General features: G+C 43.8%; 1 long non-coding RNA gene across 1 annotated transcript; it reads left to right on the forward strand.

Moving 5' to 3' along the window:
- Window positions 1-40,940: 40,940 nt before the first annotated feature.
- LOC126236415 (uncharacterized) lies at window positions 40,941-240,360 on the forward strand. Its single transcript, XR_007544911.1, has 3 exons — window positions 40,941-41,100; window positions 93,790-93,842; window positions 240,304-240,360. It is a non-coding gene; the product is annotated as an uncharacterized LOC126236415 (long non-coding RNA).
- The last annotated feature ends 47,998 nt before the right edge of the window (window positions 240,361-288,358 follow it).

A 288,358-nucleotide genomic window follows, 5' to 3' on the forward strand; every position in this document is an offset into this window, starting at 1 on the left:
TGTTGTTGTTTGTTGTGGTCTTCAGTCCTGAGACTGGCCTGACGCAGCTCTCCATGATACGAGGTGCATTCAAGTTCTAAGGCCTCTGATTTTTTTTCTCCAGACTGGAAAGAGATAGAAACATGCGCATTGTTTTAAAATGAGGCCGCGTTCATTGTCAGTACGTCCCAGAGATGGCAGCACCGTACGGCAGATGGAATTTTACCGCCAGTGCCGAGAATGAGAACTGTTTTAAATACTTAAAATGGCGACGTTTTCCTTACTTGAACAGCGTCCAATCATTCGTTTTCTGAATTTGCGTGGTGTGAAACCAATTGAAATTCATCGACACCTGAAGGAGACATGTGGTGATGGAGTTATGGATGTGTTGAAAGTGCGTTCGTGGGTGCAACAGTTTAATGAAGGCAGAACATCGTGTGACAACAAACCGAAACAACCTTAGGCTCGCACAAGCCGGTCTGACGACATGATCGAGAAAGTGGAGAGAATTGTTTTGGGGGATCGCCGAATGACTGTTGAACAGATCGCCTCCAGAGTTGGCATTTCTGTGGGTTCTGTGCACACAATCCTGCATGACGACCTGAAAATGCGAAAAGTGTCATCCAGGTGGGTGCCACGAATGCTGACGGACGACCGCATGGCTGCCCGTGTGGCATGTTGCCAAGCAATGTTGACGCGCAACGACAGCATGAATGGGACTTTCTTTTCGTCGGTTGTGACAATGGATGAGACGTGGATGCCATTCTTCAATCCAGAAACAAAGCGCCAGTCAGCTCAATGGAAGCACACAGATTCACCGCCACCAAAAAAATTTCGGGTAACCGCCAGTGCTGAAAAAATGATGGTGTCCATGTTCTGGGACAGCGAGGGCGTAATCCTTACCCATTGCGTTCCAAAGGGCACTACGGTAACAGGTGCATCCTACGAAAATGTTTTGAAGAACAAATTCCTTCCTGCACTGCAACAAAAGCGTCCGGGAAGGGCTGCGCGTGTGCTGTTTCACCAAGACAACGCACCCGCACATCGAGCTAACGTTACGCAACAGTTTCTTCGTGATAACAACTTTGAAGTGATTCCTCATGCTCCCTACTCACCTGACCTGGCTCCTAGTGACTTTTGGCTTTTTACAGCAATGAAAGACACTCTCCGTGGCCGCACATTCACCAGCCGTACTGCTATTGCCTCAGCGATTTTCCAGTGGTTAAAACAGACTCCTAAAGAAGCCTTCGCCGCTGCCATGGAATCATAGCGTCAGCGTTGTGAAAAATGTGTACGTCTGCAGGGCGATTACGTCGAGAAGTAACGCCACTTTCATCGATTTCGGGTGAGTAGTTAATTAGAAAAAGTCGGAGGCCTTAGAACTTGAATGCACCTCGTACTCTATCCTGTGCAAGCTTCTTCATCTCCCAGTAACTACTGCAACCTACATCCTTCTGAATCTGCTTAGTGTATTCATCTCTTGGTCTCCCTCTACGATTTTTACCCTCCACGCTGCCCTCCAATACTAAACTGGTGATCCCTTGATGCCTCAGAACATGTCCTACCAACCGATCCCTCGTTCTAGTCAAGTTGTGCCACAAACTTCTCTTCTCCCCAATCCTATTCAATACCTCCTCATTAGTTATGTGATCTACCCATCTAATCTTCAGGATTCTTCTGCAGCACTACATTTCGAAAACTTCTATTCTCTTCTTGTCCAAACTATTTATCGTCCATGTTTCACTTCCATACATGGCTACACTCCATACAAATACTTTCAGAAAAGACTTCCTGACACTTAAATCAATACTATGTTAACAAATTTCTCTTCTTCAGAATGGCTTTCCTTGCCATTGCCAGTCTACATTTTATATCCTCTCTACTTATACCATCATCAGTTATTTTGCTCCGCAAATAGCAAATCTCCTTTACTACTGTAAGTGTCTCATTTCCTAATCTAATTCCCTCAGCATCACCCGACATAATTCGACTACATTCCATTATTCTCGTTTTGCTTTTGTTGATGTTCATCTTATATCCTCCTTTCAAGACACTGTCCATTCCGTTCAACTGCTCTTCCAAATTCTTTGCTGTCTCTGACAGAATTACAATGTCATCGGCGAACCTCAAAGTTTTTATTTCTTCTCCATGGATTTTAATACCTACTCCGAATTTTTCTTTTGTTTCCTTTACTGCTTGCTCAATATACAGATTGAATAACATCGGGGAGAGGCTACAACCCTGTCTCACTCCCTGCCCAACCGTGCTTCCCTTTCGTGCCCCTCGACTCTTATAACTCCCATCTGGTTTCTGTACAAATTGTAAATGGCCTTTCGCTCCCTGTATTTTAACCCTGCCATCTTCAGAATTTGAAAGAGAGTATTCCAGTCAACATTGTCAAAAGCTTTCTCTAAGTCTACAAATGCTAGAAACGTAGGTTTGCCTTTCCTTAATCTTCCTTAATCTAGCTTCTAAGATAAGTCGTAGGATCTGTATTGCCTCACGTCTTCCAATACTTCTACGGAATCCAAACTGATCTTCCCCGAGGTTGGTTTCTACTAGTTTTTCCATTCGTCTGTAAAGAATTCGCGTTAGTATTTTGCAGCCGTGACTTATTAAACTGATAGTTCGGTAATTTTCGCATCTGTCAACACCTGCTTTTTTTGGGATTGGAATTATTATATTCTTCTTGAAGTCTGAGGGTATTTCGCCTGTCTCATATATCTTGCTCACCAGATGGTAGAGTTTTGTCAGGACTGGCTCTCCCAAGGCTGTCCGTAGTGTTATCGCATGCGAAAGTGTGTAAACATTTTCTCCATAATCATCTTGATATTGAAGCTCTTTTGTCTGTGTTTGTTTTAACAAATATGTTTTTGAGCGGGGTCCACCTTTAGCCAAACACAATTTTGTTTATCGTCCCAGACATGTTTCACTGCAGTTGCAGCATCATCAGTGGTTTTTTTTTTATTGTTAAGGCTGTTATATATAAGGAATGTTCTTTACTGTTTAAATACATATAAATATTAGTTTCTAAATCGTAATTATAGGTTTTTGAAGAGCACATAAAATTGTGTATTCATACCTTCTTACCAGGTGGTGTGGTTTTCCTGCTGTATTACTTTTTTACAGTGACTGTTTTTCTTTACAGTTTGTCACCTGCAACTGTATACAACTTAATTTAGGCAAAACATTTACGCAAAAATTATGATTTCTAAACTGTTATGGCTATGCCTGAGATTAATAATTCATGTGAAAGGTTGTGTGTGTGTACGTGTGTGTGTGTGTGTGTGTGTGTGTGTGTATCTGTTTACATTATGTTTCACTTACGGTTTGTTTTTTCGTCATCTTTTTTACTGTCAAGTTCTATGAATAGAGTTGTCGCAGTCACTGCTTACCAGCTGTAGTAACAAGATGGCGGACAGTGGAACAGTAGAAAGTGTGAAAACAAGATGGCAGACACTGGAACAGTTGAAGATGTCATCATTGGCGGTTGTTTTGAATTTCTCAGAGAGGTGTGTGTGTGTGTGTGTGTGTGTGTGAAAAGAAGGAAGGAGGGAGAGAGAGAGAGAGAGAGAGAGAGAGAGAGAGAGAGAGAGAGAGTAGGTTTGAGGACTTATAATTATTATTATATATTATTATATTTATTTATCTTTAGTTTTGTGTGTGTGTATGTATGTATGTGTCTGTGAGTACGTGTCGGAGGGGGGGGGGGGGGGGGGCTCTATAGAACAGTAAACCAGAAACGACAATACAATAAGAAGTCGACGAACGTATACAAAAGAACGAAATAATCAATTGGACCCCGACAATCCGACAAGCTGCACTAAGATTGATAAAAGAGAAAAAAAGAAAATACCGAGAAACAACTAGAACAAATGACCCCACCTTTGAGCCAGTGTGGAATAGATTCAACACAACAATCAAAAGAATTATATCCGAATACAGGCAGAATAAAAAGACATCTGAAAAGAATTAGATTAAAGGGTCGGAGGAAAATTCTGGCACCGTTTCAAGACACTTACAGCCCAAAAAGTAAGAAAAAAAACCTGCCTGACAATTAATAAGGAACCTACAACCGACGAACGAGCAATAGCACAAACGTAGGACAGAACACGCATGAAGTTGCCAGGGCCCCAGCTGTAGGCAACGAAGAAGAGACGGAACTGACAGTACAAATCGCTGAAGAAGAAATAACGGATGCAGTAACGAGTGGGAAAAACACAGCACCTGGAGAAAATGCTTTGAGAAGACTAAATTTACGGAAGGTCGCACAAGAAACGATAATTTCGCTCCTTCTACATCTACATCTACATCTACATCTACATGATTACTCTGCAATTCACATTTAAGTGCTTGGCAGAGGGTTCATCGAACCACAATCATACTATCTCTCTACCATTCCACTCCCGAACAGCGCGCGGGAAAAACAAACACCTAAACCTTTCTGTTCGAGCTCTGATTTCTCTTATTTTATTTTGATGATCATTCCTACCTATGTAGGTTGGGCTTAACAAAATATTTTCGCATTCGGAAGAGAAAGTTGGTGATTGAAATTTCGTAAATACATCTCGCCGCGACGAAAAACGTCTTTGCTTTAATGACTTCCATCCCAACTCGCGTATCATATCTGCCACACTCTCTCCCCTATTACGTGATAATACAAAACGAGCTGCCCTTTTTTGCACCCTTTCGATGTCCTCCGTCAATCTCACCTGGTAAGGATCCCACACCGCGCAGCAATATTCTAACAGAGGACGAACGAGTGCAGTGTAAGCTGTCTCTTTAGTGGACTTGTTGCATCCCCACAATATTTTCTATGTGGTCTTTCCAACTGAAGTTGTTCGTAATTTTAACACCCAGGTACTTAGTTGAATTGACAGCCTTGATAATTGTACTATTTATCGAGTAATCTAATTCCAACGGATTTCTTTTGGAACTCATGTGGATCACCTCAAACTTTTCGTTATTTAGCGTCAGCCTGCCACACCATGCAGCAATCTTTTCTAAATCGCTTTGCAACTGATACTGGTCTTCGGATGACCTTAATAGACGGTAAATTACAGCATCATCTGCGAACAACCTAAGAGAATTGCTCAGATTGTCACCCAGGTCATTTTATAGATCAGGAACAGCAGAAGTCCCAGGACGCTTCCCTGGGGAACACCTGATATCACTTCAGTTTTACTCGATGATTTGCCGTCTATTACTACGAACTGCGACCTTCCTGGCAGGAAATCACGAATCCAGTCGCACAACTGAGACGATACCCCGTAGGCCCGCAGCTTGATTAGAAGTCGCTTGTGAGGAACAGTGTCAAAAGCTTTCCGGAAATCTAGAAACACGGAATCAACTTGAGATCCCCTGTCGATAGCGGCGAATAAAGAGCTAGCTGCGTTGCACAAGAACGATGTTTTCTGAAACTATGCTGATTACGTATCAATAGATCGTTCCCTTCGAGGTGATTCATAATGTTTGAATGCAGTATATGCTCCAAAACCCTACTGCAAACCGACGTCAATGATATAGGTCTGTAGTTCGATGGATTACTCCTACTACCCTTCTTAAACACTGGTGCGACCTGCGCAGTTTTCCAATCTGTAGGTACAGATCTATCGGTGAGCGAGCGGTTGTATATGATTGCTAAGTAGGGAGCTATTATATCAGCGTAATCTGAAAGGAACTTAATCGGTATACAATCTGGACCTGAAGACTTGCCCGTATCAAGCGATTTGAGTTGCTTCGCAACCCCTAACGTATCTACTTCTAAGAAACTCATGCCAGCAGCTGTTCGTGTTTCAAATTCTGGAATATTCCATTCGTCTTCCCTGGTGAAGGAATTTCGGAAAACTGCGTTCAATAACTCCGCTTTAGCGGCACAGTCGTCGGTAACAGTACCATCGGCACTGCGCAGCGAAGGTATTGACTGCATCCTGCCGCTTGTGTACTTTACATACGACCAGAATTTCTTCGGATTTTCTACCAAATTTTGAGACAATGTTTCGTTGTGGAACCTATTAAAGGCATCTCGCATTGAAGCCCGTGCCAAATTTCGCGCGTCTGTAAATTTTAGCCAATCTTCGGGATTTCGCGTTCTTCTGAACTTTGCATGCTTTTTCCGTTGCCTCTGCAACAGCGTTCGGACCTGTTTTGTGTACCATGGGGGATCAGTTCCATCTCTTACCAGTTTACGAGGTATGAATCTCTCAATTGCTGTTGCTACTATATCTTTGAATTTGAGCCACATCTCGTCTACATTTGCATAGTCAGTTCGGAAGGAATGGAGATTGTCTCTTAGGAAGGCTTCTATTGACACTCTATCCGCTTTTTTAAATAAAATTGTTTTGCGTTTGTTTCTGGTGGATTTGGAAGAAACGGTATTGAGTCTAGCTACAACGACCTTGTGATCACTAATCCCTGTATCAGTCATGATGCTCTATATCAGCTCTGGATTGTTTGTGGCTAACAGGTCAAGTGTGTTTTCGCAACCATTTACAATTCGCGTGGGTTCGTGGACTAACTGCTCGAAATAATTTTCGGAGAAAGCATTTAGGACAATCTCGGAAGATGTTTTCTGCCTACCACCGGGTTTGAACAAGTATTTTTGTCAACATATCGAGGGAAGGTTGAAACGCCACCAACTATAACCGTATGAGTGGGGTATTTATTTGTTACGAGACTCAAATTTTCTCTGAACTGTTCAGCAACTATATCATCGGAGTTTGGGGGTCGGTAGAAGGAGCCAATTATTAACTTAGTTCGGCTGTTAAGTATAACCTCCACCCATAGCAATTCGCACGGAGTATCTACTTCGACTTCACTACAAGATAAACCACTACTGACAGACACAAACACTCCACCACCAATTCTGCCTAATCTATCTTTCCTGAACACCGTCTGAGACTTCGTAAAAATTTCTGCAGAACTTATTTCAGGCTTTAGCCAGATTTCTGTACCTATAACGATTTCAGCTTCTGTGCTTTCTATTAGCGCTTGAAGCTTAGGGACTTTCCCAGCACAACTACAACAATTTACAATTGCAATTCCGACTGTTCCTTGATCGAAGCACGTCCTGTATTTGCCATCCACCCTTTGAGGTCGCAGCCCACCCCGTACTTTCCCGAGGCCTTCTTACCTAAAAAACCGCCCAGTCCACGCCACACAGCCTCCGCTACCCATGTAGCTGCCAGCTGAGTGTAGTGAACTCCTGACCTATTCAGCGGAACCCGAAACCCCACCAACCTATGGCGCAAGTGATGGAATCTGCAGCCAACATGGTCGCAAAACCGTCTGAGCCTCTGATTCAGACCCTCCACCCGGCTCTGCACCAAAGGTCCGCAGTCGGTTCTGTCAACGATGCTGCAGATGGTGAGCTCTGCCTTCATCCTGTAAGCAAGACCGGCAGCCTTCACCAAATCAGATAGCCGCTGGAATCGAGAGAGAATTTCCTCAGATCCAAAGCGACACACGTCATTAGTGCCGACATGTGCCACCACCTGCAGCTGGCTGCATCCTGTGCTCTTCATGGCATCCGGACAGACCTTTTCCACATCAGGAATGACTCCACCCGGAATGCACACGGAATGCACACTGGATTTCTTCCCCTCCTTAGCCGCCATATCCCTAAGGGGCCCCATTACGCGCCTAACATTGGAGCTCCCAAATACCAATAAGCCCACCCTCTGTGATTGCCCGGATCTTGAAGGCTGAGAATCATCCTCTGAAACAGGGCAGCCAGCTGCATCTGGCTCAGCCAGTGGCAGTACCTGAAACCTGTTTGTCAGACGCACCGGGGAGGCTTTCTGATCAGCCTCCGGGGACGTCTTTCGCTGTCTGCCACGCCTTGGAACGACCTCCCAATCAACCACAGGCGAGGGCTCAGCCCCACTGTGGGCAGCAACCGAGGCAACCACAGCGGCAGACCGATCTGGGGACAGACGGGACGAGGTTGACATCCCCGTGATACCCAAGTCCGGCTCCCGACAGTGGTGCCTATTGACAACAGCCTCAAGCTGCGCGACCGAAGTCAGCGCCGCCTGCAGCTGTGAGAGAAGGGATGCCAACTCAGCCCTCATCCGAACACAGCAATCACAGTCCCTGTCCATTCTAATCGATGTTGAACAACAGTTACTGAAACACGAGTACCTAGATAACGCAAGGGAAACACGCAAAGCATTTATGAACTAACCTGTACAAATGCTTAACGACTGCGCTACAATCTGCCTGAATTTACGATTACAGTAACTAAAACTGGAAATTAAATCTCCTATACGAAACTCACACGCAATTTAAGTAAGAGTCTACTAAATAAACACAGAAAAGAAGCTATATACGTATTTTTCTGCGCTGTCGATGTGCACCAACTGGGAGCTCAGACGGCAGGGAGCACACAACTACTGAATGAACAATGAGACAACATCCGAAACAGGGAGAAAAGACAAAGTTATAACAACAGCCAAGCCAGATGAACCGAAAATGAACCCAACCTCATACAGACCATATACACTGAAAACCGTCATCGGAAAAACATATGAACGGGTATTAGCAGATTGATTACGAAAATATGTGGAACAACGCCAATTGATCCCCTCTATTCAAGCAGGATTTAGAAAAAATCATTCTTTCCACTTTGCACTACTGAAAGTATCCTGTGATGTGACAAACGCCATCAGTACCGGACAGTGCACGATCGTTGTATTCCTTTATATGGGGCGTGCTTTCGATTAGATCCGGTAGAACGGGCTTCTGATGAAGTTGTTAAAAATTTGAAATTTTCAAAAATGACGATATAATATAAGGACAAATCACAGGAAGGCGGTGCAAAATACATGTTGGCGGTGAAACCTCCGACTACTTCAGACAAATGTTTGTACTGAGTTACAGACTTAAAAACAGACAGAATATAAAGAAAGGCAAACACTTATCTCACCCAACTAGAGACAAGAATGACGCTCAGACTAACTGACAAGGCCAAGTACTTAGATGTTCAGTATAATAAATATCTAAAATGGAAAACATACCACACCGAAACACCAAACAAAGTGAGGAAAATCCAAGGATTAGTACCCCTGGTTCAAGGTAGACTCAAAGAACATAGCAATAAGATAGCAATCCGCACATACAAAGTCTTAACTTGGCCAATCCTAGAGTATGGTGCACCAGCCCTAGCGGGCGTGACACACACCTTAGCCAACAAAATTTACCCTACCGGCTGGGGACTCCTGAGAAGCTTCATGACATTGAACAACACTATACCGAGGGAAGAAGTGTACGACGCTGCAAGAGTGACCCCAGTACATACACGGTTAGTCAACCTCAGAGGAAAATGTGGTAGCCGTATCGTACACAATATGCCATTTAGAACACTTATTAACGGGCAAACCAACAAAGGCCAGGAAACCCAGATATAAGAATATGCATGTAAACAGAACTATAGCTCAAAAAGACTACAAAAATCCTTTTATATTTAACGCTGGAAAATGCTGCTCCTAACATGAAAAGAAAAAAAAAGCTCTCTTATCTAGATAAAATAATGTAAAACAACGAGATCAACAAAACAGCTGCATGTGCAACAACAGAACACCATCCTAAACAAAGAAAAAACGAAATATGAAACTAAGGAAACAAAATGTAGAACGACAAGGCTGAATAGAGCCTAAGAAAGATCCCAGACAGCCCGTTCTCTCCCCTTCAGGGGTGGGAATGAATAAAAAGCCCGCTGCAGCCAGGTGAACACGGTCTCTTGTGTCAAACGGGCTTAACGCTGTGATTTGTGGCGCCGACGTTCAACAAGTAGAATGTACGTTGCGAAAATGAGGAGAAGATAGATGTAAGATCGGTATTCTTCTCTCCCTCCATTCCCCTCTTCCTCTAGTTATTTTCTTTCAGTTACTGTCTTTCTCTTCAGTTTGTTTTGAATGGCGACGGTAGTCCAAGAGGAGGCACTAGTTCTCAAGCGCACATATATTGATGCACGAGTGAAAAATGTTGTATTTTATGAGTACAAGTTAATATATTTCCGTGAATTAAGAAAACATTTCAAAACCTATAATAATTTGGAGAAACAACCGACACAAAAATTGAATATATTTTTACTACAGCAATTCTGTTCAAAAATTTTACGTGCAAACATTGTGCAACAGTTCTATTTAATACGCAGTTCCTCTTGTCAATTAAAGGCCAGTTACAAGCACTCGATCGACCTCTAATGGAGTTCTTCAGAATCAAATCCGCTTGTACCTTATAACAAAAATTTTCATACAACAAAAGTCGGTTCTGATGTAACATAAGAACATAACATTTCGCAACATTATTCTGTTACTCTTTTTCTCATTTTTGAAAATTATCGTCTACATCGAGTTTTATTGTCACTTTATTAAATAATGAGTTTCGGTCGGAAACGGACCGTCCTCAGATATAATGTGGCATCAGAATCAGGCATAACAAATAACAGCTTTAACCAAGCATCATGCCATAAACAAATATGTTAATTCAAGTATAATTATAGACGTCATGCAGCACACAGTAGATCTATGACGGAGCATAGATTCTTGCCGTATCATCAGGTTAGTGATTTTTGGACTAGGAATATCGTGAAGCGCGCAAATTGACTAATTTCATCTTTTACATTGAGAATTATATTTCTCATCATGACTGTATTAATGATAGAGGGCTGACTGCCTCAATCGTTTTGCTAGCAAGTGTTACTTGAATGTGGCGGCTCACGAGAGACGGAAATTTTAGCTCATCTATGACGGAGCTGCAAGCAACCAGATAGTAATCAGTAAAGAAATTTCTAGAAAACATCTGCATCGTACGTTTTCTCGCCCAGAACGTGCGCCACCATTATCTTTTTACCTCTGGTATCCTAAATGCCACCACTTCTGTCTGCTCTCGGCATTGTTTCTCTTATTTCCTATTTTAGACTGCCCTCGTTGGCTACCAAAAGCCTTAAGCCTAACAATGTACAAGTCGACAAACCGTCAATACATGACAAGGTCTCCTTCCACATCATTCCCAATCCTAGCTTGTTCTCTGCCTCTAATGATTTCGTTGTCATTTGGACGTTAAAAACTAATCTTCAGTCATATATTGTTTCCCTGACTTTAGAACCTTGTCCATTGAACACGGTGAATAATTCACGTCAAAATAATGCTAGCTGAAAGGAGAAAACGATTTTCTGACGTGATTTCTTCTACGGTTCTCATTCCATATGTGCCAAAATTATTCGAGCTGCCTCACTACCTTCATCCCTCTACCGAAATCCAGAGCCAACAATATGCCATAATCACGCTTTTTCTGTTTGAACCATGTTCTCTACCGCTTAAAGAACAATCTTCATAATCTTCAAACAAGCAACAGCCAATGCCTCACCCCAAGAACAATGCAAGGTCCTCAAAAACGGCGACTCTTAAATACATGTATAATGGTAATATAATATACGAGAGCTATTCGGAAAGTAAGGTGCGATAGGACGTGAAATGGAAACCACAGTGAAAATCAGATGAAGCATCACACAGATGTGTTGGGCAGTGTCTCTAGTTTGTCTGTCGATCGCGTCACTTCGCTCTCTTCAGTTCTGAGAGCGCAGTGAGTACGTAAAGGTGCTTAGAAGAATAGTGTCTCCCGCCAAGTATGGATGGTTCAAATGGCTCTGAGCACTATGGGACTTAACATCTATGGTCATCAGTCCCCTAGAACTTAGAACTACTTAAACCTAACTAACCTAAGGACAGCACACAACACCCAGCCATCACGAGGCAGAGAAAATCCCTGACCCCGCCGGGAATCGAACCCGGGAACCCGGGCGTGGGAAGCGAGAACGCTACCGCACGACCACGAGATGCGGGCCCGCCAAGTATGGGGGCCTGGTGTGAGATTTCGCCTCATGCCAAGCAGCCCGCATAACACAGCTGTCATTCATTTCCTTCTATATGACAATTCTCGGCCGCACTCTGCAGGGGCAATGAAGATGCTCGGGCGGCGTTTTCGAAGGGAAGTGTTTGATCACTCACAATAGAGCCCGTCATTTACTCTCCCTAAGTTTCATCTCTGCTCACACGAACGGCTGACTATGAAGACAACATTTTGGCACAGACAACGAGCTATAGACCAGCGTAGAGAATTGGCAGAAGCTTAGGCGGCTGCATTCTATGATGAGCGTATTGGTAAGTTGGCACAAAGCTACGAGAAATGTCTAAATCGGAGCGGCGACTATGTAGAGAAGTAGCTGGAAGGTGTAGCTAACTGTTGCAAATAAAACATTTTTGATTTTCACAGTGGTTTCCATTTTGCGACCGATCGGACCTTACTTCCTGAATAGGCCTTTTACTAACAGTATTAATATTATATTAAAAATGTGAAGGTAACACTGTCTATTACGTTTTCACCACCAAGCTGCTGAACCGATAGTTTCAACATTGAGGAAGAACATAGGCTAAGTAGTAGGGCATGGCCAGCATCAGGCCACTTTGTTAGTGTGGCTTACACACATCAGGAGCAAGCAAACATTCAGGGGCAGACCTAATGTTCTCCTTTGATTGACAGGTCCTTAACCTATTGTTCTTCTAAGCGGTTTATGACCCCCTGGGGATAATTCATCCTTCTGAGAAATCCGCCTACTCCTCCCCCTCCCACTCCTCCTATCCCTCCCCCATTCCTCCTACCCCACCCCTCTGGGAACCCCATCGCCGATATAACCATATATTTGATATCAAATTAATTGACTACTTAATTAAATCGTTCAATTAATTAACACCTCCCATCCTGGGAAACACCCTAGCTATCCCCCTTTCCCCCACCTGGGAATTAGCGGGAAAAAGCCTCACTTGATTGTAGTACACAGAACATAGTTTAAACAGTTTCTGGTAAACAAGGCAGTGTGTGGAATATTGTTTACTTAAACAACTTAATGGATACAAGGTAGTGTATGGAATATAATTTATTTATTTATTTAAAGAAACTGGCCGGAAATCGATTGCAGTGGACAAGGCATTGTGTGGAATATTGTTTATTTAAACAATTTATGGGTTACATAGCAGAGGCTATATTGTTTATTTATAAAAAAATTCAATTTTCAGGGATTAGATCTCTCTTGCTCATCATTCTGTATGGTTTGGGAAGATGCAAGTCCAGTCAGATGCTTCAGAAAGAAGTAATTGAATTGACTGCTCTTTCCTCATTCCGATCACACAAGGTATACTGTCACCATAACTCACCGCACATAAAAACCTTTCGCACCGACCGCAGAGCATTGTGTGCCCACAGCCCCTCCGCTTTGCTTTGCATATTCCCACAACCGCTGTTGACTGCCGCACAGAGGAGAAGTCACGGTAGCTACAAGTGGCTGCAACCCTTTGATATCGATACCGTAAGACCGTATCCGTCGTGTGCCACTACTGTGCTTGCACACGCCCTCAGTCGCAGTCGGATCGAGCCACAAAAAATGCAGCGTTTACCAGGTGAACCCGCACCTGTGGATGTCTTGGCAACAGTCCTTCACTCTGTCAGATTGATTGAATAATTAATTTTACCTTGCTTCCTATTGGTGGATACTAGGATCGGAATATTTGGCGTGATTTGACCCTGCAACCACCCGGTTTCCAAACCGTACTGGATTTTTCCCCCTGCCTCGTATCAGTGGATACTGGCACAGGTAGGTCATTTGGTAGGAAGTCCATTGCATTGGAGGTAGCTGAAAGATTAAATTTCAGTTCAGTTGCATGCTATCCCCTTAAGAAAATCAGGCGAGCGGCTGGACAGCTGTGTTTGTTTACAGTACCACTACCGGAAACCATTAATTGACCAGTCAGGAATCTGATGCTGCGACTGAATTTTCAAAGCACTCAGCTGGTTCTCTCAGCTACACCAGAACGAAGAATGAGAAGGAGGAGGGGGAGGACGAGAAGGGAGGGTGTTCTCCATGATAGAATAGTGACAACAACAAATGCCACTGCAAGGCAGAGCATACTGCTGTGTACTGAGAAACACGATCCCAGTAATTGTGATAGATAGATGCCTGAGATTGCTGAAAACAGTCGTACATACAGCTTATCTCTTAGATGTCCATACACAACAAGCCCGTCCCCTCGTACACCGCCGGAGGAATCTGCCACAATCGTTCACGTGCGCCAGAGTGCCAGAGTGCACCATCCCGGCCATGGAACGCATGTTGTCAATACGATTAGTACAAACACTTGGCGGTGATCGATATTGAACAGCTCAATTTTTCACGGAGAATACATGCCAAACACGCAACTACAGAGACAGTCCAACACATACTGAGTATTAGTTCGCAATTTAGCTATGCAGAGGGTGCCATCACCGGGACTTGTAGTTGAAACTGTGGGCCAGAACCGACTAGCCAGCTGGCTGGAACTTTTCTTTGTACTAGAAGCTCGTGAGGGCCTTAAGCCAGAAATGACCATTCGTTCCAGCCACGGGCTACCTCCGCCACGCGCTCTGCACGTCCTAGGAAACGAGCCACATATTTATCACTGTAACTGAAATTAAATGTTACGATTGGAGCTCCAATCTGATGACATTAGACAATGAGTGAAGTGCCGGTAATACCTCCTGCTGACAGCTGTGTCTCTGGAAATATCAATATCTGTATCCCTTTTATGATCCTTCATCCCATTTATGGGTACCGATGCATTGTTATTGGAGCCTCCCATCTTGAATCCATACCACCCTTAAGGGCGGACGCAATCGTTTCTTTGCACATGTTGGAACAATGACCACAGTACATCCCAACACAAATTTTATAAGCCCGCTGATCACAGCGAATGTATCATACATCTCCTACTAACTATAATGCTTCGTCAATACCTGAACACAGATGGCACCAAACAATACTGAGCGATAATCCGTGACGGACGGACATCCCTCATTTGTTACTGCTGCGTGTAGCACCAGTGCTTCTTAGGAAGAGAGACATAATCATCTGATATGCAACCAAATGTTATAAACACGATCGCAACGACCATGTTACTCAAAAAATGTTCAAATGTGTGTGACTTCTTAAGGGATCAAACTGCAGAGGTCATCGGTCCCTAGACTTACACACTACTTAAACTATAGCTGAAACTAACCTATGCTAAGAACAACACACACACCCATGCCCGAGGGAGGACTCGAACCTCCGGCGGGAGGGGCCGCGCAGTCAGTGATATGGCGCCTCTAACCACGCGGCCAATCCGCACGGCGACTATGTTACTGTCACCCTCAAGTGTCATTAACGATATCCATGTTAAAAACTATACATGCTTTATAAATTGTGATTTGATATTGCTTCTGAATGAAATGGTTGTCCGCACAAATACTGCGACACTGAACACAGACGGCGATTGCGAGGTATGTATTAACAGACCGAAAGTGTGGGTGCACGTCACCAGTGCTGTAGGCTTGTAATAAAATCACCATTATCACCGACTTTAGAAAGTGATACGACTAAGGAACCTGGGTTAATCCAATATTTGCAACTACCTTTTGGCGCTCCTAGATATTTCCCATGCTAACAAACAGTATTTTAATGCATTCTATCTCGATACCACGTAGACAGTGTAACAAAGGTCCTGCAATATATCCACGGGGTTATAGATGAGGGAGGGTGATGGATGACTGAGAATCATCACATACAGTAGATGGTGTGATATGTGAGGAATCACTTAAAAATGCAACGCTTGATTGAAGTCATAAGAAATGTACAAAATCCTATGACCAATCATTGGCTTTTCATATCTATTCTGTTAAGATTTCTGGTAGAAATGCTATGTGCGATTTGGAATCAAGCCTCTTCATTAAACCTTATACATACGTTGGATCCTATCGAGATGTTTTTCAATGATTATAGCCACTGGTGAATCATATTTGTGGCTGTCTCATAACGAGCTATCTTTTTCGGACCTATCTCTTAAGGATCCCATGCAGCAAACCTCCAGTGTGGTTTTTTAGACAGTCCATCAGCGTATTGTAACTCTTTTCCATCTCTGACTCACCCTCCCTGCAGCTTTGTCCACTTGATCGTACAAATTTAAGTCGGAACTGAGCGGAAATCAGAGAGCGCAGCAGCTAAGACCTCCTGCATCTTGTGGAGAAACAGAGTGAGTTGAGTTAATGCAACAGCACCGTGATTTGACCATTCGGTGGAAATGAGGACATATTGTTACAGCTCCGCCAACTGTGGACAGTGTGCGAGGCCAGCATCAAACAGAGCTTTCTCCTATGCAACATGAAGTAGTAGAAAAGACAGTACAAGCAGTTATGGTGTGTTTCCTTATTGGGAAAATTAGGAAGACTCCACGTCACACAGGAACTGGAAAAGGACAAGGATTGCAGAGCGTCTCCAAACTACATACAGGTACCATACTCGTAAGGAGATCTGGATCCCTCAGGGTGCATTGATGTGTATCACCCAAACGTTCTCTCTGTCCTCGTCATTCTGTGCCATCCAACAAAGAAAAACTATGAACTATAAAAAATTCGCTTAGAGAACTCAACAAGATGTTTCCTCACCCCTCTCTTCCGGTATCAAATACCATCTGCGAGCTGACATCGAGCGATCCTATTAAATATACTGGTATTGATCCACTGGAGCAGGTGGCCAGTGACCGAAGTCATTCCCACGGTTCAGTGGAAAGTTTCGCCACCTGTACTGCAGGAGGACCATATGCAACAGACTGCCAATCACAATAGAGGGATCCTTGTGTTGCTCTTTCATAAGCAGTTTGAAACATTGCTTTTCTTCTGCTGTAAGACATCTTAGCAGTGTATGACTATGGCTTTGTACACTGTCATACATTTTTTTTTTACTACAACTTCGAGGTATGTGTCAGGTACTAAACCGACATTTACATATTTCAGTCCATTGGCTCTCACAGAGAGCTGGACATAGCATGATGTTAACTCTGCTGCTCCCAAAAAACACGGGATAATTGAAATACAAGACAGAGAGGGTGTTTCCTACTGACAAATATGTGGAAGACGTCGCAACATATGGAAACTGGGATTGTGGAGCGTTTCCAAACAGCTGTCCAAAGTTGGTGACCTCTATATTTAGACTCATCTCTCACAGTGATGGTGTAGCAGATGTGTAGGCGTTCTGCTTGAAAGAGAACAAGAGCACTGACTCCATATATTACATCTATGTACACGATCACTGTTTCGGGGCTGGCCATCCCCAAAAGGTGTTGCTCCCACCAAGGCTCTCACTATCTCCAAGTGGCATCAGTCAATCGTTATGTGGTAATCAACAGCGTACTAATGGATGGTTGGGATGGAAAAGACGCCTACAATATATTGTAACAAGCACCACAGTGACAGTGCAATTTTACCAGTTTTTCAGCAATTTAAACACCGACCAACGACATGGCAGGATGCTTTCCAATTTCCATATCATCAATAAACCACCCCTCCACTATTTTGCGTGTACTGTATACTAGACTGCGAATGTAGATAGATGACTATGCAGTACGTCCATTCACGGTTAATTCTCGAACATATACACCAAAGTATACCAAACAGTGTCTCACACCGATGTAGTTAGGTTATGTACATATTTCTAGCACTTCAACCATAACGCGTAATTTACGACGTCTGCTGCCTAGCTTTCCCTATGTCGATTGGAGACGTACAGTTTCGTACATTCATAGGATAAAGTAGGAGACTGGAAGATATCCCTGCATTATCTTTGACCAGCCCTACCTACATCACTGTCGCCAATGTAATTTGCGAAAGCTGGAGATTGAAAGATCTCCCTGCATTGCTTTTTTGACGAACACTCCCTACAACACTGTCACCAATTTAATTTGCAGCTGACCAAAAGTAGGAAGGTACTGTTCCCACCACATTCCAAGTCTCGTGAAGGAACAGAGCGAGCTGAGTCCATAACTACTGTTCAGTGAGTTAGTTGGTTACGTGTTCCATTGATAAATCTCATGGTAACCGTTATGATGCGGAAAGTGTCAAGTGCATAAGAAATGCACAAATGAATCAAGGATTTTTTAAAATCAACCCCATTCCCTTAAATGGCACAAAATGCATGTATTATATCGTTAGATTTATTTATACCTATTCAATAATCCATCTATGGTGTAAAAGGAGTTGTCAAAGAGATATGATTTCAATTTATTTTTAAAAGTATTACTACTATCTGTCAGAAATTTAATTTCTCTCGTAATTTATCGAAATTTTTACCTCTTTCTGTGCCAAAGATAGGTTAGGTAGAGGATAGTGTAAGTCTTTCTTCCTTCTGCTTTTATAGTCATGAATGTCACTGTTGCTTTGAAGCTGGTCCATGTTGTTGAGGACAAATTTCAGTACTGAGTAAATTTAATGTGAGGCTGTTGTAAGAGTTCCTAGCCATTTAAAGAGATACCTACAAGATGTGCGATTATGGGCCCCCACATGTTATTCTCATCACTTTCTTTTGAAGAGTGAATGCTTTTTGCCTAAGTGTTGAGTTACCCCAAAATATTATTGTGTATGAGATCAGAGAGTGAAAGTATGCAAAGTATGTTAGCTTGCTAATTTCTATATCCTCAATATGACCAATTATTCTGTTTGCAAAAGTTGCTGAACCTAGCCACTTTAGGAGATCCAAAATGTGAATGTTCCAATTAAGATTCTCAGCTATATATACACCCAATAACTTAGTATGCTCTACTCTGGCTACTGACTTCGTTGATGTACTATATTTATAGAAGGAACTCCACTGTGTTTTTTTTTTCAAAGTTCAGAGCAAGCTTATTCGCTGGAATCCAATCAATAATTTTTCCAAAGAGATTATTTGTATCATTTTCAATTGGAGTTTCTTTTACTGGATTAATAATGATGCTTGTATTATCAGCAAACAGTGTCAGCTTAGCTTCTTGTTTCAGATGAGAAGGGAGGTCATTCACATATATATAGAACAAAACGGTACACATGATAGAATAAACGGACGTTTTGCTTCCTGTTCTGTAGATATGACTTCAACCACTCATATTCTGTTCCATTTATACCATAGATTTGTAATTTATGTAACATAATGCTATGGTTCACCCAATCAAATGCTTTGGATAAGTCGCAGAAAATTCCTATTGGTGACATTTTACTATTTAAAGACTCTATTATGTTGGCAGTGAAATTTTATAATGCTGTATCAGTGGGACAGCATTTTTTAAATCCAAATTGTGAGTTACTAAGTATCCCATTACTGCTGAGATGGCTAACCACTCTTGAGCACATTACTTTCTCGGCATTTCTTGAAAATGCTGTAAGAAAGGATACTAGACGGTAATTATGGACATCTATGGTGTCCCCTTTTCTGTAGAAAGGCTTCACAATGGCATATTTTAACCTATCTGGGAGAATACTTTTAGTTATGATGCATTACAGATGTGACTCAGAACACCAGTCGTAACTAACTGACCCACATTGTTTTAATATCTTGTTGGAGATGTCATATACTCCAACAGAACATTCATTTTTCAAAGGTTTAATGATTTTCCTTATTTTATAAGAGGTTGTTAGATGAAAATTTATCTGACTAGGATTTCTCAAAACTGACTCTTCCATGTACTCTTTGGCTTTTTCTTGTAAACTATTTTCCCCAATTTTTCACCTACACTTAAGAAATGGTTGTTAAATACATTAGGAACTTGTGTACTGTCTGTTAAGATGGTCTCATTCTCTTTGATAGTAATAATACCTACCCCAGTGCTTACTTTTCCTGTCCCTCTTATAACAACATTCCATACTGATTTGATTTTATTGCCTGAGTTGTTAATTACAGCTCTAATATACATATTTTTTGATTTTCTGAAAACTTTTTTCAGTGTGTTACAATGATTTTTAAAGTGTAAAATTACTTCTGGGTCTTTACTAATTCTTACTGCCTCACACGATTTTCTTTTTCTTTCTGAAGACACTTTAATACCTGTTGTGATCCCAGATATACATTTATCAAGAAATATGTTGCATTTATCATTAGCATTTGGCTCATTATATACATCTTTACAATTAACATTTCTTAAACTTCTCTGAAGTGCTATGTAGATATCGGATTGACCAGCCTTACACTTTTACTTAATGCTTTCTGAACTGTACACCCTGCTAAGTTTTGTAAGTTAACCAGTTGTCCACCATGGCCTGATAATCCATTTATCACAGGGAAAGCATGTATTAGTTTTACATCCGGTTGCTGTACAAATACATTGTCTATTAGAGTTCTACTGCACTGAGCTATATATATGTAGGGAAACTGATCACTGATTCTAAGTTATATGCCATTAATAACACTTCTAGTTCACGTTTCCTACCAGATTGAAGACCGTTCTGCATCAGTCTTACTCACGGCACCCATCCAAGTGTGCAAGATCTCCCCAGATGCGCACTTGTCGATGAAGTTAGCACCCCTTATCGTTGTATAGTAGATATGAGACTGTTGTGATAATATAACAGACGATTATGAAGAAGAACCGTGTGTTTTATGCGAGATGGAACTCCACACCGATGTAGTTTGAAACATTTTACGTAAATTAATACTGCTAACAATTCTGAACTATTGTTTTAGTGTTTGGTGTCCATATCAAGACAATGTTGGAAAGAGAGAAATGATCGTGAAACATAAAAACATTCCAAGGGCTACACTGTTCTTCACTTAAACATGCTATAATGCTAGAGTGGTGATGTTTCCGACCTATTAGTCACGTGGAATGCAATTCTGTTAATATTCCATTGTAAGAAATATATTTCCACCGCATGGCATACTCTTACATTCTCCCTGCAAGTTTCTCTACGATAAAGTATCTTAACAAACTGTAAGATGGTAGGGCAACTACCTCGCACACCAAAGAGAACATCGATTCTTTGTAACACTAACACTACATAGGTTTCCAGAGGTCTATGAGGCTTGCTGTTTACCAAGTTCAAGCCCGATTATAGTTCGTAAATAATGATATGTTCACAATAGTACGATAAGATTGACGTCGGCATCCGAAAATGCATACCAAGAAACAGTGACTTCTTACGAGGAAATAAACACCGCTATCAGTATGCAGAGGCGTTGTAGCAGTATTACCACAGTTTATCACCACTCTTGGTAACCTTCCTCTTGCAGACAGAAGTCATGGTCAGATGTTAGGTTTTATTGCCCAAGGGCGCGTTAAGATTTCCGTTTCGCCACGTCTCTAGATGCATCCTCTTTCCACTATTAAGATGTGTATATGTTGCATCAGTCTACTCTCCTGCTCCAGAACACGCAATTTTATGATTTCGCTCAGTACTCATTTAATGGTATTTTTCTCTGATGTTATGTATTCTCAGTCACTTCCCATAATTTTACTAGGTTTTCAAGATTTTACATAATTCATCACGTTTCCCTCAACTTTTACGTATTTCACAATTTTTCGTGATTCTACAAGGTTTTCCTCGAATTTTACCGATTTTGTGTCATTTTACATACGAGGGTTGGGACTTTAATAGTGGCAGCTATTTATTTACAGCTCGTACAAAATAGATACGTCTTTTAAAGTTTTACTGACCTTCAAAGTAGTCACCAGCACTGTGTATAACCCGTTGCCAGCAATGTGGAAGTCGTAGGATATTCTTAGCAGTGCCAGTTGTGTTGACAGTTCGAACGGCGCGGTCTATTGCCCGACGAATTTGTAGCAGTTCTGAAGTGAATGTCGTTAAGTGTTTCCTTCAGTTTAGAAATCGAGTTGAACTCACGAGGGCCTTAGTCAGGTGAGTGCAGTAGGTGGTATAGCACTTAGCAGCCCCATCAGTCAAACAAATCAGTAACAGCTTGCTCTGTAGGTGCTTGAGCATTGTCCTGCAAAATGATGGTCAGGTCAACAGAAAATGTCATCACTTCTGTCTCTAAGCTGTTCGTAGGATGTGTTCCAAAAATGAACAGCATAGAGACAGAAGTGATGACACTTTCTGCAGTACCTGGCCATTATTTTGCAGGACAGTGCTCAAGTACGTACAGTGCAAGCTGTTAACTGATTTGTTTGACCGATGGGGCTGCCAAGTGCTATACCACCTACTGCACTCCCCTGACTTAGGCTCTCGTGAGTTCAACTCGATTTCTAAACTGAAGGAAGCACTTCACTGCATTTGCTCCAGAAGTGCTACAAATTCGTCGGGCAATAGACTGGACCGCTCGAACTGTCAATACAACTGGCAGTGCTAAGAGTATCCTACGACTTCCACATCGCTGGCAACGGGTTATACACAATGCTGGTGACTATTTTGAAGGTCAGTAAAACTTTGAAACACGTATCTATTTTGTACGATCTGTAAATAAATAGTTGCCACTATTAAAGTTCCAACCCTCGTATTTTTCCACAGTTTTCCATATGTACAGGGTGATTATAATTAAAGTTTAAAAACGCTGTAGAGGTAACACAACTGGTCAGAATAACATCAAATTGCAACGGAGTATTATCGGAGAAGGGAAAAAAAAACACATGGCAGAAAAAAATAGTGTGAAAATTGATCAATAGATGGCGCTGTATGTGTCAGAATGCGTAAATGAAAACACCTGTCCTGCGCACGACCCATTGAAGTAGGTATAAACACTGCGGGTACACAGCTTCTCCTCCTTTCGCATCTGCGACGTTCGACATGACTGTCTCAATGCAGGATCGCGCTCTGCTTATAAAGCTGTATTACAGGAATGATGACAATGCATACGTCGCTCTGCAGAAGTTCCGGACAGTGAAGGGTTTGAAAAAAAGGCATTGGCCCCAAGGCTGCCGTGGGTCTGGAGAAAATGGTTCGGAAATTCGAAAAGACGGGTTCATTTTGTGTACAACCTGGTAGAGGGAGGAAACGAATTAATTCGGTGTCAGTGGGAGAAGTGGCCACAGCAAACGTGTAGTGCGCGGGGAATTGCCCGAACATTGAACATACCCGTGAGCACGGTGTGTAAAATCCTACGAAACATCCTTCTTTGCTATACATTCAAAATTACCCATGTGCACGAGTTGCTTCCTGTTGACCTACCAACGAGAGAGACCTCTGCTTTAGAATTTCTTGCTCGCATGAAAGTTTTCAATGATTGGCCGTGGAAGATTTTGTGGGCAGACGAAGCCCACTTCCATCTGACAGGATATGTCAATACACAGAATTGTCGAATATGGGCAACGGAAAATCCACACGCAAATCAACCAGTACCACTTCATCCTGAAAAGGTCACTGTGTGGTGCGGGTTTACGGCATCATTTATCACAGGGCCATATTTTTTCGAAGAGACAGGTGCTTCTGGTCCTGTTACCTGTACCGTCACTGGTAAGCACTATGAGTGTGTTTTGCGCAAGCACGTCATTCCAACTCTCCAACAGCGTGGATGTTGGATGGGCTCATTTTTATGCAAGATTGAGCACCTTCGCACATTGCAAATCCAGTTAAGCGGCTGCTGAAGTGCCATTTAGGAAATGCTAGAATTACAGACGCCATTTCCCTACGGCCTGGCCCTCCCGATCACCAGACCAGAATCCGTGTGACTTCTGGCTGTGGGGCTGTCTGAAAGATCTTGTGTTCAGTGTTCCGACTGCAAACTTAGCTGCATTGAAAGCACGCAGTGCGCAACACATTTTGAACGTGAACCTTGAAATACTTCGATCAATTGTGGAACATGCTGTTTCTCAATTTCAACTTGTTGCAAAAACGGCGGACAGCGTATTGAGCATGTTTTGCGCCAGTCACACGGAAAGTAGTAATACGATCTGATCTTGATTGATGCTTTTTATGCGGTTTTTGGCCTCAGGACAATTAAAAACCGATTTTTCCCATCCGATATTATACGACCTTGACGTGGTGGATGGGCTTATGTAACTATCACACCTGTACACCCATGTACACTAAGTAGTACAGTTTGTTTAACGTCAAACGTACACCTTAGGCATTGTTGTAGGATTCATTTGTCAATTGTAGTCGTCCACTATTAAATTATGACGCTTGCATCGCCGTCTGTTGCTACATTTTGTAACTATTTATTTTTATTCTTTCATGCGTTTTCCCCCTTCTCCGAAAATATACCGTTGCAACTTGACGTCATTCTCGCCAGCGGTGTTATTTCAACAGCGGTTTGAAAGTTTAACTTTAATTACAATCACTCTGTATATAATCATATTGCCGACATACGCATATGCTGTTGATTTTCTACGAGAATATTTGCGCATCTTATACACATATGTACTAAAATATCCTAAGACTTTCCCTCTTCCCGATGATTCACATGCATGTATTTTGGATAGGACAATCATGAAAAGTAAAGTAAAAGTAGCTTCGTACCTTTCTGAAACTGAAGGCACGTTTTATGTTCCTTTAGGGTATATCAGTTGTGTGGTATAACTTCCAATCGACTTGTATAATAACGCGTGTTCCGCGTGTGACTTAGAGCGCTATCTACCTGCAATCGTTAACAGCAAACGTCTCCACCCAATTGACAGCAGAGGGCTTTCAACAGATGTGTGATGAATCATGTTCATCGACGGAAAACCGCTTTCAACACCCACCTCTAGACGAGCGAAGATGTAAGCCAAGTACTCCATTTCTCTGTCACATCTTGGACATAAATCGAGTCTTCAGTTTCATGCAGGTACGAAGTGACTGTTAATATACTCATTATCGTCCTTTCCAAAACGCATGCATGTAGATCTTCGGAGACAGGGCAAGTCTTGGAATTTTTTAGTACGTTGGTGTATAAGATGCCAAATATTCTCGTAGAAAATCAAACATCTCATGACTATGTCAGCAATATGACCGTGTACATATTTAAACCTACAGAAAAATTTGTAAATAACATAACATCAGTGAAATTCAAGGAAAACATGCTACAATCACGAAAAATTGATGTGAAATTCATAAAAGTTGAAAGATGAAAAATGTAAAATCTTGAAAACTTAGTAAAATTATGGAAAGTGACTGAGAATACATAAAATGAGAGGAAATCAATAAAACTGCATGATCTGGAGGAGGAGAGTTGACTGATGCTGCACATGCACACCTTAACAGTGAAAAGAGGACGCATTCTAGAGACGTGGCGAAACGGGAATATTATCCCGCACTTGGGCAATGCAGCCTCACATCAGACTATGGCTTTGTGCAAGAGGAAGGTTACCAGGGTGGTGCTTAACAGCAATAAACTGCTACATCTCCTCCGGCTGCTAATCGTGGTGTTTATTTCCGAGTAAGATGTCGCTGTTTCTTCGTATGCCTTTTCGGCTGCCGACGTCAATCTGATCGCACTTTTGTGAACATATCATTATTTCCGAACGTAATCAGCCTTGAACTTTGTAAGTAGCAGGCGTCATAGCCCTCTGGAAACCTATGTAGTGTTTGTGTCACAGGGAATCGATGTTTTCTTTGGTGTGAAAGGTGGCTGTTTTATCACCTTACAGTTTGTTGACATGGTTTATCGTAGAGAAACTTGTAGGGAGAACGTGAGAGTATGTCACGCGCTGGGGATATATTTCTTACAATGGAATATTAACAGAGGTGCGTTCCACACGACTAATATGTCGGAAGCCGCGTGTTTAAGTGCGGAACCGAGTACACCTTGGAATGTATATATGTTTCGCGATCATTTCTCTCTTCCCAGTGTCTTCTTGGTATGGATACCAGACACTAAAACAATAATTCAGAATTGTTAACACGATTAATTTACGTGAAATGTTTCAAACTACGTCGGTTTGGAGCTCCATCTTGCATAAAACACACGCTTCTTCTTCATAACGGTGCCATACCACCATGACAGTCTCGTATCTACTATACACCAATAAGGGGTGCTAACTTCCTCGACAAGCGCGCATCTGGAAAGATCTTGTGCACCTCGATGGGTGCCATGAGTAGCACTGTGTTATAGGGAGGGTTGGTCAAAGGCAATGCAGGGAGATCTTTCAATATGCAGCTTTAGAAAATTACATTGGCGACAGTGTTGTAGGGAGGGTTGGTTAAGGATAATGCGGGGAGATATTTCAATCTCCAACTTTATCCTAAGAATGTGAGAATACTCTATGACTCCCATCCACATAGGGAAAGGTAGGCAATCGTAATCATAAATTACACACTATGATTGAAGTGCTAGAAATTTGTAGATAGTTAAACTACATCGGCGTAGGATGCTGTCTGGTATACTTTGGTGTATATATTTGAGAATTAACCATGGATGGATGTACTGCATAGCCATCTATCTACATTTGCAATCTAGTATATGGTACATGCAAAGCAGTGGAGGGGTGGTTTCACGATGATGTAGAAATTGGAAGGTTGTTGCCGTGACATTGGTGGTCACTGAAATTACTGAAAACTGTTAAAATTGCACTATCAACTGTGGTGCTTATTACAGTACACCATAGGTGTCTTTTCTATCCTGGCCATCCACTGGTGCACTGTTGATTACCTCATAATGATTGACTGACGCCACTTGTTGGAGATGACGAGAGACTTGGTGTGAGCAACACTTCTGGGGAGTGCCAGCACTGAAGAAGTTATTCTGTACATTGATGCAATATACAGAACCAGTGCTGTCGGTCTCTTAGAAATAGAACACCTAAACGTCTGCTACACCTTTACTGTGAGAGATGAGACTAAATAAAGAAGCCATCACCTTTGGCAAGCTGTTTGGAAACTCTCCACAATGCTGCAAACTCTTCCGGTTTCCATATGTGGCGACGTCTTCCACATTTTTGTCAGTAGGAAACACCAACTCTGTCTTGTATTTCAATCATCATGTGTGTTGTGGGAGCAGCACAGTTTACACCATGCGATGTCCAGCTTTCTATGAGAGCCAATGGATTGAAACGTGTTGTCAGTTCAGTACCTGACACATACCTGAAAGTCGTGGTAGGAAAACAAAATGTATGACAGTGTCATAAACTGCTAGGATGTGTTACAGCAAAATAAAAACAATGTATCAAACTGCTTATGAAAGAGCAACACAAGGAACCCTCTCTTGTGATTGACAGTCTGTGGGATATGGTCCTCCTACAGTACAGGTGACGAAACTTTACACTGGTCTGTAAAAGCGACTTCGGTCACTGGCCACATGCTCCTATGGATCAATACCTACACGCTACATATGCTTGATGCCACCACGCAGATGGTATTTGATATCAGAAGAGAGGGTCGAGGTAATATCTTATCAAGTTCTCTACCGGATGACGTTAGCGAAATTTTTATAGTTCATTGTTTTCCTATGTTGGATGGTACAAAATAATGAGGATAGAGAGAATGGTTGGTTGCCATACATGAATGCACCCTGAGGGGTCCAGATCTCCTTCAGACTGCAGTACCTGCATGTTGTTTGGAGACACATTACAATGCAGTAGCGGCCACTGTGGCCGAGCGGTTCTAGGCGCTTCAGTTCGGAACCGCGCTGCTGCTACCGTCGCAGGTTCGAATCCTGCCTCGGGCATGGATGTGTAGTTCTAAGTCTAGGGGACTGGTGACCTCAGATGTTAAGTCCCATAGTGCTTAGAACCATTTGAACAATGCAGAAGCAAAATCCTCATCCCTCTTCCGGTTCCCATATGATGTGGAGTTTTCCTAATTTTCCCGATAAGGAACACCACCATAACTGTTCATACTGTCTTTTCTGCCACCTCATGTTGCAAGAGAAAGCTTCGTTTGGCGGTGGCCTCGCGTATTGTACACAGTTTGCGAAGCTCTGACAGAATGTTCTCATTTCCACTGAGTGGTCGAAACACAGTCCTGCTGCATTAACTCAGCTCATCCTGTTTCTCCACGGGATGCAAAAAGTCTTACATGTAGCACTTTTTTACTTTTGCACAGTGTCATGAATATGATTCACCAGCGGCTGTAATCATTAAAAAAAGTCACCATAGTATCCAACGCAAGTATATGGTTGAATATAAAGACATGAGTCCAAATCGCTGAGAGTATTTCTACCAGAAAGCGTAACAGTATAGATATGAAAAGCCAGGGTATCGGTGATAGGATTTTGTATATTTCTTATAATGTCAATCTAGCGTTGCATTTTTTGAGAGATTCCTAACATAGCACACCATCCGCTGTATGTGATCATTCTCAGTCAACGAACATCCTTCCTCACTTATAACCCTGTGGATATATCCCAGAACCTTTGTTACACTGTCTACGTGGTATCAAGATATAACGTATTAAAATACTGTTTGTTAGCGTGTGAAATATCTGGCAGTATCAGGACGGGGTTGCAAATATTGGCTTAATACCACATTCCTTAGCCGTATGTCTTTCTAAATTCGGTGATACAGGTGATTTTATTACAAGCTTACATCGTTAGCGATGTGCAGCCGCACTTACAGTCTGTTAATACACACCCTGCAATCACTGTCTGTGTTCAATGTTGTGGTATTTGTGTGGAAGGTCACTTCATTCAGAATCAGTATCATACTCTGATTTATAAAGCATGTATAGCTTTTAAAATGGATATTGTTAGTGATGCTTGTGTGTGCCTGTAGAACTACGGTTGTTATGATCGTGTTTTCAGCATCTGGTCGTTGATAAGAGAATTTCGTCTCTCAGACTAAGATGCACTGGTGGCACCAAATGAGGTATGTCCATCCATCACAGATTTTCGTTCAATATTGTTTGTTGCCACCCACATACAGGTACTGGCACAGTGCTATACTTAGTAGGGGACATATGAAAGATTCGCTGTGATTGGAAGGGATCTTATGTTACTGCGGTCACTGTTCCGACATGTGAAAAGAAAATGACTGTGTCTGGTCGTCACGGTTAAAGCAGGTTCACATACGGTAATTGGATGTCTCTATAGGCCCCCTGGCTCGGCAGCTGTTGTGGCTGAGCACCTAAAGGATAATTTGGAAAATATTTCGAGTAGATTTCCCCACCATGTTATAGTTCTGGGTGGAGATTTTAATTTGCCGGATATAGACTGGGAGACTCAAACGTTCATAACGGTTGGCAGGGACAAAGAATCCAGTGAAATTTTTTTAAGTGCTTTATCTGAAAATTACCTTGAGCAGTTAAACAGAGAACCGACTCGTGGCGATAACATATTAGACCTTCTGGTGACAAACAAACCCGAACTATTTGAAACAGTTAACGCAGAACAGGGAATCAGCGATCATAAAGCGATTACTGCATCGATGATTTCAGCCGTAAATAGAAATATTAGAAACGGTAGGAAGATTTTTCTGTTTAGCAAAAGTGACAAAAAGCAGATTACCGAGTACCTGACGGCTCAACACAAAAGTTTTGTCTCAAGTACAGATAGTGTTGAGGATCAGTGGACAAAGTTCAAAACCATCAAACAATATACGTTAGATGAGTATGTGCCAAGCAAGATCGTAAGAGATGGAAAAGAGCCACCGTGGTACAACAACCGAGTTAGAAAACTGCTGCAGGAGCAAAGGGAACTTCACAGCAAACGTAAACATAGCCAAAGCCTTGCAGACAAACAAAAATTACGCGAAGCGAAATGTAGTGTGAGGAGGGCTATGCGAGAGGCGTTCAATGAATTTGAAAGTAAAGTTCTATGTACTGACTTGGCAGAAAATCCTAAGAAATTTTGGTCTTATGTCAAAGCGGTAGGTGGACCAAAACAAAATGTCCAGACACTCTGTGACCAAAATGGTACTGAAACAGAGGATGACAGACTAAAGACCGAAATACTAAATGTCTTTTTCCAAAGCTACTTCACAGAGGAAGACTGCACAGTAGTTCCTTCTCTAGATTGTCGAACAGATGACAAAATGGTAGATATCGAAATAGACGACAGAGGGATAGAGAAACAATTAAAATCGCTCAAAGGAGGAAAGGCCGCTGGACCTGATGGGATACCAGTTCGATTTTACACAGAGTACGCTAAGGAACTTGCCCCCCTTCTTGCAGCGGCGTACCGTAGGTCTCTAGAAGAGCGTAGCGTTCCAAAGGATTGGAAAAGGGCACAGGTCATCCCCGTTTTCAAGAAGGGACGTCGAACAGATGTGCAGAACTATAGACCTATATATCTAACGTCGATCAGTTGTAGAATTTTGGAACACGTATTATGTTTGATTATAATGACTTGTCTGGAGACTAGAAATCTACTCTGTAGGAATCAGCATGGGTTTCGAAAAAGACGATCGTGTGAAACCCAGCTCGCGCTATTCGTCCACGAGACTCAGAGGGCCATAGACACGGGTTCACAGGTAGATGCCGTGTTTCTTGACTTCCGCAAGACGTTCGATACAGTTCCCCACAGTCGTTTAATGAACAAAGTAAGAGCATATGGACTATCAGACCAATTGTGTGATTGGATTGAAGAGTTCCTAGACAACAGAACGCAGTATGTCATTCACAATGGAGAGAAGTCTTCCGAAGTAAGAGTGATTTCAGGTGTGCCGCAGGGGAGTGTCGTAGGACCGTTGCTAATCACAATATACATAAATGACCTTGTGGATGACATCGGAAGTTCACTGAGGCTTTTTGCAGATGATGCTGTGGTGTATCGAGAGGTTGTAACAATGGAAAATTGTACTGAAATGCAGAAGGATCTGCAGCGAATTGACGCATGGTGCAGGGAATGGCAATTGAATCTCAATGTAGACAAGTGTAATGTGCTGCGAATACATAGAAAGATAGATACCTTATCATTTAGCTACAAAATAGCAGGTCAGCAATTGGAAGCAGTTAATTCCATAAATTATTTGGGAGTACGCATTAGGAGTGATTTAAAATGGAATGATCATATAAAGTTGATCGTTGGTAAAGCAGATGCCAGACTGAGATTCGTTGGAAGAATCGTAAGGACATGCAATCCGAAAACAAAGGAAGTAGGTTACAGTACGCTTGTTCGTCCACTGCTTGAATACTGCTCAGCAGTGTGGGATCTGTACCAGATAGGGTTGATAGAAGAGATAGAGAAGATCCAATGGAGAGCAGCGCGCTTCGTTACAGGATCATTTAGTAATCGCGAAAGCGTTAAGGATATGATAGATAAACTCCAGTGGAAGACTCTGCAGGAGAGACGCTCAATAGCTCGGTACGGGCTTTTGTTAAAGTTTCGAGAACATACCTTCACCGAGGAGTCAAGCAGTATATTGCTCTCTCCTACGTATATCTCGCGAAGAGACCATGAGGATAAAATCAGAGAGATTAGAGCCCACACAGAGGCATACCGACAATCTTCCTTTCCACGAACAATAGAGACTGGAATAGAAGGGAGAACCGATAGAGGCACTCAAGGTACCCTCCGCCACACACCGTCAGTTGGCTTGCAGAGTATGGATGTAGATGTAGATGTAGATGTAAGAGAGGTACGTATAGTAAATGGGAGGTTGTGATTTCAGTGCACCGATAGCCATAAGAGGGATGAAGAATCATGAGAGGGATGTGTATATTGATATTTCCAGAGCCACAACTGTCAGGAGGAGGTATTTCCGAACTTCACTCATTGTCAAATGTCATCAGATTGGGGCTGCAATCGTAATATTTAGTTGCAGTTACAGTGATAAAAATGTTGCTGGTTTCCTAGGACGACACCATTTGTGATGCAGGGTGTGTGGAGGAGGTAGCCTGTGGCTGGAACGAATGGTCATTTCTCGCTTAAGTCTCTCACATGTGGAGCATACAAAGAATAGTTCCAGCCGGGTGGCTAGTCAGCTCTAGCCTGCAGCTGCGGGCGCAAGTCCCAGGGATAGCGCTCTCTGGGTAGCTGGATAGGGAACTAATACTCAGTATGTGTTGGACTGTCTCCTTAATCGTGTGTGTTGCATGTGTTGTCTGGGGAAAATTGAATGATTCACTATCGATAACTGACAAGTGTTGGTGCTGGACGCATTGATAACATCTGAATTCCTCTGACTCCAATCATCTCTGGATGCCCTCCATAGCCAGGGTGGTGCACTCTGGCATGCACATGTGCATGCCAGAGTGGCAGTTTTCTCCAGCCTCTGAGCACTGGCAATGGCACTGTATGAGGGGATGAGCATATTGTGTGTGGACATCTGGGTGGTGAGTGGGGTGTATGTACGACTGTTTTCAGTGATCTCAGGCATCTAGGTGTGACATCTACTGGGATCATAGGATATTGCTACATTGAAATCCGCTCTGTCTTGTAGTTGCATTCGCTGGTGTTACTATCCTATCACGCTGCAGACCCTTCGTCTTCCTCCTCCTTCCCCTCCTCCTGTTTATTCTTCTTGTGTGGCTGAGAACGAACTTAGTGGGTATACGAGTATAGTGCTTTAAGAACCGAATCACAACGTCAAATTCCTGACTGAGCTATTTATTGTTTCTGATAGCGGTATTGTGAGTACACACACCAGTCTGACCCCTCATCCGATTGTTTAAGGAGGTAGGAAGAAGCTCAGCTGAAATCTGAAACTTTTACCTACCTCCAACGTAATGGATCCCCTACCAAATAACATAACTGTGCCAGTATCCACCGATGGGAATCGAGGTAAAAAAAAAATCCAGTACGGCTTGGAAACCAGGTAGTTTCAGGATCGAATCCCACAAAATATTCCAATCCTAGTATCCACCAATAGCAAGCAAGGGAAAACTGTCCCACACAAAGGGTATCAATTTAATTTATTAGTCAATCAATCTGGTAGAATACGGGAATATTTCCAAGAGAGAGAGAGAAAGGGAGAGACAGAGAGAGAGACAGAGAGAGAGGGAGAGAGACAGAGAGAGAGAGAGAGAGAGAGCACGTGTTTCGACAGGGATTTCTCAGGTATCAATATCAAAGGGTTGCCGCCACGTGAAGCTTTTGCTCGGCGAATTAGCGCGACTTCTGCTCAGTGCAGCACATGAAGCGGCTGGCTGTGCAGCAGTCGACAGTGGTGATGGGAATACGCGAAGTGGCCAGCTTGGCGAAATGGATGGAGCATTGGTGTGCTGTACACCGTGGTCAGTTTGAAAGATTTTTAAAAGTGTAATTGCGTGTGGTGAGTTATGTCGATGATATTCCTTGTGTAATCGGAATAAAAGAAAGTGATCGATTTAATTACTTCTTTTTCATGTATTTTACAAGACTGCATCTTCGTAAACAATAGACAATGATGAGCAAGCGAGATCCAACTCTTGCAAAATGATTTTTTTTATTAATAAACGATATACCCTCTGCTATGTAAACTGTAAGTTGTTTAAATAAGCAATATTCCACACATTTCCTTGTCTGTGTGAAACTGTTAAACACTATTCCATACACTGCAATCTATTCCCTATTAATTTCCTTAAATAACTAAATAAACAGTATTCCATACAGCACCTTTTATCCAATAACTTGTTTAAATAAACAATATTCTACACATTGCCTTGTCTACCAGAACATGTTTAAACAATATTCCACACACTGTAATCGTTCCTTCAGCCAATCAACTGAGTCCTTTTCCCGTCAATTTTCAGGTGGGGAGAGGGAGGGTGAAGGCTGGGGGTTTCCCAGAGGGGATGGGGTTAATTAATTGATTGATTTAAATAATTAGTCAATTAATTCGATATCAATAGTCTGCTTGTATTGGTGAGGGGAGTTCCCATATCGGTGGAGGAGGGGGAGGGGATGGGCGAACAGGAGGGAGAGAGGGAGCGAGGGTGGGTTACTCAGGAGGACAGACTATCCCAGGGGGTCATAATCCACTTAGCAGAACAATGGGTTAAGGACGTGTCAATGAAAAGAGAACAATAGGATCGCCTCTAAATGTATGTTACTACTAATGTAGGCAACCTGCACTAACAAAATGACCTGATGCCAGCCTTACCGTACTACCAGGGTACATTAGAAAATTGTGTTACTTAATGAGTATTATTAATTTTTTTAAGTACAATTTACATGAGTGGGATGGAGACGACACTTGCCCAGATGTCACTTACTCTGAATACTTGTAGATTGAGTAACAATCGAATACAGTGTTGACTTGTACCTGCGGTTTCTGAAATTTTAAAAACAATTTCAGTAACACCTGTCAAGCTGGACAGTTTTCACAGTGATTTGTTGAGGAGATACAATAATAAAATCCAATGGTAATTCCGAGAACAGTATTTAAAACTATTATGTGTCGCAAACTTAAGTCTGATTTAGCGCATAGTTCGAAGAGAGCTTGAACCCAATAAATCTCAGAGCTATCTCAGATCCGGGAAAACTTAGATACAAAACGTCATGCAGCCCATCGCATTTCAGTCACTGAGAGTCAGGCATCTCTTATAAATTCCTAGAAGCTTAAAGATTCACAACGACAGCGTCATTTAAATGCTTTATGACAATCAGAGAGAGATCAAGCCTTTACAAATAGATCATGGGAGGCTTCCAGTGAGGCTGTGTTTGAATATGATCCGTACCTACCTCGCTATATACCCAGATATTTAGAATATTTAGTAATTACTACATTATTTACCATCTCTTATCATAATAAAAGTACCTATATGTGAGCGCAGCGGTAGGCATATTATAAAAATATTATAAAAATATTTGTTTGTATTACGTATGTACCATGTCCCCTCTTAAACCACTGGATTGCTTTCAATCAAACTTAGTACATGTACACTTTTTATCTCGTAGGAGGCCCTGTGGGGAAAGAATCACCTAGCTCCCATTTTGGTGTATGTGACATATCAAGTGGACAGAGAGGGGCTAGGAGTAGATGGACACACAGAGGAGAAAGAAGAAAATGACAGACACAGACAGGGAGTAGGAGATGGACGTAGAGAGGGGAAAGAAAGAGAGAGAGTGAGAGAGTAAGAGATGAACTGAGTAAGTGGAATTAAGAGATGAACAGATAAAGGGGGAGGAGGAGATGGGCTAAGACAGAAATGGTAGACAGAGAGAGGGGGAAGGAGAGAAGGAGAGAGAGGGAGAGAGGCAGAGAGAGAGAGAGAAGAGAGAGAGATAGAGAGAGAGAGACGAGGGGAGGAGGATATATACACAATATATCTGACAGAAGCGTATACAGAAGGAGCCAAATGTAAAAAGATAATATATTATAAAAACATCTGCCCCTAAACCACTGGACTGATTTTACTAAAACTTGGTCTCTATTGGAAACAAGCACTGTGGTGGTAAGAACTGTCCACATGGGGTGAAACCGAGATGACATAGGAAATGGACAAAGAGAGAAATGAGAAGGAGATGGGCAACGAAAGGAGAGAAGGTGAGATGGACAGGGGGGGGGGGGGGGGTGGAGAAGAAAATGGATGGAGAAAGAGGGATAAGGAGATGGACAGAGAAAAATGGGGGAGAAGATGGACAAAGGTGGAGGAAGGATGAGCTGGACATAGAGAGGCAGAGGAGGGGATGGACAGAGAGGGGGAAGGAGGAGATAGATGGGAAGATGGGGAGGAGCAGACAGACAGAGAGAGTGGGAGGAGGAGATGGGAAGAGGGAAAGGGTGTGGGGTGAAGGACGCAGATGGTGTGAGAACGTAGGTGGAAGTGTGAAGAGATTGGAGAAGGCAGCTGAAATGTTTGTGAGGAGTCAGGTGGAAAAGATACAGTGTGTGGAGGCAGATGGAAGAGGGACAGGATGTGATGATCCAAGTACAAGGGAGGAGAGAGAAATAGAAGGGAGAAGGTACATCAGGCGAGAAATGTAAATTTTTCCTGATTATTTTGATGATACCAACTAAATTTGGTATATATATATGCCACATTTTTGTACAAAAGTTGAGTGGGAGATGGATGGGGATGGGAATGTGAGAAAAGAGGTTGTACGTAAAAATGTTCTAAAACAATTGTAGATTTCTTTTCAGCATTTCGTTTAGTTGGAACACGTTAGAAGTATTAACTGCAGTTCTTCTCTTATTTGTACTATTCAGTGCATCAACCAGCTCTCGAGGATGAGCATTACAGTGAGCCCAAGTATCTGTCAACGAGTTTTGGGAACAAACGACCATGCCACACGGATGAGTACCTCAAATACGTTTAACATCCTCTCAGGTGTCATATGGTGTAAAAAACAAACATAGATTCGGACAAAGATGTGTGCAACATACGTGACATACCCATACATGAGCGAAGCCGGGAGTAGAAAGCTAGTACTTCAGTATTCCTCAGGTCATAAGCTGCATGAGCGATGGTCATGGTTGTTACTGCACAGCATTCACATCACTCATCGAAGATATATCGCATGGAAAATCAAGTTGCAATAACAGATGATTTTGTGCTTGCCACTCCGAGTGCAGAAAGGTGCGCTGTAGATCATAGGCTCAAGGTGGGATGGGTGGCAATCACCTGGGCGGACGGCAGCTGTATACGGGGTGTTTGTTTTTAATTGGAACTATTTGTTTTTAATTGGAACTATATCTCTAAAAATATGCATCATGCGGAAGCAATGTCGCAAACGAAAATTTAATATTTTCAAAGGGGCATCTGTCTGGTTACCCCTTAACCTCACCCCTCAAGCAAGGGGGTTCAAAAATGGCTCAAATGGCTCTGAGCACTATGGGACTCAACTGCTGAGGTCATTAGTCCCCTAGAACTTAGAACTAGTTAAACCTAACTAACCTAAGGACATCACAAACATCCATGCCCGAGGCAGGATTCGAACCTGCGACCGTAGCGGTCTTGCGGTTCCAGACTGCAGCGCCTTTAACCGCACGGCCACTTCGGCCGACAAGCAAGGGGGTCAAATCTCTATATTTCAAATGGCAACTCCCCATTTTTATTGCAGCTTCAGATTCTACGGCAAAGCACACCTAGGATTAACCAGATTTCTTTTCTTTTCTTTTTTCTTTTTGCGACAGATGCCGCCGCAATAGACAAAATCAAATTTTTCGGCGTATACGCTTAACAGCAGACTCATTTGATTCTGCTGTACGTTTTCGATGAAAAAGTAAATTTTTGATTTAATTATATAGAAAAACGTTACATTTAAAAGCCTGGTTGGTTCAAATGGCTCTGAGCACTATGCGACTTAACTTCTGAGGTCATCAGTCGCCTAGAACTTAGAACTAATTAAACCTAACTAACCTAAGGACATCACACACATCCATGCCCGAGGCAGAATTCGAACCTGCGACCGTAGCCGTCACTCGGTTCCAGACTGTAGCGCCTAGAACCGCACGACCACTCCGGCCGGCTTAAAAGCCTGGCAAGTAAGCTACATGTACTGTAATGTAGTTTTCTCTTTCCGTCGGGGTCGATTTCGATGAATCCCCACACAATCAAGATGCTTTATTTCGGCGAGTCCTCATCGGGTCATCGTTAGAGTGACTTATTTCGGCGTGTTCTTCCCGTCAACCGCCGCGACTTCAGAATGTTCAAATGTGTGAGAATTCCTAAGGGACCAAACTGCTGAGGTCAGCCGTCCCTAGGCTGACATACTACGTAAACTAACTTAAACTAACTTACGCTAAGTACAACACACACACACCTAAGCTCGAGGGAGGTCTCGAACCTCTGGCGGGAGGGGCGCCGCAGGATTTTGCCGCGACGTGACAGTTACAGATACCTAGGTCTGCATGTAGACAAGCGATTTATCTGACACGTACACACGCATTGAAACTACTTGTAATAAGGTCCGCTACAATTTCTATACTTTCTACCCACAGTTGAATGACAATGGTCTGAAAGTCACCGTTTCCAGAATGGACGGTGGATGCATTCTGTGAAGGGAGGTAGTAATGGTTGGCTGGCCGTAGTGGCTGAGCGGTTCTAGGCGCTACAGTCTGGAGCCGCGCGACCGCTACGGTCGCAGGTTCGAATCCTGCCTCGGGCATTGGTGTGTGTCATGTCCTTAGGTTAGTTAGGTTTAAGTAGTTCTAAGTTCTAGGGGACTGATGACCTCAGAAGTTAAGTCCCATAGTGCTCAGAGCCATTTGAACCATTTTTTGTTGACTCAGGGATCGAGACGTGGCTGCACGATCCGTTACAGCCATGCGGATAAGATGACTGTCACCTCGACTGCTAGTGATACGAGACCGTTGGGATCCAGCACGGCGTTCCGTATTACCCTCCTGAACGCACCGATTCCATATCCTGCTAACATTGGATCTCGGCCAACGCGAGCAGCAATGTCGCGGCACGATAAACCGCAATCGCGATAGGCTACAATCGGACCTTTATCAAAGTCGAAAACGTGATGGTACGCATTTCTCCTCCTTACTCGAGGCATCACAACAAAGTTTCACCAGGCAACGCCGGTTAACTGCTGTCTCTGTATGAGAAATCGGTTGGAAACTTTCCTCATGTCTGCACATTGTAGGTGTCGCCACTTGCGCCAGCCTTGTGTGAATGCTCTGAAAAGCTAATCATTTGCATATCTCAGCATCTTCTTCCTGTCGGTAAAATTTCGCGTCTGTAGCTCGTCATCTTCGTGGTGTAGCAATTTTAGTGGCCAGTAGCGCATTTAAACCTAACTAACCTAAGGACATCACACGCATCCATGCCCGAGTCAGGATTCGAACCTGCGACCGTATCGGTCGCGCGGTTCCAGACTGAAGCGCCTAGAACCGTTCGGTCACACGGCCGGCCTGGTTGGGAACAGGTGATATAACTTGGCCAGGCGGAGATCCATGTAGTGCAGATTGTTCATAAGGGAAAGAGTATTTGTGGAGTGCTAACGATGTAATATATTTATTTTTTCTTTGTTCGTTGTACTGTCATTTCATCCGCCTCGCCCCTATGGGCGGAGTATGTATTGTCAGCGGATACAAGTCGCCGGGTTTGAGCCATATGAGAGTACAAAATTGGACATGGCGGTTGACAAAATGAATGTTTGACACAATAAGAAGATACAGAGTCAGTTGCATAAGTTAAAATATAAAAGGTTGTTTTGCTGATTAATTAAAATATTGACAAACTGCCTATTGGCTCCTGTCTCGGGTTCTTCGGCCGACGTTCATCTAATGATTTTTCTGACGTTTCGCCAGCACGAGTGGCTGGCATTGTCAAAGCTTCACCCTCCATTGCCGGCAATGGAGGGTGAAGCTTTGACAATGCCAGCCACTCGTGCTGGCGAAACGTCAGAAAAATCATTAGATGAACGTCGGCCGAAGAACCCGAGACAGGAGCCAATAGGCAGTTTGTCAACAAGTGGCCACGAAAGCCTTAACAATTTTGAATTAAAATATTGTTACAGATGAAATGGCAAATGAATATTTCACAAAATATGATGGACAGTTGCATAAATTAAAAGGTAAAAGCTGGTGTGTTGACTGATTAAAATGGAGAGAGAGGCGCGTGACGTGATGAGTGAGCGGAATCTACCAGGGTGAGGGGTTCCACTGGAAACGTAGCAGTCGGGGTTGTGCGTAAGAGGTTGCTTGTGTGGGCGGATATCTGAAGAAGGGACTCGGGAGATTGAAGAGGGATGCTATTCCGGACAAAGCCTTAGGATGTGGGTAGATATTAGTGGACAGGAAGGGAGGCGTGACTGTGGGATGTGAGGCGGGTTCTGTTTGCATCTGGTAGGTATCAGGGCGATTTCGTGGACGAGTAAGGGAAGGCGATGAAAGTTTCTCTGGGAGAGGGCGTGGAGAGTGTGGAGGTGTACTGCTGGGAAAGCGTGATGGCTGAGGCGCGGCAGAGTGCGAGGATCAGTGAGCAAAGCGGAAACTAGGGGATCGGTAGTGTCGATTAGATTAGATTAGATTACATTTACTTTCGTTCCAATTGATCCATAGTGAGGAGGTCCTCCAGGATGACGAACATGTCAGAAAAACAATACATGACAAATATTTACAACTCAGATAAATAAGCTAATGTACCATTCCACAAGTCCCAAGTGGAATAATCGTCATTTTTTAATGAACACTATATGAAAGAATCATTTTACAAATACTAATGCACTGAATTTAAAATAAAAAAAGTTTATTTATTTATTTATAAGGTAATAAACGTGTAATACAACTACTATAATACTTATTTACAATGAACACATTGCTGCACTGAAATGGTGCAGAAGTTACATTGTACTTACACACACACACACACACGCACACACAAACACACACACTTATTTACAATGAACACCTTACTGCACTGAAATTGTACAGAAGTTACATTGTACTTATATGTATACACACACAAATCAGTTGGTTCTACTGAGAAATTCATCAATGGAGTAATTTAATAAGTTGGTAGAGGTCGTGGGTGCGGGAAGGTAAGGTGATCACTAAGGATGGGCAGAGTGCGTGGCGTTCAATAGGCCTAAAGCTGGTAGGCCTTGTGGTGTCGCCGCCAGACACCACACTTGCTAGGTGGTAGCCTTTAAATCGGCCGCGGTCCGTTAGTATACGTCGGACCCGCGTGTCGCCACTATCAGCGATTGCAGACCGAGCGCCGGCACACGGCAGGTGTAGTCTAGAGAGACTCCCTAGCACTCGCCCCAGTGGTACAGCCGACTTTGCTAGCGATGGTTCACTGTCTACATACGCTCTCATTTGCAGAGACGACAGTTTAGTATAGCCTTCAGCTACGTCATTTGTTACGACCTAGCAAGGCGCCCTATTCAGTTACTATAAGAACTATCTTGAAGAATGTATTCTGAACAGATAATATTGTGAATCATCATGTACCGTCAAGAGCGACGTGCATCATTAATGGATTAAAGTTAAGTATCAAACTAATTACGTCCGCTTTCTGAATTCTCATTCCTTGTCATGTTCCAGACCTCACGTCAGTATAGTTCATCCCTCCTCACGCCAGCCTGCGTGAACTAAAACGCATACATCTCGGCCTCCACTCGTAACACGGTGTTGGCTCTTCTGCTAACACAAAAGGCCTGAAGTACTGAGACATCTCGGTTGTTAGTGTCTATGAACATGTAACTTCTGGGTGTATTGTTGCTATGTCGCAGATAGTGTAGGGGCACTGTCGACATTGTGGTAGTGCAACAAGTTGGTTGAGGCGGTGCTCGCAGGGTGCGACAAATCTGCAAAGGGAGGCGGAGGGAGTCAGTGATTTGGCGGCATTCTTCTTCGCGACAGCCGCCTCCGCCACCGCCGGTAGCGCCGCTGGGCGACGAGCCGGCGAACTAGCCAGCCGGGGTCGGCGCGGCGGCAGCGGCCCGCCGTCACAAGGTCCGCGTCTGGGGCGCTGCGCGGTCGTCGATCGGCTCCGCACGGCTGCGTCTCGGCTCAGCTCGGCTCGGCAGGCACCCGACACCGGTCCGCGCGCTGCGGGTCGCGTCCCACTACTCTCCGGCACACGGCTTCCGCTGCGGCAGGAGCGCAGCTACACGTCTCCTCAAAGGTGAGTGCGTCGCCCGGACCTGCTGTTTAACGGCAGCTTGCCGATCGCTCGCGCAATCTCTGACAGTGCTGTCCCTCTGTCACGGCGGCGACCGCTAACAGAAGCAGAGTGGTGCGTAACGAGTTTTGCACTATTACGAAGAATGCGACTATAGGAACAAGCGTAATTTAAGAAGACGTGAGACCGGTCTGGTCTTAATGCTACATATTCAACAATGCCGTCACTCTGCACGCCACGCTACACAGAGAAACGTCCGCAAAAATACCACTGTGTAGAATTGTGATGATATAAGATAATGGTGGCAGGTCTCCCGTACGTGGCGGAGTAAATGTGAGAGATACAGCGGTCTGAATTGCTGCCCAGTGCGCGAAGAAATGAGACTGGGGTGGGGCGGAGTGTTGCCGCGTCGCGACCACCTGCGGCCGGGCCGGCGGCGGCACGTGGTGTGTCGGCTGTCAACAGCGGCCTCTGGCTTCGCCCGTGCAAGCCACGGCGACACGCAGTCTGTCAGCCGTTGCAGCGCCTCCGCCGCGGCTGCCTGCCCGCTCCCATTCATCCGGACGGCATCGCACGATAAGCGCTGCGCAAATACACCGAGGCCGGCGTCAGATAAGACCGATGCGCCGTGCGACACCGAACTCGCATTAGGGGCGGAAAGGAGCTCTAATCTCGAGAAAGGGACCTACGAGATTTATTCGTCTTAAACGGGAGCTAGTCTCAGTTTTAAAAGTCTCCAGCCGACGCAGAGAAGTGATTTTTCTTTATTCAAAAACGCTTCGGATGAATATCGTGATCGATTCTTTTTCCTCTTATCTACGACTGTGTGACATCGATTGAAGTTTGAACACTTTAGAAAAGAGGAGACGAAATGTTTTTGGATGTACACGTCTTGAACGATATGCTGAGGTCGTGATGTATCAGAACGAACGACCTAACTTTTTCACGTCAAGCAACTTTTGACACGTTAAAGGCATTTTTATTCCTCCACCACCTCTCCCCTTAGATCGGGGTCTTGTTAAGCGAAAACAAACGATTTCTTCAACTCCATTAATACCGACACATAGGCATCAACTTTCTGTTAACGGAACTGTATCATTGTTGCTCCACAATAACACGTCTGAATGAGATACAGAACCCGTTCGTATATATGACAAATTTCGGAGTAAGAAAACACGGTTTTCATATTAAATTTACTTGATTTCTTAATGCAGTTAAAGACTGAGGCATATGTACTTACCGTTTGTGCCATATGTTATGTACCGGTACCTCAAAGTATTGCTGGCCGATGTGGCCGAGCGTCTCTAGGCGCTACAGTCTGCAACCGGGCGACCGCTACGGTCGCAGGTTCGAATCCTGCCTCGGGCATCGGTGTGTGTGATGTCCTTAGGTTACTTAGGGTTAAGTAGTTCTAAGTTCTAGGAGACTGATGGCCACAGATGTTAAGTCCCATAGTCCTCAGAGCCATTTTTTGAACCTCAAAGTTTTGTACTAAATTGTTGATACTCTTCTACTTGGGATCCTTTCGTAACCCATAAAATGTCTAGATCGTACTCTCACAACTTATCTGCGCACAAATATGCCTGGAGTGATGGAGGCTACAACATTAGCAAGGTCTTTCGCAGAACGTCACAGGAAGAAATGCAGAGGCGTTATCTCCAGAGATCGCGCTGGAGGCTTGGTTGCTCTTGCTGGAAAATCACATTTGGCTTAGGGGGGGGGGGGGTGTATGTCAAGATAAACAGCTCCTGTTCCTGTTCGCTCTATGAAGAAAAATGGTCCAACTGTACTGTATTTAATCAGTTCACACCACACATTCACCGTTTCGCTGCCTCTCACTTGCTCCGGAAAAACCGCGAAGATTTCCCGAACACCAAATGCGAATGCTATGCCGATTAACCTTCCCACAGGTATGGAAGGTTGCTTCGTCAGAGAAACCATTTTCTATGTAGGTAGGTCGCTTTGCCCTATCCGGTCCAACATCTCAATAGCAAATTTGCGGCGAAGCAGTAAGTCGTTTTGCTACAGTGATGTCACAATTTGATCTCTGTTATCGCGCAAACAAATTCATTTATGCAGCACCTTAAGAGCTTCTGAGCGAGGGATGTTTAGCTCTCGTGGTGCTCGGCGAACCGACTTTGAGGGGCTTCTTTGGAAGGTCTGTGATCTCCTCTCCGCGTCAGACGTGCCAGGACCTGTCTGTCTGTTTACACTGGGAACTTGTCATAGCAAGCTTTAATCGTCTTAACATCTCGCGCCTCCCTTTGAAATTCCGTCGGAAATTTCTGTGGACAGCAATCGTGATTTCGTTTCCGCATTCCACACCGCGTGTTGGGCTCTCTTCGGGCGTAATCATTTCTGGTAATTATTTTGCACATGAAAGAAGAGTCGTTAAGAAATCTAAACAACTTTTTGAGTTTCTTTGCCGCAAGTATCTACCTCGTCGTTTTGTTAATTACCTTTGGAAAACGAAGGAGGCTCCAATTGTACACCGTGGGTTTTCAAAATAGTGGTTTTTACTGTCGTTGTGGTCGTTTGAATGGCACGCTGCCCGAAGTTAACTTCGCTCTCCGTCGAGTGTGTGGCACAAACATCACGTATCACTAGCCTCGGAGGCGCCAGTTTCCGTTGAGTGTGGCGTAAACTTCCGAGCGGCATTCCGTTCAAACTGCGTCAACAAAACTACAATAAAGTATTTTTACTCTGGAAGTCAGACGCACAAAAGTCACTAGATTTCACTCAAACGGATCTGGTATTTCGACACAAAAATACCATAGCCTCGTTGATGAGCGAAGTTGTGAAAATCAGTTGACATTTCTCATCAGCTCTTGGTCACTATTTGTCGAGGTAAAAAGACATTACAAATGGTTTAAAAGCTCTTTGAGTTGAACGACCTAGGTGCTTCACTCTTTATTTGTTGTTTAGCACCCTTTAAACGCAGTGTCCTCGCCTTCTTTCGGTGTTCTAGTAAAAAAAAAGAAAAAAAACCCAGCCTAAGGGATTAAAAAATGAGAGTAAGTTCTCGAAATGTGCCTCACTCAGCATAAGAAACAATTTGTAGAAATTGGTCGACGCTATATATTTTTTTGTTTATTCGTTATGGAATTTATTAATTCCTTGCAGTTCCATACTTGGTGCATAGTAGTTTTTTCATTGTAGTGGGTGCTCTTCATTGAGTAATGTGAGAATTTGTTGGAAAACTATTTGCAAAACCAAACCACACATATTAAGATCTTAGTTTAAGTAGTATTTAAAATACATCCTCCCTTTCGCTAGGAAACTCGTGATTACTAATAACAGCTATTACTTTTATAGTGATTTCAATTTATAAATAGCAACCAACAAAAAATAAGATATGAAACTTTTAAATGAATCATCATAACCGGTTTCGGGTATAAAACTGCATCTTCAAGAGATGTCTATATGCTGTTCCGACAAAGCCTCATGTTTTGTGTTGTTAAGAGGCGTGAAGACCTAAGAAACTATTTTGCTGCTTGAACTGAGAAATTCAATAGTCTTTCATGACATGTTCCGAGCGACGCATCGTAGATTATTTCCAGTGAATGTTTCCAGAATGTTTTGATTCGCGATCACTAAGGAAACATCCGTCCAGTTAATTTAATATTAAATGCAAAATTCTCTCTCTTTCTTTCTTTTCACCATGTTCTTTTACGCTTCCAACACGTATTAGTATAACTTTCATTCCAGCCTGACGCTTTCATCCACAAACTATTATATGCTCTGCAGACCACCACACTGTGCTTGGCGGAGGGTAAATTAGAATCGTATTTCTATTTTCTTTCCTGTTCTATTCTCATATTACATGAATGGAAAAATGACTGTATGCTTCTGTATGTGTTCCAGGCTCTGCTACGTTATTGTCACGATCTCTGAAAAAGATATACGATGGTCGTACAGTCTTCTGAGAATACAAGTTCTCTCAATTTACCCGCAAGGGTTGTGCAACACTTTCGCATGGGCTGAATCGCTCTGTGACGATCTTAGCAGTAGGTCTCTGAACTCATTCGCCGTTGTTCGTCACGCGTAGTTGATCAGAACTTCTAACGCTGAACCTTTATAACTGGCCGCGCTAGTCTTTTTTATGCGATCTGCTTTACACACGGCGCAATTGCATTTTCCCACAGCTCTTCTTACAAATCTGACTCCCATTCGCCTTCCCTAATACTGACTTTACGTGATGGTCCCCTTTCAACTCTCTTCTAAAGATTACCTTAAATATTTCTACAGTATAACGTCCCCAAATGTTCATTTTGTAATCAGATGTTTTCTCGTTGTTAGTTTAGAATTACCCTACATTTATCTACAGTTAGAGAAAGCAAGTGGAAATTTCGTCTAAGCCTTTCTTAATTTCTTTACGATCGTCCAATGAGAGTACTTTCCTCTACAAAACAGCATCATCAACGAATAATTACTCGTATAGTCATCTTTCGAGAGTCAGCAACTGTTTAGATAATTCTCATTTAATGTTCCGTTTCATTTCCACATTTTTAATTAGATTACATGTTTCGATCACATTGGACCATCTTCAGTTTTAAGTATTTCCGTCAGCATCCCGTCTTGTCTACTGAGAACTACATATCAGAGTATTGTCAGTCAGACGGATTGCTGATGGAACTACTTATATCTGAAGACGTTCCAGTGTGATCGAAACATGTAGGCTAATTAAAAATGAGCAACTGAGACGGAACAATAAAAGAGACTTATCATAATACTCGTATACTGTTGCTGATCCAGTCTGATTAGTCGTTTATGTATAATGAAAACATTGAATAGGCCTATCCAAAGACGTTTCCTTGGGGCACACTCAATGCTACTTCACTTTCTGTGAAACATTTTCTATCCAGTATAAAGTGCTCGGTTCCATTACCCAAATATTCTTGCAGTCGGCCGCATATCTCCGAAGATACCCCTATGATCGCACCTTCTGTAGTACTCGATGATGTACAGTGTCAAGCGTCTTCAGAAAATCTGGGAAGACGGCATCTGCCTGTTTACGTCTGCACCTACTCTCTGAAAGATGAGTATGAATAAATCAAGTTCTGTGTAACGCGTTATTTTAACTGAATGCGTACTGACATTTTTTTTTTTTTTTAAGATAAGCGCGCTTTCCTACAAGAATGTCGTAACATTTGAGCTTAGAATACGCTCTAGGGTCCAGCGACAGATTGACGTAAGCGATATCGGTCTGTAATCTCGTGCATTCGATCTGTTATTCTTTTTGAAACTGGAGTGACCTACGCTCTTTTCCAGTCACACGGGACTAAGCGGTGCGGCCCGATCTTTTGGCCCTGCCGAGCAGCGGTTCGGTCCACAGCGCGCGCATTCCTGACCAGGTATCCCCGTACAGCGACTCCACTCCAGGTAGAGTCAGGCGGCAGGTGCGCGTTCATTCATCCCGGCCGCGACCGCTCGCCGCATGGCGGGAAAACTCACCCGCCGCCGTCGCCGCCGCCGCCGCCGCCTGCTTCGCTGCCATCCTGAGCCGGCCGCTCGCTATCCACGGCAGCATCAGCATTCTGTCTGTAAGGGGCGAACTTTTCGATTGAGGGCATTGCTACAGCGCAAATGCAACGCAGCGCAACGCCGATGCGAGTTTACAAGCACCGATATGTAGTCGAGGGATTAGTGTAGTACGAGGGTCACTCCAAAAGAAATGCACACGATTTTTTTAAATCCATCTTTTATTCTACATGTTTGAAAATTTTGCAGTGTGTAGATACATCCTTTAGAAACAATATTTTCATTTCTCCACATAATTTCCATCCCTCTCAACTGCCACACGCCATCTTGGAACCAGCGCCTGTATACCCGCACGGTAAAATTCTGGACCAACCTGTTGGAGCCACTGTTTTGCAGCGTGCACCTTCAAACCTTGTTCCACAAAGAGAGTCTTACAGTTTCCCAAAGAGATGATAGTCACATGGAGCCAGGTTAGGACTGTAAGGCGGGTGTTTCAGTGTTGTCCATCCGAGATTTGTGATCGCTTCCACGGTATTTTGACTGACACGTGGCCGTGCATTGGCGTGCAACAGCAAAACATCCTGCTTTTGCCGATGTGGTCGAACACGACTCAGTCGAGCTAGAAGTTTCTTCAGTGTCGTTACCTATGCATCAGAATTTATGGTGGTTCCACTTGGCATGATGTCCACAAGCAAGAGTCCTTCAGAATCGAAAAACACCGTAGCCATAACTTTTCCAGCAGAAAGTGTGGTTTTGAATTTTTTTTTATTGGGTGAATTTGTATGACGCCACTCCATTGATTGCCTCTTCGTCTCTGGTGAAAAATGATGGAGCCATGTTTCACCACGTGTCACAATTCTTCCAAGAAATTCATCTCCACCATTCCCGTACTGTTCCAAAAGTTCGCTGCATACCGTTTTTCTTGTTTCTTTGTGAGCCACTGTCAACATCCTGGGAACCCACCTGGCACAAACCTTTTTTAACGCCAACACTTCCAGTATTCTGCAAACATTTCCTTCCCCTATCCCAACGTAGCGTGACAATTCGTTCACTGTGATGCGTCTGTCAGCAGTCACCCATTCGTTAACTCTCTGCACATTGTCTGGAGTGTGTGCAGTACGAGGCCTGCCGCTGTGAGGACAATCCTCAATATTGCCGTGCCCGCTTTCATCACGTAACCTGCTTGCCCACCGACTAACTGTACTGCGATCGACAGCAGCATCTCCATACACCTTTTTCAACCTCTTGTGGATGTTTCCCACTGTCTCGTTTCCACAGCACAGGAATTCTATGACAGCACGTTGCTTCTGACGAACGTCACAAGTAGTAGCCATCTTGAAGACGTGCTGTGACGGCGCCACTCACGGGAATAGGTTGAACTAAGTTTGAAAACAAGCTGGAAGGATGTATCTACACACTATAAAACTTTCACACATGCATAATGAAAACTGTATTTTTACAACAATAGTGTGCATTTCTTTTGGAGTGACCTCGTAACGCCCGTGTCTTTCTAAGTGCGTACGGTAAATGCAGAAACGTGAACTATGGCGACCAAATGCGTCCAAACAGGACCAAAGTGCTCTTATTCTTCTGTTGACTTCATGAAGAATATGTATGGGGTACAATGTCTGTCGAGAACCACTGCGAGAAGGAATACTGCTGTTCCGTGATAGCGCACGCCACCATGTCGCAAATGTCGTAACGCAGAAGTTAACTCAAGTGGCAGAGACTGGAGCATCCATCCCCATATTCCTGATCTCTCCCCATGCTATTATCGCTCTTTATGTTCCTTAAAAAAGGTCTTGGAGGGTCGAGGGTTCCTGTCAGACGAGACACGCAGCAGGTAGTTACGGACTTCTTCACGCAGCAGGATACGGCGTATCACCAATCATCGTATCTCCGAAGTGGTGCGTCGGTGGAATGCTTGCCTCATTGGTCACAGCGATTTTGCCTGTCTGGCATACTAACTGTGCACTGTACAGCATTCGAACTGAACATTTTTTATCACCCCCTTGTAGCTGCTCCAACTATCCTCAAACTCTGCGGTCGTCTTAATTTCATCACTTACGTCGCTTAATGCGTTACTTTACACCAGATTTTATACGTCAGATAAGTCTTTTGCAATCACAGATTTGACAGTATACAATCCCAACAGTTTACTAATTACTTACTTGCTTCTTCTGGATTGTTGTAGTCAGATCAGCTGTGGTCAGAATGTATTCGCTCTTCAAACACTCGCTAGGCACTGCTTACGCCATTCTCCGCAATATCCTTTGTACAGCTTTTGAGGAGTTTAAACTGTTGTTGTTGTTGTTGTGGTCTTTAGTCCTGAGACTGGTTTGATACAGCTCTCCATGCTACTCTATCTTGTGCAAGCTTCTTCATCTCCCAGTACCTACTACAACCTACATCCTTTTTAATCTGCTTAGTGTATTCATCTCTTGGTCTCCCTCCACGATTTTTACCCTCCACACTGCCCTCCAATACTAAATTGGTGATCCCTTGATGCCTCAAAAGACGTCCTACGAACCGATCCCTTCTTCTTGTCAAGTTGTGCCACAAACTCCTCTTCTCCCCAATTCTATTCCATACCTCCTCATTAGTTATGTTATCTACCCATCTAATCTTCAGCATTCTTCTGTAGCACCACATTTCGAAAGCTTCTATTTTCTTCTTATCCAAACTATTTATCGTCCATGGTTCACTTCCATACATGGCTACACTCCATACAAATACTTTCAGAAATGACTTCCTGACACTTAAATCTATACTCGATGTTAACAAATTTCTCTTCTTCAGAAACGCTTTCCTTGCCATTGCCAGTCTACATTTTATATCCTCTCTACTTCGACCATCATCAGTTATTTTGCTCCCCAAACAGCAAAACTCATTGACTACGTTAAGTGTCTCATTTCCTAATCTAATTCCCTCAGCATCACCCGACTTAATTCGACTACATTCCATTATCCTTGTTTTGCTTTTGTTGATGTTCATCTTATATCGTCCTTTCAAGACACTATCCATTCCGTTCAACTGCTCTTCCAACTCCCTTTCTGTCTCTCTAATATATATATATATATATCTGAAATGTAACGCCCACTGTTCAAGGTGCCGTCAATGCGAACAACAGGTGACCGAGACGTGTAACCAATGGCACCCCATACCATCACGCCAGGTGATACGGCAGTATAGAGGTGACGAATACAAGCTTCCAACGTGCGTTCACCGCGATGTCGCCAAACACGGATGCGACCATCATGATGCTGTAAACAGAACCTGGATTCATCCGAAAAACTGACGTTTTGCCATTCGTGCACCCAGGTTCGTCGTTGAGTACACCATCGCAGGCCCTCCTGTCTGTGATGCAGCGTCAAGGGTAACCGCAGCCATGGTCTCCGAGCTGATAGTCCATGCTGCTGCAAACGTCGTCGATCTGTTGGTGCAGATTGTTGTTGTCTTGCAAACGTCTCCATCTGTTGACTCAGGCCGAGACGTGGCTGCACGATCCGTTACAGCCATGCGGATAAGATGCCTGTCGTCTCGACTGCTAGTGATACGAGGCCGTTGGGATCCAGCACGGCGTTCCGTATTACCCTCCTGAACCCACCGATTCCATATTCTGCCAACAGTCATTGGATCTCGACCAACGCGAGCAGCAGTGTCACGATACGATAAACCGCAATCGCGATAGTGTACAATCCGACCTTTATCAAAGTCGGAAACGTGATGGTACGCATTTCGCTTACTTACACAAGGTATCACAACAACGTTTCACCACCAACGCCGGTCAACTGCTGTTTGTGTATGAGAAATCTGTTGGAAACTTTCCTCATATCAGCACGTTGTAGGTGTCGCCACCGGCGCTAACCTTGGGTGAATGCTCTGAAAAGCTAATCATTTGCATATCACAGTATCTTCTTCCTGTCGGTTAAATTTCGCGTCTGTAGCACGTCATCTTCGTGGTGTAGCAATTTTAATGGCCAGTAGTGTAACACAAAGAATATATGACAACCTTCGCAACCGAATCAGTGCATGCATTGAGTCCATAGGAAATGTAACGTCATAAGTGGGCTCATTGTGTCAAGTTCCTTGTACATTTGACTCGATTTTATAATCAGTGTAATAACTATTTTTTTTTATCAGGTAGCGCGGATGTATAAAATGATGTTCTCTGGACCTTGATAGCGGGAAAGCTGATCCCTTAAGAGTAACGTTGCTTGTTATCAGAGATATAAACGACAACCAAAAATTACTTCGTCAGGCTCCTTTCTCACATCGAACAGAAAAGCCGCAATACTTCTCAGTTTATCAAAAGAGTATTCTTTATCAAGATAGTACAGTCCTTTGCGCTAATGATAAAGCGAATGCCACATTTTATCAAAGGAGAATTCCTCTTCATCAAGATAATGCATTACTCTGCGCAAATAATAACGCAAGAGAAATAGCATAGATAAAACAGAGAATGCAGAATCTTGGTAAGCATCTTGGTCGAGTTATCTCTTGATTCTGAAACTCTCCATTGTGACCATTCCTTTGTCTGATAGGTAGCAGATAAACCACAAGGTTCATTAAGAATCCATTAACATCAGATCTTTTGCTTAAGAATTTCAGTAAGGTACTTCCAGAATACATTGATCAGCCAGAACATAATGACCACCGACATACTATGGATATATAACTGTCCAGGCAATAGATGGGGCACCTGGAGAGGAACTCAGTGGTAACTTCCCATGGATGTGCTGGCCCTCCAACTCGCGAGATCTGGACCCGATCGAATACATCTGGGATGTGTTGAATGTGGCGTGAGAGCTGATCCCTCATTCTCCTCCGTAGTTTACCTGAATTAGGTGACGTGTGTGTGTAGATATGGAGCCAGCGATCTAGGCTTCCTTTACCAGGCTACAGATTAGCTGGCTGTTTCTCAAGGAGTTCCTTGCGGGGTGGGGGAGTGGCTCTGTACGTAAAAAACAGTATTTCATTTGAGTCCATAGACGTATCACGACACTGCACTGAACAGATATTTGAATGTTGTGCAGAAGCAGTTGAATTTAGTGAAACTAAACTTCTAATTGCTGTTGTTTATAGGTCCCCTAACTCCGACTTCAGAGCATTTTTGCTTAAGCTAGAGAGGGTTCTTGATTCACTTTGTAGGAAGTACCAGAAAGTAGTTATATGTGGTGACTTCAATATTAATTTTGAACATGATTGTGCAAGAAAAAGGATGTTGGTAGATCTCCTAAATTCATATGATCTGATGCAAACTGTGTTTTTTCCAACTAGGGTGCTGGGGAACAGTAGCAAAGTCATAGACAATATTTTTATTCATTCTTCATTACTAGATGGGCATTCTGTCAGTAAAAGGGTGAATGGCCTTTCAGACCATGATGCACAAAATTTAACACTAAAAGGTTTTTGTACTCAAACCAATGTCGTATTTAATTACGAACTACGTAGGAAAGTTAATCCAACAGCAATAGAATGTTTTTCAAAACTTGTCAAGGAACAAGAGTGGCAAGATGTTTATAGTGCCGATAATACAGATGATAAATACAATGCTTTCCATAACAAATTTCTCATGCTCTTTGAGAGTTGCTTTCCATTAGAACATTCTAAACGGGGTACTAGCAGTAATGGACAGCCCGATTGGCTGACTAGCGGGATAAGGATATCATGTAGAACAAAGCGGGAATTATATCAAAATGTTAGAAGCAGTCACAACAAGCTACAGTAGCCCATTATAAACAGTATTGTAGGGTGCTTAAAAATTTTATTAGCAAGGCAAAGAGTATGTGGTATGCAAATAGAATAGCTAATTCACAGGATAAAATTAAAGCCATATGGTCAGTTGTGAAGGAAGTGTCTGGTCAGCAGCACAAGGTTGATGATATAAAGTCAGTTCGCAGTACTAATATTTCTGTTACTGATAAATCAGATATATGTACAGTATTTAACAACCATTTTCTGAGCATTGCTGGTGAATTAAATAAAAATTTAGTTTCTACAGGAAATCATATAAATTTCTTAGCAAATGCCTTTCCGAGATTGACGTCTGAAATACTCCTCTGTGATACAGACAAGAAGGAGATTGAGTCAATAATTAAATCACTGAAGACTAAGGACTCTCATGGTTATGATGGAGTATCTAGTAGAATATTAAAGTACTGTGCTGCACATGTTAGCACTGTGTTTAGCCATATTTGTAATTTTTCCTTTAGGAATGGTCAGTTTCCTGAGCGATTAAAGTACTCAGTAGTAAAGCCGCTTTATAAGAAGGGAGAAAGGGATAATGTAGATAATTTTAGACCTATTTCTATGCTATCAGTGTTTGCAAAAGTTATCGAAAAAGCTGTGTATGTAAGGTTAATTGATCATTTTATATCACACGATTTGCTATCAAATGTACAGCTCGGCTTTAGAAGTCGTTAGACAACTGAAAATGCTATATTCTCTTTTCTCTGTGAGGTACTGGATGGGCTAAACAAAAAGTTTCCAACGCTTGGCGTATTTTTTGATTTAACAAAGGCATTTGACTGTGTTGATCACACAATATTGCTCCAGAAGTTGGGCCATTACGGAATAAGGGGAGTAGCTCACAATTGGTTCACCTCTTACTTTAGCAACAGGCAGCGAAAGGTCATTATTCACAATGTTAATAACGGCTGTGATGTGGGATCTGAGTGGGGTACTGTCAAGTGGGGGGTGCCCCAGGGATCAGTGTTGGGGCCGCTCCTGTTCCTTATTTATATAAATGATATTCCCTCTAGTATTATGGGTAACTCCAAAATATTTCTGTTTGCTGATGACACTAGCTTGGTAGTAAAGGATGTTGTGTGCAACATTGACTCGGTTTCAAGTAGTGCAGTACATGACCTCAGTTCATGGCTTGTAGAAAATAAACTAACGTTAAATCACAGTAAGACTCAGTTTTTACAGTTTCTAACACACAATTCAACAAAACCTGACGTTTTAATCTCACAGAACGGGCATATGATTAGTGAAACTGAACAGTTCAAATTTCTAGGTGTTCAGATAGATAGTAAGCTGTCGTGGAAAGCCCACGTTCAGGATCTTGTTCAAAGACTTAATACTGCCATTTTCACTATTCGAACGGTATCGAAAGTGAGTGATACTTCGACACGTAAATTAGTCTGCTTTGCTTATTTTCATTCACTTATGTCGTATGGTATTATGTTTTGGGGTAACTCTTCCCATTCTAGAAGGATATTTTTGGCTCAGAAACGGGCGGTTCGGGCAATAAGTGGTGTGAGTTCACGAACCTCTTGTCGACCTCTGTTCACGAGTCTGGGTATTTTGACATTGGCCTCTCAATATGTATATTCCTTATTGTCGTTTCTTGTTACGAATATTAGTTTATTTCCAACAATAAGCAGCTTTCACTCGGTTAATACTCGACAGAAATCAAACTTCCATTTGGATCGGACTTCCTTAACTCTTGTGCAAAAAGGTCTGCAGTATTCTGCTGCATCCATTTTCAATAAGCTGCCACTCGAATTCAAAAATCTTAGCAGTAATCCATGCGCTTTCAAATCGAAACTGAAGAGTTTCCTCATGGGTCACTCCTTCTATTCTGTCGAGGAGTTCCTTGAAAAATTAAGCTGATTCTCATTGTATTGCTGATTGCGTTTGCTTAAACTTATGGACTGATTTTCTTCCAGGTTCATGAACATTTATTTTTATCTGTTATTACTTTTATGTTGTAAGTTCATGTACTGACACGTTCCATGACCTTGGAGATTTGCTCCTCAATCTGGTCCTACGGAATTTGACATGTAAATAAATAAAAAAAAAAAAAGGAAGGCCTCATTGATTCCGTGCCACGATGCATCGCCGCTGTCATCCGTATCAAAAAAGGACATACCGGCTGTTAGGTAGCTGGCCATAGTATTCTGGCTTCGTATGTTGAAAAGTAAGTAAAAATCATTTCGCACCAGGCTGGCTGGCGTTTTAGTTGGTATGATCAATATTGACGCTGTAAGTATTGGCCGAGCGACTTGTAAATACTGCTTCAAGTAACAGGCAAGTGGCCGGTGTCGCCTGCATCGATTCAGTGCTGCGTCCAGCCCATTACTTATTTCACTTGTTGTCCACTATTTAATCTTGAAAGTGTAGTCAAGTGACTGATCACAAAAACACTGCGTACTGACAACTGGTCTGTTTGAGAGACACACTGAACAGCTCTTTCGGAACTCGGCTATGAGCCTGCAGATACCGGTGTCAGAGACTAACGAAGGCAAACACAATCAGCCGTTGTGCAATATTACTTCATACTTAGAAGGGAGCAGGCTTCGGACGCGGCCAATTCATTCGGTTCCTATTTGGCAGCTCGTCTGTGTGCAACCTGAAATGAAAGTTTTAAAAATATTTTGGCTCAACACCTTAACGTTTCTCAGGAAGCCAGCCACAAAGTTCACTGCGCGCTGTCGTCTCACAGTTAACGGAGTCGATAGGCCGGCCGCAGTGGCCGAGCGGTTCTAGGCGCTTCAGTCTGGAACCGCGCGACCGCTACGGTCACAGGTTCGAATCCTGCCTCGGGCATGGATGTGTGTGATGTCCTTAGGTTAGTTAGGTTTAAGTAGTTCTAAGTTCTAGGAGACTGATGACCTCAGACGTTAAGTCCCATAATGCTCAGAGCCATTTGAACCATTTTTTGGAGTCGATAGTATTGTTCCTGGAGAACGAGAAAAGAAACTATTCACACTGTCCCTTTGTATCCATAAGGTATACGTTGGTGAACGAAAGCGTCGCTGGATTAGCAACCAAGACATTTCTCTGGGGAGGGGAGACTGGTGTTCGATTCTCGAATGATTTCTGCTGGTTTTTAACTGTATTTTCTCCGTATCGAATTCTGTAGGAATAGGAAGGTTAGTAAGGTAAGTAGAACAACAACGAGTAGTAACAAGGAGGATAAGGGAATTTCTCAAACAACTTTGGTTAGTAAATAATTACAGTTTAAATCCTGGTTGCCTTACAACGGCTCTTTCGCTGTTACGTGTCCTCAGATTCCATCGAACAACTGCATGATGTACGTGAAATACATTCGCAGTTGCGAATACGAACAACCATCAGTTGTATAAGGGAATGACGATATTAAAAACTTGTGCCGAACTGGGACTCGAACCTAGATTTCCCGCCGTAGACGAGCGGCCGCCTTAACCGCTTGGACTATCCGAACACGACTCACGGCGAGACCCAACCATGTGTCTACAACCTGCACTTGTAAATCCATTATGTAATTCCCGTGCAGGGGAGGAAATTTTAATTGAAAATTTCTGCGGATAAATACGATATTGCAGTGCATGTGGTGTTAAGCAGAACGAAGCAATGTTCCTTCGGACATGCATGCATGCATTGCGTGTTTCTGTTTAACAATGCATGCTCTACAATGTCGTAACTACATGATGGCATATAAACACTCGAACTAAATACACTAGCGACATTAAGAACGTCTAATAGTTCTCGTCCTGATTCAGTGCTTAAGACCAAACATCAAAGGTCATCAGTCATTCATCCCGCACAGCTGAAGCAGTGTACCTACTCTGCCTGCGAACAGTGTTAAGTTGCGTTTGCAAGTGTGAGAAAGTGTTTGAAATACTTGCATAAGGTGTATCTGAGGCGGACCATGGGAACCAGCCCGGTATTCATCTAGTGGGATGTGGGAAACCGCCCAAAAACGACATCCAGGCTGGCCGGCACACAGACCACTCGTTAACCCGCCAGGCGAATTCGATCTGGGGTTCGTGTACTCCCCGACCCGGAAGGGGTCGTGTTAACACGCGAGGCTAACCAGGCGAGTAATATCTAAGCAACCGCCGCGCAACTCTATTGTTCCTTCTGAAGATGTGGTGAAAAACATATTTGGTTTACATTCGATTTCTTTTTTTCGGGAATTAATTTTGAAGCGTACGTGACATACGATAACATGGCTTGACCTGAAAGATCAGTTCTGACAGTTGATCATGAATTACAGCATGAATCGTTTTTGCATCGGCGCGGTTGGTCAATGCCCTATGGATTTCCACAAAAACAGTGAAATTTTGAAAACCCAAACAAAATTCTGTCCCGTGCCTGACTGTAAACAAGCATCGCGTGGATCGCTGTCAGTGGTCCCTCGTGACAAATTCGCAGCAGGCTTACTCGGAATTGTTTTCATACAACGAGGCTGATAATTTTAATTCTCTACTAATCAATGTCGTTTGAGAAATTTATTTGGCTGCCCTATTATTGGTTATTGATTTACTTGCCTTATTAACCCTCCCAGTTGCGACGTGCAAGAAAAATACAGATAAACTGCAGAACTCGTTTGGGAATCGAACACGGATTCTGCGCTCCCCAGCCTAATGGCTCAGTCGCCACTCCAGCGGCGTTGTTGTTCACTAGTGTGAACGTTATTGGTATGTGAGGAGCAGACACAATAGTTTCTTTCCTCGATTTCTAGGGAAATATCTGTTTGATGAGCCCATTAATGATAATGAAAAATACTCAGTTAAAATTATGTATCGATCTCGTCAATTCTGAGCCGACTGCGGTTACTGAACTTTAGGAGCGGTTTTCAAAACTGAGTGATGAGGGGTCTTTCATTTTACGATGTACACGAGTGGCATGTCAAATATGAGCCGAATCGGTTGGGGTGTATGAGGCGTTCCCCGTGTTGAATACATTTGTTGGATCATGGAAGACGATGACGGAAGAGTGATTGTAATCGTCCACTGTGCGCTGTCGGATCCCCTAATAGTCTACACGACGATTCGACGAACAGCGTCAGCGCTGACCCCGCACTTGGACAGTGAACCTTCCGCAGCTTGCGGTCGGCGCGAGTTCTGCGTAATACTTGTGCGCGCCTGACGCTGCGCCGTGACAGGAATTTCGCTGACGTCCGCCCACGGCGGAACATAAATCTCTGGCGGTGCTATCTTAATTCGCCAGTTTCTCACGGCCTCGCCTATCGCACGCCGCGCTCCTGTGCCTATCTCTGCGGCCGCTGCTGACCCATGAGAGCTCCGCAGACCGAAGTTCCCTGCGTTGCACTGACGGTGACGTTCGGATTTACACAGAGTGCTGCGCCTGGTCTGATACAAGCGCTACCAAGCTCGTAGAGCGTTCCTACAATATATTTCACGAACTTCTGCTACTGTTTGTCCCTTAGAGCAGAAGTGTACTACGTAAGATATCAAGTATCTAATTTGTTTCCCACTGCATAAGCGTTATTCTCTTACAGATTTCATGCTTTCCTGAGTTACTTACTTTTATTTCTATTTGCTTTGCATCAGATACACAACTTGAGTATGAAATACACAAAGAAACATTGTCTTCTGGATAGACTGAGTCTGAAAGAAAAGCAAATCTGTGGTACGTACACAAGTAAATGCCTAGTACTCATTTATTATGTGTATATTGTTGGTGATATAGCGAGAAGCATCATTGGGCCCAGTGCCCAGTGCCAAAAAAATGGTTCAAATGGCTCTTAGCACTATGCGACTTAACTTCTGAGGTCATCAGTCGCCTAGAACTTAGAACTAATTAAACCTAACTAACCTAAGGACATCACACACATCCATGCCCGAGGCAGGATTCGAACCTGCGACCGTAGCGGTCACGCGGTTCCAGACTGAAGCGCCTTTAACCGCACGGCCACACCGGCCGGCTAAATTCCAAAAAGCTATAAGAAAATTATGTGGGCACAACTATACCTATGGGACATTTAATCTCACCTTCACCTCTCAATGATGTAATGAGTTGCCAGGAACGATATGTGTTTCGTATACCACATTAAACTGTAGCTCCCCTTTCCCCGTTTAGATAACGGGAATGTTAGCTACTGCCGGCCGCGGTGGTCTCGCGGTTCTAGGCGCGCAGTCCGGAACCGTGCGACTGCTACGGTCGCAGGTTCGAATCCTGCCTCGGGCATGGATGTGTGTGATGTCCTTAGGTTAGTTAGGTTTCAGTAGTTCTAAGTTCTAGGGGAGTGATGACCTCAGAAGTTAAGTCCCATAGTGCTCAGAGCCATTTTGTTAGCTACTCGCATGTTCCCAAAGTTATGTCCAGTCGAAAGGCTTGCACTCGGCACACGCAGTAATAATAATAATTACTATTATTATTATTGTACGAACATTGCACAAATGTGTGGAAACCGAATACCCCCCCTCCTTTCTCTCTCTCTCTCTCTCTCTCTCTCTCTCTCTCTCTCTCTCTCTGTCTCTCTCACTCACTCTCTTTCTTTCTCTCTATTTCAAAAGGGAAGCAGTAGCTAGCAAGTTTGCGGATTCAGATTATCGAGTTGTTCGAATGAATATGTTCCTCGAAGCGACAGCAACAATCGGAAACAAATAATCGGACAGCGTACATTATTTATGTCGGCGATATTTGTCAACTGTGTGGTTCTCGCGACTCTATACGCTGCACGATGTTGGCAGAACCAGGAAATAGACTAGACTGAGTTACCTGTTGGCACACACAGGAAACACGGCACAAAGGTTATTCTACTACAGTATGGCTCTATCGCTTCCAAACTCTTAGTAAGCCCGTGTTCAGTATGCCAAAGCTCACAGAGAAGGAAACTACTGTATTTAAGTGAAATTTGTGTGTCTTGAAACGACCTAACAGATTATGTAGGAAATGAAGTACCCCTTGCAACTGGATGAATACTAGACTCGTTTTAGCCAGGATTAGCATACACAGCCCTTGTTGTACATTGTGGTTACAGTTTCCCGTGGATCCAAGGAATCAGGCGAAAGTGTCCATGTGTGACGCGTCGAAAATTCGCACTTTTCTCCTCCAATAAAGTTACTGTTCCGTCTCTCTTAATCAAGATGGGACGGAGCTTATCACGAACTTCCACTCTTACCAATAACAGTCACCAGTTGTTCTCGTGCACATTTGTAGGAATTCTATAATTGTGTTAATAAATTTATAAGAAGGAAGTTAGAGAAAATACTTAAAACTAAAAAAATGTACCAATCTGGTACTTGTAGATCTTCGTCGAAATTATGTCTCTTTCAGTGAATGTTTTCGTTTTGTAGGTATGGCGGATTCAATTCTTCACGAATAAGAACTCTGCTGCGTAAATATTTTTGTCTGTCCTTTTTATTTTCCTCCTGTCATTGTTGTTGTTGTTGTTGTGGTCTTCAGTCCTGAGACTGGTTTGATGCAGCTCTCCATGCATACAGTAAAGCTGCATGTCCTCGGGAAAAATTACGGCTGTAGTTTCCCCTTGCTTTCAGCCGTTCGCAGTACCAGCACAGCAAGGCCGTTTTGGTTAATGTTACAAGGCCAGATCAGTCAATCATCCAGACTGTTGCCCCTGCAACTACTGAAAAGGCTGCTGCCCCTCTTCAGGAACCACATGTTTGGCCTCTCAACAGATACCCCTCCGTTGTGGTTGCACCTACGGTACGGCCATCTGTATCGCTGAGGCACGCAAGCCTCCCCACCAACGGCAAGGTCCATGGTTCATGGGGGAAGCTCCTGTCATATTTCAGTATAATTTCATGACTTCTGTTTCTATGCATTAATATAACAATTTTGGGACAAATACTTTACAGAATTCCTTCATAACTCACTACTGGTTAGTACACAACGACTACCTCTCGTTACTCCATAACCGACTGTACTGTACTTAACACAAAACGAAGGTACCGTACCTCGCAGCACACAGATATTTGAATTCATCGATATTAACATCTTAAGATGAGTTTATGGTATCGACATAACCGAAATTATTTCGAAAAAGATACAAATATATTTAATATTTCATAAAAGCAATGATTATAGGAAATAGCTAGTGTTGTATTAATGATGAATCAACAAGGTAAATCCAGAATGAGATTTTCACTCTGCAGCGGAGTGTGCGCTGATATGAAACTTCCTGGCAGATTAAAACTGTGTGCTGGACCGAGACTCGAACTCGGGACCTTTGCCTTTCGCGGGTAAGTGCTCTACCAACTGAGCTACCCAAGCACGACTCACGATTCGTCCTCACAGCTTCAGTTCTTCCAATACCTCGTCTCCTACCTTCCAAACTTCACAGAGGCGATTTTGCGAACCTTGCAGAGCTAGCACTCCTGGAACAAACGATATTACAGAGATATGGCTTAGCCACAGCCTGGGGGATGTTTCCAGAATGAGATTTTTACTCTGCAGTGGAGTGTGCGCTGATATGAAACTGGAAGGTAGAAGACGAGGTACTGGCAGAACTGAAGCTGTGAGGAGAGGTCGTGAGCCGTGCTTGGGTAGCTCAGTTGGTAGAGCACTTGCCCGCGAAAGGCAAAGATCGCGAGTTCGAGTCTCGGTCCGGCACACAGTTCTAATCTGCCAGGAAGTTTCAACAACGTAAATACTTCAGCATTTGGGGTATCGCAATCTACGATACTCCGCGGAGAACGAGGTATGTTGAGAAATTCCGTTACAAGCTTAATACGCTAAAGCCGTCCTTGTTTCTTACAAATGGCTGAAATATAGATAACGGTGTTGTAGCTAGACCGAACTGACTAACGTATGTTTTCGGATGCTAATACAGCTATGCAAATGGCCTCATTGCGAGCTTCAGGTCTGAGTCTGGTTAAGGTAGAAAACTTCAAGTGCCTAGTCCCCTTATTTAACGACCGTAGCACACGGAGAAAGACAAAGCGGCGAATTATTAATACCTCCAGAACAGACAGCCGGCCGGTGTGGCTGAGCGGTTCTAGGCGCTACTGTCTAGAACCGCGCGACCGCTACGATCGCAGGTCCGAATCCTGCCTCGGGCATGGATATATGTGATGTCCTAGGGTTGGTTAGGTTTAAGTAGTTCTAAGTTCTAGGGGACTGATCACCTCAGATATTAAGTCCCACAGTGCTCAGAGCCATTTGAGCCTCCAGCACATACATCTGCAAAACAGAAAGGTACATAATACAGTAGTAATTCCAAAGATGTGACATGGAATAGGGACCTTGAATACAACGAGGGTGGACGATGAGAAAAAACCTTGAGAGAAGTCTTTGGCGACATGGGGATAGTAGGAAAGGAAGAGTCAGGAACTGTACGAATTGTTGCGGCAACGAAAGTGTCCAGGAGATGAAGGTAAAACGACTTCTTTCGACAGGAGTTGCATTCCTGAATACCGAAAATTTATAACAGTTCTTTGGGAAGGATCGAAGAGGCTTGGCAGATCCAGGTAACATTTGGTGAACTAAGTTGTGAAAGACGTAAGACAGCTGGGAATTGAATAGAAAAGGACTCAAATACTACAAGAGCGGAGTCAGTGGACACTGACTGTGAGGTCGCCAAATGACGTTAAAGGTAGATAAAAAGTAAAACAAGGATGTTGATGGACCGTAACAGTAATAGATTGTCACCAAATTAAGCTCCTAGCCATCGTGAATACCTGTAGCTAGTAAGAGCGATGTCTTACCAGTCTAGACATAGATATGTGGCACGATAATGGCGGCGCAGTGGATGTCCCAACCTGCTCAGCAGGTGACGCCAAAGTTAGCGCGCAGTTTCCTCATTGAGGGAAAGGGGGCGTTGGAGACACCGAAGGGTCCGGAACTAAAATGCCACTGGTGTCTGCGACCGCGGTGTGTGCGGGGCGGGTTTGGGGGGGGGGGGGGGGGGAAAGGGGAGGTGAAGGGAACTCCCAGACAGCACCGGAACAGGACAGCGACAGGAGTTAAGGCCGGTTCCCACTAGGGCTGCCGCGCGTCAAAACCGCGCGTCAGCGGCGTGGTTGCCATGGAAATGGCGTCAGCGGCAAGGCGCGGCGGGCTCTGCGTCGCGGTTTGACCATGTCGAACCGCTTCCGCTGCCGCGTGACGCGCTCTAGGTGCGCGCCGCCAATCACAGAACGCGCTGAGCGTGACGTCAGGTACGGAACCCCGGGCCACACGAACTTTCGCCGAACCGCTGGCGCGGACGCGGCGGCAGCTATGAAATACTTATCATCCGATTCCAAGGAAACTATTCGGTAGAAAAATTTGATTCTTGGTCATATTACAGCCTGATATCTTCTCTCGATAAAGGACCGAATTTCTTTTCGTTATTCGTCGTGGTTACTTGCTGTATCGCATTTACGTAAACCTTTACACGAAATTTGAATGAGTGTGCAGAGGTAAAAACGCATTGCGTTGACTTTGCGTACAGTTCATTTTAGGTAATAAATTATTGCGTATGAAATTTAGTCAACATATCGAAATTGTTTTTAAAGGTGAGAGCAGATCGATAGCTATCACCGTTCTCGAGATATTGAATGATATGTCGGCGGACGGGCTGTGCTGTGATCGCGCGCGGGTTGCTCGCGGCGCTACCGATACTTCGTCCTGCTCGTCGTAAACCGTGTGGTTGTATCAACCGCAAATTTCGTAAACGGTTCAAGAAATCGAAACGTGTTTTTTTTGCAAACGATAACTTGTGAAAAGTCATGTATTTCGTCGCATGATAAATATCCTAAATCTGTTTATCTACCGAGATATGAAAGTAACTACAGTTTTTCAGAAGGGATAGATGAATTGTTTTAAACAGCATTTAATAGCATGTGGAATGAGAAGTTAAACCGAAACTAATTTGCTGGTATGTCATAAAATGTAATTTACTAAATATCTACAGCTATTGATTATTTCCTTTGGTAAGTAACAAACTTTTTTTTCTTTATCCAGTGAACTTTACTGATTCAACGCGCGTTTCGCCTTTTACTTTAAGGCATCTTCGGTGGAATCTAGAATGATTCAGTTTTGTTTTGATATGTGATACTTGCAGATTATAAAACAGTTCACATCTTTTTTTACGTGAATGACTGATTACTTACAGTGAATCGAGTTTTTGACGGACATATACATTTCGCCTCACCTGGTCATGTGCTGGAGGTTGAACTAAAACTTAGATTATGGAACATAAGCACATTTTCATGTTCGCTCTTTTTTCTTCTGTCACTAGCTGTAGACGTTTTACCGAAAACTCTGATTTGAAGTCGTAACTACAGTGTGTTCACCTCATGTCCCTTCCTGTCTGGTTTGTTTATGTACATGTTGCCAATCTGCAGAATTATATGCTGAAAACTAATGTTTGTTTATTTTTGTTCTCTTTATATCTGTATGTATGTGTGGCTAGCCAGTGATAATTATAGGAAGTTGAAAGTAAATCCAGTAGTTGTCAGACAGTGGTTGAAAGATCTGGTGTTCAGCTGATTTCAGTTTTGGTTTAAATGTTCTGTGGAGGAGTGCATGGAAGAGTAAATTCACTGCTTACAGTAATAGATAAAATAGTAGAATAGCATTTCAACAGATGATTATTATCAGAATACTATCACCCAACCCCTTTGTCCTCACTCTTTGACGCCCCGTAATACGTCCTGCCAACTAACCCCTATTGTTGTCAAGGTTGTGCCGTAATTTCCTCTTCCTCCTCTATTTAATTCCGTACTTCTTCTTTAGTCACACGATCCTCGTATCTAATCTTCAGCATTCTTATTGATCACCACGTTTTGAAAGCGTCCATTGTCTTCTTGACAGAACTGTTCATCGTCCACATTTCACTTACATACAAGGCTACACACCACACAAATACCTTTGTAAAATAGTATCCAACCATTAGAATTTATATTCGATGTGAACAAATTTTCTTTTTCAGAACGCTTTTTTTGCTATTGACAGTCTTCAGTCAGGTTTGCATCTGCACCAGGAAATACCTTAAAATTTAAAATCTGGTTTCGAAAACTCTGTTCCAAATTTATATTATTCTTTCGTGATTCTTAAGCAAGGTGCTGGCGATGATTACATTATGCTCTGTGGGAAATTCTATCAGGTGGCTTCCACTTTCATCCCTTCCACCTAGCCTTTGTGTTCTTACTGTTTTCGTGTACCTGCTACTGCATCACATTTTAAATTTTTGTCTCGCTTAACTATCTGAATAATCTCTTTTATCGTACATTGTTTCAATGTGTTAGGGGATAGTGAACAATCATGAACGGTAGTCATGAAATCTGTTTATGTTGAAATGAGAAAACATGAATAATGAAATATGTGAAAGAGTACATTGTACAGAAAATGAAAAATTGGTATGTCTTCACCCAACTTCGTCTTTCCTTCATGTAGGTGTAAGATATCGTTATTCAAACACACCGGTCGTTTCGGTGGGTCTCAGCCCGTACCTCAGTGGCTGTCCGTCATTGGCTACCGCTAGCGTCTGCCGCTTCCAGGTGGGAACGCCAATTCCGCCAGCCGCCGCGTCAACGCGGAAAACGCTTGCCGCTGCCGTTGCCGCACGCCGCGCTGCCGCGCTCTAGTGGGAACCGGCCTTTAAGCCGTAGTCGCATGGGCCGTGGAAGCAAAGTACGACGTGCTGACGTGATCTACAACGTGCTGCCGAACGCTCAGAGACGATGTGGCTTGTGCATGCGGTACGTGTGCCTCAACACGCCCCAATAACCATTAGCGGCTGATGCGCATGAACTAGACAGTACATACGACTCCTCGAGATGAAGAAGGTGCGATAGCCCTAAGCCGTCCTCACTCGGGACGAGGCAGCTGACGTCGACGTGGACGCGGACGCTAAAACCAACCGGACGAGACACAGCATTGCCTCACGATGGACGTGCTGGTTAATGCGATTCTCCTATTAATTAGAACTATTTTAGTAGACAGCTACTAATATTAGGAACATAATCAATAGCAATGCGTTTCTGGAGTCAAGCTCCCATCAGCCGTATGTCTACGTTAATCCTGCATAAAACGCACTTCAAAAGCACTTGTTTTTATAGTTTGATCTTTACTGGTTATGAATCACATTTTATGTAAGCTTAACTTAGACAGGCAGATGAAGAGAGCTTCACTCCGGAAACATGTAGCTGTGGATTATGTTACTAATATTAGTGGTTGTATGCCAAAATATTTGTAACGATCATCGTAACAACTTGTACCTCAGGTCCTTAAGATGGACAATATTAAAATGATTTGCCTATGTAGGAAAAAAAATACCTTAATGATGTGGGACTGCGGCGGTCTCCAGCGGCAGCTGCCTCGCTTACAGCTCACAAACTTGGTTTACGAAATGGACAGGCGTAAAACTCCTTGATTAGTTCTAATAAAAGGCGCATTTGCTCTCTAGTCTATATGCTCATCAAGTTGTTCTTTCTGCAGTTTACATAAACGAAAACTTGAATATTCATGAATATGTTAAAAGGCAAAAAGGATGTCGCATGTCGAGGTAGTAGGGACATCAGTTTACAGAAGTTCCGTCACCATAGTGCGGTACGTATTTAGAATAGTGTTCCACGTAACATGAAAATTATTTCATAATTCACACTTAGTAGTAACACTCCAACGTCATTCTTCTTGGAACGCTTTTTCTATTCAATAGCAAAATCTGAAGGATATCTGAAATACAGGTCTTCGAATATCGTATTGCGGGTGATGCAAGCTCTTGGCACTTATATTTACATCCAGTATTAAAGAAAATACTTCTTTTGAATTAATAAGTAAGTCGCAGAACCTTTTAGAAAACGCGATGGTGAATAAAAATTTTTTGGCTTTACTGAGTCGCGAACCAGCTACACATCGCACACATCGCTTTTTAACTCTACATAGCTCTTCACTACACCTCAGTGAATTACGACCATGTTGCATCTTCTGAAGACGTGAATCACCGATTTATGATTAACTGACTTTTAAATTATAAGAAATCATACCAAAAACACTTTTTTGACAGCCCTTAAATTTGCCGATGCCTTGAAAAGGCATACTTTGATAACACACAGGTTATAATGCGAAATCAGCTAAATACGAAAATTCTTTAACCACCAATATGACATTCTCCGTTATTTTATTACAACAAATCGTAGCAATACCAAGTTTTCGAGAGATGCTCAACATTCTAATGCTTTGAAACGGCATATATTCGTAGAAGTAAGTTATAATAATAAAACCCACAAAATATGGACGTCAATTGGCATACAGTATAGAGTCTCTCGACTCTGTATTGAAAAGAGGCAGATGTCCTGCATGTGACGTAGGTGGCGTTCTTCCATCTCAATGGTCTACGTTAAGATGAGAGTTCATAATATCTGACGTGCTTGGTATTGCTTTGCACTTTCGGAAAGACTCCGTTGTGTGGTTTCTCCCTAGGCCCACGAGAAAGACAGGCCGCAGCGCGCGCGTCACGAAGGTAGGTCTGAGCTCGCTCGCTCGACTCAGCGGGCAAAATGCGTTTCTAAGGCTGTTAACTCGCAGCTGGATGTGTATAAACGAGAAGTGCCCCTTCTACTGGAATCTGCTATTCTGAAGTCTTACTGATTACTAGTCCTACAACAAAGTTTAAAATCACTTTCTCGATATCAATGGTATAAAGGCTTGTTTATAGGATTTAGTTTCTTCTGCGTAACAGTCCTCAGCCGGTAGTTGTGGCCGAGCGGTTCTAAGCGCTACAGTCTGGAGCCGCACGACCGCTACGGTCGCAGATTCGAATCCTGCCTCGGGCATGGATGTGTGTGATGTCCTTAGGTTAATTAGATTTAAGTAGTTCTAAATTCTAGGGGACTGATGACCTCAGATGTTAAGTCCCATGGTGCTCAGAGCCATTTGAACAGTCCTCATTTCATAAAAAATGTGGTGCCTTATGCAACTGATAATAATTTTAGCATGATTTCAATTGTACTGTACGCAGTACAGCCGCAACAAATTATTAGTAGGCCTATGGACTTCCTATCATTGTAGGACTAATAATAGTGGACTCCAGTAGAAGCTGCAATTCTCTTTTGTACATACACACCTAGTTACAAGTTAACAGGTGAAGAAACGCAGTTTGTCTGCTGAGATGAGCGAGCTTGGCCTATCTTCGTGACGTACACGCCGCGGCCTGTCTTTCTCGTAGGCCTCGTTTCTCCCCGTTATGACGTCAACAACTCGGCACGCTCAGTGTTGGCACTGGAATGCAGGGTCCCTGCGACGGCGGTTTTAGGGTGGGGGCAGCGTCACGATGAAGATGCCTGGCAACTGATGGCGTATCGTGAGGAACTCGCGAGCACCGGGGCAGCCCGGCAGCCCTAGAGGTGGGAAGAAAACACAGCGACAGCGGTGCCGACTGCACCAGGGCGATGGTGACGGCAGTGCTGAGGTCGGTTCTATTAACTGGTGCCAGCGGAATTCTTACGGACTGAGTGCCCGGTCAGTACCAGTGGCTGTATGCTGTGTGAGTTTTTTTTTTTTTGGGGGGGGGGCGTACACGAAAAACACACTATTTAAAAGCTGCACCAAATCCACAATTTAGAAGATACGGAATGAAATTTTGTACCCTGCTTTACATGAAACTAACATATTTACAGTTTTATATATACAGGGTGGTCCATTGATAGTGACCGGGCAAAATATCTCACGAAAAAACGAAAAAACTACAAAGAAGGAAACTCGTCTAGCTTGAAGGGGCAAACCAGTTGGCGCTATGGTTGGCCCGCTAGATGCGCTGCCATAGGTCAAACGGATATCAACTGCGTTTTCATAAATAGGAACCCCCATTTATTATTACATATTCGTGTAGTACGTAAAAAATATGAATGTTCTAGTTGTACCACTTTTTTCGCTTTGTGATAGATGGCGTTGTAATAGTCACAGACGTATAAGTACGTGGTATCACGTAACATTTCGCCAGTGCGGACGGTATTTGCTTCGTGATACACTACCCGTGTTAAAGTGGACCGTTTACCAATTGCGGAAAAGGACGATATCGTGTTGATGTATGCATCTAGTGATCAAAATGCCCAATGGACGTGTGCTATGTATGCTGCTCGATATCCTGGAAATCATCCAAGTGTCCGGACCGTTCGCCGGATAGTTCCGTTATTTAAGGAAACAGGAAGTGTTCAGCCACATGTGAAATGTCAACCACGACCTGCAACAAATGATGATGCCCAAGTAGGTGTTTCAGCTGCTGCCGCGGCTAATCCGCATATCAGTAGCATACAAATTGCGCGAGAATCGGGAATCTCAAAAACATCGGTGTTGAGAATGATACATCAACATCGATGGCACCCGTACCATATTTCTATGCACCAGGAATTGCATGGCGACGACTTTGAACGTCGTGTACAGTTCTGCCACTGGGTAGAAGAGAAATTACGAGACGATGACAGATTTTTTGCACGCGTCCTATTTAGCGACGACGCGTCATTCACCAACAGAGGTGACGTAAACCGGCATAATATGCGGTATTGGGCAACGGAAAATCCACGATGGCTGCGACAAGTGGAACATCAGCGACCTTGGCGAGTTAATGTATGGTACGACTTTATGGGAGGAAGGATAATTGGCCCCCATTTTATCGATGGCAATCTAAATGGTGCAATGTATGCTGATTTCCCACGTAATGTTGTACCGATGTTACTACAAGATATATCACTGCATGACAGAATGGCGATGTATTTCCAACTTAGCTCGCGTGCGGTTGAAGCGGTACTGAACAGTATATTTCATGACAGGTAGGTTGGTCGTCGGATCTGACGTCCCCGGATTTCTTTCTGTGGGGAAAGTTGAAGGATATTTGCTTTCGTGATCCACCGACAACGCCTGACATCATGCGTCAAAAATGTTCAAAAATCAAATGTGTGTGAAATCTTATGGGACTTAACTGCTAAGGTCGTCAGTCCCTACAATATGCGTCAGCGCGATGTCAATGCATCTGCGAACATTACGGAAGGCGAACTACTCGCTGTTGAGAGGAATGTCATTACACGTATTGCCAAATGCATTGAGGTTGACGGACATCATTTTGAGCATTTATTGCATTAATGTGATATTTGCAGGTAATCACGCTGTAACAGCATGCCTTCTCAGAAATGATAACTTCACAAAGGTACATGTATCACATTGGAACAACCGAAATAAAATGTTCAAACCTACCTACGTTGTGTATTTTAATTTAAAAAACCTACCTGTTACCAACTGTTAGTCTAAAATTGTGAGCCATATGTTTGTGTCTATTACAGCGCCATCTATCACAAAGCGAAAAAAGTGGTCCAACTAAAACATTCATATTTCTTTACGTACTACACGAATATGTAATAAAAAATAAGGGTTCCTATTAAAAAAACGCAGTTGATATCCGTTTGACCTATGGCAGCGCCATCTAGCGGGCCAACCATAGCGCCATGTGATTTCCCGCTTCAAGCTAGACAAGTTTCGTTCTTTGTAGTTTTTTCGTTTGACGCTTATTTCATGAGATATTTGGCTCGGTTACGATCAATGGACCAACCTGTATAGTGTCGAGAGTAAATTTTGAAATTCTGAGCGTAAGCCGAGATGTGGGGCGAAGTGCTTGGAATTTTCCATAATTTTATATTATACTTACCGAACTATAATTAAACAATTATTAGAATTCTCCTATTCAAGAAACTTCATGAGGGAAACTTACTATATGCAAAAAGATGACACAGAGAAAATTCTGAAGAAATTTTTCGAGTAGTTTCTGAGAAAAAAAATTGTATGTTTCCCTCATGAAATTTCTTGAATATATAGGAGAATTTTAATAATTGTTGCACTATAATTCTTTAAGTATAATATAAAACTATGGAAAATTCCAAGCACTTTGCCCCACATCTCGGCTTGCACTCAGAATTTCAGAATTTACTCTCGAGACATCATTTATTGGATTTGTAGAAATAAGTGTTCAAAATTTCATACTCATAAACTTTCATAGATTCTGAGAAAAAGTAGATGATCTTTAAAAAACACAGTTTGTCAGGAAATACAATTTAAACTTCAACCTAACGTTTTTTACTTAGTCACCTCTTCAGAAGGCACCGGGTTTTTATTCAGGGTTCTCTTTTCTTTCAAGGCTTCTCGTTTCTTGTTTCCTGATTTCTTGTCCTTACCAGGTCTTCAACTGACTTCTCACCTGCAGAGAGGCGCTGTAAGTCTATTTTTGTCAAGATGTCTTGAGTGAAAATTCCTGTCTTGAAGGCCATTCTCTCTAATACCTTAATCTTCCCTACGTTTCACCGGCCGGTGTGGCCGAACGGTTAGAGGCGCTTCAGTCTGGAACTGCGCGACCGCTACGGTCGCAGGTTCGAATCCTGCCTCGGGCATCGATGTGTGTGATGTCATAGGGTTGGTTAGCTTTAAGTAGTTCTAAGTCTAGGGGACTGGTGACCTCAGATGTTAATTCCCATAGTGCTCAGAGCCATTTGAAGCATCTAACAACCGTAGTAGATGAAAATGTTGTTTTTGGGCATCATTTCCACATCAGTTAATTTAGACACTCACTTGGATTCTTTGTTTTGTCATCAACACATCTTTTTAGAAGTTCAGGATACGCAGCTTTCTAGGTGGTTCCTTGCAAGTGTCCTTGAAAGTAATCCACGGGATCTTTGTTCACCGAGTTAGTATTAAGTGTTGCTTCCCAAAGTGTGGCAGGAACGTTGTGACACACATTTATTTTTCAAGCACTTCGGATGCGATTTCACCATTGACGGTAAAATACTTCCTGTTGAAGTTAGTGATGTGACACACTGCTTCTGTGCTACTCACCAAATACCCTTGGCGCCCATCATACACGTGGCAGGAAGAGAACCCCTTCCACCGGAAGTAGTTGCTGTTACAAGAGGGTTTGCTTACACGTCGCAACTATACAGCCTCGTCTCACGTACAGATTTAGGTAACCTACGGCAAAACCGAAGGCAACACAAAGTAGCAACAGTTTAACATATATTATTAAGAGGCAATATACAGTATGCCTACGCTGAGTATTAACGTGGTACATGACAATGTTGTTGCAGGCTCACTTGCACTGATCTAATTTGGAGCATTGGTCCAGTTCTGAATTCAGTGAACGATGACTAATGTAACTTGTAGACTGTTAAGTTGCGATCTTCTGGCGGAGTGTGGGGGGGGGGGGGGGAGGCGGGGGGGGGGGGAAGTGACTGTAAGTCATGATTCTGTCTTCAGGCACAGCGCTGATACTACTGACCTGACTGTTAATCACACAGAGTGGAGCCGTTCCTCCACATACACTCCCGTTGGGCGGATGGCGGTCCAGTTGGGAACTACACTACTGGCCATTAAAATTGCTACACCAACAAGAAATGCAGATGATAAACGGGTATTCATTGGACAAATATATTATACTAGAACTGATTTGTGATTACATTTTCACGCAGTTTGGGTGCATAGATCCTGAGAAATCAGTACCCAGATCAACCACCTCTGGCCGTAATAACGGCCTTGATTCGCCTGGGCATTGAATCAGAGCTTGGATGACGTGTACAGGTACAGCTGCCCATGCAGCTTCAACATGATACCACAGTTCATCAAGAGTAGTGACTGGCGTATTGAGACGAGCCAGTTGCTCGGCCACCATTGACCAGACGTTTTCAATTGGTGAGAGATCTGGAGAATGTGCTGGCCAGTGCAGCAGTCGAACATTTTCTGTATCCAGAAAGGCCCGTACAGGACCTGCAACTGCGAGCGTGCATTATCCTGCTGAAATGTAGGGTTTCGCAGGGATCGAATGAAGGGTAGAGCCACGGGTCGTAACACATCTGAAATGTAACGTGCACAGTTCAAAGTGCCGTAAATGTGAACAAGAGGTGACCGAGACCAGTAACCAATGGCACCCCATACCATCACGCCGGGTGATACGCCAATATGGCGATGACGAATACACGCTTCCAATGTGCGTCACCGCGATGTCGCCAAACACGGATGCGACCGTCATGATGCTGTAAACAGAACCTGGATTCATCCGAAAAAATGACGTTTTGCCATTCGTGCACCCAGGTTCGTCGTCGAGTACACCATCGCAGGCGCTCCTGTCTGTGATGCAGCGTAAAGGGTAACAGCAGCCATGGTCTCCGAGCTGATAGTCCATGCTCCTGCGAACGTCGTCGAACTGTTGGTGCAAATGGTCGTTGACTTGCAAACGTCCCGATCTGTTAACTCAGGGATCGAGACGTGGCTGCACGATCCGTTACAGCCATGCGGATAAGATGCCTGTTATCTCGATTGCTAGTGATACGAGGCCGTTGGGATCCAGCACGGCGTTCCGCATTACCCTCTTGAACCCACTGATTCCATATTCTGCTAACAGTCATTGGACCTCGACCAACGCAAGCAGCAATGTCGCGATACGATAAACCGCAATCACGATAGGCTACAATACGACTTTTATCAAAATCGGAAACATGATGGTACGCATTTCTATGGTACGCATTTCTCCTCCTTACAGGAGGCATCACAACAACGTTTCACCAGGCAACGCCGGTGAACTGCTGTTTGTGTATGAGAAATCGGTTGGAAACTTTCCTCATGTCAGCACGTTGTAGGTGTCGCCAGCGGCGCCAACCTTGTGTGTATGCTCAGAGAAGCTAATTATTTGCATATCACAGCATCGTCTTCCTGTCGGTTAAATTTCGCGCCTGTAGCACGTCATGTTCGTGGTGTAGCAATTTTAATGGCCAGTAGTGTAGTTGTATCACATAAAGCGGAAAAACGGTCCATGACGTATGTGGTCTGTATGGCGTCTCAGCACAACACTAAGTTGCGCATCTCTGTGGAGACTAGTCTTCACGTGTGGTCCTCTCTCTACGAGGTGTGGCTGGAAAAAAACCGGACTAGTACTGGTGAAACAATAAAACGAATGCAATAAGGCTGAAAGTCGCGTGGCCTGTCACGTGACTCTCGCTCCGCCTACTGCTCGAGTTTCATCTGCCTCCTGCACTCAGTCTGCCCGTGGCGTCTGTTTTAAGTAGTTGACGTTTTGTCTGTGCGACGGAAAATGTTGAGTGTACAGAAAGAACAGCGTGTTAACATCAAATTTTGTTTCAAACTAGGAAAATCTGCAAGTGAAACGTTTGTAATGTTACAACAAGTGTACGGCGATGATTGTTTATCGCGAACACAAGTGTTTGAGTGGTTTAAACGATTTAAAGATGGCCGCGAAGACACCAGTGATGACACTCGCACTGGCAGACCATTGTCAGCAAAAACTGATGCAAACATTGAAAAAAATCGGTAAACTTGTTCGACAAGATCGCCGTTTAACAATCAGAGCAGTGTCTGAGTTAACAGGAGTTGACAAGGAAAGTGTCGAACAAGTTTACCGATTTGTTCAATGTTTGCATCAGTTTTTGCTGACAATGGTCTGCCAGTGCGAGTGTCATCACTGGTGTCTTCGCGGCCATCTTTAAATCGTTTAAACCACTCAAACACTTGTGTTCGCGATAAACAATCATCGCCGTACACTTGTTGCAACATTACAAACGTTTCACTTGCAGATTTTCCTAGTTTGAAACAAAATTTGATGTTAACACGCTGTTCTTTCTGTACACTCAACATTTTCCGACGCACAGACAAAACGTCAACTACTTAAAACAGACGCCACGGGCAGACTAAGTGCAGGAGGCAGATGAAACTTGAGCAGTAGGCGGAGCGAGAGTCACGTGACAGGCCACGCGACTTTCAGCCTTATTGCATTCGTTTTATTGTTTCACCAGTACTAGTCCGGTTTTTTTCTAGCCACACCTCGTATGTATGGGTGTGCATTATATATATTCTGACGGACTCAGCAGTTACTGTTTGCTATTTTTTCCTTTTTTTTAATGCTCCGTTGCCTAAATTTTGCCATTGTGAAGATTTTATTTTTATTACGGTTGTATCTTATTACCAGGTACATTTCTTGAGCAGAAGGGAGTCGTGTCTATAACTGAATTTTGATTTTTGATAAAGTTGGATTACGCAGCAAAATATTCTTGAGGCCGCCTCCACAACTCCCAGCTCTTCCACTCCTCATCCCGAATGCCACTGCATCCTTATCAGCTGTTCAGTCCGACAGTATCACGTCCTTTTCTAATAAAAAAAGTAGTCACCGAAAGAAATAAGTGTGCAACGCGATCGTAGTCTCTAGCGTGAGCTGAAGACAGGTAACGAATACTGTACAGCACGAGGACCTGCTTTGGAGTGAAAGCACTTACCGTGGCAGAGGCATGTGCAGCCGGCACTGGGACTGCCTGTGGGATGGGACAAAAACTACGGCCGCTGCGGCCAGCCGAGGATTTAATTAGGACAGCCTGCTAATTACGGGATAGCCGCAGCCCTCCGGGTCGGCGCCGCACGACGGTCACTCTGTCTTGCCGTGCCTTCCACCTGCTCTGGAGACGCAACCAACGTTTCCTGTCTGCTCCTTGCTTAGCAAAGGATCCTTTGAAGGAACACAGTCGGTACGACACTACGCCCGTTTTCAGTAGGAGCCGGCTTCCGATCTAAGTCTCGCGGTCCACATTGAGGTTTCCCGTTGATTCGCTTGGCTCGGTACTCCATACCATCGAATTGAATAAGTTTACTGTTATCAGTCACTGTTTATGTCTACAACGCGTTTCGAAGTTTTAAACCTCCATGACGTGGATTTACATGTGTTAGTATCACGTATCTATGGCTTGTGTTACGATTTTGGGGTAACTTGTGGCACAGTCTCTAGTGGTCACAGGCTCCTATCTCTCTCGTAACACATCACATGTAAACTGTCATATTTCGTAAACAAAGCTGGTGTCTGTTTCCAGACGACAGAGAAAGTAGCCTGTGACCACTGGTAAAACTGGAAATTTGCGGTATGTTCCTTTGGGACCAAACTGCTGAGGTCGCAAACACTACTTAATCTAACTTAAATTAACTTACGCCAAGGACAAGACACATACCCATGCCCGGGGGAGACGCGTGAACCGTGACAAGGCGCTGTGCCGGCCGTTGTGGCCGAGCGGTTCTAGGCGCTACAGTCTAGAACCATGCCACCGCTACGGTCGCAGGTTCGAATCCTGCCTCGGGCATGAATGTGTGTGATGTCCTTAGGTTAGTTAGGTTTAAGTAGTTCGATCTTCTAGGGGACTGATGATCTCAGATGTTAAGTCCCATAGTGCTCAGCCATTTGAACCATTTTTGAACAAGGCGCTGTGACCACTGGAGACAGTGCGACAGGTTACCCCAAGACGGAGGTTTATACCTTCGAAACGGGTTGTAGATATAAATAAACAGAGACTGGTAACAGAAAACTTGTTCTTTCATTCGACACCAGTAACAATCATGGTAAAGCCTAATCTAAAATGTTCGCATTTAAAGTTAAAACTCCATACGATGTTCTTTGCTGCTGTTCAAATGGCTCTGAGCACTATGGGACTCAACTGCTGAGGTCATTAGTCCCCTAGAACTTAGAACTAGTTAAACCTAACTAACCTAAGGACATCACACACATCCATGCCCGAGGCAGGATTCGAACCTGCGACCGTAGCGGTCTCGCGGTTCCAGACTGCAGCGCCAGAACCGCGCGGCCACTTCGGCCGGCGTTTGCTGCTGTTATTGACTGCATATACGTCATAGATACCCTCCAGATTTTGCTCCCAGACACCGTCTTCAGGATTCTGACTGCTCGGTGTACACTGACACCTGCGGAATATGGGATTCGGATGATAAGTTTTCGGCCTGTAGTCTGTAATTCCTTCGTGGCTACTGGATCAATATGGTGTCTTTTCTTTTCGACATGTCCGAAGAAACAGACACCACATATATGTAATTAAGGCAAGGTCGTCCAATTATGTCTTCAGCACGGATGCACGCCAGGTTCCAACTCTAATGGGAATCGGTGAAATTTCGCAAGTAATGAGGGCAAGCGGCACTAACTTAGTAGTATGTGAATAGGCTGAGAATTTGGGTCTTTCGAGTGTCGTGCTAGTGTATGTGTGTGTGTGTGTGTGTGTGTGTGTGTGTGTGTGTGTGTGTGTGTGTGTGTGTGTTTTGAACCGGGGACCTATAAACGACGGAGAGGCTTCGTCCCGCAGTAGCCCCCAGTGGTTCACAACCCCACAACAGGCCACAGTAGTCCACCCAACCTACCGCCGCCCCACACCGAACCCAGGGCTACTGTGCGGTTCGGCTCCCAGGGGAACCCCCCGTCCCCCGGGGAACGTCTCATCCCAGACGAGTGGCCGGCCGAAGTGGCCGTGCGGTTAAAGGCGCTGCAGTCTGGAACCGCAAGACCGCTACGGTCGCAGGTTCGAATCCTGCCTCGGGCATGGATGTTTGTGATGTCCTTAGGTTAGTTAGGTTTAACTAGTTCTAAGTTCTAGGGGACTAATGACCTCAGCAGTTGAGTCCCATAGTGCTCAGAGCCATTTGAACCATTTGAACCAGACGAGTGTAGCCCCAAATGTTTGCGTGGTAGAGTAATTATGGTGTACGCATACGTGGAGACAGTGTTTGGGCAGCAATCGCCGACATAGTGTAACTAAGGTGGAATTCGCAGAGGCAGATGAAAAACCACCTTAAAAACCATCCACAGGCTGGCCGGCACACAGGATCTCGACACTAATCCGCTGGGCAGATTCGTGCCGGGGATCGGCACGCCTTCCCGCTCCGGAAGCAGCGCGTTAGACCGCGCGGCTAGCCGGGCGGTCAGTCGTGCTAGAGTACTCCATGCAGCTACGATGATCAATGTGTCCGGATGGTGATCAGCGCATCTGCCTAGTAAGCAGTCTGCTTTCGGCAGGGCTACATTGCGGATGAGTGCTTGTGTTCCGCACGCGGGGTAACGCTTTCCTTTGTTAGTGTTTATATCGGCCGCTAAACTCGCACTGGCGAGCTAGCGAGACCACTCGAAGTGGAACGGTTCTTCAGAGACGAGCTAAAGATATCAACGCCAGACCATGGGCATACAGTCTATCATCGTTAGCAGCACAGGGCGCATGGAGATTATCAGTGACGCCACTTGTGGCAAGATCACCAGGGAGACAAGCCAAAGACTCAGCTTCTGTCACACAGGCGGAAACGTAGGCCATGTGGCCGTCGATCACGCGGGTTTGGGCGTCTGAACAATTAGTTTTCGAGCTGCCTTTTGAACTACCTGCTCAAGCTGTTACAGCCACCCTCCACCCATATGGCACGGTTCTCGATCACGTAGCCGAGAAACGGGTACAGTTAAAGACGTCCTGTCTTGAATGGAGTCGACTGGTGCGTATTGATCTCTGTTGTCATGTGCCCTCCTATCTCCGCATCGGGGGCTGCAGAGTCAGAGTACGACGACCAACCCCGCACGTGCTCGGGATGCGGAGAAGAGGACATCTTCGGTCGGAATGTATACAGTGACGGATCACACAATTGCCGTCCACGGACGTGAAGCCACCACGCATCCCGACTACTTTGCCAGTCAAGTATGTAGCGGTGCTTACCGCCGGCGCGATTTCACGCAGCTTAGCCACCCCAGCCCGCAAAAGCCATCACAAAGTGACGGTTTGGACGACGCGATGAGATCACTAGACGGGGAGACCACCACACAGCAACGTGCCCCACCTAACCTCCCGACCGGCGCCGTCACTGTGTCCGCACTTGGCTCCCTTGCGGTGCCGATGGAAACTTTTGAACCCGAAGGCGGTTCAAAAATGGCTCTGAGCACTATGGGACTCAACTGCTGAGGTCATAAGTCCCCTAGAACTTAGAACTACTTAAACCTAACTAACCTAAGGACAACACACACATCCATGCCCGAGGCAGGATTCGAACCTGCGACCGTAGCGGTCGCGCGGTTCCAGACTGTAGCGAACCCGAAGGCGGGACTCGTTGCAGTCGTCTGGCGCAGGATGATATGTTGTCAAACAGCGTTCGCCACGGCTGCGCAAGCGGAGACGCAGATAGGTACCGGGAGCCTGTGACAATCCCACACACGAGGGTAACGAAGTCAAAAAAGTGGTCAAATGGCTCTGGGCACTGTGGGACTTAATTTCTAAGGTCATCAGTCCCCTAACTAACCTAAGGACACCACACACATGCATGCGCGAGGCAGGATTCGAACCTGCGACCGTATCGGGCGGGCGGTTCCAGACTAACGTAGTCACACGGGAGGACGACTCCCACCTCCCGAAGTCACCTGGCGGTGACAGTGACGGACAACTTCGCACAGCGATCACGCCAGCACCCGTCCCCTGTGTGGACGGCGTAACAAACAACGCGCGGGTGGAGACAGTTGTCTCCCTTCGGGCATCGTACAAACACTCCCTCACAGAGGAAGACCATATGGACACTGACAACACTCCCATGCCACAACGGCGTAGGGAGATGATCAAATAGACGTATCGGCGATCCCAGTTGGGTCCACTCACCAATGAGTTACAGGCGTGCCCCCTGCGGTAAGGGGGATGGGGTACTTTCACCCCTTGACTAAACACACGTCCTCTCTGTTACGGTAGATCAGCTTCCAGCGACCACGTAACAGTACAGAGTAGCCATAGTCAACACCAATATGATTTGCAGTATGGTGAAGACACAGTTACTCAGAGTTGGCCGTCCAACCATCGTCGTCGTTGTCAACAGCTTATTACTACCCTCCTCAAGCCATGTCAGTACACCGGTGACTACTGTTTCCACCTTTACTAACCACCATCGACAGTTTTATGACGACAGAACAGCAGATGATGTGACATCACACGTATCCTCGAGGCTTCAGAGGCGACGTCCTTCGCGGCGGCAACTACTGTGGACGAGGTGGCGGACGCTATCGCAAAAGCCGAGACGAACAAATCGCCAGACCCAGATGGCCTTCAGATTGAATTCCACCGGGCGCTCCGTGACCTGGTGATAATGCGGTGGATCAGATGTTCCCGGAGGTCTCCCATCTTCCACGTGTTAACAGCCTTTGTGGTCGGCATTTTTATTCCGTTACATAAACCGTCCCGAGGTCCGGAGATCACAAACTTTCGCCCTCTTACTCTTTTCAAGGCGAAGATCAATGCGCGCCTATTGGCGGCAGGCATACACATGGTACTGCCCTCAATTCTTTGTAGGAGCAGACGTCACGCGGCAGTGGTGCCAACTTACAGACTGCGACGGTCGAATGTCTCTTCGCGCTCGCCATGTCGTGCCGTCTCCGTGCGGTGCAAGTATCGTAAGGCAGCCTACGCTTATCGCAGTTTGCTTCACACAATACGAGCCCACATCCAACACAACCTCCACCGCAGCCGGATTCAATCCAGCGCGTGGCCTACGTCAATACCTATTTCGCTTCCGAGCTAATACACCTTGCTCAAATCTTCCCTCTGTCAAAGGTCCTTGGGCGACAATTCCAGGCGGCAAACGCGCTCGAAGGAGCACGTGCTACATCTCCCAACTTATCTTCCTTCGTTTTCTCCTTTATTCCTCTCTTTATATTTCTGTTTCCTGCCATTTCCGCAGTGTTTGCGGGCCTTACTGAGCACAGCTCTTAAAAAGAAATTCACAATAATAAAAATAAGCCAGCCAGGGTGGCCGAGCGGTTCTAGGCGCTACAGTCTGGAACCGTGCGACCGCTAAGGCGCAGGTTCGAATTCTGCCTCGGGCATGGATGTGTGTGATGTCCTTAGGTTGGTTAGGTTTAATTAGTTCTAAGTTCTAGGGGACTGATGACCTTAGAAGTTAAGTCCCACAGTGCTCAGAGCCATTTGAGCCAGTAAAAATAAAAACCAATAAATTAAGAAAGTGTACTTGACACAGCAGTCGCCACTGTTGATGGACGACGTGGTCAGGTCTTGTGTCGTGGGCCCTACCCACTTCGCCCCCTTACCCCCTGACAATCGTCGTGCCTCCTGTAATATAAAAGAAGTAAAAAATAAAAGCAGTCGACAGAGCACTTGAAAAAAAGTAAGCAGTCCAGCACAAATTTTCAACCTTCTTTGTTCATTTCAGTCAATGCCCACTTGCAGCTAATGTCTGTAATTCCTTTGTGCCTGAACATAAAAATGTTCCCAGAAGCGACGGTATGCAAAGTTACACGAGGAGGCTGGAATTTAACTGCTCGTCTGTCCCTGAACCATACCGAACGTTTGTCCCGCCTACACGCTGAATACATAGGTTGACCGTCTACTAGAAGAAGTTATAAAAGAGAGCCATGGATTCCAACACGCACTGATTGAAAACTCGCACCCTAACGGCTGGTATAATTCTGATAACCGAACTTCACTAACATGCTGACGCTCCATTCATACCGACAATTATGTTCAGGGCCATGTGAAGTGAGCAGTGCCGAGGTGACTGTATTTGAGCAAAACAGCACTGGTAGTGCAGGCTGTCATCGCTACCAGACACTGCTGCACTTGACGAAGGCATGTACAATCTGCCACCAAGATATGTACTGTGTGACATCCTGCAATCAAGTTTTCTTTGTGGTTCATTCTAAAGCTGCTTTCTCTTTACACTCCACCAACAGTTATGAGAGCCAGTCCTACGTTAAACAAATCTCGTACGTCCATCTGACATCACAGAGCAGTTCATCAGTCGGTGCCTTCTGTTACAAAAGCTAGACTCGCTGCACAGTCCACGAGAAAACTGAGAAGCTAGTTCCTCACACTCCCAACTCTTCCCAAACTTGTACTCAGTGCTGGCCACTTGCGGAAGAATTCAGACCGTCGACTAATGTTATCACAGGAACGACTTTTGCACTCTGTACTCTCCTTAATTAGACGTACAGCCGTTTCGTTCTCTGAAGCAAAAGCGGCTTTGTGGCCCCTAGATACAATACACAGCGCCTGGCCAGAAACATCGACTGCCTTGCTCTCTGGAGTGAGTTCAGAGGAACTCGCTTAGGTGTCGCTTCCTCGCAACCATCCAAATCCGTAACGTTAGCTCATCCTCAGTGGCGACACCAAACTAACGGCTCGTTTCCAGATTCAGAAGTAGAAGAAGAATAAAAAGATACCATCAAGAAGTTAATTGGGATATTAATTAGAAAAATTAAAATGAAGCTGACCAACCACTTAATGCAAATAAATCTTTGCTTTAATTAATGTCATACAGTGCATACGTTCGAACCATCCTTCCATTCTCATTGCGAGACTGAATATTATGAAAAAAAAACTGAATATTATGATAAGAGACAGGCCAGATGGCTTTCCACTTTTCAAGGTGTGGTATTGTAAGGGATAAAGAATACGTGAACCATAAACTCTTCATTCCCTCGAAAACGTTTGGCAGACAGAATTTCTTAAGATGTAGGAGTAACTGGAATTCAAAGTGCGCTAGTGCTGTTGAGTACCATTTAAGCACGCGGGCCAAAAACTTTGTCAGCCCACGAGACAACTTGTCAGTATCGTGTAACAATGCCTCTTGTCCTGACAATGGTCTCAGTTCAGTGAGGAAGACAGTCAACAAGTTCTTCATCCGTGCTGTATCTGATCTGAAGCGTCTCATTGGTGATTTGATCCCTTGGAAATGGCTCAAAATGGTTCAAATGGCTCTGAGCACTATGTGACTTAACTTCTGAGGTCATCAGTCCCCTAGAACTTAGAATTACTTAAACCTAACTAACCTAAGGACATCAAACACATCCATGCCCGAGGCAGGATTCGAACCTGCGACCGTAGCGGTCGCGCGGTTCGAGACTGTAGCGCCTAGAACCGCTCGACCACCTCGGGCGGCTCCCTTGGAACTACGGAGCTATAGGTATATTGACTGCTACGGTTCGCTAGCTGTTCCAAACTATCCCAGACACATCCTAGGAGCCGGCCGCGGTGGTCTCGCAGTTCTAGGCGCGCAGTCCGGAACCGTGCGACTGCTACGGTCGCAGGTTCGAATCCTGCCTCGGGCATGGATGTGTATGATGTCCTTAGGTTAGTTAGGTTTAAGTAGTTCTAAGTTCTAGGGGACTGATGACCACAGCAGTTGAGTCCCATAGTGCTCAGAGCCATTTGAACCATTTGAACACATCCTAGGTGACTATCGTTCAATGATTGACTGAGCCACTCGAGATGTCATAAGGTGCCGAGGTATTCGTCTAACCAGAAATGTGTGTGTGTGTGTGTGTGTGTGTGTGTGTGTGTGTGGAGCTCTATAACTCGGCGTTTGGAGGATGGGAGTGCCCACATATCATTCTTATTATTGTGATGAAAAAAGAGAGGACAGCGCTTGGCTACTGAGAACGTTGAAGTAGACGTCCTGGTTCTTGGCACGACAGACACGCTCGAAACATCAAAGAACTGTCTCCGGCCTCAATTACACCTCACACACACTGCGGGTTAAACGCCTTATATGGCTGTCGGTGTACTCGACGTACCGCATCATTTTAAAAAAAAAAGGCAAAATCGCGATTTGTCGGATAACATACACGCTTCCTGTCACTTGCTGTCCAGCTTTTGCTTGACCCAGTGAAGACGTGTAGCCTCATGTGTGGGTCGCGAGAACGCCACTTCTCGACAGATAGCGTTTTTCCGCAGTATTCCGCAAGCTCATAAATCTCTGAACCTGGATATCTGAAACACACCTGACAAGTTAATAGTGCTACAACATACCTCTAAGAGGTGGTGCAGTGGTCAGTACATTAGACGTATTTTCTGTGGTTTCCCTTCATCGCTACAGGGATGGTTCCTGTGAAAGGGTACGGCAGATTTCCTTCCCCATCCTTGCAACATTCCGTTCTTCGGATTCGTTTCTAATGGCCTCGATGTCGACGGGACGTTAAACTGTAATCTTCCTTCCTTCCTTCCTCCCTTCCTTGTTCATATCTCTAAGTAGGCACTGCAGTCATGTGAAAGACATGTGTAGACATCCCCTGCATCAGTCCACAGTAAGCCCTTTCAGGAGACGGGTACAGTCAGCAAGGGCAGTAGAGCGACGAACGCGATATGCTGTATGCGGCCGCCCCGGTCGATAAGGTAATTTGGGGCAGCTATTCCCAGTGGCCAGTCGTCGCAGGGGGGACGGCGAGCGCCCAAATCTGCTTTTATGGCCGCGCTCTGCTTTATGGAGTCGGCCCCCTGCTGTTAGTCCCGGTCCATCTGCCCCGTAATCAGATCGGATACTTCGTGAGTGCTTGTTTCCGTTCGGTTCGTCGTTGCTCATTTAGTTGAATTGTTAATACATCGTAATACGGATTTCAGTAAGTGACATCTGTATAAAAGGAGAAACCTGGAAAAAGATGTACGGTTAATGAAGAAGAAATGAAAATTTTGAGGTTTATCGATGACATTATAATTCTGATAGAGACAGTGAAGTATTTGTAAGTTAAGTTGAACAGAATGAGTAGTGTATTAAACAGATGTTGTAAGATAAACATAAATAAAACTAAAAGGTGATACAATGTAGTCGAATTAAATATGGCTATGCTGAGGGAATTAGATGAGGAAATTAAACACTGAAAGTAATAGATGAATTCTGCTATTTGGGCAGCAAAATAACTGACGATGAGTGAGTTAGAGAGGGCATAATGTACGTGCTCGCAGTAGTAAGAACCGCACTTCTTGAAATCAGAAATTTAGCATCGAATGCAAATGTAAATGTTAGAAAGTCTTCTGAAGGTACTTTTTCATAGCATAACCTTGTATGGAAGTGAAAAGTGCACGATAAATAGTTCAGACAAAAAGATAGTAGAAGGTTTTGAGATTTGGCACTACAAGAGAGTGCAGAAGAATAGATGGGTGAGAAAATAACTAATGAGGAGCTACTCAATTGAAATGGGGAAAAAGAAAATTGTGGCACAGCTTGACTAAAAGAAGGGATCCTTTGATAGGACAAATGCAGTGGCATCAAGGAGTTGTTGGTATAGTAATGAAGGGAAGTGCGTGTGGGGGCGGAGGGTAAAAATTGTCGACTGAGACCAAGGCTTGTAGGGTAACATGGTTGCAGTAATTATTCAGAGACGTAGAGACTGGTATAGAATGGCGTGGAGAGCTCCATCAAACTAATCCTCGGACTGAAGACGACGGATACAACAGCAACAGCAACACAGATAACGTTAATCATGACTAATGTTGTTAATATAACTAAAACATGGCGCAGTGGTTAAACCTCAGGACTCCTTTCCACGAAGAGCAGGGTTCTAACCCCCTTCACTGTCCTATCATTTTCCATTACAGCTTGACCCAGTAGAAGGCCACTGTGACCGTGGCCGAAACATTGGTTTCTACGGTATAGTTTCTTATATTATGACGCGGTCCAATACTAAGATAATTTATATTTCAACTGACTCTGGCCGCGGAAGCCTACGCAATTATTTTCTTTCGTTTTTTTTCCTTGTTTACATACGCCACGTTCAATGACACCCCAGATATGTTCGACGGGTCCAGGTCTGGTGAGTTCGAGGGGCAGCACATTGACTGGAACTCGTCACTGAGTTCCTCGAACCACTCCATCACACTCCTGGCCTTGTGACACGGGGCATTAGCTCGTTGAGAAATGCCACTGCCGTCGGGTAGCGTGATCGTCATGAAGGGGTGTACGTGGTCTGCAGCCAGTGTACGATACTCCTTGACCGTCTTGCTGCCTTGCACGACCTCCACTGGACCCAGGGATTCCCACGTGAATGTTCCCCAGAGCATGATGCAGCCGCCGCCAGCGGAACAGGTGTCAAGGAGCTCTTCCCCTGGAAGACGATGGATTCGCACCAACTCATCGCCATGATAAAGCGGCTATCGTGATTCATCAGACCATGCAACGCCCTGCCACTGCGTAAACGTCGAGAGCCGATGGTCACGTGCCCATTGAAGACGTGATTGCCGATGCCATGGTGTTAACATTGGCACATACAGCTGTGGAGGCCCATCGTTAGGAGTGTTCTATGCGCTGTGTGTTGAGACACACCTGTATTCTGCCCGCCACAGTTCGCTGCCTGTCCTGTTTCACCAGTCTGCCCAGCCTACGATGTCCGACGTCTGTAACGGGGGGTGGCCACTGTAATGGTCCGCCTGGTCGTAGATATTGCTAATCGCTGTAATCGCACTATTTCACTCCAAGCTACGGAGCTTGTTAGCACTTGATGTTAGGTTGGCGCCATTAAAATGTATTGTATTGTAGTAATCGCTGCTGCTTGCTGGATCGCTGCTGTGTCTCGATGCTGATGCTGGCTCTAAATCTGGTTGTCTAGGGTAAACACATGAGGTCCCGTGTTTTTCATGTGCTTTTGATGATAAAGAACGAGCGAAACCAACACATATGTAAACATCAAACATTTATTACTTTGGTGGCCATATTAATTCCACTGTCCACCAAAGACCATAACACAACACAAAGTAGTACTTCCTTTACATGTTCTTTGCATTGTTTTTCCATCCCAAACAACAACACAGAAACACACTTCACCAAAGTGACATTCCGACTGCCCCCAACTGCCTTTTCGCTGCTTGTATTTATAACATTGTCAAAGAACTACTAAAAAGAGATATAGTTTATAAGTCACATGTACATCTGTTATCATAATTTGTGCAGAAAAGTTATTAATTTGCATCGAGTGACATAATTTAACATGTTATTAAAATGACAGACAGATTTGTTGACTTGACAGAATAATTCTTTGTTACAAAAAGGCCGTTTTTTAGAAGTTTGTCAACTGACTTCTCTAATTTGCATAAATAAGTAAGTAGCATGAATTATTAAGAATTTCATTGGTTTTTGTCTTAAATAGAATTGATTACGTGAATACTGAGTGAAAACGCTCCTAGTGAACAAATAGGTTTCACTGGGTGATTTTTATTTAAGGAGATCCAAAATACCTAAGTTGGTCACTATTTTTCGCACTTCATATTAATTATCTAAGATAAACTTAGTGTTTTTCATGATGACATTTGCTGTATCAGTGATCAAGTGATATAAACTTTTGTGTGGGTCAGTTATTCAGTATAATTTAATGGGTTGACTGTTTATGGAGACATGTTGTGCAATCATTGTTAACATACACAATAACTTTTCTATAATCATAAATACTCATTAAACTGGTTGAATTTGGAGGGTATCGCATACTTCGGGAAAGTAAAGCCTTTAATATGTTCCGTTACACCACGCAACTCCACGACGTCTGGACTTGGTTTCACCTTGGTTGCGCCACCTGTCGAAGGCACTCACTGCAGCACTCTTCGAACACCCGACGAGTCGTGCAGTTTCCGAAATGCTCGTGCCGAGCCTCCGGCCCATCTCAATCTGCCCTCGGTCAAACTCAGACAGACCATGCGCATTCCATTCTACACTCGGACAGCACCCACATGTGCACCGTGTGTGTGTATGCTTAGCAGTCATTCCTCGCCAGGCGACGATGCTGCTATCACTTGGACGGGTGTATATCGACATAGGCCGATGGTCATAATGTTGTGGCTGAGTAGTGTAAGTAACACTGAAAATTACCCTGGGTTTATACATTACCTCAAACTATATGTCTCTGCAACTGGCTGGGTGAGCTGGTTCTGTTCAGATGTGTGTGAAATCTTATGGGACTTAACTGCTAAGGTCATCAGTCCCTTAAGCTTACACACTACTTAACCTAAATCATCCTAAGGACAAACACACACACATACACACACACACACACACACACACACACACACACACACATGCCCGAGGGAGGACTCGAACCTCCGCCGGGACCAGCCGCACAGCCCATGACTGCAGCGCCTGAGACCGCTCGTGAGCTGGTTCTCCAGTTCGACGAATTCAAGAGCGTGTAGTCTTTAATAGGACCTTTTTGATAGTTGTGCAATCAATCTTCAGCTAAATGGCCTCTTTCCTACACTTAAATAAATTACGTAAAACGCAGAAAGTGTTCTCGTAAGTTTCGTCTAGCTACGCACAGATCTGATATGCATGATGTACGAAGAGGACGAGACTACATAGCTCAGATAGCGTGAGCGGGCAGATGTCTCTGAGACGGCAATCAGTATGCAAGCGGGCCGCCCTCGGCCACTCCCTCACGAGCTTCTTATGCGTTGCCAAGGCCGACGCAACTCCATTCATAAACCGAGAGCAGCAAGATTAATGTGCAGCAAGACAATGCGAAGGACGTTGCCAGGCGAAATTAGACTCTCATTCTGCTGGCATTTCGCTGTCACGGTAATCATTGATATTTGTTATTGCGTGTGAGGAACACAACGTCAACGCAGTTCATTACAGACACAATACTAGCTCAGCTGTCACAGGGATACACATTCAGTAGCAGTGACTCGGGGAAACCACGATAAGCAAACGGGATGTGAATCAGGTTATTCTGGAGTAACAGCGTGACGTCACTCGGTTTTATTGGCTGCTATGTGCAGTTGCGATGCTGTAGGGAGACAGGCGGAATGATAGTGGGGTCGGACGAAACGTATAGTTCATCATGACACTGGCGGCTGTCGTTGTTGCAGCTGTATTCCCGCGTCGGCGTTCATTTGAATCCTGGTCGGAATATTATGGCGCCATAGTTTTCAGCGGCACAGGCCGTCGATGTTTTGATTACCGAATTAATAGCCGGGTGATGGTGAGTAATGGACGCATTTACTCGTCGAATCAGCAGAATAATTGATAGGTCGTTGGAGGCTGTTAATGACAGGCACATACAGCGAGGTTGCAACGAGAGTGGCTGCTCTTTGGATGCTGCTGATATGAAATACGTAAAAAGCAAAAGAAACCACTCCGTCAATCAAGAAAGTCAACTGGTATAGAAGTGAGGAAGATGATAAGGATTTAACGTTCCGTCAACAAGATCGTTAGAAACGCACCGCAAGCCCGGATTGGGAAAGAATGGGGAAGGAAGTCGGGTGCGTCCTTTTCAAAGGAGCGTCCCAGCATTTCTCTTAGGGGAACATACATCTGTATGGTCAGACGAGGATTAGAACCATCAGCCCCTTAAGGCTTGTTCAGTGTCGTAGTATTGCTCCACGTTGCTCGGTAACAGCTTTCGAGAGCTTTCTGGAGGTTGGTCATGATGGGACCGAGTCACCTACCATGTTAGATGTATCATAATAAATAAAAAAATATATAGATAAAAGGACAAAAAATTAAAGTATAGAACAATTGCATTATTAGTAAATATTCTGCGTGTACGAAATTGTGCTATTCGGACTTCCTCTCTTACATTTCAGTTGAAGATGCAGGCAGCCGACTCCGAGGGCGCCAGTGCGTCTAAAAATGTAGAATATCCTCCCAACCTTACTTCAATAAAAATACTTAATATTGTTGTTAAGCCTTCTCTCATTCAGAATCACATGTAACACATAATGCTCATAGCATGTCATACTTCGAGCAATACATCTTAGCACGGCTGCTCCCGTCGGAGGTTCGAGTCCTCCCTCGGGCATGGGTGTCTGTGTTCTCCTTAGCGTAAGTTAGTTTAAGTTATATTAAGTAGTGTGTAAGCCGAGGTACCGATGACCTCAGCAGTTTGGTCCCATAGTCCTTACCACAACTTTCCGATTTCCCATACATCTTAACCATCCTTATTCATATGAGAGAGAGTGAAACAAAATCATGTACAAAGAAAAGTGAATGACGTTTTTTGTTCATTTGTCTGCGCCCTACCGCGCATTTATAATTAATGTCGATGTTTCTTTTTTTTTTAAATAAAATTTAACTTTACCATATCCAGGGGTTCTTTCACAATGTACCTACACTGTACTTTGACATGGTCTCGAGACGTACAGTGTTTTTGCACATTCATATTTATATTTACACATGCTAATAGGGGTCGATGCCCTTTATTTGTCGGCTTCTCTTTTGTTTAATGGAATGGATATGTCAGCTTATCCTATGCATGTTAATCTTCTACAAGAAATTGAAAGATTATATACATTCCCCGAAATCGCTCCAGGCAAATGCCGGGATGGTTCCTTCTAAAGGGCACGGCCGACTTCCTTTCCCATCCTTCCCTAATCCGATGAGACCGATGACTTCGCTGTTTGGTCTCCTCCCCCAAAACAACCCAACCCAGTAATGTTCAGTTTGCTTCGGCCTCGCTGCCGGGTTATGCGCTTCCCCACTAGTAGGTTAGGCGGCTTAGCACGAGACGCTAACGGTCAAATGCTGGTTGATCCCGCCGCAGGTGCGTGCACTCGTTTTCTTAGTGTTGATTTCACACTGAGCGTCACACTTTCACCTGAGTATTACATATTAAAGAATGGCCATGACATTTGTGTTCATTCTGGGTGCATTAAGTGTGTGCTTATTGATCAAAAAGCGACGCTTCGTAGGTTGTGTTCCAAAAATGAACAGCATAGAGACAGAAGTGATGACACTTTCTGCAGGACCTCACCATCATTTTGCAGGACAATGCTCAAGCACGTACAGTTCAAGCTGTTATTGATTTGTTTGACTGATGGGCCTGCTAAGTGCTGTATCACCTACTGCACACCCCTGACTTAAGCCCTCGTAAGTTCAACTCGATTTCTAAACTGGAGGAAACACTTCACGGTTTTCGCTTCAGAACTGCTACAAATTCGTCGGGCAATAGACCGCGCCGTTCGAACTGTCAACACAACTGGCACTGCTAAGAGTATCCTACGACTTCCACATCGCTGGCAAAGGGTTATATACAATGCTGGTGATTACTTTGACGGTCAGTAAAACTATGAAACACGTATCTGTTTTGTACGAGCTGTAAATAAATAGTTGCCACTATTATACTTCCAACTCTCGTATGTTGAATATAGCTTAGGATTTAATTAAACCTCTTTGTACATATATCAATAGGTTCCTTAGTTCTTAGATGTAATTGCTTAGTATTTCCGTTTACTTTGCAATTAAATTAGGTACATGTACACATCGAATTCCTATTTTTTTTGCGCCTTCTGCCAATCTGCCGCGAATGCGCGCAGGTCAATGTCTCCTCTCCTACTACTGACGTCAGCGCGTATTGTTGATCGTGCACAGCTAGGCCATAAGCTAATTTTGTTTATACTTTCGCTTCGAGTGAAGCAGTGTATCACTTCTCATTCCTGTTGATTTTATGTTTAAGTGTACAAATCCAAAGAATTACTTATACCTATACACATTATTTTATTTTAAAATACACTCCATAAGAAAAAATTACACTTGGGGTTATGTACTCCATGTAAAACTATCTTGTGCTAGAAAGAAAAAAGGCTACCTAACTTCATCATTCTATAAAATCTTTTATATCTTTGTGAGGGTGGAGACCCTTTTCTCTCCCTGTTTTCTCACAGACCTATCTCTACGTTTCAAGGTAAGGTATTTTGGAAATTATATATGGTCCTGAATGGAGTAATTGCTACTTCTTATTCAGTTTGTTAAATTTTGTCGATTTAGGGTGCGTTCGTAAGAGGACTCGTTGCCCTTCAAGAAATTGTGTAACACGTTTCAGTTTCTTATTATAAATTTTCTTTCCATACTCGGCCCTGTTTTCTAATGTAATCATGGCTTGTTTGATTTCGTCTTCTAGTGTCATTTCTGTTCGCCGCTCGTGGTCTCGTGGTAGTGTTCTCGCTTCCCAAGCACGACGTCCCGGGTTCGATTCCCGGCGGGGTCAGGGATTTTCACCTGCCCCGAGATGACGGGGTGTTGTTGTGTCGTCATCATCATCATCATCATTCATCCCCATTACGGTCGGAGGAAGGCAATGGCAAACCACCTCCACTAGGACCTTGCCTAGTACGGCGGTGCGGGTCTCCCGCATCGTTCCCCTACGCTCTCTCAAGAAGCATTTCTCTAATGGGTACGTTTGGTACGGGCGATTCCCACTTATTCGTTTGTTTTGTACGGAGCATCAATTCGTTAGGTGTGAAACCTGTTGAATGTGGAAGGTTGTTGACAACTTGCATGAAAGGATTTACGTATTCTACCTATCGGGTGTGTTTGTGAGGGGTGTAGGTCCTAATAAACCGGTTAAATTCTTTAAAGACTCGTTCTACTGGGGTTGCTTCCGGGTGAAAAAAAAGCTTAGTAATACATGTTTTATCCCCTGTGATGTCATAAACTGTTTCCACTTTTGCCCAACGAAATATGCAGCATTATCAATTAGTAGTACCTTTGGTTTATCTATTCTTCTCAAATAGCCTCCCTCAATTCCTTTTCTAATATTTGTTGCATTTTTAATGGCATACATTTTGATATGTTTCGAGAAAATATCGCGTAGGGCCCCTACATATCTTACTCCTCCTTTACTTCTTGGATATGGACCAACTATCTCCAGGGATACTATATCTAGAGGGTTTTTTTTTGTGAGGATTGTTTGTAGTTCAGTATTTTTTGACACATATGACTGTTTTGATTTTTGACATATTGCACACTTTCTTAATACCTGTAGGAAAATAACAAAGTGTTGCAATTTTTTCAGTACATTTGTCTATTACATCATTTCCCCATACTTCATGTGTCTTATTAATTCATTAATATGATCTTCAGGAATACACATACGCCATTGATTAGATTTTTCATGTTTTCTATGAAACAAAACGCCCTTGTACTCCTGATACCATTTACTTACCTTTCCACATTCATCTTGCTTAAGGTTTTGCATTACTTTACTCCTTCTGCGATCTTGCTGTTGTATAATTTTCATTTGCTTAAAAAACTTATGGTAATCAGACTGTTGTGTTCTACCTTGCATTAATAACATTTTGGTTTCTGCATATTCCTCTAAACCTTGTGGTAACCTAGACAAGGAATCTGCAATAACATGCTGACTTCCTTTAATATAAATGATCTCGAATTTAAATTCTTGTAAATATAGACACCACCTAGCTAGCCTACGGAACAATAGTTTACATGTTAAAAAAATGACAGTAAACTTTGATATTCTTACCTCACAAAAAGCTGGCCGTTGTGGCCGAGCGGTTCTAGGCGCTTCAGTCCGGAATCGCACTGCTGCTACGGTCGCAGGTTCGAATCCTGCTTCTGGCATGGCTGTGTATGATGTCCTTAGGTTAGTTAGGTTTAAGTAGTTGTAAGTCTAGGGGACTGATGATGACCTCAGATGTTAAGTCCCATAGTGCTTAGAGCCATTTGAACCCCACAAAATATATTCAAACTTTTTAAATGCCCATATTATAGCTAAACTTTCCAATTCTGATACAAAGTAAGATCTTTCTGCCTCTGATAATGATCGACGAGCAAAACTGATGAGCTTGGTACTTCGTTACCTTCTTCTTTTCGCACCTGGAACAAACATGCCCCCAGCCCCTGAGACGAGACATCTGTGCATAGACAAAATTTCTTGGACATGTCACTTAGTTTCTGCTCTACCACTTCGTAACTAACATCATTGTTTGCTTCTTGTCCAGTATCAAAATTGTTTGTGAAATATACAGTTGGAAAGGAATATTGTACTATTACATTTTACTGTGGTTTGCTTTTGTTACTTTCATCAGGTGTTTTGACTAAATCAATAGAAATAAAAGTGCCATTTACCTTTGCCTATGTTAGTCTGTGTTTTGTATGTTCTAAACATGTCCATACCAATAAGACAATTACCTAGGAGTTTGTCAATTATAAGAAAATTGCACTTCACTGTAAAATGTTCAGTTTGTAATGGAATAAGTGTCGGATGTCTAACCAATTTAGTCTTACTGCCTGTAGCAGTTTGTTCCTTGGAATTTTGGACAGGAAATGTTGGAAATTTGCCTCTCTTCTTCAATTCACAGAAAATGCATTTGAGATTAGGTTGGTAGTTGAAAGTGTATCTAAAATTAACTGTGTGTCAATATGAAATATATTCACCCTAATGATTGCTTGTACTTATTCTTCCTGGACATTATTCGTTGTATCTAACCCATGCTGATACAAATCATTGTTGATGTCACCTTATTTGTCAAATCTTATGAAACATATTTGTAGCTTTGCTTTGCCCCCATTCCCAGAGAAGTCAATAGCCTGGGATTAACTACGACCCGTGGCGTTAACAGAAGCACGCGGTGACGTTACTGTAAACAAAAACGATGGTGGCTGCGTGAAACTCATCACGCTACGAATGACTGCAAGACAGCTGTGCATGTACTGTCAAGTGGTTCTGCGTGCCCTCGTGAAGTACCACGATAAAAGTTCGCCATAAGTCGACCGAAGCTCCCTTACTCGCATGTGCAGTAATACTGTGGTCGAGTGCAGCTGGAACTGGCGTTCTATTCTTGGCGGCATGTAAATATTGCTTTTTAGTTGTTGCGTTTGAAGAGGAGAAGGGGGGGAGGAAGGGCGGTGTATCTAACTGTAAGAGACGGGACAGCGGTTTCCAGGTTAGTACAACGTTCGTCATTGGAAATGGCTGGGTCAAGCTCCAGTGACATCACCATAAGCACTAGGCCGTTTATACGAATATCGGAGAACAAGGCCACATCACTTGTCACAAAATTTAAAACTTTTTGAGAAACGGAACGAACGGACGACTGACCGACTAATCGTACGTAATCGGCATGATTATTTCTAATATAAGTTACAGAACTATCTAGTGAACTGTTGTTTGTCATTTATAATATAGAGGAAACTGTTTTAGCATCAACTGTAAAAAACTAAATTACCTTTAATTTTTACTCGAGCTGTATCTTTTCTTTCCAGAGATTTCTCGTAACTGGTGCTGGTGTCGTACAACAATAACTGGGAAAACATTAGTGAGTTATTGTTTCATTTTTCAGAATGAGAAACATTCCGAGCAGCTCCTATGAGCTGCCAGTATTCTACGTGGACGCATAGTACGACTATTTTCACAATAGGGCTACGCTTTGAACAGTGGAATAATGGAGAATCCACCTGTCGAGTTCTTGACCGCTGTAAGAACTTATGTTGGAGAGTTGTGGAATTATAGCACCAGCTGCTGCTTCCATCACGTTCTCCCCTGGCAAGAGCCGGACTGGCAATTAATCGTTCCGAGGCAAGTTAATTGAAAGACAATGCACTTCAGGTTCAAGGATATCCCCGGATGGGCGCTTCTTTGATCTACGTTCGGTCTGCTACTTCGTGAAGTTGAAGTATTTCTTTGCGTATTATTAGCTGGTTGCAAGGTTGTGGTCACGCTTAAACTCAAAAGAATAAGTACTATCCAAGCGCCAGGAGAACTCGCAGTGTCTTCTGCCTGTGTCATCTGAGGCCGACGCTATAGCCCAAACTACAAAAATTCGGCCACTTGCCACGCTAACGACGACACGGCTGATGTCTGCCGCAAGGACGTCATTACTCGTGTTGCGCCTGCGCACAGGGCACTTGCCTATATAACGCGCCCCTGGCTCTTGTGACAACAGACTTCACGTCGCGCTGCCATGGCAGACGTATTTGATTCACATACTTACATCGATATGGTGCTTGTTCTTTCGGACATGTCCGAAAGATCAGACACCATATCCATATAAGTATATAGTTCTGGCAATACCGGCCATGACCCCCTTCTTCTGTGCGGATGCACACATATTATCCGAACTCTTACGGGAATTGGTAAGAATGTCTTCCACGAGTATTGAGTGTGTTGGGTAGGGACCCTACGAATGTAGAGTGTGGACGTATAAGGTGAGAATATGGGTCTCGCGGGAAGCGTGCGCGAGATGGTTCCTGCAGTCGCATTATCCGCCATACCCTCGGTGGCTCAGATGGACCGCCGGCACGGTAGCTCAGCGTGTTCGGTCAGAGGGCTGCGTGCTCTCTGTAATAAATAAACTGAGTCAAGGAATCAACGATCAACTTGAACGGATGTCTTGTGACGTCCGCCCAGACCAAACGCAACGAACTATACCGGAAAAAAAGATGGATAGAGCGTGTTCCATGTAAGCAGGAGATCCCGGGTTCGAGTGTCGGTCGGGGCATACGTTTTCATCTGTCCCCGTTGATATATATCAACGCCCGTCATCAGCTGAAGGTATTAATACATAATTCTAATTTCGTATTTGATTCAAGTCCATGTCTCATCTTGCATCCTATAGCTCGGCTAATTCCCGATTCACACGAAGAGGTGTAGAACACTCATCCTCAATAAAAACTTTATCAGTACGTGACAGCATAGTCTTTTTTTATAATATTTATAGGGTACATTCAACAGAATAATTACTCGGTATCTTATCTCCATCAACTTGAAGAGATTATGGGCTCGCTCATGGAGAACAATCCCTCTTTTTTTCTAACAATTCTGAAACTGTTCAAGAAGTTCGTAATTTTCGTCTATAATAAAAATTTTCCAAGTATGTAATCGCGCAGTCATGTTGCCTAATAAACTAACGTTTCGGCCTGTGTTAAAAGTGGATCGCATATGTTGTACCGTCACTTTGAAACACATTTCATCTGAGTCCGAAATCTAAATTTTTAATATAATAACCTGACGAAACTGGAAGTAAAGAAAATGGTGAACTGGCGAATTTTCTCAGCCGAAAACCATATATTATTTTATGTGAATACACTACATGACGTTTTCTGTCACTTGCTGTCTATGGAATGTGTTTCTAGAGTAAAAACTGTCACGGTTCACTGGCTCCAATTGAGAGAGGATCTCATGTTCGATTCGACTTATCGTATTACTTCAGGATTATTTTTGTCTATGCAATTAGTTGGACAAACAGAGACTCACAGTTAGGAAAAATAACAGCACTTTGTTGCTATCATGATTGCACTACAGACATGTTCCCAACGGAACACTGTAACACACAAGCGGCTCGTAGTGAAATTGCGTGCTTATGGAATATCATCTTTGTGATTCCCTGTCAGAGAGGTCACAGTTCGTAGTAATTGACGGAAAGTCATCGAGTAAAACAAAAATGATATCTGGCGTCCCCCAAGGTAGTGATATAGGCCCTTTGCTGTTCCTTAACGATTTGGGAGACAGTCTGAGCAGCCGTCTTAGGTTGTTTGCAGATGATGCTGTCGTTTATCGACTAATAAAGTCATCAGAAGATCAAAACAAACTGCAAAACGATTTAGAAGAAATATCTGAATGGTGGGAAAAGTGGCAGTTGACCCTAAATAACGAAAAGTGTGAGGTCTTCCACATGAGTGCTAAAAATAATAATAAAGCTCCGTCTTTAGGCCACAAGTGGCCCTTCCGGGACCGTCCGGCCGCCGTGTCATCTTCCGAGGAGGATGCGGATAAGGAGGGGCGTGTGGTCAGCACACCGCACTCCCGACCGTTAGGACGGTATTCTTTGACCGAAGCCGCTACTAATCGGTCGAGTAGCTCCTCAATTGGCATCACGAGGCTGAGTGCACCCCGAAAAATGGCAACAGCACATGGCGGCAGGATGGTGACCCATCCAAGCGCCGGCCACGCCCGACAGCGCTTAACTTCGGTGATCTCACGGGAACCGGTGTAGCCACTGCGGCAAGGCCGTTGCCTGAGTGCTAAAAGGAACTCGTTAAACTTCAGTTACACGATAAATCAGTCTAATCTAAAAGTCGTAAATTCAACTAAATACCTAGGTATTACAATTACGAAAATTGGAAAGAACATATAGAAAATGTTGTGGGGAAGGCTAACCAAAGGCTGCGTTTTATTGGCAGGTCACTTAGAAAATGTAACAGACCTACTAGGGAGACTGCACACACTACGCTTGTCCGTCCTCTTTTAGAACACTACTGCGCGGTGTGGGATCCTTACCAAATAGGACTGACGGAGTACATCGAAAAAGGTCAAAGAAAGGCAGCACGTTTTGTATTATCGCGAAATATGGGGGAGAGTGTCGCAGAAATGATACAGGATTTGGGCTGGACATCATTAGAAGAAAGGCGTTTTTCGTTGCGATGGAATCTTCTGACGAAATTCCAATCACCAACTTTTTCCTCCGAATGCGAAAATATTTTGTTGACACCGACCTACATAGGGAGGAACGATCACCAAGATAAAATAAGGGAAATCTGAGCTCGTACGGAAAGATATAGGTGTTCATTCTTTCCGCGCGCTATACGAGATTGGAATAATAGAGAATTGTGAAGGTGGTTCGATGAACCCTCTGCCAGGCACTTAAATGTGATTTGCAGAGTATCCATGTAGATGTAGATGTAGACCGCGAGCAGCACGCGCCTGTGTCCTCTGAACACGAGCCGCTTGCGCCACTAAAAGTACTGATAGTTCTTACACACCAAATACCATAAATTTACAATTTTCGCACGTTCTAGGATAAGTAAAAATGTTGCATTTAATACTTTTTAATGAAATAAAATAATAACCTGCCAACTTCTAACAAACACCGTGATCCCTACATAGCTGTCGAGCTGCCGAAGCAACTGGAAGGGCTAATTTTGTTTTCTGCTTCGTGATGACTGGGTGTTGTGTGCTGTCCTTAGGTTAGTTAGGTTTAAGTAGTTCTAAGTTCTAGGGGACTGATGACCTTAGATGTTAAGTCCCATAGTGCTCAGAGCCATTTCAGCAATTTTTGTTTCCTAGTGTATAGGAAAGTAAGAAATTAATGCAGGACGCGCGAGAATCACAACTGCAAAAGAGGCGAAGCAGCTATCGCGAAACCGTAGCGTAAGATGTTCGCATAACTTCCGGACAAGCAGGAAGTCCTCACGATAAAGTCTCTGCGCTTTGCCAAGTTGCTGACGCTACATTAGCGGTGAGTTAATAACACTTGTCGCGTTGCGTATATTGCTATGTTAACACATCAAGATTGTGGTCCGTCCATGGGATTCACAACCCTTTCGTGACAATATATGTGGCGGGTATGAGGCCCATACCTATTGCAGTACTTCTTCTTTTCCAATGCTACAGTTTCACTCTTTGACTGTATAAAGAAATATCTCAAACTTATTCTCCAGGGCACATTCCCTGCTCTCTTATAGAATGCGGATTATTGCTTCTACCATTTTGTTCCTTTATTTTATACCACATATTTCGATTAGTTTCTGTTTTTCCGCACCTGGGTGTGACCTCCAGCTTTTCAAAATTTTAGCTATGAAAGCCAGTCCATGTAGACACTGTCGGTTACCCGAACGGTGATAGCCCCTCACCGCGATGGGGCTGCACTGTACATGCCGAGATGTCACCTGCCCATGCATGCTGAGGAGTAGACGCCTGTTCGTTTGGGGCACCGGGTAATGACCACCGAGCCAGTGGCCATTGCGCTGGCTGTGTGGCACCCAAGAGGAGAGTCCTTGTTCGGTGCAGGTGGCATCATGGCGGATACCTGGCAATGACTCCATGTGAGCAAAGTGAAACCAAGCGGCCTGCAGAAACTTACTCCTATCGGTTGCTGGTTACGGCGGATCCTACGCAGTCTTGGTTGTTACTCTCTCGAAAACAACTGGGTGATCTTCCCGTAGGAACCCAAACATGGTGCAGGGATTAATTTTTCACCTCGACCTATCGCTGCAGACGGATGAAGAACTGCGCGAACACTTGGAGAAAGGAGGAATTTGCTTCGTACATTGTGTGCGGCGAGGTTTGCCTGACAACATGGATGACTGACTGATGATACCGGAACATTATTCCTCGCTTTTGAGGGGTACTTACTTTCGGAAAATGTCCAAATCATGGTCCACCGCTGCGAGGTGACTCTCTATTCCCCATCCACGATGCGGTGCTTTAAATACCAGCGCGTACGACGCGATTTGTGGAGATTGTCGCCGCAAACGTCACGAAAATTCACACTTTGCATTACTCTCTGTCTGGGTTAATTGCAGGAAATACCATCTTCTCCTATACCCGAAGTCTGCTACCCAGATTAATGGACAAAAGAACACAGAAACGGAAGGCGTCCAGTCGCCTCTCATATTCTGAAACTAGGAAAAAGTTCTATCGTTTATATCCTGTCTCCATGATGTCAACTTCTGCGCCGGCCGGGGTGGCCGAGCGGTTCTAGGTGCTGCAGTCTGGAACCGCGCGACCGCTACGGTCGCAGGTTCGAATCCTGCCTCGGGCATGGATGTATGTGATGTCCTTAGGTTAGTTAGGTTTAAGTAGTTCTAAGTTCTAGGGGACTGATGACGTCAGAAGTCCCATAATGCTCAGAGCCATTTCAACCATTCAACTTCTGCCATTACTGTGGATGGGTCGTCGGCAGCACCTAGCGAATTTGCTCCCTCAACGTCGCCTCGAGTAGTTGCCCAAATAAATTAGACAATGAAAGCGTTAGGCCCTCCTCTCTCGTGATTCCTGCTGCACCATCAACAGGAGCCACTCTCCGCAACCAGCTGAAAAAGCAGTCTCTCCCTCCAGTATGTACTACTGACAAAGCTCACTTTTGGAAAGAAACTACGAACCAGTGACTCAACACCAGACAGTCGCTGAGGGAGGCACCGACTGTCGGTCCCGGGGCTGCCAACTCTTATACACCCACACCGGACAAGCCCTCACCAGGTTCTCGTCCGCCGAAAGCAGTGAAAGAGAAAAAGACGAAGTATCAGAAGCCGTTACACGACGAATCGATATTCAGTGATGTTCCACCCCTACCGGTGACAGAGATTCTGGGGCGTAACCTGTCGTCTTGGCCCCTTCACGCCTAACCAGGATACCCTTAAATATGAGTTAATGCAACTGCTATGGATGTTATTGGCATCTGCCGGAACCAGACGTAATTTCCTTATGTTCTGCGATCTGTGCTGCTCTCCAGTACTCAAATTTCACTGACGACCATTTCAACTCTTCGAGATTACTATGCATTCTATTGGGACCATATTGGTGCAGCGGATGATCGGCAGTGGATGGATTTTCCTCCGTAGCACTTACGAACCGACAGTAGTGCGAGTGTGAACGACCCCAGCGATCACCATTTGTAACATTCCTTTACCCCCTAGCATGAGATTATCACCTTCATCCAACAATGTCCGCTACCCCTTCCCCCTTTTCTCCAACTTTGGGATTTCAGTGTGCACCACCCCCCTTGTGGATATACCATATCATCTGATAGGGGCTCCCAATTAACCAGCTTCTTCCGATCTTGATCTCTGTCTCCTCTTTATTGCCGCCCATGGCACCTTTTTGGATACAGCCTTACATCTCCTGTCCCAATCTCGTGGTCTCGCTAAAATGGTCCGCAGTCGACGATCTTTGTGACAGTGATCATTTCCCTATGATCTTGTCACTTCCTTGTCACTGCCTCGTCGACCAGTTACCACATTGGGCCAGCTGGCAGTTGTAGATCTCTGTTGTAAGGGACGCTTACAAAGCGATCACCTGCGTCGCTGGAAATTCTGTTTTCCTCTCTGCAGGGCTGCTCCGCCACCAGCGGGTTTCACGGTGTACCACAGACGTAGCAATAGCTATTCAGTCTCGTCAAATGGCGTTGCAGTGTCTTGATCCATATGCTTCATAAAACACATCTCCTTCAAGTGGTTCCGTGCTAAGGTTCGCTATCTACTTGAACGTACTTAGGAGTGCTGGGAGCGCTACGTCTCCTTCTTGGTAACACATGCCTCTTCATCCCAGGTGTGGGCCAAGCTCTGTAATCTGCTAGGTCACCTAAGATCAACAACCTTTTCATGTCTCCTCCTTCATGGTGATACTTCTACGGATGCGCTCGTTCTTATTGAACACCTTGAGACCCACTTTGCGTCAACTCTAGAGTGCCCTTCTTATACAGCTATCTTTTGAAAAGAAGTTGTAGACACCTCGCTTTCCTTTACACCCCCGCCCCCAAAACCCCCTGCAGTCTCTCTCCCCCCCCCCCCCCCCTCTCCCAAGCACGCCGAATTCTATCACGAATCCTTCAGTGACTGGGAAATTCTTCAGGCTCTTGAGTCCCCACTTGATACAGCCCCACGCCCTCTTCTTTTTTTAAATATTTTTTTTAATTATTACTAGGTGATCCAGATCAATGTTACTCAGGCCTCAACCTATGTAGCTACTAAGCGTTTCCTTTCACAATGGCGAAATAGTATCATCATTCCAATCCTTAAAACAAGCAAAAACATCACGTTCACCGACGAATACGGACAGATTAGTCCCTGAAGACGTATAAATCGATAGTAGCCCGACGATTATGTTGGGTCCCCCAAATTGCGGGGCCGATACACACATTTCATTGAAAACAATTTTCTGACTCTCTGTCGGAACCGTACTGAAATATATCAGTGTGGTTTCCAGCAGATCGCTAACTGGCAGTGCTGTAAACCGGTAAGATGATCTAGCTATGCCTATTTTGGTGATTACCATTCAAGTAAGAATTTCATTAAGTGTGCGGACTGAATGAAGTTCTTACTAACAGCTGTAGCTACTTTCCATTAATTGAACACACAGCTGCGGCGGAATAAGCTCTCTCCGAAGATGGAGAAACAAGCAGCTCTTGCTCACTTACGCAATCACCATCCCCCAATTTTCTAATCGTCCAACTGATCGCATTATTTTTGCATACGCGGCGCACTGACACTCTGCCACCTCCCCTCGGGTGGGATTACCGGTTGAAGTATTATCAAGGTCCGACTGAATATCTCTGCAGCTTAATACAGACAGTACTCCATTATAGATAACTTCATCTTTTGGAAAGTTACTATCCTTTGCAAGGTCATTAATATAGAAGTTGGACGAAAATGGGAGATGAGATGGTGGTCTAAACTTTCTCATCACGATGATACACTGAAGCGATGTAGGGAAACTGTGGAGAACTTGACTCGGAATAACGGGACGAGGATTACCATCTCACACCTTCCGAAGAAGCCCAGAGCTCTACCTATCTGCTTCAGCGAAACATTTAGCTCCGCAGCCGCAAGCGACAGGCGTATTTACACCCTTCATACAACTTGGTTAGAAGGTTACGAGAATCACAAGTTGAATGTTGACGCATCATTACAGTAAAATATTAACTGAATTTCTGAATGACTAACGCAAACTAAAATTCTCACGGAAAAACTGAACATGTAGGATACCCAATATATTCCCGAGTACAACCTCAACAGAAAACCATCGGCGAGTCCCTTGTCGTTAATTATGCCATACAAACATTCAAACACGATTTAGCTGGAAATAACTGTTCGTCTTTAGATAGCTGCAATGCTGCTCTACTTAGGAACTCAACTATTCAGCGTAAGAACACATTATCAAAAAATTAGGTCCGACAGGTAATTCAGGAACAGTTTGCATTGCTTGACATAGTACTGCTTATGTTCATTTATTGATGGAAGCAGAAACATCTCCATTTGCCCTAGGCATGAGGGCAATTAGAGAAGTGATTGGACAATTAGTCGCGGGACGACGTCGCTCAAAGCAGTTAAAACTATTTTGAGCTACAATTGGCTTGATGCTGCGGAACAAGAATTTCATAATGAACAATACGTTGCTAATTAGTGACTTGCGAAAATGCAGCACGAGAATAAAAGCAGCCGGCTGTCAGACGCGGCACGACGGAGGTTATGGCGTTCAGAATGAAGCTAGCTGTTCAACGTGCAAGGTAATTCTCAAGTCGTTTTCAGAATTATTTCTTCTCGAAGTCTAAGACAGATTCGCTCTAGTCGCATTTTGCTACGAAAGAGAACTAGCAGCCCGATAAGATTGCAATATCAAGGAAAGTGATGCAACGACACAAGAAAATCGCAGTAACAACAAATAAGAAAACAGAAATTTTTCATGAAAGATATTAGGTTCATTCACCTAGCCGAGGTTCGGTTTCTGCAGGAAATTGGAAGTTGTCTGGTGGATGGAAACTCATGCGGTCGTTAGTGGTTTAGCCTCAGGGCTACATAGATGATGATGATGATGATTGGTTTGTGGGACGCTCAACTGCGCGGTTATCAGCACCCATACAGATGCCCAATCTTTACTCAGTCAAGTCTCGCCACTTTCGTGAATGATGATGAAATGAGGAGGACAACACAAACATCCAGCCCCGGGCGGAGAAAATCCCCAACCCGGCCGGGAGTCGAACCCGGGATCCCATGATCCAGACAGCAACGCTAGCCACTAGACTAGGAGCTGCGGACGGCTACACAAAGGCTTCCGTAATGTTTAACAATAGCGTGGTACAATCCGATCTTTTTTCTCAAATTTGGGCAGCTTCTTTACTATTTGTCCGCGGATTTATAACTGCGGATTGGGTTATTATTTTAAGAAAACTCATTTTTAGCGTGCTAAGTTTAGTCTTGTAACATTGCGGCATGTGTCGACTAAATAAACGCGAAGCGGTGACTCAATATATTCTTTTCTTGATTGTACAGTACTTTCAATATCTTTTAGAAGGAAAAAAGCGTATGTGATATTTGCTATTACGTCATTGCTCAATTTACCAAACTAGACAGTCGGTAACAACTAAATAATGTGATAACAATAAGTCTTGGATAGTGATTGATTGTTGCTTAGTCAAATCGTATATGTAATACTAATACTCTAGTCAGTATTTGTTGTACATGTAGCTGTGTTAGAAGCTCTAACAGAGCAAGGAATAGAACAGGTCTATATTAAAGTCTTACACAATATATACGAATCCTCCACAACGTTTGTAAATGTAGTTGAAGAAACCAATGAATTTCTCATCAAAAAAGGTGTAAAACAAGGTGACTCTTATATCTCCAAAACAATTTTCAGCAGTCTTCGAAAAACCAATGTCTAAATTAGATTGGAAACAAATGGAATCCAAATCCTGGGAAGGGATTAAATAACCTGAGATTCGCTGATGACATTGTCCCATGTCGCTCGAAGAAAAGATGGCAGGTAGTCTAAACAAGCTCTAGATTGTAGCCAAATCTGCCAAAAGAAAAGACTTGGGGAAGACCACAGGACAGACGTGACACATTTAAAAAGACTGCCGAATTGAAGTGGCAACGGGAAGCCCAAGATCGGCAGGCATATAAGAATCTGCAGGGATCCTGTGTTGTACGCCGACTCAAAGAGGCCACATAGCCAAGCGATCGAACTGGCTGATGTTGATAAGAAAATTAAGGAAGATATGTATAGAAATACTTACTTTTGATAACGAAGTGTTCCTGCAGAATTTCTGTATTATGCTCCCAGAACTACGTTTGCACAACGTTGTATAACTATCCATCCCAAGGACGATCGAAGTTAGCAACGACCATAATGCTGAGCTGCTCTTCTTAAGACCGCCTAGAAAATTTTCTTCTAAACTGAGGTACCATTAGCACCATTCTCTCGAAATATGTATATAGAGGCAGAGATGATCCATAAAGATAATATTAAATTAATGGTGTAGACAGTGCTTTTGGTGAACGCCTTTCGTAAGACGTATGACCCTCATACATCTACTTTACCATTCTCATAAAGGACTTCACAAGCAGCATTTATTTTTCTCGTAAACTTTGAATAATATACTCTGATTTGTGATGGAATGTACACAGTTATTTTTGCAGAAGAATGAAATAGTTGGAAGATGAAAATATTTTTGTGAATAACTTATTTGTGATTAATTTCCGACTGACCTTCGAATTCATCGTGAAGATAGACTTCAATTCAAGGCTTATAACAGATTCATTAGCATTTAATATTTCAGTTTACAACATTTGACATTAATAATGTAAGCTGCCACTCCGTGACAAACTATACCCGCGTGTCCATACAAGATGACGAACCAGGTTTGTACCTTGAAGTGTACCTCCAAACACTGAATATGACCCGTAAGTAATGCCGCATGACATTGGTAACGTCGTATCATACGGACTCAAAGTGTAATAAACTGCATCTTATGGGCTCGATTTGTGCGAGGACAAATTTGTCGTCTGTTGTCTCCACAACCGCATAAACTGAAAATAGTGTGTTTGTGTGATGAAAACAGTGATTTATAATGACGTCGTCTTCGCCGGCTTGTTTCTTGAAGAACTGCATCAACGTCATCATACGTGGATTGTTGAAATTTATTACGAAAATAAATGCAAGCGTGGTAAGTATGTGCAGAGAAGCTCATGAATAAAATGCACATAAGTGAATGGAATAAGTTGTGGACAAACCCAGTACTGAGTATTCAGATACATCATACCACAAAATTACGTAAAAATAACATCACAAACCGATTAGAAACATAATTGCGAGCGTGAGACGCTGTTTGTAAATCACTTGAATTTACAGATGCTTAACTCAGATATGGATGAGAATAAGGACCCAGCATTGTGCACGACACGTCCACATGCAAAAGGCAACGCGAAAAGGACGCGATTTTACCTAACGTCAGTGCTATCGCAGCTCCCAATCGCGTGAATGGAACCCGAGTGTTCCCTGCCGGCTGCGACTTCACCATTATGTTGAAAGTTGTTGACTGAATGAGGAAACATCACACACAAGACAAGGGTCTCAATACTGCTGCTTCCACGTGCTGCTCATGTCGAGGGACGAAACGAGAGTGCTTTTACGTTTCAAACTCCACGAGGGAACCAAGAGAACGATATGCACCTAGCTCTCTGACGGGACAGCCCAGATCGAAGCTGTAACCTTGCAGTTTAACAGATCCCTGCTCTTTCCCTGTTTAGCAAAGATGCGAGGCTATCGCAGAAAGGGACGAGTAATGACTGACCGCCCGCGAATCAACGAGTGACTTACACAGAGCACGGGTTCGCGATGTATGAAAGGCGCCCGCTATAGAACAGCTGCCTTTGAATAGCTCTAAGCCGGTACTTTTCGTTGATAGTGCAGTACGTTTAACATCTAATTCCTTTGGTCAACGAAAGCTAGATAATGTGCATTAAGAACATAAATGCCTTAATGTGGACCGGAGCGTCCGTTTGTCGCATTTCTTCACATCCGAATGTGGAAAGATGGTTCTGTGTATCTCTAGAGCCATGAAGTAACTTACATACTGTTCATGCTGATGGAAGCGATGTATGGAGACACATAACAAGTATTAAATGATTAGAGCTTCGTTCCATTCAAACTGACATCCATCATAATCTGTATGAGCTGTGACCCGCGCGGGCACAAATATACTCTCGCATTTGTCGTGACATGAAAACAAGCAGTCCCCGAATGCCATATTGAGGATTTCTTGCCATGCTTGTAACAATTGCTGCGTCATAAAGATTTCTGGTTGGAAGCTGGCATGAAAGTATACACCTTCCCATCTCATCCGAAACATGCTCCCTAGGTGACAAATCAGGGATCTGGGCGGGGCGGTCAAGAACCCACGCATTCGTGAAGCCTTTTGTGTTGTGAACTGTGATATGGCGTCTTGCATCATCCTGCTGGAACACGCCATTTGAAACACTGGCCTTGAACGGTATTGCAACAGGGTTTACGATACTTGATACATACTGGCGAGCATTCAGTCTCCATTCAGCAATTACCACATCAGTCCTGTTGTCGTACCAATAGGTCCCTACACAATGTTTGCAAGAGTTGGACGTGTCATCTGACTTGATGGCGTCGATCTGTCAGCCGCAAACAGAAGCAAAACTCGTCGCTGAACCTCACAGAATACCACTCGGTGACCCAGTTGACTCTCGCTCTTCGGCATGCCAGTCTTTGTTCTCTGTGACACGATAACCTCAGCCCAGGTTCCAGTTGTCTGTTCCCGACGGTTCTTGGTGACACACCGTTGTAACCTCTGCCCGGATTTCACTTGTTGTCATTCGTGTATTCGTCAGAGCCGGTGGATCAAACCCACGATCTTTTTTTTTTTTTTTTTTTTTTTTTTTGTGAGAGGGCCCATCCCTCTTCTTCTGGCCACTCTACTGTCCCGAGCCCATCTCGTCGCAAATTCTGCATCAGAGGTCCCACGATTTGCCTCACGGGGACTGACAACCAACGTCTAGATTCCACGAGCTTCAGTCCGCTCCACCGAGTTATTTAACTTTCAGGCCTTCCAGCCAATCAGAAACAGAAGCAGAAAGATAGGCATTTAATTTTCATTGGCCACGAACCCAGTGGAGCAGTTGCTCCTGGCCCAACAAACGGGGAACGCTCCAGCGCCTGCTGACGACCACACAGCAGGTGCGGCTGAGGCGACGGGCCGTGGCGGCACGCGCCCCGTTTTTCCGCGGCTGCCGTCTCGCATGGCAGGGCGGTCTCCACATAAGCTGAGGTTGCGGCGCTTCCCGGCCTGTGCCCATTCCTTCCACTGCATTTTATGGATTTTCAGAGCCCTCACACGGTACTATTTCTGTTTCAGAGTAAAACAAGCTGTTAGCAGTTTTGAATTGAAAGTAACGCTGTTTACGAAAACGTGTGCGTGATTGTGGAGAATCATTAAAGCTCTGGAAATCGCTCTCACGTAAGTATTTATAAATTGGCACAACAGTATTATTTAGCATATATTCCCTTCCACAAGGACCGCTGCACATTATTACTACAAACATAAAAAAAAAAAAACGTTTTGCATCACCCCGGTTCCCAGAACTCTTCAAGGTAGACGTTGACTGTGGATATTGTATCACAGACACAGTCCCTTTGACTGTGCAGAGATGTCATTAAACCTGCCCATAGATGTAAACTACTATGGACGAGCAGCGCCTATTAGACGGAGGAGGTCCGACAGCCGATCATTTCCAGTTATTCCACCAGGAAGGGGGTACGCGACTCGTCTGTAGTCCAACGAGCCTAGACGGTCAATATCGCGGTTCGATCGCGTCCGCGTTGTTACTTTGTGCCAACAAGGGCTCTCAACAAGGGAAGTGTCCAGGCGTCTCGGAATGAGCCAAAGCGATTTTGTTCGGACATAGAGGACATACAGAGAGACAGGAACTGTCGATGACATACCTCGCTCAGGCCGTCCAAGGGCTACAACTGCAGTGGATGACCGCTACCTACGGATTATGGCTCGGAGGAACCCTGACAGCAACCCCACCATGTTGAATAATGCTTTTCGTGCAGCCACAGGAAGTCATGTTAGGACTCAAACTGTGCGCAGTAGGCTGCATGATGCGCAACTTCACTGCCGACGTCCATGGCGAGGTCCGCCTTTGCAACCACGACACCATGCAGCGCGGTACAGATGGGCCCAACAACACGCCGAGTGGACCGCTCAGGATTGGCATCACGTTCTCTTCACCGATGAGTGTCGCACATGCCTTCAACCAGACAATCGTCGGAGACGTGTTTGGAGGCAACCTGGCCAGGGTGAACGCCTTAGACACACTGTCCAGCGAGTGCAGCAACGTGGAGGTTCCCTGATGTTTTGGGGTGGCATTATGTGGGGCTGACGTACGTCGCTGGTGCTCATGGAAGGCGCCGTAACGGCTGTACGATACGTGAATGCCATCCTCCGAACGATAATGCAACCATATTGGCAGCATATTGGCGAAGCATTCGTCTTCATGGACGACAGTTCGCGCTCCCATCGTGCACATCTTGTGAATGACTTCCTTAAGCATAACGACGTCGCTCCACTAAAGTGGCCAGTATGTTCTCCAGACATGAACCCTATCGAACATGCCTGTAATAGATTGAAAAGGGCTGTTTATGGACAACGTGACCCACCAACCACTCTGAGGGATCTATGCCGAATCGCGGTTGGGCAGTGGGACGATATGGACCAACAGTGCCTTGTGGATAGTATGCCACGACGAAAACAGGCATGCATCAATGCAAGAGGAGGTGCTACTGGGTATTAGAGGTACCAGTGTGTACAGCAATCTGGACCACCACCTCCGAAGGTCTCGCTGTATGGTGGTACAACATGCAGTGTGTGGTTTTCATGAGCAGTAAAAAGGGCGGAAAGATGTTTATGTCGATCTCTACTCCAATTTTCTGTGCAGGTTCCAGAACTCTCGGAACGCAGATGGTGCAAAACTTTTTTTGTGTGTGTAATTTGTACCACTTTGTTGTCAACAGAGATTTCCGATTTATGTTTTTAACAGTGCTCGCCTAAAAATCTTTCCTTCTAACATCCTTGCACCAAACGATGTAAGATGCTCACCGACACAGTCTGAGAACTAAGAGGGGTGGTCAATAAGGAGTGCAACACTTTATTTGTAAAGCCGGTTTGTTTTATTCAGGATTCCAATACACCCCTTTATTCACCATCCTTTTGGCTACAAAACCCTATTTTTATACATAATCTCGATTCAGTGCGACGGCTTTACTCCACCTTCCTGGGAGAGCCCATGTGTCTTCGTACCACTCTACTGGTCGCCATGGCAGCCAATGTCTCGCTGCGTCAATAACCTCCGCATCAGCCACATACTGATTTCCGCGGATGCATCCGTCTTTGGGCCAAACAGATGGAAGTCGGAAGGTGCGACATGTGGACTGTAGGATGGATGAGAAAGAGCATTTCAACGAAATTTCGTGAGCTCCTCTCGTGTGTACAGACTTGTGCGGGGCCTTGCGTTGGCATAGAGAAGTAGAATTTACCGGGTGATCAAAAAGTCACTATAAATTTGAAAACTGAATAAATCACGGAATAATGTAGATACAGAGGTACAAATTGACACACATGCTTGGAACGACATGGGGTATTATTGGATCCAAAAAAATACCAAAGTTCAGAAAATGTCCGACAGATGGCGCTTCATCTGATCAGAATAGCAATAATTAGCATAACAAAGTAAGACAAAGCAAGATGATGTTCTTTACTGGAAATGCTCAATATGTCCACCATCATTCCTCAACAATAGCTGTAGTCGAGGAATAATGTTGTGAACAGCACTGTAAAGCATGTCCGGAGTTATGGTGAGGAATTGGCGTCGGATGTTGTCTTTCAGCATCCCTAGAGATTTCAGTCGATCACGATACACTTGCGACTTCAGGTAACCCCAAAGCCAATAATCGCACGGACTGAGATCTGGGGACCTGGGAGGCCAAGCATGACGAAAGTGGCGGCTGAGCACACGATCATCACCAAACGACGCACGCAAGAGATCTTTCAAGCGTCTAACAATATGGGGTGGAGCGCCATCCTGCATATACATCGTACGTTCCAGCAGGTGTTTATCAGCCAGGCTGGGGATGATGCGATTCTGTAACATATCGCCATACCTCTCACCCGTCACGGTAGCAGTTACAAAACCAGAATCACGCATGTCCTCGAAGAAAAAAGGCCCGATTACGGTAGATGTGGTAAATCCAGTCCATACCATGACTTTCTCGTTGTGCAATGGAGTTTCCACGACAGTTATAGGATATTCGGTAGTCCAAATTCTGCAGTTGTAGGCGTTGACAGACCCTCGGAGCGTGAAATGAACTTCGTCGGTCCACAACACGTTACTAAACCAATCGTCATCTTCCGCCATCTTTTGAATCGCCCACGCCGCTTCACTAAATTGCCAGGTAACAGTTCATGATGCCGATGGATTTTGTACGGATAGCATCGGAGGGTACGCCTCAGTGCCAACCAAACTGTAGTGTATGGAATGCCGGTGCTACGTGCGGCTGCACGAGCGCTGACTTCCCCGTGCATAGACGAACCCGCTACAGTCTCCATTTCTTCCTGAACTGTCTCAGCAGCATTACGCCTTTTGCTCGGTCGTCCACTACGGGGTCTATCGTCTAAACAACCCGTGGCTTCGAACTTCGAAATCATTCTCGCCACAGCTGCATTTGTCAATGGACCGTTACGCGTTCGAATCCCCTTCCTATGGCGATAGGATCATAACGTTGAACTAGCACATTCCCCATTCTGATAATACAGCTTCACTAAAAGCGCCTTTTCAGGTAACGTCAACATGCTGCGACTGATGGCGCATCTGATTCTCTCTCTCTCATTGTTGTTGTGGTCTTCAGTTTTGAGACTGGTTTGATGCAGCTCTCCATGCTACTCTATCCTGTGCAAGCTTCTTCATCTCCCAGTACCTACTGCAGCCTACATCCTTCTGAATCTGCTTAGTGTATTCATCTCTTGGTCTCCCTCTACGATTTTTACCCTCCACGCTGCCCTCCAATACTAAATTGGTGATCCCTCGATGTCTCAGAACATGTCGTACCAACCGATCCCTTCTTCTAGTAAAGTTGTGCCACAAACTCCTCTTCTCCCCAATTCTATTCAATACCTCCTCATTACTTATGTGATCTACCCATCTAATCTTCAGCATTCTTCTGTAGCACCACATTTAGAAAACTTCTATTCTCTTCTTATCCAAACTATTTATCGTCCATGTTTCACTTCCATACATGGCTATACTCCATACAAATAATTTCAGAAATGACTTCCTGACACTTAAATCTATACTCGATGTTAACATATGTTTCTTCTTCAGAAACGCTTTCCTTGCCATTGCCAGTCTACATTTTATATCATCTCTACTTCGACCAGCATCAGTTATTTTGCTCCCTTAAATATCAAAACTCCTTTACTACTTTAAGTGTCTCATTTCCTAATCTAATTCCCTCAGCATCACCCGACTTAATTCGACTACATTTCATTATCTCTCTCATTACAGCTCCTTTTATACACGATTGTCATGTGGAGTCACTGACGTTTTGCTGTCCAGCGCCATCTGCCGGACATTTTGTGAACTTTTTTTTTTTGTAATAAAACCCCATGTCATTCCAAGCATCTACATTATTCCGTGGTTTATTAAGTTTTCAAATTTATACTGACTTTTTGATCACCCGGTAGTTTGCATTTTTGTCGCTACGAACATGCCGAAGTTGTTTCTTCGATTTCCTGAGGATAACACAACACGCTTGAGAGTTTATCATCGCATCGTGAGGGAGGACATCAAACAAAATAACCGCTTCGCAGTCCCAGAAGGCCGTCGCAATGACTTTACCGGCTGCGGGTGTGGCTTTGAACTATTTTTCGGAAGAGTGGGTGTGGCGCCACTCCATGGATTGCCGTTTTGTTTCGAGTTCGAAATGATGAAGCCACGTTTCATCGTCTGTGATAGTGACAGCAAAAATTAGCCTCGTAACGCGCAAGCAATTCCGCACAGATGGTCTTCTTTCGTTGCTCTTTAGGATCAAAATGGTTCAAATGGCTCTGAGCACTATGCGACTTAACTTCTGAGGTCATCAGTCACCTAGAAGTAATTAAACATAACTAACCTAAGGACATCACACACATCCATGGCCGAGGCAGGATTCGAACCTGCGACCGTAGTGGTCGCTCGGTTCCAGACTGTAGCGCCTAGAACCGCACGGCCACTCCGGCCGGTTGCTCTTTAGGGTTTCTTGTTAGGCGTCGGGGAACCCAATGGGCACAGGGCACGCACCTTTTTTAGTACCGCAACAGGTGGACGAGTCTATGAGCACCACCAACAGAGGCGTGAGTGTTTGACCGTGATCTGTCGATCACTTCGAACGAGAGTGTCCGCACGTTCCAACACTGTAGGAGTCTCAGCTGTGTGCGGCCGGCCGGCACGCGGAAGATCAGACAGGTTTTCGCTACCATGTTGCGACAATGACAGACACTTCACCCAACGATTCACCGTGATTTCGTTCACTTCCAGGTCTCCGTAGACACTCTCCAAGAGCCTATGAATATCTGAGATGCTCTTGTTTTCCACCAAAAGAAATTCAATGACAGCTCTCTGCTTGGAACACACCTCCGTTAAAGACGCCATTTTTTGAAGGCTCAGTATAGAGCCGCCACCTATCGGAACTTCATGAAACTTTAGGCGCTGAACAACCTCCGAAATTTTTTCGTTGGAGTCCGAATTTGGTACGTACAGCTAAAACGACGTATATGATATTTCCCGAAGCACCAGCTGTAGACACGGAACGACGTTTTCGTACATTGATTCCGTTTTCTTTATATGTAATCGAAATTTTACGGCTGTTTCTAGGGACGGCGGTGTTACTGGATATGCCTTACTTTTTGTGGTACAGATGAGCCACCGGCTGGAGTGGCCGAGCGGTTCTAGGCGCTACAGTCTGGAGCCGCGCGACCGCTACGGTCGCAGGTTCGAATCCTGCCTCGGGCATGTTGATAAAGATCAAATTGTAGCCTATGCGATTGCGGTTTATCGTATCGCGAAATTGCAGCTCGCATTTGCCAAGATTCAATGACTGTTAGCAGAATATGGAATCGGTGGGTTCAGGAGGGTAATACGGAACGCCGTGCTGGATCCCAACGGCCTCGTATCAGTAGCAGTCGAGATGACAGGCATCTTATCCGCATGGCTGTAACGGATCGTGCACCCACGTCTCGATCCCTGAGTCAACAGATGGGGACGTTTGCAAGACAACCACCATCTGCACGAACAGTTCGACGACGTTTGCAGCAGCATGGACTATCAGCTCGGAGACCATGGCTGCGGTTACCCTTGACGCTGCATCACAGACAGGAGCCTGCGTTGGTGTACTCAACGACGAACCTGGATGCACGAATGGCAAAACTTCATTTGTTCTGATGAATCCAGGTTCTGTTTACAGCATCATGATGGCCGCATCCGTGTTTGGCGACATCGCGGTGAACGCACATTGGAAGCGTGTATTCGTCATCCCCATACTGGCGTATCGCCCGGAGTGATGGTATGGGGTGCCATTGGTTACACATCTCGGTCACCTCTTGTTCGCACTGACGACACTTTGAACAGTGGACGTTACATTTCTGATGTGTTACGACACGTGGCTCTACCATTCATTCGATCCCTGCGAAACCCTACATTTCAGCAGGATAATGCACGACCGCATGTTGCAGGTCCTGTACGGGCCTTTCTGGATACAGAAAATGTTCGACTGCTGCATTGGCCAGCACAGTCTCCAGATCTCTCACTAATTGAAAACGTCTGGTCAATGGTGGCCGAGCAACTGGCTCGTCACAATACGCCAGTCACTACTCTAGATGAACTGTGGTATCGTGTTGAAGCTACATGGGCAGCTGTACCTGTACACGCCATCCAAGCTCTGTTCGACTCAATGCCCAGGCGTATCAAGGCCGTTATTACGGCCAGAGGTAGTTGTTCTGGGTACTGATTTCTCAGGATCTATGCACCCAAATTGCGTGAAAATGTAATTACATGTCAGTTCTAGGATAATATATTTGTCAAATGAATACCCGTTTATCATCTGCATTTCTTCTTGGTGTAGCAATTTTAATGGCCAGTAGTGTACCAGCTGTTGATCCCAAATATAAAAGCATACTGCGATTTCATTATCCCTTTCATCTGTGATCATAAAACAAAATTCCTCCCTATAAATATTAGGATATGTTGATCCAGAGTAGCTTTTCCTATTGACTCTTTGGCATAAACTTAGTGTAGTCCGTGCAGACGAACAGCTCATCTTCAGAATAATTCACTGTGAAAGATTAAAGAATATACAAACAAAAACTCAGTTTTCAAAATCTCCTGTCGCTAGAATAAAATGGCCAGGAAAATTGTAATCGGCACATTATACGGAATAAAAACACAAAAATCATCTCCTTCTTCGTCTGGTGAAGAGGAGTGATCAGCTCTTAGAACTCTCTCCACAGTTTTCTCCCCTGACAGTAAGGATTTACAGTGCCCATTATAAGAGACAAAGCCATGTACTTTAAGTAAAATGTGTCCAGACTATGTTCATGGAGTAGATATGTCACCCGTTTGTTCGGACATATCCTGTACCACCTACTAATGCATCTAAATTTTGCACGTCGTGCCTGTGAAGTTTCAAAGACCTGCAACTGGTGTTAACAGCTGCACATAAACATGCAAAATGGAGATTTCCGCTACTACGTAACCGCGTCCTGCCATTACCACGCTTGTTACTCACAGTTAAAATTCGCACTACGGACCGTGCGCGACAAAGCGATGCAAGAAGGGCTAAAGTAGTGCCAATGAAAAGGGCTAAGTTTTAGATTCACATTCGTTTCCACTGTTCAGATTTAAATTTTCCGTGTTATCTCTAGGTAACTACAGTTAAAATATGGACTATACAACATGCCAATGCTATTTTTGAGGATACTATGTTCATAGCGCGTGAATCCTAATATATCATAATTATTTACTACCATTAATTTTATTTGTCAGCATACAGTATCCAGATATCTTAATCCAGAGATTTTAAAAATCTCGAAGAGTTGTTGTTCATTATCCGAAGTAATAAATGAGAAACATAATATATATAAGGAGAAAAATACGTCTAAAGACCTTAAAACCACTGACGGAGCAGAAGGGGTGGCATCGAATGTAAGCGATTCATTGTAAGTTGTCTCCTGACCAAATCACAGCAGATGTATGTCTGTTTAAAACTGGAAGGCAGTATTTAGATTGCGGTCTATAACTGTTAATTGTTAAATGATAGACTTAGCGTGAGCTGCCAGTAATTTTATATAAAACTAATGTGACACTGTATCAAACTTTTACAAAATTTATTTTTGAATAATAAGAGTAAATGAACTGAATGAAATAACTGTAAACGGAGCGGTTCTGGGGAGTCCTCTACGCTTTCGAAAATTTACAGCAATGCCCCTGGCATTTCTAACATTCGGAATGCTGTCGACAAAGAAAACGATATCTAATTACGCTGTTAGCCGTTAGAATTGCAATACCAGTAAGAACAGAAAATAACTAAATTTTGCTTGATGTGTGATTTTAAGTTTTGCCGCCGTAGGAAAATTTTGAATATTTCACTGGTATTAAGTTGGGTGGCGTCGTTCAGAACGCGCGATATTTTGGCATGTCGTTTTTCAGGGTTTCAGGTCATCTGGAATGCCTGAAGATGGCAATAAGTCGGCTTGCCGAAATATCGCACGTTGCTGTCGACGCCACCCGGTTAAATACCCGAGAAATTTTCCAAGTTTTACTTATCATAAGTGGACAGTGTAATAGGAAGAGTACATGATTAATTTTTATGTGGTAATCGTATGAGATTTCGGAGTTTATAGTGTGCGAAACTTTGTAAATAGATACCAGAGTGACTCTGACCGCGCTGAGCACTGAGTTGATCGGATGACAGGTGTACATTTCATAGTAATTCAACTCTAAGCCAGAAGTCATCACATGAAATGGCGGCCGACTGGTGGAACGCTTTTTTCTCTCTGCAGTATCACGAGCAGATGTTTTCAGTGGCTGAGAGATGTGGAGAATGCGCTGGTCTGGGCAGCAGTCCAACACCCAGTGTATGGAGGTATGTTAAGGCAGTACGGTTAACGTTTGTTCATGAGTCATCATGTTGAAAGGTAACATCACTGGACCGGCGAAGGTAGTACACTACCAAACGGCCTTAAAACGTCAGAAATGTAACGGCTGCTCTCCAACATACTGGCTATGCGAACCAGTGGTAATACTTTTGTGTACCCACGGGCATCCCACACCATCAGGCCAAACGAAAGCACTTTGGTAACGTTAGATGTCCTTGAGCCAGCTACCTGTGGATACATCCATTGTGATGCCGTCTCAGAGCCAGGCCTTGTCCACCACTCCTGTGTCCAGAGCTGTCGCTGGGCACACCACCTCTGTGGGCGCGCCTCTCTCTGCTGCCCCGTCCAGGGAAGCAACAACAATGGTGACAGTCCGTGGTGCTAAAGACGTCTCTGCGCTGTCCTTCTTGGTACCTGTATTGATGGAAACAAACCCGAGTCCCCTTCGATATGTCACGATCCTGTCGCTGTCGAGTTCCGACATGCGCTAGCAGACGTTTCTCCTCATCACAAGAACGGGATCTCCTCACAAACAACCAAAATTTAGATACGACTTCTGAACGAGAAAGCTGCTGCGTATTCTTCCCCTACACAGGGTATAACGGGTATAAGTGAAGATATTTTTGTGTGTGGTACTTTAATATGTAGACACATTTGTGTTGGTTGTTCTTTTCTGTTTGTCAAATAGTCCTCCTACAAACAAGTCCCAAACTTTACGACCTGATGTTTTCTGCACTTCCGTAACTGCACCACTAAGTGGACTATGACTATCAGTATAGACTAACCACTTTGCATCCACGAGTCCACACTTCCACACCTGACCTGCCGCCCAGGAGAAAATAAGCATTAATGGCTTGCTCTTGCCACATGCCAAGGAGGCCTGCAGAGAGCAGGATGTGGTCCATTGTCCTATTCCCTTGCAGTCTGTCATTTCTGCACTCCACAAGAAGAGCATGGGGTTGTGGGAGGAAGAATGGCTGGGGGTGAAGGCCAATAAACTGCGGTTGGTGAAGTCAACAACTCGGCCGTGGCGTTCTTCCTGCCGGTTGCTCAGGCGGGAAGCGGTGACCTTCACGTGTCTTCGGATTGGGCACTGTCCTCTCACACATAGCTTTCTATTACGGCGGGAGGATCCCCCGTTTTGTGATGCTTGTGGTGTGCACATCTCTGTCCGCTACATTTTAACAGACTGAATTTTATACCGTGATGCAAGGGCAGAAGCACAAGTTGATGGGGATCTGCCATGTGTTTTAGCTAATGATGAGACGTGCGTGTCTAGGGTTTTAAAGTTTTGTGACGTGTCTGGACTCTGGCCTAAACTTTTAGGCTGGAGATTTTAGTCTATTGCAAAGTGGCTGGCTCCTCCCTCTTTTCCTTGCGGTCAGTCAGCGACTTCCATCTGCCATATTGTTTTAGCTCCCTCTACTACTTTCCTCCTGTGTTGTCCATGTTTTACTGCTGGCGGCGTGCTTCGTCCCACGCTTCGGTGTGAGTAGGCACATATTTTTCCAAGCTTGTTACCTGTGTTTTACGTTCTGTTTTATCTTACTGTTCTGAGTCTTTTCTTGACACCCGTCTCAATCTATTACTGACCGGGCGCTGAAGACCTTGCTGTCGTGGGCTCATACAACCCTCTCCACCACCTCCTGTACTTGGAGATACTAACCAACTTAAAAACATGCGACTTGTAATCAATATAATGATTCTTCTGCAAATGACGTAAATACTGATCTAATGTTGTTCAGTGTACCAACTACAGTCACCAACAGAAATATCGGCATTTATACCCATTACAACCTGTTTTCAGAATGTAGCCGATGTTACTTTTACCACCTGCTTACGGTTAGGATCAACCATTTTATTGAATTTTCTCATATTGAGAAATATAGCTAGCATATTCAAGCATGTAGAACACTTCCTGCCATTTCGATATGCGTTGCGTGTCGCCGTCATGATGCTGAAATTACAATTGCCAGCAGTGTAAGTAAAAATGTGCAGTCAATACTCCCATTAGCGTGCTTGAGTGCTGCATTCAGTTTCTCTTTCTTTTACGATCACGTGCGTATTAAGCACACAGGCGCGGAAACTGTTATAAGCGGCAAAGAGTCTTAGTAAAGCACTTACAGTGCGGTCGGATCAAACATTTGTTTTGGCCGGAAATTACAGCTGACAAATACAGAAAATGTAATTAGACTTCAGTTGCAGTTCCCGTCCAAAACAAATGTGCGAGTTGACCACATAATGAACGCTGCACTATTACACATAATTTTTGTGTTTATCAGAATGCATGGCAATTACGCTTTTTCTTCGGTTTTGACCTTTTTACGTGTTGACGTTTTGTGTACGTAGCATGTAGGCGGAACCCTCTGTAATGACATCAATACGCCGTTCGAGTACTAACGAGGCTAAAAACTGTCGTTTCGGAGAGGATAACTACAGAGTTCACGCTGCAGTCGTTGCAACAACAATAAATATCTAATGGTATTCTTCAATGTGAAGACAAGTGAAAGCCTGAAATGTGCTGCAGCAAATTATACCGCAAAAATGTGCCGGTTTCTGTTTCTTCACAGGTGCAGTATTCAGTCACCAGTATAATGTACAAATAATATCACCACATTCGGTACCGTACAGAATACGGTGCTTTCAATGACAACGCAATAGAAATAGGTCTATCTTCTTCTTCTTCTTCACTTCCACCGTTGTGCATTTGTCTCTAGTGATGAACAAAATGCACTGAAATGAAATGGATCGGTCAGTGGAACGAAATCAGTGAAGATGCAGTGACATGAAATGATATCAGCAAAAACCGTTCAGATACTGTGAAACTGAAATAAAATGAAAATGCATTGCCAGTTGAAATTTTTCTCAGACCGGTTCTCAGACCATTATTTCCTGCTTATCACGAGCAGTTGCCTTAACAGATGAGTTATTTCAGGACGCTCCATGCCAGACTCACTTTCATTGCCACATGTTTCCGTTTATGATTTCCGATCTCTACTACCAGCAGTTCTTCCACGTGGTATGTGAGAAAGGTACCACCGGTGGAATGCAGCCGGTGGAGAACCGTCTTTCACCCAGTCACAGGCCCGGAGATGTACTCAGACAGTGTAATGGAAGGCGACTGCTCGCCACAAGCAAGAAACGATGCAATTTTCAGTGGTCACCACATACGAGGTACACAGAGCAAAAGCGACAAAATTTCGGAGGTTGTTCAACGAAGTTTTCTGATCATTTTGGTGTGAAGGAGGCGTGGGATCCGGTGGCTCGTTAAGAGAAACTGCTTTTCATGTGGTCAACAATGGATTACTCGCTGTGGTCCAACCCCAAAGCCAGCTCGGTCATCAGACATGACACCAGAGGACGTCTTCTTTTGGGGGCGTGGTCCTGGTTACTGGTATTATTACAGCCGCGGCAGTAGTAGGCCCTACACCAAAATCCTGGTATTTTTGACCGATTAAAACAGTCTATGATAAGTCGCCGTACGCTCTGCCTTGATCATGGTAGACGACATTTTGAACATTACCTGTATTTGTTATGTTCTATACTATACACTAACAGGGCAGACTCAACATACCGTCGTAAGTCTACATGTTTCGTCTGAGGGCGGTTGCATTGCTATGTTTCAGGTCAAGTATTTTGGTGAGTTTGTCTGTGGTGAAGTTAATTTTCTAAAAACTTAAGTAGGTGGGCTAGTAGGCCAATAATTCATATTTAGTAGGCCAATAATTCATATTTACATTAGTAATCCGTAACTAGTCCACATCATTTAATGATTGAATTGGCTGATGATGATGATGAACTAGTCAGAGGAGGCCACAGGTTCATATCACGAACACAAAATAGGTCCGAGAAACCTCTTGTAATGTCCCTACGTAATGTAACATTATTGTAATATTCCGGCTGAGAGTATCAGCGACGATGCGCTACCGTAATTGAGGCGACAACGCTCTTTGCTGTGACGACAACGCTCTTTGCCGTGAAGAAAAAAAAGCATTAATGATTTTTTGTAGTTGTTGGAGATGGAGAATACCGATTGGACTAGTGTTTTTTTGAGGTCAGGCAAGCTTGCATATATGTATTTTGAAATGCAAACGAGATACAACTTGTAATCGCGATTATCAAGAACAAAAAATTTAATTTGTGAAAAAGAGGGCAAATATCGTTTACAAACTTGTAATCGGTGTCGGATTCGCGGACCTTCATAAAACGATTTTTGGATTTAGCAATACATTGCATACTGATTTCTTATCAAATTAACAATACTGGGCGAAACTGCTACTATCACGTTCCGAACGACGCGCAATATTTCTCCGTCATCTTGTGTGTCAAAGACATTGCCTTAGCGACCAGTTTATTTGTCAGAAGATACCATACTGCCACTGTTTTTCAACCTTCTCATTCTGAAAGTGTTTTCAGAAAATCTTACGGTGACTGCGAGTATTTTAGGTGCCACGAGAGACGGAGTCTTCATCGCAAGTTGTAGCAGTTTTCTCCGACTTTTCCTGGCGTTCTCTGAGAACCGATGGAACGGAAACCTCCGACCGCGCCCTCATCTTGTACCTAACCCTTACTCTACTTACGACAGCCACGAGGAAAACATATTCATTTATAGTCAAATTTTTTCACAGATTGTTTGTATTCGACAGGTAAATAATATTAAGGGGGGTAGGACGTCAAACGGGACGACTTGGAGCAGGAGAGACACCACATGAATTTTTAATTTCCACTGTTTACACATTTAAAAATAAATTCATAAAACTTTGTTAGAATGACCAGAAAGGATTCAGGATTTACACTTATAGTGATGGAAGTTCAAAAATATAAGAAAATATATTTTTTTTTTTACATTTGTATTTCACCTTTTTTCACTTACCGTTGGCTGCATTTGTTGCTATAGGTACACTTTTCTTCATAAGTAAGGGAGATTCTTTGATGAATTTTGCACAGCATACAAACCATACGTACAGGTGAATGAAACTCCAGAATTTTCCAAATCTATTAAAAACTGTGGTAAAAATTGAGATAATTAACTATAAAATTTGAGTTTTTTCTAAACATGAAGTTTAAAATGCAACAGCACATTCATTTTTTCATAAATAAATAATTTCTAGAGTTTCATACACCTGTAAGTATGGTTTGTATGCTGTACAAAATTCATCTAAGAATCTCTCTTACTTATGAAGAAACGTGTACCTATAGCAACAAACGCAGCCAATAGAAGTGAAAAAATGATGAACTTTCACGTGTAAAAAAAATTATTTTGTTATTTTTTGAACTTCCATTGCTATGATTGTGAATCCTTAATCCTTCCTGGTCATGCTGATAGTTTTATGAATTTATTCGTAAAAGTGTAGACAGTGGAAATTAAAATGTCCTGTGGTGTCTCTCCTGCTCCAAGACGGCCCGTTTGACGTCCTACCCCCTTAAACTGTATGCATCTAGACAAAAACTCAATAGAGAGTTTAAATGCAGTACCTATCTTATCTGTGTCAAAGCCAAAGATCAAGCAATTTAGTTAATTATCTTTTCTTTACCACGTAGTGGTTCATTAAACTCTTAAGTGGAGATTGGATTCACTCTGTACGTAGTAACGGATTCGGCAGAGCGTTTGTTGCGAGCGGTTATTAAAGTAGGCGCTGCTGTAACTTTTTAAAAATGTGGATCATAGGTTGAATGTGGAATGTCAGCCTTCTAGAGAATGACGGCCATTATTTTGAGAGATGCCTCTAGTATTTGACCACTTCTTATTGTAATGCATCCGCAGTGACAGCTCAGCGGAATGTCTCTCTGGTACAAAACATCTAACCCTCCGTGGAGCATCTGTGGAAAATAGCTGAGCAACAGAAGCCCCTACACTAAGAGCTCAGAGGTCCGTCGATCTGAGAATTGACTAACATTGCTGTGATGTGCATGGTTTCTACTGCGCTGTCTCTTGTGTGGTAAGTTTGCTACTAGGTCAGCTGCAGCAAGATGTGGCACAGTCTTCGCGATACGTCCCCACAGCTGCAAGTAGGGGGCAGCTGTAGGAAGTGCTGTAACTGTGACAGACAGAGGGTGACCCGTCCTACTGACGCAGGCTGGGCTAAATTGCCCGCGGCACGATCTGTCAGCATCGTTCCGCCGCGTAAACTGCCCTGTGCACCGTAGGGTGAGGGGAAGTGAAAGAAAAATGCCTTAACTGTGCAGAGAGAGAGCGTAGCGTAATCATACAGACATTTTTATAGATGGTACGATGTAAGATTTTTTGTTGCCGGCCGTTGTGGCCGAGCGATCCCAGGCGCTTCAGTCTGGAACCGCGCGACCGCTACGGTCGCAGGTTCGAATCCTGCCTCAGGCATGGATGTGTGTGATGTCCTTAGGTTAGTTAGGTTTAAGTAGTTCTAAGTTATAGGGGACTGATTACCTCAGATGTTAAATCCCATAGTGCTCAGAGCCATTTGAACCATTTAAGACTTTTGTCAGTAACAACAGGTAAGTTTTGTAATACCTTGGTGCAGACACTTCTCGTGACAGCGAAAATAAGGGTGTCAGCTTATCGCATTGCATCATGTGGTCACTGGAACAATTGAAGTTTTATTTACAAACCTGATAATTACAAAATAGTTCTTATGCTTACTTTTTTGACATGTATTGTGAGAATTATTTTAGGCTAATTTACTGGGCATATAAGTAAAATCTAAACTGTTGCCATGAGAACTGAAATTTCTGCTTGCATGGTATACGATATGATAATGCAGTGATAGGTAACACTTAGGACAGTTTGCCTATTCTACTGACTTACAAGCTAATATAGGCAATGGGATGCTTAAGATAAGGGGTACTGAAGACAGGCTGGGTATCTCTTTGTAATAAAATAGGCCACATGTGATTAAATATTGAGACAGAAAGATATTCTGTTAATATTTGAGTCAAAAGTGGTTGTGACTGGTTGCAATATATACATATAACCTCTTTTATAAAACAGTCGTGGAAAGAAACACTGCCAATATGACAAATCATTAAAACGATTTTATCACTTATCAGTAAGTCGTTGTTCCGGAACTTATCACTAGACTATGGGATGGCTAGTGTTAGCATGCTGTTTGAAAGTATAGACGGATCGTGAATGTTTATACATAGTGTGAATACAATATCCAATAGATATGTGCTGCGCTTCCGTGCTTAGGCACTGCTCTGCAGAGCATGTAATCGAGGACTGCCTTGTCTTTCACTCTGCATTTGCACAAATTTTATTGCGACGCCCACTGGTAACTGTTCTGAATCAGGTTTTGTAGAACAAGTGCAGGAAGTAAAAAGTGTGTACAAGTTGCAGTGACGTGGCCGCGTCGCAGTTTAAAGACCCATAATTTTTTTAGCACCTATCGTTCCTGTGTATTAACTGACGGTCGTAAAGACAAACGGAAATGCCCGTGAGTTAGCTGAGATGTGAAAAAGCCGATATACGATGTATGAGATCAAATCAGATTCAAAGACGCCATTGGGCTATGTGGACAATGTGGGAAGCGCGCATTGTTTTCCTGACTCAGTGTCCTTAAATAGTTGAATTCTCGTTACGTCCCTCCGAGTCGTTACGAAATGTCCGATGTGTATCTGTGGCCTGCCGGTGGGAGACATTGAGTGAAACCTGGCACACTGTCTTTTCCTCTCGAGCATCAGTAAAGGTAATAGCTGAACTTCGTGTCCTAGTCCGATGGACTGTCACACTCCTTCTTCCTTGACACAATGCGAAGTTTGGGTTTTAACACAACGTGTTGGCCCACAGTCTGGTGACGGGGGATTTTTTCACCGCCAGCTATCCTACCATTGCCATGAGGTAAAATTTTTACCACCTTCAAATTTCGAAATGGATGCGTAGTCTGCAGGTCGTGAACTAAAGTTCAGCGTCGGCGCCTCTAGATCGCGGGGTACCGGGGTCGGTTCCCGGCCGGGTGACGGATTTTCTTCGCTCGAGGATTGGGCGTTTGTGTTGTCCTCATCATGTCATCTCCTTTTCATCGACGCGGAAGTATCCTAAGTGGCGCCAAATAAAAAGACTAGCACCATGCGGCCAAACAAGGAAGGCGTGTAGAGGATGGACGCTTGGTTCTGGGAGTGACAATCGACCCTCAACATAAACAGTGTAACGTACTGCGAATATGTAGACAGAAAGACCCTTATTTAGTATGACTACACCATTGCAGATCAACCACTATTAGCAGTTAATTCCATCATAAGAATGCATACGGAGTGTTTGAAGTAGAATGACTGCATAATATTAATCGCAGGTAAGGCAGATGCCAGATTCAGATTCATTCGAAGAAGCCTCAGGAAGTGCCTATAAAGCACTCTTTCGACCAGTACTTGAATATTGCTTGTCAGCCTTGGATCCACACAGGATTGATAGAGCAAATAGAGAAAAACGAGTGAACAGCAGCACGTTCAGTGACAAGTCAGGTAGTAACGGTGAAAGCATCACGGCTCAATTAACTCTGGTGGCAGACGCTGCAACGAGGCTTTCTGCCACACGCCATGGGGTGTTTCGAGAATTCCGAGAGCGTGCGTTCCCATAAGAGTCAAGCAATATGTTGCTTCCTCCTACTAACATCACGAGAAAAAATAAAAGGATGAAGTCAGAGAAATTCGAGCCTACACGCAGGCTTACCACCAATCGTTGTTCCCGCGAAACATACGCGAGTGGAACATGAAAAGGAGGAAGTCATACTGCTTCACACAGTGCCCTGCGCCACACACCGCAATGTGGTTTGCGGAGTACAGATGTAGACTGGATAATAGAAAATGTTCAGGTTTGCTGAGTGTTTTGGTGTCGCATGAAAACTATTACAAGACTATACGAGAAGTAAATTTCACAAAATTCAAGGTCATGTAAAATAGTGTGTTAGACATGCTTTGCTGCTGCTGCTGCTGTACATTTGAATTACACGTGTCCCGCGCTTAGGTCTCCTGTGTATAAAGATTTTGCAGTTTTTCCAAGGCTACTCACTGTCGCTGTAGAAATGACATGTTTAATCTATATATAAAAAAGAAAGTCGTGTTAGTTACATTGTTTATAACTCAAGAACGGCTGGACCGATTTGGCTGAAAATTGGTGGAGAGGTAGCTTAGAGCCAGGAGACGGACATAGGACACTTTTTATGCCGTTCCACCGCTATAAAACGTGGTATAATAAAAACGTATCTGGCATGGAATAGCAAAACGCAAATGTCAGCTAAACGTCACTATAAAACGCGATATAACAAAAACGCATCTAACATGGAATAACAAAACGCAGATGACAGCTAAACGCGTATGGCTAAATATCAGTATATATCATTAATCAAAAATTTAAAAAAAAGTTCAAATGTGTGTGACATCTTATGGGACTTAACTGCTAAGCTTACACACTACTTAACCTAAATTATCCTAGGGACAACCACACACAGCCATGGCCGAGGGAGGACTCGAACCTCCGCCGGGACCAGCCGCACAGCCCATGACTGCAGCGCCCCAGACCGCTCGGCTAATCCCGCGCGGTTAAAAGTTTAAAGAAATAATTTGTATTTTCTTTGAATCATCATTAACAATGCCGCGACCAAGACGATCAAATATTTCTCGGCAAAGCCGTAATGCAAGAAGGATACAAAACATTGCGAATGAAAGGACTGAAGAAGAACAACAAATTACCCGTGAAGAGTGCTGCGTTAGTATCGCTCGACTTCGTGCTTCTCATTCACAAGAGCAAAGTGAGGTAGCCCATGAAACGGCTTGGTTGGCATTTTCCGATCCGTCTTGCATTCGCCATGACCATTAACAAATCACAAGGCCAATCCTTGAAAGTTTGTGGTTTAAATCTGGAATATCCATGTTTTTCACATGGTCAATTATACACTCCTGGAAATTGAAATAAGAACACCATGAATTCATTGTCCCAGGAAGGGGAAACTTTATTGACACATTCCTGGGGTCAGATACATCACATGATCACACTGACAGAACCACAGGCACATAGACACAGGCAACAGAGCATGCACAATGTCGGCACTAGTACAGTGTATATCCACCTTTCGCAGCAATGCAGGCTGCTATTCTCCCATGGAGACGATCGTAGAGATGCTGGATGTAGTCCTGTGGAACGGCTTGCCATGCCATTTCCACCTGGCGCCTCAGTTGGACCAGCGTTCGTGCTGGACGTGCAGACCGCGTGAGACGACGCTTCATCCAGTCCCAAACATGCTCAATGGGGGACAGATCCGGAGATCTTGCTGGCCAGGGTAGTTGACTTACACCTTCTAGAGCACGTTGGGTGGCATGGGATACATGCGGACGTGCATTGTCCTGTTGGAACAGCAAGTTCCCTTGCCGGTCTAGGAATGGTAGAACGATGGGTTCGATGACGGTTTGGATGTACCGTGCACTATTCAGTGTCCCCTCGACGATCACCAGTGGTGTACGGCCAGTGTAGGAGATCGCTCCCCACACCATGATGCCGGGTGTTTGCCCTGTGTGCCTCGGTCGTATGCAGTCCTGATTGTGGCGCTCACCTGCACGGCGCCAAACACGCATACGACCATCATTGGCACCAAGGCAGAAGCGACTCTCATCGCTGAAGACGACACGTCTCCATTCGTCCCTCCATTCACGTCTGTCGCGACACCACTGGAGGCGGGCTACACGATGTTGGGGCGTGAGCGGAAGACGGCCTAACGGTGTGCGGGACCGTAGCCCAGCTTCATGGAGACGGTTGCGAATGGTCCTCGCCGATACCCCAGGAGCAACAGTGTCCCTAATTTGCTGGGAAGTGGCGGTGCGGTCCCCTACGGCACTGCGTAGGATCCTACGGTCTTGGCGTGCATCCGTGCGTCGCTGCGGTCCGGTCCCAGGTCGACGGGCACGTGCACCTTCCGCCGACCACTGGCGACAACATCGATGTACTGTGGAGACCTCACGCCCCACGTGTTGAGCAATTCGGCGGTACGTCCACCCGGCCTCCCGCATGCCCACTATACGCCCTCGCTCAAAGTCCGTCAACTGCACATACGGTTCACGTCCACGCTGTCGCGGCATGCTACCAGTGTTAAAGACTGCGATGGAGCTCCGTATGCCACGGCAAACTGGCTGACACTGACGGCGGCGGTGCACAAATGCTGCGCAGCTAGCGCCATTCGACGGCCAACACCGCGGTTCCTGGTGTGTCCGCTGTGCCGTGCGTGTGATCGTTGCTTGTACAGCCCTCTCGCAGTGTCCGGAGCAAGTATGGTGGGTCTGACACACCGGTGTCAATGTGTTCTTTTTTCCATTTCCAGGAGTGTATGTGGCATGTTCACGGGTCGGAAGACCATCTGCGTTGTTTGTTCTTGGGCCTGATAAGAAAACAAAAAATGTCGTGTATCACAAGGTACTTAATTGAAGAGTGGAAGCTATGCAGCAAAAAACATAAAGGATAAAGAATCATTAAAATACTTAATTTTTTATTTGTATTTCCTAATAAAAAATTGAACTTAACATCCAAAATCTGATTATTTATTGGCTTTAAGGCGGAACAGAGTTCGCCGGGTCAGCTAGTAATATATACTTTCTTAGTATCATGGTTCTTTGCTTCACACCTCACAAAAAAATAAACAGCTAAAAGAAAAGCAGTGCTAGAGATGGAAAAGTTAGTGTCCAGATATTGGATCCATTGTGTCCGATTCATATTTATGATTGAGAAAGCCATGAATAATTCCAACGCAAGGAAAGATAGAGCCCCATTACACTCAAAGGGAATATAGGGCAAATGTAAGAATAAACGTTCAACGGTTCAGGATTCAATCCTCAGACGTTGCTATGACGTTTTGTTTTCTGTTGTGGCTGTTTCTATTCTTTCATAGAACTCAACAGACATTAACTTCCGATCAGTTGACGCAACATTCGCACCCTGTCTGTTAAAGTGCTGTATGCGCAATATTATGTTGTGGTCCTCAGGCCCGTACAAGATCCAGATCTTTCCATTTCCAGTCTCAGAACTTCTAAAATGATGATGAGGACAACACAAACACAAAGTCCCCTGAGAGATGCTGTGTGATGAATGTATTTGGATCCTCTTTTCTTTTCATAAATAAAAGATTTTTGCGATTACTCGAGCTATACCCAATGGATTGCTTCAGAAAGTACGCCCTTTTTTCATCATAAACTAAAATTTGCTTAATGAAATATGGTTCTGATTTAAATTGTTACAGTTTCGACCAGTGCATAGAACAATTATTTTATCCGCCTATTTCCATATGGGTATGTTTAGATACATTTATTTTATCAGTCTCCTTCACGTGATTTTAGATTTCACATTTGGTTCTCTTTCAGAAATTATTTCCAGCATTACTAACATTCATTGTAAATCAGAGCCTCTTCCTATTCTCTGCGACACAATAGGTTACGTGGGGGATGACTTGCGTACAGTGTTGCCGCATAGCCGGATATAAGAGCGCTCCTCTACCTATCTTTCGACATACTCTTTGAAAAGCACTCTGAAGCAACTGAGGTACCGCAGTCGATGATAAGATCGAATTACCTCGATACGGATAACTTGCTTTTTAATCGGTACTAATTAATTAAAACTTCGATGTAAATGCATCGAAAACTGCCGGTTACAGAGTGTCTGTAGAGTTCCGCTGTAATTTCCTATCTTTTCAAAAGATCGTAACGTGGAAACGATTAGAAACGGAGCTTGTTGTAAAACGCTTAGCGGCACTGAGATTTTTTATGTTTCGATGTACGCCCCACTCATCGTTCGTAGAACATCGAGGCAATATTACAGTTCTGCCCACGTACGAGTTAGCATTGCAGCATGTGCAGAAATATGGAACGTTGCTTCATCTGCAAACAGGCATTTTTTTCAAGTAGCCATTGTCAGCATCTATGGATGTCAGCATGTAACATGCGAACGCTAACAGCAGAAGATGATCTTTCGGTTGCAGTGCTTCGATCATTTCGGACGCAATAAGCCGTAACCGCCTACGTAATACTTCAGGGGCAGGTGATCTTGCTTCCTGCAAATTCGCGTGATACATGACGAATTGACTTCTGGGGAAAGCAGTGAAATGCAGCTTGCTATCTGTTAATACGTGCTTGAGTCACAGGGGATGTCCACATCGGGAAAGGTCATTAATAGTACCTGTCTCTTTAAGAAGTTTTCGATTTACCTCATGTTTGTTTTTCGGTGGTACTCTCTCATAAGGGCATCGTTAATTCCGAGGTACTGTTGTCACAGACATGGATTCTGCATACCAGATGATCCACTGTGCTTTCTTCTGGTCTGCCGCCATTGTGATGCACTCCAAGTGCAAAAAGAGCGGAGGGAGAAAACTTTGAGAGCTGCCAAACATTGTGCAGCAAACCACGGTGCTCTATCTCAAATTGTTTCTATGTTATGATTTTTTGAAATGATAGTGGAACTTCATGGATACCCTGTAGTTTGCCCCATATTCATAATCTGTGATGAAAATGGAATCTTTCGTTTATATATGGACAACACACTGTTTGATTCTGACAATTTTGTATCGACTTTCGTACATTTTTAGCCGTTCTGTCACCTTGTCAACCCGATTCAATCAATATATTCCAAACATGATCTGAATGCAAACGGAACCGGCAATCTGTCAGAGTCTCACTGAATCATACTGAAAATTGGCATTCATCGTCATATTAAATCACGCAAATCATCATTCATGAGAAACTTCGTAAGTGGCGTAGAACCTGGATGTTCTTTGAGAATGACGTCACAAAGCACAATATTAAAAGAATGGGCCTCAGCTGAAGGAGGGCAGTTGTGGGCAGTTATGCAGATTGTTCAGTGAGTTAAGCCAGGCGAAGGATACGGAGGAAATCATTCATTATCTTTTTAATGCGATTTAGAGAAATCACAGAGAACCAGTCAGGGTGCCCGGACGTGGATAATGAACAGACGTCATCCCGAATGGGAGTCCAGCGTTTGGCCGCTGCATTCGCCACTCCGCCCTGTGAGAAGTGTCTCGCTAGAGATTGGCTGTGTGCCGTTGACTGATTGATGTTCATGGCGTCGGTTTGTCGACTGGGCCAGCCACTCGCTGTGATTCATCCGCGCAGGCATAAACCCTCTAAAATCTGGTGCGTTAGCACTGTTACGGGCTGTTGGTCCTAGCTATCATCCTCAGGGCAGATACACTAGTCTTAAAGCAAACTTAACACAGTTACTACACCGCCTTAATACTTCGAAGTGTAGAATGGTCTTGATCGCACAATTCTCTGTTTAGCGTTAAATGTTTCAAAGTTCAGGCTGAGGTGTGGAATGAAGTGTACAAGGAAATTAACGACAGCAGATACTTACATACTAACATACTCTAATCAGCCAAAACCTTAAGACCATCGACCTACTGTCCATATACACCCGTCCAGGCGATGGCGGTATCGCAGAGTGCACGTGTAGTATCAGTAAACGAGCTGTCCGTGTGTAGAATGGGGAAGGCGCGCAATCTGTCTGAGTTTGACCGAGGGCAGATTGTGTCGGGTGTTCGAGGAGTGCTGTGGTGACTGTCTTCAACACCTGGCGAAACCACGTCCAGCCGTCGTGGGATTGGGCGACCACCCCTCCTTGCAGGTGTCGGACGACGTAGGCTGGCAGACTGGTAAAACAGGACAGGCAGCGAATTGTGGCGCAACTAACATCAGAGTAAAAGTGTGTCTGAACACACAATGCACCAACCACTTCTAACGCCGGGCCTCCGCAGCCGACGACCCATGCATGTGCCAATGTTAATACTACGACGTCGGCAACTACCACGGAAATGGACACTTGACGATCGGCACTGTACGCTGGCGCAGTGGCAGAGCGTTGCATGGTCCGATGAATCCAGAAACCTTCATCATGTCGATGGGAGGGCGCGAAGCCGTTCTCTTCCAGGGGAACGGCTCCTTGACGGCTGCGGGACAGAGACAAGTTGGCGGCGGCTGCATTATCCTCTGGGGAAATCCATTTGACCAGTAGAGCTCGTGCAAAGTATCATAAAAGCCAAGGAGTATAGTACACTGGTTGCAGATCACGTACACCTCTTCGTGGCGATCATGTTTCCCAGCGGCATTGGCACTTTTCAGCAAGATAATGCGCTATGTCACAAGGGCAGGAGTGTGATGGAGTGGTTCGAGGAACGCAATAGCGAGTTCCAGTCGACATGCTGGCCCCCAACTCGCCAGATCTGAACTCGATCGAACACATTTGGTAAGTGACAGCACGTGGCGTCATAGCTCATCACCCGTCACCCGTCGCCCCAGGAATGTACTGGAATTAGGAGGCTTATGTGTACAGAAGTGGTGCCAGCTCCCTCCAGCGATGTACCAAAGCCTCATTGCCTCCATGCCAAGACGCGTCGCCGCCGTTACCTGTGCCAAAGGTGGACATACCGGCTGTTAGGTAGGTTGCCATTATGTTCTGGCTCACCAGTGTAAGTATGCACGTTAGTGACACACATAAAAAAAATAGTTAATATCGTACTTACATTTAAATCAAACTTCAGTAAAAACCTCACTAAAATGAGCACATAGACTGAGTATAATACAGATCCCATATCATATAGGCATATTTGACAGTGTCGTTGATTGTTCGAAGAGAATCGGTGCTAAATTGACTCTGGCGGTTACGCTCTGTAAGAACTAAACGAAGGCCGGTAGGTGGCGCTGGTATTGACCAGAGAAATGAACTCAAGGAGTAACTTTACAAAGAACTATTCATTGCGATGAACTACATGTCAGAACATCGTGTACAACATGACAAAGATAATTTATGCTATTTTTATGGAGGAGAAACTCGTACACTATATAGATAAGGGGTAAAATTTACATAGCATCAAATGTGCGTCGCTAGATAACATCGTGAACGACGTAACAGAGATAGTCGTCAGTAACAAAAGCGGTAAACATGCTGGTAGCCATTAACCGGTGTAGTTCAATGTAAACATAAAACCGATATAGATCAGAAATAAAATCTCAGAATAAGTTTACAACCATCAGAGAATAAAATGATACATAAGTATCGACACACAGATGTAGCCACTCACCTGTACTGTTTCACTATATACTTTTTTTAGTCTTCTGCCTGGTTTGATGCATCCCGCTACGAATTCCTCTCCTGCGCCAACCTCTTCATCTCAGAGTAACATTTGCAACATACGTCCTCAATTACTTGCTGGATGTATTCCAATCTATGTCTTCCTCTACAGTTTTTGCCCTCTGCAGCCCCCTCTAGTACCAGGGAAGTCATTCTCTCATGTTAACAGATTTATTATCATCCTGTCCCTTCTCCTTATCCGTTTTTTCCATATATTCCTTTCCTCTCCAATTCTGCGCAGAACTTCCTCATTCCTTATCAGTCCACCTAATGTTCAACATTCGTCTATAGCATCACATACTGTACTCCAGATGTACATTTTCAGAAATTTCTTCCTCAAATCAATGCCTATGTTTGATACTAGTAGACTTCTCTTGGTCAGCAATACCCTTTTTGCCGTTGCTAGTCTGCTTTTGACGTCCTCCTTGCTCCGTCCATCATTGGTTATTTTACTTCTTAGGTAGGAGAATTTCTTAATTTCATCTACTTTGTGAGCGTCAATCATGATGTTGAGTCTCTCGCTTTTCTCATTTCTGCTACTTCTCATTACTTTCGTCTTTCTTCTATTTACTCTCAATCCATATTCTGTACTCATTAGATTGTTCATTCCATTCAGCAGATCTTGTAATTCTTCTTCACTTTCACTCACAAGGGAACCTCCCCATCGCACCCCCCTCAGATTTAGTTATAAGTTGGCACAGCGGATAGGCCTTGAAAAACTGAACACAGATCAATCGAGAAAACCGGAAGAAGTTGTGTGGAACTATGAAAAAAAAAAGCAAAATATACAAACTGAATAGTCCATGCACAAGGTAGGTAACATCAAGGATAATGTCAGGTCAGGAGCGCCGTGGTCCCGTGGTTAGCGTGAGCAGCTGCGGAGCAAGAGGTCTTTGGTTCAAGTCTTCCCTCGAGTGAAAAGTTTACTTTCTTTATTTTCGCAAAGTTATGATCTGTCCGTTCGTTCATTGACGTCTCTGTTCACTGTAGTAAGTTTAGTGTATGTGTTTTGCGACCGCACCGCAAAACCGTGTGATTAGTAGACGAAAGGACGTGCCTCTCCAATGGGAACCGAAAACATATTGCCCACGAAATACATCTCACGTATTTAATGCACTCTCGTCCAAAGTAGCGAACAGTCAACTGCCAGCCAGGGAGCCCCGTTAGCAGGAATACTCTCTCTCTTCCGTGCGCTGTAGTCGACTGACGTCGTGTGTTTCGAAGTTTGTTTAGGTGTAGCGTCCCCATACTACGGCGCAGTTATCTCGCATCGGACGGACGGACGGACAGGTAATAATTGTCTGAAAATAAAAAGTTAAATTTTTTCACTCAAGGGAAGACTTGAACCAAGGGCTTCTCGTTCCGCAGCTGCCCACGCTAACCACGGGACCACGGCGCTCCTGAGCTCACTTTGTCCTTGTAGTTGCTTATCTTGCACATAGACTACTCAGTTTGTATATTTTGCTTATTTTTTTCATAGTTCTACTCAACTTCTTCCTGTTTTCTCGATTGATCTGTGTTCAGTTTTTCAAGGCCTATCCACTGTGCCAACTTATAACTAAATCTGAGGGGGGTGCGATGTGGAGGTTCCCTTGTCAGTATATCAATGTTATCAGCCAATCGTATCATTGATATCTTTTCAAATGGTTCAAATGGCTCTCAGCACTATGGGATTTAACATCTGAGGTCATCAGTCCCCTAGAACTTAGAACTACTTAAACCTAACTAACCTAAGGACATCACACACATCCATGCCCGAGGCAGGATTCGAACATGAGACCGTAGCCGTCGTGCGGTTCCAGACTGAGCGCCTATATCTATTTCTTACACCCTTTTCAATCCGAGCACTTCGTTTCTGGTCGTCCACTGTTATTATTCCCTCTTGGCTGTTGTACATATCGTATATTACCCGTCCCTCCCTGTAGCTTACCCCCTATTTCTCTCAGAATTTCGAACATCTTGCACCATTTGACGTTGTCATTGCTTATTTTGCTGCTCATGTAGCAAAATTCCGTAACGCTATACACTTCGTGATACCCATCTCTGATTGTAAGTTTCTCGCTCTTCTCACTTCTGCTACTCATTTCTTTCGTCTTCCTTCGGTTTACCTTCAATCCGTATTAGTGCTCATTCCACAGATCTTAGTCTTGCTTCCATTATCAACGGCAACATCGGAATTGCCTCTCTCGTGCCTTTACCTTTCCTAAAGCCAGACTAATCGTCATCTAGCACATCCTCAATTTTCTTTTCCATTCGTCTGTATCTTATTTTTGTTAGCAACTTGAATGCATGAGCTGTTAAGCTTATTGTGCGATAATTCTCGCATTTGTCAGCTCTTGTAGTCTTCGGAATTGTGTGGATGATATATTTCCGAAAGTCAGATGGTATGTCGCCAGACTCATACATTCTACACATGAACGTGAATAATCGTTTTGTTGCCACTTAACCGAATGATTTTATAAATTCTGATGGAATTTTATCAATCGCTTCTGCCTTATTTGATCTCAAGTCTTCCAAAGCTCTTGTAAACGCTGATTCTAATAATGGATCCCGTCTCTTCCAAATCGACCCCTGTTTCTTCATCTATCACATCAGAGAAATCTTCCCCCTCATAGAGGCTTTCAATGTATTCTTTCCATTCGCTGTCTCCTCTGCATTTAACAGTGGAATTCCCATTGCACTCTTAATGTTATCACCCTTGCTTTTAATGTCACTGAAGGTTGCTTTGATTCTCCTATACACTGAGTCTTTCCTTCCAACAATCATTTCTTTTTCGATTTCCTCATATTTTTCATGCAGCTATTTCGCCTTTGCTTCCCTGCACTTCCTGTTTATTTCATTCCTCATTCTTTATTTCTCAGTTTCTTGGAACATTGTTGTACTTCCTCCTTTCATCGTTCAACTACCGTATTTCTTCTGTTACCCATGGTTTCTTCGCTGTTGCCTTCTTTGTACCTACGTTTTTCTTTCCAACATCTGTGGTGGCCCTTTTTAGAGGTGTCCATTCCTCTTCAACTGTACTGCCTACTGAGCTATTACTTATTGCTGTGTCTATAGCCTTAGAGAACTTCAAGCGTATCTCGTCATTCGGTAGTACTTCCGTACCCCACTTCTCTGCGTATTCATTCTTTCTGACTAATCTCTTAAACTTCAGCCTACTCTTCATCATTACTGTTGTGTTGGCAGAAGAGCCAACACCGTGTTACTAGTGGAGGCCGAAATGCACGCGTTTTAGCTCACGTAGGCTGGCGTGAGGAGGGAAGAACTATACTGACGTGAGGTCTGGAACATGACAAGGAATGAGAATTCATAAAGCGGACGTAATTAGTTTGATACTTAACTTTAATCCATTAATGATGAACGTCGCTCTTGACGGTACATGATTCACAATATTATCTGTTCAGAAATCATTCATAGTAACTGAATATGGCGCCTTGCTAGGTCGTAGCAAATGACGTAGCTGAAGGCTATGCTAAACTGTCGTCTCTGCAAATGAGAGCGTATGTAGACAGTGAACCATCGCTAGCAAAGTCGGCTGTACAACTGGGACGAGTGCTAGGGAGTCTCTCTAGACTAGACCTGCCGTGTGGCGGCGCTCGGTCTGCAATCACTGATAGTGGCGACACGCGGGTCCGACGTATACTAACGGACCGCGGCCGATTTAAAGGCTACCACCTAGCAAGTGTGGTGTCTGGCGGTGACACCACAATTATTATATTGTGAACTGAGTCTGTATCTGGGTACGCCTTACAATCCAGTATCTGATTTCGGAATCTGTGTGACCATGATGTAATGTAATTGAAATCTTCCTGTATGACCCGGCCTTTTCCAAGTATATCTCCTCCTCTTGCGATTATTGAACAGAGTATTCGCTATTACTAGGTGAAATTTATTACAGAACTCAATTAGTCTTTCTCCTTTCTCATTCCTTGTCCCAAGCCCCCGTTCTCCTGTAACCTTTTCTTCTACTCCTTCCCCTTCAACAGGATTCTAGGCATAGCCAATATGTGATATTAGTATTGGTGATTTATGTAGCATTTCCTGATGTAAGAGTGCTTTATGTGTATGTAATTGATATACTGTTGACAGCTCTTTGCAGTTTATGGACACAATTTATTTTCATCTCTCTGTCTAGATGATTATCCCAGGAATAACAAATTTTAATTTTAATAGTGGCTATTTCTGTAACGTTACTAATTACGAGTTACGATTAGTAGTACATCTATATACTGATCCCTGAAGCCACCACCATACTGTGAGTAACGATGGTACGTGTAGAACTACTAGTCAATTCCATTCCAAGTACACTTGAAAAGCGGGCCGGATTGGCAGAGCGGTTCTAGGCGCTTCAGTCTGGAACCGCGCGACCGCTACGGTCGGAGGTTCGAATCCTGCCTCGGGCATGGATGTGTGTGATGTCCTTAGGTTAGTTAGGTTTACGTAGTTCTAAGCTCTAGGGGACTGATGACCTCAGAAGTTAAGTCCCATAGTGCTCAGAGCCATTTGAACCATTTTTGAACACTTGAAAATAGATGCAGGGAACACAGCTGTCTATACGTCCCCTTATAAACCCTAATTTATCTTATTTTATGCTAGTGCTGATCTACTAACACTGATGTTTGTTTGAATAACTGCTGGATTACATGCAGTTTTGCAGTCTGAAACAGGTCACTGCACTTTCTTTTACGCTACTTTGCTGCTGCTTTTATGTTCAAATGGCTCTGAGCACTATGCGACTTAACTTCTGAGGTCATTAGTCGCCTAGAACTTAGAACTAATTAAACCTAACTAACCTAAGGAATCACACACATCCATGCCCGAGGCAGGATTCGAACCTGCGACCGTAGCTGCTTTTATGTCTACTCCATACTAACCGGAAGTGTAACATTACTGATTTCACAGAATGAACTGTCTGTATAATTTAAAGAGGTGTAGTACGAGCATTTTTGTGTACCAGGATTGACATCCTCAAGTCCAGAAACTCTAATAAATGATAGGAATGGCTGATAAGGTGCGATTCCGGTGTGGTCCGGGGCCCACCAGAGAAATAATAGGCCTCGCAGCAAAGATGTGCCGTCACACTAGTCGACTCACCTGCCACACTTACTGAACGCTCGGCTCCATGCTGGGCCCAAGCTAAATAAATACACCACTGGCCATTACAATTGCTACACCACGAAGATGACGTGCTACAGACTCGAAATTTAACCGACAGGAAGAACATGCTGTGATATACAAATGATGAGCTTTTCAGAGCATTCACACAAGGTTGGCGCCGATGGCGACACCTACAACGTGCTGACATGAGGAAAGCTTCCAACCGATTTCTTATACACAAACAGCAGTTGACCGGCGTTGCCTGGTGAAACGTTGTTGTGATGCCTCGTGTAAGAAGGAGAAATGCGTAGCATCACGTTTCCGACTTTGATAAAGGTCGGATTGTAGCCTATCGCGATTGCGGTTTATCGTATCGCGACATTGCTGCTCGCGTTGGTCGAGATCCAATGACTGTTAGGAGAATATGGAATCGGTGGGTTCAGGAGAGTAATACGGAACGCCGTGCTGGATCCCAACGGTCTCGTGCCACTAGCAGTCGAGATGACGGGCATCTTTCCGCATGGCTGTAACGGAACGTGGAGCCACGTCTCGATCCCCGAGTCAACAGATGGGGACGTTTGTAAGACAACAACCACCTGCACCAATAGTTCTACGACGTTTGCAGCAGCATGGACTATCAGCTCGGAGACCATGGCTGCGGTTACTCTTGACGCTGCATCACAGACAGGAGCGCCTGCGATGGTGTACTCAACGACGAACCCGGGTGCACGAATAACAAAACGTCATTTTTTCGGATGAATCCAGGTTCTGTTTACAGCATAATGATTGTCGCATCCGTGTTTGGCGACATCGCGGTGAACGCACATTGGAAGCGTGTATTCGTCATCGCCATGCTGACGTATCACTTGGCGCGATGGTATGGGGTGCCATTGGTTACACGTGTCGATTACCTCTTGTTCGCATTGACGGCACTTTGAACAGTGGACGTTACATTTCAGATGTGTTACGACCCGTGGTTCTACCTTTCATTCGATCCCTGCGAAACCCTACATTTCAGCAGGATAATGCACGACCGGATGTTGCAGTTCCTGTACGGGTCTTTCTAGATACAGAAAATGTTCGACTGCTGGCGTGGCCAGCACATTCTCCAGATCTCTCACCAATTGAACACGTCTGGTCAATGGTGGTCGAGCAACTGGCTCGTCACAACACGCCAGTCACTAGTCTTGATGAAATGTGGTCTCGTGTTGAAGCTGCATGGGCAGCTGTACCTGTACACGCCATCCAAGCTCTGTTTATCTCAATGCCCAGGCGTATCAAGACCGTTATTACGACCAGAGGTGGTTGTTCTGGGTACTGATTTCTCACGATCTATGCACACAAACTGCGTGAGAATGTAATGACATGTCAGTTCTAGTATAATATATTTGTCCAATTAATACCCGTTTTTCATCTGCATTTCTTCTTGGTGTAGCAATTTTACTGTCCAGTAGCGTATGGAATTGAAATCGTACCCACTGAAGGTCTTACGTTTGTCGCGCGCTATCCAGAGCTTGTACGTATTCAAACGCGCAATCAAGAAGCATTTTCAAACTCGTCTGAAATAGTTACTTGCTCCCTACCGTATATGGCTGCTGGCATTCGTGTGTGTTGGAGTGTGAAGCGCTGTGACGTGCACGCCACGGCCCGTCATTCTCGTGGGCCCCGGTGTGGCCGCTGCCGGCTGTTCCCCCAGCCGTGCAGTGCCGGCCGGCGGTGGCGCCCTCAGCAGCTACTGACACCGGCGCTCGTTATCGCAGCTTTACTGTGGCAACCAGACAGCCCGCTTGGCCGTAACACCACTAGGCCGTCAAGCTCTAGAGGAAACTTCCAGCTCCTGGTTTCATTTTCCTCTCGTAAAACAAAGTTAAGGTTCTGTACCACTGGGCACCGCCTTGTTCCTTCAGCATAATAAGTATCTGATGTGATTTTTCCAGCGTAATGCTTGTTGATGAGCTTCATTGCGGACGGATTTTACCGACCTGACGACACGGTATTTCGACGGTCCAACTGGGCACCACCTTCAGGCGAGATTGCAGGTGCACAATCACGCCGGAACTGGGGTAACGTCAGATACGGCGGCTCCTTTACACCCCGGGGACAAGCCGCTGCGCGTGCGCGAGAAGTGAAAGGGCTATCCTCAGCTCCGGCGTGATTGTGCACGTGCAATCTCACCTGAAGGTGGTGCCCAGTTGGACCGTCGAAATATCGTGTCGTCACGACAATGAAATCTGGCCGCATACTTGTGAAGAGCACCAACAAGCATTACGCTCGAAAAATCTGCGGAAGCACACATGATACCTCTGTTGAGGAGATGGCTATTCTTGGCAAGAAGTTCGATAGCTTTCTCAAGAAGGAAAGAAAGCTGCCAATTGCTCTTATATTCCTATTAAGATGCTGTGACGATGGTATTATTCCTAAATTTGTTAAGATTTCTCATTTTATTGGCACTGATAAAAAAAATGAAATGAAAATTGCAAGTTCTTTTTAGCTGACGCCACTTCGGCGACTTGCGAGTCAATGATGATTAAATGATGATGAAAGACACACTTGACCCAGTCATCTCAAGGCAGACAAAATCCCTGACCCCGCCGGGAATCGAACCCGGGACCCCGTGCGCGGGAAGCGAGAATGCTACCGCAAGACCACGAGCCGCGGACGTTGGCACTAATATGGATAAAAAGATCAAGGAACATTGTGGTTTTGCTTTAATACGCGAGAAATTCGTTTTACTCCTCGACAACTGGATTTAACAGCCAAAGATTTGTACTTTTCGCATTTGAACCTTCCTTATTATGTCTTCTGCATCCTGAGGTTGGGTTGACGAAGCTTCTTCGGCCAATTCAGAGTCAACACTGAAGAGCACATAAAGAAACAATCTTCCAAGTTTCATCGATTTCGCGAACAAGCATCGATATCTGAGGGTATCACTCGCCGGCAGGCTATTATTAGTTTTACTGACAAGAAATTGGACGACGCTACTTCTTCGATTTTGGAGAAAAGCCTGAATTTCGTTCCCACATCAAGGAACTTGCCTGCTATGATTTCATTAGTGCTGTGAAGCATGCCATCGCTCGCTTTCCTGAAGATCAGGTGGAAGAAATTAGACAGGAAGTCTCACATCATCTTCATGAAGCACCACTACCACAGAGTACAATTCCCTATAGTGAAAGAAAGGCCATTTGGTCATTGAGGGAAGATAAGGCTCTCTTAGTTTTTGGTGCTGATAAAGGCAGTGCCACTGTGCATGGGGGCTTAATTATTATGCAACAATTTTTAGTTGCTGTGTGTCCGATTACGAAGTCTCGTAACCGGTTGGCCCTGACTAGTATTAGTACACAATCTGACTGCATAAAATAGCAATAAAGAATGAAAGGAAAGTTCCGTTAACACAATTGATTAATTAAGTCCCCTGCAACTTTAAAAGCTACGAAACAACAAAGCACAAGTGTAACTGTTCTGTGTGGAAGTGTGATTCAACGTACATGTATCTGGCACGGTTCTTCCTCAATACGACAAGAGATTTTAAACACCATTTACAATTAACTAATTGAAAAACCAGAAATACTATAATTGCACATAGAAACCAGAATTACAAGTCTAATACATGAACACGAGCCAGATGCTTTGTTGACTGAACCTGTGACCAAGAGGCATTGTCATTAAGGATGTGTGAAATAATTTTTTTTTTTACCTCCATATATATTGACGAAAAATACACTGTGATCATTGCAACATCTTCCATCTATACATTACACCAACCGAACAGCATCTACTGTCTCGCCCAACAGAACAACAACTGCACACAACATGCTCTCAACTAGTACTGCTCTTGACATCCTCTCAACAAGCACTGTCCAAGGCAACCTCTGAACTACAACTGCACCAGTGGAGGCGGCGGAATAATAATCTTTGGCGCTGTGACTCAGTGTAGCCACCTTTCAACTGTTCTTCTCTCTTGTGAAGACTATTTGGCAAAAATGTGTTTATTGGAGGATTGTGCAAGTTGTGAACTACAGAACGGTCCTACAAACCTGATAAAGCTGAACACCATCTCACTTATTAATATGAGTTCCTTATCTGAGGTTGTCATTAAAAAGCTTCATCCAGTGGCGGTAGTAGCACTCAGGTTGTATGATTTACCCAATGTTCATAAACCTGGAACACCCGTACGTCCGATCGTCAGCAATTTGGGAACTCCTACTTGTAATTTAGCCAAATGTCTTGCTTCTGTCCTTAGCCCTCATCTGAGGAAATGTGCCCATCATGTAACCAACTTGATCGATTTTAGGCAACATTAAAGTCTCTACGCCTAGAGCATCTGAGCTTCTATTTAGTTTTGATGTTGCTTCACTTTAGTCAGGTACCTTTGGAGGAGTCCTAGTTGCTAACTGTCAGCTTTTGGATGATAAAATACTGAGCTGTGTTACCATGTACTGACTTCAATACGTTTTTTATTTAATGATGCATTTTTTCAAAAAAGTGATGGTGCGGCTATGGGGAGTCCTCTTTCCCCTATTGTCGCCAATCTTTTCATGGAAGATTTTGAAGATATCGCACTCAGGGCTTCTTCTCTCAAACACACACGTTCTCTGCGATACGTGAATGATACTTTTACCGTTTGGCCACAAGGCGTGGAAGCTCTTCATCGGTGTGTAGATCATTTTAACTGCCGTTATCTACGCATCAAATTTTCGGTAGAAATTGAAAAAGATGGCAAATTACCTTTCTGTGCATAAAAAAGAAAATGGGACTTTGGGACAAAGCATATATCGCAAACTTGTGCATATGGACCGCTACCTCCATTCTAATTGTCATCCACCACCACATCAACTTATGGGAGTTTTACGTACACTGGTCGAGAGAGCTTATGCTATTACCGATTCTGATAATTTGACGCAGGAACTGGATTATCTTCACGTTGTTTTTCAGACAAAATGGATATACTGATCATCAAATTGCTGGTGCTTTTCAGTTTGGACCACCATGTGGACCAACACTGGGCACTTGTCAATCACTGGCCTTTTTTCCCTCTGACAGGAGCGTTTCTTCGGAAATTTCAAAAATCCTCAGAAAGTACGATATTAAAAGTGTAGTTTTGTCTTTGGCCAAAACTAGAGACCTTCTTGGATTGTTAAAGATGATTTGGGATTGGGGAAGCCTGGGGTATATAAGGTTCCCTGTCTTTGCAGAGAAGCTTATAGTGGACAGACTACTCGCACGGTTCATGACTGATGTGCGGGACATCAACGACACACACACGGTTGCTCCAGCTTGAAAAATCTGCCATCACTGAACATTGTCTCAATGACGGGCATAATATTTAAAGCGACACAAATTATTGCATAGGCTTTCCGTTACTGGGATTTAGTAAGGAAACTATCGGCGAAAGGTGTAAGGTAAATCTATCGACAAAAGAAAGAAAAAGAAACACTAGAATGTTGTTCCGTGACAAAATCTGAAAGTAGATCAGTATTTTATTTGTAATTACCTTCAAGCCGGGTTGCATACGTAGATGGGATTTTCTTCATTTTAGATGCCTGGTGGATCTAGAGGTAACTACGGGACAAAATATAATCCCATGGACACGAAAAGCTATTTCATGTGTTTTGGAGAAAGGGCGGTTTGCGTACAAGGCATCTAAAACTTACAGGGTGCCTTCCATGTCACTTTAAGATCAAGTTATGGTTACACCTTCCGCAGCAGAAATGCCACAAATAAAAAAGGGAAGATCATTTATTGTTTCGGTGGAGCGAGAGTAAACTGGGAAGTTACACCATAACAATGTCAGAGCTTGGTTAAGGGTTAACTACCACAGATGTACGAAGAGAAGCATTTAAAATGTCAACCCTAAATACTGATAAGAATAGTTCTTTCAACTCAGACAAGGGTATAGCATGATAGTTTTGTTGGGTTGGTTACAAGAAAAGATACGGGCTCGTAATGCGACAAACTGAAAACATATCAATAAAGAGGGCTGTTGCGTCACAAGAGAAAATATGAATGGTTTTTGCAACAGTTTTCAGCAGAGACTAGAGAAGGCAGGATTACGAAACAACAAAGAAACAATTTGGAATCTCAGTTTTATACCAAAAGCCTCAAAAGTGGTTAGTCCTAAAGTTGCAAGCAGGGTAATGCAACAGACGACTGTTGAAAGAGTTGAGACAACAACTCTTTTCTCACGATAAAGACTGCAGCAGAAATTGGACCAAATATGGTTATTTTTAAGGAGGTCAGTCTTGCAGCTGATACTGAGAGAAGAACTCTATCAAAATTTTCGTGACTGTCTCCAGAAACGGGTGTATTAATCCTGAGAATTTTATGAAGTTTCTTCAGCATTTTACTGTCACTTGTAACTTCTGCGATACCCATAAATCTGGTTAGGCAATATCACCGCAGCAATCTGTCTGCTGAGGCACTTCAATTCACGGAGGAAAATGAGATTTACTCTTTTGCTGCAACCCTTGGACGTCGAAATATTCGGAGAACTGAAAGGATCATGGAGGTCAAAAGTTAAACGTAACTTCAAGACGAAGGGCTGTAAACCAGCACGACAGCACTTTCTTCCTCTCCTCGAGGAAGTTTTAACTGAAACCTTGACTCCCTTTAAGGGCACCTCGGCATTCACCAAGACTGGTATTCGTCCTTTGAACAGGACCGCAATTACAGACAGTGCTTTCAAACTTAGCGAGATCCATGGTGCAGCAGAGGGAGAATCTCCAGCACTAGCTACCAGTGCAGGACTTCTTCCAACGTTGTCTGCCCGAGCCGCAGTTGTCAATTCTGAAATTCCCGCAACAAATTCAGCTACAATTACAGGCGTAAATCCAGGAATTCTTACTTCAGTTTACCACTTCTATCGAATACGGAAAAGGAGAACTGATGCAGAAAGAGCGCGGTGTTCTACAAAGAGAACCCCAGCGCACCCCTTACAATCGTACGACAAGAAAATCAGCTACAGCTACCGAGGGATCTCAAAAGGAAACGAAGGGAAAAGAGTGACTACTCACAAGCATCCAGTTCAGGGACAAGACCAAAACCGCAGAAGAGGAGACCAACGAGTTATTTGTGCGCTTCTTGCTCTGGGCATTTTAAGGACGAGGTTCCGGGAGAGAACGGCATAAAGTGCCTACAGTGTGACCAGTGGTTTCATTTCAGTTGCCAAAACTTGGTACAATATGAATGGGACTTCAAATGTTTAGGATGTAATGCAGAGGGTGACTAAAATATCCATCCCTGCTTTTTTGTGATGCATCACGAAATTATACGAGTGGTCTCACGACATTATCAGAGTTCATACCGCATTCTAGAACAGAAAAAAATGTTCGTATTCTCATCTCACTAGTCCTAAAATAGTAATGTGTTTGAAACACTTGATTTATTTGTATATTACAATCTCACATCTTTTTGATATCGTAAAAGTCAGTAGACTTTGTATCACGAAATTAGCCGAGTTTGCCTTACCTAAGAAAGCTACCTAAATAAGAATATCCGACGAGATTATTACTAACGATAAAAGTTTTCCTTTAATCAAATTGCGGCATCCGATTATCAGATGTTATACAACAACGGTTGCAACTTAATTTGCGATTCATCACTTTTGTTAACTTCTACCGCCGGCGGCGCTACTATTCTGACGTTACCTTAGTTCCGGCGTGATTGTGCACCTGCAGTTTCACCTGAAGATGGCAGCCAGTTGGACCGACGATTAAATTCGGCCACAAACCCGTGAAGAGCCTCATATTAAGTATCTGCCTTCTGTATCTTTCATTATCTTCATTTATTTATTTCATTTTACTTATTGTTCATTTAGTTTGACCAGATTAGAGCTGTAAGGCTCTCTCTTACATCCTGCTAGGAACAACACATACAAAATAGCCTCGATCGACGATTTCTTGAATCTCCTAACTGTAAATCGAATCAGCCATCCTAATGAAGCGTTAAATTTTCTTTCAATCTTAGAGTCCAAAATTTATCTGAAGATGCAATGTGAAACAATGGAAAAACAATTTCATGAACGTCCGAGACTGGAATTACGGCCTGCATCGTTTTCCTGCGGTAAAACGTGCTTGAAATGTCTAATAGCAGATTCTAAAAGAAAAATTCATTCTTCCTATGACGGATACCTCCCAGCTTCGATTTATTTTTTCAAAAATCGTCAAACTCCGCACAGGTAATCCAGAAACTGGATAACCCACACTGTGCAATGTGGAGTGTGCTTTTTCTCCACAAGGTAATTCTCTGAAACCAGCAGGAATGACTTTCAGTTAAGGGACAGTGTTGCAAAGTCATACGTTCCATTTATGAAATGTCTCTGTTACATACTTTTGTAAAGTAAATGTCTGATAGAGATAAATACTGTCTAGACAAAACGCCATTAAAACAGCGAGAGAGCAGCAACACGTCTAGCGGTACAAGTCCAGATGTTATAAAAATAGGAGTAGCGCCGGCAAACCAATCATTTCTCAAGTAGAGAACAGGAACGATACACAAAAGTATCTCTGCGCCCTCCAAAAAGCTACCCTTAAAGAACTTCGCTTGGAAGTTAGCGGCCACAGAAAAGAAAGGAAAAGAGGAGGTGCTTTCTAGTCTGTTGTCAGGGTGTAATGAAGATACTGTGTGTGTGGAATGAATAATCAATACGTAAAAGATAGTGAGAAAAATAACCATAGTTAAAAGCACTGTCGCCAAGAAATACAGAGGGACAGTCATTTACTACGTCACAACGTTACTAAGGTTTATTTACTGTCCTCATAGCCGGGAAGACGAAGGAACTAAGTTACAGAAGAGAAACAGAATAAGAGTACATCGACGCAACTGGAAGGAGCACAAAGACTTGAAGAGATTAGTTTCGAAAAGCAGAATATTTTTTTTAAAAAGTTTCACGCCATTCTGCTTGAATCTCTCTGTTAGAAGGAGAAGAGGATCAGGAAAATGATGACGTTGATGATGATTCTAGTCATTAATTCCATCGGGCTTTTCGTCTAAAGTGAAACTGCGACCTTCAGTAGTCAGCTTCATTTTGAGATGTCCGAATGAGAAAACGGACAAGGTGAAAGCTTTCGTTGTTGAACGGCGCTGACCTCTCATACAAAGAGCGGCTCCGTGGAGAAGCTACGAGCAGTGAGAGGCGGTCGTTCTGATTGCAGGCGTGCCGCATGAGTCACGCGTCGTTTCAGACAGTGCGTGTGGCTTACAGGCGGCGAAATTGAAACAGAGCAGGATCGCTGGGATAAGAGTAGCTGCCCGTCGTGTATGGCACATTGGGCTGAAAGCATACAGCATATACAATCGTTGTATATGCAGTCTTCTTGACAAAGGTCTTAAAATTATTGATTTAAACTTAAATTCTTTTTCTAGGTTCCTAACACAAAACTAATATCATTGAACGACAAAGACGTATGTGAAAGCGAGGACATGAATAACGTATGTTTTTTAGTGGGGTCCGCCTTTAGCAAAACACTATTTTGTTTTTGTCCCAGACATGTTTCACTGCAGTTGCAGTGGATTTTTTTATTGATATGGCTGTTAAACATAAGAAATGTTCTTTACTGTTTAAATACATACAAATATTAGTTTACAAATCGTAATTACAGGTTTTTGAGGAGCACATAAAATTGTGTACTCATACCTTCTTATCACATGGTGTAGTTTTCCTGCTGTATTACCTTTTTATAGTATCTGTTTTTCTTTACAGTTTGCCACGTGCAGCTATAAGCACCTTAATGTAGGCAAATCATTTACGCAAAAATTATGATTTCTAACCTGTTGTGCCTATATCTGAGATTAATAATTTATGTGAAAGGTTCTGTGTGTGTGTGTGTGTGTGTGTGTCTATTTACGTTATGTTTCACTTACGGTGGAACAGTTGAAGATGTCATTGGCGGTTGTTTTGAATTTCTCAGAGAGAGAGAGAGAGAGAGACAGAGAGAGAGAGAGACAGACGCCCTGCCAGGCATTTCCAAGCAAGCTCTACAACAAATTCCGGAACACCACAGCAAAGTTACATGTAACTATTTAAAATACACTACTGGCCATTAAAATTGCTACACCAAGAAGAAATGCAGATGATAAACCGGTATTCATTGGACAAATATATTATACTAGAACTGACATGTGATTACATTAAACGCAGTTTGGGAGCATAGATACTAAGAAATCAGTACCCAGAACAACCACCTCTGGCCGTAGTAACGGAATTGATACGCCTGGGCATTGAGTCAAACAAAACCAGACGTTTTCAATTGGAGAGAGATCTGGAGAATGTGTTGGCCAGGGCAGTAGTCGAACATTTTCTCTATCCAGAAAGGCCCGTACAAGACCTGCAACATGCGGTCGTGCATTATCCTGCTGAAATGTAGGGTTTCGCAGGGATCGAATGAAGGGGAGAGCCACGGGTCGTAACTCATTTGAAATGTAACATCCACTGTTCAAAGTGCCGTCAATGCGAACAAGAGGTGACCGAGACGTATAACAAATGGCACCCCATACCATCACGCCGGGTGATACGCCAGTATGGCGATGACGAATACACGCTTCCAATGTGCGTTCACCGCGATATCGGCAAACACGGATGCGACCATCATGATGCTGTAAACAGAACCTGGATTCATCCGAAAAAATGACGTTTTGCCATTCGTGCACCCAGGTTCGTCGTTGAGTACACCATCGCAGGCGCTCCTGTCTGTGATGAAGCGTCAAGCGTAACCGCAGCCATGGTCTCCGAGCTGATAGTCCATGCTGCTGCAAACGTCGTAGAACTATTGGTGCAGGTGGTTGTTGTCTTGCAAACGTCCCCATCTGTTGATTCGGGGGTCGAGACGTGGCTGCACGATCCGTTACAGCCATGCGGATAAGATGCCTGTCATCTCGACTACTGGTGGTACGAGACCGTTGGGATCCAGCATGGCATTCCGTATTACCCTCCTGAACCCACCGATTCCATAGTCTGCTAACAGTCATTGGATCTCGACCAACGCGTGCAGCAATGTCGCGATACGATAAACCGCAATCGCGATAGGCTACAATGCGACCTTTATCAAAGTCGGAAACGTGATGGTACGCATTTCTTCTTCTTACACGAGGCATCACAACAACGTTTCACCAGCAACGCTGGTCAACTGCTGTTTGTGTATGAGAAATCGGTTGGAAACTTTTCTCATGTCAGCACGTTGTGGGTGTCGCCACCGGCGCCAACCTTGTGTGAATTTTCTGAGAAGCTAATCATTTGCATATCACAGCATCTTCTTCCTGTCGGTTAAATTTCGCATCTGTAGCACGTCATCTTCGTGGTGTAGCAATTTTAATGGCCAGTAGTGTATAAAATTCAACAGGATCTGTCTTCCACATAATGTAATACCTAACTATGTACATGTAAATGTAAACAGTATGTCACCTGCAGCCCAATGTGCCAAACACAAAGCTGAAATTGAGTGGCTGAAGCAAGAAATTAGATACCTACATACAAAAAAAGAAAAGCAGGAACTCAATGCTGAACTATTCAAAATTCACCTGGAACTAGGAAATCACATCAAAATCTCTTAAATATTTAGTGATATTATGAATAATATCATGAATACAGTCAAACAAAACACAGAAACACAAATAAACCCCAAACGGAATAAACAACTACAAAAACTAAATGCCCTCTTAAAACAACATGAAATCATTACACATAAAAATAGAAAGCAAACAAATCACACATTCCACAAACGTCTGGTCAACCTTACTGACATACAACTGTCTAACCAAGAAATAAATTTTCTAGAAAAATGCCAAAATACAATGTCAACACACACATTACACGCAAGACAGTGGAGAACCTAACTAAAGAAAGTGAATACATCATAAAACAACAAAAAAGAAACAGTAACCCAAACTTCAATGCACGGCTGTGGAGAGAGTTAGTTGCAGAAGAAATAAGATACATAACAAAGGAAAACAAGAACAACATATTGACAGGAACAAAAACTGAAGAAGAAAAAAACATGCAAAAATAAAAAAACAAAATTAAAAACAACGAGCCACTAATTATAAGAGCAGACAAGGGCAGGACCACGATAATTATAAAACAGGATGAATACGAAGATAAAACCTTAAAATTTCTGGAAGGCAACAACATAAAAAAGGTAACAAGTGACCCAACACAAAGTTACCAGAAAAACACACAAACACTTCTAAAAAAATATCTCACACATATTCACAAAACAGGAAGCGAAATGGCTGAAACAAAAGAACCCCAAGCACCTACACTGAACAGCCTAAGCTTCAGAAGGAGGGCATTCCGATACGCCCCGTTGTTAACTTCAGAAGTGCACCCACGTACCACTTAGCCAGAGAAATGCACACATACTTACAGAAATATTACACACACACACATAACAGAAGCTTACACAACACCGAAGAGCTGATACAAAAAATCAGAGACATTAACGTACCCACAACAGCCACATTCACATCATTTGACTTCACATCCATGTACACCAATACCCCCACGACAGAAACCATCAACATCATCAAACAACAATTAGAAGAACAGGCACAAATTCCCAGACCCACGTAACGGAAATAGCTAGCATTTTAAAGCTAATCACAGAGCATAAATATTTCTAATTTGAAAATCAGTTCCATTCACAAGAAGACAGACTTCCAATGGGGTCGCCAGTCGTAAACGTCTAGCCAACGTTTTTCTTAATCACATTGAAAATAAAATTTTTGAAACAATAGTAGGACCCATACAATACCGGAAAATATATTGGTATCATTATGTAGACGATGTCATATGTGATTCTTGAGTTTCTCCCGGCGTATTTGATAATCAAAATATCCACGGGTGTACTGCCGGTCTACAGTGTCCAATGGACACTGTAGACCGGCAGTACACCCGTGGATATTTTGATGTCATATGCCTTCTAGATGAAACACCAAGTCGCATCCAACAACTTCATAATGATATGAACAAAGTCCACCCAGAAATAAAATTCACCTTAGAAACAGAAAACAACAAAATGTTAAATTTCCTTGATCTCACAATATACAGAGAATGTAACCAATACCAATTCTCCATATGCAGAAAAGTAACCAACACCAGCACAGCCTTTCACAAATATTCCAATCATCCCACTACAGACGAATTAGCTGGTTTTCAATGTATGCTACATAGACTGAACCAAAGTCCACTCACCGAAAGCAACTATAACAATGAATTATAGACAATCGGACAAATATCTGTAGAGAATGGATATGACACAAACACTATACATAGACTAAACAATAAAATTAAAACAAAATTTAAAAAGACACCCAACACACGAAAGCCTTCTCACCAACTTACAAACACACAGAACACACAAACGAGCACACATGAACAAGAAACACCCACAACAAACAAGTGGTTCACTCTCACCTACAACAACAAAGTAGCAAGAGAATAGGCAATATACTCAAAAAACAAGAGCAAAAAATATCCTACAGGACAGATAACTCAACACAGAGGAAACTAAGGACAACCAAGTACAGACAAACACAGCACATCTGGTATTTACCAACTAACGTGTCAGGACTACAAATCAGTTCATATAGGACAGACAAGCTTTAATACCAGATACACAGAACACAGGGGAGCATTAAAAAGTAACAGCTGTCACTCCACTCCCACAAAAACTAATAATTGAAGAAAATTATCAAATACAAAAAGCTATTGTTGAAGGAAAGCAAGTAATAAATGAATACACAGTTCTCTGCTGTGGAACACTGTCCTCTGCACTCAAAGAATTAGTAGATAATACCAACCTATAGAACTCCTCCCCCCCCTCCCCCACATGCACACTCAGACGCATACGTACGTACACATAAAACTATATATATATATATATATATATATATATATATATATATATATAATAATGATAAATCCTCAAACCTACTCGCTCCCTCCCCCCCCCCACTCTCTCTCTCTCTCTCTCTCTCTCTCTCTCTCTCTCTCTCTCTCTCTCTCTGAGAAATTCAAAACAACCGCCAATGACATCAACTGCTCCACTGTCTGCCATCTTGTTTTCACACCTTCTACTGTTCCACTATCCGCCATATTGTTTCTTGGGTTTACAGTGACAGTACAGTAACAACTCAAAACACTGAACTTGGCAATGAAGAAGATGGCGAAAAAAGAAACCGCAAGCGAAACATAATGTAAATAGACACACACACACACACACACACACACACACAGACAGACAGACAGACAGACACACACACACACACACACAAACACACACACGTAAACCTTTAACATAAATTATTAATCACAGACATAGCCACAACAGGTTAGAAATCGCAAGTTTTGAGTAAATGTTTTGCCTACTTTAAGTTATATATAGTTGCAGGTGACAAACTGTAAAGAAAAACATATAAAAACGTAATATAGCAGGAAAACCACAACATGTGGTAAGAAGGTATGAAGACACAATTATGTGTGCTCCTCAAAAAGCTGTAATTACGATTTAGAAATTAATATTTGTATGTATTTAAACAGTAAATAACATTCCTTACGTTTAACAGCCATAACAAAGAGAGAACCCAATGATGCTGCTGCAACTGCAGTGAAACATATCTGGGACAAAAACAAAATAGTGTTTAGCTAAAGGCGGACTCCACTCAAAAACATATGTTATTGTTAAAGCAAACACACACAAAAAAGAGCTTCAACATCAAGATGTTTATAACTAGGACATGAAGTTTGATTGGGAAGCAGTAAAAGAGTACTTGAATGACGTTCCCACATGCGTTACACTGGTCATTATGTTCATGTAAAGCAATTTAATGTAATTAAAATAGGGTTCTTGCGACACAGTAAAATACTACATTCCTTGCCGCAACGTCTCTGGCTGTGACGACTGCTCGTTGTTTCGTGTGGTTATGATTGCGTATGGAAGTGAACTGGAGCGAGAGACTGAAGCTTCGTTCTTGCACATTTTCTGATGAAAAAGACAAACGAATACAGTCAGGCACTTTAATTTTGTTCCGCGAGGCTTTTTGGAGCGCTTACACTCATCTTCAGCTGGATTCGTGGCTCACGTGAGAATTTCTTTTCTTGGGTTTAACTAGTTATCTAGTTCATGCTTCATTTCGATACAGTTCGTTATTACGTGTCCTTTATCATTGGCAATGTATGACTTGAGAGCCATGTAATGATAACAAAGCAGCTTACAGGATGTTCCAGCAAAAATCACACTGCGAATTGTTAAAACTAAAACAGAAAGTCCCGATATCGTACACGCATTGGAAATAAAGTGCCTTGTAACTCAAAGAGCACTTCCAGCTTACGCTGAGAATCAAAGATGTGTTTACATTATTAGAACTTCATCGCAACTGAGATCCGATTATCATTATATCACTTACTTGTATCTCCTAAATATGCTGTAATGGAAATTGAACGTACAAAATTGGTAGAAATCTAATAAAACGTTAGATGAAAGATTTATTTTTAGTGTATTTAAGAAACATAAAATAATATAATTCAACAAAATTCGTCCCAAAAGTTATAAATGACATTTTTATGTCAAGTAGGTACGGATCTGAACGGTAGAAAAACGCATTCCTTTTTTATCAATTACTTATATTTTGCGAGTATACATCAATGAATAAATGTACTTATTATTGGCTAAAGTTTCAAAGGCTGTCGCAGCTGCTTTCTTCCGTTTGAAGACTGCAACATTCTGCTTAGATTTGCTATAGCTCCACTATTTTCTATTCGATTTCTCTTTCATTCTCGTTCTATATAGATTCCTCTTTCTGACCATACTAACACAAAGACGTGGAGCTGAAAATGGTTCATATACTCGTATGTTTACTTCTTGGTTCCGAATGTAATCTCCTCTCAAGTTTCTTGTCAATGTTAAGGTGCGTTTACACTGCGATTTGTATCGGCACATGTATGAGATACATGTATATGCGACTTTGCGACATGTATCGCGACTTGTATGAGTTGACAAGTATCAACCTCATACATGTATGAGCGTGCGTTTACACTGGTTGATATGTATCACTGTGCGATAGCTTCCGACGACGATTTGGAAGTTTTCACATTTTTATGTGCTGATACACTTGCTCTTTTGGAAGATGATAGGAAGAAAAGGCGGAGGAAGCGTAGATGGTGGCACAGAGAGTTTCTCGCGAATTAACGCTAGAGGATGGCGCATATTTTAGAAATTATGTTAGGATGAGTATGGAGGATTTCCGCAGTTTGTTATCACTTGTGGCTCCTCTTGTGTCCAAAACCAACACAAACTTTCGGGAAGTGATTCCACCAGAGGATCAGTTGGCAGTAACACTTCGTTTTTTAGCCACTGGGGATTCCTCGTAAAACGAAGATTTCATGACAAAACATTTGCATTGTCGCGCGATTGCTAATGCCAACGCCTCACACACGATTGTCGGCATCCGTTGTCAACATTATCACGCGAGGCCGCCGGAATAATAGCAAAACATTGATATACGTGCCAGATGCATGAAAAAATTATATAATGTATTACATACTCTGATATATATAAAAAACTTTTACGTTCACTTGTTGGGATAAAACTTGCACAATGGCCTCGCAAACACGAAGAATAATGTTGCATATGGCACTTTTTGATATTCTATGCAGATACATTAACGTCGAAACGACAGTCGGCACCTTCAAAACTCAAACAGCCGCCAAAGAGCCTGGTACTACGCATGCGCTAATCGTCGAAATAAGCGGCAGTCGACAAGACGACAGGAAATGATAGTACTGCGCATGCGCGAGTTCTTCAAATGTCGCTCATACATGTCGCGTATATGGCCAAAAAGCGATATACAAAATGTATACGCGACATGTATGAGCTGGAGGGTCCGCATACAAGTTCTGTGAATTTTTGTATGAGGTGATGTATCGCGACATGTCAAATTGACATGTCGCTCATACATGTCGCGATACATGTATCCCAGTGTAAACGTACCTTTAGTGCTCTTTTCTCTTCCAGTTCCACATTTCTCAATTCGTTGGCTTCCTTCTACAGACTACGAAGATGTACCACTTTTACCGGAAACCTGAATTCCTTTATTTTCTTTACTTTTTCATATTCGCTTGCCATATATTTCAGTGCGTCGGCTACAGGCAGGTTTAGAGAAAATGGTACTGGTTAGTGTTGGTCGTTTGAATGGTTGTATTCTGCAAAGCCCCTCTCCTATAACGAAAAGCCTCAAGTATTTGTTCACCTTTGCAGCCATGCTTTCCAAAGAGAGAGAGAGAGAGAGAGAGAGAGAGAGAGAGAGAGCGCACAAGCGATAAGTGTGAGTCCGCACGTAACGCAGCGCTCAACTGTCATAGGCCCGTTCTGATTTTACTGCCTCACGTATTGTCGAATCTCAAAGGCAACGCTGGCGAATAGCGAAATGTTTTGTATGTGGCGCTGCAATTGAAACGTCAGAGTCTGGAAGGGACAAAAGCGTCCAGCTATGTATTGTTCCTGTCCGTTGTAAAACATGCGCTGACAGATTTATGGAGTATGTCGCTGGGGAATTCCATAATGCCTGCACACAGCGTCTTCCTGTTTTTGCCAGCCATTCTGCCGTCTCTGATTTTTATGTCCCTTGCACGCGTGACTAGTCCTGCAGCGTTCGCTGAAAATAGATTTTTCTTCCCACTGCTCGTAGACGTTCTCCGCCGGTTACCACATCATCTTTTCGCACTAAGTTCTCTCACCCTGCACGCTTCTTAAGTGAATTATTCTGTCTGTCCTGCTACAATTTCTCAGTCTACCCCTGTTGTTTTTTAAGTTTCCAGCACTTTTTCACAGTAATGCGTTCAAGTATATTCTCCTTCTCTAAAATACGTGCTGCTGCCCAAAACTATACAATATAATTTATTGCCATTATAGCTCTGGAATACATATTTCCGTATTTCCCGCTGACTAGCCGGGTAGGTGGACAAACGAGTCAGTTCCTTCAGACGTTATTTCGACTACTGATCTAATCGTCTTAGTCGGGTGCTTCTAGTAATTATCTAAGAAGTCCTCGTTATCTGCACTTCGAAAATAACGGAGATGGCTAGAATTTTCCACGTGGTTGGTCGCCTGAAAATGTATCTTCTATCAACTATACATGGAAAACAGAAATAACCTCAAATCTCTGCTCTAAATATGTTATGATAGTGCTCTTAGCTTTGCGCGAAAACTGAGTTGTTAATTCTGTTGCTGTTACATCTCTTAAGCTTTTGGGGCCTTTCAAAAGACTGTTTCTCTTCAGACCGAAGAGCACGAGAGTTAATCTGAACTGGAACCTCTTAAAACAAAGATGCCCACAATAACGTATTTTGTCATCTTCCCGACAAAGCGAAAACCCTAAGGACGTCGTCTGTTATTTTAGAGGTACGTTATCATCTTTTATGATTAATTCTGTTATAAATAATTACTGACGTCAAGTGATTGGCGGTTGCCTCATTTTCCACACAAGCTGTCAGTTATCGTTTCTCATCACGCTGAGTCCGCTGTGCAGGGTACGCGGTGGAAATTCCGAATATATAAATGAGCCCCTTCGAGCGAAACATAAAAAAAAACAATAAGAACGTAACTGAAACGTGAAGTCGAAGTTAAACTGTTGTCACTCCGATAACAAGATGAAGCGTAGAGAAATTGTGTATTCCAGTACAACGGATATGTTTCCTTAATTATAAGGCAAGAACCTCCCTACCCCCTATGAGCCATGCACCCTGTCGTTGGCAGGGTGGCTTGCATCACACAGCGACAGCGATAGCCGTACCGTCGGTGCAACCACAACGGAAGGATATCTGTTGAGAGGCCAGACAACAGTCTGGATGATTGACTGTTCTGGCCTTGTAACATCAACCAAAGCCGCCTTGCTGTGATTGTACGACGAACGGCTGAAAGCAAGGAAAAACTACAGCCGTAATTTTTTCCGAGGGCATGAAGCTCTACTGTATGATTAAATGATGATGGCATCCTCAAGGTTGAGAAACAGAACTGTCATTCTACGGATCGGAGCGTGGAGTGTTAGATTCCTTAATCTGGCAGGTAGATTAGGAAATTTAAAAGGATGTGAAAAGGTTGAAGTTAGACATAGTGGGAAGTAGTGAAGTTCGTTGGCACGGGGAACAGAACTTCCAGTAAGACGAAAATAGGGTTGTCAATACAAAATCAAAAAGGCTGATGCAGGAGTAGGTTTGATAATGAATAAGAAAATAGGAGTGAGGGTAAGCTATTGTGAAAGCACAGTGATTGCATTATCGTAGCCTAGGCAGACACGAAGCCCACAACCACAACAGTAGTACAAGTTTATACGCCAATTAGCTCCGCAAATCATGAAGAGATTGAAGAAATGAATGTGCGATGACGTAAAGTAAATTATTCATATAGTTCAGGGAGAAGGAAATTTAATTGAAGTTCAAAATGGCTCTGAGCACTATGGGACTCAACATCTTAGGTCATAAGTCCCATAGAACTTAGAACTACTTAAACCTAACTAACCTAAGGATATCACACACACCCATGCCCGAGGCAGGATTCGAACCTGCGACCGTAGCAGTCCCGCGGTTCCGGACTGCAGCGCCAGAACCGCACGGCCACCGCGGCCGGCTTTAATTGAAGTGGCGGACTGGAATTAGATAGTAGGAAAAGGAAGAGAAGAAAAAGTAGTTGGTGAATATGGACTGGCGGAATGGGATGGAAGAGGAAGCCGCCTGGTATAATTTTACACACACCGTAATTCAGTCACCGCTAACACTTGGTTTAAGAATCGTGAAAGAAGATTATGTACTTAAAGGAGACCTGGAGACAACGGAAGGTTTCAAATTGCTTGTATAATGGCAAGGCAGAGATTTCGGAACAGTGAGATGGGAGATACGATATTGCGTGAAGACTCTGACAGCCTGAAAGACGTAAGTCGAAACAAGGCCCTGGCAGTAAACGACGTTCCGTCGGAACCACCGATGGCCTAGTGAGAGCCAGTCATGACTAATCTCTTCCATCTGGTGTGCAAGGCGTATGAGACAGGCGAAATACCCTCAGACTTCAAGAACGATATAATAATTCCAGTTCCAAAGAAAGTAAGCCCCGACAGTTGTGGCGCCAACAGTTGTGAACGTTACTGAAATACTAGTTTAACAAGTCACCGTTTGCAAGATACTAACATCAATTATTTACAGAAGAATGGGAAAACTGGTATAATACGACCTTGGGAAAGATCAGTTTGGATTCCGGACAAATCGAGAAACTCTTGAGGCAATACGGACTCTACAACTTATCTTAGAAGACAGGCCACGGAAAAGAAAACCTACGTTTATAGAATTTGTGGACTGAGAGAAAGATTTTGACAATGTTGACTGGAATACTCTCTGTGAAATTATGAAGGTAGCAGGAGTAGAATACAGGGAGCGAAACGCTATTTACAACTTGTATAGAAACCAGGCGGAAATTACAAGAGTCGAGGCAGGCAGTGTTTGACAAGGGAGTGAGACAGTGTTTTAGGTTATACCGTTCTTATCCACTGTGTACATTGAGCAAGCATTAAAAGAAAGGAAAGGATAATTTGGAAGTTCAGGGAGAAGAAATAAAAACTTTGATATGAATATGAAGATGGTATCTGTTCTTTCGAACTTGTCCGAAAGAACAGGTACCATCTTCATACATGTTGTTGTTGTTGTGGCCTTCAGTCCTGAGACTGGTTTGATGCAGCTCTCCATGCTACTCTATCCTGTGCAAGCTTCTTCATCTCACAGTACCTACTGCAACCTACATCCTTCTGAATCTGCTTAGTGTATTGATCTCTTGGTCTCCCTTTACGATTTTTACCCTCCACGCTGCCCTCCAATGCTAAATTTGTGATCCCTTGATGCCTCAAAACATGTCCTACCAACCGATCCCTTCTTCTAGTCAAGTTGTGCCACAAACTTCTCTTCTCCCCAATCCTATTCAATACCTCCTCATTAGTTACGTGATCTACCCACCTTATCTTCAGCATTCTTCTGTAGCACCACATTTCGAAAGCTTCTACTCTCTTCTTGTCGAAACTGGTTATCGTCCATGTTTCACTTCCATACATGGCTACACTCCATACAAATACTTTCAGAAACGACTTCCTGACACTTAAATCTATACTCGATGTTAACAAATTTCTCTTCTTCAGAAACGATTTCCTTGCCATTGCCAGTCTACATTTTATATCCTCTCTACTTCGACCATCATCAGTTATTTTACTCCCTAAATAGCAAAACTCCTTTACTACTTTAAGTGTCTCATTTCCTAATCTAATCCCCTCAGCATCACCCAATTTAATTTGACTACATTCCATTATCCTCGTTTTGCTTTTGTTGATGTTCATCTTATATCCTCCTTTCAAGACACTGTCCATTCCGTTCAACTGCTCTTCCAAGTCCTTTGCTGTCTCTGACAGAATTACAATGTCATCAGCGAACCTCAAAGTTTTTACTTCTTCTCCATGAATTTTAATACCTACTCCGAATTTTTCTTTTGTTTCCTTTACTGCTTGCTCAATATACAGATTGAATAACATCGGGGAGAGGCTGCAACCCTGTCTCACTCCTTTCCCAACCACTGCTTCCCTTTCATGCCCCTCGACTCTTATAACTGCCATCTGGTTTCTGTACAAATTGTAAATAGCCTTTCGCTCCCTGTATTTTACCCCTGCCACCTTCAGAATTTGAAAGAGAGTATTCCATTTAACGTTGTCAAAAGCTTTCTCTAAGTCTACAAATGCTAGAAACGTAGGTTTGCCTTTTCTTAATCTTTCTTCTAAGATAAGTCGCAAGGTTAGTATTGCCTCACGTGTTCCAACATTTCTACGGAATCCAAACTGATCTTCCCCGAGGTCCGCTTCTACCAGTTTTTCCATTCGTCTGTAAAGAATTCGCGTTAGTATTTTGCAGCTGTGACTTATTAAACTGATAGTTCGGTAATTTTCACATCTGTCAACACCTGCTTTCTTTGGTATTGGAATTATTATATTCTTCTTGAAGTCTGTGGGTATTTCGCCTGTCTCATACATCTTGCTCACCAGATGATAGAGTTTTGTCATGACTGGCTCTCCCAAGGCTGTCAGTAGTTCTAATGGAATGTTGTCTACTCCCGGGGCCTTGTTTCGACTCAGGTCTTTCAGTGCTCTGTCAAACTCTTCACGCAGTATCTTATCTCCCATTTCATCTTCATCTACATCCTCTTCCATTTCCATAATATTGTCCTCAAGTACATCGCCCTTGTATAAACCCTCTATATACTCCTTCCACCTTTCTGCTTTCCCTTCTTTGCTTAGAACTGGGTTGCCATCTGAGCTCTTGATATTCATACAAGTGGTTTTCTTCTCTCCAAAGGTCTCTTTAATTTTCCTGTAGGCAGTATCTATCTTACCCCTAGTGAGACAAGCCTCTACATCCTTACATTTGTCCTCTAGCCATCCCTGCTTAGCCATTTTGCACTTCCTGTCGATCTCATTTTTGAGACGTTTGTATTCCCTTTTGCCTGCTTCATTTACTGCATTTTTATATTTTCTCCTTTCATCAATTAAATTCAATATTTCGTCTGTTACCCAAGGATTTCTATTAGCCCTCGTCTTTTTACCGACTTGATCCTCTGCTGCCTTCACTACTTCATCCCTCAGAGCTACCCATTCTTCTTCTACTGTATTTCTTTCCCCCATTCCTGTCAATTGTTCCCTTATGCTCTCCCTGAAACTCTCTACAACCTCTGGTTCTTTCAGTTTATCCAGGTCCCATCTCCTTAAATTCCCACCTTTTTGCAGTTTCTTCAGTTTCAATCTGCAGTTCATAACCAATAGATTGTGGTCAGAATCCACATCTGCCCCTGGAAATGTCTTACAGTTTAAAACCTGGTTCCTAAATCTCTGTCTTACCATTATATAATCTATCTGATACCTATTAGTATCTCCAGGATTCTTCCAGGTATACAACCTTCTTTTATGATTCTTGAACCAAGTGTTAGCTATGATTAAGTTATGCTCTGTGCAAAATTCTACAAGGCGGCTTCCTCTTTCATTTCTTCCCCCCAATCCATATTCACCTACTATGTTTCCTTCTCTCCCTTTTCCTACTGACGAATTCCAGTCACCCATGACTATTAAATTTTCGTCTCCCTTCACTACCTGAATAATTTCTTTTATCTCGTCATACATTTCATCAATTTCTTCATCATCTGCAGAGCTAGTTGGCATATAAACTTGTACTACTGTAGTAGGCATGGGCTTTGTGTCTATCTTGGCCACAATAATGCGTTCACTATGCTGTTTGTAGTAGCTAACCCGCACTCCTATTTCTTTATTCATTATTAAACCTACTCCTGCATTACCCCTATTTGATTTTGTATTTATAACCCTGTAATCACCTGACCAAAAGTCTTGTCCCTCCTGCCACCGAACTTCACTAATTCCCACTATATCTAACTTTAACCTATCCATTTCCCTTTTTAAATTTTCTAACCTACCTGCCCGATTAAGGGATCTGACATTCCACGCTCCGATCCGTAGAATGCCAGTTTTCTTTCTCCTGATAACGACGTCCTCTTGAGTAGTCCCCACCCGGAGATCCGAATGGGGGACTATTTTACCTCCGGAATATTTTACCCAAGAGGACGCCATCATCATTTAATCATACAGTAAAGCTGCATGTCCTCGGGAAAAATTACGGCTGTAGTTTCCCCTTGCTTTCAGCCGTTCGCAGTACCAGCACAGCAAGGCCGTTTTGGTTAATGTTACAAGGCCAGATCAGTCAATCATCCAGACTGTTGCCCCTGCAACTACTGAGAAGGCTGCTGCCCCTCTTCAGGAACCACATGTTTGTCTGGCCTCTCAACAGTACCCCTCCGTTGTGGTTGCACCTACGGTACGGCCATCTGTATCGCTGAGGCACGCAAGCCTCCCCACCAACGGCAAGGTCCATGGTTCATGGGGGAAGTCTTCATACATATAACTCTTATTTAAGCCTTCTTCACTCATAACGTCAAGATGATTACCAGTAAGTTATTGTTCTCTTATCCCTTTGCTCTTCATTGGCTGCAGATTACATTATTTTTGTAAGAAATGTTAGAACTGTGATTTTGTGCCAGTTGTGCCATAAACTCGTAGATGTTGGAAAAATCCTATTCCAGAACCAGCAGTAAATGATGATGATCATATTAATTTCCAGTATCGATCATTTTTATAATCTTCAGGTATCTTACAATTATATACAGTAGCCTGTACAGCAATTTTTTTTTATCACGACGTCAAATGAAATAAAAATCAACCAGTCTCACTAACGTCAGTTTCTTGGAGAGAGTCTGGAATGTCAATCACGTTTTCTCCTCCGATTGCGAAGACATTGTTACCATCCACCTACATAGGGAGAAGTGATCATCGCGATAAAATAAGAGAAATCAGGGCTCGCACAGAAAAATTTAAGTGCTCGTTTTTTCCGCGTGCCGTTCGAGAGTGGAACGGTAGAGAGACAGCTTGAAGGTGGTTCATAGAACCCTGTGCCAGGCACTTTATTGTGAATAGCAGAGTAATCACGTAGATGTAGATGTCACCTGCACTTCACGGACTGTACACTTCCAGGACAGAACACATGGACGCTTGCAAATTGTCTGCTCTCTGTTATTTCCAGGCCCCATGCAATCCGAACCACATTCGAGAAAAGTTTTAGGTGGTTCAACCACGAAAGCAATACCAGCAAGACACCAACCGTATTAGAGTTCTGGTCAAGCGCATACATTTATCCACTTATATCCAGTTGCAGTTCATCAGCAGTGCGACTCCACAACATACCTGTGTGGAAACATTTACCCAATACCTCTTAGCAAACGTGGCAACGTTTGGCGATGGAATTCGGTTTCACCCGTTGTGTCATTTGTATGAACGCTGTCTGTAAACTCCTTTAAAACTCGTAGGACGTGTAGAGATTGCCTGGTAGATAATAATTTGTACAGGAATCCTTGTCCGAAGACAAATAGAAGGCAAACAGAGAAGTACGACACTAGGTTCCACTCTCCTTCTGCTGGGGGCGATTCTGGTGAATTTTACATTTGTGACGAAATAACTAGCGTGGTAACAGTGTCCATCACCGATCTGCCCCGAAACATGCAGTCTTTATGTCCAATTACGCACTCGAGATGGCCATGAAACCAACATTCGTTCTGACGTGTGATGCGATCAAGCAGAATAAAACAATATCAGTTGTGTTAAAATAGCAGAAGGTACTACACTGACCATCAACGTCGTGAATTAAATTACGCTTGCGCAAGTTTCATTTCAGGTTCACAATACTTTTATGTAAGGCCCGAAATTTTTATAAAAGACTGACGTACCAGCTGTTCTTACGTCTCTACGGAAAACATTCTTGCTTACTGAGTATCTGTTCAGAAATACTACTGAACTGATCTTCTGTTGAGCTCCTTGTCCTGGAATGCTATTATCCAAGGAAGCGGTATATCCCTGTGTCTTCCGAAGAGAAATGTTAACAAGCAAGGAAGTTTGACGTCACCCGACATCGCAGGGACAAAACATTTACCGCCACTCGGTCATTTGTTCAAAGCGACTTCAGGCAACCACGGTAATCTCGCAATTAAAGCTGTTAGAACAGAGATGTGAATCCTTCTCTTTTCATGTCTGAGTCCAGGGTCTAAGCAATTACGTTACCTCTCTCGGCTGAATTGTCGGAAAAGTTTTGCTTGCAATGTATATAAACGAAATGTAGGCAATGTAAATAGAGGGATGTTGACTGTAAGAGTCGGTATTCCCAGGAAATTGTGACATTCAGACTTGATTTAGAAAGATTCCTTATTAGATTGCTTCGGCTGATGACTGACCAGTAATGTACGTACACGAACGTGTATGAGCGTAAAGGAACGAAAACCCCAAAAGTAATAAAATATTCGTTCAACGAAAAGTCATTCGTTATTAACGGTAGTAAAATATTTTGCCGTGATTGTTGGATACAGCGAATTTTATCACAGAACAATAAGTTACCAGTCGGCAGCTTCTATACTATAACTGGTGCAACGAAACATTTTAACCAAATCCGTAGCTCTTACAGTCTGGTTTATGCAGACAAGCCTTCAGTTTTCCAAAACACCGCAGCGACTCTCCGATGTACCGAACTGAACCAAGATCACTAGACAAGGTATTAGTACCCTTCCCCCGCTCCTACATCTTCTTAAAAGAGCACACTGGTAGCTTTGGACTACTGTGGAAGAAGGAATGCGTAACACTGGTACCGGGCGATCTGGTAATAATCCACCTAACACGTTCAGTCATGGCTGATGTGTTATACATCTGCCAGTCGACTGTATGAAATTTGCGCTCTAAGTTGGATCGATATGGAGACATGACAAAATGACTGTAGCTATCCTGTTTCGACCTCCCCTTGATCCTATTGTGATTTATTGATGTATGAACGCGGATTGTCGAATGTGTGTACAAGAAACGGCGTAGCACTCGCAGCCATACAGGAAGGCGTGAGACCACTGCTCGTTAAATATCCTAGTCGACACGAACCGGTGACGAGAGTCATGCCTTGTCAGTGGTAATGAGTTTATAACTCGCTAACAATTACGTCTGTCAGAGAAGACAGGTCCGTTTCAACAGATTTCCGGGCAAACATTGCGAAAGGAATTGCCTCCAATAAAACTCCGCAGAAACCCACTGGTCACATCGACACATACAGCTGCAGGATTTCGATGGGCCAAACAACACAAAAAGTGAACAGGAGCTGACTTTAGGTATGGAATGTGAGACGAGTCGGAATTCCAGCCCTTCTCAAATGATGCGAGGCGTAGAGACCACTGATGACCGAATGAGGTGTTTAATCCAGAGTGTCTGTGCAGAGTGTAGCTCATGGCAGAGGTGGTTTTGTGATGTTTTGTGGGTGTTTTCTGCACCAAGATTTGGGTCCACTGATTAAATTTACAGTCCATATGAAGCAAGATGTTTACACTACTCGCCATTAAATTTGCTACACCAAGAAGAAATGCAGATGATAAACGGGTACTCATTGGACAAATATATTATACTACAATTGACATATGATTACGTTTTCACGCAATTTGGGTGCATAGATCCTGAGAAATCAGTACCCAGAACAACCACCTCTGGCCGTAATAACGGCCTTGATACGCCTGGGCACTGAGTCAAACAGAGCTTGGATGGCGTGTACAGGTACAGACAGCTGCCCATGTAGCTTCAACACGTTACCACAGTTCATCAAGAGTAGTGACTGGTGTATTGTGACGATCCAGTTGCTCGGCCACCATCGACCACACGTTTTCAATTGGTGAGAGATCTGGAGAATGTGCTGGCCAGGGCAGCAGTCGAACATTTTCTGTGTCCAGAAAGGCCCGTACAGGACCTGCAACATGCGGCCGTGCATTATCCTGCTGAAATGTAGGGTTTCACAGGGATCGAATGAAGGGTAGAGCCACGGGTCATCTGAAATGTAGCGTCTACTGTTCAAAGTGCCGTCAATGCGAACAAGACGTGACCGAGAGGTGTAACCAATAGCACCCCATACCATCACGCCGGGTGATACGCCAGTATGGCGATGACGAATACACGCTACCAATGTGCGTTCACTGCGATGTCGCCAAATACGGATGCGACCATCATGATGCTGTAAACAGAACGTGGATTCATCTTAAAAATGACGTTTTGCCATTCGTGCACCCAGGTTCATCGTTGAGTACGCCATCGCAGGCGCTCCTGTCTGTGATGAAGCGTCAAGGGTAACCGCAGCCATGGTCTCCGAACTGATAGTCCATGCTGCTGCAAACGTCGTCGAACTGTTGGTGCAAATTGTTGCTGTCTTCCAAACGTCCCCATCTGTTGACTCAGGGATCGAGACGTGGGTGCACGATCCGTTAGAGCCATGCGGATAAGATGCCTCTCATCTCGACTGCTAGTGGTACGAGGCCGTTGGGATCCAGCATGGCATTCCGTATTACCCTCCTGAACCCACCGAGTCCATATTCTGCTAACAGTCATTGGATCTCGACCAACGCGAGCAGCAATGTCGCGATGCGATAAACCGCAATCGCGATAGGTTACAATCCGACCTTTATAAAAGTCGGAAACGTGATGTTACGCATTTCTGCTCCTTACACGAGGCATCACAACAACGTTTCACCTGGCAACGCCGGTCAACTTCTGTTTGTGTATGAGAAATCGGTTGGAAACTTTCCTCATGTCAGAACGTTGTAGGTGTCGCCACCGGCGCCAACCTTGTGTAAATGCTCTGAAAAGCTAATCATTTGCATAGCGTTGCACCTTCTTCCTGTCGGTTAAATTTCGCGTCTGTAGCACGTCATCTTCGTGGTGTAGCGATTTTAATGGCCAGTAGTCTATTTCAACATTCTAGATGTCACCATTTCTTCTATATTTTCATGGTGATTAAGATGTGGATATTCACATCTACCAACGTTACAATGTCCACTTTCACGGGCCGTCACGCGTACGTCCCTGGCTAGACGAATACTGAACTAGGCCTACCATTTCTCATTAAATCCCACGATCTTAATCCCATAGAAAAATTTCGGGACTATTTTGAACAGCAGCAATATGCCTGCTGCTTCATTAATCTGCGAAATCTAATCATGAACGAAGGCTCTCTGAAGAAATATGTAGACTCTCTACCTCGCCCAGTTGAGGCCATTAATGAAGCGACAGGCGGGCGGTGGGGTACTAAATTTTTGTCCGGTATGGTTAGGATTCATACACGGAAGTATAGCCCAGGAATTGCGAAACTATAGTTTGATTTATAAAATCACACTTCGCTTTATTCCGTTTCGTATTTAAATGAGGTGGACGTTCCGGCGGTACGGAAACACTTGACCTGATAAGCACCGAACATTCATAAATCGAGTTTCGGATGGTTTTCTTCTACGGTAGTAACTGAATCGATGATTTGGAAAACGGGTCATGTCCACTTCTTTTCTGAAATTACCTTTACCGGAGGTAAGTGATCTTGATAGCTGCCCACATCATTTGGTATGATACGCGGACAAGTCTCATCAACAGAAGTGATCGTTAGAATGGTACCGAAATAGAGAAGGGGCACTGTCCATAAAAACAAGCGTGTAGTGAACCTGTTCGAATAAAAAAGAAGGAAGTAGACAATGTATAGAAAATTGTACAATGTATACCTGATGAACAGAAACCATTTTACGACAGTATCTGCCAGTGGCCAGCGAAGGACGGACAAGATGAATCATTTCCACTATTGTCTGCTTCGCTGTATTCTGCCTCTGTTAGTATTTTGGGTATATTATGAATCAGTCTGTGTGCTCATAACACACAGTTTTGTCGCAAAGAAAGCACTAGTTGACAAATTGCCTGTTGTATTCTGTCTAGAGTTCTTCGGCCGACATTTGTCCGATTATTTTTTCGACGTTTATTTTGGAATGACTGGATGATCAGTCAAAACTAGAATGAAATTCTAGAAACAACCCCCAGGCTGTGGCTGAGCCATGTCTCTGCAATATCCTTTCTTCCAGAAGTGCTAGTTCTGCAAGGTTCTCAGGAGAGCTTCTGTGAAATTTGGAAGGTGGGAGACGAGGTACTGGCGGAATTAAAGCTGTGAGGACTGGGCGTGAGTCGTGCTTGGGTAGCTCAGTTGGTAGAGCACTTGCCCGCGAAAGGCAAAGATCCCGAGTTCGAGTCTCGGTCCGGCACACAGTTTAAGTCTACCAGGAAGTTTCAATCAAAACTAGTATCACTGGACATAGGCGGCATTGCACGTTGGAGCAGTTGGCCGCGTCGGAGCACGCTCTGGGTGAGACCGATAACATAGTAAATTTCTCTGACTCGAAAGTTCTTGCTATGCAGAAGATCTATCACACTCAGTTATTCAGGGAATCTATAGAAATATACAAACGTAACAATAGCTTCAACAAGAAAGAAGAAAGCCTCGAGTTGAACGGAACCTGAATTCCCGTTCTGCAACGGTCAACCGTTGGAGGTAGCAAGAAGAGAATCGCAGCGGTAATGCTCACGGAAAAGCCGTAAGACGTTGGCGCGCCAGGTTACATATAGGGTGACAATTATTGAACTGTATGAAATAAACGTATATTGGTTACAAACTACGGAGTGCACACACTTTATTCAACATGTAAACGTCACTGCAGATATTCGGATGTAGGTTATGAAATGTTCGATATGCCTGCCATCATTGGCGAGAGTGTTGCGCAGGCGAATAGCGAAATTCTGCATGACCCTCTGAAGTGTCGGAACATCGATGCTGTCGATGACCTCCTGAATGGCTGTTTTCAGCTCAGCAATGGTTATGAGGTTATTAATGTATACCTTGCTCCACAAAAAGAAATCGCATGGGTTCAGATCCGGAGAATATGGCGGCCAGTCGAGGCCCATGTCAGTGGCCACTGGGTACCCCAGGGCCAGAATCCGGTCCCCAAAGTGCTCTTCTAGGATATTAAACATTCTGCTGCTTCGGTGGGTCGAGCTTCGTCTTACATGTTGTCGAAGTCAGGATCACTTTGGATAACGGGGTTGAAATCATCTTCCAAAACCTTCACGTACCGTTCTGCAGTGACCGTGCCATCAAGGAATGTCGCACCGGTTATTCCGTGACTGAACACTGCACACCACACAGTCACCCTTTGAGGGTGAAGGGACTTCTCGATCAGTCCTCCAAATGCGTCAATTTTGCTTATTGACGAACCCATTCGAATGAAAGTGGGCTTCGTCGCTAAACCAAACTATACACTGCATAGTAATTCCCTCCATGCCCCGCGGCCAACCGTGCAGTTTGGACGTCCTAACGCAAACCATTCAGACGTTATGAGGGTTTTATTTCATATAGTTCAATAGTTGTCACCCTGTATCAATCCGCGAGCTCGACTCCAGTCCACCACCAGCAATGACGGGTGAAGCTTAGACAGTACCAGCCATTCGACCTGGCGAAACATCAGAAAGATCATCAAATAGGCGACGACCGAAGAACGTTAGGTGGAAGACAACAAGCAATTCGCAGGAGAGCTTCTGCAAAGTTTGGAAGGTAGGAGACGAGGTGCTGGCAGAAGTAAAGCTGTGAGGACGGGGCGTGAGTCGTTCTTGGGTAGCTCAGATGGTAGAGCCCTTGCCCGCGAAAGGCGAAGGTCCCGAGTTCGAGTCTCGGTCCGGCACACAGTTTTAATCTGCCAGGAAGTTTCAACATGCAATTTGTCAACAACTGGGCACAAATGCCTTAATAGTTTTGTAGAACACTAGTTGCCTCATCGACATTGCTACGTTCGAAAAGAGGTTGTCTCCAGTACATTCAACCTCAATTTCTGACCACTGTCGATGGATAAAGTGTGTTGTAATGCTGTAGATTGTTTCACTATGGGGCCATTCGCTACATGGAAACTCCACGATACCACGCTTAAACTCATCGTGTAGTAAAACAGTTTTCTGTGTCTCCTGAAAAATTTACTTTCTGGGACATGGAGCCCTCTTCCAACTGTAGCAGAAGCGCTACGCCGCCACGGGCTGCCCCGTGGCGCATTGCCACGCCCCCTCCGGCTTGCATGTGGCACTGCGCCGCGTTTACGAGCTGAGTGGAGCGAGGTGTGCCGACGCCGCCGCGGCCGATCTAAATGAGATCGCTGCCCCAGGACGGGGCCTTCGGGTTCGCGGGCGGTCCGCTTTAATTAAAATTTTACTCTAATGGCTTCCTGAATCGCGGCCGAGGCGAAAGGTAATAAGACAAAGGAAAAACGACGTGTTTCTAAAGCTTCCGTAAGACGGCCTGCCGGCTTCCATTACTTCGTTAAACAAGACCGGAACAACGGCTTCGGTTCATCCCTATCATAAAAACTTTCGCGCCCCGTCTGAGTGAGATTGGCCTGTGAGAGAAGATTCGTGTGATCTAGCCGCAGAGGTGCCATCACGAGTGACTGTACGGAAAAACGAAAATGGTCTCTCCAAGAATTACGTGTAAATGTTGGAGCAGGTAATCAAATTGCTTACGGCATACTTTCTGACGTGTTAATTTTAACCTGCTCAGGACAGCAGAATCTATTAGGTGGACCACTTTTTCCTCGAACGGAGAGTTGCATCAAAGCTGTGGGAGGTAAGGAGTTGGTAGATGACACCACGTTAATTGAGTTTTCGTCTTTGTTTGGGGAGCGTGATACCAAATAAAGTGAAGGGGGTTATGTAAGCTTCCCATAAAAAATGATACATTATGTGTGAGGAAACTGAATATACTGTGTAAGGGGTTCACCACTCTGCTGGAGCAAATGTATTTTCGATGTATTGCTCACGCGCTGCCTGCGACAGAAAATATCTTTGCTGCAATAGAGTCGCAGGTCAGAGCAGTCTCGTCAGTCGTTGCAGTCGCTGTTGTACACTAGTGTGACCTTGCCGTATAAAATAATAAAAATGATTTTTTTTAATATCTTAACAAATGACAACTGTTAAATTTTGACTTACGCAGCGCTACGCCATGGCCCTGTGAAATCAATCTGAATAAACCGAAAAATTCTTACCTCATGATGGTGTCGCCGGATAACGCTGTCTATATATCTGCTCGTAAGTGGCACTGCTTAGTGCAATGCTGGCCTATCTACTAACACTGGACAACATTTGTCTGAGACCTGAATTACTAGAAAAACTGACTTTGCTTATTGACACAGCCGGATAGCTGGTCGTCTGATCGGGATTGGTAATGACTTAAGGCAAACTTATTCCTTCCTTTTTTTTTGTAGACTGGTAAAAATTATATTCTGAAAATCGTTTACATGATTGATAACGACCTCTAATCTACTATATGAAAAATTGAATATTGCAAATCTGGGTCAACTGGTGCACTGCTGACGAGACTGCTCTGATCTGCGACTCTGTTACAGCAAAGATATTTTCTGTCACAGGCAGCGCGTGAGCAATACATCGAAATTACATTTGCTCCAGCAGGGTAGTGAGCCCCTTACAACTGATTTAAAAAACTTTCTCCTCGTGTAACGTGTACTTTAGATATCGTGTTCAAATACTGTACAAAACTGACTATTGGTTGGCCTTGTGTTGCGCATGGCATCAGTGTCGTGAAATAAAACTTTAGACTTCATGAAATGTAAAATTTGAAATAAAGAAAATGTATATAATTAAATGTCAAAAGAAACTAATTATGTGCTCAGTGAAAACAATATAACTAAAACTTGGTACCGAAGTACATTATGAATGTTACGTGATATAAAGTGCAATGTTTGACTGGGAATATCCATGAAAATAAATTATTGCCCTATTCCTAAGAAAACAGCTGTTGGAAATTACTAATACTGTTTACTGAAAATCAGACTGCTTACTAGCACGACACATGACACTCCCTGACTGCTGAAGAATGCAAGCTGAGATCTCCCTTAACTAAAAACAACTTACCTCTTCCTCGGCATGCTGTTTTTGTATCTGGAGTAAAATTTTGGAAATTTGTGGTAAGGTCTTATAGGACCAAACTGCTGAGGTCATCGGTGCCTAAGCATACACACTGCTTAATCTAACTTAAACTAACTTACAGTATGGACGACACACACACACACACACACACACACACACACACACACACACACACACACACACACACACACACACACACACACACGCCCGAGGGAGGACTCGAACCTCCGAAGGGGGAAGCGGCTCGGACCGTGACAATGCGCCCTAGACCACGCGGGTACCCCGCGTGGCTATCTGGAGTGCTGACATTCTCGAGAGCAAATACAAATCAGCAGCTGCAGCGGTTGAAGACAAATAAACTGCTCTAATGTTTTTTTTTTTTTTTTGTCAGAAACAATCTGTTGCTGCATGTGGCGTAAGGTGCAATGGAGGCACGGAAGAATATTTAAAACTTTACTATGAATCATGGAGGTAGGTTTTACTTTAAGGGAAATGGCTTTAACAAATGAAACTCTGATTACACACAAAAAGACTGCACAACGTAAGAAGACAATGACAAAATTCTCTCAATACAAAAATTACCATCATTTCTTCAAAATTACTCTGAAATCTTCTCCATCAGTATAAAGAACAGGAAAGTATAATGAACTTTTATCTCCATAATAGAGTATTCTAGATAGCTTTTCCAAAATTCAAAGAAAACAGGTCTCATTCTATGAAAAACTCAACTGCACGCTACTATGCCTCAAGAAAGAATGCCCTAGTGCTGCAACCACAGATAAAACTAAACACAGTCAAGGATCTTTTTCACTACTCATGCACTGAGTTCGTTCATCTTTGCCCCCGTATAGTAATGGTGAATTATTTACAATAGCAGAAAACATTTGAGAACTTTACAACTAGACTAATTTGGCGTGTCGGAGTCGACACTATTGGAGACGAAGCAATAGTGTGGTTGGACAAACATCACAAACGAAATAGAGTTTGGCGTGTTCCCCGCTTATCGATTTCTGATAAGTCTTGGATTGCCCGAAGTCTGGCGCTGTGTCAGCCACTTGCTGGAATAAATGCGATATTTAGACTTGCTCTTGTGGACTTACATGGCGTCTTCGAATACTTTAAAGTGGCCGTATGAGACAGTTAAGAGGTGAGAAATATCGTGGCAGTTCACATACTGTGTGAACATTAATCTGGTGTAATTGAATAGGTATTCCATAATAAAGTAGTTTGTACAGATTGCTTTGGGCTTACAGATATGATATCTTGATGGAAAACATCAGAACGAGCTATAGTCAAACGTAACTGTAATTCTCGTTCCACCAATGATATGATGTTTATTAAGTCCCTAGAGCCCGGTCAATAAAAATGACCTTCGTAAAAGACATGGAACTTCATTTTACCAATATAACATATTAATCCTTGCCATGAGACATGCGTGGTTTTATGGATAAGTCACTCTAACTGCGCGCTTCACTACGCAAATGTCGGAGACTTTTCAAACAGTGCGTCATACGAACTTTTTATCACCTCATGTACTTGTTCGCTTCCCGTCTCTTGATCGGCAACGACTCTCGAATGGTGTACCACTATCTTTGAAGTTAATCAGAATGTTGCCTGGAATCGTCACCACTGAGTAGGGCTCAGAAGGTAATTTTTGCCCTGCTGCAGCTTAAGATACCTGGCCCTTCTGACCACAGTCACTTGTCGCGCGGCGCACGCAACCCGTACTGAGCGCGCTTCTCAACACTTGAGGCGCCGCGTGTTAATAGGTAAGAACTTTTCCCTCCTTTCGTCTCATGCATCAGGCACTGGGACATTTAGTGTGCCTTATAGCGTCATGTAATAATTTTCATTTCAGAATTGCGTTTACCTGTATTGTTGTTTCGGTACATTTGTAAACTTTCGCTTCCCTAATTCGATTATAATCAGCAAGGGCCGTATTTCGTCAAGATTCGGGTTTCTGGTTTTTATGATTCGTGTTCCACAATGTTTTTAATAATCTTCCAGACAGAGATGAATTCTACAAATACTGTTCAAACGTTTAATTCAGAACGTTTTGTACAGTGGTGACTCCTCCCTTGCTTATTTCCGTTTCTGTGAAGACTCTAGTCGGCAAGCTTCACCAGAAGTAGGCTACTTTGTCCTTATTCTCCTGCCTTCACCCTCCCCTTTTTTTACGTGTGCAAGAGTGTGTGCAGGGATGTTTTCGACATTTTTCTTTGCTTTTCTTACTTCGCGCGAGGATAACATAATTTTAAAATGGTGAACCTTCTAATTATTGAAACTAGGGCCGCTGTCTGACCGGCAACACCATTGTGCGGAAACGAATAACCGAATCATTCGTAATATCTCTTGCATGAAATCAAAGCAAGATACATTGAAATGATCGCCATTTAATCTCTGGGCCACTGACTGCTATGAGCAAAAGCAAACTGACTGTACGTAATACCCGTTGGGGCACTACGTCTCTTCACAAGGACCTTCCGACCTCACTGGTTCCAATCTGAAATACATTGCACAATAGCTAAAAGTCAAGCATTTATCTGCACTAGGAGTGTATTTGTTTATAATAATGATAGTAGTTCTGAACAGATATCACTTTTAAATACCTTAAGTGAGCAAACAATGAATTTTAAACCCAACGTAGCTAACATGTCCATTCGCTACGACAGACCACAGGAGGAAGACAAAATAAGAGTGGGTGAAGGTGCACAAGGAAATTCCTTATACTTTTCTGTTTTAGAGATAGGGCATTTCAACACGGATTACCATCGATAAATTTCCACTACGATGTCACAGAATACAACTGTGATTACATTTAATTGAACAACTAGACATTGTGTGAGCCATCTTTTTCTCTTCCTTACACAGAGACTGTTAAAGAAAAACGCTTGCGCAGTAGACTGGTTCTTTACAGAGATTAATAAAAATAGCCAGCCGGGGTGGCCTAGCGGTTCTAGGCGCTACAGTCTGGAACCGCGCGACCGCTACGGTCGCAGGTTCGAATCCTACGTCGAGCATGGATGTGTGTGATGTCCTTAGGTTAGGTAGGTTTAAGTAATTCTAAGTTCTAGGGGACTGATGACCTCAGAAGTTAAGTCCCATAGTGCTCAGAGCAATTTGAACCATTAATAAAAATATATCCTTCCTTCAAAAGGAAAGACTTCAGACAGTAAGTTTGCTGTGGAAGACAGTGTCGAACCTAGCCGTACGCGTGTGCTTCGATTGCAAATACAGCTTCGTTGTTTGCCGCATGTCGAGTGAATATTATTTTAGGGTGTTTCGTAACATTATTACTCCTTTCTAAAAGGTCGATGGAATTACGAGTTTTGAATGTTGTTGGTTTTCATGTCTTGAAAAAAAAATCTTCCCGGCGGGCACTGATTTCCGAGGCCACAAGTCATCAGCCAGCACAGGGCCATTACTCTGAGGCTTTACGTTGATGAATGTCCTTCTGAGTTTTGAAGATAGATTGCCTTCCCGGAATTGACTGCAGTTCGCACTGCATAGCCGGCGTGTATTTCAAAAATGGTTTAGATGGCTCTGAGCACTATGGGACTTAACATCTGAGGTCATCAGTCCCCTAGAACTTAGAACTACTTAAACCTAAGTAACCTAAGGACATCACACACACCCTTACCCGAGGCAGGATTCGAACCTGCGACCTATCGCGCGGTTCCAGACTGAAGCGCCTAGAACCGATAGGCCACACCGGCCGGCTGGCGTGTATTTATCCCGTGTTCATTCCCATCTTCCCTTAGATAGTTTTCCATGATGACCGTACCGTAATTAAGATAAATTCTTGGGACTATTTCGAGACACACGGTGGTCTTGTTCTCCAACGGTGTGTCCTGACAAAAATTACCCATTATTTTCCACTCCAGTCGTGTCCCTCCTTCAGAAGAAAGGCCCCAGGACGCTAAACTCGTCATTTTGGTCCTTCGTTTTCCCGGCCTGCCCTGCCATAATGGATAATGAAAAATGATCACGAGATAAATGTCTAAAGTTCTTCACTTAACCCACAAAAGGAATAGCAATTTAAAGTTATAGAAAGCCTCATATTGTAATTAATTTTCTTGGAAATAGATTTTAAAAATCATTTCCAGGTTACGTAAGAATGAGACACGCCGGTTTGGCATAATCCTGTAAAAGAAACATGTCAACGTTCGGTTGGTTCTATGACTTGGGGAAGGGGGCCAAGCGACGCTTCCCATTGGATTAGGAAAGTATGGGGAAGGTAGGTGGCCGTGCCCTTTAAAAGGAACCATCCCGACATTTGCCTGAAGCGATTTAGGGAAATCACAGAAAACCTAAATTAGGATGGCCGGACAGGGGTTTGAACCCTCGTCTTCCCGAATGCCAGTCCATTGTGCTAACCACTGCGTCACCTCGCTCGGTTCGATGTTCAGCTAAGGTGATTTAGGGAAACCATGGAAACCATAATCGGGGAGGGAAGAAGGGGATCTGTAGAAGTCACGAATGTGCCTCCAGAGCCTTAATCGCCGTACCTCCTCGATGTGTCATTAGCAACTTAAGCTGCTCATATTCTGGTCGCCAAAATAAACAAGAGAGGCCGCACTTCTACGTACCGCCATTTTTCACAAATGAGGATGTCGGAAGCAGTTAGCACGTGCCATTTAATAACAATCACCCGTATCTTCCACAGTTGCAGTGCTAATACGCTCCTGATTGTCCCGTAATGAAACCGAAAATTGTGGAGGCTGTGCACGATATTTAGATGTGTTTTGCTAACTAAATTCGATACAGCTTTACAATAGTATTGCTTTCGCTTAACTGTACCAATCAATGAAAACCGAAAAGGATACATTTCAGACAAGCTTATACTTGCTCCCCCTACGGTAATATCGACACACGCTTACGTGCGGGAACGAAAACGAAGACTAGCAAAAATTATGGACTAGATTCAGGGGTAGTCAACTCTTTATACTTATCACCCACTTTTTTAAAATCTCTGTTAGACATAAAATTTTCTAACCGCTCATCGGTCCACACTTACGGAGATTTGTAACACAGGAAAGTAATTTTGCTTCGTAAAATTTATAAATTACGTTTGCAGCGCTTTAAAGCACTTACTAATGATTACTTACCAAATAGCTTATGTCAAAATTTTATGAAAACGTAATGAAAATCTTTTTAGAACCCCTAACGCCCACTGCCAAAGCTGCAATAGGCATCAGTGGACGGTAGGCAGCAGGTTTCCAACCACTGGACTAGATTACAACATCTAAGAATTTCGTATGGCGTACGAAAAGTGATAAAAAAAACTCTCGACACAAGGGAAGATTCGCCAACCAGTTTAGTATGATGGATGAAAGCCAATACGATGTCACAATATGGAGGGTAGGATATGGAGTGATCCGCGTCTGTTCTATTTTTAATTTTCTTTCCGACATAGGAAGTGTGATCTGTGTTCACAAAAGGGCACGAGTCTCATTAAAGCCAGCAGTCCCCAATCCAAGCCACGTTCAGAGCATCGATCTCCGAACCTATTCTGTCCGTTCAGCGCCACCTTGTCTACGTGGCGTCAGTTTTTGCGGCGTTGTTTCAACATTGCCGAACAGTCATTCAATAACAGTAAGACAAAGGAAACTTTCACGATTTTATGCAAATTGTTCATAAATTTGTATCCTCAAGTTATACAAACTCATCATAAATGTTGCGTATTACGTATGTTTTAATTATTAATTTCAAACGTTTCTATGCTCATAAAAACATAATATTTTGTAAGAAAAAGATTGAGTTATTAAATGTTTATAACAATACTTCGTAAGCAAACTGGACGGAAAAGTCATTATCCCCTAGAGACATCATTCTAACATAGCGTAAAATGGACCCTTGCCTTGAAAATAGCCTGAGTTCGGTGAAGATGAGAGTCCGTGAGTTCCTTTAGGAGTGCCATGTCTAGGGGGAGCCCGTCATCTGTGATCAGGTCCCGTAGAGCTACTAACTACGAGAATGTCTGTTGCTACACTCCACACGCTGTTCCAAATAATCACAGATATTTCTGTGGGATTGATATCTGGAACGTAACGGCCCAGTCGGGGTGCGAGAGCATGCCTAAGTGTCCTTCAAATCAGGGACGTATACGTGCAGAGCTGTGAAGATGGCTTTTGTCATCATGGGAGGGGGGAGTGTCCATGGCATACTCACCATGAAGATGTATAAAAAAGGGCAACACTTAGTCACCAGCAATGCCGTAACGGCAAATGAGTGGGCTCAAGTCACGGTACGCGAATACACGCCAAAACATCACAGAAAGGCCAGAATCGTGCTGCAGCCGTTTGAGGAGCATGATAGTGAACTCACATGGATGTCATAGCCAGCAGATGCCCCTGATCTGTACCTGCTGCAATACACATCGGGCAACATTTCGCCCTCCCGTAATTTGAGGGAATTTAGTGACATGTGCGTAAAAATCTGGTGCTGTGTGCTTCTGGAAACCTATAAAGGACTTGTAGAATCCATTCCCAGCAGAATCGCTGCTGTACTGTGTTTGAAAAGTGGACCAGCGCACTATTAAACAGCTGGTCATAATATTGTGACACATCGGTGTACAAATCACGTTGAAAACGGGTTATTATGTTTAAAAGCACATTTTTGCCAGGGTAGCACGCTAAACTAGCTCCAGAAATACTGAAAGCCATACATTGTAATACGCTAACATCACGACACTTGAATCGTGTAGCGTCTGTTTGAATACTGCAGGTAAAAGTGTAATAGGTGTAGAATGCAAATACACTGGGCCTTTTCCGTGTGTGTGTGTGTGTGTGTGTGTGTGTGTGTGTGAGAGAGAGAGAGAGAGAGAGAGAGAGAAATCTTATGGGACTCAAGTGCTAAGGTCATCAGTCCCTAAGCTTACACACTACTTAACCTAAATTATCCTAAGGACAAACACACACACCCGTGCCCGAGGGAGGACTCGAACGTCCGCCGGGACCAGCCGCACAGTCCATGACTGCAGCGCCCAAGACCGCTCGGCTAATCCCGCGCGGCAGTATACTGGGGATGGCAGAAAGGTAGATAAATATTTCATTGCCACAAAAAGCGCAACGAGAGATCCAAATATAAAAATTAAGCGAAGCAAAACATCGAATAAAGGCGTTTTAACCATACCGTTCGCTGTAGCTATCAAAGGTTTTTATTTTGTTTGTTTTGACTTTCCTTAAGAATCAGTTTGGTCCTGTAATAGTACTCTTAATACTTGTCCTTTGAGTATATAAAACAATCAGAGTTTTCTTACAGCGCTTGTAATGGATCGTTTGCTCATGAGTTCAGTTGTACTGTAACCAAATTATTTAAAATTTATGACCAGATATTAATTTGAACGGCATGCTGAGTTACCCGCGAATGTTCTGGACATAACATTATATATTTTTGGCGTTAAGCTTTAAAGGATTTTGTATTACTCACCACGTCTGTCAACTAAACATGATAATTGGTGACTGCCATCACATCATCTTCAGTGTTAAGCCGTCAAATGTTTATTGAGGCTTATTAAAGGGTGACAATCACTGAACTATATGAAATAAAATCGTCATATCTTCTGAACAGTTTGCGTTAGGAAGTTCAAACTGCGCGGCTGGCCGCGAAGCATGATGGGAAGCATGATGGGAAGCCCACTTTCATTTGGATGGGTTCGTCAACAAGCAAAATTGGCGCATTTGGGGACAGAATCCGCATTTCGCGATCGATAAGCCTCTTCACCGTCAGCGGGTGACTGGGTGGTGTGCAATGTCCAGTCACGGAATAATCGCTGTGATATTCCTTGATGGCACGGTAACTGTCGAACGGTGCTGGAAGGTTTTGGAAGATGATTTTATACTCATTAACCAAAATGACCCTGATTTCTACACGATGTGGTTCATGCAAGACGGAGCTCCACCCCATCGAAGCAGGAGAGTGTTTGATGTCCTGGAGCAGCACTTTGGGGACCGCCACTGGAACAGGCCTCGACTGGCGCCATATTTTCGGGATCCGAACACATGCGACTCCTCTTTCTGGGGCTGCATTAAGACAAAGTGTGGCCTGCGCGGTGCAGCCGCGCGGAATGAGGCACCTTGCCACGGTTCGCACGGCTCCCCCCGTCAGAGGTTCGAGTCCTCCCTCGGGCATGAGTGTGTGTGTTGTCCCTAGCGTAACTTAGTTTAAGTAGAGTGTAAGCCTAGGGACCGATGACCTCAGCAGTTTGGTCCTGTAGGAACTTACCCAAATTTCAACTTTACAAGATGTACAGCAATAACCCCAAATCTACTGCTGAGCTGAAAACAGCCATTCAGGAGGTCATCAACAGCATCGACGTTCCGAAACTTCAGAGGGTCATGCAGAATTTCGCTACTCGTCTGCGCCACATCATCTCGAATGATGGCAGGCATATCGAACATGTCATAACCTAAATCCCAATATCTGTAGTGACGTTCACATGTTGAATGAAGTGTGTTCACGCCGTAGTTTCTCACTATTTTTTTTTTTTTCATACAGTTCAATAACTGTCACCCAGTACCTATTGCATTCAGCAATCAGAAGTTTCACAGCACTGATTCATCAGGTGCAGTTTGGTGACGCGCGCAAATACAGGGCGTTATGAACAAGATTTCTATACTTCTGAATAGTCACCAGCACCTTATATGTGGTGTGTAATTTTTATGGGCAGATAGTATCAAACTGTCCGTGTGGAGAACGTAAGCCATACATTGTTATTTTTGCTTCGTACGTATTTAATAGTAATTTTGTGGTATTAGATTTCATTAAATATTAACAGGTGTGATGATGGCCACTCGCCGCGCGGGATTAGCCGAGCGGTCTATGGCGCTGCAGTCATGGATTGTGCGGCTGGTCCCGGCGGAGGTTAGAGTCCTCCCTCGGCCATGGATGTGTGTGTGTGTCATTAGGAAAATTTAGGTTAAGGTAGTGTGTAAGCTTAGGGACTGATGACCTTAGCAGTTAAGGCCCATAAGATTCCACACACATTTGAACTTTTTTTTTTTTATGGCCAATCTCAGAAACTATAGTTTGTCCGTGAAGTGGTTGTCTCAGTTATCGACCGTAAGATTGGTTTCATATAGCCCTCCATTCTTCTCATTTGTAAACTATCCTCTTAATTTCAGCATAACTGCCCCATTCCATATAAACACTGAAGAGCTTCCATATGTACTCATGTCTAAGACTACCCCTGCTATTCTTTCCTTTCCCTTTCCTTTGCCGGCCGCGGTGGTCTTGCGGTTCTAGGCGCTTCAGTCCGGAACCGCAAGACCACTACGGTCGCAGGTTCGAATCCTGCCTCGGGCATGGATGTTTGTGATAGGTTTAACTAGTTCTAAGTTCTAGGGGACTAATGACCTCAGCAGTTGAGTCCCATAGTGCTCAGAGCCATTTTTTTTTCCTTTCTGTTGTATCCCCTGTTCGTTTCATTACGTTTCTTATTGGACATTTTTTGTAGACTCGTTGCAGGACGTCCTTATTCCACAATCGGTCAGTCCATCTGATATTTGAGTGTTCTAAGTGAAGCGTGAAGAAATAAAACATTGCTATCCGGACAAAACATTATGTGCTAAAAATACAATCGTTGACTGTTACTCAGACCTCGTCTTATTTCGAAAAGAAAAATGAGCGTGGCAGATTTTGATCTCGGTTTACGTTGTTGCCGGAGGCACAGCGAAGCCCTGATTCATCAAGCGCTGCTACTACTATACATATTGCTTCGATGCAATCTGCGCATAATTCGCCCTCACGCCTCATATTCTCACGGCGCCACTGCACTAGCGAGATGCTCATTATTGAAAGATGGTAGTTAGGGCACGCGTAACATAAATCGGGGCCCGCGCGATATTTTCACGCTCGGCCGGCGCCGGTTATTGCTTCCCGTTGCGGCAGTACGCGGAGCGGGCGCTTAATCGCCGCGTTACGGGACCGCGGCGTGGTGCATGCGGTCGCGGTTTCCCAATGCCGCGGCGCCACTTACGCCCACCGACAGGGGGTCATCGCCCGTGGCGATCTCCTCACTACACATCCCACTCTCTCTCTCCTGTCCTTCCCCCTCCTCCCCTCTATCCCCTGTCCCCACACCTCCCGTGATCTTCCCTGACCCTTTCCCACCACCTTACGATCTGAGTATAGCCAACAAGCAGCTGTTTAAAATCGCGCCCGTCCATATGGAACGGAGAGCCGCTATTTTTGAGGCCGCAGTCTCGTCCTGGGGAACCAGCAAGGGCGCTCCAGAGTGTCTAGTAATGGGTGAGGGGGGAAGGAGGGGGGCTGTCGCCAGGCGCCGGGCGTGTAGCCAGCGCACCTGCTCACCTCGCCGCTCCTCAGTTTTTCTCAGTCTACGGTCTCTCTGTTCTCGTGAATGGTGACTGAGGTGCCCAGTGCTTGAAGCTTACCTGCATACGCCGCTTACGGGGGGGGGGGGGGGGGGGGGGGGTGATGCATGTAAAATTGGTCAAAAATATGGTTTTTTGCAACTGGATAGTTCTGTAGCACGTTCGAAATACTGTCACAAATTTTCAGTGTTTTCTTCGTGCTACAAATGGTGTAAAAGTCGTCTAGTGTCAACCAGTGTGCGGTGACACGCCACCTTTTCACACCACACTACCTTTATTTACGATATTTTATTATTTCGTGCCACCAGACGGCACATCTCTATAGTATAGAAGGTTGTGATCCCATTTACGATGCGGTTAATTAAGATTTATTTATGAAATGCACACGTGGGGGAACACACAACCCAAAAAAAAAGCTTCAGTGACCCCTCATCTAGAAGAGACGCCCAAAGACAACATTTTGCTCATTTACTACTGTTAAAATTTTCTCATATAATGCTTGTCTTCTGTTTAGTGATGATGACACTGGAAGAATCAGGACCTCTCTGAGACTAAGATCTATGCACGTTGCTTCACTGAAAACTACTGAAGAAGAGTGATGTGATTCTTGCTAGTTCTGAAATGTCAGTGAAGGACATTGTCAAAAGGGCACGTAAGGAGGATCAGACTAGAAGACAAGAGCTACATGAAGACCAAAACGACCACACGTACGGTTATGGCCAACATTAAGATACTTATTTCTTCCGTAAATGCTAATAAAACTTTTTTTACTCCATTATCCGCAACCTTCAGTCTTAAGTGTATGAGGAAGATTTTCTGCTGAATCATGGTAGATAAAAAGGTGAAATTTGCTACGGACTTTGTACACACTGTAACACAACTTCCTGTGGTACAAAAGAGCTGAAGCAGCTTCAAGAATCTTCATAGACTGTAAATCCCATCAATTTATTAGACTTTTTTTTAGTGAAAAACGATTTTAAGATTCTTAAATACTAAAATACTAACAATGTAATTTTTAACTGTGGCTGCCTCCTGTATATACCAATATCAACATTATTTTGTTTCGGGCCCCTATAGCAGCGCATTACTGTGAAATTTATTTAAATTTTTGTAAAATGAAAACTTCTATGTATCATATACGTAGCTTTAAAAACTTGTTACGAAAATTCTAAGACTGATATTAAAAAAAAAACTGGTACGAAGATTTATCAAATTACTAAGAATAACCTGCCATATTTTGGAAGTGATAAGTAAAGAAACATTTGAGAAAATGTTCCTCATATGATAGTATGTGTTCAAAAAGTATCCAGTAAAGTCCTGATCAAGTCATTCGACAAAAAATCGAAAAAATAATCCAGATTATAGCGAATAACATAATGGAAACACATGCAAAATTTGGTTCAATTTTCTCTCAAACAGTGAAAGTTACCTTAGTTTATATGTAACAGTGTATTTTCTCATACATCCCCTCTTAAGCAACGTCGAAGACCCCATATACGCTTTTTGGTACGTTCCTGCGATACCCCAGCACAACTGTTTTGCTTATTTTCAGTTACTGGCCGTCGCACTTCCAACTTTTCGAACGTTCTAAATCTCTGTGCACTATGCTATCAAAAGTATCCGCACTCCTGCCTGAAAAGACTTAAAGTTCGTGGCGCCCTCCATCGGTAATGCTGGAATTCAATATGGTGTTGGACCACCCTTAACCTTGATGACAGCTTCCACTCTCGCAGGCGTACGTTCAATTATGTGTTGGCTGGGAGGTTTCTTGGGGAATGGCAGCCCATTCTTCAAAGAGTGCTGCACTGAGGAGAGGTATCGATGTCGGTCGGTGAGGCCTGGCACGAAGTGGCGTTCCAAAACATCCCAAACGTGTGTTACAGGATTCAGGTCAGGACTCTGTGCTGGCCAGACCATTACAGGGATGTTATTGTCGTGTAACCACTTCGCCACGGGCCGTGCATTATGAAAAGATGCTCGATGGTGTTGAAAGATGCAATCGCTATCCCCGTATTGCTCCTCAACAGTGGGAAGCAAGAAGCTGCTTAAAATATCAGTGTAGACCTGTGCTGCGATAGTGCCCCTCAATCAAAAACACGACCACAGCATAATACCACCACCTCCGCATTTTACTGTTGTCACTACACACGCTGGCAGATGACGTTCACCAGGCATTCGCCATACCAACACCCTGCCGTCATATCGCCACATTGTGTACCGTGATTCGTCACTCCACACAACGTTTTTCCACTTTTCAATCGTCTAATTTTTACGCTCCTTTCACCAAGCGAGGCGTAGTTTGGCATTTACCGGCGTGATGTGTGACTTATGAGTGGCCGCTCGACCATGAAATCCAAGTTTTATCACCTCCTGCCTAACTGTCATAGTACGTGCAGTGGATCCTGATGCAATTTGGAATTCCTATGTGATGTTCTGGATAGATGTCTGCCTATTACACATTACGATCCTCTTGAACTGTGCGCGGTCCCTATCACGCAACAGACGAGGCCAGCCTGTACGCTTTTGTGCTGTACGTCCCCCTTCATGTTTCCACTTCACTATCACATCGGAAACATTGGACCTAGGGATCTTTAGGAGTGTGGAAATCGCGCGTACAGACGTTTGACACAAGTAACACCCAATCACCTGACCACTTTCGAAGTCCGTGAGTTCCGCGGAGCGCCCCATTCTGCTCTCTCACGATGCCTAATGACTACTGAGGTCGCTGGAGTACCTGGCAGTAGATGGCAGCACAATGTACCTAATATGGAATATGTATGTTTTTGGGGGTGTCCGGATAGTTTTGATCCGGCCGTACTGGCCGAGCGGTTCTAGGCGCTTCAGTCTGGACCCGTGCGGCCGCTCCGGTAGCAGGTTCGAATCCTGCCTCGGGCATGGATGTGTGTGATGTCCTTAGGTTAGTTAGGTTTAAGTAGTTCTAAGTTCTAGGGGACTGATGACCTCAGAAGGTAAGTCCCATAGTGCTCAGAGCCACTTGAACCATTTGTTAACGGCCATTGCTTGGTCAACAGTATTATCGCTTCCGAACGGTGCCAATCATGCTGCAGGAGGTCATATTGAGATATCGGATTTATATCCCATCTAAAACATGTGTGTGAACACTTACAGAAATATTACTGACTTCAGAGTACGTGGAAATTATTGATCACCTGCGTCGGGGCTGTTTCTGGGAGACGTTTTGAGTGTGAAGCATTGAAACAAGAGAAAGTGTATAGTAAATGATAATACTTGGCGCGTGGTTGGACATTCGATTAGTTCTTGTGTCGTGAAGACTGCATTCATCCACGTCGCTATCGTTACACGAGCCCTCGTGTACAGGATCTAACTGATACCAACTTAATTTGAACTCTGCGAGAATGGACAGAATATATCCATATATTGCAAAGCTATATCAGGCAAGATGAAAGGGGGATACCAATCACCATTAGAATACGGCAACAATTAAACGAAGAAATGATTAGAATGCGAACGGTGCAGTCCATATTTATGAATGTCTGCGGTATCAGCAGACGCACAATTTTGTCACAGTTTCGAGTGGGTGATTCTTAAAGGCGTTCTTTCCCCAGATTCGCAGACATCCCTTAACTCCATGGCCGCGTATTGTTGGGAGAGCAAGCGCACATGGCCGAGCTTGTCGCGATAGATCAGTTTCGTAGACGTTACACGTACCAGCTATCAACAGTCATCATCCTCATAATCATCATCCTTATAATCATCATCATAGTATGTGTGCTCACTGTAGTAGTCACTTTTTCTGCCACGCTGCTTACAACCTTTGCACGGAAGGAACAACTACTTCTAGGGCTAGACATATGTTCTACATGCCAAGTCACGGTTTTAGACTAGTTGAAGAAACACTGTCTTCAACACTCTTTCTCGTTCCATTGTGGCGAATATCGCTTATCATTAGTTATTGCGCCAGAAGTTGGACTAATACGTTGCTTCAACCTTGTTCGAACGTAAGCTCTCAACATTTCCACATAAATCCTCTTCGCGGCGCACAGTTCCTCTTACTTTTCTATGAACATCTCCATGATAATCCTTGAGCTGACTAAGCGAATCGATGGTGAAACGCGCCTTTCGTATTTGTGTCTTATCTCCTGTGTTAATCCTGCTGGTGGTGGTCCCATACTGAAGAAAAATACTCCAAAACATACCCAAAGAAGTTTTTGTGGGCAACTTCTTTCCTAATATTGTTTTAATGACTGCCTGGCATCAGATTTGGTGTTGCGTAGGGGTTTCACTTCAAATCAATTTCACAACAGTCACTGTTAAGGCTTCCCTGCATACAGCACCACCATCGCCGAACAGCATTACAGAGCTTTTGGCACTGCACACCAGTTTTGGCCCCACTTCTGTACTTCACTTTGGGTGAAACCTTGGCTGTCGTAATTGTGATGCGTTGCTCATGGACCGCCAGCTGCCAAGCCACAGGAATGTAATCTTGATGGGCAATTCCACTTGACGGACGTACTCGCCACAGTTCGCGGCTTTGCACCTGGCAACAGTGCTACAAGCGTGAACAACGGCAACAAAAAGTTGTCGAGTCTACACTCTTCACTTCTATACGTTTCTGTATTATTTTTGTAAATATTTCCTCTTAACTACTCGTATATATGAAGAGAAAAGCAGAAGTTTCTTGAGAAATATCTGAAAACATTATAAAATTGAACATTTTAATATCAACCACACCCTGTTCAACAATATAGCTGCACACAGTTGACTACAAAGTCTTTCCTAACAGCACTCTTGAATAAAATTTTCTGTGTGTAAAATTATAATTGATGTTAAAAACAGACATAGGCAGCACAGAGTTTTTTATTAACTGAATAACGACGCGTTTCATTCTGGTAGCACATGGTGGGGTTATATTTGTTCTAGTGAACATCTTTCGTCTCGTTTTCCTCGTTTTGCACTTCTCTATACCTGTTGCAGCTTTAGACTTGTGCTTTAAACGTGCCCTCCTAGGGCGAAGCACGTCCTTCTTGAGTTAATAATGAACATAGAACTGTTTTTAATAAGAGATTATGACATAATATGGTTGCTGTATCACCACGCCACCATGGAATGGAAGAATTCTTAAAATTGTATTAATTTAACTGTCGATTCAGTAATCTCGGATTGCACCCGGTGAGACAATTTAATTAAGATATTCAGCACGGCCACGGTCAGTTTCTTGTTTTATCATTGTTCTAAGAGGAAGCATTGTTTCGAAATCCCTTTCATCGGCGGGAAATTATAGCGGAACAAAAATGTGTTTCAATATTTCTACGAATGCTGTCAAATGGGTATCGATTTTGGAGAGTAATCGTAGTGATACTATGTTTGAAACGGCTGATTTGCTCACATACATTTTCATATGTAAGGCCTTTAAAACAATCAGTTCTTCGAGTGGAAATACTCTAGTTACCAGAATTAGCCAAAAGTCACGAAAAACTTTCTTGAGAAACTGCTGGTTTCGTGGTATGTCGGAATTTATGTATTAGGTTGGTGCATACGTTCTAGAGTATTTGTTTTGCGTGTTCGTATTCCGGTCGATGTGGGTTTATTTATCGACTGTCACTTTTATTTGTAGTTCACTGTTGCTATCTGAGTTTACATAGTCATTTTGACATTCTCAGATAGAGAGTGGAGCTGTGGACGCTAGAAGATGGAATGCCAAGTGGAGAAATCGGAACATTTTCGGCTTATTCTTTTGTTTGAGTTCACTAGAGGTGTGACAGCAGCGGAGGCAGCCGGAAACATACGTGCCGTGTGTGGGGATAATGCGGTTGGACAGAGCATGGCAAGAAAATCGTTTTCTCTTTTTAAAGAGGATTAGTTTGACACTAGTGTCTCTTCACGTTCAGGAAGACCTTCGCAATTTTGTGAAGATCGTTTGCCGGCCGGAGTGGCCGTGCGGTTCTAGGCGCTACAGTCTGGAACCGCGAGACCGCTACGGTCGCAGGTTCGAATCCTGCCTCGGGCATGGACGTGTGTGGTGTTCTTAGGTTAGTTAGGTTTAAGTAGTTCTAAGTTCTAGGGGACTGATGACCTCAGAAGTTGAGTCCCATAGTGCTCAGAGCCATTTGAACCATTTTTGAAGATCGTTTGAACGCATTAATCCACAATGATCCACGTCAGTGCACTAGAGGATTGACAAATGTCATGAACTGTAATCGTTCTGCCATTGTGTGACAATTGCGTCCAGTGGGGATGGTTCGAAAATAGGGAGTACGGAGACCGCAGGCTCTAAGCCAAAATCACAAAAATCAACAGGTGGCCATGTGTGCAGCTGTGCTTTCTCGTTGTCAATTGGCTCGTGAACAACACCGACCAATTCTAACCTGCATCGTTAGTGGTAACGAGAATGGTGTCTTTATGCTAACATAAGGAAAAGAAAGGAATGGTTGACAAAAAAAAAACAGCAACTCCCAGTACAAAGACCTATACTCTTCCACAAATCATGTAAGAGGTATGCGCTGCCTGCGATATGCAAGGTATAAGAGAATCGCTGACCAGAGAGCAGTGTTGACTGCAGTACGAACTGTGTAGCTGTAGCAGTAAGTTGTTGCTAGTCGCTAGGCTTCTCTTGTCTGCAGACTGCTCTGATCTGGTGTATCGTGTTGGCTGGGCCGGTCGCGGTGCAGCGATGCCGGAGCCTGAGTATTATTGTATAAGGTAAAAAGCAGCCTCGCGCATGTCTAGTAACGTATGTGAATTCCCATGTAAATCTTTTAAAAATGTCCTAATAATATTCTTTGTGATATAAAGAATTTAAAGAATTTACTAATTTCTCCAATCCATGATTATTCCGATTGTTGCAAAAGAATAATCATGGATTGGAGAAATTAGTAAATTCTTTAAATTCTTTATATCACAAGGAATATTATTAGGACATTTTTAAAAGATTTACATGGGAATTCACATACATTTCTAGATATGCGCGAGGCTGCTTTTTACCTTATACAATAATACTCAGGCTCCGGCATCGCTGCACCGCGACCGGCCCAGCCAACACGATACACCAGATCAGAGCAGTCTGCAGACAAGAGAAGCCTAGCGACTAGCAACAACTTACTGCTACAGCTACACAGTTCGTACTGCAGTCAACACTGCTCTCTGGTCAGCGATTCTCTTATACCTTGCATATCGCAGGCAGTGCATACCTCTTACAATGATAATGTTATGTATCTTTCGAACAGCTGCGGCGTTGTGTCCTACGAACTGCTTCTCCGAGGTGTAACCATCACCGCTGACATTTATTATCATCAGCTGAGAGGTGTTGCAGACGCGGCCCAAGAACAGCGACCAGGAAGACTGCGTGAAGTGATGCTGCTCCACGATAATACCCGCCCGCATTCTGATAACACTGAACAGGAGTTGGGTGGGGGACTCATTCTGCACCCACCTTATTCACCTGATCTTCCGGCCTCAGATTTTCACCTTTTACTCTCTTTCTCTCGGACAGTCTTCAAGGAACTTACTTTGCTGATGAAAATGTGGTCCGAACACGGCTCGCCGACTACTTCGCCTCAAAACCAAATGATTTTTACAGTCGCAGGATCGAAAAGTTACCCCAGCGTTGGCAGAGTGTTGCAAATATAATTGATGGTGATGACTAAAGTCTCTGTTATGTGTATCTGTTGCGTTTATTAAACTTATAGAAAATGCTATGAACTTACGCACCAACCTAATACACCGGTGTAACGCAGCTGGTGCTACGACCGCGTGAAATACGTTGTAGAGACAGATGATAGTATTTCCATAAACTACACTCTTGTGAGAGACATGAAATGCCCCAAAAGTCTGTTACAGTATACGAATATCATCTGGGGTAGAACGAGGGTACTGCTTTTCTTTCGAGTCAATAGATGACACAGGAAGCAAATTTACTATAATCACTTTTCTTTGATTAGTACTCTCGTTGTCGTCGTCGACTGGATTCATGTCTCTCTCTCTCTCTCCACGCTGGTGCATCCTGCGCAGACCTCAACATCCGTGTAACTACTGGAACATATATCCATTTGAACATGCTTATTATAGGTAAGTCAAGGTCTCCCTCCACAATCTTATCTATCAATTTCCAAAGTGACGGTTCCTTGATGCGTCAGGATATATTCCATCAACAAAACCTTCTTTCAGTCTAGTTGTGCGATAACATTACTTTTTTTCCTCCTTTTCCATTCAGCACCTCCTCATACATTATCCAATTTACCCACCTAATATTGAGCATTCTCCTGTAGTACCACATTCTTCTATTCTCTTCTTGTCTTAACTGTTCATTATCTACGTTTCACTTCCTTCAATAGACTTTCTAATACTTAAAGCTATATTCGATGTTAACAAATTCCTACAGAATTACTATCTTTGCTACTGCTAGTCTGTATTACCTGTTTCGGCCGTCATCATTTTGGTACCCACATAGCAAAACTACTTTTTATTTCTCATTTCTAAATCCAATTTCCTCAGTATTGCCTGATTTAATTTGACTACATTCCATTACACTTGTTTTTTAAGTTTCTTGGTATCCATCTTACAACCTTTTTACAAACAAATATACACAGTGTTCCAGAAATGTTGCGACAGACTTCGAGGGGTTGTAGAGTGTGTCTTGAGGAACAAAGGTAGGATAGGAACCCGTGTCCGGAAACGTCTTCGAACGGCTCCACAGAGCGCTGAAGTTACAGACGCCGGCGCCTGCCAGTAGGCCATCCCTTCGGCAGCAAATCTGACTTTGCACGGCGACGGACCGTAGGCGGAACGTTTTGCAGTGTTTGTTATTTAGTGATCACGACTGATCGCCACGATCGCCACTGGAGAAGATGATGTTTCCGAACACGGATTCCAATCATCGATTTGTTCCTTAGGACCCCTTGTACAACCCCTCGCAATCTGCCTTAACGTTTCTGGGACTCCCTGTACATGCTGTTCAACTCATTTTCAAAGTCGTTCGCCATCTCTGGTAGAATTACGTCATTGGAGAACTACAAAATTTTTATTTTCTTTCCCATGAATTTTAATCCACTTTCGAAATTTTTCCTTGGTTTCCCTCATAACTACTTCACTGCACATACTGAAGAAAATCTGGGATAGGCTACAACCCTATTTCACTCCCTTGCTAACTACTGCTTCCCTTTCATATCCTTCGTCTCTCATAACTGCAGTCTGGTTTCTATACAAATTCCGTCCCTTTGTTTTAGTTCTCATATATTTTGGAATAAACTGAGTCAATCACGTAAAACTTGCACCGCAAATACTGTGAAAATGGAAAGTGCGATTGGTCTGTGGTTTTCGCAGAATGGATTGTTAGTCAGGGGCTCTTAGAGGTGTCAAATCCGGGGTGTGGGCCAGCGAAGATGCAGGTCCTCCGCGTCCAGTCCGACGATATGGAAACAATTCATGAAGACATGCTGTAATATTTCGTGCACTATGGGCTTGTCGGCCATCATGTCTGTACCACAGGTTCCTCCTAGTCTGTAGGGGAACGTTTGTAGCATCCGTGGAAGATGGTCTGTTACGGGACTGCGATACTGGGTGCGCGTTCAGTGTTCCGTCTATGAAAAACGGGCCTATGAGCTGATGGTTCACTATACGACACCACATATTTACCCTCCCTGTACGCTGACGTTCGACCTGACGAGGCCAACGGGAACTGTCAGCACACTAATAGTGCATGTTCCGTCGGTTTATGCGGCCGTAATTGGTGAGTGGGGCGTCATCACTAAATATAATACGTGATACATCTAGAGCATCCTGCCTTAATGCCCATGTACAGAAGGTAACATGATTCTCTTAATACCTTCCACGCAGCTCTTGGAGAGAGAAGTGAGAGGTATGGAACCTGTGTCCCGCAGAATGGGTACGAGACTTTTCTGACTGATGCCACTTGCTCGTGCGATTGCATGGGAGCTAACGTGCGGATCAATTGCAACAGCAGCAAGAACATTACTTTCCCTCTCTTGTCTCGTCACTTGTTTTCTTCTGTTAGTTGTCTAGGTTTTACACTGTCATTTTCACGTATCTGGCTGAAGAGGTTGATAAATAAATGTCGAGACGGTTGACGTCTGTTGGGATACCTTGCCGCACGCACCATACACTCTTCATACACCTTGAGCATGTCGGCATTTTCTGCATTAGTAAGTCCCATCGTCCACTCTCGACCTACTCCTTGGACGGTCACACGCTAATTGATTAACAAGTTGCAAACACACGCACACTGTAAGCAAACATAACATCGTACCTAGTAACTGCGAAGGATGGATGGCATAAACAGTCGGGAACCGCGCTGCTGCTCCGGTCGTAGGTTCGAATCCCGCCTCGGGCATGGATGTGTGTGATGTGCTGAGGTTAGTTAGGTTTAAATAGTTCTAGTCTAGGACACTGATAACCGCAAATGTTAAGTCCCATAGTGCTAAGAGTCATTTGAACCATTTGATTATGTCATAAACACGTGTCAATTTGGAAACTTTTCAAAATACTATATCTCGTAAACGACTCACACTAGAATCTTGCAATAAACTTTACTGACATTCTAATTTACCCCGATTTTAGTCTGTAATGTCAATAGACATTAAGCCATTTAAAAAGTGTGTGTTTGCACAAGAAATATACTTTGTAAGAATCATTACAGTCTGTTTGTTGGCTAACAATAAGAGCCCCAGACGATCAGTCCATTATGTGAAAACCCCACACCAGTAGCACTTTCCATTTCCGCAATATATGCGGTGCGAGATGTAGGTGATTCGTCCTGCATATCTAGGAAATGAGAAAGTAAATTGGATAACTGTAGAGACAAACTTTTTTTGAAACTTCCAACACTTGTTATGGTTTGGTAAGACGTTAATTTGATACTGTGCTAATAAATTATCGTTGACAGTAACATACACCATATTTAGTGCAGATGCTTGTATGTAGTAATGTTTTCCTTGACTTGTTACTGACCTGTATAAGTACTGTATGTCGTTTCGGCAACACAAATGAACGAACGTGTGAATCACTGTTGTCAGTTCCAGTCATTATCGGCTCTGGAACTGATGTGCACGGTGTGACAGAGACCGTCTGGTATCTGACAGGACGCGGCAACTGCGCTACTACTGCGTGTCCTAGAGGCGCGCGGCTCCTCTGCAGGTCCGTTGCTGTCGTGTAATCTGTAGAGAGCTTTCACGCTAGAGTAGCTGTCCCCCGTAATTGAATTCTGGCGGCCGGATGGCTTCCATTAAAACTAGCGCGCGCAACTAGAAGAGGGGCCGTAGTCATTAATTAGCATCCAGCGGCCGATGCTATCTAACTCACCGTCTCCGAGATTAAATCATATGTTGGCACTTGGGCTGATGGCCTTCCAGAGTCGCCACGAGACTGGCAACCCAGGCTATTGTGGGCTTAGAGGCGCGGGCGGCTATAGGCTTGTCAGAAAGTTGACTGAACACGGTCTCACTGCTGTACCACCCCAATGTGGCAAATGTTTCACCGGACTCCAGTACAATTAGCTGTCAAAAGACACACGTGTTCCAACATCTACATCATACCCTCCGTAAGCCAATGTATAAGGTTGGTGCACAAGTTCGCAGCGTTTTTGTTTTGCATGTTGGTATTCCCGCTGCTATAGGTTTATTTTTTCATTGTTTCTTTTATTTGTAGTTCACTGTTGCTATTTGAGTTTACATATTATCATTTTGTCATTTGGACATAGTGACTGGAGCTGTGGACGCTATAAGATGGAGTGCCAAGAGGAGAAATCGTAACATTTCCGACATATTCTTCTGTTTGAGTTTAATAGAAGGATGACAGCAACGGTGGCAGCCAGAAACATTTGCAAACTGCAGGTGAAGATGGGAAGAAAGGAAAGGGAGGGGATCACTGCTGCCAGCTGCATTGGGACACTACACGAAATCAGCGGCGACGAGTGAAAGTGTGTACTGGACCGGGATTCGAACTAGGAATCTCCTGTTTAATAGGCTGGTGCGCTATCGCAACTGCGCGGACTACCTCGGCACGCCCCACGACCTGTCCACATTCCCATATACGAAACATTTGTGCTGTGTATAATGCCGCCAGACAGTGCATGGCAAGAAAGTGGTGGTCTCGTTTGTTGGGGGATCGCTTTGGTGTACTGACTCTCCACGTCCAGCAAGACCTTCAGGGTTTGTTGGAGATCATTTAAACGCATTCATCCACAATGATCCACCTCACTGTACTCGAGAACTGACAAATGTGATGACGTGTGATCATTCCAGCATTGTGCGATGTTTGCATGCCGTGGGGAGGGTTCAAAAATCGGATGTGTGACGACCGCATCCCCTAAGCCAAAATCACAAAAATCGGAGAGTGGTCATGTGTGTATCTCTGCTTGCTCGTCATCAGTTGGCTCGTGAACAACAATGACCATTCCTACCCTGCGCCCTTCTGGTGAAGAGGAATGGCGTCTTTATGCTAGCATAAGCAAGAGAAAGGAATGGCTCTGCCCAAACAAAGTAGCAGCTCCCCATACAAAGACCAGCACGCATCCACAAAATATAATGTTATGCATCTCTTGGAACAGCGACGGTGTGGTGCGCAATGAACTGCTTCCCTGAGGTGTAACCATCACTGCTGACATTCAGTGTCAATAACTGAGATGTCTTGCAGAGACAGTCCAAGTACAGCGACCAGAAAGGCTGCGTGAAGTGATGCTACTCCACGATAACACACGCCCGCATTCTGGTAACTTACAAAAAGCGCTGTACAGGAGTTGGGTTCGGAACTCATTCCGCACCCACCTTATTCACTTGACCTTCCGTCCTCAAATTTTCACCTTTTACGCTCTGTATCGAACAACCTTCAAGGAACGTCCTTTCCTGACGAAAATGCGCTCCGAACTTGGCTCGCTGAGTACTTCGCCTCAAAACCAACCGATTTTTTACAGTCGCGGAATCGAAGAGTTACCCCAGCTTTGGCAGAGTTTTAAATACAGAACGACAATATATTATTGATAACTAAAGTCTCTGTAGTTTATTAAACTTATGGAAAAACGCTAAGAACTTTAGCATCAACCCAGTATATCCCTATTATAATCGCTTTTAAAGCTGGGATTAAATGATTGCCTATATGCTTCTATAATTAACTAGATTGGAATCCATTAGAATCCCTTTGTCCACGCACCCACTGCTGAGAATTTAAATAGTAAGAAAGCAGTCGTTTATTGGAGGACATCTAGATTTCGACAATTATATAGTCATCATCAGCGAAAAAAAAAAAACGAAGAAAGGTGGAATCAACAACTGATAAAAAGTATATATCAGATACTATGCGTGCAGGAATCCATAAGTAAGTACCTATCACTAACATAACAGTTTCTAATTGGTAACGTAGGTCCCACTGTGTCGGAATATAAACACTAATACACAATATAGGCACGCGTGTGACTGACAGAGACCTGAGGCCTTTGCTTACATCATCGCAATCTACATGAACATACATCGTCCATGGCTTGTGATGCCCTCAACTGGAGTACAGACCGAAAAAAATATTTATTTTAATTATTTTGTAAAAACAGTTTTGTAATTGAACGCTAACTGATAATTGGATCTTATAAAACGGTATGCATTGAAAAAAATCAAATGTGTGTGAAATCTTATGGGACTTAACTGCTAAGGTCATCAGTCCCTAAGCTTACACACTACTTAACCTAAATTATCCTAAGGACAAACACACACACCCATGCCCGAGGTAGGACTCGAACCTCCGCCGGGACTAGCCGCACAGTCCACGACTGCAGCGCCTTAGACCGCTCGGCTAATCCCACGCGGTGGTATGCATTGAATTTAGATATCCATAAAATGTATAATCAATAAAAACAAACATCTGTTTTTTATATGTGAGTGAGGACATGAGGACGCGGCGTCCTCTACAGAAATCAGTGTGCGACAAATACCTGAGGCATTTAACGTTAAGACGATTGCATTAGAGCCCACTCACAAAAATTGATCAAAAAAATGGTTCAAATGGCTCTGAGCACTATGGGACTTAACATCTATGGTCATCAGTCCCCTAGAACTTAGAACTACTTAAACCTAACTAACCTAAGGACATCACACAACACCCAGCCATCACGAGGCAGAGAAAATCCCTGACCCCGCCGGGAATCGAACCCGGGAACCCTGGCGTGGGAAGCGAGAACGCTACCGCACGACCACGAGATGCGGGCAAAATTGATCAAATAAAACATTTAAAATATTTGAAGGTGTTTAAAACCATTTAAAACTCAGAAATATATACAGCGAGGCAAAATAACGTAAACCATGCCGTAAGGGACTTCAGGCATCCCACCTGAAGTTACTATACAATATGGCGCAAAACCAAGAAGCACTATGTTACAAAATAAACATTATATGCTATATTTACAATCACTTCGTAGAAAATATATTTAACTTACTATGTAACGGAGGTATGACCAAATACGACGAGTAAAATCCGGCATATTCAGGGTGATTCACGAAGACTGTTACAAACTGATACGGCACTTCAAGCATACGACAAGGATTAGTAATCACATAGGAACCGGGGCTCGCGAAGGACATCTCGGGCTACTAAATAGCGTTGCAGTTATTTAGTAAGATCTTCAAATGGACACCCACTATAGAAGATGTTCAGAGTCTTGTCGAGATGCATCGAGACACGCCTGACCTCGACGCTGCATTGAACGGCGCGCTCTCTCAACGGTACCTGTTGTATCTCGAAGGTATCCTGTTGCTACAACAATCTTGCCCACTATAGGTCCTCCGGCGATGCTTCATGCACAAGTCCCGTCGGATACCCCCAGAACAAACAATCGACAGATCGAGTGATTGCGGTGGCCACGCGACTGGCGCAACGCAACCAATCAAGCAGCCGGGAAAGCTTTTCTGCAGATGTATCCTCGCGTGTCTGCTGAAATTCACGGGGGCTCCGTCGTGAGAAAACCGCATGCAGCAACGAACAGGTATGGGCACATCATTCAGCATGTCCGGCAGAAACTCTCGCAAGAATACGAGATGCGTGCGACCACGACGTCGGTGCGGGAGAATGCTGGTCCAAGTAAACGGTCTCCGACTATGTCAGACCACACTTCAAGGGTAAATTTGCTTTGTGAGGCGTGCGTACGTGTAGCATATGGATTCACATACGCAAGTTGTGAACATTCATCGCATCCTCGAGTGGGAATGCAGCCTCATCGATGAAGAAGACACACACTGTGAAGCTTCGGTCTCGTGACCGTAGCACCCTTTCATGGAATTTGGGACCCCCGGTCCCCAAGTGATTACTGATCCTTCTTGTATGCCCGATGTGCCATGTCAGTTTTTAAAGGTTTTTTTTAATCATCCTGTAGAAAAGTATAACGTAGATGAAGCAGTGCTATTGAAGCCGTAAGCCGAGCTATGACGAATATCTAATTACATAGTTAAAACTTTGAACACACACACACACACACACACACACACATATATATATATATATATATATATATATATATATATATATATAAAATTCCTTTAATATAGGGACCATACCGAGATTTTTTTATACGCAAAATGCCGAGTTAGATGTCATAGGACACTTTTAAGAGATTAGATTTTCGATAACGTAAGACTCCGTTACACTGCTGACATAATCTCAAGTAATACCTCAGAGTAAAAATGACGACCATTTGGTGAAATATAAAAAGAGTTACAAGTGAATATGTGAATTCCTTCTGTAATTGACCTAATTTTTCGTACCTATTCCTCATAAACCCCAAGCGAGATATGCTGTGGCGATAGCATAATGGATGCACAATTTTCTTCGAATAAAAGTTTCTTAAATTTTCTGTGAGCTGCGTAGACGTTCCTCCGAGAATTCCCTTTTATGTTCCCCGAACAGTTCTGTTAGACTATCATATGGACTATGTCGAATTTTTGTGATGCTAACAGCGGATCTCTGAATTCGTTTTGTCTCTCTCTCTCTCTCTCTGTCTGTTGTCGCCCCCACTTGTCACGGACTCTAAACGCTGGAACAATACTGTGCTACTGGTTGTACTAGCGTCTTAGCGTCTCGTATGAGGGTTTTTTTAAACACGTGGATTGCATTTTACCCAGAAATCTAAGTCTTCCACTTGCCTTCGTTCACCACTACTCTTGCAATCAGAAACTATTGGATTTTTTCTCTATTTATAGAAAGTATCATCAATTTATACACGTTTAGAGTAAGCTGCCGTGGAAGTGAAGTGGAAATTCCTTCAGTCTTTCTGTAGTTCTTCCGATCGTCTAACTACGATTGTTTCCTATAGACAAGACCATCCTTAGCGAAGAATATTATACAGCTGTCGAACTTTTCTGATAAAAGAGTTATTTATGTTGAAAACATTTTGTCTAACAGTTGCCGTCGAGTACAGCGTACTAGGTTCTATTACTCAAACGTTCCTCGAGCCATCACATATTTGCGAAGATACTCTGTACTCGTATGTTCGTATCTTTAGTAGCGAACGATGTGGCTGTCTGAAACGCCTTTCGGAAACCTAAGAAGAATGAATTTATCTGTTCACCTGTATCTTTTCTTTCCAAGATGTTGTACATGAATAAAGCACGAGCACGAATGCATGAATTTTGATACACGAACGGAAATGTTAGCGTGTGGTTCATGGGACGAAACATGTGAAAAGGGAACATTAAAAAGTGAGACAGTGTGCATAACAAGCCTATGCGATCGTGCGATTTTCGCTTGTCTAGTATCTTCCTCACTGTGAAGCGACTGAAAAAGTTCAGGTACTGCCGAAGAGCAGATGCGTGACTCTCAATGAGGTTGTACGTTCGATCGGAGAAACTGAAATGAAACTGTCTGTTTCTTCTGGCTCATGCGGTGTTGTTACGAGGTGGGAAACCTTTGCCGTACTTAGAAAGAGCGGACGGTAGCCAGGGCAGGCGTGGGCCCCGTGATGTGGTGTGGTGCGGTGTGGTGGGATCCCCACGGGAAACCCGAGGCGGCGGCACCTGCGGCTCCCACGCCACGCCAGGCAGCCACCTCACCTCACCTCACCTCGCCGCGCCTCTCGGTAAGGCGAGAACTCTGCGGACGCTCCGATCTACGACGCTCCGGCTTCAATTAGGTCGGCGATCCGCGTGGGGAAAAAATACAGCGACAGGCGGCTGGAGGCGGTGCAATCGTTTTGTCCTTGCGCACCGCTTGTAGTTACCGTATTTCACCCCAATCCAGCTACTCGTAAGTACTTTGCTCCTTCACATTTTGTCGTTCACATGCAATATTTATATTTCTGGCAGCAGACCATATCTTGCCATTTGGTATGTCACCGTTGTCTGCTATTTTCCAATATCGGAAAACTGTCTTTTCAGGCGGTAGTTTCGTTGCCACCTCCGAAACAAACTGTCAGGAACACATAGAAAATGTTGTGGGGAAGGCTAATCAAAGATTGCGTTTTATTGTCAGGACACTTAGAAAATGTAACAGATCTACGAAAGAGACTGCCTACACTACGCTTGTCCACCCTCTTTTAGAATCCTGGGATCCTTACCAGATAAGATTGACGGAGTACATCGGGAAAGTTCAAATAAGCCGGCCGGTGTGGCCGAACGGTTCTAGGCGCTTCAGTCTGTAAGCGCGCGACAGCTACGCTCGCAGTTTCGAGCCCTGTCTCGGGCATGGATGTGTGTGCTGTCCTTGGGTTACTTAGGTGTAAGTAGTTCTAAGTTATAGGGGACTGTGCAGAGCCATTTGAAGTTCAAAGAAGGACACCACGTTTTGTATTATCGCGAAATAGGGGAGAGAGTATCACTGAAGTGATACAGGATTTGGGGTGCACATAATGAAATCAAACACGTTTTCCATTGCAGCGGAATCTTCTCACGAAATTTCAGTCACCAACTTTCTCTTCCGAATGCAAAAATGTTTTGTTGACGCCGAGCTACATAGGGAGAAACGATCACCATAATAAAATGACGGAAATCAGAGGTCGCAGCGAAAGATATGTTTTTTCCTTGCTGTGTACGGAATTGGAATAATAGAGAATTTTTGTGAAGGTGATTCGATGCACTTTCTGCCGGGCACTTAAATGTGATTTTCAGAGTATCCATGTAGGTGTAGAACACGTATTATACAGCGTCGATGGAACTCCGTTGGAAAACTCGTTTCACAATTTTTCTCAGGTGCGTTTCGATTGGTTCAAATGACTCTGAGCACTATGGGACTTAACTTCTGAGGTCATTAGTCCCCTAGAACTTAGAACTACTTAAACGTAACTAACCTAAGGACATCTTGCACATCCATGCCCGAGGCAGGATTCGAAGCTGCGAGCCGGCCGCAGTGGTCTCGCGGTTCTAGGCGCGCAGTCCGGAACCGTGCGACTGCTACGGTCGCAGGTTCGAATCCTGCCTCGGGCATGGATGTGTGTGATGTCCTTAGGTTAGTTAGGTTTAAGTAGTTCTAAGTTCTAGGGGACTTATGACCACAGCAGTTGAGTCCCATAGTGCTCAGAGCCATTTGAACCATTTTTCGAAGCTGCGACCGTACAGGTGCCTTTCGTTTGCGACTTTCCTTGTGCACATTAGCTTCGCGAATACTGTCAGTTCGCACTCGCTAGAAGTCCGTAAGGTGCAAGTGAACAGCGTACTTGCAGTTAAGAACAGATACAGATCTGTGATGATACGATGGAGAAACAGAAAGACGTTGCCATCGCAGAACTGCTAAATCAGAAATCAGACTGAGGAAATAAAATGTGGTCGTGTTCGTTCGTATTAATATGTATATAATAATCTGAAGGAAGGTATGTTAAGAAATCGCGCTAATAGAAGTGGTTTGTCAGGACCGAAAATACACATTATACCGTTTGCTGATGATACAAATGCAGAATGCAATGGAACGTGTGCTACCGGAAACCAGTAACATGTTCATGAACAAAAAGAAAACTAAGGTAATGGGGATCGTAGCAGGACTTTCTGGAAGGATAAATATTAAACTTCAACCAGAAATTGTCTGAGGTGGGTGAATTTTGCTAAGTCCAATAGATGAAGATGCGAAATGAAATATGGATAATGGAAAAGACAGAAACGTAGTGTCGCTGGAGATCGTTAATCATATGACTTGATCGAATATTGAATGAAGACGTCCTGCAACGAGACAACGATGGAAAGGGCTAATGGAGGACATAATGAAACAGACAGAATGGCTCGGCACACATTATGACAGGGGCCGTTGCTGAAAACAGGATTTAACGATAGCTGGCAAGGGCAAGAATAGCACCTAACCAAGAAATCTTCAGATTGATGATCGAAGCTATTCACGACGCGTGAACGTCGTAGTCATACAGGAAGGAGCATTATTTCTTTTTGGGTAAGGATGGGGGAAGAATATCGATCATAGTCTTGTGAAAAGAGCTATCTTGGTATTTGCCTCAAAGAGATTTACAAAAAAAAAAAAAAAAAAAAAAAAAAAGAAAGAAAGAAGGCTTCAGGATGTGAAGCCTGTTCTTCTTGAACGGGAGTCTAATGTTCAGCTTTTAAACTGAAACGCTATCTTACATGGTACTCGTCTACTACTCAAGTGAACAAAATATATGAGTATCTGTATATATGTGGGAAAAGTAAGGAAATCTGAGTTCTAGGCTGAGCGTGTATGCTAGTGCTGAGTAACGAGCTAAGAACTAGAAATGAGATAGAAGGGCGACGCGTTGTTAACTAGAAAGATAAGAACTACCTCACACTGTCCCGTAAGTAGTTCGCTATAAGAAGAGCCTTACTGACAACGAAATATGAAGTGCCACGTTCATCAGTCGGCTGTTTCTCAGGGAATGACAAGTTTATGTCAGTAAAGCACCTAAAAATACGTTTTAAGACATTCCTCGAGTTTCACAGACTGCATTATTAATTGCATCCGAAGCATTTTCGACCATCAGACTTCTTTCAGTCCGTCGCAAAGGAAATCACAGCTTTCTCATTAAAAGGTAGTATGACGAAGTAATGGATGCGTGGAACAGGTGAAACGTGACACTGAGATAGTGATTTACGGATAATATATTACTGCAGTACCTCAACGATGCCCTAACGTACACTCACTCTGCAGTCGTTTGGTTCTGTTTTCAGCCTAAATGGCTTGTCTCATTATGTAACAGGTCGCGCTACGAACATTCTAAATGGCGATTTAGTGAGACAGTTGTATTTCTGACACACATGTAGTAAATCACTTATTTCCCAAACTGACGTCACTGTTCTAACGTTTTAGTAATATCTGTAACTTGCGCCAGACAGCATCTCACAGACTCTCAAGATCTCAAAGATATTATTTTCAAACGTCATTTGTTTTCATTGTAAATGTGAGCCCTTAGGCATTGTGAGCGTATTATGGATAGTTTCTCCCACTGGGCTTAAATAGAGTAATTATTTTTTATTAATAACCATTGAAGTAACGTTTAAATCTATAGTAATACATTTGATAATGCGGCAAAATGTGTGAAATTTGTGAATAGTCATTTGGAGGGCACTATTTTGTGTGCTGGTATCGTGGCGCAAGCAGTTAAGGTTTTGAGGGCTCAGGCACATGTTGCTCGGTGTCTTATCGTTGCAGCAGTAATGATCGAAATAAAGCGAAGTGTATCTTTTAACGATGATATTTCTTCCCCATCCGGCTGCATGCGTTTTAATGAGAGGTGATTTAACGAAAAAACTGGGTTTTGCAAAGTGGCAAAGAAATGAATGTTAAATCGTCCCTTAGAGAGCCAAGTAAACAGTAACCTTTTACGCTAGCAGTATTGGTTAGCATTATACTTAGAGTCCAGAAAGAGTTCTTACAAAGAGGCTTCTAGCCCGCATCTCGTGGTCGTGCGGTAGCGTTCTCGCTTCCCACGCCCGGGTTCCCGGGTTCGATTCCCGGCGGGGTCAGGGATTTTCTCTGCCTCGTGATGGCTGGGTGTTGTGTGCTGTCCTTAGGTTAGTTAGGTTTAAGTAGTTCTAAGTTCTAGGGGACTTATGACCACAGCAGTTGAGTCCCATAGTGCTCAGAGCCATTTGAACCATTTTTGAAAGAGGCTTCTAGCTTATTTTCGTTACACTTCACATAATCTCAAAAAAAAAAAAAAAAAAATTCCAAGCTAATCACCTTTCTCAAGATAGTCGCATATTTGAGAAACGGTGACCTGGCGAAGTCATAAATTGGAGTGAAACTGTAAATTGTCTGCACCTGACTCGTAACTGCCGATTCGAGAAATAGTCGTGGCATGTCAGTGGCTAGGCAGTCGACAAAGTCAAAGTAAGAATCCGTCAATTTGCGAAGGTCAGTGACGCAGTACGTAAATGAACGGTATTTGAAAAATATAGATAAACCACTCACTCTGCAATTGGGTCAGACTCTTCTTCGCTTAGCCCAGTCCACAAAAGAACGAATGGTGGAACTTCTGGACTTCATGACGGGTCTTGTAGCAACAACGGAATCTGTCGTAGACTTAGAACACTGAACAAGTATTTAGAACAACTCCCGTCCGATCAGCGTGATTAATTTCTTTCCATGGTTTCCTAAATCATTTCAAAATTAATGTAACCTTAAATAATGGTCACTTTCCCCCTCTTGCTCCAACTGAATCGGTGCTCTTTGCCTGAGGTGTCGTCACGGTAATTATTCTTCCTCCTTTCCCTTATCAAGCATGACCTATAACGGCAGTGCGCGTGGGCAGAGCTGCAGAAACAGAGGTGTGGTTAAACAGCCGGAAGCAGAAAATACAAGAGCACAGCATCGCAACACGCTTCTTGATCCTTGTATATACGTATATGAGACTTTTAGTACTTGATAGAGGTACTATGAGATAACGTTATAGTTGCGGCGGCAAAACAGTCAGTGCGCAAGCGGCTGTCGCACTTCGAAGTGTCTTCAGCGCCTGGAGACAAAAAGTTTAGCTGTTTGTAGGCGATTATTTTCGTACATATAATTCTGACCGAGGGAAAGTGTTATTGATTGAAAGATAAAATGATTCTCATGTCTGACGCTTCAATTGTGTGGTTTCCAGCATAAGTTCGATTTAACGGCAAGTTTACGTTCTTTTTAGATTGACAAGCTGTGAGATTTCTGGTGTAACTGTAATACCTACTGTTCATTTAGTTTATTAAAATTTATTACTAATGTAATTATATAATTTATTTAAATAACTGTGTGTGCTCCTAGCAATCCCTCATTCATAACTCCTCCCATTAAAGGGCTTTGTGTGTAAGTTACATGCTTTCTCTTATCTGAATACTTGTCTTTAGCGATACATGTCCAGAAAAACGAAGAATAACCTGGCAGCTTCGTACTGCGTCCCCCCTAAGTATGAGTAATTCTATACGGCCTCTGCAGCACCAGTCACGACAAGCGCACCGTAACGTGGGAAACACTTCCTGGCGCTCGTACACGGCAACCTTGCCGCTTCGGTCGCAGTGCTGGTTACAGCCACAAGATGAAAGAGGTAGAACAAAACTTACCATCGGCAACTACTCGCAGGAACTTTCTGCTACAGTCGTAGTACAGTTACACATTACATATATTATAGAATTTGCAAAACGTGGACAAATTCTTCTCGCACTGGAGCAGTCTTTGTAATTTATTTATTTATTTTTCGAGTCATCAGCCTCCCGACTGACGTGATGTAGCCCGCCACTAATTCCTCCCCTGTGCCTACCTTTTCATCTCGGAGTAGCAACTGCAACCAACGTCTTAAATTATTTGCTGGTTGCGTTCTAATCTCTACCCTCTACAGCTCCCTCCTAGTACCATGGAAGTTATTACCTGACATCTTAACAAATAACTTGCCAGCCTGTTGTGACATACCTGGTCATATATCAGCTTGTAGTTCCTCGGTGACAGCAATCACGACAAAAATTTTGCTGTAAATATGGGTAGGTACAGCACTATCTACATCCAATAATGTGGCTCACACACACACACACACACACACACACACACACACACACACATTTGGTCTCACAGGTTTTACTTCCACAAACGTCAGACCCACTTCACTGAATTCGCTGTGGCCTGTCCGTGTCTTAATTACATAATGAAGTCTCGTTTACCAGGAATCCACAACTGCATCTTAAGACAATAGTCACTGTGCAGTACGAACTAACCACCTAACAACCGTCTTACTCAGATTAACAACACGTTTGGCACTTTTATATTGAAGTTAATCAGCAATCATTGTTAACTGTCCTACTTCACTGTGCGTCTTCTTATTCACGACGACACATCATTCCACCATTACATTATGAAGGTTCAGGCTGACACGAGTTCCACGCTCTGTCTTTCATATTCAAGTTAATCCGCAATGTTATAAACAATTTTAATTCACAGTCCTGTTCCATAGCCGGCCGAAGTGGCCGTGCGGTTAAAGGCGCTGCAGTCTGGAACCGCAAGACCGCTACGGTCGCAGGTTCGAATCCTGCCTCGGGCATGGATGTTTGTGATGTCCTTAGGTTAGTTAGGTTTAACTAGTTCTAAGTTCTAGGGGACTAATGACCTCAGCAGTTGAGTCCCATAGTGCTCAGAGCCATTTGAACCAACCTGTTCCATATTAAGTTAAACACATTATTGCACAAGTACACTATCGCTGTTTTGACTGACACGGGTTGCCCGCTGGAACTCTCGGAACAGACTGACTTAAATTGGCTACAGGCCCAGTGCTTACATAACTTTGCAAAAATGGCTATTAAAGTTTCAGATTGTTAAATAAGCAATTTTGATAATTTACTTTTGGAATTTTACAACTGAAATTAATTGAAGAGTGCGGAAAAATTGGTTTTGGTGTGAATTTTGTTTTAATAAGAGTTTTGACTGAAATCAGGCTTCTTGATGACGAAAATGCAAAAATAGTGAAATAAACAATACCATACAGAAAAGTGTTAATTAGCCGGAAACTAATTAAGTGCTGATATTCGTACTATGTTTTGGAAATTAGCTACATGATTACTTTAACGATTTTATGGGATATTTTCCTAAATTTATCAGTGATAGACTTGTTACATATTTTCACGCGTCAACAGTGTGACTGGAATAGGAAATAATTACTGTTAGTTAATTGAACCGAGCTTTAGCAACACTAGTTACTTGATATCCTTCAAATTAATTACGAAATTATTCTGACAAAATTGGGCCTGGTCTTATACAATGACAGCATCGTCTTATGGCACATGTCTCACTAACACTAATGATAATTAAGAAAGTAAAAAATCATTTAGGAAGGAAAATAACGAAACAAAATGGGAATGGGTCGCGGCTCGCTTTTTTACATTGTCTTTTCTTCTTGTCAGCGTTTTCCATAGTTTTCATTTCTTCCCTCGCCGCTTCTGAGCAGAACCACCTAATTTTCAATATTCTTCTGTAGTACCACCTCTCAAATGCTTCGATTCTCTTCTCTTCCGGTTTTCACACAGTCCACGTCGAAATTTACGAAGAGGCTCTCTGTGCTCCAGCAATTACTGCCGGTGCTTGGCGTTCTTCTGCTTCCGCCGAATTGACGACCCCGTGCGGGAACCTTGAGACATCCGCAGCCGCGAAACCACGGCGCACAAAGCACTGCTAACGGGAAACTCTACGGCGCGGCGTGAAAACGTGTCCTTGACCTACGTGGGCAGCGGCTCCTTCTCTGCACTCCGGAACAGGTAGCGCAAGGCTGGCGGTAGCCTTGCCTAAATCGTCCTCCGTGTCCTATCTGCACCGTCCTCACTTGGCTGTACACTACGCTGACGGAAAGTACTACAACATGAAAACCAGTCCGATATGTAGCGAACTTCGTGCAGCTGTTCCTCACATAACGCGTATTAAATGATTAAACTTCTAGTCCCATCGGCACATACGTCCATCATTATTGGGTGTGATCGCCATGGGCACAAATACGCTCTGATATTTGTTATAGTATGCAATCAAAGAGCGTCGGAAAGCCATCCTGAGGAATTTCTTGCCGACCTTGAAACACACGCCGTGTCACCACAACAAGGTCGCTGGCTGGAGACTTCCCATCACATCCCACGCTTGCTCTGGGGTTGATAAATCAGGTGGTCACGGAGGACAATCAGGGATTCGTGCATTCAAAAAATGTTCAAATGTGTGTGGATTCCTAACGGAACAAACTGCTGTGGTCATCGGTCCCTAGACTTACACACTACTCGTGCTAAGAACACACACACACACACACACACACACACACACACATGCCAGAGGGAGGACTCGAACCTCCGGCGGGAGGGGCCGCGCAGTCCGTGACATGACGCCTCTAACCACGCGGGCATTCCGCACGGCGATTCATGGATCCCTTAGGCGTTGGTGGTGTAGTGTGAACTGTGCGATTTGTCGGTATGTTGCTCTAATGTCCATCATGCAAATGATTCGACCGTTCTCAAAGTTGGAAAGATGCCGATAATGTGCACTTACTTCGGGCATGTTGCGTTGCGATCTCCGCATAAAAAGTTCCAGTCTCGTCAACCACACTGCATTACCGTTAGAATGGACAGGAGACAATAATTTTGGGCTGGCTCCTTCTCAGCACCATAAAACGCGAGGGGGAGTAGAAACCCTCTTCGGTTACTTAGGACAGGTGACTGGAATAGATTGTTATACTGCATAGCATTCTGTACTTCAGATAGATGTTGTTTAAAGAGTTCAGCTGCTCATTTCACATGTAAATAATATCGTACATTTTTTTCTCGTAACATATTTATTCATAAAGTTACAGTTCGGAGAAAATATAAATCATCGAGTATTTTACATACACTGGTTTCCTACGTAGTCTCTATCACGTTCGATGGCCTTACGCTAGCGTTCTGTAAGAGAGTATATCACCTGTAGGGAAACGCTCTTTGCCGGCCGGAGTGGCCGAGCGGTTCTAGGCGCTACAGTCTGGAACCGCGCGACCGCTACGGTCGCAGGTTCGAATCCTGCCTCGGGCATGGATGTGTGTGATGTCCTTAGGTTAGTTAGGTTTAAGTAGTTCTAAGTTCTAGTGGACTGATAACATCAGAAGTTAAGTCGCATAGTGCTCAGAGCCATTGGAAAAGCTCTTTCTTTGCGCTCGTAGCCGTGTCTGCAATGCATGTGATCCGGGGACACCGAGCCTGGACTATACGATAAATGAAGCAATGACGTCTGACCCAGTTTGGCGACGTGTTTCCAGATTTTGAGACTCAAAAGGCTCTGAGCACTATGGGACTTAACTTCTGAAGTCATCAGTCCCCTAGAACTTAGAACTCCTTAAACCTAACTAACCTAAGGACATCACACACATCCATGCCCGAGACAGGATTCGAACCTGCGACCGTAGAGGTCGCGCGGTTCCAAACTGTAGCGCCTAGAACGACTCGGCCACTTAGGCCGGCTTATGAGACCCGCTTGAGGGCGCGCATTGTTTTGTTGAAACAAGATTTCTTTTGGATTTTTGTCGGAAGCGGTTCTTGAATTTTTTTCAACGTCTCTGAACTAATACAGTTAGTGGCCCTTTTACCAACACATCAAAGAGAATGAAACCATTACTATCACAAAAAACTGTCCCCATGACTTTGCTAGCACACATAGATGCAGTGAAGTTCCTCTTTTTTCGTGGTTGCTGATCGCGCCACTCCTCTGAATACCTGCTTGTTTCTGGCTTAATGATACAATCAAGTCTCATCACGTGTTAACATCTGTGGCAAAAGGTCCTTCATTAACCTCAAACTGCTTCAACAGTTCAGATGAAATGGCTTTTCTTTGAATCTTGTGGTCTGTTGTGATCATTCGTGGATTCCACCTGGAGCACATTTTTGAATATTCAAGAGTCTCAGTCATTGCAACCGCGCTTCCAATGTCCACCAATAGTTGTAGGGCCAATTGTCGAATTGCGAGGCGCTGGTCTGCACGTATAGCGGCATCCGTGCTCTTCATCACGTCGTGACCAGTGGCTGTGACGGAACCTTCCGAACGCGGCCGATCATGGAGCTCAGTTCCCGCCCTTCCTGGCACTCTGACTCTCTTTGCCCAGACTCCAACAGTACTCCTATCAGATGCATCATTACCACACAATGCATACACTATGAACGCTCACCAAAGTTTCTCTCCCCGCAACAAAGAATTCAATTACAGTACGTTACTTGTAACGTGTGTCTTGCGTAGACGCTGCTTTTGCTTTGTCATCTGTTGAAATTACTCGAAACTTCGCCTACACGTGCAGAAGAAATAGCAGGTTTGAAGCATCTCAAAGGACTTTTCACACCATTTTAACGGCTATAAAAACTGGCGTTATTCGTTGAACAGTCCTTGTACGTTACCGGGACAGGTGTTTTTCACGGTCTTTACTCTTACAGCACACTAACCTAACTCGTTCGGGAGCAATGAAAACTTTTTGATTATTCTAACAATATTGCTTCCTAGTCTACAGAGACGAGCACTGTTCCATGGCCGGTGCTGCTTTCTTATAGGGAATACATAAATTTCACTCCGTCCTCTTACCTGCTTTGCCTTGTCAGAGACGAGTACTGTGCCACAACTCAAGATAGGTCTTGACAGAAACACGTACGCACGTCACTAGTAGACGAAATTGCAGACTGCTCTTGTTTTTCTTCTGTCTGACGCACAGACACACACCCAACATTTCTGTTGCTCTGTACTGATCGAGCTCAGTTGCTCTCCAGAATGGTATACAGTCTTCCTCGCAGTGTTATTACTTGTGGTGTCACCGCTAGACACCACACTTACTAGGTGGTAACTTAAATCGGCCGCGGTCCTGTAGTACATGTCGGACCCGCGTGTCGCCACTGTGGGATCGCAAACCTAGCGCCACCACAAGGCAGGTCTCGAGAGACTGAGGAGACCTCGTCCCCAGTTGTACGGACAACATAGCTAGCGATGGGACGTGCTAAGCCTTGCTCTCAATTGCCGAGAGATAGACAGTAGAATAGCCCTCTGCTAAGTTAAATGGCGACCACCTAGCAAGGCGCCATTTGTATCAGTGCCTATAGCTTACTAATATTCAAGAGAGATGTATTCCAAGGACTAATTAAAAGTTAAGTAACAAGCATCTACGTACTTTTCTTCTTATTCATTTATAAGTTCTCATGTTCCAGACTTCACGCCCGTCTGCGTTAGTCTTGCGTGCCCTATCGGCTACAGCATTGTGTCTAGGCTGTATGGTCTAGACACAACATTACTACTGCGTGGCACTCAGCACTGTGACGTCTATGCTTCGCTTGTAAACTCCGTAGCCTATAGGTACGTCTTAGACTGCTCCAGTACTGCAACAGCTGCCATACTACTGCTCATGCTTATTATGGCCTCTTATTTATATCAAGCCAAGGACTGTTAGTTTTGTGGGCTCAACTTGTTTCATCACGTAACTTTTACTTCCCCTTACTGCTATCCTAAATTCAGCAAGCTTCTAATACCGTTACCGCAGTGCAATGACCACCATGCTGAAGCCGCAGGCGCACCGCTTGCCGCTTGACACTGCTTCGTTTGATCGTCGAAAATACTTTTGCCAATCCTGTATAATATGCATATATGGAGGACCTCCCTCACGTCAGTAAAGAGCATTATTTTATACTTAATAAGAGTCTGAATGAAATTTGATACCCACGATAACAACCAGCAGCCAGCGTGTACTCAACCCGCTCTTCACCTACAGGCATAGCTTTTTCCTCTGCTGAAAATAAGAATGCGTAATCATGAAATTTTAATTAACGTATCTCACAGTCATGTAAGTACTGGAGTACGTTTGGTTGCTTTTGGCAAAGGTGTTAGCGGTGTACCACATTAAATTTCAATCAATGTATTTAGCCTTCCCCTTTGTTTGCTTGTGTTAATCTTCCCTCCTCTATCTAGTGCATTCACCTGCCTCGACGGCCTGTCTTACATATTCTTTACCTTTCCCCTCTCCTCCTCTTCCACACCAGGATATATTAACTCTTGTCTGATTTAACTGTCCCTTTCCTTACTTTGTCTAATACCTCTCCACACAATACTTTATCTGTCTACTAAATGTTCAGCATTCTTCTGTAGTACTGAGCCAAGTTATGCGGTGGTTCAGACACTGTACTGGCATTCGAAAGAGCACAACTGAAATCGTCCTCCGGCCCTCCATGTTTAATTTCTGAATAGTTTCTTTCAATACGTCACTGCAATTTTTTTTCCAATTCTTCACCTAGTGGTCTTGTTCCGTCTCTTACGATTCCAATGACGACGGGATGATAAAGTTAAACCTGTCTTCCGTAACATAAGTTGAAATGCTTCGTTTATTTTGTCCGTTTTTAGGACGGCTGGCATTTCGCTGGCCCTTTCTGATTTGACACTGAATATGCTACTCGATGCGCATAAGCTATCTTCGAGGCGGTCGTCTTCTGTGGAGATAAGGCCTTGGTCTTGAGGACTGGCAGGATAATTCGGTGAACTATTCTAACGTACCACCATCATTGAAACACCTTTTCTCTATAAAAGCAGTTCCAAATCCATTTTTGACGCGCTCTCGCGTCGTTTATCATCGTCCTGAAGTGAGAATCGTCCTGAAGTGAGAATTCACATCCATCTGATAACATTCATTGACTAACTTCGCGGTCTCCGTAAATCTTTACGGTTTGTCAGTACTACTCACATTGCACAGATTCAAAAGACGCCACAGTAGAAGTAATTGGACACAGGCTGCCATTACTGTTTTATGTTGCCGGATGATGTTGGTCACTTCGTTTTATTTGCGGCTCTTGGTTTTACCTTATTTATATTTTTACGATCTATATGGCACAGCTTGTGCAAAATGTACTGAAAAGCCAAAGAAACTGATACACCTACATAATATCGTGTATTGCCCCGCGAATACGCAGAAGTGCCGCAACACGACGTGGCATGGACTCTACTAATGTCTGAAGCAGTGCTGGAGGGAATTGACGCCATGAATCTTGCAGGGCTGTCCATAAATCCATGAGAGTACGAGTGAAGTGGAGATCTCTTCTGACAGCACGTTGCAAGGCATCCCAGAAATGCTCCATAATGTTAATGTCTGGGGAGTTTGGTAATTAGCGGAAGTGTTTAACCTCAGAGTGTTACTGGAGCCAATCTGTAGCAATTCTGGACGTGTGGGGTGTCGAATTGTCCTGCTGGAATTGCCCAAGACCGTAGGAATGCACAATGTCCTGTCAGATAGGATGCTTACGCACGTCTCACCTGTCAGACTCGTATCTAGACGTATCAGGGGTACCATATCACTCCAACTGCACACGCCTCACACTGTTACAGAGCCTCCACCAGCTTGTCAGTTCCCTGCTGACATGCAGAGTCCATGGATTCATGAGGTAATCTCCATATCCGTACGCGTCCATCCCTTCGACACAGTTTGAAACGAGACTCGTCGGACCAGGCAACATGTTTCCAGTCATCAACAGCTCAATGTCGGTGTTGACGGGGACAGTCGTGGCGTACATTTTTCTTTCGTGCAGTCATCCAGTGGGCCTTCGGCTCCAAAAGCCCATATCAATGATGTTTCGTTGAATGGCTCGCACTCTGACACTTGCTGACGGCGCAGCATTGAAATCTGCAGGAATTTGCGGTACTGTTGCACTTCTGTCACGTTGAACGATTCTCTGCAATCGTTGTTGGTCCCGTTCTTGCAAGATCTTTCTCCGGGCGCAGCGATGTCGTAGATCTAATGTTTTATCGGATTCCTCGTATCTACAGTACACTCGTGAAATGGTCGAACGGGAAAATCCGTACTTCATTGCTCGTGCGCCGACTATAAGACCATGTTCCATCTCACTTAAATCATGACAACCTGCCATTGTAGCCTACCTTGACTTTACGTTTTGGCAGGATGGATGCAGCGAGAAGCAGATGACGACCAACCGTGAATCGAGTGAATGATGAAAATCATGTCGTGGCCCTAAGTATGCAATGTTTTTGGCGCACGCAGGTAGTATCGTCAAGATTGAACATATTGTAAAAATACACTGTGTGAAGTGTGTGTTTCGACCATCATCTAAGACTGGAACCCTTCCAGGGTCTGTAAAGGGCGTGTCTCAATGTATCCCCTGCAATTAAGGCATTTCATACTTCGGACAGACCATCAGGACCTTCAGGGCTCAGTGTTTGTAACATAAACGTTACACACTCTTAACGCAATCGGCAAAACTTGCTGTTTCGGAACTTTGCCTAGGTACTGGTCATCCGATGGAATATGACAACACAGAGATTCTGGTATCATTCCATATACTGAAATAATTATATTAAGAAAGGTATTGAAATTAAATTAGGAACGTACCTTGTAAATAAAGACGGATATTTTTTGCTTAACTTCTGGTCAATCCTGCCGTATCTCTCTAGCCAAGCAACGAGGTGCAGGATTCCGATTACTTGCTAAAGCCGGCCGCGGTGGCCGTGCGGTTCTAGGCGCTCCAGTCCGGAGCCGCGCTGCTGCTACGGTCGCAGGTTCGAGTCCTGGCTCGGGCATGGGTGTGTGTGATGTCCTTAGGTTAGTTAGGTTTAAGTAGTTCTAAGTTCTAGGGGACTGATGACCACAGCAGTTGAGTCCCATAGTGCTCAGAGCCATTTGAACCATTACTTGCTAAACCGTTGTTGGTTCACTGTCGACTACGACTGACATTGCTCATCTTTGGTTGTGAGGTGGCCTTAGGTGTGGACGACATGCCGTATTATGGTTTCTTGGGTGGCGCAGGACCACCCACCGAGGGCTTCAATTGTAGTGCACAGCAATCTCTCGTCCACGTGTGTATTGAAAATGATCAGCGACGTTACCCGGCTGTATTCCTATAAGTTGGTATGGCAAATATATTCGACCCTGTTCGGAACGACTGCGACAGTCCGATAACTCAAAAACTTAACCATTACATGACCCATGTTGATAAAAGTTTTTCTTCTACGTGAGGCACCCGATCCCTAAATACTGTCCACTTTTTTGATACAGCCTGAACACAGAGCGGGTTGGTGCAGCGATTAAGTCAGTGGACTCTTATTCGGGAAGGTCGAGGCTCACGTCTCTCTCCGTTGGACGCTAGTCATTTAGATTTGTCATGGTTGCCTTAATTAACTTACAGCGTCCGTTCCAGGCTCGTCTAAAACGACCACCACAGATTTCTGAACCCATATCTTTCCTGTGTGCCTGTCTTCAATGACCACCTCATCGACGGGACATTAACCACTCTCCTTTCATATCTGTCTTGGGCGTTCTTTTATGAGATTGTTTATCGCATTTTGGCTTTATTATGCTTTTCTAGAATTGGTGACAGTAGTACACCTACACGAAAGCAAGAGGAACGATCGCGCTCGGAGTCAAGGTTTTCGTCCTAAATTAAGATATAAGCAAGGCTTAGCCAGAAATGGAAGAAGTCGAACCTGCAGACGGCCAATCGCTTAGAAAAACTAGCATATTTGGCGCGAGTTGGACGAGGCACAACAAATTTATGTTAGCTTAGTTTCCAGCTAGTGGGTGGCACAGTGGAAAGAGTACAACGTCGTAACCCGAGGGTCCTGGGACTCTATGTGGAAGCTTTTTCTTCTTTTTCAGTTTTTACGTTACTTACACTGCAAATAAACGGAAGTAATGCCCAGTATATTGTATTTATTAATATTTTCGTAAAAGACAGGCAAAAGACAGGTCAACGAATATCTGGGACTAAAAATAAAAACTAGAAGTTTGTAACAAATATAGATACTCTTATTATTTTAAAGTTTATTTACATGTGCTGGGTTTACATACATCGTAAAAACAGAAGGAGCAATAATCTGCTTCGCATCTTCCACGCCTTACAAACGCCACATTTTTACAATTACGTGGTGGTTTTAAAGTCACTATAAGAAGACAAATTTGGTTTAAATCCAAAAAATGTTCTGTCTCATAACACAGTGTGGCAGCAATCCACGCGTAGCGCGTCATTTCACCAAACATTGGCCATGAAATAAATTTGATGCCCTCTTCTCGGGATGAAATAAGAGCATTTTATAGATTTTTGATCAAAATCTTTACCTAATGATAAAAATCGTCACTAGCCGAGTTTCATCTTGAAAAATCTCGTCGTGTGTTTGTGGATTTATTCGGCCTCCCCAGGAGTCAACTGACAGAAGAAATTTGTCATCCTTCGTGCAAGGCTTCATCACATCAAACAATTTTTGAATGATGTGGGTGTAAGTTTCCCAAGTTTTGATGATGTAATGACGCTATTCCTATATTTTGCCGCGTACTCATTATCAAATTTTCCTTTGCCTTTCCTTTCCATGCGTGTTATGGGGTTGGGGTGGGTTGTTTGGGGAAGGAGACCAGACAGCGAGGTCATCGGTCTCATCGGATTAGGGAAGGACGGGGAAGGAAGTCGGCCGTGCACTTGGAAAGGAATCATCCCGGCATTTGCCTGAAACGATTTAGGGAAATCACGGAAAACCTAAATTAGGATGGCCGGACATGCGTGTTATGAAAACATTAATAAATACTATATATTGAGCATTATTTCGGTTCATTTTCAGTGTAAGTAACGCAAAAATTGAAAATTAAAAAATGTTTCTGCATAAGGACTTGACCTCACGACCTTTGCGTTATCATTCTGTGCTCCTTCCGCTGTGCCAACCACTAACGGTAAACTACACCAACACTAATGACTCGTGGTCATCCGACCCGCTCCAAAAATGCTATTTTTCCATACCTTTGGCCATCTGGAGCCCCCACTTTCATTCCCGGTCAAGCCATGGATTCATACACATTACAAAAAAGTAAGTATGTTTGTTCCACATCTCCTGCTAAACCACTGGACCAATGTCCAGCAAACTTGATACACGTATCACTTACTATCTGGAAAGAGTCGCTCTTTTTCTCGCTAACTGCCCCCCCCCTTCCCCCGCCCCCATAAAATGAAGAAGGAAAAGAAGTTGATTGATTACTACATTTTTCGCTATTCATGCAGTAAAACTGCCGCATCAGGCATGAGCTTTAAATGTGTTACTTCTTTGGTACTAAGTCTGTTCGCAACGCATTTCGCAGACAGTATCCATGTATGCCACTGAAATTACCTACAGAATTATATCATTGCACGACACTTAGTTTAGGACGGGGCCGACGAGATATAAGAGTCCTGTGGGGTGCGTCACAGCATTTGATACTAGAGGTTTTACGAGCTCAATCTACCGTCTCTGGCGGCTAACGAATTGCTATTTCAGAACTTTCATACTTCCTAACTGCGCGTTTAAGCACATGCAAGCTCCCGATTCATAGTTAAAACCTTTAGTGAGAACCTTTTCACTGGCATACTATAGTGCGATCCACGAACGATGGCGGTTCGCGCAGTCAGAGACGGACGGGGATTGCATTGTTGCCGGTTCAAAGCGACGGCTGCGGTAAGCACATACTCATGGATTGCGCTTGAAGAAAGCACGTGTACCGCAAATTATCTCTCTCGCTTGCTTGTGCAGTATCTGTCGCTTCCCACCACCGTCAACTGCGACAGTGCGCAACAAATGGAATAAAAATTAACTGAATAACTACGATCTCGTTTAATGCTCGCATTGGCTACGACATTCACAGCAGAGCGCTGAGAACACTATTGAACGCTCATTGGTCGTCGGATCACTCTGACGTAGATGCACAGAACAAGCCTACACTCGACCGCCATCGTTCGTGATTCCAACTATAGTTTCCTGTGAGCCCTGGACAGGGCCGAACGTCCGTTATGTATGTCGGGCATGGCAACAGGTCTGACGTCACAAGTTCGTTGCAGGGACCGTATTTCTCATGGGGCCCAGTTCAAGAGATGTGACGTCATAAACACTGAGCTGGCTGAAACGGAAACTATAGTCGAAATTCGCTAGGGTTACTGTGAATTACGTGTACGAATACGTGAGAAATATGTTAAATATATTTGAAATCTATGTGACCAGTGCGTATTCCGACAAAGAAACGGATAAAAAGATCTCCCTAAACCCCTGAATCGATTTCAGCCAGATTAAGAACACATTCGAGTTATTAATTACTAGAAATACTATGGGGATAAGAACCAGCAACATCCCATCGGGATAGTAGTGATAACTCGGAGAGAGGAGGGGTGAGGAGAAGATGAATACACACAGGAGGAGAAGGAGGAAATGGACACAGATAGGGGGCGGAGGAAATGGATAGAGAGCAGGGAATGGGGGAAAGGACAGAAAGGGAAGAGAAGGAGATGGACAGAGAGAGGGGAGGAAATGGACGGAGGGAGGGAGGAAGAGGAGTGGAAAGAGAGGGAGGGGGGAAGAGGAGATGGACTAATAGAAGATTGGAATAAATATATACCCGTGTAAGGCCGGATACTCAGCTACTATGCTATAGGTTCGGACGGAAGTCGTGATGACGAATAGGAGAGGTCCACTTGTAAGTGCATAATGGCTGTACTATGGAGCCAGAAAGAGACACCGGAACGAAGCGCAGTTTTGAATGATACCGCAGCAGGTGCCTCCTCCGGGCGGTACATCTGGCAGTCTTCCCGAAAACAAGTCCTCTCTTCCGCGAAATGGTACAGTGCCACCACCTCTTTTACACGACTGCGAAAAATAAAAACGTCGTTGAGTCCTATCTCGTTGGTCGGAGCACTGTTCGTGTATTTTCGTCGCTGCCTTGAACTGCAGCCTCTCAGGTTCTTCTCTTTTTCTCCCTTAGAGTTATTCATTAGGCTGTCGTAGCGAACTGTAGCGCTTCAGAAGCAAACACCCCTATCCAAAATGGAGTCTTCTCAACGGCCTAAAAAATGAAGGCTCCGTCTTACTATTTCCGTCATGTAAGCAGCTGTCTCTCCTCGTATACTGCATTCTGGCTCCCTTCTAGTTGAATGTCGTTCGCAGAATTTTGGAACAGAGTATATGTATTTCACAAGCCACTTCACGGTGTGTGGCTGTGGGTACTCTACATTTAACTGTCACCAGCATTTCCCACCGCCCGCTTTCATAGTTAAATTCTTGAAGGATCCGCCGTAAGACTCATAAAATCGAATTTCTCTGATTTTCTCAATCTCAGTCATTTCACAAGACGTAAGTGAGACAAAATAATATTTTTAAGAATCATGATTTGGCACACTAGCTCTCACTTCTCTAGTAAATCTGCCAGCTTTGGTCAAACAACTGGCCATTCTCAGGCAAATGTGATAAGTGATCTATTTTGGTTTGTGCTCGTTGTGCGTAAGGACGACCTGTTATTTGACAGAACCTGCTAAATAAATATTTAACTGCTGTTAAGGCAAATGAGTTTCTCCAGAAATATTTAGAAGGTGTAAATCATTTCTCTTCAGAATAGTATGCTGTCTGCCACATCTTGAAGTGTCCGATCTTGGAATTTTATCTGTAAACCCCTAAGTTACACAATGCATCTCCTGTAACGCTTCTTGTTTTCTGTTGGTCTTGCTATTGTGTATTTTAATTTCTTTTGCTACTCTGTACGTTTTAGTATAATAATAATCGGACTTTGAAAAAATTACGGTATCACAGAATCGAATTTGGTGACTCCCTTTTCCCAGTTTATGATTTGCTACTGCTGATTTGTCAGTATTGTCCAGACGACAGCCGGCCGCGGTGGTCTAGCGGTTCTGGCGCTGCAGTCCGGAACCGCGGGACTGCTACGGTCGCAGGTTCGAATCCTGCCTCGGGCATGGGTGTGTGTGATGTCCTTAGGTTAGTTAGGTTTAAGTAGTTCTAAGTTCTAGGGCACTTATGACCTAAGATGTTGAGTCCCATAGTGCTCAGAGCCATTTGAACCATTTGAACCAGACGACAAATGGTGTTGTGTTTTCGTTGAGGACTGAAATGAGGCAAGTTGTGCGTCTCAGTGTTAAATAAAACAAATAGCACCAACACTTCTAAAGTGCATGTTGCATAACACACATCGGGGCAGTTTCAATTCATTCTCCTTACATAATTAAATTTTCACTCTGCAGAGGAGTGTGCGCTGATGTGAAACTTCCTGGTACATTAAAGTCTCGAAGGTAGCAGACGAGGTACTGGCGGAAGTACAATTGAGAGCACGGGTTGTGAGTCGTGCTTGGGTAGCTCAGCCGGTAAAGCAGTTGCTCGCGAAAAGGAAAGGTCCCGAGTTCGAGTCTCGGTCCGACACACAGTTTTAATCTGCCAGCAAGTTTCATTCTCTTCACATGTTTGTGCAGTTATTTTGATATCCATCTACTAAGTATTTTCACATCTGCTGCAAATGTCTGTTTGCCCTAGTGACTATTTACCTCATTCCTTTCTGATTTCAAATCATCAATCATTTAAAGTACATACGGAAGTTCAAATGGTTCAAATGGCTCTGAGCACTATGCGACTTAACTTCTGAGGTCATCAGTCGCCTAGAACTTAGAACTAATTAAACCTAACTAACCTAAGGACATCACACACACCCATGCCCGAGGCAGGATTCGAACCTGCGACCGTAGCAGTCCCGCGGTTCCGGACGGAGCGCCTAGAACCGCTAGACCACCGCGGCCGGCGCATACGGAAGTCATTGTAATTCTTGCATCTTGGAGTTTTCCTTATTCTCTTTCATTACGTGTGGAACACCCACGTTTGGAAAACTTTTATTTTGCTCCTAAAATCCCTCGCAATGTCCTAAATGTTATTAACGTATTCTGAAGAGGATATTCATAATTTAAAGTTATTTTGGTTCGGTTAGTAAAGTATGAGTCACATAAAAATCTTGCATCTGGCATCTTGTACCAGCAAACAAGCCTTGCAGTAGAAATACCGTGTGTGACTGTGCAGGGGTTCAGACACGTAACTCGCACTCTTACTGCCTTAGGTGGCCGCACTGGTAACGCAACGTCCTCGAGGCCACCCTGTCGAGTGGGGACTAATTCGACTTTTGAAGTCTGACTACTACGTTTTGACCACAAATCTGGAAAGTCTGACCTGTCACATGTTGGCTGGACAAAGCCCCCTTTCCATCAGATACTGGGAACTAACTCCGGCGTGCTGAGCGAAAGGACAGACGACAACGAATACACACAGTGGACGCAAATTGGGGAGGAGCGGGTTTCAAATGATCCTCCAGCCATCGAATAAATGACATTGAGACAGAAGAATACAGTCTCGCGTTAAACTGTAAAAACTGGACTTACAGCCTTTTGCCCAAAGAAGAGTGAGTCAGAGTTCTACTGCATCCACAAGTGGAAAAGTCACCTGTGAACTGTTTTAAACTTCTCGTATTGGAAATATAGCTTTCTGTCACGAAGTATCATTCAGTGCAAGCTTGTTATACACAACACTCTTAAAATTTCACTCGCTTGCTACATCCAAGCAGCTTCCTGAAATTGTTCTGCGTCCAGACCTGTCAGCCAACTAATGGTGGTCCTCTGTAGTGTCCTGCTTCCTGTAGGCCTTTCTCAAAGATTTATCTCCATCATGCGTTGTAAAATACCTCACTTTATGAGAAATTCACTGCTCCTGAGTGCCTAGCTCGGCTCTGGGGTAAGCGAGTTCGAACCGTGGTGGTGGACGAAATTTTGACTGCCAGTATTTGGCCGGAAAGGAGGGGACAAGTGATAGCGTAAAGTTCCTGTTCATCAGTCCTGGATTAAACTAAAAGCGCCTCTCTCTCTCTCTCTCTCTCTCTCTCTCTCTCTCTCTCTCTCTCTCTCTCTCTCTATTCCCGTCATAGATAACAACGCAAAACCAACCCTTGACACTTCAATGTAAGTCGAACGAAGACAACAGCAAATCACCCAGACTCAGACCTCGGCTAGAACAGCGGTGCAGGATTCATTCGTCTGCTCCCATACGCTCATTCCTCAGTATGGGACTAATTCGACTTTGAAGTCTGACTATTACATTCTGACCACAAATCACTTTAAGTCGGTTATGGAAAGTCTGACCCATCACATGTTGACTGGACAAAGCCCCCTTTCCATCAGATACTGGGAACTAACTCCGGCGTTCACAGTAACCGAGGACGTTAACCCACGGTCGTGGCCGTGAATGATGATAAAATATGCCAAAATGCATAGAAATATTATTAAAATTGTGTGCCAGACCGGTGCGGCGGCGCTGTTCTTTCCGTCCCTTTACGACGAACCTGCACCTACCTGTGAACATTGTCTCAGCAGATCATCAGTAGCGAAGCCGAGTGAAACCTACTGTACTTCGTCGTGAACCAGGCTGTAATTAAAGTCACTAATCTATGTTTCCGGAGAAAATTTTCATATCAAATGTAAGGTTGGAAATTTTGTCCTCAATTAATATATTCTGAAACTTAGGTGAACAAGTATCACTGCCAAGCCCGTGCTAGTCTTAACACAGTCACTCACAATCCCTTTCACTCACGTTAGCAAGTTTATGATGTTGCATTTCCCGGAAACGTAATAGCTACAAAAATACTGATTGTTTTAGATCGATAATGCTCGCCAAATATTAAGTCTTTCGGTACCAAATGCAGTCACATTTTTTAGCCACCGACCTGCTCAATACGCCACGCGGAATATATGTCTTATCTCCTCACAAAATTCACTTAAAAATTTCGAAATTTCTACACACACATCGGAATAATTATGCCGTCACTTTCCAACACTTTTGATGTATGAAACATTGCTAGATCCGGCAACTTATCATTTCCATCGGAACTACTACTGCACACGTCCGATCTGTTCCATGTCTAGGCTTCGACTCCTCTCTAGAATACTCTAATACGTCTTCTCTACCAGCAGAGAAAGGCGCGCGAAGAATATTGCTTTACAATTGGTCAGTTTACTTGACAGCCAATAGCAAAACAACATTCTCCCGCGTAAGTCCGCGCTTTTTATCAATAACCAATGGCTAAATAGTTAACCTAACGACTGCACCTTTTACCGACGTAATTATCTAATATGCTGAAGTTTTGTTTATGCATAAAGTTATTTACTATTGTTATTTATACCTGAATTAACTTTCCCTTTACCATAAACTTACTTCAAAAATCTATTCTACAAAAACGCCCTTTGTTCATATCCATACTTCTTCGAAATGTTGACACACTAAATCCTACTATAACTCGTTAAACAATTATCTTCATATTAACATTAATCCACACTCACGCATCATTCATACTGCTAAAACACATTTATAACATTTTACATACACAAAAAGACATACTAACACTTTATGAAAATACTAGAACAGTTTATGAAAAAAATCTATTACTTTAGTGCACTCTACTGGGCAGAATCGAAACTAAATCACAGTCCCTCTATCCAATATTGTTCTCTATCGACTGATACATAAACTACGTGCGCGTCCAGTCTCGCGTCACCATCTGTCACTATCCAGCTCTGAGAAACATCTCCCACTTATCCGTCTCCAAGGCAGGATCGTTATACGGCGCTACGCCTCACCGGGACTCGAACATATAACCTTTTGTGGGAAAATGCCGCGCAAACTGAGCTATCCAGGAGTGACTAATGACCCGCCCTCTGCAGTATTCTTTCTTCGAGAAGTGATAATCTCGAAAGGTATGCAGGAGAATGTAAGTGAAGTTTGGGTAGTAGCGGAGTGATGGTAAGTGAAGTACGGCTGTGAGAGCGGGTCATGAAATGTGGTGGACAGCTCAGTCGGTAGAGCACTAGTCTGCGAAAGGCAAAGGTTCGAGTCGCACCTCGGCACACAGTTTTAATCTGCCCCGAAGTTTAAGATCAGCCCACAATCCACTGTAGACTGAAAAGTTATTCCGCTGTAGAAACATTGCCAGCGTATACACGGTCCAGTCACATTAATGTGACTGCCTGTCAAACCCCTGCATAACCACTTTCTGCAGCGGGGATGTGCAGGAAGACGGTCAGTCTGGTTCAGGTTGGTACCGACAGGGATGTGGAGCCACTCCGAGTCCAGTGCGCCAGGTTTTTCAGTTGAGGACCAATAGGTCGAACAGTCCGGTCGACGTGCTCCACAGATTCTCGATTGGGCGTAGCTCCGTGGAATTTGGTGGCGAGTTGAGTATGGTCAACTCGTCTTGGAGCTCTCAGAACCACAGTACACTGCGAGCTGTGTGACACATTGCATTGTCCTGCTTGTTGATGCCATAGTGCAGAGGAAAAACAAACTATATGTTGTGGTGATCGGTCCCCAAAGATAGTCACACTTTTGTTGATCCGTTGTGACTTCTAGAATGACTGCATTACCCAGGGAATGCCACGAAAAGATTTCCTAGACCAAATGCTCCCTCCTCCAGTATGGACCATTCAGACGATTGTTGCAGCGTGTTTTCTTTCAGTCCGATGGAACGTAAAACGTGACCCATCTGCTGTATCGCATTTACGTAAACCTTTACACGAAATTTTAATGAGTGTGCAGAGGTAAAAACGCATTGCGTGGACTTTGCGTACAGTTCATTTTAGGTAGTACATCATTGCGTATGAAATTTAGTCAACATATCGAAATTGTTTTTAAAGCTGAAAGCAGATCGATAGCTATCACTGTTCTCGAGATATTATATGATATGTCGGCGGACGCGCTGTGCCGTGACCGCGCGCGGGTTGCTCGCAACGCGACCGGTACTTCGTCCTGCTCGTCGTAAACCATGTGGTTGTATCAACCGCAAATTTCGTAAACGGTTCAAGAAATCGAAACGTGTGTTTTTGCAAACGATAACTTGTGAAAAGTCATGTATTTCGTCGCATGATAAATATCCTAAATCTGTTTATCTACCGAGATATGAAAGTAACTACAGTTTTTCAGAAGGGATAGATGAATTCTTTTAAACAGCATTTAATAGCATGTGGAATGAGAAGTTAAACCGAAACTAATTTGCTAGTATGTCATAAGATGTAATTTACTAAATATCTACAGCTATTGATTATTCCCTTTGGTAAGTAACAAACTTTTTTTTCTTTATCCAGTGTACTTCACTGATTGAAGACGCGTTTCGCCTTTTACTTTAAGGCATCTTCGGTGGAATCTAGAATGATTCAGTTTTGTTTTGATATGTGATACTTGCAGATTATAAAACAGTTCACATCTTTTTTTACGTGAATGACTGATTACTTACAGTGAATCGAGTTTTTGGCGGACATATACGTTTCCCCTCACCTTGTCACATGCTGGAGGTTGAACTAAAACTTAGATTATGGAACATAAGCACATTTTCATGTTCGCTCTTTTTTCTTCTGTCACTAGCAGTAGACGTTTTACCGAAAACTCTGATTTGAAGTCGTAACTACAGTGTGATCACCTCATGTCCCTTCCTGTCTGGTTTGTTTATGTACATGTTGCCAACCTGCAGAATTATATGCTGAAAACTAATGTTTGTTTATTTTTGTTCTCCTTATATCTGTATGTGTGTGTGGCTAGCCAGTGATAGTTATAGAAAGTTGAAAGTGAATCCAGTAGTTGTCAGACAGTGGTTGAAAGATTTGGTGTTCAGCTGATTTCAGTTTTGGTTTAAATGTTTTGTGGAGGAGTGCATGGAAGAGTAAATTCACTGCTTACATTAATAGATAGTATTTCAACAGATGATTATTATCAGAATACTATCACCCAACCCCTTTGTCCTCACTCTTTGACGGCGCATAATACGTCCTGTCAACCAACCCCTATTGTTGTCAAAGTTGTGCCGTAATTTCCTCTTCCTCCTCTATTTAATTCCGTTACTCTTCTTTAGTCACACGATCCTCGTACCTAATCTTCAGCATTCTTATTGATCACTTCGTTTTGAAAGCGTCCATTGTCTTCTTGACAGAACTGTTCATCGTCCACGTTTCACTTACATACAAGGCTGCACTCCACACAAATACCTTTGTAAAATAGTATCCAACCATTAGAATTTATATTCGATGTGAACAAATTTTCTTTTTCAGAACGCTTATCTTGCTATTGACAGTCTTCAGTCAGGTTTGCGTCTGCACCAGGAAATGCCTTACAATTTAAAATCTGGTTTCGAAACTCTGTTCCAAATATATATTCTTTCATGATTCTTAAGCAAGGTGCTGGTGATGATTTCATTATGCTCTGTGGGAAATTCTATCAGGTGGCTCCCACTTTCATCCCTTCCACCTAGCCTTTGTGTTCTTACTGTTTTCGTGTACCTGCTACCATATCACATTTTAAATTTTTCTCTCGCTTAACTATCTGAATAATCTCTTTTATCGTTCATTGTTTCAATGTGTTAGGAGATAGTGAACAATCATGAACGGTAGTCATGAAATCTGTTTATGTTGAAATGAGAAAACATGAATAATGAAATATGTGAAAGAGTACATTGTACAGAAAATAAAAAATTGGTATGTCTTCACCGAACTTCGTCTTTCCTTCATGTAGGTGTAAGATACAGTTATTCAAACACACCGGTCGTTTCGGTGGGTCCCACCCCGTACCTCAGTGGCTGTCCGTCATTGGCTACCGCTAGCGTCTGCCGCTTCCAGATGGGAACGCCAATTCCGCGAGCCGCCGCGTCAAAGCGGAAAACGCTTGCCGCTGCCGTTGCCGCACGCCGCGCTGCCGCGCTCTAGTGGGAACCGGCCTTTAGAGCCACAGCGATAAAGCCAACGCTCGTCCGTAGTGACTACAAGGCTAAAGGAGTCATCTGGACTGACCTGACATAGTTGCAATAATTCCGCTCCTGTCTCGGTTAGACGAGCTTTTTGCAAGGAGATAACGATTCGCGGAACCCAAAAGGGAGGGTTGGTGACGACGCGATGCTCAGAATGTCGTGCAAGATGTTGAAAACTGATCCAAGACTTATTTTATGATCGTCGCCGCGATCTGATATGCCGGTCTTGCAGCACCAGGACTGCCACTTTTGCGATTGCCAGTTCTCCTCAGAGGGATGGCCTATCCACTTAGTTGTCCGTCGTTCAGACTTGTTCGACACGCTGGAAGCGTTGGGCCATCTTACCACCTTATCGCAGTACGCTTCCACAGTCCATTTAGATGCAGAAGACTAATTACCGTACGACTCTCCACGATATGAGATAGATGCGCCATCTTGTTTCGGTTCCTCCTGTGGCGTGTCCTGGTGTTGTGGTACACATTGAAATCCCCGCACCACGACTGCGGACGTATACATGGAAACAAACAAAGAATTAATTACGTAACTAATTTTCCGAAGTGATAATTAAACTTTACGATCTCCGGGTCAGTGACCCGCCGTGGGGCGGCCAGCCAGTGTGGGACGGGCAGAGCCGGTAGCGCGGCGCGGCGCCCTGCTGGGCCGCCGTGTTTGCGGAGGCCGGCGCCTACAGGGTGTTTGCGCTGCTTGTTTGGGCGCCGTGGTTTTCGGGGAAGCTCACTTGTTTCATGTCGGCAGGGAGGGGAGCAACAACAGACACCTGTGCCAACAGCGACACCGACCCGGCGAGCCACTCTGGCTGGCGCGGGGCCCACGTAAGCAGCCCGGAGACAGCAAAAGTTAGTGGCTTTTGGCTACACTGCTCATCAATTACCAATCGGACGGTAATACCATAAGATATTCTTAGAAGGGAACCTCCCCATCGCACCCCCCTCAGATTTAGTTAAAAGTTGGCACAGTGGGTAGGCCTTGAAAAACTGAACACAGATCAATCGAGAAAACAGGAAGAAGTTATGTGGAACTATGAAAAAAATAAGCAAAATATACAAACTGAGTAGTCCATGCGCAAGATAGGCAACAGCAAGGAAAATGTGAGCGCAGGAGTGCCGTGGTCCCGTGGTTAGCGTGAGCAGCTGCGGGACGCGAGGTCCTTGGTTCAAGCCTTCCCTCGAGTAAAAAGTTTATATTTTTTCATTTTCAGATAATTATTATCTGTCCGTCCGATGCGAGGTAACTGCGCCGTAGTATGGAGACGCTACACCTAAACAAACATCGAAACACACGACGTAGCGAACAGTCAACTGCCAGCCAGGGAGCCTTGTTAGCAGGAATACTCTCTCTTCCGTGCGCTGTAGTCGACTGACGTCGTGTGTTTCGATGTTTGTTTAGGTGTAGCGTCCCCATACTACGGCGCAGTTACCTCGCATCGGACGGACGGACAGATAATAATTGTCTGAAAATAAAAAATTAAACTTTTCATTCGAGGGAAGACTTGAACCAAGGACCTCTCGTTCCGCAGTTGCTCACGCTAACCACGCGACCACGGCACTCGTGAGTTTACACTGTCCTTGATGTTGCCTATCTTGCGCATGGACTACTCAGTTTGTATATTTTGCTTATTTTTTTCATAGTTCCACACAACTTCTTCCTGTTTTCTCGATTGATCTGTGTTCAGTTTATCAAGGCCTATCCACTGTGCCAACTTATAACTAAATCTGAGGGGGGTGCGATGGGGAGGTTCCCTGGTTAGAAGTTGCGCTGTGTCGAGTATCAAGTAGCACGATCACAGGAACTCTACTGCGTGTGGAATTATTGAAACAATATATTGGAAGAAAGAGTTTCTACAATGATATATAGAATAAAATGTTTCCATTTCTAGGCAGTGTGGGATTAGGTCAACTGAACCAGCCATCTTTATAGTCAGCTTCGTCCCGTGACATAACGATATTATGGTGTGTGACAATAGCCCCCACGGCGCTATGGAATCCCTATCAGATTCTACACTGAATTTCCCACCGAGTTAGCCCCTCTTCAACTAGAATCTATCGCAGGTCCCTCGATTAAAAGACGGCGCGTAGTAGTTGGAGTTAGGGACAGGTCATACCTGCGTGCAACAAGGATAGCAGAAATGCTCCACAAAGCCACCGTCCATGCCAACCAGCATGGATTCCGAAAACATCCATCATCTGATATACAACTCTGTTTTCTCACAAGACACTCTGCAAACCACGACCCAAACCAGTCAAGTGGCTGCGGTTTTTATCGGTTTCCGAGAATCATTTGACTCAGTACACCGTCTACGCCTATTATCTGTGGAGTACCGAGCGAAATTTGAGTGCACAGAATTTTTTGGTAGGCAAGATGGCAAGACGTCAAACTTGATTGCGCATAAGCGTCATTGCATACTGATTGTGAAGCTGTAGTAGGACGCGTTACACCAATGGCAGCAATAATAGTGAGGCATCCCTGAAGAATTCTCAATTGTTCAACAGATTTAGAGAATCCTGGATCGTCGTTAGTCACGACGGGTCTGATAAGGGACTTAAAGTCGTGTGAAATCTTCTGGGAGAGGGAAACAACTACACGAGACGCAAGGTAAGTTCACAGGACCTTTGCGACATGTGTCCAGCAGCAGCGTGCACGTGAAATACCTGGCTATTAGAACCGGCGCCGGCCGCAGTGGCCGAGCGGCTCTAGGCGCTTCAGTCGGGAACCGTGCGACCGCTACGGTCGCAGGTTCGAATCCTGTCTTCAGCATGGATGTGTGTGATGTCCTTAGGTTAGTTAGGTTTAAGCAGTTCTAAGTTCTAGGGGACAGATGCTCATAGTGCTCAGAGCCATTTGAACCATTTTGAACAGAAGAATCTGTTCGCCACGCGCAGAAGATCGGCGTAGTACGGTTCGCTGAAAATGAAAAGGAAGTGCGTCGGGTTCATAATGAAACTGAGTGTATGCTATTTGACCATTATACTCAGCAAACAAAAAGAAATGAATCAAATCAGCGGTCTGCGCAACAGGTGGATTTGCTGAATGGCTAAATGTTAAAGAGAGACTCTTGAAGATGTGGAGAAATTTCGTTGTTTCGAATGAAGAGTTAAAGATGGAGGGTGCAAGTAAGACGTATAGCAAGCAAGTCAGGAGACATAATGGCTTTCTCTGTAAAAAATCTAAAATTCAAAAGTATAAGCATTGAAATCACGAAGATTCGCGTTATCCCTTTCAGTGGCGTGAAATGAAGGTTGCGGGAAAGACAGAAATGTAAAACTAACCTTTCATGATTGTTTCATTCTTTACCTCATATATTCATCTGGTCTGTAACAGCCTCCTGTAATACCATTCTGCAACGAATCAACGAGAAGAAACGCCTAGAACAGGACTAAATGAAACAGAGAGGAACAGTTGGGCATACATTACGATACGAGTGATTGCTGAGGAGTGCAGTTAAGAGGATGCTGGAAGGAAGTAATCACGGGAGTATATAAGACAATCGTAAATATCTTGTCTTGCAGCATTTGTGATGAAATGTGAAGAGGATATTTAGAAAGCGTCACTAATTTGAATCTGCGTCAAACCGAAATTTGGCTTGTGACCGAAACAAAGAGAAACCATAGTACACGTGCGAGAGAGATTACTCGCAAAGCACTTGTGAAGCCTTTCTAGAATACCACTAAAGTGCCTAAAACACTCACTTTTATGTTCTTGTGAGGCATGATAGACTTAATTTGATGTGTGGTTATGATAACATCGGAAAGGAACATTCCTGTTTAGCATGCCTTTGTGCTCAACAGATGATGGGCGGACGGGGATCTTAACCGTCCACTATTATCACTGCGCCTCCCCGCTCAGCGATCATAACAGAACCGGCGTCTATAGCTGCGGCTGGTGTCCTGTTATTTGTAAGACGTTGGTGGACTGAACCACTGTGGCGCACTTCTCCACACAAACAACATTTACACGTGGATTATTTGTACTTAGTCATAGGCACTGTAATCGGGGTAGAGACATGATTCTCTTCCAACAGTTTCAGCGTAAGCTCATATCCATATTTGATTTCAGTCGTAATGAATTAGCAGATCGATTTTGGCGATAGAGCCGACAAGGAAATTATTCGCATCGTGCACCAATTTAATTTTTTAAACAGTACATTAGAATAGAAAAAAGGAAAATGGGTTTACATTGAGATCAGATATCACATACTATGGGAACTTGTTTTATTTACGGCTAAAATGTGTCTCCAAGCTCAGCACCTTCACGCGGGCTACCGTTTCCTGTTGAGAGCAACTCAGTTGCTACGTCAGTGAACTATATGGCCGACCGAGGTGGCCGAGCAGTTCTAGGCGCTACAGTCTGGAACCGCGCGACCGCTACGGTCGCAGGTTCGAATTCTGCCTCGGGCATGGATGTGTGTGATGTCCTTAGGTTAGTTAGGTTTAAGTAGTTCTAAGTTCTAGGGGATAGATGACCTCAGAAGTTAAGTCTCATAGTGCTCAGAGGCATTTGAACTACATGCTCGAAGTTACGGAGCTGTGAAACGATGTGTCAATCTAAGAAAAGTAGAAACACAAGAAAAGTTGCGTTAACCTCTCTGGCAATATCGAAAAGGACTGTTCCAACAAAGCTTCAAAATATACTATGCGCGAGAGGTCTGGTCTTTGGCCTTAGCAGCTGCAGGCATGATTCTGCCATTTGAACTGCTGCTAACGGTGGCTAGTGGAAATAATGACTAAAAAGATGGCTCGCCAACCACCTACACAGTAAGCTCTTTGCGCTGGTCGCATTAGGTTCAAAGAATTCAAATGAATTTATCCCCAGCTCCATCTATGCCCCTTGAAGTGCAGTTTCCATTAAGACATTCAAAGACAATACTGCCCTTGTTGAATATGAGAGGAAGTCCAATGAACTTAAGTCATGATATCCGTAACGTGCTTTGAACTCAGTATACCTTTCTTGCAGCACAGGCTCTCCCGGTCAGTCGATCGAATGCCTGATTCACATACCTTAATTTGGTTTTCCTACTTGACTATCTTCCAAAATTCCTTTGTTAATTTGTTTCCTTGAAAAATATAGGAGGATCAAATTAATCTCTGCTGCTGTGACAAAAGTACGATGAAAATCATGAAAACGGAAGATATCACAGAGTAACAGTAATATGAAAATATTATCGATCGCTTCGCCAGACTCAGCCGCTTAGTTATGTGAATTAATGGAAGAAGTGCTAATAGGATCAATGATGATCGTTAATGCTTCCTGTAACAGAGCCGAAAGCGTCACAAAAGCTCCAGACGAACTCCTTTCGAAGAAGCTACAAGAAGTTGTTCATCACAAAGGTTTACTTCCTCGCACAAGACCTTGCAACGACTATAAAAGTAAAAATTAGATAATTTATGACTTTTAGAGCTGCATATTGCCAGTCCTCCAAACCGAGCATTCTAAGCGAAAGGAGTAGTGGTAAGAAAAGAAAGGAACCTGAAGTATCGAGCTGACAGCTGGGTCATTACTTCCTGTGCTACTTAATCTTTAGCCACTTAGCTTCATTCATTATGCGTTAAGGGTCTTTCTACACCAAGTTCATTAGAGACGATTTAGTTAACTGTAGTGACACCACTCGTAAAACGGAACACAGAGAATTATATTACATCGATATTAAGTAGGACTATCGTTAGCTTCCGTAAAAGAAGAACACGCATCACATTTTTACAGCGACGGCTATTTTCAGAAGTCTACGAAGCGCGTTATCGACAGGAAACCAAAAGCATATCAAACTGACTGGACGTAATTAAAATTTCTGTAGAAAGAAATTAGCCTAGACACGGCGCCATTTGTTCTCGTTTTATCAGACAACGGAGAGTTAATGGAAAAGCGGCATCATTTACATTCCTACATCAACGCGTATCTCAGAGAAAGCGGGAGGAATATAGCTCGCTTCCTCAGTTCTGAGCAGGCCGCTACGGCAACAGAGACTTGCAATGAATAAACCTGTGGAAACCTTTATTTACAATACTGCTTACATGAAAGGCGATTAAGTAAAACTAATTAGAGCTACGAAAGGAATAAAAGAATGTCAGGATTTAACGTCTCGTCGACGACGAGACCATTAGAGTCGTGGAACGAAGTTGGACTGGAGAAGGCTGATGTAATATGTCGCCCGTTTCCTTATCGAAGAAATTTTCCCAGTATTTCCGCTGAGCGATTTAGTGACACCGCAAAAGCCTGCGTTCTGGTGTCGGGACCGTTATTTTGAGAAGGTACGGCTGACCTATTTCTCCACCCTTCAGTAGTCAGAGCTTCTGTTCCATTTCAAACGACCTTGCCGTTGAGCGGACTATAACTGCTAATCTTCCTTACTTTCATAATTTTCTGATACAATCTTCAACAGTTATTTTATTTATACTGGCATATGAAGGTGCAAGAAAAATCCAATTGCTTGAAATTTTATATAATAGTTCTCCAAAAACTTAAAAATTTATTTCACTGAACAAGATGTGGCTTAATTAAAATCTCGTAAGATATGATTAAGATATTTTCAACAACAAACGAAATGTTTCCACTCATGGCCGTATGAGCAAACGTGAATTAGTTGTTGTCATATAGATATAAAATCCGCCTGCTTACCATCTCGTTCGCTGTATATGTACATAACACACAGCTAGATCACGACAATTTCATTTTGGCAACGTTATTTCTTAGATACTTGGTGGCAACGGTATTTCTTAAATACTTACCGACATGTAAAGGTCAGTCTGATTCGCCACCACATGTGACTACTAGGTGTCCCCCTGAATTTCGGTGCCGCAATCTTAGCGGATTATCGGCGATGTAACTCTTCGTCTTGGTGCTGCACTTCGATTATTTTCTAATTCTCATCTTCTGTAGTGTGTGCGTTACATCGAGACGGCGTTGTTTGACGATTTTCTGAGCAGACTTCGAAGCCATGGTACGTAACGAAAGTGACAGAACGTAGATTCCTTCCAGTTCTAACAAATCATCTGTTTTTCCTTTCCACGTATTCCGTAATTGGAATTAAACGTTGATTTATTAAAGCGTAAATCTTCATTGGCTTGCAGAATAATAATGCATCTTTACAGAATATGACAGTGTGTTTAACTTTGACCTGCCTGTATTCAAAGAAAGCCTGAAGAATCAAATAAATGATAAAAAAGTGAAATGATTTATCTTGAGCTCAGTGATAACTTTTGACGTAAACTCAGCTTCATTTGTAAATAAACTGTTAATACTGTAGTAAAGACAGAATTTGAGAAATGAGAAGTAAGGTCACCCACATTGGGCTCCAAAATAAAGTGGAACAAGTTAATTGGAGGATTAAAACATAGAAACATTATGTTTATTATGCCATCAATATAAATATCAGGACCATTTTCAATGGGATAAGACATAACGCGGTAATTGGAAAGGAAGGGGAAATAAATTGTCTGATCTCAGCATTTGACGGTGTAAGTTTTGCATGAAAGCATGTTGGCAGATGTGAGGTCGGGAGAATGCGTCGCTCCTGGTTGACAGCCGGCAGCTTTTATGTTCTGCGGCTTTTCGGCGACCTCCTTCTCCCAAGCTGGCTGACTTGATCTCTCAAGTACAGTGCACTTGGCGGTTGAGCGATGTTGGTGTGCTTGCCCTCTCGGTGACTATTGTTTGTAGTGATTATCTAGCAGAGGTGGCACTAGAGTAATATTTAGAGGCGGACGTAGGATAAGAAATATAGTCAGGTGCTTAAAGATTCGTGGATCGGGTCACAAGGGAGGTTCATTCAAAATGAAGCAGTGAATTAGTATGTCACAAAGTGACAATATACATCGTAATAAATGTACGAATATGACTCAAACTGCGAAGACTGAGTCAACAATAAGTTGGCATGCCTATGGATGACATTCCCTCTCCCTCTTTCGCCCTGTGTGCTTCCTCTCTCTCAGCACTCCTAAATACTGACTGCCTGACTTCTCACTCTGATTATTCACTGTCCTCTCCCTTCATCTCACTTGCCGCTGACTGCTCCTGTCAGTTAACTGTCCTCTCACTGTCTGCTCCTGCCTAACAGTTTTCGCTACTGGTATCCCACACTGAGTGCTCCAAGCACCTAATTTTCCATTGCACTGCCTTTATTGCTGGTGGGGTCAATTTACAGAGCCTGAGACTGCGTAACCACTCTTCCAAGTCTTCATACACGATGAAAATTTTCGATTTTGTTGCGTTTGTCATGTAACGCGGGTGTTCATGCCTTGTTCTCAGGTGTTCCTTGAAACTGTACTTCACAATGTGGGGTGCGGCTCCCTAGCATATTGCTTGAAGTATTTTTCAGCATTTCTGAACTGTCAAGAAAGTAGCCACTCAACAACATACCTGCTAGTTTGTAACGGGTGTGCCTGCACTTTGCTCAAGTGTCCCCAGGTGCTAGTGACCTAGTGGCGTCCCTCTTGCTGTCCATCAGACTAGTAGGGCAACCATTTCCGAGCAAGTCAAACAGTTAAACTGTCCTTGTCTGGCTTTTGGAAAAGTCTCGCATACCAGTTGCAGTTGAAGTGCCCGGTTAAGAAGTATTACTAGTTCTATTGATCCAAATTGGCAAGTTCGCAAAGTCTCTCTCCGTGAAAGTAAGGAAGATTAGCAGTTATAGTCCGCTCAACGGCAAGGTCGTTTGAAATGGAACAGAAGCTCTGACTACTGAAGGGTGGAGAATAGGTCAGCCGTACCTTCTCAAAATAACGGTGAGAACGACCGACTGCCACGTCACCCCCAGTCCAAAGGCGTCATCAGGTGCGGCTTAGGGTAAGCACACCGCACATGTGGCCGTCGTCAGTTTTCGTGGCCTACAACGGCTACTATTCGGTCAAGTAGTTACTCAGTTGGCTTTGCAAGGGCTGAGAGTACCCCGCTTGCCAACAGCGCATGGCAGACCTAGCTGGTCACCCATGCAAGTTCAAAAATAGTTCAAATGGCTCTGAGCACTATGGGACTTAACATCTGAGGTCATCAGTCGCCTAGACTTAGAACTACTTAAACCTGACTAACCTAAGGACACCACATCCATGCCCGAGGCAGGATTCGAACCAGCGACCGTAGCAGGCGCGCGGTTCCGGACTGAAGCCCCTAGAACCGCTCGGCCACATCGGCCGGCTCCTATGCAAGTGCTAGCCATGCCTGACTGTGCTTAAGTTCGGGTATCTGACGGGAACTGCTGTATCCACCGCGGCAACGTAGTTGGGAAAGTTCACAAAATTCATAAATAAATATGGTAGTACATATAAAAGTCTTTGTCACATTGAGTCTAAAAACCGACCACTACTTTGAAATTGCACCTAGTATGGGCTTAAATGGTGACACTTTTAAACATTTGGCTCTCTGATAATTTCTAACATTTCAATTTTTTGCAGTAATAACTACTATTCCAAAGCCTTGTTTGTATTTATAGATTTATGTATTCACGTAATTTTAATATAAATATAATTTCATACGAATTTTGTTATTGTGACGTAAACTGAACTCATGCCAACTTTGTCAGATGAGGATAATAAAATTAACAGAAGTTTAATTTTTTTGTTTCACAGATTAAGATTCTTTCTGAAAGTGCAAAAGAAACAACTGTACGTCAAATAACGAAAATATTAGGTTTAAAAAGTGTGCAACAATGACGTATTACTTACTATTTCGCATTTAAAAATTTGTAAAGAGAAGGGGTTTTAGTTTCTATCAGTTTTGGTTCTAATGGTCTCTAAATTTATTGGAAATGTTATTCTAAGAATCTGAATTACGTACGTAGAATTTTAAACTATAAAATGTGAAAGGCTTGTATGCAGAATAATTATTATTGGAATACTCGAAACGAAACCGTATTTTCGTACAGTTGAAGACGTAAGAGTTAAACACAAATGATAAATTTGCATAAAATATACGAGGTTGACGTTAAAATTTCATTTTTACTCCTACATAAAGATGGTACGTAGCCCAGTTCCATCACGTAGTTCAACACATGTTATTTTCGTAGTGTGATTTACTCATTAACAGCTGGCTTTAACTGCTCATAAATCCTGACGCCGTTGCTAAATTTTGACCTCGCGTTGTGTAAATAATCGTGTCTACGTGCCTCCTGTGTTGTATTTAGTTATTCTTTCCACCAGCCAGATATCTGCACAGTGTTCCCACGCCGTTCTATGAATAAATTAATTAGCTATTCACGCGGAGCGCACGTTTTGTTAAGAGTGCAGAAGAAACGGGCGCTACTTCGCGCTAACGCCGGCAGGCCATTCCGGACTCCTGTAACTGCGGCGCCGCGCGGGACCCGATATCGCGAACGAGCTGCGGAACAAATGCGTTTAATTGAATTCGGGGATCAGCTGAGGCACGGACCGGATCCGGACTCGACTCGATTCGCTTCCAGCTGGATTAATTATTTCGTAACGACTTGCTGGTCCGTAAAAAACTCGTCGAGCGAGGGCGTGGCGAACAAAGGGCCGCCATTAAACGTCTTTTCGGCGAAGGCGGACGACTCGGTGGAGCTTGCAGCGGAGCGCCGGGCGGCGCAGGTCCCGGAGGGAGGGAGGGAGGGGCGACGGCCGGCGTGCCAAAGTACGGCTGCAGGTTTTAAATTCTCTCTCAGCCAAAAAGTCTAACATCAACGTTTGTGTAAAACTCCACCACGTTGGCAAACATTTTTAGGACGAATTCGGGGTGTCGTGTCGATTGAACCTACCGACAGCAGACGTCAGCTTTGACCCCTGACGTAATTACACGGTAGAGCCAAAGAACCTGGTAGACCTGCCTAATGTCGTGTAGGACCCCCGCGAGCACGCAGAAGTGTCGCAACAGGACGTGGCATGGACTCAACTAATGTCTGAAGTAGTAATGGAGGGTTCTGAACAGCACGTTGCAAGGCATTCCAGATATGCTCAATAATGTTCATGTCTAGGGAGTTTGGTGGCCAGCGGAGGTGTTTAAAATGGTTCAAATGGCTCTAAGGACTATGGAACATCTGAGGTCATCAGTCCCCTAGACTTAGAACTACTTAAACCTAACTAACCTAAGGACATCACACACATCCATGCCCGAGGCCGGATTCGAACCTGCGACCGTAGCAGCAGCGCGGTTCCGGACTGAAGCGCCTAGAACCGCTCGGCGGTGGTGTTCAAACTGAGAAGAATGTTCCTGGTGCCACTCTGCAGCAATTATGGACGTGTGGGGTGTCACATTGTTCTGCTGGAATTGCTCAAGTCCGTCGGAATGCACAATGGTCTTGAATTGATACAGGTGATCAGACAGGATGCTTACGTACGTGACACAGGTCAGAGTCGTCTCTAAAGGTATCAGGGGTCCCATATCACTCCAACTGCACACGCCCCCCACCATTACAGAGCCTCCACCAACTTGAACAGTCCCCTGCTGACATGCAGGGTCCATGGATTCATGAGGTTGCCTCCATACCGTTTCCGCTCGATACAATTTGAAACGAGACTCGTCCGACCAGGCAACATATTTCCAGTCACCAACGGTCCTATGTCGGTGATGACGGCCCCAGGCCCGGCGTAAAGCTTTGTTCAAAAATGGATCAAATGGCTCTGAGCACTATGGGACTTAACTTCTGAGGTCACCAGTCCCCTAGAACTTAGAACTACTTAAACCTAACTAATCTAAGGACATCACACACATCCATGCCCGAGGCAGGATTCGAACCTGCGACCGTAGCGAAAGCTTTGTATTGTGTAGTTATCAAGGGTATACAGTGGGACTTCGGCTCCGACAGCTAAATTCGATTATGTTTCTTTGAATGGTTCGCACTCTGACACTTGTTGATGGCCCAGCGTTGAAATATGCAGCAATTTGCGTAAGTGTTGCACCTCTGTCACGTTGAACGATCCTCTTCAATCGTCGTTGATCCCGTTCTTGCAGGATCTTTTTCCGGCCGCAACAGGGTCGGAGATATGATGATATACTCGATTCCTGATATTCTCTATACACTCGTGAAATGGTCGTACGGGAAAATCCCAACTTCAGCGCTACGTCGGAGGTGCTGTGTCCCATCGCTCGTGCACCGACTGTAAGACCACGTTCAAACTCCTTTAAATCCTGATAACCTACCATTTTAGCAGCAGTAACCAACTAACAACTGCGCCAGACACTTGTCGTCTTCCATATGCGTTGCTGACCGCAGCACTGTATGCTGCCTGTTTACATATCTCTCTGTTTGAATACGCATGCCTATACAAGTTTTTTGGCGCTTTAGTGTATATTGTGTACTGTGGCGGAACTGGGCAGCTGATTTACTGAAATGAGTTGCAAACGATGTAAATATGTATGACGATATAAATAATGAAAAACTGCGCCAGATACTTATTGTTTCATGCTTAGCACAACGTGTTTCGAGAATTTACTCTCATTTTCAAGTGCATTTGCTTATTTGCTATTTTTGTGCCTTTTGCATGCGTTATTTTCTGCTTCTCTCGCATTGTAATTGTCATATTGAGGTTATACTGCAATCGTAAAATCGGACAATATTAATCTTGGAATGTTTTTCTATGCTATGATGAAGATGATATTCTTGTCTGTCTACTTGCAAGTATTGTGACTCCTCCGTTAAACAGAATATCACAGCAGGTATCCAAAGGCGTTACTAACTCTTTGTGAATCCATAATCTCGTAATATCGCTGTAACACGTTTTGATTACAAAAACAAACAGTGTAAGTGATGATTTGCCTGTGTTTGATAATCTGTTTAATGATGGAGGCATGATACTTGTAAGTGGACAAACAAAAACACCGTCCCTAACATATAAAAACATTCCAAGATTAATTTTATCCGATTTCCAGATTGCAATATAGCCTAAAAAAAAGACAACTACAAAGCAACAGAGGCACAAAATCACATACGTAAACGTTACAAAAAGATGTAAACCAATGCGCTTGAAAATGAGAATAAATTCTCGAAACGCTTTAAGCATGACAACGTAAGTAACTCGTGCAGTTTTTCATTATTTTATAAATTGTGGATAACGCAGTTACAGGCTTTCTAAAATCATCGATTATGATCAATAAAATTTTTAAAAAATGTATTTTTTTTTGTTTTACAGTAACATGAAAATGACTATCAAATGACAACAACACTTTTCAGTCCCAAAATTGGTTTATCTCGAACAGTGAAAAACTTACACAAATGGTTCAAATGGCTCTGAGCACTATGGGACGCAACTGCTGAGGTTATCAGTCCCCTAGAACTTAGAACTACTTAAACCTAACTAACCTAAGGACATCACACACATCCATGCCCGAAGCAGGATTCGAACCTGCGACCGTAGCAGTCGCACGGTTCCGGACTGCGCGCCTAGAACCGCGAGACCACCGCGGCCGGCAAAAACTTACACAATGCCAGTTCTACCCGAAATGTCTCATTAACAAACAAAGTAACACCCATTAACCAGTGTAAAAAAGAAGAACATACTTAAAAATCAGACCAGTCCTACAAAACAATGATAGTAAAAGCAACATTTAAAACGATACTACAAAAAAAATCGAACGTTTCGTTCAGCATTTTCCCTTCAATAATTCTTCATTGGTCTCTAATTAAAGTATCACACAATCACGCTGCTATTAATACGCACATGGATCGAATACATGTGCCGACGGGTAAACAATGAAACCTCATCAGCATGTATATAGGGTGACTCCGTGATGATGTTACAAACTTTCAATGATGACTGAGAAGGCTAAATGTATCTGTCTGACGTTAGGAGACCCAGTCCGAAATGACAGGGTGGAAAGTTATAAGAGAAAATCGTTCTGATATCTCTGACCATTAAATACATGCAGCACTATTGTTTTTGCTAAGATTGTAGGATACACAGAAGTGATAATATAGACCAAAACAATAAACAATATTTAGTATGCATGGGCTCTAAAATACCTTGCGAGCTATGGGCACTTGCTCAGCAGTAGAGATGTGTTTAAAAGTAACAAGTGCTCATAGCCATTGAGGCATACATTATAGAGCCCGTGTTTACTACCCATTTTTTATTGTCTTGGTCCACATTATCCCCCTCTGAAAGTTCTCTACCCTGCAATCATAGCAACAACCTTAGTCAGAGGTATTAGAACGAGATTCGCTTGTAACTTTCGACTCTGACGTTTTGGAACCGGGATCCCTTACCTCAGATTGATACAGTTACCCTTCTCCTCCATCCCTCATAGTTTGTAATATCATCACGGAATCACTCTGTATATTTTCTTTTTATTGGCTTTCGGGACGTGCTCTTAGAGCCATCTCGAGCGTAGAACGATCATGCTGGCACAACAGCCACTCCCTGATAGGAGAAAATCCCCCATCCCCGGTCGAGAGTCGTACCGGGGCTCCTTCGGTTACCAATCCGCCGCGCTGACTGCATAGCTACCGAGGCGGACACCCTTTATTGTTTACATCATAATTAACCACCAAAATGTTTAGCTGAAATAATCCAATGTTCGCCACAAGAAAACAACATGTTGCAAAATCAATTTAAATAGATTTAAATATTAACTGATTCTTAATCAAAAAATTACTCTAAGCACTATGGAACTTAACATCTGAGGTCATCAGTCCTCTACACTTAGAACTACTTAAACCTAACTACATCAAACACATCCATGCCCGACGGAGGATTCGAACCTGCGACTGTAGCAGCAGCGCAGTTCCAGACTGAAGCGCCTAGAACCGCTTGGCCACAGCGGCCGGCGATTTTTAATCCATGAGCATGCAGGACAACATGCGGCATGTGACCATATTACTAATGACCAGTACATCAAAAGAAAAACTTACACAATTTTCCATGGAACCAATGTAGTACAATCACTGTGACAGAGTGAGGGCAGAATTTGGAGAATATCAGCTTACATTGCCTGCTCCAAGGAAAACCTCTCTAAGCACATGCTAAATTCATTTACTTGCGGGTCTCGCAATAACATAGCATGTCCAAAAAGCCAGAAACCACAGCCACAACTGCCCACGCAACACCAGCGAGCCACACGTTCCACAGTGGCCCGTCAGTTCTGGAACCGAGAGGCCACAGGCGTGTCCCTACTGCTGTGAAGCCCGTTGCCCGTTGCCACTCGCTCACCGCAAATTCTCCGCCACCGCCGGTAGCCGCGACATATCACACTTCCACCAGAGGGAGCAAACACCATCTCTGCCCAGCGATTCATAGAATCAGAGTGGTGCCAACCTTCTTACCAAAACAAAAACGGTGTAGCAGTGCGTAAGCCAAGGTGTAACATATCCACATTGACCAGGTACACTGCCTCGGGAAGAGGTAGTGAGGATCTTGAATATTTTTTAAATTCTGTATTTCAGTCTCAGGTCACGCAAATCATTGCCGGTTTCGCCTTACTACCAAATCATCAGATGATCTGCTTACAGAAAGGGGAAGTAAAATATTTGGAAACTAAAATACAAATTCAACTAATTTTTATACACAACTAGATGTCCTTGAAAGCACTATCTGATCTGATGTATCTAGACACCTATCGGTTGATATAAATGTGGTGTCTCACCACGCTTCCCCTTTATGACGGTTTGAAGCGAGCTGGGGACAATTTAATTGGGGCGTCCGGATGTATGTGGAGGAACGGAAGCCCACTCTGCCTCAAGAGCCGAAACTAGACAATATACTGATCTTGTATGCTGGGATTTGGAGCCAAGTCTACGTCCTAAATCCCTGAGGTGTTCTACTGGGCTTTGTGAATACTCCTGTACTCGTTCTCATGTCGAAATTGGCGCAATATTAAGTAGTGAACAAGATATCTGAAGGAACTGTTTGTATTAGTTTACTCTTTTAGGTAATAACCAATGAAACCAAATGTATAAATATGAATAGTTATTGTTTCTCTTCAGAGTGGTTAAAACACTTTTCTCTGTTGCAGGTAACGTGTCATGGCACGACCTTCGTACTTTCGGCGTTTGATAGCAGCAACTAAGAGCTGAGCATCCACCTTTCGTAGATGTGAGTGATTTCTTCATTTTATTTCTTTCAACATGACGAGTCAGATGAATGTGGTCTTTCATACATGTTTCGGAACTTAGATAAGGTTTGTTCCCCCGAACTTCCTTTGATTAACCAGGCGCTTGAGTTGACGTCAAAGGATTCATGTTTTTTCAATAGAGAATAGAAACAGTATATAAACTTCGTTCTTGAGTGAACTAGTAACATACATAAGAAGTACGTAAGAAAACTGATCGCCTCATCTAATAGACGAAGCGTGTGACATCCCCTGTCCAGCCTCCTCTCCCAACCCTCCCCTCTTGTCAGCGAGATGGATGGAGTTAATAAGGACATTCAAAGCCAAGATCGTATAAATATTAATTTATTTAAAACAGCCTATTTCGACAGCCCTTATTGTCATCTTCAGGTCTTAAAAAATCTTTAAGTTCGATTTCACGCCAAGTTGCCATGTGGATAAAAGGATAAAAAAACCGCACCCAAATGGCCATATAAATACAGTGTGTTCCATCGATAGTGACCGGGCCAAATATCTCACGAAATAAGCGTCAAACGAAAAAGTACAAAGAACGAAACTCGTCTAGTTTGAAGGGCGAAACCAGATGCCGCTATGGTTGACCCGCTAGATGGCGCTGCATCGGTCAAACGGATATCAACTGTGTTTTTTTAAATAGGAAGCCCCATTTTTATTACATATTCGTGTGGTATGTAAAGAAATATGAATGTTTTAGTTGGACCACTTTTTTCGCTTTGTGATAGATGGCGCTGTAATAGTCACAAACATATAAGTACGTGGTATGACGTAACATTCCGCCAGTGCGGACAGTATTTGTTTCGTGATACATTACCCGTCTTAAAATTGACCGTTTACCAATGGCAGAAAAGGTCGATATCGTGTTGATGTATAGCTATCGTGATCAAAATGCCCAACGGGCGTGTGCTATGTATGCTGCTCGGTGTCCTGGACGACATCATTCAAGTGTCCGGACCAGTCGCCGGATCGTTACGTTATTTAAGGAAACAGGAAGTGTTCGGCCACATGTGAAATGTCAACCACGACATGCAACAAATGGTGATGCCCAAGTAGGTGTTTTAGCTGCTGTCGCGGCTAATCCGCACATCAGTAGCAGACAAATTGCTACATCAACATCGATTGCACACGTACCATACTTCTTTGCACCCGGAATTGCATGGCGACGACTTTGAACGTCGTGTCCAGTTGTGCCACTGGGCACAAGAGAAATTACGGGACGATGACAGATTTTTTGCACGCGTTCTATTTAGCGACGAAGCGTCATTCACCAACAGCGGTGACGTAAACCAGCATAATACGCACTATTGGGCAACGGAAAATCCACGATGGTTGCGACAAGTGGAACATCAGCGACCTTGGCGGGTTAATGTATGGTGCGGCATTATGGGAGGAAGGATAATTGGCCCCCATTTTATCGATAGCAATCTAAATGGTACAATGGATGCCGATTTCCTACGTACTGTTCTACCGATGTTACTACAACATGTTTCACTGGATGACAGAATGGCGATGTACGTCCAACATGATGGATGTCCGGCACATAGCTCGCGTGCGGTTGAAGCGGTATTGAATAGCATATTTAATGACAGGTGGATCGGTCGTCGAAGCTCTGTACAATGGCCCGCACGTTCACCGGATCTGACGCCCCCGGATTTCTTTCTGTGGGGAAAGGTGAAGGATATTTGCTATCGTGACCCACCGACAACGCCTGACAACATGCGTCAGCGCATTGTCAATTCATGTGCGAACATTACGCAAGGCGAACTACTCGCTGTTGAGAAGAATGTCGTTACACGTATTGCCAAATGCATTGAGGTTGACGGACATCATTTTGAGCATTTATTGCATTAATGATCTACAGGCAATCACGCTCTAACAGCATGCGTTCTTAGAAATGATAAGTTCACAAAGGTACATGTATCACATTGGAACAACCGGAATAAAATGTTCAAACGTACCTACGTTCTGGATTTTAATGTAAGAAATCCTACCTGTTACCAGCTGTTCGTCTAAAATTGTGAGCTATGTGCTTGTGACTATTACAGCGCCATATATCAAAAATCGAAAAAAGTGGTTCAACTAAAACATTCATATTTCTTTATGTACTAGACGTATATGTAATAAAAAATGGGGGTTCCTATTTTAAAAAACTCAGTTGATATCCGTTGGGCCTATGGCAGCGCCATCTAGCGGGCCAACCATAGCGCCATCTGGTGTCCTACTTCAAGCTAGGCAAGTTTCGTCCTTTGTATTATTTTCGTTTGACGCTTATTTCGTGAGATATTTTGGCCGGTCACTATCAATGGACCACCCTATATATATATATATATATATATATATATATATATATATATATATATATATATATATATATATACTCTTGGAAATTGAAATAAGAACACCGTGAATTCATTGTCCCAGGAAGGGGAAACTTTATTGACACATTCCTGGGGTCAGATACAGCACATGACCACACTGACAGAACCACAGGCACATAGACACAGGCAACAGAGCATGCACAATGTCGGCACTAGTACAGTGTATATCCACCTTTCGCAGCAATGCAGGCTGCTATTCTCCCATGGAGACGATCGTAGAGATGCTGGATGTAGTCCTGTGGAACGGCTTGCCATGCCATTTCCACCTGGCGCCTCAGTTGGACCAGCGTTCGTGCTGGACGTGCAGACCGCGTGAGACGACGCTTCATCCAGTCCCAAACATGCTCAATGGGGGACAGATCCGGAGATCTTGCTGGCCAGGGTAGTTGACTTACACCTTCTAGAGCACGTTGGGTGGCACGGGATACATGCGGACGTGCATTGTCCTGTTGGAACAGCAAGTTCCCTTGCCGGTCTAGGAATGGTAGAACGATGGGTTCGATGACGGTTTGGATGTACCGTGCACTATTCAGTGTCCCCTCGACGATCACCAGTGGTGTACGGCCAGTGTAGGAGATCGCTCCCCACACCATGATGCCGGGTGTTGGCCCTGTGTGCCTCGGTCGTATGCAGTCCTGATTGTGGCGCTCACCTGCACGGCGCCAAACACGCATACGACCATCATTGGCACAAAGGCAGAAGCGACTCTCATCGCTGAAGACGACACGTCTCCATTCGTCCCTCCATTTACGCCTGTCGCGACACCACTGGAGGCGGGCTGCACGATGTTGGGGCGTGAGCGGAAGACGGCCTAACGGTGTGCGGGACCGTAGCCCAGCTTCATGGAGACGGTTGCGAATGGTCCTCGCCGATACCCCAGGAGCAACAGTGTCCCTAATTTGCTGGGAAGTGGCGGTGCGGTCCCCTACGGCACTGCGTAGGATCCTACGGTCTTGGCGTGCATCCGTGCGTCGCTGCGGTCCGGTCCCAGGTCGACGGGCACGTGCACTTTCCGCCGACCACTGGCGACAACATCGATGTACTGTGGAGACCTCACGCCCCACGTGTTGAGCAATTCGGCGGTACGTCCACCCGGCCTCCCGCATGCCCACTATACGCCCTCGCTCAAAGTCCGTCAACTGCACATACGGTTCACGTCCACGCAGTCGCGGCATGCTACCAGTGTTAAAGACTGCGATGGGGCTCCGTATGCCACGGCAAACTGGCTGACACTGACGGCGGCGGTGCACAAATGCTGCGCAGCTAGCGCCATTCGACGGCCAACACCGCGGTTCCTGGTGTGTCCGCTGTGCCGTGCGTGTGATCATTGCTTGTACAGCCCTCTCGCAGTGTCCGGAGCAAGTATGGTGGGTCTGACACACCGGTGTCAATGTGTTCTTTTTTCCATTTCCAGGAGTATATATATATATATATATACCGCTCACAGATGGTTGATGTACTGTGTTTTTATGACGTAACATTCATCATTCATCTGTGAGCGGACTGAAGCCTTGTCCGTCCATCCAGATTAGGTTTTCCGTGCTTACCATGAAGCACTTAAGTTGAATGCCAGGATGGTTCCTTTGCAAAGGACATGGTCAGTTCCATTCCCCACTACTGTGACAGTAATTGTGCCAAAACTTCAACGCATGGATGAGCAAGTTAAATTATTAAGCGGCAGGCAGGTTGGTATCCCACCGCTGTCTCCAGACGCGTCTTCGCTTGTCGTCGGGGATCCGTCCAGTGTGGAACTCATCACTGAAGGCAATTCTGCTCCAGACAATGAAGTTCCAGACGTGCCTGGAGACGCCCCGGACAGCGGTCCGATGTCAGCCCGACTGCCGCTCCGCGCACTGCCCGACAAGCAGGAGCGATGGTCTGAGGTACCATTTCTTTCCATAGCCGGATCCCTTTGGTTTTCGTCCCTGTCTTGGCCAGCAAGTTTCCCCGATCTCTCCACAACTGAGAACAATGGGAGCATTATGTGCACGGCCCTCAAACCATATGGTGATTTTGACTATCTTATGCGCCATCTGGACAGAACTTCACACAACAGTCCTTAAGAAGACATCCAACAACTCTGTCAATCAATACAAATCCCAACAACTACTTGCATAAGGGCCAGAGGTGGACCGACGCGTTGCTGACTTGCTTCATTTGTGTAGCTCTTTCTCGTAAATAAATCACACAACTTTCGTGAGACTGTAATTATTTGTTTGTATGTACGAGGGCGAATCAAATGAAAACCTTAAATTTGTAATAAAAAATTGAAATTTCGCGCCGTTATCCTTATGTTGGTAAGCGTGCTACAAACAGCGTGTAGAATGGCCTGTAGGTGGCAGCATGGTGCAGATGCACACATACCGTCGCAGTATCAGTATAAAGATGTCCGCCCCACTTGCGACTTGCACCAGGGAAGAACAGCGTTCTGTCATTCGGTTTTTGCATAGTGAAGGTGTGAAACGTATTGAAACTCATTGACGAATGAAGGTTCAGTAGGGTGATGCATGTTTGTCACAGCACAAGGTCTACGAATGGAGTAGGAAGTTCGCAAATGGTGTAACTTCCTTGGAAGGTGCTGCTCGTCCAGGTCAGGCACAACGAATTGTGACTCCACAGAACATTGCAGCAGTTGGAGCCACAGTGAAGGAAAACCACCGAGTGACACTAAATGACACTGCAGCATGTTTACAGATTAGTCATGGGTCAGCACTTTACATTGTGCATGATGTGCTCCAGTTTCACAAAGTGTCTACAAGATGGGTGCCACGGCAGCTGACTCTTGAAATGAGAGAACGACGTGTTGATGCTTGTGAAGAACTTCTTCGGTGCTTTGAACGAGAAGGTGATGGTTTCCTTACAAGAGTCGTTACTGGGGACGAAACCTGGGCTCACTTCCACCAACCGGGAACGAAGAGAGCGATCAAGGAATGGCGTCATTCCTCCTCACCAAAACCAAAGAAGTTTCGAACAGAACCACCAGCAGGGAAAGTTATGCTGACTCTCTTTTGGGACGAAAAAGGCGTCATTTTGGAGCATTACATGCCTAGAGGGACCACTGTTACCAGTGCATCATACTCAGATCTCCTTAAAAAGATCATCTGCGGCCTGCAATCAAGTCAAAGGTGTCCTTTTGCAACATGACAATGCAAGGCCCCACACTGCCCGTACAACAGTTGCAACAATCACAGACCTGGATTTTGAGCGTCTTCCTCATCCACCATACTCACCAGACCTTCCCCCAAGTGATTTACATATGTTTGGACCACTCAAAGACGCAATGGGAGGAAAGAAGTTCCGTTATGATGAAGAGGTACGCCACGCGGTGGATGAGTGGTTGCGCGGACTACCAAAAGAATTTATTTCTAAAGGAATTTATGCACTCTGTAAGGGCTGGAGGACTTGCATTGAGCGTAGGGGAGATTATGTTGAAAAGTGATACAGATTTGTACCACTTCTGCACAATAAATAATATTTAAAAAATATTGAAGGTTTTCATGTGACTCATCCTCGTACATCACATTACCGATTTCCGTTGACGTCGAATAATTCCTTCGTAGTGCGCCGTTTTTCTTTTCTTAGAGTGTATTTTCGACAATCCATACTTCTGTTAGATGTTTGTACATGAAAATATGGATAAGAATTCTTCATTGGTGTCGGTGCACACCATCGAATGAACAACTCTAAAAATATAATTTCTTATTTGTATCGTACTATTCTTGATTTTTCAAGCCCTTTTCAATATATTGTCTCTTTGTCAATCTTTGAGTCAGCTTTTATTTCCGCAAGTCTGTGATAATCTTCGTATTCTTCTTGGCTTTAAATATAACATTTGAAACCAAAACTCTGCTGAGAAGTCTATAAAATGCCAAAGCTTATGCAGCAGGTTTCAGAAAAGCTGTTACGTGGTAAATAAGACGGATTCACAACACGCTTAGCCCACTAAACATAATTGCCTGTAAGAAAACAGAATTTTCTAAGGCTATTTGCAGATTTGTTCGCAAAGAAACAATAACGTGGAAGCCAAATACCGTTCTACTGTTACTGCTTAAGGGGGAGCCATTACACGGAGGATATGACGCGATACCGCAGTAAGAGCCACGCCTCTCCATCAGACGCAAGCCCTTCTGTAAATTATCTAACATAACAGGTTATATTTTATCAGAAGTATAACGACGTAGTTCTGAATTAATTCTGTTTTTAGAACCCTCGTAAACATGTCACAAGAAGGTGTGGCACGGTAGCTGTAGAACAGAAATAAGATCGATAAACTGTTTGTAGTACGTGACGGGCTTACTACTAAAATAGCACGTGATAGGTTTATGCAGCCGTACATATTGATCTATCGGTTACATTTACGAATGCTTAGACTCGAGGTATTCTTATTAACATGCTATGAGGCAATAACACATTAAAACAACTATTATCAGTAAATCTATTCAATTACCAGTTAACAAACGACTTGTAAATTATGTGGTATAATATTTAACTTCTGGATGATGCACCAAACTATTCATTTCAATCGAAATATGTAAAACTGAAACGTTACATATTTTATAATTAACGAAGGTTTTATTTTCTACAAGGGCGTTATCGTGAAACAGTAATTTCTTTAATACTGGTGCATACGGTCTTAATTCGACGACACAAATCCTGGGTTAATTTTTTAATGTGTGTGAAATCTTATGGGACTTAAATGCTAAGGTCATCAGGCCCTAAGCTTACACACTACTTAACCTAAATTATCCTAAGGACAAACACACACACCCCTGCCCGAGGGAGGACTCGAACCTCCGCCAGGACCAGCCGCACGGTCCATGACTGCAGCGACCTAGAACGCTCGGCTAATCCCGCGCGGCAAATCCTAGGTTATCTCGATACAATCGTTACAAGGCTCCATTACTGGAACTCCCAATTTGATGATAAGACGTGGGATTTTTTTCTTTCTGTCAGAAACTGTCAGCAAGAAATCAAGAGAATGCGAGTCAAAACTGTCTAGATGGGAGTTGAAAGGTGGTGATGGTGGTGGTAGTGGGTATACAGCGCTCAACAGCGAGGTCGTCAGCGCCCTTACTCAACCAACTGGATAAAAATGTGGGTTGATTTTGTGGAGAGTATGGACCAAATGGTGAAATATAAAGTGTAATATTCCTCACTCTCACGTTCACGCAACCACCAAAAGTCGAAATACAATTTTCAGCCACTGGCCAACCCATGGATTGCAGGAAAGTTAAGATACTATCCACAGCACATCCTACTGGGATTCAGCAGTCACGGAAGCTGATGATTATCAGACAACCTGAACTAAGACGAGGGTTTACAGCTAGAAAAATGTTGGAAACCCCTCATTTCACGTCTGCGCTGTCAAAGGAAATATGGTAACTCTTCGTGCCATCCATAATTATCAACAAGACACTGTGTAAGCACTGTGCATTCGCTCATTCTGAGCTTGCTTTGTTTTACTGTTAGGCACATCAGATTTAATCTATGATTGATGCTCCTCTCACCAACAGTGGTATCTCTTACGCGTGCGCGTTTACTCCAGTGTGTAAGGCGATTTAAAAACTTGCATGCGACTCGCCTTGAGAATGGCTGAAAAGTTGTCAGCAGGAATATCGCCAAGCGAATTAAAAATATTGCGGATGCACGTCCGAAAAATTATGGAATAAAACAAACGTTATAACATTCTAAAACTTTACTCTTCTTGTCTATGCCGGCCACAGTGGCCGAGCGGTTCTAGGCGCTTCAGTCTGGAACCGCGCGACCGCTGCGGTCGCAGGTTCGAATCCTGCCTCGGGCATGGATGTGTGTGATATCCTTAGGTTAGTTAGGTTTAAGTAGTTCTAAGTTCTAGGGCACTGATGACCTCAGATGTTAAGTCCCATAGTGCTCAGAGCCATTTGAACCATTTTCTTCTTGTCTACATAATTATTTCTCAGTCACTCTGGTGCCGAACGCATTTCTCCCAACGAGAGACCAGTTAGAGGATGCCGTCGCTGTAGAATGTTTGACGGAGCCACAGGGTCACCTATACTTGCACTGCTTCACCACTATCGAAGTGATGTCCTCGCAGGTGTTCTTTAAGCTTTGGAGACAGATGGAAATCGGATGCGGCCAAGTCGGAACTATGTGGAGAATGGCCGATGACAGTGAACCCAAGGCGTCGGCTTGTTGTAGATACTGCAGCTCTCGTGCGTAGTCTGGCAGTGTCGAACTGAAGGACTGGGTGCTCCACGTGTGGACGAACTCTTCGAATTCGAAACTCGATTGAAGCATGTTACTTCTCACTCACCAGCATCGTTACTGTACACGCCGTCACGTTACGCACTACAATTCGGAAGCCTGTATCGGCACAAGATTCCACGTACATGTACGTATTAATATTACACTTTTTATTCCTCAAAGGACGTGTGTCATTACACGATATTCAAGAGTCCAGCTTCGTTTCTCAACGACCGTCTCAACACTGCTATTGCCAAAGTTAAGTAGAGGTTGCTGATAACATAACAGCATAACAGAGCGTTAGTGGGCTCTGACCTGGTGGTTTGAGAAGGCACTGCTTCCTTCTGAACAGACAACGAATTGAACTGGCAAGTTGTAGGCGGAACTACATTTTAAGGCAGCAAGACGGGTAAAAGGTTCGTGTGACCCGTGGGAGATGCTGGAAATGTCTGCACTGGCAGACGTCTGCAGACAGTTGTCAAGTGCCCCCTCCCCCCCCTCCCCCCCCCCTCCCAAGCCTATTTAGAGACCATGACAATCAGTATTAAGTGAAGAATATACGGCAGTCATCTGCGAATTGCTCCCTTAGGGCCCACGAAACAATCACTGATTCTCCCGCGCGTCGTACAGAATGGAACAGTAAGAAACCGCAATATGTGGTACAATGGGAAGCGAAATGGCTCTGAGCACTATGGGTTGGTTCAAATGGCTCTGAGAACTATGGGACATAACTTCTGAGGTAATCAGTCCCCTAGAACTTAGAACTACTTAAACCGAACTAACCTAAGGACATCACACACATCCATGCCCGAGGCAGGATTCGAACCTGCGATCGTAGCGGTCGCGCAGTTCCCGACTATAGCGCCTAGAACCGCTCGGCCACCCCGGCCGGCCCATGGGAAGCGCCCTCTGCCATGCACTTTAATGGTTTGTAGAGTATACTTGCAGCGACGTTGTGCTGTCTATTTAGCAGTTATGTAACTCCTCCCTCGGACATCCTTACGGCTGCCAAAATAAATGCATGCAGTATCTCAAATAGTGTACACAGAGTAGATCCGTTACACAAAGGAGCAACGGTACACGCAGACAACTCAAGAAACTAACGACAGCTTTTCTGTCATCGAGCCACATTCACCTATACCACAGACATGAAGGTCATCAATAAAGACATCTGAGTGTATCAATAATGTGCCTGTTTTTTTTTCTTTTTTTCGCATATAGAAAGCATTTAAAGGTCAAAATCAAGATGAATAAAATGTAATGAAAAGGGTAGTGAAATGAGACATATCTATCTGTAGTGTGGACCATGGACAGCCACCAAGTTTGCTGTGGGCCTGTTCGAGAAGATGCATAAGAACGCATTAAAGCAAGCAATGAAATATGGACATACAGAATGTGCCATAATTAGTAGCGAAAATTGAAGCAAGTAGAATTACACGAAAATAAAAGGAAAAATATTCCAGTAGACATGTGTGATGATTGTGAATGAATGGTAAGAGCTGCCACTGACTTCATTGTACAAACCAAACGGAACTCCGCGGACAGCCTTTCACAGGTTGTTATTGGAAAATTTAGTATTTTGGGGTGCATAGGACGCACGGTCTCCGGTATCTCGCTACAGAGTAATAGTTTAATTATGATTTATTTGCTTTCTTAGCCCAATTACCTTTGTTTATGTGAAATTACATGAGTATAACAGAAAATGACTGTACTATGCAATCATTCTAATACGGAAGTAACTGGTTTCTCGTAGGCACTTGTGTGAAGACTCAAAAGTCTGATACGATTGCCGTCCGTCTAGTAATAGTCCAACATAGTGCCGTCGTGCTGCTCTCAATTACGTTAATAGAACCCGTACACAAGGCCTACTCTTCATCTCTAAATCTATCCTGACCGTTGTATATCACAGTTAACGTACAACCAATACTGCCAGAGAAACAAACACGAGACATAACCGAACAGTGCTGAATTCAAGCTCGAGGACATAGTCTACGTGGGTATTACTGGTGTCAACAGCAAGGGGCGTGAGCGAATGGAAAAACTTTGCTTGCAAACAAGACAGAGACCAAGCATCTGTATCATCTGCAATGTTTACGTGAAAATACACGAGCATCACGGCATCCAGAAAGACTTGTTCCATGTCTGGAATGACTCCACCCAGTATGCACACATCTACATCTATATCTACATGGGTACTCTGCAAATCACATTTAAGTGCCTGGCAGAGGGTTCATCGAACCACCTTCACAGTTCTCTATTATTCCAATGTCGTATAGCGCGCGGAAAGAACGAACACACAGAGTGCACACTGGCTTTCTTCCCCTTGATGGAATAGCACATTTTGCTGACGATGTGAGATGACATCTAATGCGCGTCGTTTGGTGATGATCGTGTGGTCAGCCGCCACTTTCGTCATGCTTGGCCTCCCAGGTGCCCAGACCTCAGTCCGTGCGATTATTGGCTTTGGGGTTACCTGAAGTCGCAAGTGTATCGTGATCGACCGACATCTCTACGGGTGCTGAAAGACAACATCCGACGCCAATGCCTCACCATATCCCCGGACGTGCTTTACAGTGCTGTTCACAACATTATTCGTCGACTACAGCTGTTGTTGAGGAATGATGGTACACATATTGAGCATTTCCTGTAACGAACATCATCTTTGCTTTGTCTCTCTTTGTAATGTTAATTATTGCTATTCTGATCAAATGAAGCGCAATCTTTCGGACATTTTTTTTGAACTTTTGTATTTCTTGTTTCTAATAAAACCCCATGTTATTCAAAACTTGTGTGTTAATTTGTACCTCTCTATCTACATTATTCCGTGATTTCTTCAGTTTGCAAATTTATACTGACTTTACAATTTGTATAGAAACCAGATGGCAGTTATAAGAGTCGAGGGGTATGAAAGGGAAGCAGTGGTTGGGAAGGGATTGAGACAGGGTTGTAGCCTCTGCCCAATGTTATTCAATCTGTATATTGAGCAAGCAGTGAAGGAAACAAAAGAAAAATTCGGAGTGGGTATTAAAATCCATGGAGAAGAAATAAAATATTTGAGGTTCGCCGATGACATTGTAATTCTGTCAGAGACAGCAAAGGACTTGGAAGAGCAGTTGAACGGAATGGACAGTGTCTTGAAAGGAGGATATAAGATGAACATCAACAAAAGCAAAACGAGGATAGTGGAATGTAGTCGAATTAAGTCGGGTTAAGCTGAGGGAATTAGATTAGGAAATGAGACACTTAGCGTAGTAAAGGAGTTTTGCTATTTGGGGAGCAACATAACTGATGATGGTCGAAGTAGAGAGGATATAAAATGTAGACTGGCAATGGCAAGGAAAGCGTTTCTGAAGAAGAGAAATTTGTTAACATCGAGTATAGATTTAAGTGTCAGGAAGTCGTTTCTAAGAGTATTTGTATGGAGTGTAGCCATGTATGGCAGTGAATTGTGGACGATAAATAGTTTAGACAAGAAGAGATTAGAAGCTTTCGAAATTTGGTGCTATAGAAGAATGCTGAAGATTAGATGGGTAGATCACATAACTAATGAGGAGGTATTGAATAGAATTGGGGAGGAGTTTGTGGCACAACTTGACTAGAAGAAGGGACCGGTTGGTAGGACATGTTCTGAGGCATCAAGGGATCACAAATTTAGCATTGGAGGGCAGGTGGAGGGTAAAAATTGTAGAGGGAGCCCAAGAGATGAATACACTAAGCAGATTCAGAAGGATGTAGGTTGCAGTAAGTACTGGGAGATGAAGAAGCTTGCACAGGATAGAGTAGCATGGAGAGCTGCATCAAACCAGTCTCAGAACTGAAGACCGCAACAACAACAACAACAACAACTGACTTTTTGATCACTCGGTAAATGCTTTCTAGCCCAAGGGTTGTCCAAAACACTTAACCCTACCTTTCTTATCTCCAATAGAAGTCGAGGTATGAGCACCGGAAAATCCAGTTTTTATTTGTGGCGTTTTGGAATATATTGGTAAGCATGTCGTCGCATACATAGCGATACATCTTTCTACACACACACACACACACACACACACACACACACTCACACTGTCGCCTTTACCAAGCGTGACGTGCCATCGGGATGGCGTAGTGGGGGAGATGAAGTGCGGCGCCACTTATAAATAGGGAGACGGCGACAGAGCGAGAGGTCGGCGTCGTTTGTGGCTGTGGCAGCGGGGTGACATGGGTGGGGAAGGGCGCGGTGGGGAGGTCAGGGGGGGGGGGACAGTAAAAATACGCGGCCGCCCGCTGAATGGCGCGACTGGCGGCGTCCGCGTCCATTGAGCGCGGCTGCGACAGGACGGGAGCGGACGGGAATACCCGCAGGCGGCGCGACTGGACAGGTGGCGGTCGCCGCGCTCTGCCAGCTTCCGTCCTGCTCTCCACTGTCCGGCGCTCACGAGCGCCGCCTCCCCACGTCAGCCGCCTCCATCAGCAGCACTCCAAAAGTGCGAATCCAACACGGGGGGGGGGGGGGGGGGGAGGAAGACAGCAAAACAGGTATTCAGACCAGCCCTTAAGGTCATATTACCGAACGCTTTTACATGTTTTGTTGTTGCGGTCTCCAGTCCTGAGACTGGTTTGATGCAGCTATCCATGCTACTCTATCCTGTGCAAGCTTCTTCATCTCCCAGTACCTACTGCAGGCTACATCCTTCTGAATCTGCTTAGTGCATTCATCTCTTGGTCTCCCTCTACGATTTTTACCCTCCACGCTGCCCTCCAGTACTAAATTGGTGATCCCTTGATGCCTCAGAACATGTCCTGCCAACCGATCTCTTCTTCTAGTCAAGTTGTGCCACAAACTCCTCTTCTCCCCAATTCTATTCAATACCTCCTCATTAGTTATGTGATCTACCAATCTGATCTTCAGCATTCTTCTGTAGCACCACGTTTCGCAAGCTTCTATTCTCTTCTTGTCCAAACTATTTATCGTCCATGTTGCACTTCCAAACATGGCTACACTCCATACAAATACTTTCAGAAACGACTTCCTGACACTTAAATCTATACTCGATGTTAACAAATTCCTCTTCCTCAGAAATGCTTTCCTTTCCATTGCCAGTCTACATTTTATATCCTCTCTACTTCGACCATCATCACTTATTTTTCTCCCCAAATAGCAAAACTCCTTTACTACTTTAAGTGTCTCATTTCTTAATCCAATTGTCCGCATCTCGTGGCCGTGCGGTAGCGTTATCGCTTCCCACGCCCGGGTTCGATTCCCGGCGGGGTCAGGGATTTTCTCTGCCTCGTGATGACTGGGTGTTGTGTGATGTCCTTACGTTAGTTAGGTTTAAGTAGTTCTAGGGGACTGATGACCATAGATGTTAAGTCCCATAGTGCTCAGAGCCATTTGAACCTAATCCATTTCCCTCAGCATCACCCGACTTTATTCGACTACATTCCATTATCCTCGCTTTTACATAATACAGATAAAACACCCCAAATAGTACAGAATTTGATTTTATAACCGGACTCACCAGTCATCCGCGGGCAGAACAAGAAAAGTAAAAAAATTAGACTATTCAAGTGCCTGACTGAGGGTTCATCGAACCACCTTCACAATTCTCTATTATAGCAATCTCGTATAGCGCGCGGAAAGAATGAAACCTATATGTTTCCGTACGAGCTCTGATATCCCTTATTTTATCGTGGTGATCGTTCTTCCCTATGTAGGTCGGTGTGCCGGCCAGAGTGGCCGTGCGGTTCTAGGCGCTTCAGTCTGGAACCGCGTGTCCGCTACGGTCGCAGGTTCGAATCCTGGCTCGGGCATGGATGTGTGTGGTGTCCGTAGGTTAGTTAGGTTTAAGTAATTCTAAGTTCTAGGGGACTGATGACCATAGATGTTAAGTCCCATAATGCTCAGAGCCATTTGAACCATTTTTTAGGTCGGTGTCAACAAAATATTTTCGCATTCGGAGGAGAAAGTTGGTGATTCGAATTTCGTGAGAAGATTCCGTCGCAGCGAAAAACGCCTTTCTTCTAATGATGTCCAGCCCAAATCCTGTATCATTTCTGTGACACTCTCTCCCATAAGCCGGCCGCGGTGGTCTAGCGGTTCTGGCGCTGCAGTCCGGAACCGCGGGACTGCTACGGTCGCAGGTTCGAATCCTGCCTCGGGCATGGGTGTGTGTGATGTCCTTAGGTTAGTTAGGTTTAAGTAGTTCTAAGTTCTAGGGGACTTATGACCTAAGATGTTGAGTCCCATAGTGCTCAGAGCCATTTTCTCTCCCATATTTCGCGATAATACAAAACGTGCTGCCTTTCCTTGAACTTTTTCGATGTACTCCGTCAGTGGTATCTCGTAAGGATCCCACACCGCACAGCAGTATTCTAAAAGAGGACGGGCAAGTGTAGTGCACGCAGTCTCCTTGGTAGGTCTGTTACATTTTCCAAGTGTCCTTCCAATAAAACGCAGTCTTTGCTTAGTGTTCCCCACAACATTTTCTGTGTGTTCCTTCCAATTTAAGTTGTTCGTAATTGTAATACCTACATATTTAGTACAATTTACGGCCTTTAGATTTGATTGATCCATTCGTGTAACGGAAGTTTAACGAGTTTCTTTTACCACTCATGTGGATAACCTCACACTTTTCGTTATTTATGGTCAACTGCCACTTTTCGCACCATTCCGATATTTTTTCTCAATCTTTTACAGTTTGTTTTGATCTTCTGATGACATTATTAGTCGATAAACGACAGCGTCATCTGCAAACAACCGAAGACGGCTGCTCATATTGTCTCCCAAATCGTTTATATAGATAAGGAACAACAGAGGGCCTACAACTCTACCTTGGGGAACGCCAGAAATCACTTCTGTTTTACTCGACGACTTTCCATCAGTTACTACGAACTGTGACCTCTCTGACAGGAAATCACTAATCCAGTGACATAACTGAGACGATATTCCGTAAGTACGCAATTTCACTACGAGCCGTTGTGTGGTACCCTGGAAACCCAGGAATACGGAATCGATCTGAAATCCCTTGTCAGTAGCACTCAACACTTCATGTGAATAAAGAGCTGGTTGTGTTTCACAGGAACGATGCCTTCTTAACCCATGTTGACTATGTGTCAATAGACCGTTTTCTTCGAGGTAATTCATAATGTTCGAACATACTATGTATTCCAAAATCCTGCTGCATATCGACGTTAACGATATGGACCTGTAATTTAGTACATTACTCCTACTACCTTTCTTGAATATTGGTGTGACCTGTGCAACTTTCCAGTCTTTGGGTACGGATCTTTCGTCGAGCGAACGGTTGTATATAATTGTTAAGTATGGTGCTAATGCATCAGTATATTCCGGAAGGAACCTAATTGGTATACACTCTGCACAAGAACACTTGCTTTTATTAAGTGATTTAGGTTGGTTCACTACTCCGAGGATATTTACTTCTACGTTACTCATGTTGGCAACTGTTCTCGATTCGATTTCTGGAATATTTACTTCGACTTCTTTTGTAAAGGCATTTCGGAAGGCTGTGTTTAGTAACTCGGCTTTGGCAGCACTGTCTTCGATAGTATCTCGATGCTATCGCGCAGAGAAGGCATTGATTGTTTCTTGCCGCTAACATAATTCACATACGACTAGAATCTCTTTGGATTTTCTGTCAGGTGCTATACAATGAGTTTTACAACACTTTTTTTGTCGGCCAATTTCAGTTGAAAAAATGCCGAATTTGCTGTGGGACAGCGTGGGATATTCCCGTTGAGCCCCTATAGTTCCGATAGGTGGCGGCGCCATTTGCTGCCTTCAAAATTATCATTGAGTTTCCTTTGGCGGAAAAAAATGGTTCAAATGGCTCTGAGCACTATGGGACTTAACTTCTGAGGTCATCAGTCCCCTAGAACTTAGAACTACTTAAACATGCAGTAAGATTCCGCTTCTGTTTTGCTCTTTTCTGCTGTTGGTTAAGTATGCGAGCCGAACGTATAAGGGAAAAATTTTGCACAACGGATTTTATAACGCTAATTTGTCGCCCTGACACTTATACGCTCTCCAGAAGGGTAAGCTTATCCTTTGCTCTATATGTGACGTTAACTAGTCGTATGCAAATCTGGTTGGTTTCTAACCATATCCTCAGTATATGCTAGAGTGTTCAGATGTGCTGACCTACAAACACTGCCTCCACCAGGCGGTTGCAAACATGAAATACACAAATAAGGAGACAATAAAATGGCAAAGGAAAGTACTAGCTATGAAATGATACACTCAGTAGTGTTAAATTCTTTACTCTTCTGCAGTTCATTCTATTCAAGATTACACAGTACGAGCAACATTAAGGTTCTGCCTATTCACATTTGGTAATCGCTCTGTCTGGCACTGTCCTGTGATATTTAATCGCGGTCGTTAATTCAAGCGCGGAATACTGACATCAGCAACTGCAATTATATTTAGAACTACACTCGCGACTAGCAACGTGAAGCTTCAGCATAGAACGAAAAAGACACGTGATCAGCAATTTACTTTACTTCCCTCGCACGACCACTACAGTGATCTGACGCTTATCGCTGCAAAGGTTCTCGGCTCAGCGAGATAACATAACTTCTACTTCACCAAAAGCTTCCGTGGGCACCTCCACAGCTGCCGTGGAACGCCAGACGATCCTCAGGCTCTCGCTACAAGTACTCTGTCCCAGTAACGAGGTCGCACACCTCGCCAGGACCAACCTCTCTCCTCGACGCTCCAGGAATAAGTGTTTCTCAGTCGCTACGCTTTTTCGTAGCTCCTGTTCTTTGTTCTTCCCCCTTTTAATGTGTGTGGCCAATCATGTTGCTGGAAGGCGTTCGTTTCCGAGCGCCGACCAATCTCATTTTTGCAACCGACCGAAGCTTCTAGAAGCTTCCAGACTGTTCCAGAAGCTTCCGCTCCAGCCATTGGGAAAACCACCTACACGCCGCCAGGCGTTTTGTGAGCGAGCCCCCGTGTCTTCTCCTTGTCCTCGGCCACGTGGCTCCCGCTAAGCCGCGGTCCACCAGCCTGGAGTTTCCAGGAGCTTACGGGCGCTGTTGTCTTCAGCTCTCAGGCCTGCCTGCCACGCTTGTGTCTTTCCCGTTTTCCTGCCAGCCTCCCGTCTCCGTCAGCTTCACTATCGCCCAACGTGCAGATATTCTGCTACAAATAAAGATCCCTAGCCGATGTCAGTATCGTTAATGGTTTCCTGTCTCGATGTTTATACTTCCGGAGTGGTAGTTGTAATGTCGCTCAAAATGATGCCACCTTACACTGCCTAACCTAAGGACATCACACCCATCCATGCCCGAGGCAGGATTCGAACCTGCGACCGTAGCGGTTGGGCGGTTCCAGACTGTAGCGCCTAGAACCGCTCGGCCACTTGGCGGAAAACCACAGCATCGTAGATATTCATAGGCGCTTGCAGAATGTCTACAGAGACCTATCAGCTAACAAAAGCAGAGAGAGTCGTAGGGCAGGCGTCTGTCGTCATGGCAACAATGTCGCGCAAACCTGTCTGATCTCCTGCGTACCGGCCGGTGACACACAGCTTTGATTCTTGCCATCCTGGAACGTGCGTGCACACCGCTCATTCAAGGTGATCGTCGATCCCGGTAAACTCATAGTGACTGTCTTCTGGGACTCTGAAGGGTTTATTCTCTTTCGTGTCCTCCTTGATGGTGCAACGATCAACTCTGGAATGTAATATACTACCGTCAGGACACCGAAGAAACGATTTCAGCATTTTCGTAGCCGCAAAAATGCAAACGAACTTCTTCGCCATGACAACGCAAGGCCTCACACAATGCGCACCCGAGAGGACCTCACAAAACATCGCTGGACTGTTTTTCCTCATCCACGCTACAGCTCGGATCTCACTCCTTCCCAATTCTCATCCGTTTCATCCAACGCAGGATGCAGTCTGCGGGAAGCGGTACTTGGATGACGGGGAGGTTGTTGATGCGGCACGCCGCTGGCTCCGACATCGACGCCGACCTGGCGGGCACACAGACCCTCCCAATAAGGTGGCGTAAGGCTGTCGCATTGAACGGGGAGTGTGGGGAAAAATAGGTTTTCATAGACAGAAGAGTGGGCAATGATATGATGTGTTTAAATCCTGAATAAAACCAACCTGCCCTTCACACACAAAAAAAAAAAAAAAAAAACTCCTCTCGTATCTCACGAAAAGCCATCTTACGGCGTAGAAACTGAAAATCGTTGTCATGATGGCAACATGTTGGGAGTTAAAAGTATCGTTTGGTACTGCACACACAGAATGTTGTGCTTTGGATACCCAATGTGACTATAGGTTCATAGGTCTGGTGTGGTAAACACAGTCAAATGTCGTAGTTTCCAAAGTTGTACTTTGAACATAGCAGTCATATCGATGTGCACAAACCATATACTCGCATAATCTTCTATGACACCTCATTAAATAAGCGCAATAGTCCGTTCAGACTGAACTCACTTTACACAATTGTATTTGCTTTGGAATTACAGTCTGCTTGGTTTTTGTAAATGACGTCATAGTTGCCGTCGACTACACTGTTTACTATAATTTCCACTGTTGTAACTTCGATCCTGACTAAGTGGCTAGTACGCTGAAAACGCAGCAGCTGTCAACATTGATAAAATAAGTAAAAAGGATGTGAGCCCATATGACTCATGTCAACATGTACCGTATAAGGCATGGTGTAAGTAGGCTGTTATGTTTTCTTATTGGGAACGCTACGTAGCGCTCTGTATGAAAATCACTGGCTGTGCTGTGTGCAGTCTGTGGCTAGTTTGCATTGTTGTCTGCCATTGTAGTGTTGGACAGCGGCAGCTGGATGTGAACAGCGCGTAGCGTTGCGCAGTTGGAGGTGAGCCGCCAGCAGTGCTGGATGTGGGGAGAGAGATGGCGGAGTTTTGAAATTTGTAAGACTGGATGTCATGAACTGCTATATATATTAAGACTATTAAGGTAAATACATTGTTTGTTCTCTATTAAAATCTTTCATTTGCTAACTATGCCTATCAGTAGTTAGTGCCTTCCGTAGTTTGAATCTTTTATTTAGCTGGCAGTAGTGGCGCTCGCTGTATTGCAGCAGTTCGAGTAACGAAGATTTTTGTGAGGTAAGTGATTTGTGAAAGGTATAAGTTAATGTTAGTCAGGGCCATTCTTTTGTAGGGATTATTGAAAGTCAGATTGCGTTGCGCTAAAAAATATTGTGTGTCAGTTTAAGCACAGTCATGTATAATTGTTCGAAAGGGGACGTTTCAATGGTATCTACAAATATTACTTAACAAATATTCAGTCATAAGTATTTAGTAAACATAACATTGTATTTTTAACTACTAAATCACTTGAAAATGACAGTACTTACATTAAATTAAAATTTGGCCCAAAAATGCGAAACCTCTAATACAATATTACTTTACTGGTAGACGCTGAACAGTTTTTTTACCTGCATAATTTAGTTTAATTTCGCATATCTGTATCAGATTTTGCTATCACACGGGCAGTAATTCAAACTAAAAAACGTTATTTAAAAAAATTGTGATTCAATATTTAACATTTCTATTTGTTGGTTAATATAGGATTGAAATGAAAGGAGAGAAATGTCAAAATTGGAAGACTGGAACCAGCAAGTATACTCGTATTATCGGTATTCCACGCTACGCGATCGGCTACAGAAAACTGTATTAATAATTTACTATTGTTCTGTAGTTAACAGCGTTCGGAAATCGTATAATCTTCAAAATCAATTTTTTTGAATTATTCCTAGAACTGCGTTGTTTTGTTTTTGGAAGCTGGTATCGGGAGAATAAGCTTCAGATTCAATAAATATGAAGAAAGCCATTCCTTAAGGTCTCCCAGTTCAACGTCGAGTGTGTAAAGCAGTATTTCTCGATGTTTCCTCAATCACTGACCATTTCGAACGGATTAGTGCTCCTTTAATTTAGTCTATCTACGATAACGCTGGTTTATATCCGTAGCTGTGGATTTAATTACTTGGTTAAATACAGCAACCATGCACTTCGCCGGCAGCGGTGGCCAAGCGGTTCTAGGCGCTTCAGTCCGGAACTGCGCGACTGCTACGGTCGCAGGTTCGAATCCTGCCTCGGGCATGGATGTGTGTGATGTCCTTAGGTTAGTTCGGTTTAAGTAGTTCTAAGTTCTAGGGGACTGATGGTTCAAATGGCTCTGAGCACTATGGGACTCAACTGCTGAGGTCATTAGTCCCCTAGAACTTAGAACTAGTTAAACCTAACTAACCTAAGGACATCACAAACATCCATGCCCGAGGCAGGATTCGAACCTGCGACCGTATCGGTCTCGCGGTTCCAGACTGCAGCGCCAGAACCGCGCGGCCACTTCGGCCGGCTGGGGACGGATGACCTCAGATGTTAAGTCCCATAGTGCTCAGAGCCATTTTTGAACCAAACACTTCTTTCCTATCAGTGTATCATATATCCATTTTGCTGACAAAAAATGGTTCAAATGACTCTGAGCACTATGGGACTTAACTTCTGAGGTCAGCAGTCACCTAGAACTTAGAACTACTTAAACCTAACTAACCTAAGGACATCACACACATTCATGCCTGAGGCAGGATTCGAACCTGCGACCTTACTGGTCGCGCGGTTCCAGACTGTAGCGCCTAGAACCGGCCGGCTTTTGCTGACAAATACCGACTACTTCAACTTGTATCTTTCCATTTTCCTCCTCCACATACACCACCTGCTTCGCAAGCTAATTTTTTTCGCCTCAATAGCCAAAAAAGAAAGGTCACAGTAAAGCGCTAGCACCTGATAAAATATTACGTCCCGGAGCGCAAGTGCATCCATTATTGTGGTAAACATCCGTGTGCAGTCACCGGACGCTTTTTCCTTTTAATGCCCTGCAGAGCATCAACAGTGCTTTAATCTCCGTAAATAAAGCTTCTCCGTCTACTGCGAGGGTGCATGCGAATATGAACTAGACCGAAGCGCTTGTGTATTCAGTACCGCGTTTGAAAACACACACTTTTTGTCGCGGCAGTTCCTATGAGCGCGATGTTCCTCGCTGCTGGCGTTACCGGGAAAGTTGCAGACAAACACGGATGTGCGATGCCTGGCGCACATACACTCGTGTTTCCGCAAAGAAGTACTTATACTGTTTTAGTTGAACTCCTCTCCATCAGTAGCAATGAGTAAATTGTATCCAGTATGTTAACGCGTTACTCCATCGCTTCTTGGTAGAACAATTTCATATTTAAGGGTAACAAGTAAACAGGTAGCAATTGTTCCACAAAGATTAGAGCAACAAAAAATAAGGTCTTGCTTTTCCAGTTGCTTCATTTTATGATGCGGAGTGTGCACGAAAATACGAATCACTCATAACCTATTCAACACATTCCACCTTTCGTAACAATAGATAGAAAATTTTCAGCTATGAACAATAACAGGAGAAATTAAAGAAGAATTGAAATTTAAATGTTTGTTCATTATTAATCTTCCTGGCGGACTACAACTTGGTGCCCGACCGGGACTCGAACCTGCGACCTCTTCTTTTCGCGGGCAATTTGTAATGGCGTAAGTGAAGCTGTGAGAGCGGTCCGTGAGACGGTAGAGCACTCGCCCACGAAAGGCAACATTCTCAGGTTAGAGTCCCGATGCGGCACACAGTTTTAAGTGTCAAATCAGCGCACATTGCTGCAGATGAAAATTCATTCTTGAAATTTATTCCGGATCACTTCACTCTATTAGTTACCAATCATCCCATTTAACACGAAGAGACTGACGAGAGAACTTGTATGCCGAGAAAATATGAAATAGATTATCTGAGTAGTGCGTGACGATTCAGATGTTTGCACCCGTCTCTTGTTTCCCTAAAATGTGTTGGTCTACATAGACACCATTTTCGGCCCTGGTCCCCCTGTTCAGAAGGGACTGTAACATGACACGATTTGGTTTACGGACCTTCCCGAATTCACTTTTCTCTGACTGTCTTTTGTCGGTTTTATACAGATAAAACGGTACGTACCACGCCCCGTTATCTATAGACTTGTGCCCCTTCTTCGTTTGATGTACTGCAGTTCTTTGCTTCAGAGTATGCCCGAGAACAATAGTCATCAGAAGTAGTTTCTTTAACGTCCTTATCCCTTTCACATTGTACCTGTCCTCCAGGACCACCTGTGTCCTCGTTCTGCAACTAGTAGGATCCAGCTCTGTGCTTGACGATTACATCGGTAGGATCCATTCTGAAAGCTCCTATAGGGTGGTACCAAGGGCTGCTTTAACACTTTCAAGCCAGCATGTACCACTGTTGGCTGACTGTAGATGCTACCGTCAGGTGTGTGTGTGTGTGTGTGTGTGTGTGTGTGTGTGTGTGTGTATGTGTGTGTATGTGTGTGTGTGTGTGTGTGTGTGTGTGAGTACTACCGGTGGCTCACGCTCGGCTCTACCAATTATGGTACCAGCAATACACTAACGTATGATGAATTACTTATCGGCCTGGCGCATCGAACAGGTGTTAACACAGTTTTGAATGACCCTTGAACGGCATTGCTTTCTGAACAGATGAGGTATCATATAAATGTTTATTTGACATTACAATATTAAAGTCAAAGTCGCAGTACATGAAATTTGTCTTTAAAAAAAAAAACAAAAAAAGTATTTAAATTATCTGTTTCAGCGAACTACGTCGTCATTTTCTAATGTAAAACATGAGATGGATGCAAACCTTTTTTTTTAAGAAAAATTTTATATACTGTGACTATGGCTTCACTATTGCAGTGTCAAATAAACATTTAACTTATATTTAGTCACACTCCTTACGACAATTATGTCTGAATATAGATGGTATCATATAATTAGTGTTTAATCTAGTGCATAAATAATTTTATGTGATCCATAGATTTTTAAATAATGGAGTTAAGACTACTTAAAAAAAACAGGCAAGTTAATATATTACAATAGTGGCCTAGAGCTTCTGAATACGGCCGCCGCCCACGGTGACAAACAGGGAAAGCAGCACCTCCAGATGAAGGGAATCGTGAATACGCTCGTTGCCCCACAGTTAGAAGCACAATGTTGTCAGAGTTGGTGTGAACGTGTTGAGGTTGCACGGGACCTGCAGCAGTGACGAACCGGAGGGCCTCCATTCAGGAATATGCACTCGCGTTTTTTAAATGTTCTATTTTACTTTTTTGTAATACGTTAACGTATCGTTTAGCAAAATTTTATTTCAGTAATTCAAGCGCTAACTTACGCTATGGACTTAGAATTGTGGACCATTGCCTGACCAACATAATGAACATTATTCAAGCCATTAAAACCACCCATCATATTTGACTATTGTTAGCTCCAGCCATATAGCAAGGAAAAACAACTGCTGGACAAGTAAATAGTTAAATGTCACTGTGTTTTGTCCCTTCCCGATTAGAAAATGGTTGACCCATTGTGGTGGCTAGGTCGTAACATGTCAAGACTGTCAGGTGAACTTGACTACTGCTGTCTCAGTTTCACCGCATGTATTTCCGAAACGAGTCTGTCGGTCAGGCTGAATGTGGTTTTCAGGCGGTTGCTCACTCATTTAGGCACTGGAGGAGAGGGCTGTCTCGTTAAGCTTTGCGCAGGTAGGGAGAATATGAACATTCATAAGAACAATTTGCAAATAAACAAACTCCATGTAGATTCAACCATTAGTCATCTCCTTTAGGAAAAACATGCAAATAACGATGTTTACACTAAAAAGAGGAATACGACTACAGCGGATTCTGTACCTCTGCAGTCTGCGTCATTGATCTCAGTACTCTCATCAGGAAGAAGCCCTCTCTCTCATTAAGTTTAAGCTTGTGGATGGGAAAATAATTGTGACATATTCCACAGGGCTATACCATACGCTGAAGAGTTGCGACACAGCAAGTCTGATATGCGTTGTTCCTAGCAGTGCAAGGCACGACGTGTAGCGAGATAGAATGAACACTCTGGCCCATCTGATTACGTTAATCATTAAAGCAAGCATCAGAGTTTTAGGGTAATGAATTCAAAAAGACAAAAGTAAAGACACAATGGGACTTAAAATTGGCTAGCTAAATGCAAAAACTGATCACGAAACCCGGCAAAGTGAGCTAGTTTATCGCTTACTTTAACTCAGTTTAAGAGCTATCAGACTTTGGGAGTATTCGGGCTGTCCGACTATTTCGCTTAAAGACATTAGATCTTTTGGTCTGAGTGCATATCAACAAACCGTTTTTTCGGCGAGATTTGTTAAGAATATAAAACAAGCAATATCTGTAGGCAATTTGTTGGTAATAATCCACGACTGTTTAAAGTGTACATGTGTATAATATTCTTGTGCCAATCTGTAATATGTAAAATTCCGGGCCGGCCGCGGTGGCCGAGCGGTTCTAGGCGCTTAAGTCCGGAACCGCGCGTCTGCTACGCTCGCAGGTTCGAATCCTGCCTTGGACATGGATGTGTGTGATGTCCTTAGGTTAGTTAGGTTTAAGTAGTTCCAAGTTCTACGGGACTGATGACCTCAGATGTTAAGTCCCATAGTGCTCAGAGCCATTTGAACCATTAAAATTCCGGTTAATAAGGTAGAAGTACGAGGAATATGTTCTTCAAACTTTCGAAAATGCCAGTGATCTATTATTTCCTGTACTTTAAAAATAACTCACAATCATGATCACCTAATCCTAAACAATTATATTATTTCCACTGAAAACTAATGGCATGTCAATTTCCTCCCCCCCCCCCTCCCCCCACCACGCCCCATTCCTCCTTCCACCAGAAGAAAGTGAGTTTGCGTGGTGGTCCCTAATAGTTCGAGATCCACAGCAAGTGCTACATTGCTATGTGGACAAACTGCGTCTCATTGTAGCAAATTCTCCTGTTAAACGCATATGTCGTTGCATAGACCTACGTCAGAGATGTGCTTGTGCGCGCTGAAAAACAGCTAGAGGGTACACAAACTTGCTGCGGATAAACAATGGGAACAGAGAAGGCACTACGATATAGCCTAACTGCTGGCAGTATTAATTTATGCACCGTGTTTCAGGAGGAATAATGAATATTTGTAGGGAAAGGCAGAATAAAAAATCCATATAAGGTGTTCTATTATTATTGTATTACTGATTACAGTGAAAGCACTGTTAGAATTTAACCCTTTCGAAATAAATAAATAAAATAAAAACATTACGGAGGATGTTTCGTTGATATTCACAAATTCCACCTCTAGCTGCAATGCACTTTCGAATTATTTGACAACACCCCGTGTAGCTCTTCTGGTTCCGTCTCGTCGTTCTTATATGGGGGCAGCTATGGGGGCAAAACTACTCATATTCGGAACGATCGGTTCGTCTGTTGTGTTTACTTTTCCTTTAAACACTACACCTTTCAGCCATCCTCAGAGGCAAATATATGAAGGAATAAGGTCCGGGGATCCTGAAGGCCAAGAAACATTCCCATTTCTACCGCACCGCATTTCGGGGGATGTTAAACCTACATATGTGTCACCTGGAGCTGGGAGAACGTACCAATGCTTGTTATTCAAAGGAAATTCAGTCTGGAACCGCACGACCGCTACGGTCGCAGGTTCGAATCCTGCCTCAGGTATTGATGTGAGTGATGTCCTTAAGTTCGTTAGGTTTAAGTAGTTCTAAGTTCTAGGGGACTGATGACCTCAGATGTGAAGTCCCATAGTGCTCAGAGCCATTTTTGAAATTCTGTGAATATTGATGGAAGCTCGGTTTCGACAAAGTCTACGGGGTCCCGTAAGACGATGCCGTAACACAACAGGCCCAGTCAACTAATAGTCTATCATAATACGCCCTACATTTTACAGACTTCCTTGAAAATGCAAATGCAAGTGAGGTTTCGTCGGACCGCCGATGGGAGTTATGGAACCTTATTGACACCGTCACTAGCGAAAGTAGCTTTATCGGTAAAGAGAATTAATAGGATGGGTCGGCGATTTGCAGTTAGCTACGGACAAAATTCCAGTAGTCTGACTTCATCTCCTTCTGGAAGGTGTTGAATCCGCTACACACGTAATATCCACCATGTTCTTGTGGCTGGAACACCGCTACGTGTACAGATTCTGCGTGCGCTTGTTGAAGGACTTTCTCTACTTCATCGACACTCCTATTTAGTCGCACGTTCAGATGAAATAAAACTGCCGGGCACTGCAGTAGTCTCAGGATGTTAGGTGAAAACAAGAGTTTCTCGAATCTGATATTTTGCGTTTAGGAAATTGCCTAAAAGCAGCAGCAGCGTTTCTGTTACAATCCTCTTACAGAGATAAACACATCGGCATACTCAGCATGTATAAATGAGTGCGACATGCTTAAACGGTGTGGTAGAATTAGTCAAAAGATCAGTCGCAGTAAAACATTTCAATTATGTGAATTCTATCAGAACTTTACAACTTCAAAACAAAAGTGACAGTCGATAAATAAACCCATAGAAACTGGCGTTACAAAATGCAAAATGAAAACTAATGTCTGTAATCACCTGTACATCTATAATCAATAAAAATTGCACTCATGTTACATGGAATATTTTATTCGAATTAATCTGCTTTATCAGCTCTAAAAATATTTAATACTAGCTGGAGAACTCGGCGTTGCCCGGCTGATTATTTATTCCAATCTTCTATTAGTCCATCTCCTTCTTCCCGCTCTCTCTTTCAATCTGTTCCTTCCCCTTTGTCCACCTTATCCTTTCCCCTCTCTCATTCAATCTGCCCCTCTTCCTTTCTCTGTCCGCTTCCTCCTCTCCCTCTGTTCATTTCCTCCCTCAACTCTCTGCCTATATCTTCCTCCCCTGTTTCTGTCATCCCCTCCTCTTTTCTATCATTGTTCATCTCCTCCTTCTTCCTTTCTCTATCTTCTCCTCTCCCCTCTCTCTGTTTATCTCCTCCTCTTCCTCCTCCTATCAGTGCCTCCTTCCTCATCGCTGTCAGTCTCCGCGTCTTCCCTTCTCACTCCACGTTAAGTGGAGGCTGGTGGTTCTTAATCTTACAGTATTTCTTTCTAGACTGTAATTGATGTGTGTCCCAAATTCGACTAAAATCGTTGCCGGGGTTTAGGATGAGCTTTTTACTCGTGGTTTTGCTCGCATACGGGAATGTCAAATATATTTCACCTATTTTTAACGTATTTCGCGTGTATTTGCACACACATCTCATCTGTCTGCGCAGCGAATTTTGCCCTGCAGTTTCATTTTCACGCAGATTAATGTTTATGACGTCCTATCTCTTGAGCTATGTCCTGTACAATGACATAATTTTGCAGGTACATTCAGCGGAATGTGTCCGTACTGCCTGCGAAATGTATTGTGTATACAGTTAGTAGTAACGAAGCAATAAACTGAAACGTCATGTATGACGAGGCACTATGTCATGTCTGTCAGAGTTTATGACGTCGTGTCTATTGCACTAAGTGTCATGATGACATAATTTTGTAGCTACCTTCAGCAGTAAATGCGGACACTGTCTGCTGAAAGTGTTGCAAATAGAGTTACTAGCAACGAAGTATTAAATATCAACGTCTTGTATAATGCAATAGTTTTTCACGCATTCAATGTTTATGACGTCGTACAATGATATAAACTTTCTGCTACATTCAGTGGTATATGTGAAAACTGCGTACAAAATTCGCAAGAAATACAGCTAGTAGCAAAAAAGTAATAAATTAAAACGTCATGTTTCATGCGGTATGAACAGCGAAAATGTAGTAAGCGACATTTTTCTTCCTTTCATTACATTGTTTGGAGGGGGGGGGGGGGGGCGAGGGTGGCGGTGTCAGTGACAAGTTTCTTAAAGGTCTGAAATTATGTGTAAAGTTCTTGCAAATCTTTAAGAGCTGTCAGTTTCAAATGCTGGATAACTGAAGTATGTTTATTCTCGCGTTGTGGACTGTACTGTTATTTCACCCGCCCCCCCCCCCCCCCCTTTGATAGGTGGGTGGTTCTTACCCTCACAGTGATTCTTTCCAGGCAGTAAATAATGTGTTTGTTGAAATCGGTCCAGTGGGTTAGGAGGCGATGTGCAACATCGGTAAATACACTACTGGCCTTTAAAATTGCTATACCAAGAAGAAATGCAGATGATAAACGGGTATTCATTGGACAAATGTATTATACTAGAACTAACATGTCATTACATTTTCACGCAATTTGGGTGCATAGATCTTGAAAAATCAGTACCCAGAACAACCACCTCTGGCCGTGATAACGGCCTTGATACGCCTGGGCATTAAATCAAACAGAGCTTGGATGGCGTGCACAGGTACAGCTGCCCATGCAGCTTCAACACGATACCACAGTTCATCAAGAGTAGTGACTGGCGTATTGTGATGAGCCAGTTGCTCGGCCACCATTGGCCAGACGTTTTCAGTTGGTGAGAGATCTGGAGAATGTGCTGGCCAGGGCAGCAGTCGAACGTTTTCTGTATACAGAAAGGCCCGAACAGGACCTACAACATGCGTTCGTGCATTATCCTGCTGAAATGTAGGATTTCGCAGGGGTTGAATGAGGGGTAGAGCCACGGGTCGCAACACATCTGAAATGTAACGTCCACTATTCAAAGTGCCGTCAATGCGAACAAGAGGTGACCGAGACGTGTAACCAATGGCACCCCATAACATCACGCCAGGTGATACGCCAGTATGGCGATGACGAATACACGCTTCCAATGTGCGTCACCGTGATGTCGCCAAACACGGATGCGACCATCATGATGCTGTAAACAGAACGTGGATTCATCCGAAAAAATGACGTTTTGCCATTCGTGCACCGAGGTTCGTCGTTGAGTACACCATCGCAGGCGCTCCTGTCTGTGATGCAGCCATGGTCTCCGAGCTGATAGTCCATGCTGCTTCAAACGTCGTCCAACTGTTAGTGCAGATGGTTGTTGACTTGCAAACGTCCCCATCTGTTGACTCAGGGATCGAGACGTGGCTGCACGATCCGGTACAGCCATGCGGATAATATGCCTGTCATCTCGACTGCTAGTGACACGAGCCCGTTGGGATCCAGCACGGCGTTCCGTATTACCCTCCAGAACCCCCGATTCCATATTCTGCTAACAGTCATTGGACCTCGATCAACGGAGCAGCAATGTCGCGATACGATAAACCGCAATCGCGATAGGCTACAATCCGACCTTTATCAAAGTTGGAAACATGATGGTACGCATTTCTCCTCCTTACACGAAGCATCACAACAACGTTTCATCAGGCATCGCCGATCAACTGCTGCTTGCGTATGAGAAATAGGTTGGAAACTTTTCTCATGTCAGCACGTTGTAGGTATCGCCACCGGCGCCAACCCCGTGTGAACGCTCTGACAAGATAATCATTTGCATATCACAGCATCTTTTTCCTATCGGTTAAATTTCGCGTCTGTAGCACGTCATCTTCGTGGTGTAGCAATTTTAATGGCCGGTAGTGTACATACATACGTACATCTATTTATATAATCTGTCTGGGTATGGAGTCCTCCTGAACCATACTGTACGTCACAGCTTACGGCTATAGACACAAGTATTACAGTGATAGTGCCGCAGGACGTCGGTACAGGCACTACGGGCCGTGCTGAGGCCGGACATTCCTGGAGCTGTGACGTGGTGCAGGGCAGTGAGGAGGTGGCGCTGGTATCAGCTGCCGCCTCTTCCCGTGAGAGTGTCGCTGGCCGCGTTCCAGCAGCCGCGCGCCCTGCCCGGCCCGTGATACGCAGTCTCCATTCCACACCACGGTACGCTTCACATCTGCTCCGGGATACCTCAGTGTTCCCTGCGTTACGCCAGTTGTACTTCATGCTGCTAGTCTTTCCGAGAAGCACGTTCTGCGGTTTAATATTCATTCACGGGCCAATGAGAACACGTGTTTATCATTACAAATGAGAAAAATTTCCACCACAGCTGTATCTTGAGAATGTCTTAATTCGCGGGCCGGGTGGTCGAACGGTTCTAGGCGCTACAGTCTGGAACCGCGCGACCTCTGCGGTCGCAGGTTCGAATCCTGCCTCGGGCATGGGTGTGTATGATGTCCTTAGGTTAGTTACGTTTAAGTAGTTCTAAGTTCTATGGGACTGATGACCTCAGAAGTTAAGTCCCATAGTGCTCAGAGCCATTTGAACCATTTGTCTTTATTCTATCACACGGCCGCCATCCTCAGGCCCCATCACTGCTGAAAGACTATTTGATTTCCTTGGCGCATTTACTCTGTGACCCCTGTTACTAGCACACGTTGGCTAGCTTTCAACAGATGTCTATCATCGACACAGTCTTGTTTTCAATGGCATTGGATCCCATAGTAAATGCGCCAAGGAAATAAAATACTCTTTCAGCAGTGATGGGGCTTGAGGATGGCGGTAATGTGCAGCTGAAACTAGTCGTGCAGTAGAATAAAGATATTCTCAAGATACAGTTGTCGTGGTACTTTTTCTTATAGATGTCATCGGCTGAAGACGCTCGTCCATGCAATAAGATGAACATCCATAAATTTATCATTACATCTTGTGGGAAGCTTAATCCAAAGGTTTTTTAGGCATTGAATCCAAATAAGTTTCGTAGAACCAAATTGAGGAGCAAATCTCCAAGGTCATGGAATGCGTCAGTACATGAAATTACTACATAAAAGTAATAACAGAAATAAAAAATAAATGTTTATGAACCCGAAAAAAGTCAGTCCATCAATAATACAATAAGAATCAGCTTGATTTTTCAAGGAGCTCCTCGACAGAATAGAAGGAGTGACCCATGAGGGAGCTCTTCAGTTTAGATTTGAAAGCGTGTGGACTACTGCTAATATTTTTGAATTCGAGTGGTAGCTTATTGAAAATGTATGCATCAGTATACTGCACACCTTTTTGCACAAGAGTTTCGGAAGTCCAATCCAGATGCAGGTTTGATTTCCGCCGAGTATTAACCGAGTGAAGTCTGCTTATTCTTGGGAATAAGCTAATATTGTTAACAAGAAATGACAGTAAGGAATATATAGATATTGAGAGGCCAATGTCAGAATGCCCAGATTCGTGAATAGCGGTCGACAAGAGGTTCGTGAACTTACACCACTTATTGCCCTAACCGCCCGTTTCTGAGCCAAAAATATCCTTTTACAGTGGGAAGAGCTACCCCAAAATATAATACCATACGACATAAGCGAATGAAAATAAGCAAAGTAGACTAATTTTCATGTCGAACGATCACTCACTTCAGATACCGTTCGAATAGTAAAAATGGCAGCATTAAGTCTTTGAACAAGATCCTGAACGTGGGCTTTGCACGACAGATTACTATCTATCTGAACACCTAGAAATCTGAACTATTCAGTTCCACTAATCATATGCCCGTTCTATGAAATTATAACGTCAGGTTTTGTTGAATTGTGTGTTAGAAACTGTAAAAACTGAGTCTTACTGTGATTTAGCGTTAGTTTATTTTCTATAAGCCATGAACTTAGGTCATGTACTGCACTATCTGAAACCGAGCCAATGTTGCACACAACATCCTTTACTACCAAGCTAGTGTCATCAGCAAACAGAAATATTTTAGAGTTACCCGTAACACTAGAGGGCATATCATTTATATAAATACGGAACAGGAGCGGCCCCAACACTGATCCCTAGCGCACCCCCCACTTCACAGTACCCCACTCAGACCCCACATCACATATGTTTTCAACATTGTGAATAATGACCTTTTGCTGCCTGTTGCTAAAGTAAGAGGTGAACCAATTGTGAGCTACTCCCCGTATTCCGTAATGGTCCAACTTTTGGAGCAATATTTTGTGATCATCACAATCAAATGCCTTAGATAATCAAAAAATATGGCAAGCGTTCGAAACCTTTTGTTTAGCCCATCCAGTACCACACAGAGAAAAGAGACTATAGCATTTTCAGTTGTTAAACGACTTCTAAAGCCGAACTGTACATTTGATAGCAAATCGTGTAACATAAAATGATTAATTATCCTTACATACACAGCCTTTTCAATAACTTTTGCAAACACCGATAGCATAGAAATAGGTCTAAAATTATCTACATTATCCATTTCTCCGTTTTTATAAAGCGGCTTTAATATTGACAAGGGAACCTCCCCATCGCACCCCCCTCAGATTTAGTTATAAGTTGGCACAGGGATAGGCCATGAAAAACTGAACACAGATCAATCGAGAAAACAGGAAGAAGTTGTATGGAACTATGAAAAAAATAAGCAAAATATACAAACTGAGTAGTCCACTTGCAAGATAGGCAACATCAAGGCTACTATGAGCCTAGGAGCGCCGTGGTCCCGTGGTTACCGTGAGCAGCTACGGAACGGAAGGTCCATGGTTCAACCCTCCCTCGAGTGAAAAGTTTTAATTTTTTATTTTCAGATAATTATCAAAGTTCATGCACTCAGACATGATAAACTTTGCTCTCCAATATTCCAGGACATGTTCAGATTTGCTTGGACACATGCAGGATTTGACGGTCTACACACGGAAAAACTTGAAAACGTTAAAAACGTTTGTTTTGACAGAGCACAGGGAAAACTGTGCGACTGTGAAACTGTTGCATTCATTTGTTGCCGTTTATGCGACAAACTCAATGTTTTCATCACTTTTTTGGGAGTGATGATCACATCCACAAGAAAACCTAAATCGGGCAAGGTAGAAGAATCTTTTTACCCATTCGCCAAGTGTGCAAGTTAGGTGGGTCGACAACATATTCCTGTAATGTGACGCACATGCCGTCACCAGTGTCGTATAGAATATTTCAGACGTGTTTTCCTGTGGAGGAATCGGTTGACCTATGAATTTGCGATCAAATGTTTTCGGTTCCTATTGGAGAGGCACGTCCTTTCGTCTACTAATCGCACGGTTTTGTGGTGCGGTCGCAAAACACAGACACTAAACTTATTACAGTGAACAGAGACGTCAATGAATGAACGGTTAGATCGTAACTTTGCGAAAAGAAAGTAAGTAAAATTTTTGCTTGAGGGAGGACTCGAACCAAGGACCTCTCGTTTCGCAGTTGCTCACTCTAACCACGGGACCACGGCGCTCTTCGTGTTACAAGCTCCTAGATGTTGGATATGTTACACTTGGACTACTCAGTTTGTATATTTTGTTTATTTTTTCATAGTTCCACACAACTTCTTCCTGTTTTCTCGATTGATCTGTCTTCAGTTTTTCAAGGCCTATCCACTGTGTCAATTTATGACTAAATCTGAGAGGGGTGCGATGGGGAGGTTCCCTTGTGAGTACTTTAATCACTCAGGAAACTGACTATTCCTAAAGGAAAAATTACATATATGGCTAAATACAGGGCTAACATGTGCAGCACAGTACTTTAATATTCTGCTAGACACTCCATCATAACCATGAGGGTCCTTAGTTTTCAGTGATTTAGCTATTGACTCAGTCTCCCTCTTGTCTCTATGACAGAGGAGTATTTCAGACATAAATCTCGGAAAGGCATTTGCAAAGAAAGTTATATGATTTCCTGTAGAAACTAAATTTTTATTTAATTCACCAGCAATGCTCAGAAAATGATTGTTAAATACTGTACATATATACGATTTATCAGTAACAGTAATATTTTTACTGTGAAGCGACTTCATATCGTCGACCTTGAGCTGCTGACCAGAGACTTCCTTCACAACTGACCATACGGTTTTAATTTTATCTGGCTTTCATTTATGGACACCATTACTTCGTTATTTACCATGACGCCTACATCTACATCTACATGGATACTCTGCAAACCATTCTTAAGTGCCTGGCAGACGGTTCATGGATCCACCTTCAGAAAAGTTCTCTATTATCCCAGTCTGCAACAGCGCGCGGTTTAAGCGAACACGTATATCCTTCCGTGTGAGCTCTGTTTTCCCTCATTTTATTACGATTATCGTTTCTCCCTGCGTAGTTCGCGTTCGGAGGAGAAAGTTGGTGATTGAAATTTCTTGAGAAGATCCAGCCGCAACGAGACACGCCTTTGTTCTAATGATGTCTATCCCAAATCCTGTATCACGTCTGTGACACTTTCTTCCCTATTTCTCGATAATACAAAACGCGCTGCCTTTCTTTGAACTTTCTCGATGTACTTCATTAATCCTGTGTGGTTATGATCCCACACCGCGCAGCATTACTCCAAAAGAGGACGGACAAGCGTAGCGTGAGCAATTTCTTTCGTAGATCTGTTGCATCTTCTAATTGTCCTGCCAATAAAACGCAGATTTTGTTTCGCTTTCCACACAGCACTTTCTACGTCTTCTTTCCAATGTAAGTTGTTTGTAATTGTAATTCCTACATACACTCCTGGAAATTGAAATAAGAACACCGTGAATTCATTGTCCCAGGAAGGGGAAACTTTATTGACACATTCCTGGGGTCAGATACATCACATGATCACACTGACAGAACCACAGGCACATAGACACAGGCAACAGAGCATGCACAATGTCGGCACTAGTACAGTGTATATCCACCTTTCGCAGCAATGCAGGCTGCTATTCTCCCATGGAGACGATCGTAGAGATGCTGGATGTAGTCTTGTGGAACGGCTTGCCATGCCATTTCCACCTGGCGCCTCAGTTGGACCAGCGTTCGTGCTGGACGTGCAGACCGCGTGAGACGACGCTTCATCCAGTCCCAAACATGCTCAAAGGGGGACAGATCCGGAGATCTCGCTGGCCAGGGTAGTTGACTTACACCTTCTAGAGCACGTTGGGTGGCACGGGATACATGCGGACGTGCATTGTCCTGTTGGAACAGCAAGTTCCCTTGCCGGTCTAGGAATGGTAGAACGATGGGTTCGATGACGGTTTGGATGTACCGTGCACTATTCAGTGTCCCCTCGACGATCACCAGTGGTGTACGTCCAGTGTAGGAGATCGCTCCCCACACCATGATGCCGGGTGTTGGCCCTGTGTGCCTCGGTCGTATGCAGTCCTGATTGTGGCGCTCACCTGCACGGCGCCAAACACGCATACGACCATCATTGGCACCAAGGCAGAAGCGACTCTCATCGCTGAAGACGACACGTCTCCATTCGTCCCTCCATTCACGCCTGTCGCGACACCACTGGAGGCGGGCTGCACGATGTTGGGGCGTGATTCGGAAGACGGCCTAACGGTGTGCGGGACCGTAGCCCAGCTTCATGGAGACGGTTGCGAATGGTCCTCGCCGATACCCCAGGAGCAACAGTGTCCCTAATTTGCTGGGAAGTGGCGGTGCGGTCCCCTACGGCACTGCGTAGGATCCTACGGTCTTGGCGTGCATCCGTGCGTCGCTGCGGTCCGGTCCCAGGTCGACGGGCACGTGCACCTTCCGCCGACCACTGGCGACAACATCGATGTACTGTGGAGACCTCACGCCCCACGTGTTGAGCAATTCGGCGGTACGTCCACACGGCCTCCCGCATGCCCACTATACGCCCTCGCTCAAAAGTCCGTCAACTGCACATACGGTTCACTTCCACGCTGTCGCGGCATGCTACCAGTGTTAAAGACTGCGATGGAGCTCCGTATGCCACGGCAAACTGGCTGACACTGACGGCGGCGGTGCACAAATGCTGCGCAGCTAGCGCCATTCGACGGCCAACACCGCGGTTCCTGGTGTGTCCGCTGTGCCGTGCGTGTGATCATTGCTTGTACAGCCCTCTCGCAGTGTCCGGAGCAAGTATGGTGGGTCTGACACACCGGTGTCAATGTGTTCTTTTTTCCATTTCCAGGAGTGTATTTAGTAGAAACTACTGCCTTCAGATTTCATTGATCTATTCGTGTAACGGAAGTTTAATGGATTCTTTTTAGCACTCATGTGGATGATCTCACACTATTCGTTTTCTACGGCCAGTTGCCAGTTTTCACAGCATACAGATATCTTTTCTAAATCGTTTTGCAATTTGTTTTGATCTTCTGATGACTCTATTGGACAATAAAAGTCACCATCATCTGCAAACAACCTAAGACGACTGCTTAGATTGTCACCTAAATCGTTTATATAAATAAAGAACAGCAGAGGACGTATAACATTACCTTGGAGGACGCTAGAGATGACTTTCGTTTTACTCGACGCATTCCCGTCAGTTATTACGAACTATGACCTCTCTGACAGAAAATCACGAGTCCAGTCGCATATCTGAGACGATATTCCATAAGCACGCAGTTTGATTACAAGCCGCTTGTGAGATATGGTGTTAAAAGGCTCCTGTAAACCTGGAAATACGGAATCAATTTGAAATCCGTTGTCGATTGCGTTTAATACATCACGTGAGTATTAGCTGTGTTTCACGTGACCGACGTTTTCTAAATCCGTGTTGACTTTGTGTCAAGAGACCGTTCCCTTCGAGGTAATTCGTAATGTTCGAACACAATATATGTTCCAAAATCCTGCTGCGTATCGACGTTAATAACACGGGCTCGTACTTTAGTGGATTACTCCTATTATAACAACTCCGTCTTCAGGCCACAAATGGCCCATCGGGACCATCCGACCGCCGTGTCATAGGGATACGAGGGGTGTGTTGTCAGCACACCGCTCTCCCGGTCGTTATGACGGTTTTCTGTGACCGGAGAGGCTACTATTCGGTCAAGTAGCTCCTCAATTGTTATCACGAGGCTGAGTGCACCCCGAAAAATGCCAACAGCGCATGGCGGCCTGGATGGTCACCCATCCAAGTGTCGGCCATGCCCGACAGCACTTAACTTCGGTGATCTCACGGGAACCGGTGTATCCACTGCGGCAAGGCCGTTGCCTGGATTACTCCTATTGCCTTTTTGAATATTTATGTGGCTTGAGCGACTTTCCATTCTTTGGGTGCAGATCCTTCGTCGAGAGAGAGTTGTATACGGTTGTTAAGTGTGGAGCTGTTGAAGGGGAGTACTTACAAGGGAACCTCCCCATCGCACCCCCCTCAGATTTAGTTATAAGTTGGCACAGTGGATAGGCCTTGAAAAACTGAACACAGATCAATCGAGAAAACAGGAAGAAGTTTTGTGGAACTATGAAAAAAATAAGCAAAATATACAAAATGAATAGTCCGTGCGCAAGATAGGCAACATCAAGGCTTCTCTGAACTCAGGAGCATCGTGGTCCCGTGGTTAGCGTGAGCAGCTGGAGAACGAAAGGTCCTTGGTTCAAGTCTTCCCTCGAGTGAAAAGCTTAAATTTTTATTTTCAGACAAATGGCTCTGAGCACCATGGGACTTAACTACTGTGGTCATCAGTCCCCTAGAACTTAGAACTACTTAAACCTAACCAACCTAAGGACATCACACACATCCATGCCCCAGGCAGGATTCGAACCTGCAACCGTTGCGGTCGCGCGGTTCCAGACCGTAGCGCCTAGAACCGCTCGGCCACTCCGGCCGGCTATTTTCAGACAATTATCAATGTTCAGGTACTTACACATAATCAGCTTCGCTCTCCAAAATTCCAGGACATGTTCAGAATTGCTTGGACATATGCAGGATTTGACGGTCTACACACGGAAAAATTTGAAAACGTTAAAAACAAATGTTTTGACAGAGCACAGGGAAAACCGTGCGACTGTGAAACTGTTGCATTCAGTTTTTGCAGTTTATGTGACAAACTCTTATGTTTTCATCACTTTTTTGGGAGTGATTATCACATCCACAAGAAAACTTAAATCGGGCAAGGTAGAAAAATCTTTTTACCCATCCGCCAGATGTACAAGTTAGGTGGGTCGACAACGTATTCCTGTCATGTGATGCACATGCCGTCACCAGTGTCATAGTTAATATGTCAGACGTGTTTTCCTGTGGAGGAATCGGTTGACCTATGACCTTGCGATCAAATGTTTTCGGTTGCCATTGGAGAGGCACGTCCTTTCGTCTACTAATCGCACGGTTTTGAGGTGCGGTCGCAAAACACAGACACTAAACTTATTACAGTGAACAGAGACGTCAATGAACGAACGGACAGATCATAACTTTGCGAAAATAAAGAAAATAAAATTTTCGCTGGAGGGAAGACTTCAACCAAGGACCTCTCGTTCCGCAGCTGATCACGCAAACCACGGGACCACGGCGCTCCTAGGCTCATAGTAGCCTTGATGTTGCCTATCTTGCAAGTGGACTACTCAGTTTGTATATTTTGCTTATTTTTTTCATAGTTCCACACAACTTCTTCCTGTTTTCTCGATTGATGGTTCAAATGGCTCTGAGCACTATGGGACTCAACTGCTGAGGTCATTAGTCCCCTAGAACTTAGAACTAGTTAAACCTAACTAACCTAAGGACATCACAAACAACCATGCCCGCGGCAGGATTCGAACCTGCGACCGAAGCGGTCTTGCGGTTCCAGACTGCAGCGCCTTTAACCGCACGGCCACTTCGGCCGGCTTCTCGATTGATCTGTGTTCAGTTTGTCAAGGCCTATCCACTGTGACAACTTATAACTAAATCTGAGGGGGGTGTGATGGGGAAGTTCCCTTGTTAGCATCGTTCCACATGTTATGGTTTCTTCCAGTTGCATTCACGTATGGACCGCGGGAACACCTCCTGCTCAAGTTCCTCTCTGCGTCCTGCCATTGGCCTAGTTTCGTCGTTCCCATGATTACTGGAGTGATGCCAATAGGGCATATAAAGAGTTTTAAAGTCAGAGGCCATCATTATGATTTTTAGAAAATTCCAGGATATTCGTTTGAGGAACAGGCATAAACTGTCTTGCTTGTGAAGAAATTACCAGGTATGCGTCCCCTGTTTGTGACGAGAACTTACGAGCCCTTCATGCTACGTATAGGAAAACTGATAGATGTTGTAGAAAACACGTCGCATAACGGAAATCACAAATCTTCTAATTTGTTCTACCTCGAACTGAAATAAATATTGAATCAACAGAACTTATGAAGTGTTCGTGTCCTATTTAACTTAGATTTAAATGAAGATCATTTTTGTTGCATTCTCTTCTGTGTACGTGTCTGCGCGTCTTCAATAAATTAAATAAAATTGGCGACCCGTAATAAATAAATAAATGTCGTATGTCATGATTTGCCCAAACACGGTGACAAAACAGAAGTATTCCATACTAGACTGTAAGCTAAGGGAAGTTAAATTCTTCTCATCGGATTCCATAGGCAGTCAACTAAAACGCGGGGCACCAGAAAAAACAATGCGTTTAGTGGTGGAGTGTGTAATGTTCCACGCTCAGAATGGTGGAGGATGGGCGGCAGGAGTGTAAAAATAGTAGTAGTTTCTGGTCTTAACGTTGGTTGCAGTCGCAGATATTCTGTGTAAGTTCTGATGGTACTATCACCTTACTGCTCTCAGACATCGGCCAGTCAACGTGCTTCTCTGTCGTCTTCTTGTCCGTTTAGATTTGTCTGTGGGTTTGGGCTGAGATAAGAGCATACACAGCTGCCACGGGATGATCTGCCTCATACGCTGTGTCTATTCGTTGGTTACGTAGTAGGCGGTTCCTTGCGTGACATCGATAAGAAAGCCTGAGAAACAAGAGCTCACACTATCCTAGCGACAGAGTAAGTACCAATCGCGTGACTCGACGATGCGGGAAGTCACCTGGGAGACAGCTCGGAACTCCAGGTGGTGTGCGGCGGCGGGTGCTTTCTCCGCACTGACAGCTCAGTTTCCCTGTCAAGCTGCCCGTCACATCCAGAGTCCTGACTCTGCTGTAATCTCCAGGCTCCTTGCATTAAGCCGGCAGCTTTCACAGGCGATAACTTTACTTCTCTTTCTCGGTCATCTAGAAACAGGAAACATTTAAGCTTCTTCACAGTTCAGTCTAACCTTGTTGTTTTTCGGTAACTATCATCTCTCGACGTTTATTGACAGAGTTTTCTAAATAAGGCAGCCTAGGAGTTCAGAAGATATCTGTTGGAGAAGGTTTTGTTTATGGCACATGGACACTGCTCAGAAGAATTGTCAGAACATGACTTTGGGCGTCTACCACACTCCAATAATTGAGGGCTGGGTATGTTACCAAGATATACTTTTATCTTTTAAAAATTAAGTACACAAGAAAGAATCATTACATCCTTGATCTACATCTACGTGATTACTCTGCTATTCACAATAAAGTTCCTGGCAGAGGGTTCAATGAACCACCTTCAAGCTGTCTCTCTACCGTTCCACTCTCGAACGGCACGCGGGAAAAACGAGCACTTAAATTTTTTTGTGCCAGCCCTGATTTCTCTTATTTTATCGTGATGATCATTTCTCCTGTGTAGGTGGGTGCCAACAAAATGTTTTCGCTATCAGAGGAGAAAACTTGTGATTGAAATTTCATGAGAAGATCCCGTCGTAACGAAAAACGCCTTTGTTTTAATGATTTTTTTTTGCTCTGAACACTATGGGACTTAACTTCTGAGGTCATCAGTCCCCTAGAACTTAGAACTACTTAAACCTAACTAACCTAAGGACATCACACACATCCATGCCCGAGGCAGGATTCGAACCTGCGACCGTAGCGGTCGCGCGGTTCCAGACTGTAGCGCCTAGAACCGCTCGGCTACCCCGGCCGGTTTTTAATGATTGCCACTCCAGTTCACGTATCATGACTGTGACACTATCTCCCCCATTTCGCGATAATACAAAACGAGCTGCCCTTCTTTGTACTTTCTTGATGTGATCCGTCAGGCCCACCTGACGCGGATCCCACACCGCACAGCAATACTCCCGAATAGGGTGGGCAAGCGTGGTGTAAGCAGTCACTTTAGTAGACCTGGTGCACCTTTTAAGTGTTCTGCCAATGAATCGCAGTCTTTGGTTTCCTCTACCCACAATATTATCTATGTGATCGTTCCAATTTAGGTTATTTGTAATTGTAATCCCTAAGTATTTAGCTGAATTTACAGCCTTGAGACTTGTGTGACTCATCGCGTAATCGAAATTTAGCTGATTTCTTTTACTACTCATGTGAATAACTTCACACTTCTCCTTATTCATGGTCAATTGCCACTTTTCGCACCTTACAGATATCTTATCTAAATCATTTCGCAAGTCGTTTTGATCATCTGATGACTTTACAAGACAGCACATGACAGCATCATCTGCAAACAATCTAAGACGGCTACTCAGATAGTCTCCTATGAATGTTAGCATAAAATGTCCGACAGGTGTCGAAAACAAAGTGGAAACAACAATTCATCCTGTCATTCTTGGTACTTTTCATCTGACTTTGAGAGTTTCAGTAGCGTGTACGCCCTCTGTGTGCATTTGTCACTGCCTGACACTGCGTGGTATGCTTCGTATAAGTTTACGGAGGTCACCCTAAGGTACCGTTACCATTCTCTAATGAGAATGCATGAGAGTTCTTGGACAGTCTGTGGCAGAACAGGACGGCCACGAACACGTCTGTGAAGCATCTTCCACAACAGGCTTTAGGTCGGGTCTCTCAGCCTGGCATTCCATTACGTCAACGTCCACGCTTTGCAAGGCATCCTTGCTGACTCCTCCGCATGGGCCCTGGCATTAGAAGGAATTCAGGGCCACCACGGTATGCAGCAGCCACCACATGGTCCAACAGGATCTGTTCGACGTACGTCATGGTGGTAAGGTGACCATGGACAACGACGAGATCCGTATGTCTGTCAACACTGAAGTCTCCCCACAACATCACAGAACCTTGGAAATCCGTCGATTTCCTGGACAACATTTAGGAGGTACCGCTCACCACACACGAATATGGCCATCGCCTTGCTTCGGAGGATATCTGGAGGTGACTGTGAATAACATGTTTCGGCAGTGTGGAAGATGCCAGTTGACATAGGAACTCCAGAACTGAAGGCGAGCTGCAAGAGGTTGTTTTGTCAGTCGGGGTAATCGAACAGGACGCCTGGGTCGTACGGTTCTTCCTCGTAACCTGTTCATTACAGTCTATCGGACACAGCCGCTCCATTGGTCCTTCTGAGATCGTCTTGCAGCGTTTCGGCAGTATCCGCGCGACGCCGCAACGCAGAGATGGCCGGATATCGGTCTTCACGTTGTAATGCGTCGGCGACATCGTCCTACTCGCCTTGTGTACTTACGTGCTGCCTCTGGACCTATGGATGACAGATGGAGATACATTGACACTGCAACAGCACATTGGGAAGCCCATCCTTGTGGATCAAACAGATCGCCGTCGCAACTTGCGTTGAATTAAGATGTCGCATTGTATGCGCTGGATTGAATACAACGTCCAGAGCTTGAATGGCATGTACAGGCAAAGCTGCCCATGCAGCTTCAACACGATACCACAGTTCATCAAAAGTAGTGACTGGTGTATTGTGACGCGCCAGTTGCTCGGCAACCATTGACAAGAAGTTTTCAATTGGTGAGAGATCTGGAGAATGTGCTGGCCAGGGCAGCAGTCGAACATTTACTGTATCCAGAAAGGCCCGTTCAGGACCTGCAACATGTAGTCGCATATTTTCCTGCTGAAATGTAGGGGTTTCGCAGGGATCGAATGAAGGGTAGAGCCACGGGTAGTACCACATCTGAAATGTAATGTCCACTGTTCAAAGTGCCGTCAATGCGCACAAAAGGTGACCGCGACGTGTAACCAATGGCACCCCATAACATCACGCCGGGTGATACGCCAGTATGGCGATGACGAATACACGCTTCCAATGTGCGTTCACCGCGATGTCGCCAAACACGGATGCCTGTCATCTCGACTGCTAGTAATACGAGGCCGTTGGGATACAGCACGGCGTTCCGTATTACCCTCCTGAACCCACCCATTCCATATTATGCTAACAGCAGCAATGTCGCGATACGATAAACCGCAATCGCGATAGGCTACAATCCGACCTGTATCAAAGTCGGAAACGTGATGGTACGCATTTCTCCTCCTTACACGAGGCATCACAACAACGTTTCACCAGTCAATGCCGGTCAACTGCTGTTTGTGTATGATAAATCGGTTGGAAACTTTCCTCATGTCAGCACGTTGTAGGTGTCGCCACCGTTGCCAACCTTGTGTGAATGCTCTGAAAAGCTAATCATTTGCATATCACAGTATCTTATTCCTGTCGGTTAAATTTCGCGTCTGTAGCACGTCATCTTCGTGGTGTAGCAATTTTAATGGCCAGTAGTGTATAATACAGCCAACAAATAGCGACATTTTAATTGTGGCATACACTGCAAGGGAATACCTCAGGCCGTGACCACAGGTACTACTTGTACCAAAGCAGATTTAAGATACCGGACGTTGAATTCCGTTTTCCCCTAATTCTTTTGAACACTGACATAAGCGGCTCTGAGAAAGGACAGACTCTTATGGTCAGTTGCCAGGGAGCGAGCATCTCTGAAACGGCGTAGATAGTCGGCTGTTCGCATACTACTGTCGTGAGCATAAGTGGAAAGTGATTGAAGGACAGCGAAACATCGAATAGGCGACAAGGTGTTGGACGTCCACGCCTCATCACAGAACCTACACGTCGGAGGCTGCTTCGATCTGTATAGCGACAGAGGCGGCGGGAGACCTGATGAGGATTTGATGACAGAGTAGAATACTGGAGCAGGCACAAGTGTTTTGGAGTACACCATTCACCACACACAACTGACGCCCCATGGTGACCCAATGACATTGTCGGTTAAGAATTCCGTGGGCACAGGAGAATTCAGATTGGACCGTGGATCAATAGAAACGTGCCGCCTGGTAAACCGAATCACGTTTCTTGTTACGCCAGCTCGATGGCCGTGTCCGGATACACCGTTATTCAGGCCAGTTGCTGCCCGAAACATGCCGGTGTGGGCAACATTATGCTGTGGAGGACATGCACCTCTGCTTCTATTGGATATGTGTTAGAAATGAAAGATGTGAACTAGGTGAATATTACTGCGGACCACCTGCGTCCCTTCATGCTTGAGGAGATATTCAGTAGGATAACTTCCCTTGTCACAACGCCAGAATCGTTCTACTGCGGTTTGATCAGCATCGTAGTAAACTCACTTTGATGTCTTCGCCACCAAATTTCCCTTATCTGAACTCCGGCCCACAGTCACCAGCACTTGATTTACGGCGTGACGTGTGTGTAGACACTTGTTCGGATATACCTCCGGAATCCTGCCAAGGACTTGTCGAGTCCATGCCACATAACATCGCCGCTGTATTGCGTTTCAAAGACTGGCCAACGTGATAAAAGCAGGTGGTTGTTATGTTTTGGCTCATCAGCGTACGTTGCTACTGGGTTTGCAAAGTGATACCTCACACTGTATTCTGTCTACAGCCGGCCGCTGTGGCCGAGCGGCTCTAGGCGCTTTAGTCCGGAACCGCGCGCGTGCTACGGTCGCAGGTTCGAATCCTGCCTCGGGCATGGATGTTTGTGATGTCCTTAGGTTAGTTAGGTTTAACTAGTTTCCAATTCTAGGTGACTGATGACCTCAGATGTTAAGTTCCATAGTGCTTAGAGCCATTTGAACCTTCTGTCTACAACATAGAACTATGCACTAAAAATACTCTAGCCGGCCGCGGTGGTCTAGCGGTTCTAGGCGCTCAGTCCGGAACCGCGCGACTGCTACGGTCGCAGGTTCGAATCCTGCCTCGGGCATGAATGTGTGTGCTGTCCTTAGGTTAGTTAGGTTTAACTAGTTTCCAATTCTAGGTGACTGATGACCTCAGATGTTAAGTCCCATAGTGCTCCGAGCCATTTCAACCAAAAATACTCTTCTAAATGGCCATTGTCCTGTCGTATGGGACGACAAAAGTAAGTACACTGAACTGGAGCGTTTACCGTGATATTACTAACGGTTTCTCATACAGTAATGGTGAGTCGCGCAGTGATAAATGTTGTTGTTGTGGTCTTCAGTCCTGAGACTGGTTTGATGCAGCTCTCCATGCTACTCTATCCTGTGCAAGCTTCTTCATCTCCCAGTACTTACTGCAACCTACATCCTTCTGAATCTGCTTACTGTATCCATCTCTTGGTCTCCCTCTACGATTTTTACCCTCCACGCTGCCCTCCAATGCTAAATTTGTGATCCCTTGATGCCTCAAAACATGTCCTACCAACCAATCCCTTCTTCTAGTCAAGTTGTGCCACAAACTTCTCTTCTCCCCAATCCTATTCAATACCTCCTCATTAGTTACGTGATCTACCCACCTTATCTTCAGCATTCTTCTGTAGCACCACATTTCGAAAGCTTCTATTCTCTTCTTGTCCAAACTAGTTATCGTCCATGTTTCACTTCCATACATGGCTACACTCCATACAAATACTTTCAGAAACGACCTCCTGACACTTAAATCTATACTCGACGTTAACAAATTTCTCTTCTTCAGAAACGATTTCCTTGCCATTGCCAGTCTACATTTTATATCCTCTCTACTTCGACCATCATCAGTTATTTTACTCCCTAAATAGCAAAACTCCTTTACTACTTTAAGTGTCTCATTTCCTAATTTAATTCCCTCAGCATCACCCGATTTAATTTGACTACATTCTATTATCCTCGTTTTGCTTTTGTTGATGTTCATCTTATATCCTCCTTTCAAGACACTGTCCATTCCGTTCAACTGCTCTTCCAAGTCCTTTGCTGTCTCTGACAGAATTACAATGTCATCGGCGAACCTCAAAGTTTTTACTTCTTCTCCATGAATTTTAATACATACTCCAAATTTTTCTTTTGTTTCCTTTACTGCTTGCTCAATATACAGATTGAATAACATCGGGGAGAGGCTACAACCCTGTCTCACTCCTTTCCCAACCACTGCTTCCCTTTCATGCCCCTCGACTCTTATAACTGCCATCTGGTTTCTGTACAAATTGTAAATAGCCTTTAGCTCCCTGTATTTTACCCCTGCCACTTTCAGAATTTGAAAGAGAGTATTCCAGTTAACATTGTCAAAAGCTTTCTCTAAGTCTACAAATGCTAGAAACGTAGGTTTGCCTTTTCTTAATCTTTCTTCTAAGATAAGTCGTAAGGTTAGTATTGTCTCACGTGTTCCAACATTTCTACGGAATCCAAACTGATCTTCCCCGAGGTCGGCTTCTACCAGTTTTTCCATTCGTCTGTAAAGAATTCGCGTTAGTATTTTGCAGCCATGACTTATTAAACTGATAGTTCGGTAATTTTCACATCTGTCAACACCTGCTTTCTTTGGTATTGGAATTATTATATTCTTCTTGAAGTCTGTAGGTATTTCGCCTGTCTCATACATCTTGCTCACCAGATGGTAGAGTTTTGTCATGACTGGCTCTCCCAAAGCCGTCAGTAGTTCTAATGGAATGTTGTCTACTCCCGGGGCCTTGTTTCGACTCAGGTCTTTCAGTGCTCTTTCAGTGTCTGTATCTTATCTCCCATTTCGTCTTCATCTACATCCTCTTCCCTTTCCATAATATTGTCCTCAAATACATCGCCCTTGTATAAACCCTCTATATACTCCTTCCACCTTTCTGCCTTCCCTTCTTTGCTTAGAACTGGGTTGCCATCTGAGCTCTTGATATTCATACAAGTGGTTCTCTTCTCTCCAAAGGTCTCTTTAATTTTCCTGTAGGCAGTATCTATCTTACCCCTAGTGAGACTAGCCTCTACATCCTTACATTTGTCCTCTAGCCATCCCCGCTTAGCCATTTTGCACTTCCTGTCAATCTCATTTTTGAGACGTTTGTATTCCTTTTTGCCTGCTTCGCTTACTGCATTTTTATATTTTCTCCTTTCATCAATTAAATTCAGTATTTCTTCTGTTACCCAAGGATTTCTATTATCCCTCGTCTTTTTACCTACTTGATCGTCTGCTGCCTTCACTACTTCATCCCTCAGAGCTACCCATTCTTCTTCTACTGTATTTCTTTCCCCCATTCCTGTCAATTGTTCCCTTATGCTCTCCCTGAAACTCTCTACAACCTCTGGTTCTTTCAGTTTATCAAGGTCCCATCTCCTTAAATTCCCACCTTTTTGCAATTTCTTCAGTTTCAATCTGCAGTTCATAACCAATAGATTGTGGTCAGAGTCCACATCTGCCCCTGGAAATGTCTTACAATTTAAAACCTGGTTCCTAAATCTCTGTCTTACCATTATATAATCTATCTGATACCTGTTAGTATCTCCAGTATTCTTCCAGGTATACAACCTTCTTTTATGATTCTTGAACCAAGTGTTAGCTATGATTAAGTCATGCTGTGTGCAAAATTCTACAAGGCGGCTTCCTCTTTCATTTCTTCCCCCCAATCCATATTCACCTACTATGTTTCCTTCTCTCCCTTTTTCTACCGACGAATTCCAGTCACCCATGACTATTAAATTTTCGTCTCCCTTCACTACCTGAATAATTTCTTTTATCTCGTCATACATTTCATCTATTTCTTCATCATCTGCAGAGCTAGTTGGCATATAAACTTGTACTACTGTAGTAGGCATGGGCTTTGTGTCTATCTTGGCCACAATAATGCGTTCACTATGCTGTTTGTAGTAGCTAACCCGCACTCCTATTTGTTTATTC

The sequence above is a fragment of the Schistocerca nitens genome, chromosome 2, assembly GCF_023898315.1.
Source record: "Schistocerca nitens isolate TAMUIC-IGC-003100 chromosome 2, iqSchNite1.1, whole genome shotgun sequence".
NCBI lineage: Eukaryota > Metazoa > Arthropoda > Insecta > Orthoptera > Acrididae > Schistocerca > Schistocerca nitens.